Source organism: Idiotropiscis lumnitzeri, unplaced genomic scaffold (assembly GCF_059441095.1).
Source record: "Idiotropiscis lumnitzeri isolate Australia: NSW breed Sydney's pygmy pipehorse unplaced genomic scaffold, RoL_Ilum_1.0 HiC_scaffold_25, whole genome shotgun sequence".
Taxonomy (NCBI): domain Eukaryota; kingdom Metazoa; phylum Chordata; class Actinopteri; order Syngnathiformes; family Syngnathidae; genus Idiotropiscis; species Idiotropiscis lumnitzeri.
In genome coordinates this window covers 420,273-680,000 of record NW_028283563.1, presented here as the reverse complement: position 1 = coordinate 680,000, position 259,728 = coordinate 420,273, and the positions used below count along the sequence as shown (strand labels likewise).

At 44.1% G+C, this 259,728-nt stretch overlaps 1 long non-coding RNA gene across 2 annotated transcripts; it reads right to left on the bottom strand.

Annotated features, from left to right (window-relative positions):
* Nucleotides 1–29,997: 29,997 nt before the first annotated feature.
* On the bottom strand, nucleotides 29,998–186,445 carry LOC148316014 (uncharacterized). Of its 2 annotated transcripts, none has more exons than XR_015840420.1 (4): nucleotides 186,347–186,445; nucleotides 71,995–72,075; nucleotides 45,666–45,766; nucleotides 29,998–30,071 (listed from the first exon to the last, which is right to left on the bottom strand). It is a non-coding gene; the product is annotated as an uncharacterized LOC148316014 (long non-coding RNA). The 2 variants fall into 2 exon arrangements; XR_015840419.1 differs by lacking the exon at nucleotides 29,998–30,071 and adding an exon at nucleotides 45,551–45,590.
* Between the last annotated feature and the right edge of the window lie 73,283 nt (nucleotides 186,446–259,728).

The window sequence follows — 259,728 nt, the reverse complement described above, 5'->3', positions numbered from 1 at the left end:
CACACGAGACCACCCTAACCTTGCAAAACAGCATTGTGATGTGTTTCTATATGCCCTATTTAGTACTGAATTCCATTGCACTGTCTTATTTATTTATCTAATTTATATATTGTCTGTATTATTGTTGTATTGCACTGGAGAGGGGAGCCCTCTAATCTCGTTGCACACTTGAGTACAATGACAATAAAGGGATTTCTATTTCTATTCTATTCTTTTTTTAACTTTTCTCGAGGGCCATGGCGAGCCATTTAAAAAAAGCTGCACAACTAACGTATAAAATATTGATAAATTTGCTCTGCCTGATGTGTGTGTAAAGTTTCACGAGTTGTCGTTCATATTTAGAACCTCATAATCAGCGTTGTTTTATTGCCGAACAGTGCAATGCCACTCCCACAACTTTTCACGAAAAAGGATGAATTTCGTATTGTGACATCCTCATGGCCGAAACAGTCATCCGAGCATATATGAGGGCGACCTTGTTGAGTTGCACGGAGAAAAACATCCAAGAAAATAACTTGTATTAGCTTTTACCAGTTGGTGGCGCTACTACTACGATGAAAAATAAGTTGGTAGATGTCTTCAGGGCTGAAGTATCCTCAAATGTGTACAACTTCGAGAAGATAGGATCATCTGAGTCATGTTGCCGGAGCTTTTGTTGCCACAAAGTACAATCGGATTTTTCAGCACCGTAATAGCCACGCCTTTTGCCAAAACGTCACAAAATTCGGCAGAGAGTAAGATCATTGTCTTGAGTCTTTTCTGACTAATTTTCAGTCGGATTCGTCAAAAGGGCACCGTGCAGTACGTGAAAATTAAAATAAAAACAAATTTTTGATTCCACTTGGCGGCGCTGTGTGTATAACAAAATAATAACATTAAGATGTCTTCAGGTCGGGACGTTTTATTTACAGGTGAAGGTTTGGATTTTTAGGAGCATGTGCAGGGGCGTTATTAAGCATTCATTTATTTGTATTAGGTTCATTTTGTCTTCTTATTATTGATATTTGACTGATTCATTAAAAGCAGACAATTATGTTTTAGGTTAATTTTTTACCTGACATGTTTCGGCGAGTCTTTCGCCTTCTTCAGAGTGTCGCATGATGGTGTCTTGAGACCCGTCTTTATCAGCTGATGTTCCATGAGGGTGTGACTTACCTGTCAAAAAAATGAAAAATCAGAGCAGTAAAAGAACAAGCACAACATGAACATTACAAATCAGCAATCACTGACCACTGCAAAAGGGAAAACCACATCATGGACCGGGAGAAGGGCAGGGTCATCCGCACCGAAGAGAACAAACAACAGCGCTGGATCAGAGAGGCCATTGAGATCTGCAAGCGAGGCATAAAAACCATGAACAGAGACAAGGGAGCCTTCATCCTCTCTACCACCTGGAGCAGCATCTTGGCGGAGTTAACGGACAGCGGGGGGCGTGACTTGCCTTCATTCTTGTGACAGGTAAGTCACGCCCTCATGGAACATCAGCTGATAAAGACGGGCCACAAGACACCATCATGTGACACTCTGAAGAAGGCGAAAGACTTTCGTATTGTGACATCCTCAAGGCCTAAACACTCATCCGAGCAAATATAAGGTAGATTTTGTTAACCTGCCCGGAGAAAAACATCAACGAAAATAATTTGTATTTGTTTTAACCAGTTGGTGGCGCTACCACTGCGATCAAAAATAAGTTGGCAGCCGTCTTCAGGGCCTGAATATCCTCAAATGTGAAAAATTTCGAGAAGATGGATCATCTGAATCATTTTGCAGGAACTTTTGTTGCCACGGAGAATAATCAGACTCTGCGGCACCGTAATAGCCACGCCCTTCGAAGGAAAGTCACAAAAATAGGGATAGAGTAAGATCAATGTCTTGAGTCTTTTCTAGCCAATTTTCAATCGGATTCGTTAAAAGGGCACCGTGCAGTACGTCAAAATGTAAAAAATGATATTGATTGGCGCAAGGTGTATAACTGAATATAAACATATAGATGTCTTCAGGTACCGACTCTTTATGTACATGTGAAGTTTTGGATTTTTAGCAGCATGTGCAAGAGAGTTATTAAGCATTTTGTCCATTGCGGCGAAGGAAATCTTAAGTGAAAACTTCGAAGCCCCGCCCCCGTCATATAGTATTTCGGAAACAAAAAATTTTAGTCCCAGTGTTTGTCCCAGGTCTTAAGATGCTACAGACAGAATTTTAAGGCAATCAGATGAAGCCTTTAGGATCAGGGTGCAAAAGAATGACCCCTGTAAACATGCAAAAAAGGGCAAAAGTCGGACTTTCAAAAATTCATAACTCACTTCCTGTTCATATTAGACGTTAAAATATCAAATTTTTCGCCATGCCCTCTGAGACTGCCAAGTTTGGTGAATTTTTGTGCATGTTTCGGGGGACAAAAATGCAATCGAACAATCGGAAAAATAATAATAATAATAATTTCTACAAAAACAATAGGGACTTCGCAGCGGTCGCTGCTCAGGCCCTAATAATAATAATAATAATAATAATAATAAAAGTAATAATATTTTCTACAAAAACAGTAGGGACCTCGCAGCCGTCGCAGCTTGGGCCCTAATAACAATTTCTAGAAAAACAATAGGGACCTCGCAGCGGTCACTGCTCGGGCCCTAATAATAATAATAATAAAAATAATAATAATTTCCACAAAAACAATGGGGACCTCGTAGCGGTCGCTGCTCGGGCCCTAATAATAATTTCTACATAAACAATAGGGACCTCGCCGCGGTCGCTGCTCGGGCCCCAATAATAATTTCTACACAAAGTCCATTGTGGTGACCCGCCCCTTTTAAGTAAATTCAAAATGGCCGACTTCCTGTAAAACCTAGCTCATTGCTCCAAGAGACTTTTTTGTAGGTCTTGGTCTTATACATACGGTGAACCCTCGCTACTTCGCGGTTCACCTTTCGCGGGTTCAGTGCTTCGCGGGTATAAAAAATATTCGGGGGCATTGTAGTTTCGCCGAGCGGCACGACGGGCGCTGGAGCGGTTAGACGGCCGGCGTGCGCCGAAGAAGAGCGTGGGCGAAGAGGAGAGTGGACGAAGAAGAGCACGTTCCCCCGGACACGATCGGTGGCGACGTTTCGCGCGGTTCGGACCGTACCAGAGCTCCGGCCGGCGTGCGTGGCAGTTAAGCCGTAGAGGAGCACCTTCCCCGGGCACGGGCGGTGCCAAGCGGCCCCTAAGTTTAACCGAATGGAAGCTCCGGAGGAGGAGGGCATGCTCGCGTCACAGTAAGCCAAAGAGGAGCACCTTCCCCGGGCACGGGCGGTTCCAAGCGGCCCCTAAGTTTAACCGAATGGAAGCTCCGGAGGAGGCGGGCATGCTCGCGTCACAGTAAGCCGAAGAGGAGCACCTTCCCCGGGCACGGGCGGTGCCAAGCGGCCCCTAAGTTTAACCGAATGGAAGCTCCGGGGCAGGAGGGCGGGCGTGTGTCACAGTAAAGCCGAATTGGAACACCTCTTCCGCCCGGGCACGAACGGAGCGCGAAGCTGTCAGTTATGAATGAATAAATGAATAAATAAATAAATAAATAAAGAATGCCACCTTTCATTTCACAGGGCACACCGGACGGCGTACCAGCAGGTAAAAGTCGGAGTAATTAAATAAATACAAAAAGAATGGCTGGGGAATAAAAAAATAATACGTTTTAATAATAATTTGGTTTTTTTGTTATAACATGAATTTCACTCTCTCTCTCTGTCTATATATATATATATATATATATATATATATATATATATATATATATATATATATATATATATATTTATTATATATATTGTATTTTTTTTTAAGCATTTTTGAAGGTGCGCCGCTACTTCGCGGATTTTCAGTTTTCGCGGGTGGTCTCTGTCCCCATTAACCGCGATAACCGAGGGTTCACTGTACTCCATAAAATTTACAAAAAGCAAGGTGAAACACTCAACCAGGGCTGCTTTTTTTAACATTTCTCGAGGGCCATGGCGAGCCATTTAAAAAAAGCTGCACAACTAACGTATAAAATATTGATAAATTTGCTCTGCCTGATGTGTGTGTAAAGTTTCACGAGTTGTCGTTCATATTTAGAACCTCATAATCAGCGTTGTTTTATTGCCGAACAGTGCAATGCCACTCCCACAACTTTTCACGAAAAAGGATGAATTTCGTATTGTGACATCCTCATGGCCGAAACAGTCATCCGAGCATATATGAGGGCGACCTTGTTGAGTTGCACGGAGAAAAACATCCAAGAAAATAACTTGTATTAGCTTTTACCAGTTGGTGGCGCTACTACTACGATGAAAAATAAGTTGGTAGATGTCTTCAGGGCTGAAGTATCCTCAAATGTGTACAACTTCGAGAAGATAGGATCATCTGAGTCATGTTGCCGGAGCTTTTGTTGCCACAAAGTACAATCGGATTTTTCAGCACCGTAATAGCCACGCCTTTTGCCAAAACGTCACAAAATTCGGCAGAGAGTAAGATCATTGTCTTGAGTCTTTTCTGACTAATTTTCAGTCGGATTCGTCAAAAGGGCACCGTGCAGTACGTGAAAATTAAAATAAAAACACATTTTTTATTCCACTTGGCGGCGCTGTGTGTATAACAAAATAATAACATTAAGATGTCTTCAGGTCGGGACGTTTTATTTACAGGTGAAGGTTTGGATTTTTAGGAGCATGTGCAGGGGCGTTATTAAGCATTCATTTATATGTATTAGGTTCATTTTGTCTTCTTATTATTGATATTTGACTGATTCATTAAAAGCAGACAATTATGTATTAGGTTAATTTTTTACCTGACATGTTTCGGCGAGTCTTTCGCCTTCTTCAGAGTGTCGCATGATGGTGTCTTGAGACCCGTCTTTATCAGCTGATGTTCCATGAGGGTGTGACTTACCTGTCAAAAAAATGAAAAATCAGAGCAGTAAAAGAACAAGCACAACATGAACATTACAAATCAGCAATCACTGACCACTGCAAAAGGGAAAACCACATCATGGACCGGGAGAAGGGCAGGGTCATCCGCACCGAAGAGAACAAACAACAGCGCTGGATCAGAGAGGCCATTGAGATCTGCAAGCGAGGCATAAAAACCATGAACAGAGACAAGGTAGCCTTCATCCTCTCTACCACCTGGAGCAGCATCTTGGCGGAGTGAACGGACAGCGGGGGGCGTGACTTGCCTTCATTCTTGTGACAGGTAAGTCACGCCCTCATGGAACATCAGCTGATAAAGACACCATCATGTGACACTCTGAAGAAGGCGAAAGACTTTCGTATTGTGACATCCTCAAGGCCTAAACACTCATCCGATCAAAAATAAGTTGGCAGCCGTCTTCAGGGCCTGAATATCCTCAAATGTGAAAAATTTCGAGAAGATGGATCATCTGAATCATTTTGCAGGAACTTTTGTTGCCACGGAGATTAATCAGACTCTGCGGCACCGTAATAGCCACGCCCTTCGAAGGAAAGTCACAAAAATAGGGATAGAGTAAGATCAATGTCTTGAGTCTTTTCTAGCCAATTTTCAATCGGATTCGTTAAAAGGGCACCGTGCAGTACGTCAAAATGTAAAAAATGATATTGATTGGCGCAAGGTGTATAACTGAATATAAACATATAGATGTCTTCAGGTACCGACTCTTTATGTACATGTGAAGTTTTGGATTTTTAGCTGCATGTGCAGGAGAGTTATTAAGCATTTTGTCCATTGCGGCGAAGGAAATCTTAAGTGAAAACTTCGAAGCCCCGCCCCCGTTCATATAGTATTTCGGAAACAAAAAATTTTAGCCCCAGTGTTTGTCCCAGGTCTTAAGATGCTACAGACAGAATTTTAAGGCAATCAGATGAAGCCTTTAGGATCAGGGTGCAAAAGAATGACCCCTGTAAACATGCAAAAAAGGGCAAAAGTCGGACTTTCAAAAATTCATAACTCACTTCCTGTTCATATTAGACGTTAAAATATCAAATTTTTCGCCATGCCCGATGAGACTGCCAAGTTTGGTGAATTTTTGTGCATGTTTCGGGGGTCAAAAATGCGATCGAACAATCGGAAAAATAATGATAATAATAATTTCTACAAAAACAATAGGGACTTCGCAGCGGTCGCTGCTCAGGCCCTAATAATAATAATAATAATAAAAGTAATAATATTTTCTACAAAAACAATAGGGACCTCGCAGCCGTCGCAGCTCGGGCCCTAATAACAATTTCTAGAAAAACAATAGGGACCTCGCAGCGGTCACTGCTCGGGCCCTAATAATAATAATAATAATAATTTCCACAAAAACAATGGGGACCTCGTAGCGGTCGCTGCTCGGGCCCTAATAATAATTTCTACAAAAACAATAGGGACCTCGCCGCGGTCGCTGCTCGGGCCCCAATAATAATTTCTACACAAAGTCCATTGTGGTGACCCGCCCCCTTTTAAGTAAATTCAAAATGGCCGACTTCCTGTAAAACCTAGCTCATTGCTCCAAGAGACTTTTTTGTAGGTCTTGGTCTTATACATACAGTGAACCCTCGCTACTTGGCGGTTCACCTTTCGCGGGTTCAGTGCTTCGCGGGTCTAAAAAATATTCGGGGGCATTGTAGTTTCGCCGAGCGGCACGACGGGGCGCTGGAGCGGTTAGACGGCCGGTGTGCGCCGAAGAAGAGCGTGGGCGAAGAGGAGAGTGGACGAAGAAGAGCACGTTCCCCCGAACACGATCGGTGGCGACGTTTCGCGCGGTTCGGACAGTACCAGAGCTCCGGCCGGCGTGCGTGGCAGTTAAGCCGTAGAGGAGAACCTTCCCCGGGCACGGGCGGTGCCAAGCGGCCCCTAAGTTTAACCGAATGGAAGCTCCGGAGGAGGAGGGCATGCTCGCGTCACAGTAAGCCGAAGAGGAGCACCTTCCCCGGGCACGGGCGGTTCCAAGCGGCCCCTAAGTTTAACCGAATGGAAGCTCCGGAGGAGGAGGGCATGCTCGCGTCACAGTAAGCCGAAGAGGAGCACCTTCCCCGGGCACGGGCGGTGCCAAGCGGCCCCTAAGTTTAACCGAATGGAAGCTCCGGGGGAGGAGGGCGGGTGTGTGTCACAGTTAAGCCGAATTGGAGCACCTCTTCCGCCCGGGCACGAGCGGAGCGCGAAGCTGTCAGTTATGAATGTATAAAAGAATAAATAAATAAATAAATAAATAAAGAATGCCACCTTTCATTTCACAGGGCACACCGGACGGCGTACCAGCAGGTAAAAGTCGGAGTAATTAAATAAATACAAAAAGAATGGCTGGGGAATAAAAAAATAATACGTTTTAATAATAATTTGTTTTTTTTGTTATAACATGAATTTCACTCTCTCTCTCCCCGTATATATATATATATATATATATATATATATTTATTATATATATTGTATATTTTTTTAAGCATTTTTGAAGGTGCGCCGCTACTTCGCGGATTTTCAGTTTTCGCGCGTGGTCTCTGTCCCCATTAACCGCGATAACCGAGGATTCACTGTACTCCATAAAATTTACAAAAAGCGAGGTGAAACACTCAACCAGGGCTGCTTTTTTTAACATTTCTCGAGGGCCATGGCGAGCCATTTCAAAAAAGCTGCACAACTAACGTATAAAATATTGATAAATTTGCTCGGCCTGATGTGTGTGTAAAGTTTCACGAGTTGTCGTTCATATTTAGAACCTCATAATCAGCGTTGTTTTATTGCCGAACAGTGCAATGCCACTCCCACAACTTGACAAGAAAAAGGACGAATTTCGTATTGTGACATCCTCATGGCCGAAACAGTCATCCGAGCATATATGAGGGCGACCTTGTTGAGTTGCACGGAGAAATACATCCAAGAAAATAACTTGTATTAGCTTTTACCAGTTGGTGGCGCTACTACTACGATGAAAAATAAGTTGGTAGATGTCTTCAGGGCTGAAATATCCTCAAATGTGTACAACTTCGAGAAGATAGGATCATCTGAGTCATGTTGCCGGAGCTTTTATTGCCACAGAGTACAATCTGACTTTTCAGCACCGTAATAGCCACGCCTTTTGCCAAAACGTCACAAAATTCGGCAGAGAGTAAGATCATTGTCTTGAGTCTTTTCTGACTAATTTTCAGTCGGATTCGTCAAAAGGGCACCGTGCATAATGTGAAAATTTAAATAAAAACAAATTTTTGATTCCACTTGGCGGCGCTGTGTGTATAACAAAATAATAACATTAAGATGTCTTCAGGTCGGGACGTTTTATTTACAGGTGAAGGTTTGGATTTTTAGGAGCATGTGCAGGGGAGTTATTCAGCATTCATTTATTTGTATTAGGTTCATTTTGTCTTCTTATTATTGATATTTGACTGATTCATTAAAAGCAGACAATTATGTTTTCGGTAAATTTTTTACCTGACATGTTTCGGCGAGTCTTTCGCCTTCTTCAGAGTGTCGCATGATGGTGTCTTGAGACCCGTCTTTATCAGCTGATGTTCCATGAGGGTGTGACTTACCTGTCAAAAAAATGAAAAATCAGAGCAGTAAAAGAACAAGCACAACATGAACATTACAAATCAGCAATCACTGACCACTGCAAAAGGGAAAACCACATCATGGACCGGGAGAAGTGCAGGGTCATCCGCACCGAAGAGAACAAACAACAGCGCAGGATCAGAGAGGCCATTGAGATCTGCAAGCGAGGCATAAAAACCATGAACAGAGACAAGGGAGCCTTCATCCTCTCTACCACCTGGAGCAGCATCTTGGCGGAGTGAACGGACAGCGGGGGGCGTGACTTGCCTTCATTCTTGTGAATGGTAAGTCACGCCCTCATGGAACATCAGCTGATAAAGACGGGTCACAAGACACCATCATGTGACACTCTGAAGAAGGCGAAAGACTTTCGTATTGTGACATCCTCAAGGCTTAAACACTCATCCGAGCAAATATAAGGTAGATTTTGTTAACCTGCCCGGAGAAAAACATCAACGAAAATAATTTGTATTTGTTTTAACCAGTTGGTGGCGCTACCACTGCGATCAAAAATAAGTTGGCAGCCGTCTTCAGGGCCTGAATATCCTCAAATGTGAAAAATTTCGAGAAGATGGATCATCTGAATCATTTTGCAGGAACTTTTGTTGCCACGGAGAATAATCAGACTCTGCGGCACCGTAATAGCCACGCCCTTCGAAGGAAAGTCACAAAAATAGGGATAGAGTAAGATCAATGTCTTGAGTCTTTTCTAGCCAATTTTCAATCGGATTCGTTAAAAGGGCACCGTGCAGTACGTCAAAATGTAAAAAATGATATTGATTGGCGCAAGGTGTATAACTGAATATAAACATATAGATGTTTTCAGGTACCGACTCTTTATGTACATGTGAAGTTTTGGATTTTTAGCAGCATGTGCAAGAGAGTTATTAAGCATTTTGTCCATTGCGGCGAAGGAAATCTTAAGTGAAAACTTCGAAGCCCCGCCCCCGTCATATAGTATTTCGGAAACAAAAAATTTTAGCCCCAGTGTTTGTCCCAGGTCTTAAGATGCTACAGACAGAATTTTAAGGCAATCAGATGAAGCCTTTAGGATCAGGGTGCAAAAGAATGACCCCTGTAAACATGCAAAAAAGGGCAAAAGTCGGACTTTCAAAAATTCATAACTCACTTCCTATTCATATTAGACATTAAAATATCAAATTTTTCGCCATGCCCGATGAGACTGCCAAGTTTGGTGAATTTTTGTGCATGTTTCGGGGGTCAAAAATGCAATCGAACAATCGGAAAAATAATAATAATAATAATTTCTACAAAAACAATAGGGACTTCGCAGCGGTCGCTGCTCAGGCCCTAATAATAATAATAATAATAAGAGAAGATAAGATAAGATGTCCTTTATTAGTCCCACAATGGGGAAATTTGAAAGTAATAATATTTTCTACAAAAACAATAGGGACCTCGCAGCCGTCGCAGCTCGGGCCCTAATAACAATTTCTAGAAAAACAATAGGGACCTCGCAGCGGTCACTGCTCGGGCCCTAATAATAATAATAATAATAATTTCCACAAAAACAATGGGGACCTCGTAGCGGTCGCTGCTCGGGCCCTAATAATAATTTCTACATAAACAATAGGGACCTCGCCGCGGTCGCTGCTCGGGCCCCAATAATAATTTCTACACAAAGTCCATTGTGGTGACCCGCCCCCTTTTAATAAATTCAAAATGGCCGACTTCCTGTAAAACCTAGCTCATTGCTCCAAGAGACTTTTTTGTAGGTCTTGGTCTTATACATACAGTGAACCCTCGCTACTTCGCGGTTCACCTTTCGCGGGTTCAGTGCTTCGCGGGTATAAAAAATATTCGGGGGCATTGTAGTTTCGCCGAGCGGCACGACGGGGCGCTGGAGCGGTTAGACGGCCGGCGTGCGCCGAAGAAGAGCGTGGGCGAAGAGGAGAGTGGACGAAGAAGAGCACGTTCCCCCGGACACGATCGGTGGCGACGTTTCGCGCGGTTCGGACCGTACCAGAGCTCCGGCCGGCGTGCGTGGCAGTTAAGCCGTAGAGGAGCACCTTCCCCGGGCACGGGCGGTGCCAAGCGGCCCCTAAGTTTAACCGAATGGAAGCTCCGGAGGAGGAGGGCATGCTCGCGTCACAGTAAGCCGAAGAGGAGCACCTTCCCCGGGCACGGGCGGTTCCAAGCGGCCCCTAAGTTTAACCGAATGGAAGCTCCGGAGGAGGAGGGCATGCTCGCGACACAGTAAGCCGAAGAGGAGCACCTTCCCCGGGCACGGGCGGTGCCAAGCGGCCCCTAAGTTTAACCGAATGGAAGCTCCGGGGGAGGAGGGTGGGCGTGTGTCACAGTTAAGCTGAATTGGAGCACCTCTTCCGCCCGGGCACGAGCGGAGCGCAAAGCTGTCAGTTATGAATGAATAAATGAATAAATAAATAAATAAATAAAGAATGGCACCTTTCATTTCACAGGGCACACCAGACGGCGTACCAGCAGGTAAAAGTCTGAGTAATTAAATAAATACAAAAAGAATGGCTGGGGAATAAAAAAATAATACGTTTTAATAATAATTTGTTTTTTTTGTTATAACATGAATTTCACTCTCTCTCTCCCCGTATATATATATATATATATATATATATATATATATATATATATATATATTGTATTTTTTTTTAAGCATTTTTGAAGGTGCGCCGCTACTTCGCGGATTTTCAGTTTTCGCGGGTGGTCTCGGTCCCCATTAACCGCAATAACCGAGGGTTCACTGTACTCCATAAAATTTACAAAAAGCGAGGTGAAACATTCAACCAGGGCTGCTCTGCATGTTGTGCTGGGCCACCTGGATCAACAGCGGAGCTATGCAAGGATGCTCTTTGTGGACTACAGCTCGGGATTCAACACGATCATCCCAGACATCCTCGTCGCCAAACTGGACACTCTCGGCCTCCCTGCCCTCACACGCATCTGGATTAAGGACTTTCTGACCAACAGACCCCAGACTGTGTTGCTCGGCCCCTACACGTCCTCCACCCTCATGCTGAGCACCGGTTCCCCCCAAGGATGCGTGCTGAGCCCTCTCCTGTACGCCCTCTACACCTACGACTGCAGCCCGGCCCACGGCAACAACACCATCGTCAAGTTTGCTGACGACACGACAGTGGTCGGTCTGATCTCGGAAGGTGACGAGACAGCCTACAGAGAGGAGGTAGGGAGACTGACAACTTGGTGCAAGGAGAACAGACTGCACCTTAACTCTGCTAAAACAAAGGAGATTGTCGTCGACTTCAGGAGGAACAAGACGCTGCCGCCCCCCCTCTGCATCGAAGGCGTGTGTGTGGAGAGGGTCCACACGTTCAAGTTCCTGGGAGTACAGATCTCCGATGACCTTTCTTGGAGTCACAACACCACAGCAGTGGTAAAGAAGGTCCGCCAACGTCTGCACTTCCTGAGAGTCCTCAGGAAATTCAACCTGGACAGGAAGCTGCTGCTGGCCTTCTACCACTCGTCCATCGAGAGCCTGCTGACGTACTGTGTCTCCACCTGGTACAGCGGCTGCACTGAGGCGGACAGAGTGAGGCTCCAGAGGACAGTCAAAACAGCGCAAAGGATTATTGGCTGCCCTCTCCCCTCACTGTCGGACATCTACACCGCCCGGTGCCTCAGAAGGGCTCTCAACATCGTCAAAGACAATACCCACCCAAACTCACACCTGTTCGACCTGTTGCCCTCTGGCAGGCGCTACAGATGCATCAAATCAAGGACCAATAGACTGAGAAACAGTTTCTTTCCGAGAGCCATCTCCATACTGAACTCTCACACACACACGAGACCACCCTAACCTTGCAAAACAGCATTGTGATGTGTTTCTATATGCCCTATTTAGTACTGAATTCCATTGCACTGTCTTATTTATTTATCTAATTTATATATTGTCTGTATTATTGTTGTATTGCACTGGAGAGGGGAGCCCTCTAATCTCGTTGCACACTTGAGTACAATGACAATAAAGGGATTTCTATTTCTATTCTATTCTTTTTTTAACTTTTCTCGAGGGCCATGGCGAGCCATTTCAAAAAAGCTGCACAACTAACGTATAAAATATTGATAAATTTGCTCTGCCTGATGTGTGTGTCGTTTCACGAGTTGTCGTTCATATTTAGAACCTCATAATCAGCGTTGTTTTATTGCCAAACAGTGCAATGCCACTCCCACAACTTTTCACGAAAAAGGATGAATTTCGTATTGTGACATCCTCATGGCCGAAACAGTCCTCCGAGCATATATGAGGGCGACCCTGTTGAGTTGCACGGAGAAAAACATCCAAGAAAATAACTTGTATTAGCTTTTACCAGTTGGTGGCGCTACTACTACGATGAAAAATAAGTTGGTAGATGTCTTCAGGGCTGAAGTATCCTCAAATGTGTACAACTTCGAGAAGATAGGATCATCTGAGTCATGTTGCCGGAGCTTTTGTTGCCACAAAGTACAATCGGACTTTTCAGCACCGTAATAGCCACGCCTTTTGCCAAAATGTCACAAAACTCGGCAGAGAGTAAGATCATTGTCTTGAGTCTTTTCTGACTAATTTTCAGTCGGATTCGTCAAAAGGGCACGGTGCAGTACGTGAAAATTAAAATAAAAACAAATTTTTGATTCCACTTGGCGGCGCTGTGTGTATAACAAAATAATAACATTAAGATGTCTTCAGGTCGGGACATTTTATTTACAGGTGAAGGTTTGGATTTTTAGGAGCATGTGCAGGGGAGTTATTAAGCATTCATTTATTTGTATTAGGTTCATTTTGTCTTCTTATTATTGATATTTGACAGATTCATTAAAAGCAGACAATTATGTTTTCGGTAAATTTTTTACCTGACATGTTTCGGCGAGTCTTTCGCCTTCTTCAGAGTGTCGCATGATGGTGTCTTGAGACCCGTCTTTATCAGCTGATGTTCCATGAGGGTGTGACTTACCTGTCAAAAAAATGAAAAATCAGAGCAGTAAAAGAACAAGCACAACATGAACATTACAAATCAGCAATCACTGACCACTGCAAAAGGGAAAACCACATCATGGACCGGGAGAAGGGCAGGGTCATCCGCACAGAAGAGAACAAACAACAGCGCTGGATCAGAGAGGCCATTGAGATCTGCAAGCGAGGCATAAAAACCATGAACAGAGACAAGGTTGCCTTCATCCTCTCTACCACCTGGACCAGCATCTTGGCGGAGTTAACGGACAGCGGGGGGCGTGACTTGCCTTCATTCTTGTGACAGGTAAGTCACGCCCTCATGGAACATCAGCTGATAAAGACGGGCCACAAGACACCATCATGTGACACTCTGAAGAAGGCGAAAGACTTTCGTATTGTGACATCCTCAAGTCCTAAACACTCATCCGAGCAAATATAAGGTAGATTTTGTTAACCTGCCCGGAGAAAAACATCAACGAAAATAATTTGTATTTGTTTTAACCAGTTGGTGGCGCTACCACTGCGATCAAAAATAAGTTGGCAGCCGTCTTCAGGGCCTGAATATCCTCAAATGTGAAAAATTTCAAGAAGATGGATCATCTGAATCATTTTGCAGGAACTTTTGTTGCCACGGAGAATAATCAGACTCTGCGGCACCGTAATAGCCACGCCCTTCGAAGGAAAGTCACAAAAATAGGGATAGAGTAAGATCAATGTCTTGAGTCTTTTCTAGCCAATTTTCAATCGGATTCGTTAAAAGGGCACCGTGCAGTACGTCAAAATGTAAAAAATGATATTGATTGGCGCAAGGTGTATAACTGAATATAAACATATAGATGTTTTCAGGTACCGACTCTTTATGTACATGTGAAGTTTTGGATTTTTAGCAGCATGTGCAGAGAGTTATTAAGCATTTTGTCCATTGCGGCGAAGGAAATCTTAAGTGAAAACTTCGAAGCCCCGCCCCCGTCATATAGTATTTCGGAAACAAAAAATTTTAGCCCCAGTGTTGGTCCCAGGTCTTAAGATGCTACAGACAGAATTTTAAGGCAATCAGATGAAGCCTTTAGGATCAGGGTGCAAAAGAATGACCCCTGTAAACATGCAAAAAAGGGCAAAAGTCGGACTTTCAAAAATTCATAACTCACTTCCTATTCATATTAGACATTAAAATATCAAATTTTTCGCCATGCCCGATGAGACTGCCAAGTTTGGTGAATTTTTGTGCATGTTTCGGGGGTCAAAAATGCAATCGAACAATCGGAAAAATAATAATAATAATAATTTCTACAAAAACAATAGGGACTTCGCAGCGGTCGCTGCTCAGGCCCTAATAATAATAATAATAATAAGAGAAGATAAGATAAGATGTCCTTTATTAGTCCCACAATGGGGAAATTTGAAAGTAATAATATTTTCTACAAAAACAATAGGGACCTCGCAGCCGTCGCAGCTCGGGCCCTAATAACAATTTCTAGAAAAACAATAGGGACCTCGCAGCGGTCACTGCTCGGGCCCTAATAATAATAATAATAATAATTTCCACAAAAACAATGGGGACCTCGTAGCGGTCGCTGCTCGGGCCCTAATAATAATTTCTACATAAACAATAGGGACCTCGCCGCGGTCGCTGCTCGGGCCCCAATAATAATTTCTACACAAAGTCCATTGTGGTGACCCGCCCCTTTTAAGTAAATTCAAAATGGCCGACTTCCTTTAAAACCTAGCTCATTGCTCCAAGAGACTTTTTTGTAGGTCTTGGTCTTATACATACAGTGAACCCTCGATACTTCGCGGTTCACCTTTCGCGGGTTCAGTGCTTCGCGGGTATAAAAAATATTCGGGGGCATTGTAGTTTCGCCGAGCGGCACGACGGGCGCTGGAGCGGTTAGACGGCCGGCGTGCGCCGAAGAAGAGCGTGGGCGAAGAAGAGCGTGGGCGAAGAGGAGAGTGGACGAAGAAGAGCACGTTCCCCCGGACACGATCGGTGGCGACGTTTCGCGCGGTTCGGACCGTACCAGAGCTCCGGCCGGCGTGCGTGGCAGTTAAGCCGTAGAGGAGCACCTTCCCCGGGCACGGGCGGTGCCAAGCGGCCCCTAAGTTTAACCGAATGGAAGCTCCGGAGGAGGAGGGCATGCTCGCGTCACAGTAAGCCGAAGAGGAGCACCTTCCCCGGGCACGGGCGGTTCCAAGCGTCCCCTAAGTTTAACCAAATGGAAGCTCCGGAGGAGGAGGGCATGCTCGCGTCACAGTAAGCCGAAGAGGAGCACCTTCGCCGGGCACGGGCGGTTCCAAGCGGCCCCTAAGTTTAACCGAATGGAAGCTCCGGAGGAGGCGGGCATGCTCGCGTCACAGTAAGCCGAAGAGGAGCACCTTCCCCGGGCACGGGCGGTGCCAAGCGGCCCCTAAGTTTAACCGAATGGAAGCTCCGGGGGAGGAGGGCGGGCGTGTGTCACAGTTAAGCCGAATTGGAACACCTCTTCCGCCCGGGCACGAACAGAGCGCGAAGCTGTCAGTTATGAATGAATAAATGAATAAATAAATAAATAAATAAAGAATGCCACCTTTCATTTCACAGGGCACACCGGACGGCGTACCAGCAGGTAAAAGTCGGAGTAATTAAATAAATACAAAAAGAATGGCTGGGGAATAAAAAAATAATACGTTTTAATAATAATTTGGTTTTTTTGTTATAACATGAATTTCACTCTCTCTCTCTCTCTGTATATATATATATATATCTATATATATATATCTATATATATATATATATATATATATATATATTTATTATATATATTGTATTTTTTTTTAAGCATTTTTGAAGGTGCGCCGCTACTTCGCGGATTTTCAGTTTCCGCGGGTGGTCTCGGTCCCCATTAACCGCGACAACCGAGGGTTCACTGTACTCCATAAAATTTACAAAAAGCGAGGTGAAACACTCAACCAGGGCTGCTTTTTTGAACATTTCTCGAGGGCCATGGCGAGCCATTTCAAAAAAGCTGCACAACTAACGTATAAAATATTGATAAATTTGCTCTGCCTGATGTGTGTGTAAAGTTTCACGAGTTGTCGTTCATATTTAGAACCTCATAATCAGCGTTGTTTTATTGCCGAACAGTGCAATGCCACTCCCACAACTTTTCACGAAAAAGGATGAATTTCGTATTGTGACATCCTCATGGCCGAAACAGTCATCCGAGCATATATGAGGGCGACCTTGTTGAGTTGCACGGAGAAAAACATCCAAGAAAATAACTTGTATTAGCTTTTACCAGTTGGTGGCGCTACTACTACGATGAAAAATAAGTTGGTAGATGTCTTCAGGGCTGAAGTATCCTCAAATGTGTACAACTTCGAGAAGATAGGATCATCTGAGTCATGTTGCCGGAGCTTTTGTTGCCACAAAGTACAATCGGACTTTTCAGCACCGTAATAGCCACGCCTTTTGCCAAAACGTCACAAAATTCGGCAGAGAGTAAGATCATTGTCTTGAGTCTTTTCTGACTAATTTTCAGTCGGATTCGTCAAAAGGGCACCGTGCAGTACGTGAAAATTAAAATAAAAACACATTTTTGATTCCACTTGGCGGCGCTGTGTGTATAACAAAATAATAACATTAAGATGTCTTCAGGTCGGAACGTTTTATTTACAGGTGAAGGTTTGGATTTTTAGGAGCATGTGCAGGGGCGTTATTAAGCATTCATTTATTTGTATTAGGTTCATTTTGTCTTCTTATTATTGATATTTGACTGATTCATTAAAAGCAGACAATTATGTTTTAGGTTAATTTTTTACCTGACATGTTTCGGCGAGTCTTTCGCCTTCTTCAGAGTGTCGCATGATGGTGTCTTGAGACCCGTCTTTATCAGCTGATGTTCCATGTGGGTGTGACTTACCTGTCAAAAAAATGAAAAATCAGAGCAGTAAAAGAACAAGCACAACATGAACATTACAAATCAGCAATCACTGACCACTGCAAAAGGGAAAACCACATCATGGACCGGGAGAAGGGCAGGGTCATCCGCACCGAAGAGAACAAACAACAGCGCTGGATCAGAGAGGCCATTGAGATCTGCAAGCGAGGCATAAAAACCATGAACAGAGACAAGGGAGCCTTCATCCTCTCTACCACCTGGAGCAGCATCTTGGCGGAGTGAACGGACAGCGGGGGGCGTGACTTGCCTTCATTCTTGTGACAGGTAAGTCACGCCCTCATGGAACATCAGCTGATAAAGACGGGTCACAAGACACCATCATGTGACACTCTGAAGAAGGCGAAAGACTTTCGTATTGTGACATCCTCAAGGCCTAAACACTCATCCGAGCAAATATAAGGTAGATTTTGTTAACCTGCCCGGAGAAAAAAATCAACGAAAATAATTTGTATTTGTTTTAACCAGTTGGTGGCGCTACCACTGCGATCAAAAATAAGTTGGCAGCCGTCTTCAGGGCCTGAATATCCTCAAATGTGAAAAATTTCGAGAAGATGGATCATCTGAATCATTTTGCAGGAACTTTTGTTGCCACGGAGAATAATCAGACTCTGCGGCACCGTAATAGCCACGCCCTTCGAAGGAAAGTCACAAAAATAGGGATAGAGTAAGATCAATGTCTTGAGTCTTTTCTAGCCAATTTTCAATCGGATTCGTTAAAAGGGCACCGTGCAGTACGTCAAAATGTAAAAAATGATATTGATTGGCGCAAGGTGTATAACTGAATATAAACATATAGATGTTTTCAGGTACCGACTCTTTATGTACATGTGAAGTTTTGGATTTTTAGCAGCATGTGCAGGAGAGTTATTAAGCATTTTGTCCATTGCGGCGAAGGAAATCTTAAGTGAAAACTTTGAAGCCCCGCCCCCGTCATATAGTATTTCGGAAACAAAAGATTTTAGCCCCAGTGTTTGTCCCAGGTCTTAAGATGCTACAGACAGAATTTTAAGGCAATCAGATGAAGCCTTTAGGATCAGGGTGCAAAAGAATGACCCCTGTAAACATGCAAAAAAGGGCAAAAGTCGGACTTTCAAAAATTCATAACTCACTTCCTGTTCATATTAGACGTTAAAATATCAAATTTCTCGCCATGCCCGATGAGACTGCCAAGTTTGGTGAGTTTTTGTGCATGTTTCGGGGTCAAAAATGCGATCGTACAATCGGAAAAATAATAATAATAATAATTTCTACAAAAACAACAGGGACTTCGCAGCGGTCGCTGCTCAGGCCCTAATAATAATAATAATAATAATAATAAAAGTAATAATATTTTCTACAAAAACAATAGGGACCTCGCAGCCGTCGCAGCTCGGGCCCTAATAACAATTTCTAGAAAAACAATAGGGACCTCGCAGCGGTCACTGCTCGGGCCCTAATAATAATAATAATAATAATTTCCACAAAAACAATGGGGACCTCGTAGCGGTCGCTGCTCGGGCCCTAATAATAATTTCTACATAAACAATAGGGACCTCGCCACGGTCGCTGCTCGGGCCCCAATAATAATTTCTACACAAAGTCCATTGTGGTGACCCGCCCCTTTTAAGTAAATTCAAAATGGCCGACTTCCTGTAAAACCTAGCTCATTGCTCCAAGAGACTTTTTTGTAGGTCTTGGTCTTATACATACAGTGAACCCTCGCTACTTTGCGGTTCACCTTTCGCGGGTTCAGTGCTTCGCGGGTATAAAAAATATTCGGGGGCATTGTAGTTTCGCCGAGCGGCACGACGGGCGCTGGAGCGGTTAGACGGCCGGCGTGCGCCGAAGAAGAGCGTGGGCGAAGAGGAGAGTGGACGAAGAAGAGCACGTTCCCCCGGACACGATCGGTGGCGACGTTTCGCGCGGTTCGGACCGTACCAGGGCTCCGGCCGGCGTGCGTGGCAGTTAAGCCGTAGAGGAGCACCGTCCCCGGGCACGGGCGGAGCCAAGCGGCCCCTAAGTTTAACCGAATGGAAGCTCCGGAGGAGGAGGGCATGCTCGCGTCACAGTAAGCCGAAGAGGAGCACCTTCCCCAGGCACGGGCGGTTCCAAGCGGCCCCTAAGTTTAACCAAATGGAAGCTCCGGAGGAGGAGGGCATGCTCGCGTCACAGTAAGCCGAAGAGGAGCACCTTTGCCGGGCACGGGCGGTTCCAAGCGGCCCCTAAGTTTAACCGAATGGAAGCTCCGGAGGAGGCGGGCATGCTCGCGTCACAGTAAGCCGAAGAGGAGCACCTTCCCCGGGCACGGGCGGTGCCAAGCGGCCCCTAAGTTTAACCGAATGGAAGCTCCGGGGGAGGAGGGCGGGCGTGTGTCACAGTTAAGCCGAATTGGAACACCTCTTCCGCCCGGACACGAACGGAGCGCGAAGCTGTCAGTTATGAATGAATAAATGAATAAATAAATAAATAATTAAAGAATGCCACCTTTCATTTCACAGGGAACACCGGACGGCGTACCAGCAGGTAAATGTCGGAGTAATTAAATAAATACAAAAAGAATGGCTGGGGAATAAAAAAATAATACGTTTTAATAATAATTTGGTTTTTTTGTTATAACATGAATTTCACTCTCTCTCTCTCTCTCTCCCCGTATATATATATATATATATATATATATATATATATATATATATATATATATATTTATTATATATATTGTATTTTCTTTTAAGCATTTTTGAAGGTGCGCCGCTACTTCGCGGATTTTCAGTTTCCGCGGGTGGTCTCGGTCCCCATTAACCGCGATAACCGAGGGTTCACTGTACTCCATAAAATTTACAAAAAGCGAGGTGAAACACTCAACCAGGGCTGCTTTTTTGAACATTTCTCGAGGGCCATGGCGAGCCATTTCAAAAAAGCTGCACAACTAACGTATAAAATATTGATAAATTTGCTCTGCCTGATGTGTGTGTCAAGTTTCACGAGTTGTCGTTCATATTTAGAACCTCATAATCAGCGTTGTTTTATTGCCAAACAGTGCAATGCCACTCCCACAACTTTTCACGAAAAAGGATGAATTTCGTATTGTGACATCCTCATGGCCGAAACAGTCCTCCGAGCATATATGAGGGCGACCTTGTTGAGTTGCACGGAGAAAAACATCTAAGAAAATAACTTGTATTAGCTTTTACCAGTTGGTGGCGCTACTACTACGATGAAAAATAAGTTGGTAGATGTCTTCAGGGCTGAAGTATCCTCAAATGTGTACAACTTCGAGAAGATAGGATCATCTGAGTCATGTTGCCGGAGCTTTTGTTGCCACAAAGTACAATCGGACTTTTCAGCACCGTAATAGCCACGCCTTTTGCCAAAACGTCACAAAACTCGGCAGAGAGTAAGATCATTGTCTTGAGTCTTTTCTGACTAATTTTCAGTCGGATTCGTCAAAAGGGCACGGTGCAGTACGTGAAAATTAAAATAAAAACAAATTTTTGATTCCACTTGGCGGCGCTGTGTGTATAACAAAATAATAACATTAAGATGTCTTCAGGTCGGGACATTTTATTTACAGGTGAAGGTTTGGATTTTTAGGAGCATGTGCAGGGGAGTTATTAAGCATTCATTTATTTGTATTAGGTTCATTTTGTCTTCTTATTATTGATATTTGACAGATTCATTAAAAGCAGACAATTATGTTTTCGGTAAATTTTTTACCTGACATGTTTCGGCGAGTCTTTCGCCTTCTTCAGAGTGTCGCATGATGGTGTCTTGAGACCCGTCTTTATCAGCTGATGTTCCATGAGGGTGTGACTTACCTGTCAAAAAAATGAAAAATCAGAGCAGTAAAAGAACAAGCACAACATGAACATTACAAATCAGCAATCACTGACCACTGCAAAAGGGAAAACCACATCATGGACCGGGAGAAGGGCAGGGTCATCCGCACAGAAGAGAACAAACAACAGCGCTGGATCAGAGAGGCCATTGAGATCTGCAAGCAAGGCATAAAAACCATGAACAGAGACAAGGGAGCCTTCATCCTCTCTACCACCTGGACCAGCATCTTGGCGGAGTTAACGGACAGCGGGGGGCGTGACTTGCCTTCATTCTTGTGACAGGTAAGTCACGCCCTCATGGAACATCAGCTGATAAAGACGGGCCACAAGACACCATCATGTGACACTCTGAAGAAGGCGAAAGACTTTCGTATTGTGACATCCTCAAGGCCTAAACACTCATCCGAGCAAATATAAGGTAGATTTTGTTAACCTGCCCGGAGAAAAACATCAACGAAAATAATTTGTATTTGTTTTAACCAGTTGGTGGCGCTACCACTGCGATCAAAAATAAGTTGGCAGCCGTCTTCAGGGCCTGAATATCCTCAAATGTGAAAAATTTCGAGAAGATGGATCATCTGAATCATTTTGCAGGAACTTTTGTTGCCACGGAGAATAATCAGACTCTGCGGCACCGTAATAGCCACGCCCTTCGAAGGAAAGTCACAAAAATAGGGATAGAGTAAGATCAATGTCTTGAGTCTTTTCTAGCCAATTTTCAATCGGATTCGTTAAAAGGGCACCGTGCAGTACGTCAAAATGTAAAAAATGATATTGATTGGCGCAAGGTGTATAACTGAATATAAACATATAGATGTCTTCAGGTACCGACTCTTTATGTACATGTGAAGTTTTGGATTTTTAGCAGCATGTGCAAGAGAGTTATTAAGCATTTTGTCCATTGCGGCGAAGGAAATCTTAAGTGAAAACTTCGAAGCCCCGCCCCCGTCATATAGTATTTCGGAAACAAAAAGTTTTAGCCCCAGTGTTTGTCCCAGGTCTTAAGATGCTACAGACAGAATTTTAAGGCAATCAGATGAAGCCTTTAGGATCAGGGTGCAAAAGAATGACCCCTGTAAACATGCAAAAAGGGGCAAAAGTCGGACTTTCAAAAATTCATAACTCACTTCCTGTTCATATTAGACGTTTAAAATATCAAATTTCTCGCCATGCCCGATGAGACTGCCAAGTTTGGTGAGTTTTTGTGCATGTTTCGGGGGTCAAAAATGCAATCGAACAATCGGAAAAATAATAATAATAATAATTTCTACAAAAACAACAGGGACTTCGCAGCGGTCGCTGCTCAGGCCCTAATAATAATAATAATAATATTATTAATAATAAAAGTAATAATATTTTCTACAAAAACAATAGGGACCTCGCAGCCGTCGCAGCTCGGGCCCTAATAACAATTTCTAGAAAAACAATAGGGACCTCGCAGCGGTCACTGCTCGGGCCCTAATAATAATAATAATAATAATTTCCACAAAAACAATGGGGACCTCGTAGCGGTCGCTGCGCGGGCCCTAATAATAATTTCTACAAAAAAATAGGGACCTCGCCGCGGTCGCTGCTCGGGCCCCAATAATAATTTCTACACAAAGTCCATTGTGGTGACCCGCCCCCTTTTAAGTAAATTCAAAATGGCCGACTTCCTGTAAAACCTAGCTCATTGCTCCAAGAGACTTTTTTGTAGGTCTTGGTCTTATACATACAGTGAACCCTCGCTACTTGGCGGTTCACCTTTCGCGGGTTCAGTGTTTCGCGGGTCTAAAAAATATTCGGGGGCATTGTAGTTTCGCCGAGCGGCACGACGGGGTGCTGGAGCGGTTAGACGGCCGGCGTGCGCCGAAGAAGAGCGTGGGCGAAGAGGAGAGTGGACGAAGAAGAGCACGTTCCCCCGGACACGATCGGTGGCGACGTTTCGCGCGGTTCGGACAGTACCAGAGCTCCGGCCGGCGTGCGTGGCAGTTAAGCCGTAGAGGAGCACCTTCCCCGGGCACGGGCGGTGCCAAGCGGCCCCTAAGTTTAACCGAATGGAAGCTCCGGAGGAGGAGGGCATGCTCGCGTCACAGTAAGCCGAAGAGGAGCACCTTCCCCGGGCACGGGCGGTTCCAAGCGGCCCCTAAGTTTAACCGAATGGAAGCTCCAGAGGAGGAGGGCATGCTCGCGTCACAGTAAGCCGAAGAGGAGCACCTTCCCCGGGCACGGGCGGTGCCAAGCGGCCCCTAAGTTTAACCGAATGGAAGCTCCGGGGGAGGAGGGCGGGTGTGTGTCACAGTTAAGCCGAATTGGAGCACCTCTTCCGCCCGGGCACGAGCGGAGCGCGAAACTGTCAGTTATGAATGTATAAAAGAATAAATAAATAAATAAATAAATAAAGAATGCCACCTTTCATTTCACAGGGCACACCGGACGGCGTACCAGCAGGTAAAAGTCGGAGTAATTAAATAAATACAAAAAGAATGGCTGGGGAATAAAAAAATAATACGTTTTAATAATAATTTGTTTTTTTTGTTATAACATGAATTTCACTCTCTCTCTCCCCGTATATATATATATATATATATATATTTATTATATATATTGTATATTTTTTTAAGCATTTTTGAAGGTGCGCCGCTACTTCGCGGATTTTCAGTTTTCGCGGGTGGTCTCTGTCCCCATTAACCGCGATAACCGAGGATTCACTGTACTCCATAAAATTTACAAAAAGCGAGGTGAAACACTCAACCAGGGCTGCTTTTTTTAACATTTCTCGAGGGCCATGGCGAGCCATTTCAAAAAAGCTGCACAACTAACGTATAAAATATTGATAAATTTGCTCGGCCTGATGTGTGTGTAAAGTTTCACGAGTTGTCGTTCATATTTAGAACCTCATAATCAGCGTTGTTTTATTGCCGAACAGTGCAATGCCACTCCCACAACTTGACAAGAAAAAGGACGAATTTCGTATTGTGACATCCTCATGGCCGAAACAGTCATCCGAGCATATATGAGGGCGACCTTGTTGAGTTGCACGGAGAAAAACATCCAAGAAAATAACTTGTATTAGCTTTTACCAGTTGGTGGCGCTACTACTACGATGAAAAATAAGTTGGTAGATGTCTTCAGGGCTGAAGTATCCTCAAATGTGTACAACTTCGAGAAGATAGGATCATCTGAGTCATGTTGCCGGAGCTTTTATTGCCACAGAGTACAATCTGACTTTTCAGCACCGTAATAGCCACGCCTTTTGCCAAAACGTCACAAAATTCGGCAGAGAGTAAGATCATTGTCTTGAGTCTTTTCTGACTAATTTTCAGTCGGATTCGTCAAAAGGGCACCGTGCATAATGTGAAAATTTAAATAAAAACAAATTTTTGATTCCACTTGGCGGCGCTGTGTGTATAACAAAATAATAACATTAAGATGTCTTCAGGTCGGGACGTTTTATTTACAGGTGAAGGTTTGGATTTTTAGGAGCATGTGCAGGGGAGTTTTTAAGCATTCATTTATTTGTATTAGGTTCATTTTGTCTTCTTATTATTGATATTTGACTGATTCATTAAAAGCAGACAATTATGTTTTCGGTAAATTTTTTACCTGACATGTTTCGGCGAGTCTTTCGCCTTCTTCAGAGTGTCGCATGATGGTGTCTTGAGACCCGTCTTTATCAGCTGATGTTCCATGAGGGTGTGACTTACCTGTCAAAAAAATGAAAAATCAGAGCAGTAAAAGAACAAGCACAACATGAACATTACAAATCAGCAATCACTGACCACTGCAAAAGGGAAAACCACATCATGGACCGGGAGAAGGGCAGGGTCATCCGCACCGAAGAGAACAAACAACAGCGCTGGATCAGAGAGGCCATTGAGATCTGCAAGCGAGGCATAAAAACCATGAACAGAGACAAGGGAGCCTTCATCCTCTCTACCACCTGGAGCAGCATCTTGGCGGAGTGAACGGACAGCGGGGGGCGTGACTTGCCTTCATTCTTGTGAATGGTAAGTCACGCCCTCATGGAACATCAGCTGATAAAGACGGGCCACAAGACACCATCATGTGACACTCTGAAGAAGGCAAAAGACTTTCGTATTGTGACATCCTCAAGGCTTAAACACTCATCCGAGCAAATATAAGGTAGATTTTGTTAACCTGCCGGGGAAAAACATCAACGAAAATAATTTGTATTTGTTTTAACCAGTTGGTGGCGCTACCACTGCGATCAAAAATAAGTTGGCAGCCGTCTTCAGGGCCTGAATATCCTCAAATGTGAAAAATTTCGAGAAGATGGATCATCTGAATCATTTTGCAGGAACTTTTGTTGCCACGGAGAATAATCAGACTCTGCGGCACCGTAATAGCCACGCCCTTCGAAGGAAAGTCACAAAAATAGGGATAGAGTAAGATCAATGTCTTGAGTCTTTTCTAGCCAATTTTCAATCGGATTCGTTAAAAGGGCACCGTGCAGTACGTCAAAATGTAAAAAATGATATTGATTGGCGCAAGGTGTATAACTGAATATAAACATATAGATGTTTTCAGGTACCGACTCTTTATGTACATGTGAAGTTTTGGATTTTTAGCAGCATGTGCAAGAGAGTTATTAAGCATTTTGTCCATTGCGGCGAAGGAAATCTTAAGTGAAAACTTCGAAGCCCCGCCCCCGTCATATAGTATTTCGGAAACAAAAAATTTTAGCCCCAGTGTTTGTCCCAGGTCTTAAGATGCTACAGACAGAATTTTAAGGCAATCAGATGAAGCCTTTAGGATCAGGGTGCAAAAGAATGACCCCTGTAAACATGCAAAAAAGGGCAAAAGTCGGACTTTCAAAAATTCATAACTCACTTCCTATTCATATTAGACATTAAAATATCAAATTTTTCGCCATGCCCGATGAGACTGCCAAGTTTGGTGAATTTTTGTGCATGTTTCGGGGGTCAAAAATGCAATCGAACAATCGGAAAAATAATAATAATAATAATTTCTACAAAAACAATAGGGACTTCGCAGCGGTCGCTGCTCAGGCCCTAATAATAATAATAATAATAAGAGAAGATAAGATAAGATGTCCTTTATTAGTCCCACAATGGGGAAATTTGAAAGTAATAATATTTTCTACAAAAACAATAGGGACCTCGCAGCCGTCGCAGCTCGGGCCCTAATAACAATTTCTAGAAAAACAATAGGGACCTCGCAGCGGTCACTGCTCGGGCCCTAATAATAATAATAATAATAATTTCCACAAAAACAATGGGGACCTCGTAGCGGTCGCTGCTCGGGCCCTAATAATAATTTCTACATAAACAATAGGGACCTCGCCGCGGTCGCTGCTCGGGCCCCAATAATAATTTCTACACAAAGTCCATTGTGGTGACCCGCCCCCTTTTAATAAATTCAAAATGGCCGACTTCCTGTAAAACCTAGCTCATTGCTCCAAGAGACTTTTTTGTAGGTCTTGGTCTTATACATACAGTGAACCCTCGCTACTTCGCGGTTCACCTTTCGCGGGTTCAGTGCTTCGCGGGTATAAAAAATATTCAGGGGCATTGTAGTTTCGCCGAGCGGCACGACGGGGCGCTGGAGCGGTTAGACGGCCGGCGTGCGCCGAAGAAGAGCGTGGGCGAAGAGGAGAGTGGACGAAGAAGAGCACGTTCCCCCGGACACGATCGGTGGCGACGTTTCGCGCGGTTCGGACCGTACCAGAGCTCCGGCCGGCGTGCGTGGCAGTTAAGCCGTAGAGGAGCACCTTCCCCGGGCACGGGCGGTGCCAAGCGGCCCCTAAGTTTAACCGAATGGAAGCTCCGGAGGAGGAGGGCATGCTCGCGTCACAGTAAGCCGAAGAGGAGCACCTTCCCCGGGCACGGGCGGTTCCAAGCGGCCCCTAAGTTTAACCGAATGGAAGCTCCGGAGGAGGAGGGCATGCTCGCGACACAGTAAGCCGAAGAGGAGCACCTTCCCCGGGCACGGGCGGTGCCAAGCGGCCCCTAAGTTTAACCGAATGGAAGCTCCGGGGGAGGAGGGTGGGCGTGTGTCACAGTTAAGCCGAATTGGAGCACCTCTTCCGCCCGGGCACGAGCGGAGCGCGAAGCTGTCAGTTATGAATGAATAAATGAATAAATAAATAAATAAATAAAGAATGGCACCTTTCATTTCACAGGGCACACCAGACGGCGTACCAGCAGGTAAAAGTCTGAGTAATTAAATAAATACAAAAAGAATGGCTGGGGAATAAAATAATAATACGTTTTAATAATAATTTGTTTTTTTTGTTATAACATGAATTTCACTCTCTCTCTCCCCGTATATATATATATATATATATATATATATATATATATATATATATATATATATATATATATATATATATATATATATATATAGTATTTTTTTTTTAAGCATTTTTGAAGGTGCGCCGCTACTTCGCGGATTTTCAGTTTTCGCGGGTGGTCTCGGTCCCCATTAACCGCAATAACCGAGGGTTCACTGTACTCCATAAAATTTACAAAAAGCGAGGTGAAACACTCAACCAGGGCTGCTCTGCATGTTGTGCTGGGCCACCTGGAACAACAGCGGAGCTATGCAAGGATGCTCTTTGTGGACTACAGCTCGGGATTCAACACGATCATCCCAGACATCCTCGTCGCCAAACTGGACACTCTCGGCCTCCCTGCCCTCACACGCATCTGGATTAAGGACTTTCTGACCAACAGACCCCAGACTGTGTTGCTCGGCCCCTACACGTCCTCCACCCTCATGCTGAGCACCGGTTCCCCCCAAGGATGCGTGCTGAGCCCTCTCCTGTACGCCCTCTACACCTACGACTGCAGCCCGGCCCACGGCAACAACACCATCGTCAAGTTTGCTGACGACACGACAGTGGTCGGTCTGATCTCGGAAGGTGACGAGACAGCCTACAGAGAGGAGGTAGGGAGACTGACAACTTGGTGCAAGGAGAACAGACTGCACCTTAACTCTGCTAAAACAAAGGAGATTGTCGTCGACTTCAGGAGGAACAAGACGCTGCCGCCCCCCCTCTGCATCGAAGGCGTGTGTGTGGAGAGGGTCCACACGTTCAAGTTCCTGGGAGTACAGATCTCCGATGACCTTTCTTGGAGTCACAACACCACAGCAGTGGTAAAGAAGGTCCGCCAACATCTGCACTTCCTGAGAGTCCTCAGGAAATTCAACCTGGACAGGAAGCTGCTGCTGGCCTTCTACCACTCGTCCATCGAGAGCCTGCTGACGTACTGTGTCTCCACCTGGTACAGCGGCTGCACTGAGGCGGACAGAGTGAGGCTCCAGAGGACAGTCAAAACAGCGCAAAGGATTATTGGCTGCCCTCTCCCCTCGCTGTCGGACATCTACACCGCCCGGTGCCTCAGAAGGGCTCTCAACATCGTCAAAGACAATACCCACCCAAACTCACACCTGTTCGACCTGTTGCCCTCTGGCAGGCGCTACAGATGCATCAAATCAAGGACCAATAGACTGAGAAACAGTTTCTTTCCGAGAGCCATCTCCATACTGAACTCTCACACACACACGAGACCACCCTAACCTTGCAAAACAGCATTGTGATGTGTTTCTATATGCCCTATTTAGTACTGAATTCCATTGCACTGTCTTATTTATTTATCTAATTTATATATTGTCTGTATTATTGTTGTATTGCACTGGAGAGGGGAGCCCTCTAATCTCGTTGCACACTTGAGTACAATGACAATAAAGGGATTTCTATTTCTATTCTATTCTTTTTTTAACTTTTCTCGAGGGCCATGGCGAGCCATTTCAAAAAAGCTGCACAACTAACGTATAAAATATTGATAAATTTGCTCTGCCTGATGTGTGTGTCGTTTCACGAGTTGTCGTTCATATTTAGAACCTCATAATCAGCGTTGTTTTATTGCCAAACAGTGCAATGCCACTCCCACAACTTTTCACGAAAAAGGATGAATTTCGTATTGTGACATCCTCATGGCCGAAACAGTCCTCCGAGCATATATGAGGGCGACCTTGTTGAGTTGCACGGAGAAAAACATTCAAGAAAATAACTTGTATTAGCTTTTACCAGTTGGTGGCGCTACTACTACGATGAAAAATAAGTTGGTAGATGTCTTCAGGGCTAAAGTATCCTCAAATGTGTACAACTTCGAGAAGATAGGATCATCTGAGTCATGTTGCCGGAGCTTTTGTTGCCACAAAGTACAATCGGACTTTTCAGCACCGTAATAGCCACGCCTTTTGCCAAAACGTCACAAAACTCGGCAGAGAGTAAGATCATTGTCTTGAGTCTTTTCTGACTAATTTTCAGTCGGATTCGTCAAAAGGGCACGTTGCAGTACGTGAAAATTAAAATAAAAACAAATTTTTGATTCCACTTGGCGGCGCTGTGTGTATAACAAAATAATAACATTAAGATGTCTTCAGGTCGGGACATTTTATTTACAGGTGAAGGTTTGGATTTTTAGGAGCATGTGCAGGGGAGTTATTAAGCATTCATTTATTTGTATTAGGTTCATTTTGTCTTCTTATTATTGATATTTGACAGATTCATTAAAAGCAGACAATTATGTTTTCGGTAAATTTTTTACCTGACATGTTTCGGCGAGTCTTTCGCCTTCTTCAGAGTGTCGCATGATGGTGTCTTGAGACCCGTCTTTATCAGCTGATGTTCCATGAGGGTGTGACTTACCTGTCAAAAAAATGAAAAATCAGAGCAGTAAAAGAACAAGCACAACATGAACATTACAAATCAGCAATCACTGACCACTGCAAAAGGGAAAACCACATCATGGACCGGGAGAAGGGCAGGGTCATCCGCACAGAAGAGAACAAACAACAGCGCTGGATCAGAGAGGCCATTGAGATCTGCAAGCGAGGCATAAAAACCATGAACAGAGACAAGGTTGCCTTCATCCTCTCTACCACCTGGACCAGCATCTTGGCGGAGTTAACGGACAGCGGGGGGCGTGACTTGCCTTCATTCTTGTGACAGGTAAGTCACGCCCTCATGGAACATCAGCTGATAAAGACGGGCCACAAGACACCATCATGTGACACTCTGAAGAAGGCGAAAGACTTTCGTATTGTGACATCCTCAAGTCCTAAACACTCATCCGAGCAAATATAAGGTAGATTTTGTTAACCTGCCCGGAGAAAAACATCAACGAAAATAATTTGTATTTGTTTTAACCAGTTGGTGGCGCTACCACTGCGATCAAAAATAAGTTGGCAGCCGTCTTCAGGGCCTGAATATCCTCAAATGTGAAACATTTCAAGAAGATAGATCATCTGAATCATTTTGCAGGAACTTTTGTTGCCACGGAGAATAATCAGACTCTGCGGCACCGTAATAGCCACGCCCTTCGAAGGAAAGTCACAAAAATAGGGATAGAGTAAGATCAATGTCTTGAGTCTTTTCTAGCCAATTTTCAATCGGATTCGTTAAAAGGGCACCGTGCAGTACGTCAAAATGTAAAAAATGATATTGATTTGCGCAAGGTGTATAACTGAATATAAACATATAGATGTTTTCAGGTACCGACTCTTTATGTACATGTGAAGTTTTGGATTTTTAGCAGCATGTGCAGAGAGTTATTAAGCATTTTGTCCATTGCGGCGAAGGAAATCTTAAGTGAAAACTTCGAAGCCCCGCCCCCGTCATATAGTATTTCGGAAACAAAAAATTTTAGCCCCAGTGTTGGTCCCAGGTCTTAAGATGCTACAGACAGAATTTTAAGGCAATCAGATGAAGCCTTTAGGATCAGGGTGCAAAAGAATGACCCCTGTAAACATGCAAAAAAGGGCAAAAGTCGGACTTTCAAAAATTCATAACTCACTTCCTATTCATATTAGACATTAAAATATCAAATTTTTCGCCATGCCCGATGAGACTGCCAAGTTTGGTGAATTTTTGTGCATGTTTCGGGGGTCAAAAATGCAATCGAACAATCGGAAAAATAATAATAATAATAATTTCTACAAAAACAATAGGGACTTCGCAGCGGTCGCTGCTCAGGCCCTAATAATAATAATAATAATAAGAGAAGATAAGATAAGATGTCCTTTATTAGTCCCACAATGGGGAAATTTGAAAGTAATAATATTTTCTACAAAAACAATAGGGACGTCGCAGCCGTCGCAGCTCGGGCCCTAATAACAATTTCTAGAAAAACAATAGGGACCTCGCAGCGGTCACTGCTCGGGCCCTAATAATAATAATAATAATAATTTCCACAAAAACAATGGGGACCTCGTAGCGGTCGCTGCTCGGGCCCTAATAATAATTTCTACATAAACAATAGGGACCTCGCCGCGGTCGCTGCTCGGGCCCCAATAATAATTTCTACACAAAGTCCATTGTGGTGACCCGCCCCTTTTAAGTAAATTCAAAATGGCCGACTTCCTGTAAAACCTAGCTCATTGCTCCAAGAGACTTTTTTGTAGGTCTTGGTCTTATACATACAGTGAACCCTCGATACTTCGCGGTTCACCTTTCGCGGGTTCAGTGCTTCGCGGGTATAAAAAATATTCGGGGGCATTGTAGTTTCGCCGAGCGGCACGACGGGCGCTGGAGCGGTTAGACGGCCGGCGTGCGCCGAAGAAGAGCGTGGGCGAAGAAGAGCGTGGGCGAAGAGGAGAGTGGACGAAGAAGAGCACGTTCCCCCAGACACGATCGGTGGCGACGTTTCGCGCGGTTCGGACCGTACCAGAGCTCCGGCCGGCGTGCGTGGCAGTTAAGCCGTAGAGGAGCACCTTCCCCGGGCACGGGCGGTGCCAAGCGGCCCCTAAGTTTAACCGAATGGAAGCTCCGGAGGAGGAGGGCATGCTCGCGTCACAGTAAGCCGAAGAGGAGCACCTTCCCCGGGCACGGGCGGTTCCAAGCGGCCCCTAAGTTTAACCAAATGGAAGCTCCGGAGGAGGAGGGCATGCTCGCGTCACAGTAAGCCGAAGAGGAGCACCTTCGCCGGGCACGGGCGGTTCCAAGCGGCCCCTAAGTTTAACCGAATGGAAGCTCCGGAGGAGGCGGGCATGCTCGCGTCACAGTAAGCCGAAGAGGAGCACCTTCCCCGGGCACGGGCGGTGCCAAGCGGCCCCTAAGTTTAACCGAATGGAAGCTCCGGGGGAGGAGGGCGGGCGTGTGTCACAGTTAAGCCGAATTGGAACACCTCTTCCGCCCGGGCACGAACGGAGCGCGAAGCTGTCAGTTATGAATGAATAAATGAATAAATAAATAAATAAATAAAGAATGCCACCTTTCATTTCACAGGGCACACCGGACGGCGTACCAGCAGGTAAAAGTCGGAGTAATTAAATAAATACAAAAAGAATGGCTGGGGAATAAAAAAATAATACGTTTTAATAATAATTTGGTTTTTTTGTTATAACATGAATTTCACTCTCTCTCTCTCTCTGTATATATATATATATATCTATATATATATATCTATATATATATATATATATATATATATATATATATTTATTTTATATATTGTATTTTTTTTTAAGCATTTTTGAAGGTGCGCCGCTACTTCGCGGATTTTCAGTTTCCGCGGGTGGTCTCGGTCCCCATTAACCGCGACAACCGAGGGTTCACTGTACTCCATAAAATTTACAAAAAGCGAGGTGAAACACTCAACCAGGGCTGCTTTTTTGAACATTTCTCGAGGGCCATGGCGAGCCATTTCAAAAAAGCTGCACAACTAACGTATAAAATATTGATAAATTTGCTCTGCCTGATGTGTGTGTCAAGTTTCACGAGTTGTCGTTCATATTTAGAACCTCATAATCAGCGTTGTTTTATTGCCGAACAGTGCAATGCCACTCCCACAACTTTTCACGAAAAAGGATGAATTTCGTATTGTGACATCCTCATGGCCGAAACAGTCATCCGAGCATATATGAGGGCGACCTTGTTGAGTTGCACGGAGAAAAACATCCAAGAAAATAACTTGTATTAGCTTTTACCAGTTGGTGGCGCTACTACTACGATGAAAAATAAGTTGGTAGATGTCTTCAGGGCTGAAGTATCCTCAAATGTGTACAACTTCGAGAAGATAGGATCATCTGAGTCATGTTGCCGGAGCTTTTGTTGCCACAAAGTACAATCGGACTTTTCAGCACCGTAATAGCCACGCCTTTTGCCAAAACGTCACAAAATTCGGCAGAGAGTAAGATCATTGTCTTGAGTCTTTTCTGACTAATTTTCAGTCGGATTCGTCAAAAGGGCACCGTGCAGTACGTGAAAATTAAAATAAAAACACATTTTTGATTCCACTTGGCGGCGCTGTGTGTATAACAAAATAATAACATTAAGATGTCTTCAGGTCGGGACGTTTTATTTACAGGTGAAGGTTTGGATTTTTAGGAGCATGTGCAGGGGCGTTATTAAGCATTCATTTATTTGTATTAGGTTCATTTTGTCTTCTTATTATTGATATTTGACTGATTCATTAAAAGCAGACAATTATGTTTTAGGTTAATTTTTTACCTGACATGTTTCGGCGAGTCTTTCGCCTTCTTCAGAGTGTCGCATGATGGTGTCTTGAGACCCGTCTTTATCAGCTGATGTTCCATGTGGGTGTGACTTACCTGTCAAAAAAATGAAAAATCAGAGCAGTAAAAGAACAAGCACTGTCAGGACTCGCCGGTCGGCGAGGAGGAGGTGGACCCAAAAGGCGAGGAGGCAGAGAGGTCAGTAACGTGAAGGGAATTTATTAACTGAAACAACCAGGGCAAACAATGTGGCAGGGTGAAAAATAACAAAAGACAAACTTAACGTGACCAGACTGGGAGGCAGGGCGAGGAACAACACTGAAAGACGGGAACGAAGAGGGGAACCAGAGCATGAACATGAACAAGGAGCAGAACGTGAACAAAGGTGGTCGTGGCTGTCCGTGATTTTCGGCAATGACCCGACACTGGGTTGAGAGCATGGAAGGCTTAAGTAGTCCGGTAATCAGGGGAGCAGATGGGGAGCAGGTGTGTGATCGTTGATGAGGAGCAGGTGCGTGGCTGGTGAGGGCGAGGTGCTGAGGGGAAACGCCCCTGCTCAGCTGATCAAAACAGACAGGAAAAGGCACATGGCAGGAAGGAGGGGAGAAAATAACAACAAAAACAATAACAAAAACCGCATGCATATGAAAACAATAACAAAAGGCTGTCATGCCTGACGCGGATCATGACAGTACCCCCCCCTCAAGGGACGGATTCCAGACGTCCCAAAAAAAAGGAAAAGAAAAGAAAAGGAAAACCATGTCCAAGAACGAGGGTGGGCGGAAGGGGTCGGGAGGTGGGTCAACGACCCGTGATCGAGACCGGTCTGGCGGATTCCCGGGAGGCCAGACCAGCGAGTCTTTTCGTGACCCTTCAGGGGGCCGTGAGGGTGGCCAGGCCAGTACGTCCCATTGGGGCCATTCAGGCGGACGTCCGGAACGACCCGAACGCCACATGAAGTCCGCTGATGGAGCTGGGGCGAGGAGCGGCGGCAGGCCATGGAACGTCGCCGAGTCAGGAACGTGGCGCGGCGGCTGGTCGTTGAACCCTGCCGAGACAGGAACGTGGAGCGGCGGCAGATTGTCGAGCCCCGCCGAGACAGGAACGTGGAGCGGCGGCTGGTCGTCGAGCCCCGCCGAGACAGGAACGCGGAGCGGCGGCTGGTCGTCGAGCCCCGCCGAGACAGGAACGCGGAGCGGCGGCTGGTCGTCGAGCCCCGCCGAGTCAGGAACGCGGAGCGGCGGCTGGTCGTCGAGCCCCGCCGAGTCAGGAACGCGGAGCGGCGGCTGGTCGTCGAGCCCCGCCGAGACAGGAACGCGGAGCGGCGGCTGGTCGTCGAGCCCCGCCGAGTCAGGAACGCGGAGCGGCGGCTGGTCGTCGAACCCCGCCGAGTCAGGAACGTGGAGCGGCGGCTGGTCGTCGAGCGTCGTCGAGACAGGAACGTGGAGCGGCGGCTGGTCGTCGAGCCCCGCCGAGGCGGGAGCGTGGAGCGGCGGCTGGTCGTCGAGCGTCGCCGAGACCGGAACGTGGAGCGACGGCTGGTCGTCGAACCCCGCCGCGTCAGGAACGTGGAGCGGCGGCTGGTCGTCGAACACCGCCGAGACCGGAACGTGGGGCGGCGGCCCATCGTTGAACCCCGCCGACACAGGAACGCGGAGCGACGGCTGGTCGTCGATCCCTGCCGAGACAAGAACATGGAGCGGCGGTGGGTCGTCGTCCACCGCCGAGGCAGGAACCAAGAGCGGCCGCGGGCCGTCGAGCGCCGCCGGGGCCAAGGCGAGCAGTGGCGACGGGTCGTCGGATGCTGCCGCGGCCAGAGCGGGGCGCGGTGGTGGGTCCTCGTGCGTCGCCGAGACTGAGGCGTGACGCGGCGGCGGACCGTCGTCCATCGCGGGCACCGGAACCGGGAGCGGCGGCTGGTCGTCGACCCCTGCCGAGACAAGAATGTGGAGCGGCGGTGGGTCGCCGTCCACCGCCGAGGCAGAAACCAGGAGCGGCCGTGGGTCGTCGAGCGCTGCCGGAGCCAAGGCGAGCAGTGGCGACGGGTCGTCGGATGCTGCCGAGGCCAGAGCGGGGTGCGATGGTGGGTCGTCGTGCGTCGCCGTGGCTGAGGCGTGACTCGGCGGCGGACCGTCGTCCATCGCAGGCACCGGGACCGGGAGCGGCGGCGCTTCATCAGGCGCCGCTGGGACCGATACGGCAGGCGACTGCTCGTCGTCCACCACGGGTGCAGGGACCGGGAGTGACGGCTGCGGGCCGTGTTCTGCCAAAACGTGAGCTTGGAGCGGAGGCAAGGCGTGCCCCACCGGAACATGGGCTTGGGACGGACGCACAACGTGCTCCGCCGGAACGTGAGCTTGGGACGGACGCGCAGCGTGCTCCTCCTGAACGTGAACCTGGGTCGGAAGCAGGGTGTGCTTCCCCTGAACGTGGACTTGGGACGGACGCACAACGTGCTCCGCCTGAACGTGAGCTTGGGACGGACGCACAGCGTGCTCCGCCTGAACGTGAGCTTGGGACGGACGCACAGCGTGCTCCGCCTGAACGTGAACTAGGGACGGACGCCGGACGGGCTCCGCGTGAACGTGAACTTGGGTCGGGGGCAGGATGTGCTCCGCCTGAACGTGAACTTGGTTCGGGCGCACAGCGTGCTCCGCTGGATCGGGAGCTGGGATCGCCATTGGGGCCCCGGGACGGGGCTCGGCCGCTGACGGGGAGCCGGGACACGGCTCAGCAGCTGGCGGGGAGCCGGGACTGGGCTCAGCAGCTGGCGGGGAGCCGGGACTGGGCTCAGCAGCTGGCGGGGAGCCGGGACTGGGCTCAGCAGCTGGCGGGAAGCCGGGACTGGGCTCAGCAGCTGGCGGGGAGCCGGGACTGGGCTCAGCAGCTGGCGGGGAGCCGGGACAGGGCTCAGCAGCTGGCGGGGAGCCGGGACAGGGCTCAGCAGCTGGCGGGGAGCCGGGACAGGGCTCAGCAGCTGGCGGGGAGCCGGGACAGGGCTCAGCAGCTGGCGGGGAGCCGGGACAGGGCTCAGCAGCTGGCGGGGAGCCGGAACGGGGCTCGGCCGCCTTCGAGGAGTCGGCACGGGACTCTGGAGGCTGCGGCTCGCATGGAGGCGGCGGGGTCCGTGCAGCGGGAGCTGCATTGGTCACTGCTGCAGGCGTGGAGGCGACAGCGGGCCGGGTGCAGCAGTCGATCCGGGCACAGCCGAACCGGGGGCCCTGATCCCTGTCAGCCTGCCGCCATAGGGAATCAGGAAAACGGGAGACCTGAGGGACCGTGACTGCGGGGGCTGGTGAACGCGAGCTAGGAGACGCCAGGGGAGCGTGATCCGGTGCTGAAACTGATGGTGAACGATGTGCGCGACGTGACCGTGACTTCCGGGATTTGGGACGTGAAGCGCGCGAGGGGGAGTGGGAGGTGGTCGCGAAAAACTCAAATGGCTCGGGGGGAGGAAGGTGACGGCTCAAAAATAACTCCGCGTTGCGCTGAGCGACTAAGAGAGTGGCAATATATTCAAAATCATAGTCGTGATCTGGATCGGAAAAAATGTGAGGGGCAAGGTGCTCAAAATCAAACTCGTGACCGGACTTACTCGAACCGTGAGGGGGTGAAAGGGCTTGGTGCTCAAAATCGTCCTCGTAATCCGAATCTATGATCAGGTGAGGGGGTATGACAGGCTGGTAATCGGTGCTGTAATCGGGGGGCAAAAGGGGAGAAACAGACGTCGAGCGGAAAATGGAACCTACTTGAAGGACACGGGGTTGGTCGGCAGGCTGAGGGGGGTTGTCCGTCCGGCGGCGTCCATGACGCCGCCGTGAGCCTCTCGCTGGGTCCTTCTTTGGTCGGGTCATTCTGTCAGGACTCGCCGGTCGGCGAGGAGGAGGTGGACCCAAAAGGCGAGGAGGCAGAGAGGTCAGAAACGTGAAGGGAATTTATTAACTGAAACAACCAGGGCAAACAATGTGGCAGGGTGAAAAATAACAAAAGACAAACTTAACGTGACCAGACTGGGAGGCAGGGCGAGGAACAACACTGAAAGACGGGAACGAAGAGGGGAACCAGAGCATGAACATGAACAAGGAGCAGAACGTGAACAAAGGTGGTCGTGGCTGTCCGTGATTTTCGGCAATGACCCGACACTGGGTTGAGAGCATGGAAGGCTTAAGTAGTCCGGTAATCAGGGGAGCAGATGGGGAGCAGGTGTGTGATCGTTGATGAGGAGCAGGTGCGTGGCTGGTGAGGGCGAGGTGCTGAGGGGAAACGCCCCTGCTCAGCTGATCAAAACAGACAGGAAAAGGCACATGGCAGGAAGGAGGGGAGAAAATAACAACAAAAACAATAACAAAAACCGCATGCATATGAAAACAATAACAAAAGGCTGTCATGCCCGACGCGGATCATGACAAGCACAACATGAACATTACAAATCAGCAATCACTGACCACTGCAAAAGGGAAAACCACATCATGGACCGGGAGAAGGGCAGGGTCATCCGCACCGAAGAGAACAAACAACAGCGCTGGATCAGAGAGGCCATTGAGATCTGCAAGCGAGGCATAAAAACCATGAACAGAGACAAGGGAGCCTTCATCCTCTCTACCACCTGGAGCAGCATCTTGGCGGAGTGAACGGACAGCGGGGGGCGTGACTTGCCTTCATTCTTGTGACAGGTAAGTCACGCCCTCATGGAACATCAGCTGATAAAGACGGGTCACAAAGACACCATCATGTGACACTCTGAAGAAGGCGAAAGACTTTCGTATTGTGACATCCTCAAGGCCTAAACACTCATCCGAGCAAATATAAGGTAGATTTTGTTAACCTGCCCGGAGAAAAAAATCAACGAAAATAATTTGTATTTGTTTTAACCAGTTGGTGGCGCTACCACTGCGATCAAAAATAAGTTGGCAGCCGTCTTGAGGGCCTGAATATCCTCAAATGTGAAAAATTTCGAGAAGATGGATCATCTGAATCATTTTGCAGGAACTTTTGTTGCCACGGAGAATAATCAGACTCTGCGGCACCGTAATAGCCGGGCCCTTCGAAGGAAAGTCACAAAAATAGGGATAGAGTAAGATCAATGTCTTGAGTCTTTTCTAGCCAATTTTCAATCGGATTCGTTAAAAGGGCACCGTGCAGGACGTCAAAATGTAAAAAATGATATTGATTGGCGCAAGGTGTATAACAGAATATAAACATATAGATGTCTTCAGGTACCGACTCTTGATGTACATGTGAAGTTTTGGATTTTTAGCAGCATGTGCAAGAGAGTTATTAAGCATTTTGTCCATTGCGGCGAAGGAAATCTTAAGTGAAAACTTTGAAGCCCCGCCCCCGTCATATAGTATTTCGGAAACAAAAGATTTTAGCCCCAATTTTAGCCCCAGTGTTTGTCCCAGGTCTTAAGATGCTACAGACAGAATTTTAAGGCAATCAGATGAAGCCTTTAGGATCAGGGTGCAAAAGAATGACCCCTGTAAACATGCAAAAAAGGGCAAAAGTCGGACTTTCAAAAATTCATAACTCACTTCCTGTTCATATTAGACGTTTAAAATATCAAATTTCTCGCCATGCCCGATGAGACTGCCAAGTTTGGTGAGTTTTTGTGCATGTTTCGGGGTCAAAAATGCAATCGAACAATCGGAAAAATAATAATAATAATAATTTCTACAAAAACAACAGGGACTTTGCAGCGGTCGCTGCTCAGGCCCTAATAATAATAATAATAATAATAATAAAAGTAATAATATTTTCTACAAAAACAATAGGGACCTCGCAGCCGTCGCAGCTCGGGCCCTAATAACAATTTCTAGAAAAACAATAGGGACCTCGCAGCGGTCACTGCTCGGGCCCGAATAATAATAATAATAATAATTTCCACAAAAACAATGGGGACCTCGTAGCGGTCGCTGCTCGGGCCCTAATAATAATTTCTACATAAACAATAGGGACCTCGCCGCGGTCGCTGCTCGGGCCCCAATAATAATTTCTACACAAAGTCCATTGTGGTGACCCGCCCCCTTTTAAGTAAATTCAAAATGGCCGACTTCCTGTAAAACCTAGCTCATTGCTCCAAGAGACTTTTTTGTAGGTCTTGGTCTTATACATAGAGTGAACCCTCGCTACTTGGCGGTTCACCTTTCGCGGGTTCAGTGCTTCGCGGGTCTAAAAAATATTCGGGGGCATTGTAGTTTCGCCGAGCGGCACGACGGGGCGCTGGAGCGGTTAGACGGCCGGTGTGCGCCGAAGAAGAGCGTGGGCGAAGAGGAGAGTGGACGAAGAAGAGCACGTTCCCCCGGACACGATCGGTGGCGACGTTTCGCGCGGTTCGGACAGTACCAGAGCTCCGGCCGGCGTGCGTGGCAGTTAAGCCGTAGAGGAGAACCTTCCCCGGGCACGGGCGGTGCCAAGCGGCCCCTAAGTTTAACCGAATGGAAGCTCCGGAGGAGGAGGGCATGCTCGCGTCACAGTAAGCCGAAGAGGAGCACCTTCCCCGGGCACGGGCGGTTCCAAGCGGCCCCTAAGTTTAACCGAATGGAAGCTCCGGAGGAGGAGGGCATGCTCGCGTCACAGTAAGCCGAAGAGGAGCACCTTCCCCGGGCACGGGCGGTGCCAAGCGGCCCCTAAGTTTAACCGAATGGAAGCTCCGGGGGAGGAGGGCGGGTGTGTGTCACAGTTAAGCCGAATTGGAGCACCTCTTCCGCCCGGGCACGAGCGGAGCGCGAAGCTGTCAGTTATGAATGTATAAAAGAATAAATAAATAAATGAATAAAGAATGCCACCTTTCATTTCACAGGGCACACCGGACGGCGTACCAGCAGGTAAAAGTCGGAGTAATTAAATAAATACAAAAAGAATGGCTGGGGAATAAAAAAATAATAAGTTTTAATAATAATTTGGTTTTTTTGTTATAACATGAATTTCACTCTCTCTCTCCCCGTATATATATATATATATATATATATATATATTTATATATTTATTATATATATTGTATATTTTTTTAAGCATTTTTGAAGGTGCGCCGCTACTTCGCGGATTTTCAGTTTTCGCGGGTGGTCTCTGTCCCCATTAACCGCGATTACCGAGGGTTCACTGTACTCCATAAAATTTACAAAAAGCGAGGTGAAACACTCAACCAGGGCTGCTTTTTTTAACATTTCTCGAGGGCCATGGCGAGCCATTTCAAAAAAGCTGCACAACTAACGTATAAAATATTGATAAATTTGCTTGGCCTGATGTGTGTGTAAAGTTTCACGAGTTGTCGTTCATATTTAGAACCTCATAATCAGCGTTGTTTTATTGCCGAACAGTGCAATGCCACTCCCACAACTTTACACGAAAAAGGACGAATTTCGTATTGTGACATCCTCATGGCCGAAACAGTCATCCGAGCATATATGAGGGCGGCCTTGTTGAGTTGCACGGAGAAAAACATCCAAGAAAATAACTTGTATTAGCTTTTACCAGTTGGTGGCGCTACTACTACGATGAAAAATAAGTTGGTAGATGTCTTCAGGGCTGAAGTATCCTCAAATGTGTACAACTTCGAGAAGATAGGATCATCTGAGTCATGTTGCCGGAGCTTTTGTTGCCACAGAGTACAATCTGACTTTTCAGCACCGTAATAGCCACGCCTTTTGCCAAAACGTCACAAAATTCGGCAGAGAGTAAGATGGTTGTCTTGAGTCTTTTCTGACTAATTTTCAGTCGGATTTGTCAAAAGGGCACCGTGCAGGATGTGAAAATTAAAATAAAAACACATTTTTGATTCCACTTGGCGGCGCTGTGTGTATAACAAAATAATAACATTAAGATGTCTTCAGGTCGGGACGTTTTATTTACAGGTGAAGGTTTGGATTTTTAGGAGCATGTGCAGGGGAGTTATTAAGCATTCATTTATTTGTATTAGGTTCATTTTGTCTTCTTATTATTGATATTTGACTGATTCATTAAAAGCAGACAATTATGTTTTAGGTTAATTTTTTACCTGACATGTTTCGGCCAGTCTTTCGCCTTCTTCAGAGTGTCGCATGATGGTGTCTTGAGACCCGTCTTTATCAGCTGATGTTCCATGAGGGTGTGACTTACCTGTCAAAAAAAATGAAAAATCAGAGCAGTAAAAGAACAAGCACAACATGAACATTACAAATCAGCAATCACTGACCACTGCAAAAGGGAAAACCACATCATGGACCGGGAGAAGGGCAGGGTCATCCGCACCGAAGAGAACAAACAACAGCGCTGGATCAGAGAGGCCATTGAGATCTGCAAGCGAGGCATAAAAACCATGAACAGAGACAAGGGAGCCTTCATCCTCTCTACCACCTAGAGCAGCATCTTGGCGGAGTGAACGGACAGCGGGGGGTGTGACTTGCCTTCATTCTTGTGACAGGTAAGTCACGCCCTCATGGAACATCAGCTGATAAAGACGGGTCACAAGACACCATCATGTGACACTCTGAAGAAGGCGAAAGACTTTCGTATTGTGACATCCTCAAGGCCTAAACACTCATCCGAGCAAATATAAGGTAGATTTTGTGAACCTGCCCGGAGAAAAACATCAACGAAAATAATTTGTATTTGTTTTAACCAGTTGGTGGCGCTACCACTGCGATCAAAAATAAGTTGGCAGCCGTCTTCAGGGCCTGAATATCCTCAAATGTGAAAAATTTCGAGAAGATGGATCATCTGAATCATTTTGCAGGAACTTTTGTTGCCACGGAGAATAATCAGACTCTGCGGCACCGCAATAGCCACGCCCTTCGAAGGAAAGTCACAAAAATAGGGATAGAGTAAGATCAATGTCTTGAGTCTTTTCTAGCCAATTTTCAATCGGATTCGTTAAAAGGGCACCGTGCAGTACGTCAAAATGTAAAAAATGTTATTGATTGGCGCAAGGTGTATAACAGAATATAAACATATAGATGTCTTCAGGTACCGACTCTTTATGTACATGTGAAGTTTTGGATTTTTAGCAGCATGTGCAGGAGAGTTATTAAGCATTTTGTCCATTGCGGCGAAGGAAATCTTAAGTGAAAACTTTGAAGCCCCGCCCCCGTCATATAGTATTTCGGAAACAAAAGATTTTAGCCCCAGTGTTTGTCCCAGGTCTTAAGATGCTACAGACAGAATTTTAAGGCAATCAGATGAAGCCTTTAGGATCAGGGTGCAAAAGAATGACCCCTGTAAACATGCAAAAAAGGGCAAAAGTCGGACTTTCAAAAATTCATAACTCACTTCCTGTTCATATTAGACGTTAAAATATCAAATTTCTCGCCATGCCCGATGAGACTGCCAAGTTTGGTGAGTTTTTGTGCATGTTTCGGGGTCAAAAATGCGATCGTACAATCGGAAAAATAATAATAATAACAATTTCTACAAAAACAACAGGGACTTCGCAGCGGTCGCTGCTCAGGCCCTAATAATAATAATAAAAGTAATAATATTTTCTACAAAAACAATAGGGACCTCGCAGCCGTCGCAGCTCGGGCCCTAATAACAATTTCTAGAAAAACAATAGGGACCTCGCAGCGGTCACTGCTCGGGCCCTAATAATAATAATAATAATAATTTCCACAAAAACAATGGGGACCTCGTAGCGGTCGCTGCTCGGGCCCTAATAATAATTTCTACATAAACAATAGGGACCTCGCCACGGTCGCTGCTCGGGCCCCAATAATAATTTCTACACAAAGTCCATTGTGGTGACCCGCCCCTTTTAAGTAAATTCAAAATGGCCGACTTCCTGTAAAACCTAGCTCATTGCTCCAAGAGACTTTTTTGTAGGTCTTGGTCTTATACATACAGTGAACCCTCGCTACTTCGCGGTTCACCTTTCGCGGGTTCAGTGCTTTGCGGGTATAAAAAATATTCGGGGGCATTGTAGTTTCGCCGAGCGGCACGACGGGCGCTGGAGCGGTTAGACGGCCGGCGTGCGCCGAAGAAGAGCGTGGGCGAAGAGGAGAGTGGACGAAGAAGAGCACGTTCCCCCGGACACGATCGGTGGCGACGTTTCGCGCGGTTCGGACCGTACCAGGGCTCCGGCGGGCGTGCGTGGCAGTTAAGCCGTAGAGGAGCACCGTCCCCGGGCACGGGCGGTGCCAAGCGGCCCCTAAGTTTAACCGAATGGAAGCTCCGGAGGAGGAGGGCATGCTCGCGTCACAGTAAGCCGAAGAGGAGCACCTTCCCCAGGCACGGGCGGTTCCAAGCGGCCCCTAAGTTTAACCAAATGGAAGCTCCGGAGGAGGAGGGCATGCTCGCGTCACAGTAAGCCGAAGAGGAGCACCTTTGCCGGGCACGGGCGGTTCCAAGCGGCCCCTAAGTTTAACCGAATGGAAGCTCCGGAGGAGGCGGGCATGCTCGCGTCACAGTAAGCCGAAGAGGAGCACCTTCCCCAGGCACGGGCGGTGCCAAGCGGCCCCTAAGTTTAACCGAATGGAAGCTCCGGGGGAGGAGGGCGGGCGTGTGTCACAGTTAAGCCGAATTGGAACACCTCTTCCGCCCGGACACGAACGGAGCGCGAAGCTGTCAGTTATGAATGAATAAATGAATAAATAAATAAATAATTAAAGAATGCCACCTTTCATTTCACAGGGAACACCGGACGGCGTACCAGCAGGTAAATGTCGGAGTAATTAAATAAATACAAAAAGAATGGCTGGGGAATAAAAAAATAATACGTTTTAATAATAATTTGTTTTTTTTGTTATAACATGAATTTCACTCTCTCTCTCTCTCTCTCCCCGTATATATATATATATATATATATATATTTATTATATATATTGTATTTTCTTTTAAGCATTTTTGAAGGTGCGCCGCTACTTCGCGGATTTTCAGTTTCCGCGGGTGGTCTCGGTCCCCATTAACCGCGATAACCGAGGGTTCACTGTACTCCATAAAATTTACAAAAAGCGAGGTGAAACACTCAACCAGGGCTGCTTTTTTGAACATTTCTCGAGGGCCATGGCGAGCCATTTCAAAAAAGCTGCACAACTAACGTATAAAATATTGATAAATTTGCTCTGCCTGATGTGTGTGTCAAGTTTCACGAGTTGTCGTTCATATTTAGAACCTCATAATCAGCGTTGTTTTATTGCCAAACAGTGCAATGCCACTCCCACAACTTTTCACGAAAAAGGATGAATTTCGTATTGTGACATCCTCATGGCCGAAACAGTCCTCCGAGCATATATGAGGGCGACCTTGTTGAGTTGCACGGAGAAAAACATCCAAGAAAATAACTTGTATTAGCTTTTACCAGTTGGTGGCGCTACTACTACGATGAAAAATAAGTTGGTAGATGTCTTCAGGGCTGAAGTATCCTCAAATGTGTACAACTTCGAGAAGATAGGATCATCTGAGTCATGTTGCCGGAGCTTTTGTTGCCACAAAGTACAATCGGACTTTTCAGCACCGTAATAGCCACGCCTTTTGCCAAAACGTCACAAAACTCGGCAGAGAGTAAGATCATTGTCTTGAGTCTTTTCTGACTAATTTTCAGTCGGATTCGTCAAAAGGGCACGGTGCAGTACGTGAAAATTAAAATAAAAACAAATTTTTGATTCCACTTGGCGGCGCTGTGTGTATAACAAAATAATAACATTAAGATGTCTTCAGGTCGGGACATTTTATTTACAGGTGAAGGTTTGGATTTTTAGGAGCATGTGCAGGGGAGTTATTAAGCATTCATTTATTTGTATTAGGTTCATTTTGTCTTCTTATTATTGATATTTGACAGATTCATTAAAAGCAGACAATTATGTTTTCGGTAAATTTTTTACCTGACATGTTTCGGCGAGTCTTTCGCCTTCTTCAGAGTGTCGCATGATGGTGTCTTGAGACCGTCTTTATCAGCTGATGTTCCATGAGGGTGTGACCTACCTGTCAAAAAAATGAAAAATCAGAGCAGTAAAAGAACAAGCACAACATGAACATTACAAATCAGCAATCACTGACCACTGCAAAAGGGAAAACCACATCATGGACCGGGAGAAGGGCAGGGTCATCCGCACAGAAGAGAACAAACAACAGCGCTGGATCAGAGAGGCCATTGAGATCTGCAAGCAAGGCATAAAAACCATGAACAGAGACAAGGGAGCCTTCATCCTCTCTACCACCTGGACCAGCATCTTGGCGGAGTTAACGGACAGCGGGGGGCGTGACTTGCCTTCATTCTTGTGACAGGTAAGTCACGCCCTCATGGAACATCAGCTGATAAAGACGGGCCACAAGACACCATCATGTGACACTCTGAAGAAGGCGAAAGACTTTCGTATTGTGACATCCTCAAGGCCTAAACACTCATCCGAGCAAATATAAGGTAGATTTTGTTAACCTGCCCGGAGAAAAACATCAACGAAAATAATTTGTATTTGTTTTAACCAGTTGGTGGCGCTACCACTGCGATCAAAAATAAGTTGGCAGCCGTCTTCAGGGCCTGAATATCCTCAAATGTGAAAAATTTCGAGAAGATGGATCATCTGAATCATTTTGCAGGAACTTTTGTTGCCACGGAGAATAATCAGACTCTGCGGCACCGTAATAGCCACGCCCTTCGAAGGAAAGTCACAAAAATAGGGATAGAGTAAGATCAATGTCTTGAGTCTTTTCTAGCCAATTTTCAATCGGATTCGTTAAAAGGGCACCGTGCAGTACGTCAAAATGTAAAAAATGATATTGATTGGCGCAAGGTGTATAACTGAATATAAACGTATAGATGTCTTCAGGTACCGACTCTTTATGTACATGTGAAGTTTTGGATTTTTAGCAGCATGTGCAAGAGAGTTATTAAGCATTTTGTCCATTGCGGCGAAGGAAATCTTAAGTGAAAACTTCGAAGCCCCGCCCCCGTCATATTGTATTTCGGAAACAAAAAGTTTTAGCCCCAGTGTTTGTCCCAGGTCTTAAGATGCTACAGACAGAATTTTAAGGCAATCAGATGAAGCCTTTAGGATCAGGGTGCAAAAGAATGACCCCTGTAAACATGCAAAAAAGGGCAAAAGTCGGACTTTCAAAAATTCATAACTCACTTCCTGTTCATATTAGACGTTAAAATATCAAATTTCTCGCCATGCCCGATGAGACTGCCAAGTTTGGTGAGTTTTTGTGCATGTTTCGGGGTCAAAAATGCGATCGTACAATCGGAAAAATAATAATAATAATAATTTCTACAAAAACAACAGGGACTTCGCAGCGGTCGCTGCTCAGGCCCTAATAATAATAATAATAATAATAATAAAAGTAATAATATTTTCTACAAAAACAATAGGGACCTCGCAGCCGTCGCAGCTCGGGCCCTAATAACAATTTCTAGAAAAACAATAGGGACCTCGCAGCGGTCACTGCTCGGGCCCTAATAATAATAATAATAATAATTTCCACAAAAACAATGGGGACCTCGTAGCGGTCGCTGCTCGGGCCCTAATAATAATTTCTACATAAACAATAGGGACCTCGCCGCGGTCGCTGCTCGGGCCCCAATAATAATTTCTACACAAAGTCCATTGTGGTGACCCGCCCCTTTTAAGTAAATTCAAAATGGCCGACTTCCTGTAAAACCTAGCTCATTGCTCCAAGAGACTTTTTTGTAGGTCTTGGTCTTATACATACAGTGAACCCTCGCTACTTCGCGGTTCACCTTTCGCGGGTTCAGTGCTTCGCGGGTATAAAAAATATTCGGGGGCATTGTAGTTTCGCCGAGCGGCACGACGGGCGCTGGAGCGGTTAGACGGCCGGCGTGCGCCGAAGAAGAGCGTGGGCGAAGAGGAGAGTGGACGAAGAAGAGCACGTTCCCCCGGACACGATCGGTGGCGACGTTTCGCGCGGTTCGGACCGTACCAGGGCTCCGGCCGGCGTGCGTGGCAGTTAAGCCGTAGAGGAGCACCGTCCCCGGGCACGGGCGGTGCCAAGCGGCCCCTAAGTTTAAACGAATGGAAGCTCCGGAGGAGGAGGGCATGCTCGCGTCACAGTAAGCCGAAGAGGAGCACCTTCCCCAGGCACGGGCGGTTCCAAGCGGCCCCTAAGTTTAACCAAATGGAAGCTCCGGAGGAGGAGGGCATGCTCGCGTCACAGTAAGCCGAAGAGGAGCACCTTTGCCGGGCACGGGCGGTTCCAAGCGGCCCCTAAGTTTAACCGAATGGAAGCTCCGGAGGAGGCGGGCATGCTCGCGTCACAGTAAGCCGAAGAGGAGCACCTTCCCCAGGCACGGGCGGTGCCAAGCGGCCCCTAAGTTTAACCGAATGGAAGCTCCGGGGGAGGAGGGCGGGCGTGTGTCACAGTTAAGCCGAATTGGAACACCTCTTCCACCCGGACACGAACGGAGCGCGAAGCTGTCAGTTATGAATGAATAAATGAATAAATAAATAAATAATTAAAGAATGCCACCTTTCATTTCACAGGGAACACCGGACGGCGTACCAGCAGGTAAATGTCGGAGTAATTAAATAAATACAAAAAGAATGGCTGGGGAATAAAAAAATAATACGTTTTAATAATAATTTGGTTTTTTTGTTATAACATGAATTTCACTCTCTCTCTCTCTCTCTCCCCGTATATATATATATATATATATTTATTATATATATTGTATTTTCTTTTAAGCATTTTTGAAGGTGCGCCGCTACTTCGCGGATTTTCAGTTTCCGCGGGTGGTCTCTGTCCCCATTAACCGCGATAACCGAGGGTTCACTGTACTCCATAAAATTTACAAAAAGCGAGGTGAAACACTCAACCAGGGCTGCTTTTTTTAACATTTCTCGAGGGCCATGGCGAGCCATTTCAAAAAAGCTGCACAACTAACGTATAAAATATTGATAAATTTGCTCTGCCTGATGTGTGTGTCAAGTTTCACGAGTTGTCGTTCATATTTAGAACCTCATAATCAGCGTTGTTTTATTGCCAAACAGTGCAATGCCACTCCCACAACTTTTCACGAAAAAGGATGAATTTCGTATTGTGACATCCTCATGGCCGAAACAGTCATCCGAGCATATATGAGGGCGACCTTGTTGAGTTGCACGGAGAAAAACATCCAAGAAAATAACTTGTATTAGCTTCTACCAGTTGGTGGCGCTACTACTACGATGAAAAATAAGTTGGTAGATGTCTTCAGGTCTGAAGTATCCTCAAATGTGTACAACTTCGAGAAGATAGGATCATCTGAGTCATGTTGCCGGAGCTTTTGTTGCCACAAAGTACAATCGGACTTTTCAGCACCGTAATAGCCACGCCTTTTGCCAAAATGTCACAAAACTCGGCAGAGAGTAAGATCATTGTCTTGAGTCTTTTCTGACTAATTTTCAGTCGGTTTCGTCAAAAGGGCACGGTGCAGTACGTGAAAATTAAAATAAAAACACATTTTTGATTCCACTTGGCGGCGCTGTGTGTATAACAAAATAATAACATTAAGATGTCTTCAGGTCGGGACGTTTTATTTACAGGTGAAGGTTTGGATTTTTAGGAGCATGTGCAGGGGAGTTATTAAGCATTCATTTATTTGTATTAGGTTCTTTTTGTCTTCTTATTATTGATATTTGACTGATTCATTAAAATCAGACAATTATGTTTGAGGTTAATTTTTTACCTGACATGTTTCGGCGAGTCTTTCGCCTTCTTCAGAGTGTCGCATGATGGTGTCTTGAGACCCGTCCGTCTTTATCAGCTGATGTTCCATGAGGGTGTGACTTACCTGTCAAAAAAATGAAAAATCAGAGCAGTAAAAGAACAAGCACAACATGAACATTACAAATCAGCAATCACTGACCACTGCAAAAGGGAAAACCACATCATGGACCGGGAGAAGGGCAGGGTGTCAGGTTTAAAAGGTCCTGACGCCTTCATTAGACTGAATTAAATGCAGAGAACCAGAGGAATAACCAGGGAAGGTTTTGTCTTTTCTCCATCGCGATGGGAGGAGAAGCCAGGAAGTGAAGTAGACGTCTTGCCAGTTCACTCTCCCGCACTCTCACTGACTTCTTCGCCCATCCCTCTGGACTTTATTCAGAGAAAAACGAAACCTATGGAAAGTGAAACTTAAAACAAGCGTGTGGGTGTGCGCATGTGTGCTGAAGCAATGATGTGCGTGTCCGTGAGTGTGTGTGTAATTATCATTGATACAAATAGTGTATAAAAAACATGATTAAAAATACACAAACTATTTACATACTCTCACATTTCCCCCCTGTTTGTCGGATTTAAATCATGTCCATACGGCTTTAAGATGAGTCATCAGGGAATAAAACATATAAAAATACATTTCAATGTGCCTAGTGAAAAATAACAAAACTGTCTCCACGCAGAGCTTGTCTCTGGGGGACTCGATGCAGGCCCCTTGCCTCGCTGTAGGAGGAGACAGCCGTCTTTACCTCCCGGATCTTCGCGTGTGGTGTATGTGTATGCAATGTGTGGGGCTTGGGCGACAAGTCCATATTCATTTTACGTTTCAGTGTCCAGTTCGAGTTCGTCATTGTCCAGTTCGAGTTTGTCATACTCAACATCAATCAGATTGTAATGTTACTTTTGGGCAACAAACATGCAATTAATCATAATTTTTGTCATAAAAATAATGCAACAAAAACAGACTACACATAACAAAAAATGAAAACCATAATTATCCCGATATATATTGTGTCTTTCAAATTCTTCATAGTGGTCATAACATCAATAATTGTTTCATTTTTAAAACTTTAAATGCAATTATGTTCTTCAATCAAGGTTCAAATTTCTTTATGTACGTCATTAATTTCCAAACCATATCTAATCTTTTTATTCTGTGGCTTCAACATTCGTATCTGTGGCTGGTGGTGTGGTTCTGATGTGCGTGTGGTCCGAGATTGTGACTCGGGGAGGGATTCGCGTTGCTAGGCCTTTAGCTGGAAACCGGTGAAGCTTGTACTGCAACTGGTGGATCCAGCTGCCACGCCCCGCGACCTTTGCAGCGTCGGGGTCACCGCCATCATCTGGCGAGGGCCATCTCAGCATTCACTTCCCCCCAACGGAGTCGTTTCAACACCTTGAAGAAGAGTTGGTCTTCCACACGGACGTGAATTCTCTGTGAATCAGAAAAACACTTGACCAGTATTTGCGTCTTTTGCATCTTTTTCGGTCAAACATGTTTTTTGTTGGTGGTTCTGATGAACCTGAGAGTCTATAGGGGATAGTGTCCTTCCTTCGGCTGGCATTGTCCTCATTACTGTGATTGAAACACAGTCTGGCCATTGTCTCCTTTTTTTTTTTTTTTTTTTTCATTAGTGCGTTCCACAAGTCCTGCAGACAGTATGCACAGTGACGCTTTGAGTCCATTTTTAACAACTGTCCCACTTGTTACAACATCATTCACAAAATGCATCATTTTCACTTCAAATCACTTCTTGAAATTCCAAATGTCAGGATAATTTGATTACACAACACTTTTCCCAATCGTTTTTAGCATCAGCATGTGTTGTTGGAAACAGCTTGATCCATTTTGAAAACATATCAATCATAGTCAAACAATATTGCAACCCAAACAAATAACAGTGTCCAAAAAATTTTTTTTGTTTTGGTTGAAAAGTCTGTATGTGGGAACAATTTCATATCATACTTCCCCCTGTTGACTCACGACTATCTGCTCGTGTGTCACTCAATGTTTGCATCATTGTCCACCCAATATGCATGTTCAATTAGTGGTGCCTTTTTTCCTGGCCTGAGATCAACTTGTCAAGTTGATTTACTGTGTGTGTGTGTGTGTGTGTGTGTGGGTGTGGGGGTGTGTGTGTGTGTGCTTTCATGAAACCTCTTGTGCTATGTTGACTCTGAGGTTATGGCTTGGCTCCAGCCTTTATTCAATCGTAATCGTGTCATTTTCTGTTCAGAAATTTTTTTTATTTACAAATACTTACTTAGACGTGCTTTATGCGCAACTTTTCTTTTATCTTTTGTGATTTTTAAAGCACCCGTTCGCCCAAAATCAACAGAACACAAGAACATTTTATCTTGACTGTGAGTTCACATTGTAACCATACAGCTCATACAAGATGGGAAACTCCAAATTTTAATTAGCTCACAACCGCCTACGCTCTTCCTGCTTATCCTAACAATTTCTCTCTTTTACAAGTTATCTGTTGGTATCGCACTACTAATACTCCCATCGCATAAAAGTCAGTGTGATTTCTTCCTACAACCTTGGTTCTCAGACACTTTCTTATCAGTCTGGAAGGTGCACCTGGTCTTCATGTCTTTACACGTCTTAACTCCTCCAGTCGGGAGGAAAAAATGTCAAAAAGTCAAGTCATGGGTTTGGTGAAAATTTGGACGGCTCCACAGTCGTGTGGCGCCTTCTAAATGGTGCGTGGAAAAAGAATGGCGCTGGGCTTAAATGCATCGCACCTTATTAATGTAATGTTACAATTAAATCGCCGTGCAATGTGAATGTCGTGTGATGGAATGTCATTTTTTCATTCCTTAAAGCAGCAGTGAAAGCTATTGATCACACTCTTAAGTGGTTCTCTGCCACGAAATCCAAATTGTTGTGACTAATATGCAAATGGATTCACTTTCCTGTGTTTCTGCAGCAACACAAGTCCATGAAGCCATTTTTTGCAGTCACTGTTTGCCCAAATGGTTTATAATAATAATTTGGTAGTGCATTAAGATGCTTTGTAAATACAATCTTGCAGTGTATCTCCACAAGTTCCAACATACACAACCCATTTTATGGCCATGATACTATTGTTTTAAACTCACCCTAAGCCTGTTGGGCTCTTTCTCTGCCGCATAAATTACAGCCCTGAGAGACTTTGGGCTCCAACTTTATCTATGTTTACACAACAGTGGTCTGGCAAAGATTTATTACTATTTTTCTTCCCGCTAATCACTGACAATGCGTCCTTTTAAAGTTTTGACTCTTGTTTAAATTCGCCCTTGCTTATTGATTCTGATATTAAAGTCCAATTGTCAGTGTATCACGGCCTAATAAGCAAAACGCATGTTGATGTAGAAGTCCTTCTACACACACTTTTTATGTTAGTTTTTTTCTTTCGCCATGTGATCTTCTATTGCTTCTCTCTTCGTCCTGAAAAGTTATTGTTTATCACAAGACTCTCTGCTTCCTTCTTTTTTTTAAATGTTTTCTCTTTTCCTTCCTTCCGCTCAACACGTTCAAGCTTTTTGTGCATAATTTAGAATCTTCTTTTCCATTTTACAAGTTGGCCAATTTAAATTAGGTTGTTTTTTGTTGAAAAGTCTGTATGTGGGAGCAAAATCTAATTTCTATCCTCCTCCTCACAGGAGCCTCTCCACAGTCTGCTCCTAATTTCCAAATTCACTGTAGTTTTTCCACAACCACTCAAACCTACCAATGTCTCGAATCAAAATTTAAAAAATCAAGAAACACCTATGTTTTTGCAAAAATTCCTCATGTTCACTTTCAGAAGCTTCATCCAATTGTTAAAATTTCATAACACCTACTTCTCCCTTTCTGAAGGAGACGCAAGTATACAATTAAGTAAAAACCATCATCAAAATGATATATCTTGTCTATTGAATCATGTAAATATAAATTATCTCATCACTAAACTTTTTCTGTAAATTAATCACATCCCCACAACTTGGGCTCTCATTATTCTGTAAAAATAAAACTAATTTCAATTCATGCAACCAACTCAGTGGCCTTCTGGGTCCCTCAACCACACAGGTTCTAATTCTGTTACTCTGTTCCATTTTTCCCCTTGCAAATCTGACTATGGCCCCTTTCTCACTTGCCCTATCATTTGAAATTGATTTATTATAAGCAATCCTATCTGCACCAATGTCACATAAAAAGGGTAATTGGTGTCCCATTACCAATACGGTTATTTCAGCTCAATCATTTAATCAAAAGCCAATATCTTTTGTAAATTTAGGAAAACCTCTTCATTTAAAAACTCATCTGTTCTTTAATCTTTCTATCTTAGTCATGCTGAAGGCTGCTTCTTCTCAAGGCAATTTCTTGCTATCTGGCCTTCTTTTAGTGTGGTCTTCCTGTGTGGTTGACGGCAGTTTCTGGCAAAGTGTCCTGATCTGCCACAACTGTAAAAAATATCATCTCCGGTGGGAAGGCGTCCTTGTCTCAGCCTCTTCCACCTTGATAAAAGACTTTCTGACCTTTATTCTGATAAAAAGTGTCTATAGACCTCTGTTTCTTTTTATTTTCTATCTTCTCAGCATGGAGGGCGTGATTTACATACTCCTCCAGGGTACCTGTTGGCAGGCAAATGTAATGTTTATTTACCCACTTATGAATTTCCTCTCTTGATCCTGCATGTAAAGCATTCTTCAACTGCTGTTGAAATGCCCCATCCACATCACCATCTTCCTGCAGCCCGCTGTGGTTTTGAAACACAGCTGTCATTCTCACTTTGTATTGCCCAAATGTCTCATCTTTTCTGTTTCTTGTCACCCTCTTCTCTTTTTAAGGCTACCCTCATCCAATATTCTGTTTCTTCAAAGCCATTTTTCTTCATCTTTTTGTGGTCTTTCTTTGTCTTTGCTATGATTGATTTCTGCAATGCGGCTATTTTTCGTGTTTTTAACTGACCATTAAAACCATGTTCAGCTTTCCATGAGTCTAAATACTGAATTTTATCAAGATCCTGTTTTTTTTATGAACTTCCTTATCTTCACTCATCTTTTTAAACCAGCCTAGGCGTCTGGGTTCAATTTCTTTATTTTTCAGAAAACGCACATCAGGCTATTTCTCTCTTTTCTTTTAAGCCTATCCCGTTGTATAAGTTATTTTATTTAATTTCAAATTTAAATGAATTTATCTCCTCAAATCATCTTTATTAATTTCTTTTGTAAATTTGGGAATTATTTTTCTCAATAAGATCTCGTCACTCATAAGTAGCCTTTTGTTGGTTACTAATCCTTGATTCCATTTTATCTCTACTTCATCAATCCTTTTAGCATAATTCCAACCACTTTGATCACTCTCCCTGACATTTAGACACACAGACAGACACTCAGACAGACACACAGACATATACACGGGCCCACAAAAAGACACACACAGTTCCATCTTTATCTTTTGCCCATAATAAATACTTTAATTTATCTAATATCGCTCATAATTATGTATGTGCAGCCCTGTAGGGCGAGTGCAGCCTCTGCCACAAATGCACACTGTCACTTATACACGCAGCACATTGAGGTGAGCGCTTTTTTGGTTTGTCCATCTTTTATTGGGGTTTTTTGTCTTATCGATGCAGTTCTGTCTGATCTAGTTCTCATTCTATGTGGCGTTACCTGATAATGTGGGTGGTGGGGGGGTAATTCAGGATGCAGGGGGCAGTTGCAACCCCGCCCCTTCTTTACCTTCTTCAACAACACTCTCTGTCATCCTCAAATACTATTCCTGTTTATAACCCTTATTGCATTATACGGGATAAAATACCAAATGGTATTTGTAATCCCCAATCACACCATTCACTCACTTTGCATACAGCAAAATGATCATTCCACATCTGGTGTTGTGTGTGCGGGTTTTTTTTTTTTTTTTTTCTTCAGCTTCTCTGCAAATTCTTCTCTCACTACCCTGAAACCTGATCCTTCAGGCTTGGCCCAGCCAGACCTCTTCTTTTGCTGTTGTCTGGTCAGCTACTCCTCCAAACCCACACACACACACACACACACGCACGCACGCACGCACACTCACGCACGTATGCTCTTTCTCACCTTTTTTTTTTCTCTTTGTCCTCATACACCCACACACACAGCTGCGCAGCTACAAAGAATATTCAAATAAAAATAATAAAAACCACCAAAAATAATGCCTTATTATTCCCTAAATTTCAATGTGAAATTGTGAGTAGACCTCTAAGTCGTCGATAATTTCTATTTATCGACACCGAGGAACTTTTAATAGACTCTACCGTGCTGTCGGTTTGAACGAGTTACGACCTAATTTCTTCTTTTTGTAACTCCCTAAACAACACGATCCGGTTTAGACGTACCGCAGGACGTTCTTTTTTTACCACCGCGTTATCTGTAAGGGAGACCCAGTCTCCCGAGAAACCCAGTTTCTCAATGAGTTACGGCCTAATACTATTTGTAACTCCTTGAATAACGCGATCCGGTTTTTTTCTTTTCTTCTTTTTTTTTTTATCAGACGGACCGCAGAACCGTCAATCAACGCAACCGTGCTTTCCGTAAGGGAGACCCAGTCTCCCGAGAAACCCAGTTTCTCAATGAGTTATGGCCTAATTATTTTTCTATAACTCCTTAGACGAGCACGATCCAGTTTCTTTTCTTTTCGACCGAACTACTGCAAAACGGCCGGCGCGCTCTTCCTTACTCACATAAATCACCCCTTACGAATTGTGTTAATATTTTAAATTTTAAAATGGTGGCACAAAATAATTTGAAAAACAATACCTGGCTTCCTCCGGATCCGCCTGGTCCGACAGGGAACCGACATCCGGGCGGACGGCCGCGCCGCAGCTCAGGGACCCGCTTTCAAATGGTGAAGCGCTGACGTCAGATTCGTTGGCCCCCGAAATATCCAGCGACGTTCGCCCGTCCGGGTGTGGCTCCCGGGTTGACCGGCACCAATAAATGTCAGGTTTAAAAGGTCCTGACGCCTTCATTAGACTGAATTAAATGCAGAGAACCAGAGGAATAACCAGGGAAGGTTTTGTCTTTTCTCCATCGCGATGGGAGGAGAAGCCAGGAAGTGAAGTAGACGTCTTGCCAGTTCACTCTCCCGCACTCTCACTGACTTCTTCGCCCATCCCTCTGGACTTTATTCAGAGAAAAACGAAACCTATGGAAAGTGAAACTTAAAACAAGCGTGTGGGTGTGCGCATGTGTGCTGAAGCAATGATGTGCGTGTCCGTGAGTGTGTGTGTAATTATCATTGATACAAATAGTGTATAAAAAACATGATTAAAAATACACAAACTATTTACATACTCTCACACAGGGTCATCCGCACCGAAGAGAACAAACAACAGCGCTGGATCAGAGAGGCCATTGAGATCTGCAAGCGAGGCATAAAAACCATGAACAGAGACAAGGGAGCCTTCATCCTCTCTACCACCTGGAGCAGCATCTTGGCGGAGTGAACGGACAGCGGGGGGTGTGACTTGCCTTCATTCTTGTGACAGGTAAGTCACGCCCTCATGGAACATCAGCTGATAAAGACAGGTCACAAGACACCATCATGTGACACTCTGAAGAAGGCTAAGATGCTACAGACAGAATTTTAAGGCAATCAGCCTTTAGGATCAGGGTGCAAAAGAATGACCCCTGTAAACATGCAAAAAAGGGCAAAAGTCGGACTTTCAAAAATTCATAACTCACTTCCTGTTCATATTAGACGTTAAAATATCAAATTTCTCGCCATGCCCGATGAGACTGCCAAGTTTGGTGAGTTTTTGTGCATGTTTCGGGGGTCAAAAATGCGATCGAACAATCGGAAAAATAATAATAATAATAATTTCTACAAAAACAACAGGGACTTCGCAGCGGTCGCTGCTCAGGCCCTAATAATAATAATAATAATAATAATAAAAGTAATAATATTTTCTACAAAAACAATAGGGACCTCGCAGCCGTCGCAGCTCGGGCCCTAATAACAATTTCTAGAAAAACAATAGGGACCTCGCAGCGGTCACTGCTCGGGCCCTAATAATAATAATAATAATAATTTCCACAAAAACAATGGGGACCTCGTAGCGGTCGCTGCTCGGGCCCTAATAATAATTTCTCCATAAACAATAGGGACCTCGCCGCGGTCGCTGCTCGGGCCCCAATAATAATTTCTACACAAAGTCCATTGTGGTGACCCGCCCCTTTTAAGTAAATTCAAAATGGCCGACTTCCTGTAAAACCTAGCTCATTGCTCCAAGAGACTTTTTTGTAGGTCTTGGTCTTATACATACAGTGAACCCTCGCTACTTCGCAGTTCACCTTTCGCGGGTTCAGTGCTTCGCGGGTATAAAAAATATTCGGAGGCATTGTAGTTTCGCCGAGCGGCACGACGGGGCGCTGGAGCGGTTAGACGGCCGGCGTGCGCCGAAGAAGAGCGTGGGCGAAGAGGAGAGTGGACGAAGAAGAGCACGTTCCCCCGGACACGATCGGTGGCGACGTTTCGCGCGGTTCGGACCGTACCAGAGCTCCGGCCGGCGTGCGTGGCAGTTAAGCCGTAGAGGAGCACCTTCCCCAGGCACGGGCGGTGCCAAGCGGCCCCTAAGTTTAATGGAATGGAAGCTCCGGAGGAGGAGGGCATGCTCGCGTCACAGTAAGCCGAAGAGGAGCACCTTCCCCGGGCACGGGCGGTTCCAAGCGGCCCCTAAGTTTAACCGAATGGAAGCTCCGGAGGAGGAGGGCATGCTCGCGACACAGTAAGCCGAAGAGGAGCACCTTCCCCGGGCACGGGCGGTGCCAAGCGGCCCCTAAGTTTAACCGAATGGAAGCTCCGGGGGAGGAGGGTGGGCGTGTGTCACAGTTAAGCCGAATTGGAGCACCTCTTCCGCCCGGGCACGAGCGGAGTGCGAAGCTGTCAGTTATGAATGAATAAATGAATAAATAAATAAATAAATAAAGAATGGCACCTTTCATTGCAGAGGGCACACCGGACGGCGTACCAGCAGGTAAAAGTCGGAGTAATTAAATAAATACAAAAAGAATGGCTGGGGAATAAAAAAATAATACGTTTTAATAATAATTTGGTTTTTTTGTTATAACATGAATTTCACTCTCTCTCTCCCCGTATATATATATATATATATATATATATATATATATATATATATATATATATTTATATATTTATTATATATATTGTATATTTTTTTAAGCATTTTTGAAGGTGCGCCGCTACTTCGCGGATTTTCAGTTTTCGCGGGTGGTCTCTGTCCCCATTAACCGCGATTACCGAGGGTTCACTGTACTCCATAAAATTTACAAAAAGCGAGGTGAAACACTCAACCAGGGCTGCTTTTTTTAACATTTCTCGAGGGCCATGGCGAGCCATTTCAAAAAAGCTGCACAACTAACGTATAAAATATTGATAAATTTGCTCGGCCTGATGTGTGTGTAAAGTTTCACGAGTTGTCGTTCATATTTAGAACCTCATAATCAGCGTTGTTTTATTGCCGAACAGTGCAATGCCACTCCCACAACTTTACACGAAAAAGGACGAATTTCGTATTGTGACATCCTCATGGCCGAAACAGTCATCCGAGCATATATGAGGGCGGCCTTGTTGAGTTGCACGGAGAAAAACATCCAAGAAAATAACTTGTATTAGCTTTTACCAGTTGGTGGCGCTACTACTACGATGAAAAATAAGTTGGTAGATGTCTTCAGGGCTGAAGTATCCTCAAATGTGTACAACTTCGAGAAGATAGGATCATCTGAGTCATGTTGCCGGAGCTTTTGTTGCCACAGAGTACAATCTGACTTTTCAGCACCGTAATAGCCACGCCTTTTGCCAAAACGTCACAAAATTCGGCAGAGAGAAAGATCATTGTCTTGAGTCTTTTCTGACTAATTTTCAGTCGGATTTGTCAAAAGGGCACCGTGCAGGATGTGAAAATTAAAATAAAAACACATTTTTGATTCCACTTGGCGGCGCTGTGTGTATAACAAAATAATAACATTAAGATGTCTTCAGGTCGGGACGTTTTATTTACAGGTGAAGGTTTGGATTTTCAGGAGCATGTGCAGGGGAGTTATTAAGCATTCATTTATTTGTATTAGGTTCATTTTGTCTTCTTATTATTGATATTTGACTGATTCATTAAAAGCAGACAATTATGTTTTAGGTTAATTTTTTACCTGACATGTTTCGGCGAGTCTTTCGCCTTCTTCAGAGTGTCGCATGATGGTGTCTTGAGACCCGTCTTTATCAGCTGATGTTCCATGAGGGTGTGACTTACCTGTCAAAAAAATGAAAAATCAGAGCAGTAAAAGAACAAGCACAACATGAACATTACAAATCAGCAATCACTGACCACTGCAAAAGGGAAAACCACATCATGGACCGGGAGAAGGGCAGGGTCATCCGCACCGAAGAGAACAAACAACAGCGCTGGATCAGAGAGGCCATTGAGATCTGCAAGCGAGGCATAAAAACCATGAACAGAGACAAGGGAGCCTTCATCCTCTCTACCACCTAGAGCAGCATCTTGGCGGAGTGAACGGACAGCGGGGGGTGTGACTTGCCTTCATTCTTGTGACAGGTAAGTCACGCCCTCATGGAACATCAGCTGATAAAGACGGGTCACAAGACACCATCATGTGACACTCTGAAGAAGGCGAAAGACTTTCGTATTGTGACATCCTCAAGGCCTAAACACTCATCCGAGCAAATATAAGGTAGATTTTGTGAACCTGCCCGGAGAAAAACATCAACGAAAATAATTTGTATTTGTTTTAACCAGTTGGTGGCGCTACCACTGCGATCAAAAATAAGTTGGCAGCCGTCTTCAGGGCCTGAATATCCTCAAATGTGAAAAATTTCGAGAAGATGGATCATCTGAATCATTTTGCAGGAACTTTTGTTGCCACGGAGAATAATCAGACTCTGCGGCACCGCAATAGCCACGCCCTTCGAAGGAAAGTCACGAAAATAGGGATAGAGTAAGATCAATGTCTTGAGTCTTTTCTAGCCAATTTTCAATCGGATTCGTTAAAAGGGCACCGTGCAGTACGTCAAAATGTAAAAAATGTTATTGATTGGCGCAAGGTGTATAACAGAATATAAACATATAGATGTCTTCAGGTACCGACTCTTTATGTACATGTGAAGTTTTGGATTTTTAGCAGCATGTGCAGGAGAGTTATTAAGCATTTTGTCCATTGCGGCGAAGGAAATCTTAAGTGAAAACTTTGAAGCCCCGCCCCCGTCATATAGTATTTCGGAAACAAAAGATTTTAGCCCCAGTGTTTGTCCCAGGTCTTAAGATGCTACAGACAGAATTTTAAGGCAATCAGATGAAGCCTTTAGGATCAGGGTGCAAAAGAATGACCCCTGTAAACATGCAAAAAAGGGCAAAAGTCGGACTTTCAAAAATTCATAACTCACTTCCTGTTCATATTAGACGTTAAAATATCAAATTTCTCGCCATGCCCGATGAGACTGCCAAGTTTGGTGAGTTTTTGTGCATGTTTCGGGGTCAAAAATGCGATCGTACAATCGGAAAAATAATAATAATAATAATTTCTACAAAAACAACAGGGACTTCGCAGCGGTCGCTGCTCAGGCCCTAATAATAATAATAATAATAATAATAAAAGTAATAATATTTTCTACAAAAACAATAGGGACCTCGCAGCCGTCGCAGCTCGGGCCCTAATAACAATTTCTAGAAAAACAATAGGGACCTCGCAGCGGTCACTGCTCGGGCCCTAATAATAATAATAATAATAATTTCCACAAAAACAATGGGGACCTCGTAGCGGTTGCTGCTCGGGCCCTAATAATAATTTCTACATAAACAATAGGGACCTCGCCGCGGTCGCTGCTCGGGCCCCAATAATCATTTCTACACAAAGTCCATTGTGGTGACCCGCCCCTTTTAAGTAAATTCAAAATGGCCGACTTCCTGTAAAACCTAGCTCATTGCTCCAAGAGACTTTTTTGTAGGTCTTGGTCTTATACATACAGTGAACCCTCGCTACTTCGCAGTTCACCTTTCGCGGGTTCAGTGCTTCGCGGGTATAAAAAATATTCGGGGGCATTGTAGTTTCGCCGAGCGGCACGACGGGGCGCTGGAGCGGTTAGACGGCCGGCGTGCGCCGAAGAAGAGCGTGGGCGAAGAGGAGAGTGGACGAAGAAGAGCACGTTCCCCCGGACACGATCGGTGGCGACGTTTCGCGCGGTTCGGACCGTACCAGAGCTCCGGCCGGCGTGCGTGGCAGTTAAGCCGTAGAGGAGCACCTTCCCCAGGCACGGGCGGTGCCAAGCGGCCCCTAAGTTTAATGGAATGGAAGCTCCGGAGGAGGAGGGCATGCTCGCGTCACAGTAAGCCGAAGAGGAGCACCTTCCCCGGGCACGGGCGGTTCCAAGCGGCCCCTAAGTTTAACCGAATGGAAGCTCCGGAGGAGGAGGGCATGCTCGCGACACAGTAAGCCGAAGAGGAGCACCTTCCCCGGGCACGGGCGGTGCCAAGCGGCCCCTAAGTTTAACCGAATGGAAGCTCCGGGGGAGGAGGGTGGGCGTGTGTCACAGTTAAGCCGAATTGGAGCACCTCTTCCGCCCGGGCACGAGCGGAGCGCGAAGCTGTCAGTTATGAATGAATAAATGAATAAATAAATAAATAAATAAAGAATGGTACCTTTCATTGCAGAGGGCACACCGGACGGCGTACCAGCAGGTAAAAGTCGGAGTAATTAAATAAATACAAAAAGAATGGCTGGGGAATAAAAAAATAATACGTTTTAATAATAATTTGTTTTTTTTGTTATAACATGAATTTCACTCTCTCTCTCCCCGTATATATATATATATATATATATATATATATATTGTATTTTTTTTTTAAGCATTTTTGAAGGTGCGCCGCTACTTCGCGGATTTTCAGTTTTCGCGGGTGGTCTCGGTCCCCATTAACCGCGATAACCGAGGGTTCACTGTACTCCATAAAATTTACAAAAAGCGAGGTGAAACACTCAACCAGGGCTGCTCTGCATGTTGTGCTGGGCCACCTGGAACAACAGCGGAGCTATGCAAGGATGCTCTTTGTGGACTACAGCTCGGCATTCAACACGATCATCCCAGACATCCTCGTCGCCAAACTGGACACTCTCGGCCTCCCTGCCCTCACACACATCTGGATTAAGGACTTTCTGACCAACAGACCCCAGACTGTGTTGCTCGGCCCCTACACGTCCTGCACCCTCATGGTGAGCACCGGTTCCCCCCAAGGATGCGTGCTGAGCCCTCTCCTGTACGCCCTCTACACCTACGACTGCAGCCCGGCCCACGGCAACAACACCATCGTCAAGTTTGCTGACGACACGACAGTGGTCGGTCTGATCTCGGAAGGTGACGAGACAGCCTACAGAGAGGAGGTAGGGAGACTGACAACTTGGTGCAAGGACAACAGACTGCACCTTAACTCTGCTAAAACAAAGGAGATTGTCGTCGACTTCAGGAGGAACAAGACGCTGCCGCCCCCCCTCTGCATCGAAGGCGTGTGTGTGGAGAGGGTCCACACGTTCAAGTTCCTGGGAGTACAGATCTCCGATGACCTTTCTTGGAGTCACAACACCACAGCAGTGGTAAAGAAGGTCCGCCAACGTCTGCACTTCCTGAGAGTCCTCAGGAAATTCAACCTGGACAGGAAGCTGCTGCTGGCCTTCTACCACTCGTCCATCGAGAGCCTGCTGACGTACTGTGTCTCCACCTGGTACAGCGGCTGCACTGAGGCGGACAGAGTGAGGCTCCAGAGGACAGTCAAAACAGCGCAAAGGATTATTGGCTGCCCTCTCCCCTCGCTGTCGGACATCTACACCGCCCGGTGCCTCAGAAGGGCTCTCAACATCGTCAAAGACAATACCCACCCAAACTCACACCTGTTCGACCGGTTGCCCTCTGGCAGGCGCTACAGATGCATCAAATCAAGGACCAATCGACTGAGAAACAGTTTCTTTCCGAGAGCCATCTCCATACTGAACTCTCACACACACACGAGACCACCCTAACCTTGCAAAACAGCATTGTGATGTGTTTCTATATGCCCTATTCAGTACTGAATTCCATTGCACTGTCTTATTTATTTATCTAATTTATATATTGTCTGTATTATTGTTGTATTGCACTGGAGAGGGGAGCCCTCTAATCTCGTTGCACACTTGAGTACAATGACAATAAAGGGATTTCTATTTCTATTCTATTCTTTTTTTAACTTTTCTCGAGGGCCATGGCGAGCCATTTCAAAAAAGCTGCACAACTAACGTATAAAATATTGATAAATTTGCTCTGCCTGATGTGTGTGTAAAGTTTCACGAGTTGTCGTTCATATTTAGAACCTCATAATCAGCGTTGTTTTATTGCCGAACAGTGCAATGCCACTCCCACAACTTTTCACGAAAAAGGATGAATTTCGTATTGTGACATCCTCATGGCCGAAACAGTCATCCGAGCATATATGAGGGCGACCTTGTTGAGTTGCACGGAGAAAAACATCCAAGAAAATAACTTGTATTAGCTTTTACCAGTTGGTGGCGCTACTACTACGATGAAAAATAAGTTGGTAGATGTCTTCAGGGCTGAAGTATCCTCAAATGTGTACAACTTCGAGAAGATAGGATCATCTGAGTCATGTTGCCGGAGCTTTTGTTGCCACAAAGTACAATCGGACTTTTCAGCACCGTAATAGCCACGCCTTTTGCCAAAACGTCACAAAATTCGGCAGAGAGTAAGATCATTGTCTTGAGTCTTTTCTGACTAATTTTCAGTCGGATTCGTCAAAAGGGCACCGTGCAGTACGTGAAAATTAAAATAAAAACACATTTTTGATTCCACTTGGCGGCGCTGTGTGTATAACAAAATAATAACATTAAGATGTCTTCAGGTCGGGACGTTTTATTTACAGGTGAAGGTTTGGATTTTTAGGAGCATGTGCAGGGGCGTTATTAAGCATTCATTTATTTGTATTAGGTTCATTTTGTCTTCTTATTATTGATATTTGACTGATTCATTAAAAGCAGACAATTATGTTTTAGGTTAATTTTTTACCTGACATGTTTCGGCGAGTCTTTCGCCTTCTTCAGAGTGTCGAATGATTGTGTCTTGAGACCCGTCTTTATCAGCTGATGTTCCATGAGGGTGTGACTTACCTGTCAAAAAAATGAAAAATCAGAGCAGTAAAAGAACAAGCACAACATGAACATTACAAATCAGCAATCACTGACCACTGCAAAAGGGAAAACCACATCATGGACCGGGAGAAGGGCAGGGTCATCCGCACCGAAGAGAACAAACAACAGCGCTGGATCAGAGAGGCCATTGAGATCTGCAAGCGAGGCATAAAAACCATGAACAGAGACAAGGGAGCCTTCATCCTCTCTACCACCTGGAGCAGCATCTTGGCGGAGTGAACGGACAGCGGGGGGCGTGACTTGCCTTCATTCTTGTGACAGGTAAGTCACGCCCTCATGGAACATCAGCTGATAAAGACGGGTCACAAGACACCATCATGTGACACTCTGAAGAAGGCGAAAGACTTTCGTATTGTGACATCCTCAAGGCCTAAACACTCATCCGAGCAAATATAAGGTAGATTTTGTTAACCTGCCCGGAGAAAAAAATCAACGAAAATAATTTGTATTTGTTTTAACCAGTTGGTGGCGCTACCACTGCGATCAAAAATAAGTTGGCAGCCGTCTTCAGGGCCTGAATATCCTCAAATGTGAAAAATTTCGAGAAGATGGATCATCTGAATCATTTTGCAGGAACTTTTGTTGCCACGGAGAATAATCAGACTCTGCGGCACCGTAATAGCTACGCCCTTCGAAGGAAAGTCACAAAAATAGGGATAGAGTAAGATCAATGTCTTGAGTCTTTTCTAGCCAATTTTCAATCGGATTCGTTAAAAGGGCACCGTGCAGTACGTCAAAATGTAAAAAATTATATTGATTGGCGCAAGGTGTATAACAGAGTATAAACATATAGATGTCTTCAGGTACCGACTCTTTATGTACATGTGAAGTTTTGGATTTTTAGCAGCATGTGCAGGAGAGTTATTAAGCATTTTGTCCATTGCGGCGAAGGAAATCTTAATTGAAAACTTTGAAGCCCCGCCCCCGTCATATAGTATTTCGGAAACAAAAGATTTTAGCCCCAATTTTAGCCCCAGTGTTTGTCCCAGGTCTTAAGATGCTACAGACAGAATTTTAAGGCAATCAGATGAAGCCTTTAGGATCAGGGTGCAAAAGAATGACCACTGTAAACATGCAAAAAAGGGCAAAAGTCAGACTTTCAAAAATTCATAACTCACTTCCTGTTCATATTAGACGTTTAAAATATCAAATTTCTCGCCATGCCCGATGAGACTGCCAAGTTTGGTGAGTTTTTGTGCATGTTTCGGGGTCAAAAATGCAATCGAACAATCGGAAAAATAATAATAATAATAATTTCTACAAAAACAACAGGGACTTCGCAGCGGTCGCTGCTCAGGCCCTAATAATAATAATAATAATAATAATAAAAGTAATAATATTTTCTACAAAAACAATAGGGACCTCGCAGCCGTCGCAGCTCGGGCCCTAATAACAATTTCTAGAAAAACAATAGGGACCTCGCAGCGGTCACTGCTCGGGCCCTAATAATAATAATAATAATAATTTCCACAAAAACAATGGGGACCTCGTAGCGGTCGCTGCTCGGGCCCTAATAATAATTTCTACAAAAACAATAGGGACCTCGCCGCGGTCGCTGCTCGGGCCCCAATTATAATTTCTACACAAAGTCCATTGTGGTGACCCGCCCCCTTTTAAGTAAATTCAAAATGGCCGACTTCCTGTAAAACCTAGCTCATTGCTCCAAGAGACTTTTTTGTAGGTCTTGGTCTTATACATACAGTGAACCCTCGCTACTTGGCGGTTCACCTTTCGCGGGTTCAGTGCTTCGCGGGTCTAAAAAATATTCGGGGGCATTGTAGTTTCGCCGAGCGGCACGACGGGGCGCTGGAGCGGTTAGACGGCCGGTGTGCGCCGAAGAAGAGCGTGGGCGAAGAGGAGAGTGGACGAAGAAGAGCACGTTCCCCCGGACACGATCGGTGGCGACGTTTCGCGCGGTTCGGACAGTACCAGAGCTCCGGCCGGCGTGCGTGGCAGTTAAGCCGTAGTGGAGAACCTTCCCCGGGCACGGGCGGTGCCAAGCGGCCCCTAAGTTTAACCGAATGGAAGCTCCGGAGGAGGAGGGCATGCTCGCGTCACAGTAAGCCGAAGAGGAGCACCTTCCCCGGGCACGGGCGATTCCAAGCGGCCCCTAAGTTTAACCGAATGGAAGCTCCGGAGGAGGAGGGCATGCTCGCGTCACAGTAAGCCGAAGAGGAGCACCTTCCCCGGGCACGGGCGGTGCCAAGCGGCCCCTAAGTTTAACCGAATGGAAGCTCCGGGGGAGGAGGGCGGGTGTGTGTCACAGTTAAGCCGAATTGGAGCACCTCTTCCGCCCGGGCACGAGCGGAGCGCGAAGCTGTCAGTTATTAATGTATAAAAGAATAAATAAATAAATGAATAAAGAATGCCACCTTTCATTTCACAGGGCACACCGGACGGCGTACCAGCAGATAAAAGTCGGAGTAATTAAATAAATACAAAAAGAATGGCTGGGGAATAAAAAAATAATACGTTTTAATAATAATTTGGTTTTTTTGTTATAACATGAATTTCACTCTCTCTCTCCCCGTATATATATATATATATATATATATATATATATATATATATATATATATATATATATATATATATTTATATATTTATTATATATATTGTATATTTTTTTAAGCATTTTTGAAGGTGCGCCGCTACTTCGCGGATTTTCAGTTTTCGCGGGTGGTCTCTGTCCCCATTAACCGCGATTACCGAGGGTTCACTGTACTCCATAAAATTTACAAAAAGCGAGGTGAAACACTCAACCAGGGCTGCTTTTTTTAACATTTCTCGAGGGCCATGGCGAGCCATTTCAAAAAAGCTGCACAACTAACGTATAAAATATTGATAAATTTGCTCGGCCTGATGTGTGTGTAAAGTTTCACGAGTTGTCGTTCATATTTAGAACCTCATAATCAGCGTTGTTTTATTGCCGAACAGTGCAATGCCACTCCCACCACTTTACACGAAAAAGGACGAATTTCGTATTGTGACATCCTCATGGCCGAAACAGTCATCCGAGCATATATGAGGGCGGCCTTGTTGAGTTGCACGGAGAAAAACATCCAAGAAAATAACTTGTATTAGCTTTTACCAGTTGGTGGCGCTACTACTACGATGAAAAATAAGTTGGTAGATGTCTTCAGGGCTGAAGTATCCTCAAATGTGTACAACTTCGAGAAGATAGGATCATCTGAGTCATGTTGCCGGAGCTTTTGTTGCCACAGAGTACAATCTGACTTTTCAGCACCGTAATAGCCACGCCTTTTGCCAAAACGTCACAAAATTCGGCAGAGAGAAAGATCATTGTCTTGAGTCTTTTCTGACTAATTTTCAGTCGGATTTGTCAAAAGGGCACCGTGCAGGATGTGAAAATTAAAATAAAAACACATTTTTGATTCCACTTGGCGGCGCTGTGTGTATAACAAAATAATAACATTAAGATGTCTTCAGGTCGGGACGTTTTATTTACAGGTGAAGGTTTGGATTTTCAGGAGCATGTGCAGGGGAGTTATTAAGCATTCATTTATTTGTATTAGGTTCATTTTGTCTTCTTATTATTGATATTTGACTGATTCATTAAAAGCAGACAATTATGTTTTAGGTTAATTTTTTACCTGACATGTTTCGGCGAGTCTTTCGCCTTCTTCAGAGTGTCGCATGATGGTGTCTTGAGACCCGTCTTTATCAGCTGATGTTCCATGAGGGTGTGACTTACCTGTCAAAAAAATGAAAAATCAGAGCAGTAAAAGAACAAGCACAACATGAACATTACAAATCAGCAATCACTGACCACTGCAAAAGGGAAAACCACATCATGGACCGGGAGAAGGGCAGGGTCATCCGCACCGAAGAGAACAAACAACAGCGCTGGATCAGAGAGGCCATTGAGATCTGCAAGCAAGGCATAAAAACCATGAACAGAGACAAGGGAGCCTTCATCCTCTCTACCACCTAGAGCAGCATCTTGGCGGAGTGAACGGACAGCGGGGGGTGTGACTTGCCTTCATTCTTGTGACAGGTAAGTCACGCCCTCATGGAACATCAGCTGATAAAGACGGGTCACAAGACACCATCATGTGACACTCTGAAGAAGGCGAAAGACTTTCGTATTGTGACATCCTCAAGGCCTAAACACTCATCCGAGCAAATATAAGGTAGATTTTGTGAACCTGCCCGGAGAAAAACATCAACGAAAATAATTTGTATTTGTTTTAACCAGTTGGTGGCGCTACCACTGCGATCAAAAATAAGTTGGCAGCCGTCTTCAGGGCCTGAATATCCTCAAATGTGAAAAATTTCGAGAAGATGGATCATCTGAATCATTTTGCAGGAACTTTTGTTGCCACGGAGAATAATCAGACTCTGCGGCACCGCAATAGCCACGCCCTTCGAAGGAAAGTCACAAAAATAGGGATAGAGTAAGATCAATGTCTTGAGTCTTTTCTAGCCAATTTTCAATCGGATTCGTTAAAAGGGCACCGTGCAGTACGTCAAAACGTAAAAAATGATATTGATTGGCGCAAGGTGTATAACAGAATATAAACATATAGATGTCTTCAGGTACCGACTCTTTATGTACATGTGAAGTTTTGGATTTTTAGCAGCATGTGCAGGAGAGTTATTAAGCATTTTGTCCATTGCGGCGAAGGAAATCTTAAGTGAAAACTTCGAAGCCCCGCCCCCGTTAATATAGTATTTCGGAAACAAAAAATTTTAGCCCCAGTGTTTGTCCCAGGTCTTAAGATGCTACAGACAGAATTTTAAGGCAATCAGATGAAGCCTTTAGGATCAGGGTGCAAAAGAATGACCCCTGTAAACATGCAAAAAAGGGCAAAAGTCGGACTTTCAAAAATTAATAACTCACTTCCTGTTCATATTAGACGTTAAAATATCAAATTTTTCGCCATGCCCGATGAGACTGCCAAGTTTGGTGAATTTTTGTGCATGTTTCGGGGTCAAAAATGCGATCGAACAATCGGAAAAATAATAATAATAATAATTTCTACAAAAACAATAGGGACTTCGCAGCGGTCGCTGCTCAGGCCCTAATAATAATAATAATAATATTATTAATAATAAAAGTAATAATATTTTCTACAAAAACAATAGGGACCTCGCAGCCGTCGCAGCTCGGGCCCTAATAACAATTTCTAGAAAAACAATAGGGACCTCGCAGCGGTCACTGCTCGGGCCCTAATAATAATAATAATAATAATTTCCACAAAAACAATGGGGACCTCGTAGCGGTCGCTGCTCGGGCCCTAATAATAATTTCTACAAAAAAAATAGGGACCTCGCCGCGGTCGCTGCTCGGGCCCCAATAATAATTTCTACACAAAGTCCATTGTGGTGACCCGCCCCCTTTTAAGTAAATTCAAAATGGCCGACTTCCTGTAAAACCTAGCTCATTGCTCCAAGAGACTTTTTTGTAGGTCTTGGTCTTATACATACAGTGAACCCTCGCTACTTGGCGGTTCACCTTTCGCGGGTTCAGTGCTTCGCGGGTCTAAAAAATATTCGGGGGCATTGTAGTTTCGCCGAGCAGCACGACGGGGCGCTGGAGCGGTTAGACGGCCGGCGTGCGCCAAAGAAGAGCGTGGGGGAAGAGGAGAGTGGACGAAGAAGAGCACGTTCCCCCGGACACGATCGGTGGCGACGTTTCGCGCGGTTCGGACAGTACCAGAGCTCCGGCCGGCGTGCGTGGCAGTTAAGCCGTAGAGGAGCACCTTCCCCGGGCACGGGCGGTGCCAAGCGGCCCCTAAGTTTAACCGAATGGAAGCTCCGGAGGAGGAGGGCATGCTCGCGTCACAGTAAGCCGAAGAGGAGCACCTTCCCCGGGCACGGGCGGTTCCAAGCGGCCCCTAAGTTTAACCGAATGGGAGCTCCGGAGGAGGAGGGCATGCTCGCGTCACAGTAAGCCGAAGAGGAGCACCTTCCCCGGCCACGGGCGGTTCCAAGCGGCCCCTAAGTTTAACCGAATGGAAGCTCCGGAGGAGGAGGGCATGCTCGCGTCACAGTAAGCCGAAGAGGAGCACCTTCCCCGGGCACGGGCGGTGCCAAGCGGCCCCTAAGTTTAACCGAATGGAAGCTCCGGGGGAGGAGGGTGGGCGTGTGTCACAGTTAAGCCGAATTGGAGCACCTCTTCCGCCCGGGCACGAGCGGAGCGCGAAGCTGTCAGTTATGAATGAATAAATGAATAAATAAATAAATAAATAAAGAATGGCACCTTTCATTTCACAGGGCACACCAGACGGCGTACCAGCAGGTAAAAGTCTGAGTAATTAAATAAATACAAAAAGAATGGCTGGGGAATAAAAAAATAATACGTTTTAATAATAATTTGGTTTTTTTGTTATAACATGAATTTCACTCTCTCTCTCTCTCCCCGTATATATATATATATATATATATATATATATATATATATTTATATATTTATTATATATATTGTATTTTTTTTTAAGCATTTTTGAAGGTGCGCCGCTACTTCGCGGATTTTCAGTTTTCGCGGGTGGTCTCGGTCCCCATTAACCGCGATAACCGAGGGTTCACTGTACTCCATAAAATTTACAAAAAGCGAGGTGAAACACTCAACCAGGGCTGTTTTTTTTAACATTTCTCGAGGGCCATGGCGAGCCATTTCAAAAAAGCTGCACAACTAACGTATAAAATATTGATAAATTTGCGCTGCCTGATGTGTGTGTAAAGTTTCACGAGTTGTCGTTCATATTTAGAACCTCATAATCAGCGTTGTTTTATTGCCGAACAGTGCAATGCCACTCCCACAACTTTTCACGAAAAAGGATGAATTTCGTATTGTGACATCCTCATGGCCGAAACAGTCATCCGAGCATATATGAGGGCGACCTTGTTGAGTTGCACGGAGAAAAACATCCAAAAAAATAACTTGTATTAGCTTTTACCAGTTGGTGGCGCTACTACTACGATGAAAAAAAAGTTGGTGGATGTCTTCAGGGCTGAAGTATCCTCAAATGTGTACAACTTCGAGAAGATAGTATCATCTGAGTAATGTTGCCGGAGCTTTTGTTGCCACAGAGTACAATCGGACTTTTCAGCACCGTAATAGCCACGCCTTTTGCCAAAACGTCACAAAATTCGGCAGAGAGTAAGTGAGTCTTTTCTGACTAATTTTCAGTCGGATTCGTCAAAAGGGCACCGTGCAGTACGTGAAAATTAAAATAAAAACAAATTTTTGATTCCACTTGGCGGCGCTGTGTGTATAACAAAATAATAACATTAAGATGTCTTCAGGTCGGGACGTTTTATTTACAGGTGAAGGTTTGGATTTTTAGGAGCATGTCCAGGGGAGTTATGAAGCATTCATTTATTTGTATTAGGTTCATTTTGTCTTCTTATTATTGATATTTGACTGATTCATTAAAAGCAGACAATTATGTTTTAGGTTAATTTTTTACCTGACATGTTTCGGCGAGTCTTTCGCCTTCTTCAGAGTGTCGCATGATGGTGTCTTGAGCTGATGTTCCATGAGGGTGTGACTTACCTGTCAAAAAAATTAAAAAATCAGAGCAGTAAAAGAACAAGCACAACATGAACATTACAAATCAGCAATCACTGACCACTGCAAAAGGGAAAACCACATCATGGACTGGGAGAAGGGCAGGGTCATCCGCACCGGAGAGAACAAACTACAGCGCTGGATCAAAGAAGCAATTGAGATCTGCAAGCGAGGCATAAAAACCATGAACAGAGACAAGGGAGCCTTCATCCTCTCTACCACCTGGAGCAGCATCTTGGCGGAGTGAACGGACAGCGGGGGGCGTGACTTGCCTTCATTCTTGTGACAGGTAAGGCACGCCTTCATGGAACATCAGCTGATAAAGACTGGTCACAAGACACCATCACAGGGTTCGAAGTTAACTTTAAAAACTGCTTCCCCATAGGGCAAGTGCCACTAAAATTTGCCTTGCCCGAGTGGCCAAATTACTTGCCCAACTTGGGCAAGTGACAATTTTTTTTCTCTTGCCCTGAGTGACTTTTTGTATGACAAAGTGTCTAATTACAAATTGCATGAATTTTTTGTTCGGACAGTTCCCGCCTAGAAAGAATTAAAAATACGTTACAATCATAAGTGTTGCTTATATAAAAATGTATCATGTATTAACACATTAATTAGGTGTCTGCTGACCCAGGATTATGTTATTGTTATGTTATGTTATATATCAAAGAGAATGTGGAATGACACTGAACGATGGAAGGTGGAAGGATGTGGAAAGATCGTGAATGACATTGAATGATTTGGAATGACACTGAAAGATTTTGAATAATACTGAATGACACTGAATGAAGTAAAACTCTCTGGGAACGGGCCAATTCAAGATAGCTGCCGCACTGTGGGGGAGGCTTTGGTACCAAATTTGGAAAGAGACCCAAACGGTTGGGTCCATTTTATATCAGTGTGGGGGTGAAACGTTGGTCTCGGCGGAGCTGTCTGAATATTGGAGAAGTGAGAAGACAAAGTAAAACAGAACAATTAAAATCACTCTTCAAATACATATTGTTTGGTAAGCAGAGCATGATTTACAGCTCACCATTTTATTGCATGCACCAAGCATGTTATACATTTTTCTGTCCACGGGATGGCGTAGTCAAGAAAAATGAAGCATCTCGAAGCCCATTCGTGTGTGAAGTATTTCCCTGCAGGGCTTGGCTGCTTTATGGGGCTTCATTTTGCCATCACTAGTTTTAGATAGTTTTAATTTTTGAAAGAGCATTTTCATTTTACAGTGAACCCTCGCTACTTCGCGGTTCACCTTTCGCGGGTTCAGTGCTTCGCGGGTCTAAAAAATATTCGGGGGCATTGTAGTTTCGCCGAGCGGCACGACGGGGCGCTGGAGCTGTTAGACGGCCGGCATGCGCCGAAGAAGAGCGTGGGCGAAGAGGAGAGTGGACGAAGAAGAGCACGTTCCCCCGGGCACGATTTGGGGCGACGTTTCGCGCGGTTCGGACCGTACCAGAGCTCCGGCCAGCGTGCGTGGCAGTTAAGCCGAAGAGGAACAACTTCCGCCCGGGCACTAGCGGGGCGACATTTCGCTCTGTTCGGGAGCGTACGAGAGCTCCGGAGGAGGCCGGCCGGCGTGCGTGGCAGTTAAGCCGAAGAGGAGCACCTTCCCCGGGCACGGGCGGTGCCAAGCGGCCCTTAAGTTTAACCGAATGGAAGCTCCGGGGGAGGAGGGCGGGCGTGTGTCACAGTTAAGCCGAATAGGAGCACCTTCCCCGGGCACGGGCGGGGCGAAATGAAACCGAGTTCAATCGAACGGAGACACGCTTCGGGGGAGCAGGTCCGGCGTGCATGACAATTAAGCCGAAGAGGAGCACCTCTTCCGCCCGAGCACGAGCGGAGCGCGAGGCTGTCAGTTATGAATGAATAAATGAATAAAAAAAATAAATGAAGAATGCCACCTTTCATTTCACAGGGCACACCGGACGGCGTACCAGCAGGTAAAGGTCGAAGCAATTAAAAAAATACAAAAAGAAGTAATTGAATAAATACAAAAATAATGGTTTTAATAATATTTTTTTTTTTTTGTTATAGCATGAATTTCACTCTCTCTCTCTCTACCCGTGTATATATATATATATATATATATATATATATATATATATATATATATATATATATTTATTAATTTCTTTTTTTTTTAAACATTTTTGAAGGTGCACCACTACTTCGCACTTTTTTTTTTAAGCATTTTTGAAGGTGCGCCGCTACTTCGCGGATTTTCAGTTTTCGCGGGTGGTCTCGGTCCCCATTAACCGCGATAACCGAGGGTTCACTGTATTTTTTTCATTATCGAATTTTATTTTTTTCTATTCAAGTTTTGAGTTCATTTTCGTTTACTAAAATAACCTTGGGCTGCAACTACTATCACAGCAACGGCTCATTATATTTTGGCTGCTAAATATGCCAATTTGTCAGAGAGAAGACCGTGACAAAGAATGGCCCAATCGCAATAAACACTCTACACCATACGTTCCTCGTTGACGTGTACATGGGGTGTTGCAGAGCACAGGTTCCAAGCGTACCGATATTGCAAAATTGGGACAATGCGTGTGACGACACCAACTTCCGCCTCCTATGTCATCGAGCTTGGCGGCACGTTATCATTATGTATTTATTTGTAACAATTTTGACGTTGAGAGTAATATTAAAACTTAAGTAATGTGGTAGTTGGGAAAAAACCCTGGCTTGAGACCCACCGGAACAAGCTATAGCTTCATTTGTACTATTTGAGGCGCTCTCACAATCTGCGGCGCATGCACACAAGGTCGCTAAGTACGCTAGCTGCACTCGGACAAAACACGTAGGTGACTTTAAAAGAGTGACCGAAATTGCACACATGCAACTGTTTATCATAATGTCATAATTCGATATGTACATTTGAAGAGAATTTTTTTCAGCATGGGCACAAGAATTCCACCGAACATCGCCAGTTCAATGGGATTTTGGTTAAGTCCGCAAATAATTGTGGACAATATACTTTGGCTGCGCGCTCGAATAATTTTACTCGTATATACTTCAATGAGGGTGTAGTGTGGGTATCGGGATCTTTAACACGCCCTAACACGAAGCTGACTCTCCAACCGCCACAGCCTTTTAATGACGAAATTATAAAATAAACAAAAACACTGTTCAACAACATAAAATAAAATAAAAAATCACATCATACTTACATTTATAAACTTTAATCCTCAAGAACATTATTCTCAGGTTGACCGAAAGACGAGGACACGGGAGCGCCTCGGGCATGTTCTTCTTCCTTGTGTAGGCGAATGACATTTTAAGGTGCTTGTCCGCCACCTGCTGTGCTGAACTATGTATTAAATAAGAAAAGCAAATTGTTGAATGTTTTTTCCCCAATGAAGACTGAATTGTAAAATACCCGGAAATGGCTTTTCTGTTTTATTGTGCATTTAAAAAAAATTCAGATTGTCCTTTTTTGTTGAGATAATTGTTGAATATTGAAATTGCACATGTAACTGGTAATTTAGATTTAGATATTATTTGAACCAGTGGAGGGCCATGCATTTCACACCTGGGCCTTCAATGAAGTCCTACTTCGTCCTACTTGAATAAATCCCCCTCATAATACCATAATTTATGACACCACGGGTGGACAAACAATATACAGAAAAGCACTTAGACAGCACTGACCGAGTGTTGGACGATATAGCTTCTCTTGAAAGGTCCGTGTTGAAAATGGCCTCGCAAGTGAATCTTCAATTTCTAAAGATAAAGATGTCTTTTAATTGTCCCATAACGGGGACATTTGCAGTGTTACAGCAGCAAAGATATACATCACACAGTGGCACCGACGTAATGTAGCCGTTAATGTATAACATTGGCAGCAGGCATTCATAAAAAGCATGCAAATATACACAGTATATACGTATATACACAGATCCCCATGTATATACACACTTACAGCCCACAACATATACAAGTGTAAGGAAACACTCCTAATGCCTGTCTATGGTTCAGAGGGGAAATAAATAAAAACGCTGCAATGATAAAAAAAAATACTGAATGATTGAAAATACTGCAATGATAAAAATACTGCAAGAATAAAAGTACTGTACCCAGCCAACATGTCCAACTGGGCCCCAAATGGGGTAAATGCGGGATTCCTGGGTACCAAGTGGGAATGGGCTAGAAGTGGGCAATGGTACAGGGTTCCATGTGGGCGCCATCTGGGATTGGTGGGCATGGGCTTAAACTGGGCAAATGTTGTGGGTGCAATACGGGTTGTGTATGGGCTAAGTGGGCATGGGTTAGAACTGGTAAAGATAAAGATAAAGATGTCCTTTATTAGTCCCACAATGGGGAAATTTGAGGTGTTACAGCAGCAAAGATATAGCTCACACAGAGTCGGCGGCGTAATGTAGCCGTTAATGTATAACATTAGCAGCAGACATTCATAAAAAGCATGCAAATATACACAGTATAAACGTATCTAAGTGTAAGGAAACACTCCTAATGTCTGTCCATTATACAGAGGGGAAAATGCTGTAATGATAAAAACTACTGAATCTACTACTGAAACCATTTATAGGTCCTATTTGGGTTATGTGTGGGCTAAGTGGGCATGGGTTAGAACTGGTCAACCATGTGAGGGTCTCATATGGGCTGTATATGGGCCAAGTGGGCATGGGTTAGAGCTGGTCAACCATGTCTGGGTCCTATTTGGGTTATGTGTGGGCTAAGTGGGCATGGGTTAGAAGTGGTCACCATTTATCGGTCCTGTTTGGGTTATGTGTGGGATAAGTGGGCATAGGTTAGAGCTGGTCAACCATGTCTGGGTCCTGTATGGGTTATAGATGAGCTAAGCGGGCATGGGTTTGAAAATTTGTTCTGGAGCCTTTTTGATATTTAATGCATGCTATGCTAATAGTAACCACCCGAAGACTATTCTCAGTAGAACTATTCAATGGATGCCAAAACGATAGAGACATGGCCATGGAGCCTATGCTGCGAGATTGTGAAAGGACTAAAATAAGTGTAGGATTTTTGAGGACCAGAAGTCAGCTTTTATTAGGTTTGACATTGATTTAACTTATGGAACAATGCAAATTATGGTCGGGTTGTTGTTGGACTTTTTCCGCTTTTGACTAAGGGACGGGTGTTTTTATTTTCTGGGACTCTTTAGAACAAGCGGCACGGTGGCAGACTGGTTAGCAAGTCCGCATCACAGTACAGAAGTGCAAGGTTCTCCCTGTGCCTGCTAGGGTTTTCGCCGGTTTCCTCCCACTTTCCAAAAACATCCATGATAGGTTGATTGGTCACTGGTCCAAGGTCTGAGTGTGAGAGCGGATGGTTGCTTGTCTCTGTGTGCCCTGCGATTGACTGGCAACCAGTTCAGGGTGTACCCTGTCGACTGCCCGAAGACAGCTGGGATAGGCTCCAGCACTCCCGGGGACCCTTGTGAGGACAAGAAGCAGTACAGAGGATTGATTGATTTATTAAAATTAAAATTAAATTCATGTATTTATCTATGCTAAATTTAACAAGGCTGGACGTTATATTTTGTGAATTTACATGTACCCCCAACTGTGACTTAATAACCCTTAAGGGACAAGATAACATTTTATAATATACCAGACAGCTAAGATTGTCATCTATGAACTATTTGACAAGGCAGGTCGAGCATTGTCAGCCACATCCAACAGTCAACACAGTTACTTTTTTTTTAATAAACAAAATCAACATTATTAATTAATGTTATTTTATTAATTCTGTATGCTGTGAAAGATCTTTATTCAAAGTATATTTGAAGTTATTTCTACCTTATTGCTTGATTTTTGTAGATTCAAGTTGGAGTTGTCAAAATTACAGATTCTTTTGAAGGCAGCATATTCAAACTGTGAGAAAAGGAGCGAATGCAAGCTACGCGGTCTTTGAGGTGCGGCAGAAGAGCTGAAAGCACGGTGAGTCCCGAACGATAATTGAATTAATTAATTAATCTTGGGTAAATGTCTGGCTCTCATTTTTAGACTTACTTTACAATGTGTTTTGTAATTTTTCAAGGTTGCCTGTGTTGGAAAACTGCTTGGTGCGTTAGCTAAAACACAGTATGCTAAAATGATAAGTGACGAGAACACAGAGGTATATCAACAACGTACGTACTCGAATTATTTTGGGGAAAACTTAAGTACATTATAATCACCCTTTTAATAATACTGATAAGCGTTGTGTGTTTTATTTATTTTTATGAGGACCTTTACAACGAGCTACATATTGTTAGCATTGGGCCTACGACGCTAAACACAGTGTCCCTCGATCTCTCTCCAAAATTCTCCAAAAGACTTAAGCTTTCACTCAAATTAATACAATCTACTCCACTAGCTCATTTAAGGCTTTTTTGTGATGTGTTTGATTTGGGTAAGTAAAGCAAAACATATTAACTGTTGAATGTTGCCTGTTATTTAAATAATAGAAATTCAAGATGAAAGTTGAACAGATATTGAAATGCTAGATTGGCTCATTCAGAATCATGCCACAATGTGCTTTGTATGTTTTGTGTGTGGGTTTATCAAGCTCTAATTCAATGCAGTGTCCAAAACGAGCGCGCATAATTGTTGGATGAATGTTGGTTAATAGAGTCAGATAATAGTTAAAATTCCAACAGTTGAACAGATGTTGAAATGCTAGATTGGCTCATTCAGAATCATGCCACAATGTGCTTTGTATGTTTTGTGTGTAGGCTTATCAAGCTCTAATTCAATGCAGTGTTGAGCTGCATTTGAGAGGAACTACGTAAGTAACTAATGTGGAAAAATTGTGACTTCTTTGTGTACTTTTATTTTGAATATTCAAATTTTGTGGGTAAAGGTTAGAGAAAATAAGTTAAAAATGAGAGCTGTACAGGTATTTAAGTTTTTGGTTTGTAAAATACCCGAATGTGGGTTTCAGCAGGTGAGGCAATGATTGGACAGAGCAAAAGCTATGCTCCAAAATAGAAGTGATTACACCTTCACTAGACTAACCTGCAGCTAATTACATAATTATAAAATTAACACTTTAACCTGGCTTCCCCATCACAGATGTATTCTTTTAAATGCAAAGCTTTTTGTTCTAGCTTTTGTTGTTAAATGACATTCATGCCCAAGTGTCTATGCATCCATTGCAGGGATGTTTTCTCAAGTGACGAGTCTGAAGCCTGTGATGACGAAGTACCATCTACACCTCCCCATGGATTGTCACAGAGAAAAAGCTTCCTAACCAAGAGAGGCGCTGCAGAAGGTCCTTGAGTACGTCCAACGTGTTGAGTCTGTGAGTCTACTGCAGGATCTAATGCAGGTATGAAAATGATGAAATTTTAATGTATTATCTTCAAAATTATAAATAATTATTTAATTTCTTGAAATATAAAATTAGGTACCCTAAACCCAAGTAGGAACCCCAGTCCCAGTACATTCCTGATTCTGGAGCTACAGAGATCAAACCATCCTACTGTATCACTAAATAGCCCCACCTCTAAAACCCTGATTCGGAAGGCCGAGTTGAAAGACTTCAGAGTTCAAGATGGTCAACTGCAACTATGATAAGCCGAATGTGTTCACCCCAAGTCGGAAACTGAGAAAAAGACTCAATTTTCACATGATTTCAGTCCCTTCTATATTTAAAAGAATGTATTGGGGCTCTAAAAATGTGAAATATTTTTACAAGTATTTCTTTTACTACTCATATGCAGTTTCATAATAATAGTACAATTTGGCATCGTGTATTGTTTTTTGGTTCCATTCAAAATGCACAAGACGTATAGACATATTTTGTTTGTGGATCGCTGCAGCATCACACGAGCGCACAGAGACAAACGTGGCAGCAACTTAAAACAATTAAAATATCGAATCGAAATCGGGAACTGAAAATCAAAAATCGAATCGGGGCTTGAGTGAATCGTTACCTCCCTAATCATAATCATTTTGGTAGAATGTTGGGCTCTTGCCCTTTGAGTGTATATGGCGTTACCGAAGCTGTTCACTTAATCGACAATTCCTTTCCTGTGACGTTTATCATACCCAGTTTAACTGCCAAAATATTTTTAAGTGTGTGATGATTATCTGGATCGAGTGACACCCATGTTATAATGGTTGCAGGTATTGGTGGATTGGACGATAGTGTCAGAACAATGATGGCGTTCATCATGACAAATCCTCTGTCTCTGAAGTACAATCTCTTTGGACATCGTAGCAAGAACAAGCGCCGAGACCTGCCTTTTTCTGATGTTCTATACGGTAATATATATATATTTTTTTTTTTTTTTTTTAGGGGATTGTGGTGTGAAGACATTTCAGCATGTCCCATAAGGTTTCACAATCATTAAATAGCTTTACTAAGTTGGCTTCTTGTCTTTTTTGTTTTAGGAGCACTGAAAAGGAATGGAGCCACAAAGGACATCAACGAGAAGGACACAGGCAACCCTGTCCAATAATAATATTCCCTTTATTAGTCCCACAATGGGGAAATTCGAGATTCGAACCCAGGCCTCCTGGGGAGACTGGGTCCTGAACGCGGCGCCTTAGACCACTCGGCCATCAGTGGTTCATGGGAGCTTGTGATCAAGGTGGGAATAGGGCAGTTCGAGCTCGGAGATCTCAAGGCAACTGTCAGGTTTAAAACGTCCTGACGCCATTTTTAGACTGAAGGTGGCATAAATCCAGACCAAACCAGTTAGAGTTTTGTTTTTGACCATTCGCGAATGGGAGAGGAAGTCAGGAGGTGAAGCAGGCGTCTTGCCAGTTCAATCTCGCGCACTCTCTCTCACTCTCTACCACCCGTTCGGTCTTTTATCAGCAACCTAAGCAGACAATGGAGGTCTGTCTGAAATTCTAGCAGGCAGGCAGGAAGCAATCAACCACAGTAGTCAGTCAGGAATTCGAAACTAAAGTGTGTGCGTGTGTTCCAGTTGTGCGCGTTTGTGCTAAAGCAATAATGTGAGTGTCTGTGTGTGTGTGCGCAATTATAACTGATACAAATAGTGTATAAAAACATGAATAGAAATACACAAACTATTTACATATCCTCATCCCATCTCACATTCCCCCGTTTGTGGGTTTAAATCATGTCCTTACGGCTTTAAGACAGATCATCATAATGAAATCATACAACAGTGTGGTCATCCGTGGAGGGGCGAAAACCCTCAGTAGGGACAAAATTCCCCTCCTCCCTTCCGGCGTGGAACGAGATTCTCATGGTATGTTGGTCACTTGGGAATAAAACATAAAAAAACTTCAATATACCTAGTGAAAAATAACAAAACTGTCTCCACGCAGAGCTTGTCTCCACGCAGAGCTTGTCTCTGCGGCGACTTGATGGAGGCCCTTGCCTCGTTGTAGGAGGGGACAGCCGTCTTTACCTCCCGGATCTTCGTGTGTGGTGTATGTGTGTGCATGTGTGGGGGCAGGGGCAAAAGGGTCCATGTGTTATTTAGGTTTCAGTGTCCAGTTCGAGTTTGTCATTGTCCAGTTCGAATTCGTCATTCTCAACATCAATCAGGTTGTAATGGTACATTTGGGCAACAAACATGCAGTTAATAATCATCTTTGTCATAAGAATAATGCAACATGAACAGACTACACATAACAAAAATGAAAACCATAATTATCCCGATATATTGTCTTTCAAATTCTTCGTAGTGGTCATAACATCAATAATTGTTTCATTTTATTAAAAATGTAAATGCAGTAATGTTCTCCAATCAAGGCTAAAATTCTTTATGTACGTCATTAATTTCCAAACAATATCTAATCTTTTTGTTCTGTGGCTTCAACATTCGTATCTGTGGCTGGTTGTGCGGTTCCGATGTGCGTGTGGTCCGATATTGTGACTCAGGTGGGCTCCTGTTCGAGGGATTCGCGTTGCTCGGCCTTTAGCTGGAAACCGGAGAAGCTTGTACTGCAACTGGTGGATCCAGCTGCCACGCCCCGCGACCTTTGCTGCCGTCGGGGTCACTGCAATCATCTGGCGAGGGCCATCTCAGCATTCACTTGTCCCAACGAAGTCGTTTCAGCACCTTGAAGAAGAGTTGGTCTCCCACACGGACGTGATTTCTCTGTGGATCAGAACACACTGGCCAGTAATTGCGTCTTTTTTTTTTTTTTTTCTTTTTGGTCAAAACATGTTTCCCATGTGGACTGGGACTGATGTGCCAGTCGCTGGTGGTTCTGATGAACCTGAGAGTCGATAGGGGGTAGTGTCCTAACTTCGGCTGGCACTATCCTCATTGCTGTGATTGAAACACAGTCTGGTCATTGTCTCCTTTTTTTCCCTCATATTCTTGAGAAGTCTGCCCTGAACAGTCCCATTAGTGCGTTCCACAAGTCCTGCAGACTGTATGCACAATGACGCTTTGAGTCAATTTTGCAACAACTGTCCCACTTGTTACAACATCATTCACAAAATGCATAATTTTCACTTCAAATCACTTCTTGAAATTCCAAATGTCAGGATAATTTGTGTTAGGTTGAAGATGTATTTTATCCCATATTTTACTCTATTAGTATTGCAAAAGAATTGTTCCACAGCGTGACCCATGTTTGACCATATGGATGAGAAGACTTCACAGAGAAGCGGATGCCTGAAGACTGGATCAACGTCTGCAACATCAAAGGAGGTGTGCTGAGACACACCTCTGAAACAAAAGGACTGAGACTTTAGTACCAGAGCACTAAAAGGGCATATCTGCCTTTTCAATCAGTGGATGACTGCCATTGATGTCTGTCTTTCCTCTTGTGTCTGAGATGTTTACATGTTCCTGCTGGTGCTCCCCCCTTCATCCCTTAGTGCAAATACATTGTATTGTTAGGGACTTCCCTAATAAAATAGAGGGCTCGGCGGAGTGTGCTCCAGAACGAATTTGGAGATGTAACTGAGCACACCTCCGTTCGTTCTCCTCGCGAGTAAAAGATCAACTCTTGTCTTCCTTCCATTCATTTAGCCTATGTTCAGTGAATGCTTAGGTGATTGAACCTGACAATTTGATTACACAACACTTTTTCCAACTGTTTTAGCATCAACATATGTTGTCGGAAACAACTTAATCCATTTTGAAAACATATGAATTACAACCAAACAATATTGCATCTCAAACAAATAACACTGTCTAAAAAAAAGTTTTTTGTTGAAAAGTCTGTATGTGGGAACAATTTCATATCATACTACCCCTCTCTTGACACATGGTTATGCTCGTGTGTCACTCTTATTACTTTTCCAATCAATGAATTAGGCAGCCAGGATTTGCCATCTGCCAATTTGCTGATCCTGTCCTCAGCAATGTTTGCACCTTTGTTCTCCCAATTTGTGCGTTCAATTACTGGTACCTTTTTCCCTGGCGTGGGATCAAATTGTCAAGTTGATTTTCTGCGTGTGTGTGCGTGTGGGGGTGTGTTCATTTTCCCTTTTAGCTGCGCTGTGTCGATATAAAGGCGAGGCAGTTTCCAATTGTAATTGTGTCATTTTCTGTTAAGTGAATTTTGCGTTCACAGATAACTATTTTAGACGTGCTTTATGCACAACTTTTCTTTTCCTGTTGTGGTTTTTAAAGCCCAATGTCGACAGAACGCATGAACATTTATCTTGACTGTCAGTCCACATTGTAACCATACAACTCATACAAGATGGGAAACCCCAAATTTTAATTAGCTCACACCCGCCTACGCTCTTCCTGCTTATCCTAACAATCTCTTATCCGTTGGTATCACAATGTTAGTACTCCCATCGCATAAAAGTCAGTTTGATTTCAGGCTGCGACCTTGGTTCTCAAACACTTTTACTTCTTATCAGTCTGGAATGCGCACCTGGTCTGTGTTACAAGTCTGAGTTCCTCCAGTCGGGAGGAAGGTCAAGTCGCGGTTTGGTGATAATTTGGACGGCTCCACAGTCGTGTGGCGCCTCCTAGATGATGCGGGGAAAAAATGACGCTGGGCTGAAATGCACCGCAACTTATCAGTATAATGTGTCCCTGTGACAATTAGGCCGGCGTGCAATGTGAATGTGGTGGGAAAAGAATGTAATTTTTTGATTCCTTAAAGCAGCAGTGAAAGCTCTTAATCACACTCTAAGTGGTTCTCTGCCACGAAATCCAAATTGTTGTGACTAAATATGCAAATGAATTCATTTTGCCCTGGTTCCTGCAGTAACCCAGGCTAATGAAGTCATTTTTTGCAGTCACTGTTTTGCTCAAATGGCTTATAATAATTTGGTAGTGCGTTAAGATGCTTTGTCGATACAATCTTGTAGTGTATCTTCACAAGTTCCAACATACACAACCCATTCCATGGCCATGACGATACTGTTTTAAAGATTACCAAGGCTTGTTGGACCTTTCTCTGCCACATAAATTACAGCCCTGAGAGGCACTGGGCCTCAACTTTATCTATGAAGGGTCAGGGATTTAATGGGGGTCACCGAGGCGTCCCAAGGAAAGTTTTTACAGAAAAGTGGTCTGGCAATATCTTTTCTCTTTCTTATCACTGACAATGCGCCCCTTTAAAGTTTTGACGTTTGTTTGAATTCGCCCGTGCTTATTAATTCTATTGAAGTCCAATTTTGTCAGTGTATCACGGCCTAATGAGTAAAACGCATGTTGATGTAGAACTCCTTCTACACACACTTTTATGTTTGACTTTTTACGTCACGTGATCCTCCATTGCTACCACAACTCGTCCTGAAAAGTTAATGTTTTGTAACAAGACTTACTGCTTCCTCCTTTCTTTCTTTTCTTTTTCCTTCCTTCTGCCCAACACGTTCATGCTTTCTGTGCATAATTTAGAATTTTCTTTTCCATTTTACAAGTTGGCCAATTTAAATTAGGTTGTTTTATTTGAAAAGCCTGTAATTCTCTTTTTTTTCCCCTTTTCACCTAATCACAAATTTCTTATCACAAAAATGAACATGTTAATTCTATTTTATTTCCTATTTTTCCAATCTTGTGACTCATTTCACTTCAACCAGTTCTACCTTAAAGTGGACAAGTACACATCAATGTTTTTTGTAGTTTCTATTTTCTTCTCTGCTTTAATGAAAATTATAGCCCTTCTAGCCAAATTTTTCCTGTGTCATTTCTATCTCTGCATTTCATTCCATTTCTGGCCTACCTTAATACTAAAACAAAAATGCTCTTTCAAAAATTAAAACTATCTAAAACTAGTGATGGCAAAATGAAGCCCCATAAAGCAGCCAAGCCCTGCAGGGAAATACTTCACACACGAATGGGCTTCGAGATGCTTCATTTTTCTTGACTACGCCATCCCATGGACAGAAAAATGTATAACATGCTTGGTGCATGCAATAAAATGGTGAGCTGTAAATCATGCTCTGCCCACCAAACAATATGTATTTGAAGAGTGATTTTAATTGTTCTGTTTTACTTTGTCTTCTAACTTCTCCAACGTGACCAACGTTTCACCCCCACACTGATATAAAATGGACCCAACCGTTTGGGTCTCTTTCCAAATTTGGTACCAAAGCCTCCCCCACAGTGCGGCAGCTATCTTGAATTGGCCCGTTCCCAGAAAGTTTTACTTCATTCATTGTCATTCAGTATTATTCAAAATCTTTCAGTGTCATTCCAAATCATTCAATGTCATTCACAATCTTTCCACATCCTTCCACCTTCCATCGTTCAGTGTCATTCCACATTCTCTTTCATATATAACATAACATAACAATAACATAATCCTGGGTCAGCAGACACCTAATTAATGTGTTAATACATGATACATTTTTCTATAAGCAACCCTTATGATTGTAACGTATTTTTAATTCTTTCTAGGCGGGAACTGTCCGAACAAAAAATTCATGCAATTTGTAATTAGACACTTTGTCATACAAAAAGTCACTCAGGGCAAGAGAAAAAAAATTGTCACTTGCCCAAGTTGGGCAAGTAATTTGGCCACTCGGGCAAGGCAAATTTTAGTGGCACTTGCCCTATGGGCAAGCAGTTTTTAAAGTTAACTTCGAACCCTGTGATGGTGTCTTGTGACCTGTCTTTATCAGCTGATGTTCCATGAAGGCGTGCCTTACCTGTCACAAGAATGAAGGCAATTCACGCCCCCCGCTGTCCATTCACTCCGCCAAGACGCTGCTCCAGGTGGTAGAGAGGATGAAGGCTCCCTTGTCTCTGTTCATGGTTTTTATGCCTCGCTTGCAGATCTCAATGGCCTCTCTGATGCAGCGCTGTAGTTTGTTCTCTTCTGTGCGGATGACCCTGCCCTTCTCCCGGTCCATGATGTGGTTTTCCCTTTTGCAGTGGTCAGTGATTGCTGATTTGTAATGTTCATGTTGTGCTTGTTCTTTTACTGCTCTGATTTTTTAATTTTTTTGACAGGTAAGTCACACCCTCATGGAACATCAGCTGATAAATACGGGTCTCAAGACACCATCATGCGACACTCTGAAGAAGGCGAAAGACTCGCCGAAACATGTCAGGTAAAAAATTAACCTAAAACATAATTGTCTGCTTTTAATGAATCAGTCAAATATCAATAATAAGAAGACAAAATGAACCTAATACAAATAAATGAATGCTTAATAACTCCCCTGCACATGCTCCTAAAAATCCAAACCTTCACCTGTAAATAAAACGTCCCGACCTGAAGTAGCGGCGCACCTTCAAAAATGCTTAAAAAAAAATACAATATATATATATATATATATATATAATAAATATATAAATATATATATATATATATATATATATATATATACGGGGAGAGAGAGAGTGAAATTCATGTTATAACAAAAAAACCAAATTATTATTAAAACATATTATTTTTTAATTCCCCAGCCATTCTTTTTGTATTTATTTAATTACTCCGACTTTTACCTGCTGGTACGCCGTCCGGTGTGCCCTGTGAAATGAAAGGTGGCATTCTTTATTTATTTATTCATTTATTCATTCATAACTGACAGCCTCGCGCTCCGCTCGTGCCCGGGCAGAAGAGGTGCTCCAATTTGGCTTAACTGTGACACACGCCCGTCCTCCTCCCCCGGAGCTTCCATTCGGTTAAACTTAGGGGCCGCTTGGCACCGCCCGTGCCCGGGGAAGGTGCTCCTCTTCGGCTTACTGTGACGCGAGCATGCCCTCCTCCTCCGGAGCTTCCATTCGGTTAAACTTAGGGGCCGCTTGGAACCGCCCGTGCCCGGGGAAGGTGCTCCTCTTCGGCTTACTGTGACGCGAGCATGCCCTCCTCCTCCGGAGCTTCCATTCGGTTAAACTTAGGGGCCGCTTGGCACCGCCCGTGCCCGGGGAAGGTGCTCCTCTACGGCTTAACTGCCACGCACGCTGGCCGGAGCTCTGGTACGGTCCGAACCGCGCGAAACGTCGCCACCGATCGTGTCCGGGGGAACGTGCTCTTCTTCGTCCACTCTCCTCTTCGCCCACGCTCTTCTTCGGCGCACGCCGGCCGTCTAACCGCTCCAGCGCCCCGTCGTGCCGCTCGGCGAAACTACAATGCCCCCGAATATTTTTTAGACCCGCGAAGCACTGAACCCGCGAAAGGTGAACCGCGAAGTAGCGAGGGTTCACTGTATGTATAAGACCAAGACCTACAAAAAAATCTCTTGGAGCAATGAGCTAGGTTTTACAGGAAGTCGGCCATTTTGAATTTACTTAAAAGGGGGCGGGTCACCACAATGGACTTTGTGTAGAAATTATTATTGGGGCCCGAGCAGCGACCGCGGCGAGGTCCCTATTGTTTTTGTAGAAAATATTATTACTTTTATTATTATTATTATTATTATTATTAGGGCCTGAGCAGCGACCGCTGCGAAGTCCCTATTGTTTTTGTAGAAATTATTATTATTATTATTTTTCCGATTGTTCGATCGCATTTTTGACCCCCGAAACATGCACAAAAACTCACCAAACTTGGCAGTCTCATCGGGCATGGCGAAAAATTTGATATTTTAACGTCTAATATGAACAGGAAGTGAGTTATGAATTTTTGAAAGTCCGACTTTTGCCCTTTTTTGCATGTTTACAGGGGTCATTCTTTTGCACCCTGATCCTAAAGGCTTCATCTGATTGCCTTAAAATTCTGTCTGTAGCATCTGAAGACCTGGGACAAACACTGGGGCTAAAATTTTTTGTTTCCGAAATACTATATGACGGGGGCGGGGCATCAAAGTTTTCACTTAAGATTTCCTTCGCCGCAATGGACAAAATGCTTAATAACTCTCCTGCACATGCTGCTAAAAATCCAAAACTTCACATGTACATAAAGAGTCTGTACCTGAAGACATCTATATGTTTATATTCAGTTATACACCTTGCGCCAATCAATATCATTTTTTACATTTTGACGTACTGCACGGTGCCCTTTTAACGAATCTGATTGAAAATTGGCTAGAAAAGACTCAAGACATTGATCTTACTCTGTCCCTATTTTTGTGACTTTCCTTCGAAGGGCGTGGCTATTACGGTGCCGCAGAGTCTGATTATTCTCCGTGGCAACAAAAGTTCCTGCAAAATGATTCAGATGATCCATCTTCTCGAAATTTTTCACATTTGAGGATATTCAGGCCCTGAAGACGGCTGCCAACTTATTTTTGATCGCAGTGGTAGCGCCACCAACTGGTTAAAACAAATACAAATTATTTTCGTTGATGTTTTTCTCCGGGCATGTTAACAAAATCTACCTTATATTTGCTCGGATGAGTGTTTAGGCCTTGAGCATGTCACAATACGAAAGTCTTTCGCCTTCTTCAGAGTGTCACATGATGGTGTCTTGTGACCCGCCTTTATCAGCTGATGTTCCATGAGGGCGTGACTTACCTGTCACAAGAATGAAGGCAAGTCACGCCCCCCGCTGTCCGTTCACTCCGCCAAGATGCTGGTCCAGGTGGTAGAGAGGATGAAGGCTCCCTTGTCTCGGTTCATGGTTTTTATGCCTCGCTTGCAGATCTCAATGGCCTCTCTGATCCAGCGCTGTTGTTTGTTCTCTTCTGTGCGGATGACCCTGCCCTTCTCCCGGTCCATGATGTGGTTTTCCCTTTTGCAGTGGTCAGTGATTGCTGATTTGTAATGTTCATGTTGTGCTTGTTCTTTTACTGCTCTGATTTTTTTCATTTTTTTGACAGGTAAGTCACACCCTCATGGAACATCAGCTCAAGACACCATCATGCGACACTCTGAAGTAGGCGAAAGACTCGCCGAAACATGTCAGGTAAAAAATTAACCTAAAACATAATTGTCTGCTTTTAATGAATCAGTCAAATATCAATAATAAGAAGACAAAATGAACCTAATACAAATAAATGAATGCTTAATAACTCCCCTGCACATGCTCCTAAAAATCCAAACCTTCACCTGTAAATAAAACGTCCCGACCTGAAGACATCTTAATGTTATTATTTTGTTATACACACAGTGCCGCCAAGTGGAATCAAAAATTAGTTTTTATTTTAATTTTCACGTACTGCACGGTGAAAATTAGTCAGAAAAGACTCAAGACAATGATCTTACTCTCTGCCGAATTTTGTGACGTTTTGGCAAAAGGCGTGGCTATTACGGTGCTGAAAAGTCCGATTGTACTCTGTGGCAACAAAAGCTCCAGCAACATGACTCAGATGATCCTATCTTCTCGAAGTTGCACACATTTGAGGATACTTAAGCCCTGAAGACATCTACCAACTTATTTTTCATCGTAGTAGTAGCGCCACCAACTGGTAAAAGCTAATACAAGTTATTTTCTTGGATGTTTTTCTCCGTGCAACTCAACAAGGTCGCCCTCATATATGCTCGGATGACTGTTTCGGCCATGAGGATGTCACAATACGAAATTCGTCCTTTTTCATGAAAAGTTGTGGGAGTGGCATTGCACTGTTCGGCAATAAAACAAAGCTGATTATGAGGTTCTAAATATGAACGACAACTCGTGAAACTTTACACACACATCAGGCCGAGCAAATTTATCAATATTTTATACGTTAGTTGTGCAGCTTTTTTGAAATGGCTCGCCATGGCCCTCGAGAAATGTTCAAAAAAGCAGCCCTGGTTGAGTGTTTCACCTCGCTTTTTGTAAATTTTATGGAGTACAGTGAACCCTCGGTTATCGCGGTTAATGGGGACCGAGACCACCCGCGAAAACTGAAAATCCGCGAAGTAGCGGCGCACCTTCAAAAATGCTTAAAAAAAATATACAATATATATAATAAATATATAAATATATATATATATATATATATATATATATATATATATATATACGGGGGGAGAGAGAGAGAGAGAGAGTGAAATTCATGTTATAACAAAAAAAACAAATTATTATTAAAACTTATTATTTTTTTATTCCCCAACCATTCTTTTTGTATTTATTTAATTACTCCGACTTTTACCTGCTGGTACGCCGTCCGGTGTGCCCTGTGAAATGAATGGTGGCATTCTTTATTTATTTATTCATTTATTCATTCATAACTGACAGCCTCGCGCTCCGCTCGTGCCCGGCAGAAGAGGTGCTCCAATTCGGCTTAACTGTGACACACGCCCGCCCTCCTCCCCCGGAGCTTCCATTCGGTTAAACTTAGGGGCCGCTTGGCACCGCCCGTGCCCGGGGAAGGTGCTCCTCTTCGGCTTACTGTGACGCGAGCATGCCCTCCTCCTCCGGAGCTTCCATTTGGTTAAACTTAGGGGCCGCTTGGAACCGCCCGTGCCCGGGGAAGGTGCTCCTCTTCGGCTTACTGTGACGCGAGCATGCCCTCCTCCTCCGGAGCTTCCATTCGGTTAAACTCAGGGGCCGCTTGGAACCGCCCGTGCCCGGGGAAGGTGCTCCTCTACGGCTTAACTGCCACGCACGCCGGCCGGAGCTCTGGTACGGTCCGAACCGCGCGAAACGTCGCCACCGATCGTGTCCGGGGGAACGTGCTCTTCTTCGTCCACTCTCCTCTTCGCCCACGCTCTTCTTCGGCGCACGCCGGCCGTCTAACCGCTCCAGCGCCCCGTCGTGCCGCTCGGCGAAACTACAATGCCCCCGAATATTTTTTAGACCCGCGAAGCACTGAACCCGCGAAAGGTGAACCTCGAAGTAGCGAGGGTTCACTGTATGTATAAGACCAAGACCTACAAAAAAGTCTCTTGGAGCAATGAGCTAGGTTTTACAGGAAGTCGGCCATTTTGAATTTCCTTAAAAGGGGGCGGGTCTCCACAATGGACTTTGTGTAGAAATTATTATTGGGGCCCGAGCAGCGACCGCGGCGAGGTCCCTATTGTTTTTGTAGAAAATATTATTACTTTTATTATTATTATTATTATTATTATTATTATTAGGGCCCGAGCAGCGACCGCTGCGAAGTCCCTATTGTTTTTGTAGAAATTATTATTATTATTATTTTTCCGATTGTTCGATCGCATTTTTGACCCCCGAAACATGCACAAAAACTCACCAAACTTGGCAGCCTCATCGGGCATGGCGAAAAATTTGATATTTTTTAACGTCTAATATGAACAGGAAGTGAGTTATGAATTTTTGAAAGTCCGACTTTTGCCCTTTTTTGCATGTTTACAGGGGTCATTCTTTTGCACCCTGATCCTAAAGGCTTCATCTGATTGCCTTAAAGTTCTGTCTGGAGCATCTTAAGACCTGGGACAAACACTGGGGCTAAAATTTTTTGTTTCCGAAATACTATATGACGGGGACGGGGCTTCAAAGTTTTCACTTAAGATTTCCTTCGCCGCAATGGACAAAATGCTTAATAACTCTCCTGCACGTGCTGCTAAAAATCCAAAACTTCACATGTACATAAAGAGTCGGTACCTGAAGACATCTATATGTTTATATTCAGTTATACACCTTGCGCCAATCAATATAAATGTTTACATTTTGACGTACTGCACGGTGCCCTTTTAACGAATCCGACTGAAAATTGGCTAGAAAAGACTCAAGACATTGATCTTACTCTATCCCTATTTTTATGACTTTCCTTCAAAGGGCGTGGCTATTACGGTGCCGCAGAGTCTGATTATTCTCCGTGGCAACAAAAGTTCCTGCAAAATGATTCAGATGATCCATCTTCTGGAAATCTTTCACATTTGAGGATATTCAGGCCCTGAAGACGGCTGCCAACTTATTTTTGATCGCAGTGGTAGCGCCACCAACTGGTTAAAACAAATACAAATTATTTTCGTTGATGTTTTTCTCCGGGCAGGTTAACAAAATCTACCTTATATTTGCTCGGATGAGTGTTTAGGCCTTGAGCATGTCACAATACGAAAGTCTTTCGCCTTCTTCAGAGTGTCACATGATGGTGTCTTGTGACCCGTCTTTATCAGCTGATGTTCCATGAGGGCGTGACTTACCTGTCACAAGAATGAAGGCAAGTCACGCCCCCCGCTGTCCGTTCACTCCGCCAAGATGCTGGTCCAGGTGGTAGAGAGGATGAAGGCTCCCTTGTCTCTGTTCATGGTTTTTATGCCTCGCTTGCAGATCTCAATGGCCTCTCTGATCCAGCGCTGTTGTTTGTTCTCTTCTGTGCGGATGACCCTGCCCTTCTCCCGGTCCATGATGTGGTTTTCCCTTTTGCAGTGGTCAGTGATTGCTGATTTGTAATGTTCATGTTGTGCTTGTTCTTTTACTGCTCTGATTTTTTCATTTTTTTGACAGGTAAGTCACACCCTCATGGAACATCAGCTCAAGACACCATCATGCGACACTCTGAAGAAGGCGAAAGACTCGCCGAAACATGTCAGGTAAAAAATTAACCTAAAACATAATTGTCTGCTTTTAATGAATCAGTCAAATATCAATAATAAGAAGACAAAATGAACCTAATACAAATAAATGAATGCTTAATAACTCCCCTGCACATGCTCCTAAAAATCCAAACCTTCACCTGTAAATAAAACGTCCCGACCTGAAGACATCTTAATGTTATTATTTTGTTATACACACAGTGCCGCCAAGTGGAATCAAAAATGTGTTTTTATTTTAATTTTCACGTACTGCACGGTGCCCTTTTGACGAATCCGACTGAAAATTAGTCAGAAAAGACTCAAGACAATGATCTTACTCTCTGCCGAATTTTGTGACGTTTTGGCAAAAGGCGTGGCTATTAAGGTGCTGAAAAGTCCGATTGTACTCTGTGGCAACAAAAGCTCCGGCAACATGACTCAGATGATCCTATCTTCTCGAAGTTGTACACATTTGAGGATACTTCAGCCCTGAAGACATCTACCAACTTATTTTACATCGTAGTAGTAGCGCCACCAACTGGTAAAAGTTAATACAAGTTATTTTCTTGGATGTTTTTCTCCGTGCAACTCAACAAGGTCGCCCTCATATATGCTCGGATGACTGTTTCGGCCATGAGGATGTCACAATACGAAATTCGTGATTTTTCGTGAAAAGTTGTGGGAGTGGCATTGCACTGTTCGGCAATAAAACAAAGCTGATTATGAGGTTCTAAATATGAACGACAACTCGTAAAACTTTACACACACATCAGGCCGAGCAAATTTATCAATATTTTATACGTTAGTTGTGCAGCTTTTTTGAAATGGCTCGCCATGGCCCTCGAGAAATGTTAAAAAAAAGCAGCTCTGGTTGAGTGTTTCACCTCGCTTTTTGTAAATTTTATGGAGTACAGTGAACCCTCGGTTATCGCGGTTAATGGGGACCGAGACCACCCGCGAAAACTGAAAATCCGCGAAGTAGCGGCGCACCTTCAAAAATGCTTAAAAAAAATATACAATATATATAATAAATATATATATATATATATATATATATATATATATATATATATATATATATATATATATATATATATATATATACGGGGAGAGAGAGAGTGAAATTCATATTATAACAAAAAAACCAAATTAATTATTAAAACGTATTATTTTTTTATTCCCCAGCCATTCTTTTTGTATTTATTTAATTACTCCGACTTTTACCTGCGGGTACGCCGTCCGGTGTGCCCTGTGAAATGAAAGGTGGCATTCTTTATTTATTTATTCATTTATTCATTCATAACTGACAGCCTCGCGCTCCGCTCGTGCCCGGGCAGAAGAGGTGCTCCAATTTGGCTTAACTGTGACACACGCCCGTCCTCCTCCCCCGGAGCTTCCATTTGGTTAAACTTAGGGGCCGCTTGGCACCGCCCGTGCCCGGGGAAGGTGCTCCTCTTCGGCTTACTGTGACGCGAGCATGCCCTCCTCCTCCGGAGCTTCCATTCGGTTAAACTTAGGGGCCGCTTGGAACCGCCCGTGCCCGGGGAAGGTGCTCCTCTTCGGCTTACTGTGACGCGAGCATGCCCTCCTCCTCCGGAGCTTCCATTCGGTTAAACTTAGGGGCCGCTTGGCACCGCCCGTGCCCGGGGAAGGTGCTCCTCTACGGCTTAACTGCCACGCACGCTGGCCGGAGCTCTGGCACGGTCCGAACCGCGCGAAACGTCGCCACCGATCGTGTCCGGGGGAACGTGCTCTTCTTCGTCCACTCTCCTCTTCGCCCACGCTCTTCTTCGGCGCACGCCGGCTGTCTAACCGCTCCAGCGCCCCGTCGTGCCGCTCGGCGAAACTACAATGCCCCCGAATATTTTTTAGACCCGCGAAGCACTGAACCCGCGAAAGGTGAACCGCGAAGTAGCGAGGGTTCACTGTATGTATAAGACCAAGACCTACAAAAAAGTCTCTTGGAGCAATGAGCTAGGTTTTACAGGAAGTCGGCCATTTTGAATTTACTTAAAAGGGGGCGGGTCACCACAATGGACTTTGTGTAGAAATTATTATTGGGGCCCGAGCAGCGACCGCGGCGAGGTCCCTATTGTTTTTGTAGAAGATATTATTACTTTTATTATTATTATTATTATTATTATTAGGGCCTGAGCAGCGACCGCTGCGAAGTCCCTATTGTTTTTGTAGAAATTATTATTATTATTATTTTTCCGATTGTTCGATCGCATTTTTGACCCCCGAAACATGCACAAAAACTCACCAAACTTGGCAGTCTCATCGGGCATGGCGAAAAATTTGATATTTTAACGTCTAATATGAACAGGAAGTGAGTTATGAATTTTTGAAAGTCCGACTTTTGCCCTTTTTTGCATGTTTACAGGGGTCATTCTTTTGCACCCTGATCCTAAAGGCTTCATCTGATTGCCTTAAAATTCTGTCTGTAGCATCTGAAGACCTGGCACAAACACTGCGGCTAAAATTTTTTGTTTCCGAAATACTATATGACGGGGGCGGGGCATCAAAGTTTTCACTTAAGATTTCCTTCGCCGCAATGGACAAAATGCTTAATAACTCTCCTGCACATGCTGCTAAAAATCCAAAACTTCACATGTACATAAAGAGTCTGTACCTGAAGACATCTATATGTTTATATTCAGTTATACACCTTGCGCCAATCAATATCATTTTTTACATTTTGACGTACTGCACGGTGCCCTTTTAACGAATCTGATTGAAAATTGGCTAGAAAAGACTCAAGACATTGATCTTACTCTATCCCTATTTTTGTGACTTTCCTTCGAAGGGCGTGGCTATTACGGTGCCGCAGAGTCTGATTATTCTCCGTGGCAACAAAAGTTCCTGCAAAATGATTCAGATGATCCATCTTCTCGAAATTTTTCACATTTGAGGATATTCAGGCCCTGAAGACGGCTGCCAACTTATTTTTGATCGCAGTGGTAGCGCCACCAACTGGTTAAAACAAATACAAATTATTTTCGTTGATTTTTTTCTCCGGGCAGGTTAACAAAATCTACCTTACATTTGCTCGGATGAGTGTTTAGGCCTTGAGGATGTCACAATACGAAAGTCTTTCGCCTTCTTCAGAGTGTCACATGATGGTGTCTCGTGGCCCGTCTTTATCAGCTGATGTTCCATGAGGGCGTGACTTACTTGTCACAAGAATGAAGGCAAGTCACGCCCCCCGCTGTCCGTTCACTCCGCCAAAATGCTGCTCCAGGTGGTAGAGAGGATGAAGGCTCCCTTGTCTCTGTTCATGGTTTTTATGCCTCGCTTGCAGATCTCAATGGCCTCTCTGATCCAGCGCTGTTGTTTGTTCTCTTCGGTGCGGATGACCCTGCCCTTCTCCCGGTCCATGATGTGGTTTTCCCTTTTGCAGTGGTCAGTGATTGCTGATTTGTAATGTTCATGTTGTGCTTGTTCTTTTACTGCTCTGATTTTTCATTTTTTTGACAGGTAAGTCACACCCTCATGGAACATCAGCTGATAAAGACGGGTCTCAAGACACCATCATGCGACACTCTGAAGAAGGCGAAAGACTCGCCGAAACATGTCAGGTAAAAAATTAACCTAAAACATAATTGTCTGCTTTTAATGAATCAGTCAAATATCAATAATAAGAAGACAAAATGAACCTAATACAAATAAATGAATGCTTAATAACTCCCCTGCACATGCTCCTAAAAATCCAAACCTTCACCTGTAAATAAAACGTCCCGACCTGAAGACATCTTAATGTTATTATTTTGTTATACACACAGTGCCGCCAAGTGGAATCAAAAATTTGTTTTTATTTTAATTTTCACGTACTGCACGGTGCCCTTTTGACGAATCCGACTGAAAATTAGTCAGAAAAGACTCAAGACAATGATCTTACTCTCTGCCGAATTTTGTGACGTTTTGGCAAAAGGCGTGGCTATTAAGGTGCTGAAAAGTCCGATTGTACTCTGTGGCAACAAAAGCTCCGGCAACATGACTCAGATGATCCTATCTTCTCGAAGTTGTACACATTTGAGGATACTTCAGCCCTGAAGACATCTACCAACTTATTTTACATCGTAGTAGTAGCGCCACCAACTGGTAAAAGCTAATACAAGTTATTTTCTTGGATGTTTTTCTCCGTGCAACTCAACAAGGTCGCCCTCATATATGCTCGGATGACTGTTTCGGCCATGAGGATGTCACAATACGAAATTCGTGATTTTTCGTGAAAAGTTGTGGGAGTGGCATTGCACTGTTCGGCAATAAAACAAAGCTGATTATGAGGTTCTAAATATGAACGACAACTCGTAAAACTTTACACACACATCAGGCCGAGCAAATTTATCAATATTTTATACGTTAGTTGTGCAGCTTTTTTGAAATGGCTCGCCATGGCCCTCGAGAAATGTTAAAAAAAGCAGCTTTGGTTGAGTGTTTCACCTCGCTTTTTGTAAATTTTATGGAGTACAGTGAACCCTCGGTTATCGCGGTTAATGGGGACCGAGACCACCCGCGAAAACTGAAAATCCGCGAAGTAGCGGCGCACCTTCAAAAATGCTTAAAAAAAATATACAATATATAGAATAAATATATAATATATATATATATATATATATATATATATATATATATACGGGGAGAGAGAGAGTGAAATTCATGTTATAACAAAAAAACTAAATTATTATTAAAACGTATTATTTTTTTATTCCCCAGCCATTCTTTTTGTATTTATTTAATTACTCCGACTTTTACCTGCTGGTACGCCGTCCGGTGTGCCCTGTGAAATGAAAGGTGGCATTCTTTATTTATTTATTCATTTATTCATTCATAACTGACAGCCTCGCGCTCCGCTCGTGCCCGGGCAGAAGAGGTGCTCCAATTTGGCTTAACTGTGACACACGCCCGTCCTCCTCCCCCGGAGCTTCCATTCGGTTAAACTTAGGGGCCGCTTGGCACCGCCCGTGCCCGGGGAAGGTGCTCCTCTTCGGCTTACTGTGACGCGAGCATGCCCTCCTCCTCCGGAGCTTCCATTCGGTTAAACTTAGGGGCCGCTTGGAACCGCCCGTGCCCGGGGAAGGTGCTCCTCTTCGGCTTACTGTGACGCGAGCATGCCCTCCTCCTCCGGAGCTTCCATTCGGTTAAACTTAGGGGCCGCTTGGCACCGCCCGTGCCCGGGGAAGGTGCTCCTCTACGGCTTAACTGCCACGCACGCTGGCCGGAGCTCTGGTACGGTCCGAACCGCGCGAAACGTCGCCACCGATCGTGTCCGGGGGAACGTGCTCTTCTTCGTCCACTCTCCTCTTCGCCCACGCTCTTCTTCGGCGCACGCCGGCCGTCTAACCGCTCCAGCGCCCCGTCGTGCCGCTCGGCGAAACTACAATGCCCCCGAATATTTTTTAGACCCGCGAAGCACTGAACCCGCGAAAGGTGAACCGCGAAGTAGCGAGGGTTCACTGTATGTATAAGACCAAGACCTACAAAAAAATCTCTTGGAGCAATGAGCTAGGTTTTACAGGAAGTCGGCCATTTTGAATTTACTTAAAAGGGGGCGGGTCACCACAATGGACTTTGTGTAGAAATTATTATTGGGGCCCGAGCAGCGACCGCGGCGAGGTCCCTATTGTTTTTGTAGAAAATATTATTACTTTTATTATTATTATTATTATTATTATTAGGGCCTGAGCAGCGACCGCTGCGAAGTCCCTATTGTTTTTGTAGAAATTATTATTATTATTATTTTTCCGATTGTTCGATCGCATTTTTGACCCCCGAAACATGCACAAAAACTCACCAAACTTGGCAGTCTCATCGGGCATGGCGAAAAATTTGATATTTTAACGTCTAATATGAACAGGAAGTGAGTTATGAATTTTTGAAAGTCCGACTTTTGCCCTTTTTTGCATGTTTACAGGGGTCATTCTTTTGCACCCTGATCCTAAAGGCTTCATCTGATTGCCTTAAAATTCTGTCTGTAGCATCTGAAGACCTGGGACAAACACTGGGGCTAAAATTTTTTGTTTCCGAAATACTATATGACGGGGGCGGGGCATCAAAGTTTTCACTTAAGATTTCCTTCGCCGCAATGGACAAAATGCTTAATAACTCTCCTGCACATGCTGCTAAAAATCCAAAACTTCACATGTACATAAAGAGTCTGTACCTGAAGACATCTATATGTTTATATTCAGTTATACACCTTGCGCCAATCAATATCATTTTTTACATTTTGACGTACTGCACGGTGCCCTTTTAACGAATCTGATTGAAAATTGGCTAGAAAAGACTCAAGACATTGATCTTACTCTGTCCCTATTTTTGTGACTTTCCTTCGAAGGGCGTGGCTATTACGGTGCCGCAGAGTCTGATTATTCTCCGTGGCAACAAAAGTTCCTGCAAAATGATTCAGATGATCCATCTTCTCGAAATTTTTCACATTTGAGGATATTCAGGCCCTGAAGACGGCTGCCAACTTATTTTTGATCGCAGTGGTAGCGCCACCAACTGGTTAAAACAAATACAAATTATTTTCGTTGATGTTTTTCTCCGGGCATGTTAACAAAATCTACCTTATATTTGCTCGGATGAGTGTTTAGGCCTTGAGCATGTCACAATACGAAAGTCTTTCGCCTTCTTCAGAGTGTCACATGATGGTGTCTTGTGACCCGCCTTTATCAGCTGATGTTCCATGAGGGCGTGACTTACCTGTCACAAGAATGAAGGCAAGTCACGCCCCCCGCTGTCCGTTCACTCCGCCAAGATGCTGGTCCAGGTGGTAGAGAGGATGAAGGCTCCCTTGTCTCGGTTCATGGTTTTTATGCCTCGCTTGCAGATCTCAATGGCCTCTCTGATCCAGCGCTGTTGTTTGTTCTCTTCTGTGCGGATGACCCTGCCCTTCTCCCGGTCCATGATGTGGTTTTCCCTTTTGCAGTGGTCAGTGATTGCTGATTTGTAATGTTCATGTTGTGCTTGTTCTTTTACTGCTCTGATTTTTTTCATTTTTTTGACAGGTAAGTCACACCCTCATGGAACATCAGCTCAAGACACCATCATGCGACACTCTGAAGTAGGCGAAAGACTCGCCGAAACATGTCAGGTAAAAAATTAACCTAAAACATAATTGTCTGCTTTTAATGAATCAGTCAAATATCAATAATAAGAAGACAAAATGAACCTAATACAAATAAATGAATGCTTAATAACTCCCCTGCACATGCTCCTAAAAATCCAAACCTTCACCTGTAAATAAAACGTCCCGACCTGAAGACATCTTAATGTTATTATTTTGTTATACACACAGTGCCGCCAAGTGGAATCAAAAATTAGTTTTTATTTTAATTTTCACGTACTGCACGGTGAAAATTAGTCAGAAAAGACTCAAGACAATGATCTTACTCTCTGCCGAATTTTGTGACGTTTTGGCAAAAGGCGTGGCTATTACGGTGCTGAAAAGTCCGATTGTACTCTGTGGCAACAAAAGCTCCAGCAACATGACTCAGATGATCCTATCTTCTCGAAGTTGCACACATTTGAGGATACTTAAGCCCTGAAGACATCTACCAACTTATTTTTCATCGTAGTAGTAGCGCCACCAACTGGTAAAAGCTAATACAAGTTATTTTCTTGGATGTTTTTCTCCGTGCAACTCAACAAGGTCGCCCTCATATATGCTCGGATGACTGTTTCGGCCATGAGGATGTCACAATACGAAATTCGTCCTTTTTCATGAAAAGTTGTGGGAGTGGCATTGCACTGTTCGGCAATAAAACAAAGCTGATTATGAGGTTCTAAATATGAACGACAACTCGTGAAACTTTACACACACATCAGGCCGAGCAAATTTATCAATATTTTATACGTTAGTTGTGCAGCTTTTTTGAAATGGCTCGCCATGGCCCTCGAGAAATGTTCAAAAAAGCAGCCCTGGTTGAGTGTTTCACCTCGCTTTTTGTAAATTTTATGGAGTACAGTGAACCCTCGGTTATCGCGGTTAATGGGGACCGAGACCACCCGCGAAAACTGAAAATCCGCGAAGTAGCGGCGCACCTTCAAAAATGCTTAAAAAAAATATACAATATATATAATAAATATATAAATATATATATATATATATATATATATATATATATATATATATACGGGGGGAGAGAGAGAGAGAAATTCATGTTATAACAAAAAAAACAAATTATTATTAAAACTTATTATTTTTTTATTCCCCAACCATTCTTTTTGTATTTATTTAATTACTCCGACTTTTACCTGCTGGTACGCCGTCCGGTGTGCCCTGTGAAATGAATGGTGGCATTCTTTATTTATTTATTCATTTATTCATTCATAACTGACAGCCTCGCGCTCCGCTCGTGCCCGGCAGAAGAGGTGCTCCAATTCGGCTTAACTGTGACACACGCCCGCCCTCCTCCCCCGGAGCTTCCATTCGGTTAAACTTAGGGGCCGCTTGGCACCGCCCGTGCCCGGGGAAGGTGCTCCTCTTCGGCTTACTGTGACGCGAGCATGCCCTCCTCCTCCGGAGCTTCCATTTGGTTAAACTTAGGGGCCGCTTGGAACCGCCCGTGCCCGGGGAAGGTGCTCCTCTTCGGCTTACTGTGACGCGAGCATGCCCTCCTCCTCCGGAGCTTCCATTCGGTTAAACTCAGGGGCCGCTTGGAACCGCCCGTGCCCGGGGAAGGTGCTCCTCTACGGCTTAACTGCCACGCACGCCGGCCGGAGCTCTGGTACGGTCCGAACCGCGCGAAACGTCGCCACCGATCGTGTCCGGGGGAACGTGCTCTTCTTCGTCCACTCTCCTCTTCGCCCACGCTCTTCTTCGGCGCACGCCGGCCGTCTAACCGCTCCAGCGCCCCGTCGTGCCGCTCGGCGAAACTACAATGCCCCCGAATATTTTTTAGACCCGCGAAGCACTGAACCCGCGAAAGGTGAACCTCGAAGTAGCGAGGGTTCACTGTATGTATAAGACCAAGACCTACAAAAAAGTCTCTTGGAGCAATGAGCTAGGTTTTACAGGAAGTCGGCCATTTTGAATTTCCTTAAAAGGGGGCGGGTCTCCACAATGGACTTTGTGTAGAAATTATTATTGGGGCCCGAGCAGCGACCGCGGCGAGGTCCCTATTGTTTTTGTAGAAAATATTATTACTTTTATTATTATTATTATTATTATTATTATTATTAGGGCCCGAGCAGCGACCGCTGCGAAGTCCCTATTGTTTTTGTAGAAATTATTATTATTATTATTTTTCCGATTGTTCGATCGCATTTTTGACCCCCGAAACATGCACAAAAACTCACCAAACTTGGCAGCCTCATCGGGCATGGCGAAAAATTTGATATTTTTTAACGTCTAATATGAACAGGAAGTGAGTTATGAATTTTTGAAAGTCCGACTTTTGCCCTTTTTTGCATGTTTACAGGGGTCATTCTTTTGCACCCTGATCCTAAAGGCTTCATCTGATTGCCTTAAAGTTCTGTCTGGAGCATCTTAAGACCTGGGACAAACACTGGGGCTAAAATTTTTTGTTTCCGAAATACTATATGACGGGGACGGGGCTTCAAAGTTTTCACTTAAGATTTCCTTCGCCGCAATGGACAAAATGCTTAATAACTCTCCTGCACGTGCTGCTAAAAATCCAAAACTTCACATGTACATAAAGAGTCGGTACCTGAAGACATCTATATGTTTATATTCAGTTATACACCTTGCGCCAATCAATATAAATGTTTACATTTTGACGTACTGCACGGTGCCCTTTTAACGAATCCGACTGAAAATTGGCTAGAAAAGACTCAAGACATTGATCTTACTCTATCCCTATTTTTATGACTTTCCTTCAAAGGGCGTGGCTATTACGGTGCCGCAGAGTCTGATTATTCTCCGTGGCAACAAAAGTTACTGCAAAATGATTCAGATGATCCATCTTCTGGAAATCTTTCACATTTGAGGATATTCAGGCCCTGAAGACGGCTGCCAACTTATTTTTGATCGCAGTGGTAGCGCCACCAACTGGTTAAAACAAATACAAATTATTTTCGTTGATGTTTTTCTCCGGGCAGGTTAACAAAATCTACCTTATATTTGCTCGGATGAGTGTTTAGGCCTTGAGCATGTCACAATACGAAAGTCTTTCGCCTTCTTCAGAGTGTCACATGATGGTGTCTTGTGACCCGTCTTTATCAGCTGATGTTCCATGAGGGCGTGACTTACCTGTCACAAGAATGAAGGCAAGTCACGCCCCCCGCTGTCCGTTCACTCCGCCAAGATGCTGGTCCAGGTGGTAGAGAGGATGAAGGCTCCCTTGTCTCTGTTCATGGTTTTTATGCCTCGCTTGCAGATCTCAATGGCCTCTCTGATCCAGCGCTGTTGTTTGTTCTCTTCTGTGCGGATGACCCTGCCCTTCTCCCGGTCCATGATGTGGTTTTCCCTTTTGCAGTGGTCAGTGATTGCTGATTTGTAATGTTCATGTTGTGCTTGTTCTTTTACTGCTCTGATTTTTTCATTTTTTTGACAGGTAAGTCACACCCTCATGGAACATCAGCTCAAGACACCATCATGCGACACTCTGAAGAAGGCGAAAGACTCGCCGAAACATGTCAGGTAAAAAATTAACCTAAAACATAATTGTCTGCTTTTAATGAATCAGTCAAATATCAATAATAAGAAGACAAAATGAACCTAATACAAATAAATGAATGCTTAATAACTCCCCTGCACATGCTCCTAAAAATCCAAACCTTCACCTGTAAATAAAACGTCCCGACCTGAAGACATCTTAATGTTATTATTTTGTTATACACACAGTGCCGCCAAGTGGAATCAAAAATGTGTTTTTATTTTAATTTTCACGTACTGCACGGTGCCCTTTTGACGAATCCGACTGAAAATTAGTCAGAAAAGACTCAAGACAATGATCTTACTCTCTGCCGAATTTTGTGACGTTTTGGCAAAAGGCGTGGCTATTAAGGTGCTGAAAAGTCCGATTGTACTCTGTGGCAACAAAAGCTCCGGCAACATGACTCAGATGATCCTATCTTCTCGAAGTTGTACACATTTGAGGATACTTCAGCCCTGAAGACATCTACCAACTTATTTTACATCGTAGTAGTAGCGCCACCAACTGGTAAAAGTTAATACAAGTTATTTTCTTGGATGTTTTTCTCCGTGCAACTCAACAAGGTCGCCCTCATATATGCTCGGATGACTGTTTCGGCCATGAGGATGTCACAATACGAAATTCGTGATTTTTCGTGAAAAGTTGTGGGAGTGGCATTGCACTGTTCGGCAATAAAACAAAGCTGATTATGAGGTTCTAAATATGAACGACAACTCGTAAAACTTTACACACACATCAGGCCGAGCAAATTTATCAATATTTTATACGTTAGTTGTGCAGCTTTTTTGAAATGGCTCGCCATGGCCCTCGAGAAATGTTAAAAAAAAGCAGCTCTGGTTGAGTGTTTCACCTCGCTTTTTGTAAATTTTATGGAGTACAGTGAACCCTCGGTTATCGCGGTTAATGGGGACCGAGACCACCCGCGAAAACTGAAAATCCGCGAAGTAGCGGCGCACCTTCAAAAATGCTTAAAAAAAATATACAATATATATAATAAATATATATATATATATATATATATATATATATATATATATATATATATATATATATATATATATATATATATATATATATACGGGGAGAGAGAGAGTGAAATTCATATTATAACAAAAAAACCAAATTAATTATTAAAACGTATTATTTTTTTATTCCCCAGCCATTCTTTTTGTATTTATTTAATTACTCCGACTTTTACCTGCGGGTACGCCGTCCGGTGTGCCCTGTGAAATGAAAGGTGGCATTCTTTATTTATTTATTCATTTATTCATTCATAACTGACAGCCTCGCGCTCCGCTCGTGCCCGGGCAGAAGAGGTGCTCCAATTTGGCTTAACTGTGACACACGCCCGTCCTCCTCCCCCGGAGCTTCCATTTGGTTAAACTTAGGGGCCGCTTGGCACCGCCCGTGCCCGGGGAAGGTGCTCCTCTTCGGCTTACTGTGACGCGAGCATGCCCTCCTCCTCCGGAGCTTCCATTCGGTTAAACTTAGGGGCCGCTTGGAACCGCCCGTGCCCGGGGAAGGTGCTCCTCTTCGGCTTACTGTGACGCGAGCATGCCCTCCTCCTCCGGAGCTTCCATTCGGTTAAACTTAGGGGCCGCTTGGCACCGCCCGTGCCCGGGGAAGGTGCTCCTCTACGGCTTAACTGCCACGCACGCTGGCCGGAGCTCTGGCACGGTCCGAACCGCGCGAAACGTCGCCACCGATCGTGTCCGGGGGAACGTGCTCTTCTTCGTCCACTCTCCTCTTCGCCCACGCTCTTCTTCGGCGCACGCCGGCTGTCTAACCGCTCCAGCGCCCCGTCGTGCCGCTCGGCGAAACTACAATGCCCCCGAATATTTTTTAGACCCGCGAAGCACTGAACCCGCGAAAGGTGAACCGCGAAGTAGCGAGGGTTCACTGTATGTATAAGACCAAGACCTACAAAAAAGTCTCTTGGAGCAATGAGCTAGGTTTTACAGGAAGTCGGCCATTTTGAATTTACTTAAAAGGGGGCGGGTCACCACAATGGACTTTGTGTAGAAATTATTATTGGGGCCCGAGCAGCGACCGCGGCGAGGTCCCTATTGTTTTTGTAGAAGATATTATTACTTTTATTATTATTATTATTATTATTATTAGGGCCTGAGCAGCGACCGCTGCGAAGTCCCTATTGTTTTTGTAGAAATTATTATTATTATTATTTTTCCGATTGTTCGATCGCATTTTTGACCCCCGAAACATGCACAAAAACTCACCAAACTTGGCAGTCTCATCGGGCATGGCGAAAAATTTGATATTTTAACGTCTAATATGAACAGGAAGTGAGTTATGAATTTTTGAAAGTCCGACTTTTGCCCTTTTTTGCATGTTTACAGGGGTCATTCTTTTGCACCCTGATCCTAAAGGCTTCATCTGATTGCCTTAAAATTCTGTCTGTAGCATCTGAAGACCTGGCACAAACACTGCGGCTAAAATTTTTTGTTTCCGAAATACTATATGACGGGGGCGGGGCATCAAAGTTTTCACTTAAGATTTCCTTCGCCGCAATGGACAAAATGCTTAATAACTCTCCTGCACATGCTGCTAAAAATCCAAAACTTCACATGTACATAAAGAGTCTGTACCTGAAGACATCTATATGTTTATATTCAGTTATACACCTTGCGCCAATCAATATCATTTTTTACATTTTGACGTACTGCACGGTGCCCTTTTAACGAATCTGATTGAAAATTGGCTAGAAAAGACTCAAGACATTGATCTTACTCTATCCCTATTTTTGTGACTTTCCTTCGAAGGGCGTGGCTATTACGGTGCCGCAGAGTCTGATTATTCTCCGTGGCAACAAAAGTTCCTGCAAAATGATTCAGATGATCCATCTTCTCGAAATTTTTCACATTTGAGGATATTCAGGCCCTGAAGACGGCTGCCAACTTATTTTTGATCGCAGTGGTAGCGCCACCAACTGGTTAAAACAAATACAAATTATTTTCGTTGATGTTTTTCTCCGGGCATGTTAACAAAATCTACCTTATATTTGCTCGGATGAGTGTTTAGGCCTTGAGCATGTCACAATACGAAAGTCTTTCGCCTTCTTCAGAGTGTCACATGATGGTGTCTTGTGACCCGCCTTTATCAGCTGATGTTCCATGAGGGCGTGACTTACCTGTCACAAGAATGAAGGCAAGTCACGCCCCCCGCTGTCCGTTCACTCCGCCAAGATGCTGGTCCAGGTGGTAGAGAGGATGAAGGCTCCCTTGTCTCTGTTCATGGTTTTTATGCCTCGCTTGCAGATCTCAATGGCCTCTCTGATCCAGCGCTGTTGTTTGTTCTCTTCTGTGCGGATGACCCTGCCCTTCTCCCGGTCCATGATGTGGATTTCCCTTTTGCAGTGGTCAGTGATTGCTGATTTGTAATGTTCATGTTGTGCTTGTTCTTTTACTGCTCTGATTTTTTTCATTTTTTTGACAGGTAAGTCACACCCTCATGGAACATCAGCTCAAGACACCATCATGCGACACTCTGAAGTAGGCGAAAGACTCGCCGAAACATGTCAGGTAAAAAATTAACCTAAAACATAATTGTCTGCTTTTAATGAATCAGTCAAATATCAATAATAAGAAGACAAAATGAACCTAATACAAATAAATGAATGCTTAATAACTCCCCTGCACATGCTCCTAAAAATCCAAACCTTCACCTGTAAATAAAACGTCCCAACCTGAAGACATCTTAATGTTATTATTTTGTTATACACACAGTGCCGCCAAGTGGAATCAAAAATTTGTTTTTATTTTAATTTTCACGTACTGCACGGTGCCCTTTTGACGAATCCGACTGAAAATTAGTCAGAAAAGACTCAAGACAATGATCTTACTCTCTGCCGAATTTTGTGACGTTTTGGCAAAAGGCGTGGCTATTACGGTGCTGAAAAGTCCGATTGTACTCTGTGGCAACAAAAGCTCCAGCAACATGACTCAGATGATCCTATCTTCTCGAAGTTGAACACATTTGAGGATACTTAAGCCCTGAAGACATCTACCAACTTATTTTTCATCGTAGTAGTAGCTCCCCCAACTGGTAAAAGCTAATACAAGTTATTTTCTTGGATGTTTTTCTCCGTGCAACTCAACAAGGTCGCCCTCATATATGCTCGGATGACTGTTTCGGCCATGAGGATGTCACAATACGAAATTAGTCCTTTTTCATGAAAAGTTGTGGGAGTGGCATTGCACTGTTCGGCAATAAAACAAAGCTGATTATGAGGTTCTAAATATGAACGACAACTCGTGAAACTTTACACACACATCAGGCCGAGCAAATTTATCAATATTTTATACGTTAGTTGTGCAGCTTTTTTGAAATGGCTCGCCATGGCCCTCGAGAAATGTTCAAAAAAGCAGCCCTGGTTGAGTGTTTCACCTCGCTTTTTGTAAATTTTATGGAGTACAGTGAACCCTCGGTTATCGCGGTTAATGGGGACCGAGACCACCTGCGAAAACTGAAAATCCGCGAAGTAGCGGCGCACCTTCAAAAATGCTTAAAAAAAATATACAATATATATAATAAATATATAAATATATATATATATATATATATATATATATATATATATATATATATATATATATATATATATATATATATATATATATATATATATATATATATATACGGGGAGAGAGAGAGTGAAATTCATGTTATAACAAAAAAACCAAATTATTATTAAAACGTATTATTTTTTTATTCCCCAGCCATTCTTTTTGTATTTATTTAATTACTCCGACTTTTACCTGCTGGTACGCCGTCCGGTGTGCCCTGTGAAATGAAAGGTGGCATTCTTTATTTATTTATTCATTTATTCATTCATAACTGACAGCCTCGCGCTCCGCTCGTGCCCGGGCAGAAGAGGTGCTCCAATTTGGCTTAACTGTGACACACGCCCGTCCTCCTCCGTCCGGAGCTTCCATTCGGTTAAACTTAGGGGCCGCTTGGCACCGCCCGTGCCCGGGGAAGGTGCTCCTCTTCGGCTTACTGTGACGCGAGCATGCCCTCCTCCTCCGGAGCTTCCATTCGGTTAAACTTAGGGGCCGCTTGGAACCGCCCGTGCCCGGGGAAGGTGCTCCTCTTCGGCTTACTGTGACGCGAGCATGCCCTCCTCCTCCGGAGCTTCCATTCGGTTAAACTTAGGGGCCGCTTGGCACCGCCCGTGCCCGGGGAAGGTGCTCCTCTACGGCTTAACTGCCACGCACGCTGGCCGGAGCTCTGGTACGGTCCGAACCGCGCGAAACGTCGCCACCGATCGTGTCCGGGGGAACGTGCTCTTCTTCGTCCACTCTCCTCTTCGCCCACGCTCTTCTTCGGCGCACGCCGGCCGTCTAACCGCTCCAGCACCCCGTCGTGCCGCTCGGCGAAACTACAATGCCCCCGAATATTTTTTAGACCCGCGAAGCACTGAACCTGCGAAAGGTGAACCGCGAAGTAGCGAGGGTTCACTGTATGTATAAGACCAAGACCTACAAAAAAGTCTCTTGGAGCAATGAGCTAGGTTTTACAGGAAGTCGGCCATTTTGAATTTACTTAAAAGGGGGCGGGTCACCACAATGGACTTTGTGTAGAAATTATTATTGGGGCCCGAGCAGCGACCGCGGCGAGGTCCCTATTGTTTTTGTCGAAAATATTATTACTTTTATTATTATTATTATTATTATTATTAGGGCCTGAGCAGCGACCGCTGCGAAGTCCCTATTGTTTTTGTAGAAATTATTATTATTATTATTTTTCCGATTGTTCGATCGCATTTTTGACCCCCGAAACATGCACAAAAACTCACCAAACTTGGCAGTCTCATCGGGCATGGCGAAAAATTTGATATTTTAACGTCTAATATGAACAGGAAGTGAGTTATGAATTTTTGAAAGTCCGACTTTTGCCCTTTTTTGCATGTTTACAGGGGTCATTCTTTTGCACCCTGATCCTAAAGGCTTCATCTGATACCCTTAAAATTCTGTCTGTAGCATCTGAAGACCTGGGACAAACACTGGGGCTAAAATTTTTTGTTTCCGAAATACTATATGACGGGGGCGGGGCATCAAAGTTTTCACTTAAGATTTCCTTCGCCGCAATGGACAAAATGCTTAAGAACTCTCCTGCACATGCTGCTAAAAATCCAAAACTTCACATGTACATAAAGAGTCTGTACCTGAAGACATCTATATGTTTATATTCAGTTATACACCTTGCGCCAATCAATATCATTTTTTACATTTTGACGTACTGCACGGTGCCCTTTTAACGAATCTGATTGAAAATTGGCTAGAAAAGACTCAAGACATTGATCTTACTCTATCCCTATTTTTGTGACTTTCCTTCGAAGGGCGTGGCTATTACGGTGCCGCAGAGTCTGATTATTCTCCGTGGCAACAAAAGTTCCTGCAAAATGATTCAGATGATCCATCTTCTCGAAATTTTTCACATTTGAGGATATTCAGGCCCTGAAGACGGCTGCCAACTTATTTTTGATCGCAGTGGTAGCGCCACCAACTGGTTAAAACAAATACAAATTATTTTCGTTGATGTTTTTCTCCGGGCATGTTAACAAAATCTACCTTATATTTGCTCGGATGAGTGTTTAGGCCTTGAGCATGTCACAATACGAAAGTCTTTCGCCTTCTTCAGAGTGTCACATGATGGTGTCTTGTGACCCGCCTTTATCAGCTGATGTTCCATGAGGGCGTGACTTACCTGTCACAAGAATGAAGGCAAGTCACGCCCCCCGCTGTCCGTTCACTCCGCCAAGATGCTGGTCCAGGTGGTAGAGAGGATGAAGGCTCCCTTGTCTCTGTTCATGGTTTTTATGCCTCGCTTGCAGATCTCAATGGCCTCTCTGATCCAGCGCTGTTGTTTGTTCTCTTCTGTGCGGATGACCCTGCCCTTCTCCCGGTCCATGATGTGGTTTTCCCTTTTGCAGTGGTCAGTGATTGCTGATTTGTAATGTTCATGTTGTGCTTGTTCTTTTACTGCTCTGATTTTTTTCATTTTTTTGACAGGTAAGTCACACCCTCATGGAACATCAGCTCAAGACACCATCATGCGACACTCTGAAGTAGGCGAAAGACTCGCCGAAACATGTCAGGTAAAAAATTAACCTAAAACATAATTGTCTGCTTTTAATGAATCAGTCAAATATCAATAATAAGAAGACAAAATGAACCTAATACAAATAAATGAATGCTTAATAACTCCCCTGCACATGCTCCTAAAAATCCAAACCTTCACCTGTAAATAAAACGTCCCGACCGGAAGACATCTTAATGTTATTATTTTGTTATACACACAGTGCCGCCAAGTGGAATCAAAAATTTGTTTTTATTTTAATTTTCACGTACTGCACGGTGCCCTTTCGACGAATCCGACTGAAAATTAGTCAGAAAAGACTCAAGACAATGATCTTACTCTCTGCCGAATTTTGTGACGTTTTGGCAAAAGGCGTGGCTATTACGGTGCTGAAAAGTCCGATTGTACTCTGTGGCAACAAAAGCTCCAGCAACATGACTCAGATGATCCTATCTTCTCGAAGTTGCACACATTTGAGGATACTTAAGCCCTGAAGACATCTACCAACTTATTTTTCATCGTAGTAGTAGCGCCCCCAACTGGTAAAAGCTAATACAAGTTATTTTCTTGGATGTTTTTCTCCGTGCAACTCAACAAGGTCGCCCTCATATATGCTCGGATGACTGTTTCGGCCATGAGGATGTCACAATACGAAATTAGTCCTTTTTCATGAAAAGTTGTGGGAGTGGCATTGCACTGTTCGGCAATAAAACAAAGCTGATTATGAGGTTCTAAATATGAACGACAACTCGTGAAACTTTACACACACATCAGGCCGAGCAAATTTATCAATATTTCATACGTTAGTTGTGCAGCTTTTTTGAAATGGCTCGCCATGGCCCTCGAGAAATGTTCAAAAAAGCAGCCCTGGTTGAGTGTTTCACCTCGCTTTTTGTAAATTTTATGGAGTACAGTGAACCCTCGGTTATCGCGGTTTATGGGGACCGAGACCACCCGCGAAAACTGAAAATCCGCGAAGTAGCGGCGCACCTTCAAAAATGCTTAAAAAAAATATAAAATATATATTATAAATATATATATATATATATATATATATATATATATATATATGTACGGGGGGAGAGAGAGAGAGAGAGAGTGAAATTCATGTTATAACAAAAAAAACAAATTATTATTAAAACTTATTATTTTTTTATTCCCCAACCATTCTTTTTGTATTTATTTAATTACTCCGACTTTTACCTGCTGGTACGCCGTCCGGTGTGCCCTGTGAAATGAAAGGTGGCATTCTTTATTTATTTATTCATTTATTCATTCATAACTGACAGCCTCGCGCTCCGCTCGTGCCCGGCAGAAGAGGTGCTCCAATTCGGCTTAACTGTGACACACGCCCGCCCTCCTCCCCCGGAGCTTCCATTCGGTTAAACTTAGGGGCCGCTTGGCACCGCCCGTGCCCGGGGAAGGTGCTCCTCTTCGGCTTACTGTGACGCGAGCATGCCCTCCTCCTCCGGAGCTTCCATTCGGTTAAACTTAGGGGCCGCTTGGAACCGCCCGTGCCCGGGGAAGGTGCTCCTCTTCGGCTTACTGTGACGCGAGCATGCCCTCCTCCTCCGGAGCTTCCATTCGGTTAAACTCAGGGGCCGCTTGGAACCGCCCGTGCCCGGGGAAGGTGCTCCTCTACGGCTTAACTGCCACGCACGCCGGCCGGAGCTCTGGTACGGTCCGAACCGCGCGAAACGTCGCCACCGATCGTGTCCGGGGGAACGTGCTCTTCTTCGTCCACTCTCCTCTTCGCCCACGCTCTTCTTCGGCGCACGCCGGCCGTCTAACCGCTCCAGCGCCCCGTCGTGCCGCTCGGCGAAACTACAATGCCCCCGAATATTTTTTAGACCCGCGAAGCACTGAACCCGCGAAAGGTGAACCTCGAAGTAGCGAGGGTTCACTGTATGTATAAGACCAAGACCTACAAAAAAGTCTCTTGGAGCAATGAGCTAGGTTTTACAGGAAGTCGGCCATTTTGAATTTACTTAAAAGGGGGCGGGTCTCCACAATGGACTTTGTGTAGAAATTATTCTTGGGGCCCGAGCAGCGACCGCGGCGAGGTCCCTATTGTTTTTGTCGAAAATATTATTACTTTTATTATTATTATTATTATTATTATTATTATTATTATTAGGGCCTGAGCAGCGACCGCTGCGAAGTCCCTATTGTTTTTGTAGAAATTATTATTATTATTATTTTTCCGATTGTTCGATCGCATTTTTGACCCCCGAAACATGCACAAAAACTCACCAAACTTGGCAGTCTCATCGGGCATGGCGAAAAATTTGATATTTTAACGTCTAATATGAACAGGAAGTGAGTTATGAATTTTTGAAAGTCCGACTTTTGCCCTTTTTTGCATGTTTACAGGGGTCATTCTTTTGCACCCTGATCCTAAAGGCTTCATCTGATTGCCTTAAAATTCTGTCTGTAGCATCTGAAGACCTGGGACAAACACTGGGGCTAAAATTTTTTGTTTCCGAAATACTATATGACGGGGGCGGGGCTTCAAAGTTTTCACTTAAGATTTCCTTCGCCGCAATGGACAAAATGCTTAATAACTCTTCTGCACATGCTGCTAAAAATCCAAAACTTCACATGTACATAAAGAGTCTGTACCTGAAGACATCTATATGTTTATATTCAGTTATACACCTTGCGCCAATCAATATCATTTTTTACATTTTGACGTACTGCACGGTGCCCTTTTAACGAATCCGATTGAAAATTGGCTAGAAAAGACTCAAGACATTGATCTTACTCTATCCCTATTTTTGTGACTTTCCTTCGAAGGGCGTGGCTATTACGGTGCCGCAGAGTCTGATTATGCTCCGTGGCAACAAAAGTTCCTGCAAAATGATTCAGATGATCCATCTTCTCGAAATTTTTCACATTTGAGGATATTCAGGCCCTGAAGACGGCTGCCAACTTATTTTTGATCGCAGTGGTAGCGCCACCAACTGGTTAAAACAAATACAAATTATTTTCGTTGATGTTTTTCTCCGGGCAGGTTAACAAAATCTACCTTATATTTGCTCGGATGAGTGTTTAGGCCTTGAGCATGTCACAATACGAAAGTCTTTCGCCTTCTTCAGAGTGTCACATGATGCTGTCTTGTGACCCGTCTTTATCAGCTGATGTTCCATGAGGGCGTGACTTACCTGTCACAAGAATGAAGGCAAGTCACGCCCCCCGCTGTCCGTTCACTCCGCCAAGATGCTGCTCCAGGTGGTAGAGAGGATGAAGGCTCCCTTGTCTCTGTTCATGGTTTTTATGCCTCGCTTGCAGATTTCAATGGCCTCTCTGATCCAGCGCTGTTGTTTGTTCTCTTCTGTGCGGATGACCCTGCCCTTCTCCCGGTCCATGATGTGGTTTTCCCTTTTGCAGTGGTCAGTGATTGCTGATTTGTAATGTTCATGTTGTGCTTGTTCTTTTACTGCTCTGATTTTTTCATTTTTTTGACAGGTAAGTCACACCCTCATGGAACATCAGCTCAAGACACCATCATGCGACACTCTGAAGAAGGCGAAAGACTCGCCGAAACATGTCAGTGAAAAAATTAACCTAAAACATAATTGTCTGCTTTTAATGAATCAGTCAAATATCAATAATAAGAAGACAAAATGAACCTAATACAAATAAATGAATGCTTAATAACTCCCCTGCACATGCTCCTAAAAATCCAAACCTTCACCTGTAAATAAAACGTCCCGACCTGAAGACATCTTAATGTTATTATTTTGTTATACACACAGCGCCGCCAAGTGGAATCAAAAATTTGTTTTTATTTTAATTTTCACGTACTGCACGGTGCCCTTTTGACGAATCCGACTGAAAATTAGTCAGAAAAGACTCAAGACAATGATCTTACTCTCTGCCGAATTTTGTGACGTTTTGGCAAAAGGCGTGGCTATTACGGTGCTGAAAAGTCCGATTGTACTCTGTGGCAACAAAAGCTCCGGCAACATGACTCAGATGATCCTATCTTCTCGAAGTTGTACACATTTGAGGATACTTCAGCCCTGAAGACATCTACCGACTTATTTTTCATCGTAGTAGTAGCGCCACCAACTGGTAAAAGCTAATACAAGTTATTTTCTTGGATGTTTTTCTCCGTGCAACTCAACAAGGTCGCCCTCATATATGCTCGGATGACTGTTTCGGCCATGAGGATGTCACAATACGAAATTTGTCCTTTTTCGTGAAAAGTTGTGGGAGTGGCATTGCACTGTTCGGCAATAAAACAACGCTGATTATGAGGTTCTAAATATGAACGACAACTCGTGAAACTTTACACACACATCAGGCCGAGCAAATTTATCAATATTTTATACGTTAGTTGTGCAGCTTTTTTGAAATGGCTCGCCATGGCCCTCGAGAAATGTTCAAAAAAGCAGCCCTGATTGAGTGTTTCACCTCGCTTTTTGTAAATTTTATGGAGTACAGTGAACCCTCGGTTATCGCGGTTAATGGGGACCGAGACCACCCGCGAAAACTGAAAATCCGCGAAGTAGCGGCGCACCTTCAAAAATGCTTAAAAAAAATATACAATATATATAATAAATATATATATATATATATATATATATATATATATATATATATATATATATACGGGGAGAGAGAGAGTGAAATTCATTTTATAACAAAAAAAACAAATTATTATTAAAATGTATTATTTTTTTATTCCCCAGCCATTCTTTTTGTATTTATTTAATTACTCCGACTTTTACCTGCTGTTACGCCGTCCGGTGTGCCCTGTGAAATGAAAGGTGGCATTCTTTATTTATTTATTCATTTATTCATTCATAACTGACAGCCTCGCGCTCCGCTCGTGCCCGGGCAGAAGAGGTGCTCCAATTCGGCTTAACTGTGACACACGCCCGCCCTCCTCCCCCGGAGCTTCCATTCGGTTAAACTTAGGGGCCGCTTGGCACCGCCGTGCCCGGGGAAGGTGCTACTCTTCGGCTTACTGTGACGCGAGCATGCCCTCCTCCTCCGGAGCTTCCATTCGGTTAAACTTAGGGGCCGCTTGGAACCGCCCGTGCCCGGGGAAGGTGCTCCTCTTCGGCTTACTGTGACGCGAGCATGCCCTCCTCCTCCGGAGCTTCCATTCGGTTAAACTCAGGGGCCGCTTGGAACCGCCCGTGCCCGGGGAAGGTGCTCCTCTTCGGCTTACTGTGACGCGAACATGCCCTCCTCCTCCGGAGCTTCCATTCGGTTAAACTTAGGGGCCGCTTGGCACCGCCCGTGCCCGGGGAAGGTGCTCCTCTATGGCTTAACTGCCACGCACGCCGGCCGGAGCTCTGGTACGGTCCGAACCGCGCGAAACGTCGCCACCGATCGTGTCCGGGGGAACGTGCTCTTCTTCGTCCACTCTCCTCTTCGCCCACGCTCTTCTTCGGCGCACGCCGGCCGTCTAACCGCTCCAGCGCCCCGTCGTGCCGCTCGGCGAAACTACAATGCCCCCGAATATTTTTTAGACCCGCGAAGCACTGAACCCGCGAAAGGTGAACCGCGAAGTAGCGAGGGTTCACTGTATGTATAAGACCAAGACCTACAAAAAAGTCTCTTGGAGCAATGAGCTAGGTTTTACAGGAAGTCGGCCATTTTGAATTTACTTAAAAGGGGGCGGGTCACCACAATGGACTTTGTGTAGAAATTATTATTGGGGCCCGAGCAGCGACCGCGGCGAGGTTCCTATTGTTTTTGTAGAAAATATTATTACTTTTATTATTATTATTATTATTATTATTATTAGGGCCTGAGCAGCGACCGCTGCGAAGTCCCTATTGTTTTTGTAGGAATTATTATTATTATTATTTTTCCGATTGTTCGATCGCATTTTTGACCCCCGAAACATGCACAAAAACTCACCAAACTTGGCAGTCTCATCGGGCATGGCGAAAAATTTGATATTTTTTAACGTCTAATATGAACAGGAAGTGAGTTATGAATTTTTGAGAAAGTCCGACTTTTGCCCTTTTTTGCATGTTTACAGGGGTCATTCTTTTGCACCCTGATCCTAAAGGCTTCATCTGATTGCCTTAAAGTTCTGTCTGGAGCATCTTAAGACCTGGGACAAACACTGGGGCTAAAATTTTTTGTTTCCGAAATACTATATGACGGGGGCGGGGCTTCAAAGTTTTCACTTAAGATTTCCTTCGCCGCAATGGACAAAATGCTTAATAACTCTCCTGCACGTGCTGCTAAAAATCCAAAACTTCACATGTACATAAAGAGTCGGTACCTGAAGACATCTATATGTTTATATTCAGTTATACACCTTGCGCCAATCAATATAAATTTTTACATTTTGACGTACTGCACGGTGCCCTTTTAACGAATCCGATTGAAAATTGGCTAGAAAAGACTCAAGACATTGATCTTACTCTATCCCTATTTTTATGACTTTCCTTCAAAGGGCGTGGCTATTACGGTGCCGCAGAGTCTGATTATTCTCCGTGGCAACAAAAGTTCCTGCAAAATGATTCAGATGATCCATCTTCTGGAAATCTTTCACATTTGAGGATATTCAGGCCCTGAAGACGGCTGCCAACTTATTTTTGATCGCAGTGGTAGCGCCACCAACTGGTTAAAACAAATACAAATTATTTTCGTTGATGTTTTTCTCCGGGCAGGTTAACAAAATCTACCTTATATTTGCTCGGATGAGTGTTTAGGCCTTGAGGATGTCACAATACGAAAGTCTTTCGCCTTCTTCAGAGTGTCACATGATGGTGTCTTGTGACCCGTCTTTATCAGCTGATGTTCCATGAGGGCGTGACTTACCTGTCACAAGAATGAAGGCAAGTCACGCCCCCCGCTGTCCGTTCACTCCGCCAAGATGCTGGTCCAGGTGGTAGAGAGGATGAAGGCTCCCTTGTCTCTGTTCATGGTTTTTATGCCTCGCTTGCAGATCTCAATGGCCTCTCTGATCCAGCGCTGTTGTTTGTTCTCTTCTGTGCGGATGAGCCTGCCCTTCTCCCGGTCCATGATGTGGTTTTCCCTTTTGCAGTGGTCAGTGATTGCTGATTTGTAATGTTCATGTTGTGCTTGTTATTTTACTGCTCTGATTTTTTCATTTTTTTGACAGGTAAGTCACACCCTCATGGAACATCAGCTGATAAATACGGGTCTCAAGACACCATCATGCGACACTCTGAAGAAGGCAAAAGACTCGCCGAAACATGTCAGGTAAAAAATTAACCTAAAACATAATTGTCTGCTTTTAATGAATCAGTCAAATATCAATAATAAGAAGACAAAATGAACCTAATACAAATAAATGAATGCTTAATAACTCCCCTGCACATGCTCCTAAAAATCCAAACCTTCACCTGTAAATAAAACGTCCCGACCTGAAGACATCTTAATGTTATTATTTTGTTATACACACAGCGCCGCCAAGTGGAATCAAAAATTTGTTTTTATTTTAATTTTCACGTACTGCACGGTGCCCTTTTGACGAATCCGACTGAAAATTAGTCAGAAAAGACTCAAGACAATGATCTTACTCTCTGCCGAATTTTGTGACGTTTTGGCAAAAGGCGTGGCTATTAAGGTGCTGAAAAGTCCGATTGTACTCTGTGGCAACAAAAGCTCCGGCAACATGACTCAGATGATCCTATCTTCTCGAAGTTGTACACATTTGAGGATAATTCAGCCCTGAAGACATCTACCGACTTATTTTTCATCGTAGTAGTAGCGCCACCAACTGGTAAAAGCTAATACAAGTTATTTTCTTGGATGTTTTTCTCCGTGCAACTCAACAAGGTCGCCCTCATATATGCTCGGATGACTGTTTCGGCCATGAGGATGTCACAATACGAAATTTGTCCTTTTTCGTGAAAAGTTGTGGGAGTGGCATTGCACTGTTCGGCAATAAAACAACGCTGATTATGAGGTTCTAAATATGAACGACAACTCGTGAAACTTTACACACACATCAGGCCGAGCAAATTTATCAATATTTTATACGTTAGTTGTGCAGCTTTTTTTAAATGGCTCGCCATGGCCCTCGAGAAATGTTCAAAAAAGCAGCCCTGATTGAGTGTTTCACCTCGCTTTTTGTAAATTTTATGGAGTACAGTGAACCCTCGGTTATCGCGGTTAATGGGGACCGAGACCACCCGCGAAAACTGAAAATCCGCGAAGTAGCGGCGCACCTTCAAAAATGCTTAAAAAAAATATACAATATATATAATAAATATATATATATATATATATATATATATATATATATACGGGGACAGAGAGAGTGAAATTCATGTTATAACAAAAAAACCAAATTATTATTAAAACGTATTATTTTTTTATTCCCCAGCCATTCTTTTTGTATTTATTTAATTACTCCGACTTTTACCTGCTGGTACGCCGTCCGGTGTGCCCTGTGAAATGAAAGGTGGCATTCTTTATTTATTTATTCATTTATTCATTCATAACTGACAGCCTCGCGCTCCGCTCGTGCCCGGGCAGAAGAGGTGCTCCAATTTGGCTTAACTGTGACACACGCCCGTCCTCCTCCCCCGGAGCTTCCATTCGGTTAAACTTTGGGGCCGCTTGGCACCGCCCGTGCCCGGGGAAGGTGCTCCTCTTCGGCTTACTGTGACGCGAGCATGCCCTCCTCCTCCGGAGCTTCCATTCGGTTAAACTTAGGGGCCGCTTGGAACCGCCCGTGCCCGGGGAAGGTGCTCCTCTTCGGCTTACTGTGACGCGAGCATGCCCTCCTCCTCCGGAGCTTCCATTCGGTTAAACTTAGGGGCCGCTTGGCACCGCCCGTGCCCGGGGAAGGTGCTCCTCTACGGCTTAACTGCCACGCACGCTGGCCGGAGCTCTGGTACGGTCCGAACCGCGCGAAACGTCGCCACCGATCGTGTCCGGGGGAACGTGCTCTTCTTCGTCCACTCTCCTCTTCGCCCACGCTCTTCTTCGGCGCACGCCGGCCGTCTAACCGCTCCAGCGCCCCGTCGTGCCGCTCGGCGAAACTACAATGCCCCCGAATATTTTTTAGACCCGCGAAGCACTGAACCCGCGAAAGGTGAACCGCGAAGTAGCGAGGGTTCACTGTATGTATAAGACCAAGACCTACAAAAAAGTCTCCTGGAGCAATGAGCTAGGTTTTACAGGAAGTCGGCCATTTTGAATTTACTTAAAAGGGGGCGGGTCACCACAATGGACTTTGTGTAGAAATTATTATTGGGGCCCGAGCAGCGACCGCGGCGAGGTCCCTATTGTTTTTGTAGAAAATATTATTACTTTTATTATTATTATTATTATTATTATTATTATTATTAGGGCCTGAGCAGCGACCGCTGCGAAGTCCCTATTGTTTTTGTAGAAATTATTATTATTATTATTTTTCCGATTGTTCGATCGCATTTTTGACCCCCGAAACATGCACAAAAACTCACCAAACTTGGCAGTCTCATCGGGCATGGCGAAAAATTTGATATTTTTTAACGTCTAATATGAACAGGAAGTGAGTTATGAATTTTTGAAAGTCCGACTTTTGCCCTTTTTTGCATGTTTACAGGGGTCATTCTTTTGCACCCTGATCCTAAAGGCTTCATCTGATTGCCTTAAAGTTCTGTCTGGAGCATCTTAAGACCTGGGACAAACACTGGGGCTAAAATTTTTTGTTTCCGAAATACTATATGACGGGGGCGGGGCTTCAAAGTTTTCACTTAAGATTTCCTTCGCCGCAATGGACAAAATGCTTAATAACTCTCCTGCACGTGCTGCTAAAAATCCAAAACTTCACATGTACATAAAGAGTCGGTACCTGAAGACATCTATATGTTTATATTCAGTTATACACCTTGCGCCAATCAATATAAATGTTTACATTTTGACGTACTGCACGGTGCCCTTTTAACGAATCCGACTGAAAATTGGCTAGAAAAGACTCAAGACATTGATCTTACTCTATCCCTATTTTTATGACTTTCCTTCAAAGGGCGTGGCTATTACGGTGCCGCAGAGTCTGATTATTCTCCGTGGCAACAAAAGTTCCTGCAAAATGATTCAGATGATCCATCTTCTGGTAATCTTTCACATTTGAGGATATTCAGGCCCTGAAGACGGCTGCCAACTTATTTTTGATCGCAGTGGTAGCGCCACCAACTGGTTAAAACAAATACAAATTATATTCGTTGATGTTTTTCTCCGGGCAGGTTAACAAAATCTACCTTATATTTGCTCGGATGAGTGTTTAGGCCTTGAGCATGTCACAATACGAAAGTCTTTCGCCTTCTTCAGAGTGTCACATGATGGTGTCTTGTGACCCGTCTTTATCAGCTGATGTTCCATGAGGGCGTGACTTACCTGTCACAGGAATGAAGGCAAGTCACGCCCCCCGCTGTCCGTTCACTCCGCCAAGATGCTGGTCCAGGTGGTAGAGAGGATGAAGGCTCCCTTGTCTCTGTTCATGGTTTTTATGCCTCGCTTGCAGATCTCAATGGCCTCTCTGATCCAGCGCTGTTGTTTGTTCTCTTCTGTGCGGATGACCCTGCCCTTCTCCCGGTCCATGATGTGGTTTTCCCTTTTGCAGTGGTCAGTGATTGCTGATTTGTAATGTTCATGTTGTGCTTGTTCTTTTACTGCTCTGATTTTTTCATTTTTTTGACAGGTAAGTCACACCCTCATGGAACATCAGCTCAAGACACCATCATGCGACACTCTGAAGAAGGCGAAAGACTCGCCGAAACATGTCAGGTAAAAAATTAACCTAAAACATAATTGTCTGCTTTTAATGAATCAGTCAAATATCAATAATAAGAAGACAAAATTAACCTAATACAAATAAATGAATGCTTAATAACTCCCCTGCACATGCTCCTAAAAATCCAAACCTTCACCTGTAAATAAAACGTCCCGACCTGAAGACATCTTAATGTTTTTATTTTGTTATACACACAGTGCCGCCAAGTGGAATCAAAAATTTGTTTTTATTTTAATTTTCACGTACTGCACGGTGCCCTTTTGACGAATCCGACTGAAAATTAGTCAGAAAAGACTCAAGACAATGATCTTACTCTCTGCCGAATTTTGTGACGTTTTGGCAAAAGGCGTGGCTATTAAGGTGCTGAAAAGTCCGATTGTACTCTGTGGCAACAAAAGCTCCGGCAACATGACTCAGATGATCCTATCTTCTCGAAGTTGTACACATTTGAGGATACTTCAGCCCTGAAGACATCTACCGACTTATTTTTCATCGTAGTAGTAGCGCCACCAACTGGTAAAAGCTAATACAAGTTATTTTCTTGGATGTTTTTCTCCGTGCAACTCAACAAGGTCGCCCTCATATATGCTCGGATGACTGTTTCGGCCATGAGGATGTCACAATACGAAATTTGTCCTTTTTCGTGAAAAGTTGTGGGAGTGGCATTGCACTGTTCGGCAATAAAACAACGCTGATTATGAGGTTCTAAATATGAACGACAACTCGTGAAACTTTACACACACATCAGGCCGAGCAAATTTATCAATATTTTATACGTTAGTTGTGCAGCTTTTTTGAAATGGCTCGCCATGGCCCTCGAGAAATGTTCAAAAAAGCAGCCCTGATTGAGTGTTTCACCTCGCTTTTTGTAAATTTTATGGAGTACAGTGAACCCTCGGTTATCGCGGTTAATGGGGACCGAGACCACCCGCGAAAACTGAAAATCCGCGAAGTAGCGGCGCACCTTCAAAAATGCTTAAAAAAAATATACAATATATATAATAAATATATATATATATATATATATATATATATATATATATATATATATATATATATATATATACGGGGAGAGAGAGAGTGAAATTCATTTTATAACAAAAAAACCAAATTATTATTAAAACGTATTATTTTTTTATTCCCCAGCCATTCTTTTTGTATTTATTTAATTACTCCGACTTTTACCTGCTGTTACGCCGTCCGGTGTGCCCTGTGAAATGAAAGGTGGCATTCTTTATTTATTTATTCATTTATTCATTCATAACTGACAGCCTCGCGCTCCGCTCGTGCCCGGGCAGAAGAGGTGCTCCAATTCGGCTTAACTGTGACACACGCCCGCCCTCCTCCCCCGGAGCTTCCATTCGGTTAAACTTAGGGGCCGCTTGGCACCGCCGTGCCCGGGGAAGGTGCTACTCTTCGGCTTACTGTGACGCGAGCATGCCCTCCTCCTCCGGAGCTTCCATTCGGTTAAACTTAGGGGCCGCTTGGAACCGCCCGTGCCCGGGGAAGGTGCTCCTCTTCGGCTTACTGTGACGCGAGCATGCCCTCCTCCTCCGGAGCTTCCATTCGGTTAAACTCAGGGGCCGCTTGGAACCGCCCGTGCCCGGGGAAGGTGCTCCTCTTCGGCTTACTGTGACGCGAACATGCCCTCCTCCTCCGGAGCTTCCATTCGGTTAAACTTAGGGGCCGCTTGGCACCGCCCGTGCCCGGGGAAGGTGCTCCTCTATGGCTTAACTGCCACGCACGCCGGCCGGAGCTCTGGTACGGTCCGAACCGCGCGAAACGTCGCCACCGATCGTGTCCGGGGGAACGTGGTCTTCTTCGTCCACTCTCCTCTTCGCCCACGCTCTTCTTCGGCGCACGCCGGCCGTCTAACCGCTCCAGCGCCCCGTCGTGCCGCTCGGCGAAACTACAATGCCCCCGAATATTTTTTAGACCCGCGAAGCACTGAACCCGCGAAAGGTGAACCGCGAAGTAGCGAGGGTTCACTGTATGTATAAGACCAAGACCTACAAAAAAGTCTCTTGGAGCAATGAGCTAGGTTTTACAGGAAGTCGGCCATTTTGAATTTACTTAAAAGGGGGCGGGTCACCACAATGGACTTTGTGTAGAAATTATTATTGGGGCCCGAGCAGCGACCGCGGTGAGGTTCCTATTGTTTTTGTAGAAAATATTATTACTTTTATTATTATTATTATTATTATTATTATTAGGGCCTGAGCAGCGACCGCTGCGAAGTCCCTATTGTTTTTGTAGGAATTATTATTATTATTATTTTTCCGATTGTTCGATCGCATTTTTGACCCCCGAAACATGCACAAAAACTCACCAAACTTGGCAGTCTCATCGGGCATGGCGAAAAATTTGATATTTTTTAACGTCTAATATGAACAGGAAGTGAGTTATGAATTTTTGAGAAAGTCCGACTTTTGCCCTTTTTTGCATGTTTACAGGGGTCATTCTTTTGCACCCTGATCCTAAAGGCTTCATCTGATTGCCTTAAAGTTCTGTCTGGAGCATCTTAAGACCTGGGACAAACACTGGGGCTAAAATTTTTTGTTTCCGAAATACTATATGACGGGGGCGGGGCTTCAAAGTTTTCACTTAAGATTTCCTTCGCCGCAATGGACAAAATGCTTAATACCTCTCCTGCACGTGCTGCTAAAAATCCAAAACTTCACATGTACATAAAGAGTCGGTACCTGAAGACATCTATATGTTTATATTCAGTTATACACCTTGCGCCAATCAATATAAATTTTTACATTTTGACGTACTGCACGGTGCCCTTTTAACGAATCCGATTGAAAATTGGCTAGAAAAGACTCAAGACATTGATCTTACTCTATCCCTATTTTTATGACTTTCCTTCAAAGGGCGTTGCTATTACGGTGCCGCAGAGTCTGATTATTCTCCGTGGCAACAAAAGTTCCTGCAAAATGATTCAGATGATCCATCTTCTGGAAATCTTTCACATTTGAGGATATTCAGGCCCTGAAGACGGCTGCCAACTTATTTTTGATCGCAGTGGTAGCGCCACCAACTGGTTAAAACAAATACAAATTATTTTCGTTGATGTTTTTCTCCGGGCAGGTTAACAAAATCTACCTTATATTTGCTCGGATGAGTGTTTAGGCCTTGAGGATGTCACAATACGAAAGTCTTTCGCCTTCTTCAGAGTGTCACATGATGGTGTCTTGTGACCCGTCTTTATCAGCTGATGTTCCATGAGGGCGTGACTTACCTGTCACGAGAATGAAGGCAAGTCACGCCCCCCGCTGTCCGTTCACTCCTCCAAGATGCTGGTCCAGGTGGTAGAGAGGATGAAGGCTCCCTTGTCTCTGTTCATGGTTTTTATGCCTCGCTTGCAGATCTCAATGGCCTCTCTGATCCAGCGCTGTTGTTTGTTCTCTTCTGTGCGGATGACCCTGCCCTTCTCCCGGTCCATGATGTGGTTTTCCCTTTTGCAGTGGTCAGTGATTGCTGATTTGTAATGTTCATGTTGTGCTTGTTATTTTACTGCTCTGATTTTTTCATTTTTTTGACAGGTAAGTCACACCCTCATGGAACATCAGCTGATAAATACGGGTCTCAAGACACCATCATGCGACACTCTGAAGAAGGCAAAAGACTCGCCGAAACATGTCAGGTAAAAAATTAACCTAAAACATAATTGTCTGCTTTTAATGAATCAGTCAAATATCAATAATAAGAAGACAAAATGAACCTAATACAAATAAATGAATGCTTAATAACTCCCCTGCACATGCTCCTAAAAATCCAAACCTTCACCTGTAAATAAAACGTCCCGACCTGAAGACATCTTAATGTTATTATTTTGTTATACACACAGCGCCGCCAAGTGGAATCAAAAATTTGTTTTTATTTTAATTTTCACGTACTGCACGGTGCCCTTTTGACGAATCCGACTGAAAATTAGTCAGAAAAGACTCAAGACAATGATCTTACTCTCTGCCGAATTTTGTGACGTTTTGGCAAAAGGCGTGGCTATTAAGGTGCTGAAAAGTCCGATTGTACTCTGTGGCAACAAAAGCTCCGGCAACATGACTCAGATGATCCTATCTTCTCGAAGTTGTACACATTTGAGGATAATTCAGCCCTGAAGACATCTACCGACTTATTTTTCATCGTAGTAGTAGCGCCACCAACTGGTAAAAGCTAATACAAGTTATTTTCTTGGATGTTTTTCTCCGTGCAACTCAACAAGGTCGCCCTCATATATGCTCGGATGACTGTTTCGGCCATGAGGATGTCACAATACGAAATTTGTCCTTTTTCGTGAAAAGTTGTGGGAGTGGCATTGCACTGTTCGGCAATAAAACAACGCTGATTATGAGGTTCTAAATATGAACGACAACTCGTGAAACTTTACACACACATCAGGCCGAGCAAATTTATCAATATTTTATACGTTAGTTGTGCAGCTTTTTTTAAATGGCTCGCCATGGCCCTCGAGAAATGTTCAAAAAAGCAGCCCTGATTGAGTGTTTCACCTCGCTTTTTGTAAATTTTATGGAGTACAGTGAACCCTCGGTTATCGCGGTTAATGGGGACCGAGACCACCCGCGAAAACTGAAAATCCGCGAAGTAGCGGCGCACCTTCAAAAATGCTTAAAAAAAATATACAATATATATAATAAATATATATATATATATATATATATATATATATATACGGGGAGAGAGAGAGTGAAATTCATGTTATAACAAAAAAACCAAATTATTATTAAAACGTATTATTTTTTTATTCCCCAGCCATTCTTTTTGTATTTATTTAATTACTCCGACTTTTACCTGCTGGTACGCCGTCCGGTGTGCCCTGTGAAATGAAAGGTGGCATTCTTTATTTATTTATTCATTTATTCATTCATAACTGACAGCCTCGCGCTCCGCTCGTGCCCGGGCAGAAGAGGTGCTCCAATTTGGCTTAACTGTGACACACGCCCGTCCTCCTCCCCCGGAGCTTCCATTCGGTTAAACTTTGGGGCCGCTTGGCACCGCCCGTGCCCGGGGAAGGTGCTCCTCTTCGGCTTACTGTGACGCGAGCATGCCCTCCTCCTCCGGAGCTTCCATTCGGTTAAACTTAGGGGCCGCTTGGAACCGCCCGTGCCCGGGGAAGGTGCTCCTCTTCGGCTTACTGTGACGCGAGCATGCCCTCCTCCTCCGGAGCTTCCATTCGGTTAAACTTAGGGGCCGCTTGGCACCGCCCGTGCCCGGGGAAGGTGCTCCTCTACGGCTTAACTGCCACGCACGCTGGCCGGAGCTCTGGTACGGTCCGAACCGCGCGAAACGTCGCCACCGATCGTGTCCGGGGGAACGTGCTCTTCTTCGTCCACTCTCCTCTTCGCCCACGCTCTTCTTCGGCGCACGCCGGCCGTCTAACCGCTCCAGCGCCCCGTCGTGCCGCTCGGCGAAACTACAATGCCCCCGAATATTTTTTAGACCCGCGAAGCACTGAACCCGCGAAAGGTGAACCGCGAAGTAGCGAGGGTTCACTGTATGTATAAGACCAAGACCTACAAAAAAGTCTCTTGGAGCAATGAGCTAGGTTTTACAGGAAGTCGGCCATTTTGAATTTACTTAAAAGGGGGCGGGTCACCACAATGGACTTTGTGTAGAAATTATTATTGGGGCCCGAGCAGCGACCGCGGCGAGGTCCCTATTGTTTTTGTAGAAAATATTATTACTTTTATTATTATTATTATTATTATTATTAGGGCCTGAGCAGCGACCGCTGCGAAGTCCCTATTGTTTTTGTAGAAATTATTATTATTATTATTTTTCCGATTGTTCGATCGCATTTTTGACCCCCGAAACATGCACAAAAACTCACCAAACTTGGCAGTCTCATCGGGCATGGCGAAAAATTTGATATTTTAACGTCTAATATGAACAGGAAGTGAGTTATGAATTTTTGAAAGTCCGACTTTTGCCCTTTTTTGCATGTTTACAGGGGTCATTCTTTTGCACCCTGATCCTAAAGGCTTCATCTGATTGCCTTAAAATTCTGTCTGTAGCATCTGAAGACCTGGGACAAACACTGGGGCTAAAATTTTTTGTTTCCGAAATACTATATGACGGGGGCGGGGCATCAAAGTTTTCACTTAAGATTTCCTTCGCCGCAATGGACAAAATGCTTAATAACTCTCCTGCACATGCTGCTAAAAATCCAAAACTTCACATGTACATAAAGAGTCTGTACCTGAAGACATCTATATGTTTATATTCAGTTATACACCTTGCGCCAATCAATATCATTTTTTACATTTTGACGTACTGCACGGTGCCCTTTTAACGAATCTGATTGAAAATTGGCTAGAAAAGACTCAAGACATTGATCTTACTCTATCCCTATTTTTGTGACTTTCCTTCGAAGGGTGTGGCTATTACGGTGCCGCAGAGTCTGATTATTCTCCGTGGCAACAAAAGTTCCTGCAAAATGATTCAGATGATCCATCTTCTCGAAATTTTTCACATTTGAGGATATTCAGGCCCTGAAGACGGCTGCCAACTTATTTTTGATCGCAGTGGTAGCGCCACCAACTGGTTAAAACAAATACAAATTATTTTCGTTGATGTTTTTCTCCGGGCATGTTAACAAAATCTACCTTATATTTGCTCGGATGAGTGTTTAGGCCTTGAGCATGTCACAATACGAAAGTCTTTCGCCTTCTTCAGAGTGTCACATGATGGTGTCTTGTGACCCGTCTTTATCAGCTGATGTTCCATGAGGGCGTGACTTACCTGTCACAAGAATGAAGGCAAGTCACGCCCCCCGCTGTCCGTTCACTCCGCCAAGATGCTGGTCCAGGTGGTAGAGAGGATGAAGGCTCCCTTGTCTCTGTTCATGGTTTTTATGCCTCGCTTGCAGATCTCAATGGCCTCTCTGATCCAGCGCTGTTGTTTGTTCTCTTCTGTGCGGATGACCCTGCCCTTCTCCCGGTCCATGATGTGGTTTTCCCTTTTGCAGTGGTCAGTGATTGCTGATTTGTAATGTTCATGTTGTGCTTGTTCTTTTACTGCTCTGATTTTTTTTCATTTTTTTGACAGGTAAGTCACACCCTCATGGAACATCAGCTCAAGACACCATCATGCGACACTCTGAAGAAGGCGAAAGACTCGCCGAAACATGTCAGGTAAAAAATTAACCTAAAACATAATTGTCTGCTTTTAATGAATCAGTCAAATATCAATAATAAGAAGACAAAATGAACCTAATACAAATAAAAGAATGCTTAATAACTCCCCTGCACATGCTCCTAAAAATCCAAACCTTCACCTGTAAATAAAACGTCCCGACCTGAAGACATCTTAATGTTATTATTTTGTTATACACACAGTGCCGCCAAGTGGAATCAAAAATTTGTTTTTATTTTAATTTTCACGTACTGCACGGTGCCCTTTTGACGAATCCGACTGAAAATGAGTCAGAAAAGATTCAAGACAATGATCTTACTCTCTGCCGAATTTTGTGACGTTTTGGCAAAAGGCGTGGCTATGACGGTGCTGAAAAGTCCGATTGTACTCTGTGGCAACAAAAGCTCCAGCAACATGACTCAGATGATCCTATCTTCTCGAAGTTGCACACATTTGAGGATACTTAAGCCCTGAAGACATCTACCAACTTATTTTTCATCGTAGTAGTAGCGCCACCAACTGGTAAAAGCTAATACAAGTTATTTTCTTGGATGTTTTTCTCCGTGCAACTCAACAAGGTCGCCCTCATATATGCTCGGATGACTGTTTCGGCCATGAGGATGTCATAATACGAAATTTGTCCTTTTTCATGAAAAGTTGTGGGAGTGGCATTGCACTGTTCGGCAATAAAACAACGCTGATTATGAGGTTCTAAATATGAACGACAACTCGTGAAACTTTACACACACATCAGGCCGAGCAAATTTATCAATATTTTATACGTTAGTTGTGCAGCTTTTTTGAAATGGCTCGCCATGGCCCTCGAGAAATGTTCAAAAAAGCAGCCCTGGTTGAGTGTTTCACCTCGCTTTTTGTAAATTTTATGGAGTACAGTGAACCCTCGGTTATTGCGGTTAATGGGGACCGAGACCACCCGCAAAAACTGAAAATCCGCGATGTAGCGGCGCACCTTCAAAAATGCTTAAAAAAAATATACAATATATATAATAAATATATATATATATATATATATATATATATATATATATATATATATATATACGGGGGGAGAGAGAGAGAGAGAGTGAAATTCATGTTATAACAAAAAAACCAAATTATTATTAAAACGTATTATTTTTTTATTCCCCAGCCATTCTTTTTGTATTTATTTAATTACTGCGACTTTTACCTGCTGGTACGCCGTCCGGTGTGCCCTGTGAAATGAAAGGTGGCATTCTTTATTTATTTATTCATTTATTCATTCATAACTGACAGCCTCGCGCTCCGCTCGTGCCCGGGCAGAAGAGGTGCTCCAATTTGGCTTAACTGTGACACACGCCCGTCCTCCTCCCCCGGAGCTTCCATTCGGTTAAACTTAGGGGCCGCTTGGCACCGCCCGTGCCCGGGGAAGGTGCTCCTCTTCGGCTTACTGTGACGCGAGCATGCCCTCCTCCTCCGGAGCTTCCATTCGGTTAAACTTAGGGGCCGCTTGGAACCGCCCGTGCCCGGGGAAGGTGCTCCTCTTCGGCTTACTGTGACGCGAGCATGCCCTCCTCCTCCGGAGCTTCCATTCGGTTAAACTTAGGGGCCGCTTGGAACCGCCCGTGCCCGGGGAAGCTGCTCCTCTTCGGCTTACTGTGACGCGAGCATGCCCTCCTCCTCCGGAGCTTCCATTCGGTTAAACTCAGGGGCCGCTTGGAACCGCCCGTGCCCGGGGAAGGTGCTCCTCTACGGCTTAACTGCCACGCACGCCGGCCGGAGCTCTGGTACGGTCCGAACCGCGCGAAACGTCGCCACCGATCGTGTCCGGGGGAACGTGCTCTTCTTCGTCCACTCTCCTCTTCGCCCACGCTCTTCTTCGGCGCCCGCCGGCCGTCTAACCGCTCCAGCGCCCCGTCGTGCCGCTCGGCGAAACTACAATGACCCCGAATATTTTTTAGACCCGCGAAGCACTGAACCCGCGAAAGGTGAACCTCGAAGTAGCGAGGGTTCACTGTATGTATAAGACCAAGACCTACAAAAAAGTCTCTTGGAGCAATGAGCTAGGTTTTACAGGAAGTCGGCCATTTTGAATTTACTTAAAAGGGGGCGGGTCTCCACAATGGACTTTGTGTAGAAATTATTATTGGGGCCCGAGCAGCGACCGCGGCGAGGTCCCTATTGTTTTTGTAGAAAATATTATTACTTTTATTATTATTATTATTATTATTATTATTAGGGCCTGAGCAGCGACCGCTGCGAAGTCCCTATTGTTTTTGTAGAAATTATTATTATTATTATTTTTCCGATTGTTCGATCGCATTTTTGACCCCCGAAACATGCACAAAAACTCACCAAACTTGGCAGTCTCATCGGGCATGGCGAAAAATTTGATATTTTTTAACGTCTAATATGAACAGGAAGTGAGTTATGAATTTTTGAAAGTCCGACTTTTGCCCTTTTTTGCATGTTTACAGGGGTCATTCTTTTGCACCCTGATCCTAAAGGCTTCATCTGATTGCCTTAAAGTTCTGTCTGGAGCATCTTAAGACCTGGGACAAACACTGGGGCTAAAATTTTTTGTTTCCGAAATACTATATGACGGGGGCGGGGCTTCAAAGTTTTCACTTAAGATTTCCTTCGCCGCAATGGACAAAATGCTTAATAACTCTCCTGCACGTGCTGCTAAAAATCCAAAACTTCACATGTACATAAAGAGTCGGTACCTGAAGACATCTATATGTTTATATTCAGTTATACACCTTGCGCCAATCAATATAAATTTTTACATTTTGACGTACTGCACGGTGCCCTTTTAACTAATCCGATTGAAAATTGGCTAGAAAAGACTCAAGACATTGATCTTACTCTATCCCTATTTTTATGACTTTCCTTCAAAGGGCGTGGCTATTACGGTGCCGCAGAGTCTGATTATTCTCCGTGGCAACAAAAGTTCCTGCAAAATGATTCAGATGATCCATCTTCTGGAAATCTTTCACATTTGAGGATATTCAGGCCCTGAAGACGGCTGCCAACTTATTTTTGATCGCAGTGGTAGCGCCACCAACTGGTTAAAACAAATACAAATTATTTTCGTTGATGTTTTTCTCCGGGCAGGTTAACAAAATCTACCTTATATTTGCTCGGATGAGTGTTTAGGCCTTGAGCATGTCACAATACGAAAGTCTTTCGCCTTCTTCAGAGTGTCACATGATGGTGTCTTGTGGCCCGTCTTTATCAGCTGATGTTCCATGAGGGCGTGACTTACCTGTCACAAGAATGAAGGCAAGTCACGCCCCCCGCTGTCCGTTCACTCCGCCAAAATGCTGCTCCAGGTGGTAGAGAGGATGAAGGCTCCCTTGTCTCTGTTCATGGTTTTTATGCCTCGCTTGCAGATCTCAATGGCCTCTCTGATCCAGCGCTGTTGTTTGTTCTCTTCGGTGCGGATGACCCTGCCCTTCTCCCGGTCCATGATGTGGTTTTCCCTTTTGCAGTGGTCAGTGATTGCTGATTTGTAATGTTCATGTTGTGCTTGTTCTTTGACTGCTCTGATTTTTCATTTTTTTGACAGGTAAGTCACACCCTCATGGAACATCAGCTGATAAAGACGGGTCTCAAGACACCATCATGCGACACTCTGAAGAAGGCGAAAGACTCGCCGAAACATGTCAGGTAAAAAATTAACCTAAAACATAATTGTCTGCTTTTAATGAATCAGTCAAATATCAATAATAAGAAGACAAAATGAACCTAATACAAATAAATGAATGCTTAATAACTCCCCTGCACATGCTCCTAAAAATCCAAACCTTCACCTGTAAATAAAACGTCCCGACCTGAAGACATCTTAATGTTATTATTTTGTTATACACACAGTGCCGCCAAGTGGAATCAAAAATTTGTTTTTATTTTAATTTTCACGTACTGCACGGTGCCCTTTTGACGAATCCGACTGAAAATTAGTCAGAAAAGACTCAAGACAATGATCTTACTCTCTGCCGAATTTTGTGACGTTTTGGCAAAAGGCGTGGCTATTAAGGTGCTGAAAAGTCCGATTGTACTCTGTGGCAACAAAAGCTCCGGCAACATGACTCAGATGATCCTATCTTCTCGAAGTTGTACACATTTGAGGATACTTAAGCCCTGAAGACATCTACCAACTTATTTTACATCGTAGTAGTAGCGCCACCAACTGGTAAAAGCTAATACAAGTTATTTTCTTGGATGTTTTTCTCCGTGCAACTCAACAAGGTCGCCCTCATATATGCTCGGATGACTGTTTCGGCCATGAGGATGTCACAATACGAAATTTGTCCTTTTTCGAGAAAAGTTGTGGGAGTGGCATTGCACTGTTCGGCAATAAAACAACGCTGATTATGAGGTTCTAAATATGAACGACAACTCGTGAAACTTTACACACATATCAGGCCGAGCAAATTTATCAATATTTTATACGTTAGTTGTGCAGCTTTTTTGAAATGGCTCGCCATGGCCCTCGAGAAATGTTCAAAAAAGCAGCCCTGATTGAGTGTTTCACCTCGCTTTTTGTAAATTTTATGGAGTACAGTGAACCCTCGGATATCGCGGTTAATGGGGACCGAGACCACCCGCGAAAACTGAAAATCCGCGAAGTAGCGGCGCACCTTCAAAAATGCTTAAAAAAAATATACAATATATATAATAAATATATATATATATATATATATATATATATATATATATATATATATATATACGGGGAGAGAGAGAGTGAAATTCATGTTATAACAAAAAAACCAAATTATTATTAAAACGTATTATTTTTTTATTCCCCAGCCATTCTTTTTGTATTTATTTAATTACTCCGACTTTTACCTGCTGGTACGCCGTCCGGTGTGCCCTGTGAAATGAAAGGTGGCATTCTTTATTTATTTATTCATTTATTCATTCATAACTGACAGCCTCGCGCTCCGCTCGTGCCCGGGCAGAAGAGGTGCTCCAATTTGGCTTAACTGTGACACACGCCCGTCCTCCTCCCCCGGAGCTTCCATTCGGTTAAACTTTGGGGCCGCTTGGCACCGCCCGTGCCCGGGGAAGGTGCTCCTCTTCGGCTTACTGTGACGCGAGCATGCCCTCCTCCTCCGGAGCTTCCATAGGGGCCGCTTGGAACCGCCCGTGCCCGGGGAAGGTGCTCCTCTTCGGCTTACTGTGACGCGAGCATGCCCTCCTCCTCCGGAGCTTCCATTCGGTTAAACTTAGGGGCCGCTTGGCACCGCCCGTGCCCGGGGAAGGTGCTCCTCTACGGCTTAACTGCCACGCACGCTGGCCGGAGCTCTGGTACGGTCCGAACCGCGCGAAACGTCGCCACCGATCGTGTCCGGGGGAACGTGCTCTTCTTCGTCCACTCTCCTCTTCGCCCACGCTCTTCTTCGGCGCACGCCGGCCGTCTAACCGCTCCAGCGCCCCGTCGTGCCGCTCGGCGAAACTACAATGCCCCCGAATATTTTTTAGACCCGCGAAGCACTGAACCCGCGAAAGGTGAACCGCGAATTAGCGAGGGTTCACTGTATGTATAAGACCAAGACCTACAAAAAAGTCTCTTGGAGCAATGAGCTAGGTTTTACAGGAAGTCGGCCATTTTGAATTTACTTAAAAGGGGGCAGGTCACCACAATGGACTTTGTGTAGAAATTATTATTGGGGCCCGAGCAGCGACCGCGGCGAGGTCCCTATTGTTTTTGTAGAAAATATTATTACTTTTATTATTATTATTATTATTATTATTAGGGCCTGAGCAGCGAACGCTGCAAAGTCCCTATTGTTTTTGTAGAAATTATTATTATTATTATTTTTCCGATTGTTCGATCGCATTTTTGACCCCCGAAACATGCACAAAAACTCACCAAACTTGGCAGTCTCATCGGGCATGGCGAAAAATTTGATATTTTAACGTCTAATATGAACAGGAAGTGAGTTATGAATTTTTGAAAGTCCGACTTTTGCCCTTTTTTGCATGTTTACAGGGGTCATTCTTTTGCACCCTGATCCTAAAGGCTTCATCTGATTGCCTTAAAATTCTGTCTGTAGCATCTGAAGACCTGGGACAAACACTGGGGCTAAAATTTTTTGTTTCCGAAATACTATATGACGGGGGCGGGGCATCAAAGTTTTCACTTAAGATTTCCTTCGCCGCAATGGACAAAATGCTTAATAACTCTCCTGCACATGCTGCTAAAAATCCAAAACTTCACATGTACATAAAGAGTCTGTACCTGAAGACATCTATATGTTTATATTCAGTTATACACCTTGCGCCAATCAATATCATTTTTTACATTTTGACGTACTGCACGGTGCCCTTTTAACGAATCTGATTGAAAATTGGCTAGAAAAGACTCAAGACATTGATCTTACTCTATCCCTATTTTTGTGACTTTCCTTCGAAGGGTGTGGCTATTACGGTGCCGCAGAGTCTGATTATTCTCCGTGGCAACAAAAGTTCCTGCAAAATGATTCAGATGATCCATCTTCTCGAAATTTTTCACATTTGAGGATATTCAGGCCCTGAATACGGCTGCCAACTTATTTTTGATCGCAGTGGTAGCGCCACCAACTGGTTAAAACAAATACAAATTATTTTCGTTGATGTTTTTCTCCGGGCATGTTAACAAAATCTACCTTATATTTGCTCGGATGAGTGTTTAGGCCTTGAGCATGTCACAATACGAAAGTCTTTCGCCTTCTTCAGAGTGTCACATGATGGTGTCTTGTGACCCGTCTTTATCAGCTGATGTTCCATGAGGGCGTGACTTACCTGTCACAAGAATGAAGGCAAGTCACGCCCCCCGCTGTCCGTTCACTCCGCCAAGATGCTGGTCCAGGTGGTAGAGAGGATGAAGGCTCCCTTGTCTCTGTTCATGGTTTTTATGCCTCGCTTGCAGATCTCAATGGCCTCTCTGATCCAGCGCTGTTGTTTGTTCTCTTCTGTGCGGATGACCCTGCCCTTCTCCCGGTCCATGATGTGGTTTTCCCTTTTGCAGTGGTCAGTGATTGCTGATTTGTAATGTTCATGTTGTGCTTGTTCTTTTACTGCTCTGATTTTTTTCATTTTTTTGACAGGTAAGTCACACCCTCATGGAACATCAGCTCAAGACACCATCATGCGACACTCTGAAGAAGGCGAAAGACTCGCCGAAACATGTCAGGTAAAAAATTAACCTAAAACATAATTGTCTGCTTTTAATGAATCAGTCAAATATCAATAATAAGAAGACAAAATGAACCTAATACAAATAAATGAATGCTTAATAACTCCCCTGCACATGCTCCTAAAAATCCAAACCTTCACCTGTAAATAAAACGTCCCGACCTGAAGACATCTTGATGTTATTATTTTGTTATACACACAGTGCCGCCAAGTGGAATCAAAAATTTGTTTTTATTTTAATTTTCACGTACTGCACGGTGCCCTTTTGACGAATCCGACTGAAAATGAGTCAGAAAAGATTCAAGACAATGATCTTACTCTCTGCCGAATTTTGTGACGTTTTGGCAAAAGGCGTGGCTATTACGGTGCTGAAAAGTCCGATTGTACTCTGTGGCAACAAAAGCTCCAGCAACATGACTCAGATGATCCTATCTTCTCGAAGTTGCACACATTTGAGGATACTTAAGCCCTGAAGACATCTACCAACTTATTTTTCATCGTAGTAGTAGCGCCACCAACTGGTAAAAGCTAATACAAGTTATTTTCTTGGATGTTTTTCTCCGTGCAACTCAACAAGGTCGCCCTCATATATGCTCGGATGACTGTTTCGGCCATGAGGATGTCATAATACGAAATTTGTCCTTTTTCATGAAAAGTTGTGGGAGTGGCATTGCACTGTTCGGCAATAAAACAACGCTGATTATGAGGTTCTAAATATGAACGACAACTTGTGAAACTTTACACACACATCAGGCCGAGCAAATTTATCAATATTTTATACGTTAGTTGTGCAGCTTTTTTGAAATGGCTCGCCATGGCCCTCGAGAAATGTTCAAAAAAGCAGCCCTGGTTGAGTGTTTCACCTCGCTTTTTGTAAATTTTATGGAGTACAGTGAACCCTCGGTTGTTGCGGTTAATGGGGACCGAGACCACCCGCAAAAACTGAAAATCCGCGAAGTAGCGGCGCACCTTCAAAAATGCTTAAAAAAAAAATACTAATATATATAATAAATATATATATATATATATATATATATATATATATATATATATATATATATATATATATATATATATATATATATATATATATATATATATATATATATATATATATATATACGGGGGGAGAGAGAGAGAGAGAGTGAAATTCATGTTATAACAAAAAAACCAAATTATTATTAAAACGTATTATTTTTTTATTCCCCAGCCATTCTTTTTGTATTTATTTAATTACTCCGACTTTTACCTGCTGGTACGCCGTCCGGTGTGCCCTGTGAAATGAAAGGTGGCATTCTTTATTTATTTATTCATTTATTCATTCATAACTGACAGCCTCGCGCTCCGCTCGTGCCCGGGCAGAAGAGGTGCTCCAATTTGGCTTAACTGTGACACACGCCCGTCCTCCTCCCCCGGAGCTTCCATTCGGTTAAACTTAGGGGCCGCTTGGCACCGCCCGTGCCCGGGGAAGGTGCTCCTCTTCGGCTTACTGTGACGCGAGCATGCCCTCCTCCTCCGGAGCTTCCATTCGGTTAAACTTAGGGGCCGCTTGGAACCGCCCGTGCCCGGGGAAGGTGCTCCTCTTCGGCTTACTGTGACGCGAGCATGCCCTCCTCCTCCGGAGCTTCCATTCGGTTAAACTTAGGGGCCGCTTGGCACCGCCCGTGCCCGGGGAAGGTGCTCCTCTACGGCTTAACTGCCACGCACGCTGGCCGGAGCTCTGTTACGGTCCGAACCGCGCGAAACGTCGCCACCGATCGTGTCCGGGGGAACGTGCTCTTCTTCGTCCACTCTCCTCTTCGCCCACGCTCTTCTTCGGCGCACGCCGGCCGTCTAACCGCTCCAGCGCCCCGTCGTGCCGCTCGGCGAAACTACATTGCCCCCGAATATTTTTTAGACCCGCGAAGCACTGAACCCGCGAAAGGTGAACCGCGAAGTAGCGAGGGTTCACTGTATGTATAAGACCAAGACCTACAAAAAAGTCTCTTGGAGCAATGAGCTAGGTTTTACAGGAAGTCGGCCATTTTGAATTTACTTAAAAGGGGGCGGGTCACCACAATGGACTTTGTGTAGAAATTATTATTGGGGCCCGAGCAGCGACCGCGGCGAGGTCCCTATTGTTTTTGTAGAAAATATTATTACTTTTATTATTATTATTATTATTATTATTAGGGCCTGAGCAGCGACCGCTGCGAAGTCCCTATTGTTTTTGTAGAAATTATTATTATTATTATTTTTCCGATTGTTCGATCGCATTTTTGACCCCCGAAACATGCACAAAAACTCACCAAACTTGGCAGTCTCATCGGGCATGGCGAAAAATTTGATATTTTAACGTCTAATATGAACAGGAAGTGAGTTATGAATTTTTGAAAGTCCGACTTTTGCCCTTTTTTGCATGTTTACAGGGGTCATTCTTTTGCACCCTGATCCTAAAGGCTTCATCTGATTGCCTTAAAATTCTGTCTGTAGCATCTGAAGACCTGGCACAAACACTGGGGCTAAAATTTTTTGTTTCCGAAATACTATATGACGGGGGCGGGGCATCAAAGTTTTCACTTAAGATTTCCTTCGCCGCAATGGACAAAATGCTTAATAACTCTCCTGCACATGCTGCTAAAAATCCAAAACTTCTTATTCCATTCTTATTTATTCATCTAATTTATATATTTGTCTGTATTATTGTTGTATTGCACTGGAGAGGGGAGCCCTCTAATCTCGTTGCACACTTGTGTACAATGACAATAAAGGGATTTCTATTTCTGTTCTATTCATGTACATAAAGAGTCTGTACCTGAAGACATCTATATGTTTATATTCAGTTATACACCTTGCGCCAATCAATATCATTTTTTACATTTTGACGTACTGCACGGTGCCCTTTTAACGAATCTGATTGAAAATTGGCTAGAAAAGACTCAAGACATTGATCTTACTCTATCCCTATCTTTGTGACTTTCCTTCAAAGGGCGTGGCTATTACGGTGCCGCAGAGTCTGATTATTCTCCGTGGCAACAAAAGTTCCTGCAAAATGATTCAGATGATCCATCTTCTCGAAATTTTTCACATTTGAGGATATTCAGGCCCTGAAGACGGCTGCCAACTTATTTTTGATCGCAGTGGTAGCGCCACCAACTGGTTAAAACAAATACAAATTATTTTCGTTGATTTTTTTCTCCGGGCAGGTTAACAAAATCTACCTTACATTTGCTCGGATGAGTGTTTAGGCCTTGAGGATGTCACAATACGAAAGTCTTTCGCCTTCTTCAGAGTGTCACTGTCTTGTGACCCGTCTTTATCAGCTGATGTTCCATGAGGGCGTGACTTACCTGTCACAAGAATGAAGGCAAGTCACGCCCCCCGCTGTCCGTTCACTCCGCCAAGATGCTGGTCCAGGTGGTAGAGAGGATGAAGGCTCCCTTGTCTCTGTTCATGGTTTTTATGCCTCGCTTGCAGATCTCAATGGCCTCTCTGATCCAGCGCTGTTGTTTGTTCTCTTCTGTGCGGATGACCCTGCCCTTCTCCCGGTCCATGATGTGGTTTTCCCTTTTGCAGTGGTCAGTGATTGCTGATTTGTAATGTTCATGTTGTGCTTGTTCTTTTACTGCTCTGATTTTTTCATTTTTTTGACAGGTAAGTCACACCCTCATGGAACATCAGCTGATAAAGACGGGTCTCAAGACACCATCATGCGACACTCTGAAGAAGGCGAAAGACTCGCCGAAACATGTCAGGTAAAAAATTAACCTAAAACATAATTGTCTGCTTTTAATGAATCAGTCAAATATCAATAATAAGAAGACAAAATGAACCTAATACAAATAAATGAATGCTTAATAACTCCCCTGCACATGCTCCTAAAAATCCAAACCTTCACCTGTAAATAAAACGTCCCGACCTGAAGACATCTTAATGTTATTATTTTGTTATACACACAGCGCCGCCAAGTGGAATCAAAAATTTGTTTTTATTTTAATTTTCACGTACTGCACGGTGCCCTTTTGACGAATCCGACTGAAAATTAGTCAGAAAAGACTCAAGACAATGATCTTACTCTCTGCCGAATTTTGTGACGTTTTGGCAAAAGGCGTGGCTATTACGGTGCTGAAAAGTCCGATTGTACTCTGTGGCAACAAAAGCTCCGGCAACATGACTCAGATGATCCTATCTTCTCGAAGTTGTACACATTTGAGGATACTTCAGCCCTGAAGACATCTACCGACTTATTTTTCATCGTAGTAGTAGCGCCACCAACTGGTAAAAGCTAATACAAGTTATTTTCTTGGATGTTTTTCTCCGTGCAACTCAACAAGGTCGCCCTCATATATGCTCGGATGACTGTTTCGGCCATGAGGATGTCACAATACGAAATTAGTCCTTTTTCGTGAAAAGTTGTGGGAGTGGCATTGCACTGTTCGGCAATAAAACAACGCTGATTATGAGGTTCTAAATATGAACGACAACTCGTAAAACTTTACACACACATCAGGCCGAGCAAATTTATCAATATTTTATACGTTAGTTGTGCAGCTTTTTTGAAATGGCTCGCCATGGCCCTCGAGAAATGTGAAAAAAAGCAGCTCTGGTTGAGTGTTTCACCTCGCTTTTTGTAAATTTTATGGAGTACAGTGAACCCTCGGTTATCGCGGTTAATGGGGACCGAGACCACCCGCGAAAACTGAAAATCCGCGAAGTAGCGGCGCACCTTCAAAAATGCTTAAAAAAAATATACAATATATATAATAAATATATATATATATATATATATATATATATATATATATATATATATATATATATAATATATATACGGGGAGAGAGAGAGTGAAATTCATGTTATAACAAAAAAACCAAATTATTATTAAAACGTATTATTTTTTTATTCCCCAGCCATTCTTTTAGTATTTATTTAATTACTCCGACTTTTACCTGCTGGTACGCCGTCCGGTGTGCCCTGTGAAATGAAAGGTGGCATTCTTTATTTATTTATTCATTTATTCATTCATAACTGACAGCCTCGCGCTCCGCTCGTGCCCGGGCAGAAGAGGTGCTCCAATTTGGCTTAACTGTGACACACGCCCGCCCTCCTCCCCCGGAGCTTCCATTCGCTTGGCACCGCCCGTGCCCGGGGAAGGTGCTCCTCTTCGGCTTACTGTGACGCGAGCATGCCCTCCTCCTCCGGAGCTTCCATTCGGTTAAACTTAGGGGCCGCTTGGAACCGCCCGTGCCCGGGGAAGGTGCTCCTCTACGGCTTAACTGCCACGCACGCCGGCCGGAGCTCTGGTACGGTCCGAACCGCGCGAAACGTCGCCACCGATCGTGTCCGGGGGAACGTGCTCTTCTTCGTCCACTCTCCTCTTCGCCCACGCTCTTCTTCGGCGCACGCCGGCCGTCTAACCGCTCCAGCGCCCCGTCGTGCCGCTCGGCGAAACTACAATGCCGCCGAATATTTTTTAGACCCGCGAAGCACTGAACCCGCGAAAGGTGAACCGCGAAGTAGCGAGGGTTCACTGTATGTATAAGACCAAGACCTACAAAAAAGTCTCTTGGAGCAATGAGCTAGGTTTTACAGGAAGTCGGCCATTTTGAATTTACTTAAAAGGGGGCGGGTCACCACAATGGACTTTGTGTAGAAATTATTATTGGGGCCCGAGCAGCGACCGCGGCGAGGTCCCTATTGTTTTTGTAGAAAACATTATTACTTTTATTATTATTATTATTATTATTATTAGGGCCTGAGCAGCGACCGCTGTGAAGTCCCTATTGTTTTTGTAGAAATTATTATTATTATTATTTTTCCGATTGTTCGATCGCATTTTTGACCCCCGAAACATGCACAAAAACTCACCAAACTTGGCAGTCTCATCGGGCATGGCGAAAAATTTGATATTTTAACGTCTAATATGAACAGGAAGTGAGTTATGAATTTTTGAAAGTCCGACTTTTGCCCTTTTTTGCATGTTTACAGGGGTCATTCTTTTGCACCCTGATCCTAAAGGCTTCATCTGATTGCCTTAAAATTCTGTCTGTAGCATCTGAAGACCTGGGACAAACACTGGGGCTAAAATATTTTGTTTCCGAAATACTATATGACGGGGGCGGGGCTTCAAAGTTTTCACTTAAGATTTCCTTCGCCGCGATGGACAAAATGCTTAATAACTCTCCTGCACATGCTGCTAAAAATCCAAAACTTCACATGTACATAAAGAGTCTGTACCTGAAGACATCTATATGTTTATATTCAGTTATACACCTTGCGCCAATCAATATCATTTTTTACATTTTGACGTACTGCATGGTGCCCTTTTAACGAATCCGATTGAAAATTGGCTAGAAAAGACTCAAGACATTGATCTTACTATATCCCTATTTTTATGACTTTCCTTCAAAGGGCGTGGCTATTACGGTGCCGCAGAGTCTGATTATTCTCCGTGGCAACAAAAGTTCCTGCAAAATGATTCAGATGATCCATCTTCTGGAAATCTTTCACATTTGAGGATATTCAGGCCCTGAAGACGGCTGCCAACTTATTTTTGATCGCAGTGGTAGCGCCATCAACTGGTTAAAACAAATACAAATTATTTTCGTTGATGTTTTTCTCCGGGCAGGTGAACAAAATCTACCTTATATTTGCTCGGATGAGTGTTTAGGCCTTGAGCATGTCACAATACAAAAGTCTTTCGCCTTCTTCAGAGTGTCACATGATGCTGTCTTGTGACCCGTCTTTATCAGCTGATGTTCCATGAGGGCGTGACTTACCTGTCACAAGAATGAAGGCAAGTCACGCCCCCCGCTGTCCGTTCACTCCGCCAAGATGCTGGTCCAGGTGGTAGAGAGGATGAAGGCTCCCTTGTCTCTGTTCATGGTTTTTATGCCTCGCTTGCAGATCTCAATGGCCTCTCTGATCCAGCGCTGTTGTTTGTTCTCTTCTGTGCGGATGACCCTGCCCTTCTCCCGGTCCATGATGTGGTTTTCCCTTTTGCAGTGGTCAGTGATTGCTGATTTGTAATGTTCATGTTGTGCTTGTTCTTTTACTGCTCTGATTTTTTCATTTTTTTGACAGGTAAGTCACACCCTCATGGAACATCAGCTGATAAAGACGGGTCTCAAGACACCATCATGCGACACTCTGAAGAAGGCGAAAGACTCGCCGAAACATGTCAGGTAAAAAATTAACCTAAAACATAATTGTCTGCTTTTAATGAATCAGTCAAATATCAATAATAAGAAGACAAAATGAACCTAATACAAATAAATGAATGCTTAATAACTCCCCTGCACATGCTCCTAAAAATCCAAACCTTCACCTGTAAATAAAACGTCCCGACCTGAAGACATCTTAATGTTATTATTTTGTTATACACACAGTGCCGCCAAGTGGAATCAAAAATTTTTTTTAATTTTAATTTTCACGTACTGCACGGTGCCCTTTTGACGAATCCGACTGAAAATTAGTCAGAAAAGACTCAAGACAATGATCTTACTCTCTGCCGAATTTTGTGACGTTTTGGCAAAAGGCGTGGCTATTAAGGTGCTGAAAAGTCCGATTGTACTCTGTGGCAACAAAAGCTCCGGCAACATGACTCAGATGATCCTATCTTCTCGAAGTTGTACACATTTGAGGATACTTCAGCCCTGAAGACATCTACCAACTTATTTTACATCGTAGTAGTAGCGCCACCAACTGGTAAAAGCTAATACAAGTTATTTTCTTGGATGTTTTTCTCCGTGCAACTCAACAAGGTCGCCCTCATATATGCTCGGATGACTGTTTCGGCCATGAGGATGTCACAATACGAAATTAGTCCTTTTTCGTGAAAAGTTGTGGGAGTGGCATTGCACTGTTCGGCAATAAAACAACGCTGATTATGAGGTTCTAAATATGAACGACAACTCGTGAAACTTTACACACACATCAGGCCGAGCAAATTTATCAATATTTTATACGTTAGTTGTGCAGCTTTTTTGAAATGGCTCGCCATGGCCCTCGAGAAATGTTAAAAAAAAGCAGCTCTGGGTGAGTGTTTCACCTCGCTTTTTGTAAATTTTATGGAGTACAGTGAACCCTCGGTTATCGCGGTTAATGGGGACCGAGACCACCCGCGAAAACTGAAAATCCGCGAAGTAGCGGCGCACCTTCAAAAATGCTTAAAAAAAATATACAATATATATAATAAATATATATATATATATATATATATATATATATATATATATATATATACGGGGAGAGAGAGAGTGAAATTCATGTTATAACAAAAAAAACTAATTATTATTAAAACGTATTATTTTTTTATTCCCCAGCCATTCTTTTTGTATTTATTTAATTACTCCGACTTTTACCTGCTGGTACGCCGTCCGGTGTGCCCTGTGAAATGAAAGGTGGCATTCTTTATTTATTTATTCATTTATTCATTCATAACTGACAGCCTCGCGCTCCGCTCGTGCCCGGGCAGAAGAGGTGCTCCAATTTGGCTTAACTGTGACACACGTCCGCCCTCCTCCCCTGGAGCTTCCATTCGGTTAAACTTAGGGGCCGCTTGGCACCGCCCGTGCCCGGGGAAGGTGCTCCTCTTCGGCTTACTGTGACGCGAGCATGCCCTCCTCCTCCGGAGCTTCCATTCGGTTAAACTTAGGGGCCGCTTGGAACCGCCCGTGCCCGGGGAAGGTGCTCCTCTTCGGCTTACTGTGACGCGAGCATGCCCTCCTCCTCCGGAGCTTCCATTCGGTTAAACTTAGGGGCCGCTTGGCACCGCCCGTGCCCGGGGAAGGTGCTCCTCTACGGCTTAACTGCCACGCACGCTGGCCGGAGCTCTGGTACGGTCCGAACCGCGCGAAACGTCGCCACCGATCGTGTCCGGGGGAACGTGCTCTTCTTCGTCCACTCTCCTCTTCGCCCACGCTCTTCTTCGGCGCACGCCGGCCGTCTAACCGCTCCAGCGCCCCGTCGTGCCGCTCGGCGAAACTACAATGCCCCCGAATATTTTTTAGACCCGCGAAGCACTGAACCCGCGAAAGGTGAACCGCGAAGTAGCGAGGGTTCACTGTATGTATAAGACCAAGACCTACAAAAAAGTCTCTTGGAGCAATGAGCTAGGTTTTACAGGAAGTCGGCCATTTTGAATTTACTTAAAAGGGGGCGGGTCACCACAATGGACTTTGTGTAGAAATTATTATTGGGGCCCGAGCAGCGACCGCGGCGAGGTCCCTATTGTTTTTGTAGAAAATATTATTACTTTTATTATTATTATTATTATTATTATTAGGGCCTGAGCAGCGACCGCTGCGAAGTCCCTATTGTTTTTGTAGAAATTATTATTATTATTATTTTTCCGATTGTTCGATCGCATTTTTGACCCCCGAAACATGCACAAAAACTCATCAAACTTGGAAGTCTCATCGGGCATGGCGAAAAATTTGATATTTTAACATCTAATATGAACAGGAAGTGAGTTATGAATTTTTGAAAGTCCGACTTTTGCCCTTTTTTGCATGTTTACAGGGGTCATTCTTTTGCACCCTGATCCTAAAGGCTTCATCTGATTGCCTTAAAATTCTGTCTGTAGCATCTGAAGACCTGGCACAAACACTGGGGCTAAAATTTTTTATTTCCGAAATACTATATGACGGGGGCGGGGCATCAAAGTTTTCACTTAAGATTTCCTTCGCCGCAATGGACAAAATGCTTAATAACTCTCCTGCACATGCTGCTAAAAATCCAAAACTTCACATGTACATAAAGAGTCTGTACCTGAAGACATCTATATGTTTATATTCAGTTATACACCTTGCGCCAATCAATATCATTTTTTACATTTTGACGTACTGCACGGTGCCCTTTTAACGAATCTGATTGAAAATTGGCTAGAAAAGACTCAAGACATTGATCTTACTCTATCCCTATTTTTGTGACTTTCCTTCGAAGGGCGTGGCTATTACGGTGCCGCAGAGTCTGATTATTCTCCGTGGCAACAAAAGTTCCTGCAAAATGATTCAGATGATCCATCTTCTCGAAATTTTTCACATTTGAGGATATTCAGGCCCTGAAGACGGCTGCCAACTTATTTTTGATCGCAGTGGTAGCGCCACCAACTGGTTAAAACAAATACAAATTATTTTCGTTGATTTTTTTCTCCGGGCAGGTTAACAAAATCTACCTTACATTTGCTCGGATGAGTGTTTAGGCCTTGAGGATGTCACAATACGAAAGTCTTTCGCCTTCTTCAGAGTGTCACATGATGGTGTCTTGTGGCCCGTCTTTATCAGCTGATGTTCCATGAGGGCGTGACTTACCTGTCACAAGAACGAAGGCAAGTCACGCCCCCCGCTGTCCGTTCACTCCGCCAAAATGCTGCTCCAGGTGGTAGAGAGGATGAAGGCTCCCTTGTCTCTGTTCATGGTTTTTATGCCTCGCTTGCAGATCTCAATGGCCTCTCTGATCCAGCGCTGTTGTTTGTTCTCTTCGGTGCGGATGACCCTGCCCTTCTCCCGGTCCATGATGTGGTTTTCCCTTTTGCAGTGGTCAGTGATTGCTGATTTGTAATGTTCATGTTGTGCTTGTTCTTTTACTGCTCTGATTTTTCATTTTTTTGACAGGTAAGTCACACCCTCATGGAACATCAGCTGATAAAGACGGGTCTCAAGACACCATCATGCGACACTCTGAAGAAGGCGAAAGACTCGCCGAAACATGTCAGGTAAAAAATTAACCTAAAACATATTTGTCTGCTTTTAATGAATCAGTCAAATATCAATAATAAGAAGACAAAATGAACCTAATACAAATAAATGAATGCTTAATAACTCCCCTGCACATGCTCCTAAAAATCCAAACCTTCACCTGTAAATAAAACGTCCCGACCTGAAGACATCTTAATGTTATTATTTTGTTATACACACAGTGCCGCCAAGTGGAATCAAAAATTTGTTTTTATTTTAATTTTCACGTACTGCACGGTGCCCTTTTGACGAATCCGACTGAAAATTAGTCAGAAAAGACTCAAGACAATGATCTTACTCTCTGCCGAATTTTGTGACGTTTTGGCAAAAGGCGTGGCTATTAAGGTGCTGAAAAGTCCGATTGTACTTTGTGGCAACAAAAACTCCGGCAACATGACTCAGATGATCCTATCTTCTCGAAGTTGTACACATTTGAGGATACTTCAGCCCTGAAGACATCTACCAACTTATTTTACATCGTAGTAGTAGCGCCACCAACTGGTAAAAGCTAATACAAGTTATTTTCTTGGATGTTTTTCTCCATGCAACTCAACAAGGTCGCCCTCATATATGCTCGGATGACTGTTTCGGCCATGAGGATGTCACAATACGAAATTCGTGATTTTTCGTGAAAAGTTGTGGGAGTGGCATTGCACTGTTCGGCAATAAAACAAAGCTGATTATGAGGTTCTAAATATGAACGACAACTCGTAAAACTTTACACACACATCAGGCCGAGCAAATTTATCAATATTTTATAAGTTAGTTGTGCAGCTTTTTTTAAATGGCTCGCCATGGCCCTCGAGAAATGTTAGAAAAAAGCAGCTCTGGTTGAGTGTTTCACCTCGCTTTTTGTAAATTTTATGGAGTACAGTGAACCCTCGGTTATCGCGGTTAATGGGGACCGAGACCACCCGCGAAAACTGAAAATCCGCGAAGTAGCGGCGCACCTTCAAAAATGCTTAAAAAAAATATACAATATATATAATAAATATATAAATATATATATATATATATATATATATATATATATATATATATATATATATATATATATATACGGGGAGAGAGAGAGTGAAATTCATGTTATAACAAAAAAACCAAATTATTATTAAAACGTATTATTTTTTTATTCCCCAGCCATTCTTTTTGTATTTATTTAATTACTCCGACTTTTACCTGCTGTTACGCCGTCCGGTGTGCCCTGTGAAATGAAAGGTGGCATTCTTTATTTATTTATTCATTTATTCATTCATAACTGACAGCCTCGCGCTCCGCTCGTGCCCGGGCAGAAGAGGTGCTCCAATTCGGCTTAACTGTGACACACGCCCGCCCTCCTCCCCCGGAGCTTCCATTCGGTTAAACTTAGGGGCCGCTTGGCACCGCCGTGCCCGGGGAAGGTGCTACTCTTCGGCTTACTGTGACGCGAGCATGCCCTCCTCCTCCGGAGCTTCCATTCGGTTAAACTTAGGGGCCGCTTGGAACCGCCCGTGCCCGGGGAAGGTGCTCCTCTTCGGCTTACTGTGACGCGAGCATGCCCTCCTCCTCCGGAGCTTCCATTCGGTTAAACTCAGGGGCCGCTTGGAACCGCCCGTGCCCGGGGAAGGTGCTCCTCTTCGGCTTACTGTGACGCGAACATGCCCTCCTCCTCCGGAGCTTCCATTCGGTTAAACTTAGGGGCCGCTTGGCACCGCCCGTGCCCGGGGAAGGTGCTCCTCTATGGCTTAACTGCCACGCACGCCGGCCGGAGCTCTGGTACGGTCCGAACCGCGCGAAACGTCGCCACCGATCGTGTCCGGGGGAACGTGCTCTTCTTCGTCCACTCTCCTCTTCGCCCACGCTCTTCTTCGGCGCACGCCGGCCGTCTAACCGCTCCAGCGCCCCGTCGTGCCGCTCGGCGAAACTACAATGCCCCCGAATATTTTTTAGACCCGCGAAGCACTGAACCCGCGAAAGGTGAACCGCGAAGTAGCGAGGGTTCACTGTATGTATAAGACCAAGACCTACAAAAAAGTCTCTTGGAGCAATGAGCTAGGTTTTACAGGAAGTCGGCCATTTTGAATTTACTTAAAAGGGGGCGGGTCACCACAATGGACTTTGTGTAGAAATTATTATTGGGGCCCGAGCAGCGACCGCGGCGAGGTTCCTATTGTTTTTGTAGAAAATATTATTACTTTTATTATTATTATTATTATTATTATTATTAGGGCCTGAGCAGCGACCGCTGCGAAGTCCCTATTGTTTTTGTAGGAATTATTATTATTATTATTTTTCCGATTGTTCGATCGCATTTTTGACCCCCGAAACATGCACAAAAACTCACCAAACTTGGCAGTCTCATCGGGCATGGCGAAAAATTTGATATTTTTTAACGTCTAATATGAACAGGAAGTGAGTTATGAATTTTTGAGAAAGTCCGACTTTTGCCCTTTTTTGCATGTTTACAGGGGTCATTCTTTTGCACCCTGATCCTAAAGGCTTCATCTGATTGCCTTAAAGTTCTGTCTGGAGCATCTTAAGACCTGGGACAAACACTGGGGCTAAAATTTTTTGTTTCCGAAATACTATATGACGGGGGCGGGGCTTCAAAGTTTTCACTTAAGATTTCCTTCGCCGCAATGGACAAAATGCTTAATAACTCTCCTGCACGTGCTGCTAAAAATCCAAAACTTCACATGTACATAAAGAGTCGGTACCTGAAGACATCTATATGTTTATATTCAGTTATACACCTTGCGCCAATCAATATAAATTTTTACATTTTGACGTACTGCACGGTGCCCTTTTAACGAATCCGATTGAAAATTGGCTAGAAAAGACTCAAGACATTGATCTTACTCTATCCCTATTTTTATGACTTTCCTTCAAAGGGCGTGGCTATTACGGTGCCGCAGAGTCTGATTATTCTCCGTGGCAACAAAAGTTCCTGCAAAATGATTCAGATGATCCATCTTCTGGAAATCTTTCACATTTGAGGATATTCAGGCCCTGAAGACGGCTGCCAACTTATTTTTGATCGCAGTGGTAGCGCCACCAACTGGTTAAAACAAATACAAATTATTTTCGTTGATGTTTTTCTCCGGGCAGGTTAACAAAATCTACCTTATATTTGCTCGGATGAGTGTTTAGGCCTTGAGGATGTCACAATACGAAAGTCTTTCGCCTTCTTCAGAGTGTCACATGATGGTGTCTTGTGACCCGTCTTTATCAGCTGATGTTCCATGAGGGCGTGACTTACCTGTCACAAGAATGAAGGCAAGTCACGCCCCCCGCTGTCCGTTCACTCCGCCAAGATGCTGGTCCAGGTGGTAGAGAGGATGAAGGCTCCCTTGTCTCTGTTCATGGTTTTTATGCCTCGCTTGCAGATCTCAATGGCCTCTCTGATCCAGCGCTGTTGTTTGTTCTCTTCTGTGCGGATGAGCCTGCCCTTCTCCCGGTCCATGATGTGGTTTTCCCTTTTGCAGTGGTCAGTGATTGCTGATTTGTAATGTTCATGTTGTGCTTGTTATTTTACTGCTCTGATTTTTTCATTTTTTTGACAGGTAAGTCACACCCTCATGGAACATCAGCTGATAAATACGGGTCTCAAGACACCATCATGCGACACTCTGAAGAAGGCAAAAGACTCGCCGAAACATGTCAGGTAAAAAATTAACCTAAAACATAATTGTCTGCTTTTAATGAATCAGTCAAATATCAATAATAAGAAGACAAAATGAACCTAATACAAATAAATGAATGCTTAATAACTCCCCTGCACATGCTCCTAAAAATCCAAACCTTCACCTGTAAATAAAACGTCCCGACCTGAAGACATCTTAATGTTATTATTTTGTTATACACACAGCGCCGCCAAGTGGAATCAAAAATTTGTTTTTATTTTAATTTTCACGTACTGCACGGTGCCCTTTTGACGAATCCGACTGAAAATTAGTCAGAAAAGACTCAAGACAATGATCTTACTCTCTGCCGAATTTTGTGACGTTTTGGCAAAAGGCGTGGCTATTAAGGTGCTGAAAAGTCCGATTGTACTCTGTGGCAACAAAAGCTCCGGCAACATGACTCAGATGATCCTATCTTCTCGAAGTTGTACACATTTGAGGATAATTCAGCCCTGAAGACATCTACCGACTTATTTTTCATCGTAGTAGTAGCGCCACCAACTGGTAAAAGCTAATACAAGTTATTTTCTTGGATGTTTTTCTCCGTGCAACTCAACAAGGTCGCCCTCATATATGCTCGGATGACTGTTTCGGCCATGAGGATGTCACAATACGAAATTTGTCCTTTTTCGTGAAAAGTTGTGGGAGTGGCATTGCACTGTTCGGCAATAAAACAACGCTGATTATGAGGTTCTAAATATGAACGACAACTCGTGAAACTTTACACACACATCAGGCCGAGCAAATTTATCAATATTTTATACGTTAGTTGTGCAGCTTTTTTTAAATGGCTCGCCATGGCCCTCGAGAAATGTTCAAAAAAGCAGCCCTGATTGAGTGTTTCACCTCGCTTTTTGTAAATTTTATGGAGTACAGTGAACCCTCGGTTATCGCGGTTAATGGGGACCGAGACCACCCGCGAAAACTGAAAATCCGCGAAGTAGCGGCGCACCTTCAAAAATGCTTAAAAAAAATATACAATATATATAATAAATATATATATATATATATATATATATATATATATATACGGGGACAGAGAGAGTGAAATTCATGTTATAACAAAAAAACCAAATTATTATTAAAACGTATTATTTTTTTATTCCCCAGCCATTCTTTTTGTATTTATTTAATTACTCCGACTTTTACCTGCTGGTACGCCGTCCGGTGTGCCCTGTGAAATGAAAGGTGGCATTCTTTATTTATTTATTCATTTATTCATTCATAACTGACAGCCTCGCGCTCCGCTCGTGCCCGGGCAGAAGAGGTGCTCCAATTTGGCTTAACTGTGACACACGCCCGTCCTCCTCCCCCGGAGCTTCCATTCGGTTAAACTTTGGGGCCGCTTGGCACCGCCCGTGCCCGGGGAAGGTGCTCCTCTTCGGCTTACTGTGACGCGAGCATGCCCTCCTCCTCCGGAGCTTCCATTCGGTTAAACTTAGGGGCCGCTTGGAACCGCCCGTGCCCGGGGAAGGTGCTCCTCTTCGGCTTACTGTGACGCGAGCATGCCCTCCTCCTCCGGAGCTTCCATTCGGTTAAACTTAGGGGCCGCTTGGCACCGCCCGTGCCCGGGGAAGGTGCTCCTCTACGGCTTAACTGCCACGCACGCTGGCCGGAGCTCTGGTACGGTCCGAACCGCGCGAAACGTCGCCACCGATCGTGTCCGGGGGAACGTGCTCTTCTTCGTCCACTCTCCTCTTCGCCCACGCTCTTCTTCGGCGCACGCCGGCCGTCTAACCGCTCCAGCGCCCCGTCGTGCCGCTCGGCGAAACTACAATGCCCCCGAATATTTTTTAGACCCGCGAAGCACTGAACCCGCGAAAGGTGAACCGCGAAGTAGCGAGGGTTCACTGTATGTATAAGACCAAGACCTACAAAAAAGTCTCTTGGAGCAATGAGCTAGGTTTTACAGGAAGTCGGCCATTTTGAATTTACTTAAAAGGGGGCGGGTCACCACAATGGACTTTGTGTAGAAATTATTATTGGGGCCCGAGCAGCGACCGCGGCGAGGTCCCTATTGTTTTTGTAGAAAATATTATTACTTTTATTATTATTATTATTATTATTATTATTATTATTAGGGCCTGAGCAGCGACCGCTGCGAAGTCCCTATTGTTTTTGTAGAAATTATTATTATTATTATTTTTCCGATTGTTCGATCGCATTTTTGACCCCCGAAACATGCACAAAAACTCACCAAACTTGGCAGTCTCATCGGGCATGGCGAAAAATTTGATATTTTTTAACGTCTAATATGAACAGGAAGTGAGTTATGAATTTTTGAAAGTCCGACTTTTGCCCTTTTTTGCATGTTTACAGGGGTCATTCTTTTGCACCCTGATCCTAAAGGCTTCATCTGATTGCCTTAAAGTTCTGTCTGGAGCATCTTAAGACCTGGGACAAACACTGGGGCTAAAATTTTTTGTTTCCGAAATACTATATGACGGGGGCGGGGCTTCAAAGTTTTCACTTAAGATTTCCTTCGCCGCAATGGACAAAATGCTTAATAACTCTCCTGCACGTGCTGCTAAAAATCCAAAACTTCACATGTACATAAAGAGTCGGTACCTGAAGACATCTATATGTTTATATTCAGTTATACACCTTGCGCCAATCAATATAAATGTTTACATTTTGACGTACTGCACGGTGCCCTTTTAACGAATCCGACTGAAAATTGGCTAGAAAAGACTCAAGACATTGATCTTACTCTATCCCTATTTTTATGACTTTCCTTCAAAGGGCGTGGCTATTACGGTGCCGCAGAGTCTGATTATTCTCCGTGGCAACAAAAGTTCCTGCAAAATGATTCAGATGATCCATCTTCTGGTAATCTTTCACATTTGAGGATATTCAGGCCCTGAAGACGGCTGCCAACTTATTTTTGATCGCAGTGGTAGCGCCACCAACTGGTTAAAACAAATACAAATTATATTCGTTGATGTTTTTCTCCGGGCAGGTTAACAAAATCTACCTTATATTTGCTCGGATGAGTGTTTAGGCCTTGAGCATGTCACAATACGAAAGTCTTTCGCCTTCTTCAGAGTGTCACATGATGGTGTCTTGTGACCCGTCTTTATCAGCTGATGTTCCATGAGGGCGTGACTTACCTGTCACAGGAATGAAGGCAAGTCACGCCCCCCGCTGTCCGTTCACTCCGCCAAGATGCTGGTCCAGGTGGTAGAGAGGATGAAGGCTCCCTTGTCTCTGTTCATGGTTTTTATGCCTCGCTTGCAGATCTCAATGGCCTCTCTGATCCAGCGCTGTTGTTTGTTCTCTTCTGTGCGGATGACCCTGCCCTTCTCCCGGTCCATGATGTGGTTTTCCCTTTTGCAGTGGTCAGTGATTGCTGATTTGTAATGTTCATGTTGTGCTTGTTCTTTTACTGCTCTGATTTTTTCATTTTTTTGACAGGTAAGTCACACCCTCATGGAACATCAGCTCAAGACACCATCATGCGACACTCTGAAGAAGGCGAAAGACTCGCCGAAACATGTCAGGTAAAAAATTAACCTAAAACATAATTGTCTGCTTTTAATGAATCAGTCAAATATCAATAATAAGAAGACAAAATTAACCTAATACAAATAAATGAATGCTTAATAACTCCCCTGCACATGCTCCTAAAAATCCAAACCTTCACCTGTAAATAAAACGTCCCGACCTGAAGACATCTTAATGTTTTTATTTTGTTATACACACAGTGCCGCCAAGTGGAATCAAAAATTTGTTTTTATTTTAATTTTCACGTACTGCACGGTGCCCTTTTGACGAATCCGACTGAAAATTAGTCAGAAAAGACTCAAGACAATGATCTTACTCTCTGCCGAATTTTGTGACGTTTTGGCAAAAGGCGTGGCTATTAAGGTGCTGAAAAGTCCGATTGTACTCTGTGGCAACAAAAGCTCCGGCAACATGACTCAGATGATCCTATCTTCTCGAAGTTGTACACATTTGAGGATACTTCAGCCCTGAAGACATCTACCGACTTATTTTTCATCGTAGTAGTAGCGCCACCAACTGGTAAAAGCTAATACAAGTTATTTTCTTGGATGTTTTTCTCCGTGCAACTCAACAAGGTCGCCCTCATATATGCTCGGATGACTGTTTCGGCCATGAGGATGTCACAATACGAAATTTGTCCTTTTTCGTGAAAAGTTGTGGGAGTGGCATTGCACTGTTCGGCAATAAAACAACGCTGATTATGAGGTTCTAAATATGAACGACAACTCGTGAAACTTTACACACACATCAGGCCGAGCAAATTTATCAATATTTTATACGTTAGTTGTGCAGCTTTTTTGAAATGGCTCGCCATGGCCCTCGAGAAATGTTCAAAAAAGCAGCCCTGATTGAGTGTTTCACCTCGCTTTTTGTAAATTTTATGGAGTACAGTGAACCCTCGGTTATCGCGGTTAATGGGGACCGAGACCACCCGCGAAAACTGAAAATCCGCGAAGTAGCGGCGCACCTTCAAAAATGCTTAAAAAAAATATACAATATATATAATAAATATATATATATATATATATATATATATATATATATATATATATATATATATATATATACGGGGAGAGAGAGAGTGAAATTCATTTTATAACAAAAAAACCAAATTATTATTAAAACGTATTATTTTTTTATTCCCCAGCCATTCTTTTTGTATTTATTTAATTACTCCGACTTTTACCTGCTGTTACGCCGTCCGGTGTGCCCTGTGAAATGAAAGGTGGCATTCTTTATTTATTTATTCATTTATTCATTCATAACTGACAGCCTCGCGCTCCGCTCGTGCCCGGGCAGAAGAGGTGCTCCAATTCGGCTTAACTGTGACACACGCCCGCCCTCCTCCCCCGGAGCTTCCATTCGGTTAAACTTAGGGGCCGCTTGGCACCGCCGTGCCCGGGGAAGGTGCTACTCTTCGGCTTACTGTGACGCGAGCATGCCCTCCTCCTCCGGAGCTTCCATTCGGTTAAACTTAGGGGCCGCTTGGAACCGCCCGTGCCCGGGGAAGGTGCTCCTCTTCGGCTTACTGTGACGCGAGCATGCCCTCCTCCTCCGGAGCTTCCATTCGGTTAAACTCAGGGGCCGCTTGGAACCGCCCGTGCCCGGGGAAGGTGCTCCTCTTCGGCTTACTGTGACGCGAACATGCCCTCCTCCTCCGGAGCTTCCATTCGGTTAAACTTAGGGGCCGCTTGGCACCGCCCGTGCCCGGGGAAGGTGCTCCTCTATGGCTTAACTGCCACGCACGCCGGCCGGAGCTCTGGTACGGTCCGAACCGCGCGAAACGTCGCCACCGATCGTGTCCGGGGGAACGTGGTCTTCTTCGTCCACTCTCCTCTTCGCCCACGCTCTTCTTCGGCGCACGCCGGCCGTCTAACCGCTCCAGCGCCCCGTCGTGCCGCTCGGCGAAACTACAATGCCCCCGAATATTTTTTAGACCCGCGAAGCACTGAACCCGCGAAAGGTGAACCGCGAAGTAGCGAGGGTTCACTGTATGTATAAGACCAAGACCTACAAAAAAGTCTCTTGGAGCAATGAGCTAGGTTTTACAGGAAGTCGGCCATTTTGAATTTACTTAAAAGGGGGCGGGTCACCACAATGGACTTTGTGTAGAAATTATTATTGGGGCCCGAGCAGCGACCGCGGTGAGGTTCCTATTGTTTTTGTAGAAAATATTATTACTTTTATTATTATTATTATTATTATTATTATTAGGGCCTGAGCAGCGACCGCTGCGAAGTCCCTATTGTTTTTGTAGGAATTATTATTATTATTATTTTTCCGATTGTTCGATCGCATTTTTGACCCCCGAAACATGCACAAAAACTCACCAAACTTGGCAGTCTCATCGGGCATGGCGAAAAATTTGATATTTTTTAACGTCTAATATGAACAGGAAGTGAGTTATGAATTTTTGAGAAAGTCCGACTTTTGCCCTTTTTTGCATGTTTACAGGGGTCATTCTTTTGCACCCTGATCCTAAAGGCTTCATCTGATTGCCTTAAAGTTCTGTCTGGAGCATCTTAAGACCTGGGACAAACACTGGGGCTAAAATTTTTTGTTTCCGAAATACTATATGACGGGGGCGGGGCTTCAAAGTTTTCACTTAAGATTTCCTTCGCCGCAATGGACAAAATGCTTAATACCTCTCCTGCACGTGCTGCTAAAAATCCAAAACTTCACATGTACATAAAGAGTCGGTACCTGAAGACATCTATATGTTTATATTCAGTTATACACCTTGCGCCAATCAATATAAATTTTTACATTTTGACGTACTGCACGGTGCCCTTTTAACGAATCCGATTGAAAATTGGCTAGAAAAGACTCAAGACATTGATCTTACTCTATCCCTATTTTTATGACTTTCCTTCAAAGGGCGTTGCTATTACGGTGCCGCAGAGTCTGATTATTCTCCGTGGCAACAAAAGTTCCTGCAAAATGATTCAGATGATCCATCTTCTGGAAATCTTTCACATTTGAGGATATTCAGGCCCTGAAGACGGCTGCCAACTTATTTTTGATCGCAGTGGTAGCGCCACCAACTGGTTAAAACAAATACAAATTATTTTCGTTGATGTTTTTCTCCGGGCAGGTTAACAAAATCTACCTTATATTTGCTCGGATGAGTGTTTAGGCCTTGAGGATGTCACAATACGAAAGTCTTTCGCCTTCTTCAGAGTGTCACATGATGGTGTCTTGTGACCCGTCTTTATCAGCTGATGTTCCATGAGGGCGTGACTTACCTGTCACGAGAATGAAGGCAAGTCACGCCCCCCGCTGTCCGTTCACTCCTCCAAGATGCTGGTCCAGGTGGTAGAGAGGATGAAGGCTCCCTTGTCTCTGTTCATGGTTTTTATGCCTCGCTTGCAGATCTCAATGGCCTCTCTGATCCAGCGCTGTTGTTTGTTCTCTTCTGTGCGGATGACCCTGCCCTTCTCCCGGTCCATGATGTGGTTTTCCCTTTTGCAGTGGTCAGTGATTGCTGATTTGTAATGTTCATGTTGTGCTTGTTATTTTACTGCTCTGATTTTTTCATTTTTTTGACAGGTAAGTCACACCCTCATGGAACATCAGCTGATAAATACGGGTCTCAAGACACCATCATGCGACACTCTGAAGAAGGCAAAAGACTCGCCGAAACATGTCAGGTAAAAAATTAACCTAAAACATAATTGTCTGCTTTTAATGAATCAGTCAAATATCAATAATAAGAAGACAAAATGAACCTAATACAAATAAATGAATGCTTAATAACTCCCCTGCACATGCTCCTAAAAATCCAAACCTTCACCTGTAAATAAAACGTCCCGACCTGAAGACATCTTAATGTTATTATTTTGTTATACACACAGCGCCGCCAAGTGGAATCAAAAATTTGTTTTTATTTTAATTTTCACGTACTGCACGGTGCCCTTTTGACGAATCCGACTGAAAATTAGTCAGAAAAGACTCAAGACAATGATCTTACTCTCTGCCGAATTTTGTGACGTTTTGGCAAAAGGCGTGGCTATTAAGGTGCTGAAAAGTCCGATTGTACTCTGTGGCAACAAAAGCTCCGGCAACATGACTCAGATGATCCTATCTTCTCGAAGTTGTACACATTTGAGGATAATTCAGCCCTGAAGACATCTACCGACTTATTTTTCATCGTAGTAGTAGCGCCACCAACTGGTAAAAGCTAATACAAGTTATTTTCTTGGATGTTTTTCTCCGTGCAACTCAACAAGGTCGCCCTCATATATGCTCGGATGACTGTTTCGGCCATGAGGATGTCACAATACGAAATTTGTCCTTTTTCGTGAAAAGTTGTGGGAGTGGCATTGCACTGTTCGGCAATAAAACAACGCTGATTATGAGGTTCTAAATATGAACGACAACTCGTGAAACTTTACACACACATCAGGCCGAGCAAATTTATCAATATTTTATACGTTAGTTGTGCAGCTTTTTTTAAATGGCTCGCCATGGCCCTCGAGAAATGTTCAAAAAAGCAGCCCTGATTGAGTGTTTCACCTCGCTTTTTGTAAATTTTATGGAGTACAGTGAACCCTCGGTTATCGCGGTTAATGGGGACCGAGACCACCCGCGAAAACTGAAAATCCGCGAAGTAGCGGCGCACCTTCAAAAATGCTTAAAAAAAATATACAATATATATAATAAATATATATATATATATATATATATATATATATATACGGGGAGAGAGAGAGTGAAATTCATGTTATAACAAAAAAACCAAATTATTATTAAAACGTATTATTTTTTTATTCCCCAGCCATTCTTTTTGTATTTATTTAATTACTCCGACTTTTACCTGCTGGTACGCCGTCCGGTGTGCCCTGTGAAATGAAAGGTGGCATTCTTTATTTATTTATTCATTTATTCATTCATAACTGACAGCCTCGCGCTCCGCTCGTGCCCGGGCAGAAGAGGTGCTCCAATTTGGCTTAACTGTGACACACGCCCGTCCTCCTCCCCCGGAGCTTCCATTCGGTTAAACTTTGGGGCCGCTTGGCACCGCCCGTGCCCGGGGAAGGTGCTCCTCTTCGGCTTACTGTGACGCGAGCATGCCCTCCTCCTCCGGAGCTTCCATTCGGTTAAACTTAGGGGCCGCTTGGAACCGCCCGTGCCCGGGGAAGGTGCTCCTCTTCGGCTTACTGTGACGCGAGCATGCCCTCCTCCTCCGGAGCTTCCATTCGGTTAAACTTAGGGGCCGCTTGGCACCGCCCGTGCCCGGGGAAGGTGCTCCTCTACGGCTTAACTGCCACGCACGCTGGCCGGAGCTCTGGTACGGTCCGAACCGCGCGAAACGTCGCCACCGATCGTGTCCGGGGGAACGTGCTCTTCTTCGTCCACTCTCCTCTTCGCCCACGCTCTTCTTCGGCGCACGCCGGCCGTCTAACCGCTCCAGCGCCCCGTCGTGCCGCTCGGCGAAACTACAATGCCCCCGAATATTTTTTAGACCCGCGAAGCACTGAACCCGCGAAAGGTGAACCGCGAAGTAGCGAGGGTTCACTGTATGTATAAGACCAAGACCTACAAAAAAGTCTCTTGGAGCAATGAGCTAGGTTTTACAGGAAGTCGGCCATTTTGAATTTACTTAAAAGGGGGCGGGTCACCACAATGGACTTTGTGTAGAAATTATTATTGGGGCCCGAGCAGCGACCGCGGCGAGGTCCCTATTGTTTTTGTAGAAAATATTATTACTTTTATTATTATTATTATTATTATTATTAGGGCCTGAGCAGCGACCGCTGCGAAGTCCCTATTGTTTTTGTAGAAATTATTATTATTATTATTTTTCCGATTGTTCGATCGCATTTTTGACCCCCGAAACATGCACAAAAACTCACCAAACTTGGCAGTCTCATCGGGCATGGCGAAAAATTTGATATTTTAACGTCTAATATGAACAGGAAGTGAGTTATGAATTTTTGAAAGTCCGACTTTTGCCCTTTTTTGCATGTTTACAGGGGTCATTCTTTTGCACCCTGATCCTAAAGGCTTCATCTGATTGCCTTAAAATTCTGTCTGTAGCATCTGAAGACCTGGGACAAACACTGGGGCTAAAATTTTTTGTTTCCGAAATACTATATGACGGGGGCGGGGCATCAAAGTTTTCACTTAAGATTTCCTTCGCCGCAATGGACAAAATGCTTAATAACTCTCCTGCACATGCTGCTAAAAATCCAAAACTTCACATGTACATAAAGAGTCTGTACCTGAAGACATCTATATGTTTATATTCAGTTATACACCTTGCGCCAATCAATATCATTTTTTACATTTTGACGTACTGCACGGTGCCCTTTTAACGAATCTGATTGAAAATTGGCTAGAAAAGACTCAAGACATTGATCTTACTCTATCCCTATTTTTGTGACTTTCCTTCGAAGGGTGTGGCTATTACGGTGCCGCAGAGTCTGATTATTCTCCGTGGCAACAAAAGTTCCTGCAAAATGATTCAGATGATCCATCTTCTCGAAATCTTTCACATTTGAGGATATTCAGGCCCTGAAGACGGCTGCCAACTTATTTTTGATCGCAGTGGTAGCGCCACCAACTGGTTAAAACAAATACAAATTATTTTCGTTGATGTTTTTCTCCGGGCATGTTAACAAAATCTACCTTATATTTGCTCGGATGAGTGTTTAGGCCTTGAGCATGTCACAATACGAAAGTCTTTCGCCTTCTTCAGAGTGTCACATGATGGTGTCTTGTGACCCGTCTTTATCAGCTGATGTTCCATGAGGGCGTGACTTACCTGTCACAAGAATGAAGGCAAGTCACGCCCCCCGCTGTCCGTTCACTCCGCCAAGATGCTGGTCCAGGTGGTAGAGAGGATGAAGGCTCCCTTGTCTCTGTTCATGGTTTTTATGCCTCGCTTGCAGATCTCAATGGCCTCTCTGATCCAGCGCTGTTGTTTGTTCTCTTCTGTGCGGATGACCCTGCCCTTCTCCCGGTCCATGATGTGGTTTTCCCTTTTGCAGTGGTCAGTGATTGCTGATTTGTAATGTTCATGTTGTGCTTGTTCTTTTACTGCTCTGATTTTTTTTCATTTTTTTGACAGGTAAGTCACACCCTCATGGAACATCAGCTCAAGACACCATCATGCGACACTCTGAAGAAGGCGAAAGACTCGCCGAAACATGTCAGGTAAAAAATTAACCTAAAACATAATTGTCTGCTTTTAATGAATCAGTCAAATATCAATAATAAGAAGACAAAATGAACCTAATACAAATAAAAGAATGCTTAATAACTCCCCTGCACATGCTCCTAAAAATCCAAACCTTCACCTGTAAATAAAACGTCCCGACCTGAAGACATCTTAATGTTATTATTTTGTTATACACACAGTGCCGCCAAGTGGAATCAAAAATTTGTTTTTATTTTAATTTTCACGTACTGCACGGTGCCCTTTTGACGAATCCGACTGAAAATGAGTCAGAAAAGATTCAAGACAATGATCTTACTCTCTGCCGAATTTTGTGACGTTTTGGCAAAAGGCGTGGCTATGACGGTGCTGAAAAGTCCGATTGTACTCTGTGGCAACAAAAGCTCCAGCAACATGACTCAGATGATCCTATCTTCTCGAAGTTGCACACATTTGAGGATACTTAAGCCCTGAAGACATCTACCAACTTATTTTTCATCGTAGTAGTAGCGCCACCAACTGGTAAAAGCTAATACAAGTTATTTTCTTGGATGTTTTTCTCCGTGCAACTCAACAAGGTCGCCCTCATATATGCTCGGATGACTGTTTCGGCCATGAGGATGTCATAATACGAAATTTGTCCTTTTTCATGAAAAGTTGTGGGAGTGGCATTGCACTGTTCGGCAATAAAACAACGCTGATTATGAGGTTCTAAATATGAACGACAACTCGTGAAACTTTACACACACATCAGGCCGAGCAAATTTATCAATATTTTATACGTTAGTTGTGCAGCTTTTTTGAAATGGCTCGCCATGGCCCTCGAGAAATGTTCAAAAAAGCAGCCCTGGTTGAGTGTTTCACCTCGCTTTTTGTAAATTTTATGGAGTACAGTGAACCCTCGGTTATTGCGGTTAATGGGGACCGAGACCACCCGCAAAAACTGAAAATCCGCGATGTAGCGGCGCACCTTCAAAAATGCTTAAAAAAAATATACAATATATATAATAAATATATATATATATATATATATATATATATATATATATATATATATATATATACGGGGGGAGAGAGAGAGAGAGAGTGAAATTCATGTTATAACAAAAAAACCAAATTATTATTAAAACGTATTATTTTTTTATTCCCCAGCCATTCTTTTTGTATTTATTTAATTACTGCGACTTTTACCTGCTGGTACGCCGTCCGGTGTGCCCTGTGAAATGAAAGGTGGCATTCTTTATTTATTTATTCATTTATTCATTCATAACTGACAGCCTCGCGCTCCGCTCGTGCCCGGGCAGAAGAGGTGCTCCAATTTGGCTTAACTGTGACACACGCCCGTCCTCCTCCCCCGGAGCTTCCATTCGGTTAAACTTAGGGGCCGCTTGGCACCGCCCGTGCCCGGGGAAGGTGCTCCTCTTCGGCTTACTGTGACGCGAGCATGCCCTCCTCCTCCGGAGCTTCCATTCGGTTAAACTTAGGGGCCGCTTGGAACCGCCCGTGCCCGGGGAAGGTGCTCCTCTTCGGCTTACTGTGACGCGAGCATGCCCTCCTCCTCCGGAGCTTCCATTCGGTTAAACTTAGGGGCCGCTTGGAACCGCCCGTGCCCGGGGAAGCTGCTCCTCTTCGGCTTACTGTGACGCGAGCATGCCCTCCTCCTCCGGAGCTTCCATTCGGTTAAACTCAGGGGCCGCTTGGAACCGCCCGTGCCCGGGGAAGGTGCTCCTCTACGGCTTAACTGCCACGCACGCCGGCCGGAGCTCTGGTACGGTCCGAACCGCGCGAAACGTCGCCACCGATCGTGTCCGGGGGAACGTGCTCTTCTTCGTCCACTCTCCTCTTCGCCCACGCTCTTCTTCGGCGCCCGCCGGCCGTCTAACCGCTCCAGCGCCCCGTCGTGCCGCTCGGCGAAACTACAATGACCCCGAATATTTTTTAGACCCGCGAAGCACTGAACCCGCGAAAGGTGAACCTCGAAGTAGCGAGGGTTCACTGTATGTATAAGACCAAGACCTACAAAAAAGTCTCTTGGAGCAATGAGCTAGGTTTTACAGGAAGTCGGCCATTTTGAATTTACTTAAAAGGGGGCGGGTCTCCACAATGGACTTTGTGTAGAAATTATTATTGGGGCCCGAGCAGCGACCGCGGCGAGGTCCCTATTGTTTTTGTAGAAAATATTATTACTTTTATTATTATTATTATTATTATTATTATTAGGGCCTGAGCAGCGACCGCTGCGAAGTCCCTATTGTTTTTGTAGAAATTATTATTATTATTATTTTTCCGATTGTTCGATCGCATTTTTGACCCCCGAAACATGCACAAAAACTCACCAAACTTGGCAGTCTCATCGGGCATGGCGAAAAATTTGATATTTTTTAACGTCTAATATGAACAGGAAGTGAGTTATGAATTTTTGAAAGTCCGACTTTTGCCCTTTTTTGCATGTTTACAGGGGTCATTCTTTTGCACCCTGATCCTAAAGGCTTCATCTGATTGCCTTAAAGTTCTGTCTGGAGCATCTTAAGACCTGGGACAAACACTGGGGCTAAAATTTTTTGTTTCCGAAATACTATATGACGGGGGCGGGGCTTCAAAGTTTTCACTTAAGATTTCCTTCGCCGCAATGGACAAAATGCTTAATAACTCTCCTGCACGTGCTGCTAAAAATCCAAAACTTCACATGTACATAAAGAGTCGGTACCTGAAGACATCTATATGTTTATATTCAGTTATACACCTTGCGCCAATCAATATAAATTTTTACATTTTGACGTACTGCACGGTGCCCTTTTAACTAATCCGATTGAAAATTGGCTAGAAAAGACTCAAGACATTGATCTTACTCTATCCCTATTTTTATGACTTTCCTTCAAAGGGCGTGGCTATTACGGTGCCGCAGAGTCTGATTATTCTCCGTGGTAACAAAAGTTCCTGCAAAATGATTCAGATGATCCATCTTCTGGAAATCTTTCACATTTGAGGATATTCAGGCCCTGAAGACGGCTGCCAACTTATTTTTGATCGCAGTGGTAGCGCCACCAACTGGTTAAAACAAATACAAATTATTTTCGTTGATGTTTTTCTCCGGGCAGGTTAACAAAATCTACCTTATATTTGCTCGGATGAGTGTTTAGGCCTTGAGCATGTCACAATACGAAAGTCTTTCGCCTTCTTCAGAGTGTCACATGATGGTGTCTTGTGGCCCGTCTTTATCAGCTGATGTTCCATGAGGGCGTGACTTACCTGTCACAAGAATGAAGGCAAGTCACGCCCCCCGCTGTCCGTTCACTCCGCCAAAATGCTGCTCCAGGTGGTAGAGAGGATGAAGGCTCCCTTGTCTCTGTTCATGGTTTTTATGCCTCGCTTGCAGATCTCAATGGCCTCTCTGATCCAGCGCTGTTGTTTGTTCTCTTCGGTGCGGATGACCCTGCCCTTCTCCCGGTCCATGATGTGGTTTTCCCTTTTGCAGTGGTCAGTGATTGCTGATTTGTAATGTTCATGTTGTGCTTGTTCTTTGACTGCTCTGATTTTTCATTTTTTTGACAGGTAAGTCACACCCTCATGGAACATCAGCTGATAAAGACGGGTCTCAAGACACCATCATGCGACACTCTGAAGAAGGCGAAAGACTCGCCGAAACATGTCAGGTAAAAAATTAACCTAAAACATAATTGTCTGCTTTTAATGAATCAGTCAAATATCAATAATAAGAAGACAAAATGAACCTAATACAAATAAATGAATGCTTAATAACTCCCCTGCACATGCTCCTAAAAATCCAAACCTTCACCTGTAAATAAAACGTCCCGACCTGAAGACATCTTAATGTTATTATTTTGTTATACACACAGTGCCGCCAAGTGGAATCAAAAATTTGTTTTTATTTTAATTTTCACGTACTGCACGGTGCCCTTTTGACGAATCCGACTGAAAATTAGTCAGAAAAGACTCAAGACAATGATCTTACTCTCTGCCGAATTTTGTGACGTTTTGGCAAAAGGCGTGGCTATTAAGGTGCTGAAAAGTCCGATTGTACTCTGTGGCAACAAAAGCTCCGGCAACATGACTCAGATGATCCTATCTTCTCGAAGTTGTACACATTTGAGGATACTTAAGCCCTGAAGACATCTACCAACTTATTTTACATCGTAGTAGTAGCGCCACCAACTGGTAAAAGCTAATACAAGTTATTTTCTTGGATGTTTTTCTCCGTGCAACTCAACAAGGTCGCCCTCATATATGCTCGGATGACTGTTTCGGCCATGAGGATGTCACAATACGAAATTTGTCCTTTTTCGAGAAAAGTTGTGGGAGTGGCATTGCACTGTTCGGCAATAAAACAACGCTGATTATGAGGTTCTAAATATGAACGACAACTCGTGAAACTTTACACACATATCAGGCCGAGCAAATTTATCAATATTTTATACGTTAGTTGTGCAGCTTTTTTGAAATGGCTCGCCATGGCCCTCGAGAAATGTTCAAAAAAGCAGCCCTGATTGAGTGTTTCACCTCGCTTTTTGTAAATTTTATGGAGTACAGTGAACCCTCGGATATCGCGGTTAATGGGGACCGAGACCACCCGCGAAAACTGAAAATCCGCGAAGTAGCGGCGCACCTTCAAAAATGCTTAAAAAAAATATACAATATATATAATAAATATATATATATATATATATATATATATATATATATATATATATATATATACGGGGAGAGAGAGAGTGAAATTCATGTTATAACAAAAAAACCAAATTATTATTAAAACGTATTATTTTTTTATTCCCCAGCCATTCTTTTTGTATTTATTTAATTACTCCGACTTTTACCTGCTGGTACGCCGTCCGGTGTGCCCTGTGAAATGAAAGGTGGCATTCTTTATTTATTTATTCATTTATTCATTCATAACTGACAGCCTCGCGCTCCGCTCGTGCCCGGGCAGAAGAGGTGCTCCAATTTGGCTTAACTGTGACACACGCCCGTCCTCCTCCCCCGGAGCTTCCATTCGGTTAAACTTTGGGGCCGCTTGGCACCGCCCGTGCCCGGGGAAGGTGCTCCTCTTCGGCTTACTGTGACGCGAGCATGCCCTCCTCCTCCGGAGCTTCCATTCGGTTAAACTTAGGGGCCGCTTGGAACCGCCCGTGCCCGGGGAAGGTGCTCCTCTTCGGCTTACTGTGACGCGAGCATGCCCTCCTCCTCCGGAGCTTCCATTCGGTTAAACTTAGGGGCCGCTTGGCACCGCCCGTGCCCGGGGAAGGTGCTCCTCTACGGCTTAACTGCCACGCACGCTGGCCGGAGCTCTGGTACGGTCCGAACCGCGCGAAACGTCGCCACCGATCGTGTCCGGGGGAACGTGCTCTTCTTCGTCCACTCTCCTCTTCGCCCACGCTCTTCTTCGGCGCACGCCGGCCGTCTAACCGCTCCAGCGCCCCGTCGTGCCGCTCGGCGAAACTACAATGCCCCCGAATATTTTTTAGACCCGCGAAGCACTGAACCCGCGAAAGGTGAACCGCGAATTAGCGAGGGTTCACTGTATGTATAAGACCAAGACCTACAAAAAAGTCTCTTGGAGCAATGAGCTAGGTTTTACAGGAAGTCGGCCATTTTGAATTTACTTAAAAGGGGGCAGGTCACCACAATGGACTTTGTGTAGAAATTATTATTGGGGCCCGAGCAGCGACCGCGGCGAGGTCCCTATTGTTTTTGTAGAAAATATTATTACTTTTATTATTATTATTATTATTATTATTAGGGCCTGAGCAGCGACCGCTGCAAAGTCCCTATTGTTTTTGTAGAAATTATTATTATTATTATTTTTCCGATTGTTCGATCGCATTTTTGACCCCCGAAACATGCACAAAAACTCACCAAACTTGGCAGTCTCATCGGGCATGGCGAAAAATTTGATATTTTAACGTCTAATATGAACAGGAAGTGAGTTATGAATTTTTGAAAGTCCGACTTTTGCCCTTTTTTGCATGTTTACAGGGGTCATTCTTTTGCACCCTGATCCTAAAGGCTTCATCTGATTGCCTTAAAATTCTGTCTGTAGCATCTGAAGACCTGGGACAAACACTGGGGCTAAAATTTTTTGTTTCCGAAATACTATATGACGGGGGCGGGGCATCAAAGTTTTCACTTAAGATTTCCTTCGCCGCAATGGACAAAATGCTTAATAACTCTCCTGCACATGCTGCTAAAAATCCAAAACTTCACATGTACATAAAGAGTCTGTACCTGAAGACATCTATATGTTTATATTCAGTTATACACCTTGCGCCAATCAATATCATTTTTTACATTTTGACGTACTGCACGGTGCCCTTTTAACGAATCTGATTGAAAATTGGCTAGAAAAGACTCAAGACATTGATCTTACTCTATCCCTATTTTTGTGACTTTCCTTCGAAGGGTGTGGCTATTACGGTGCCGCAGAGTCTGATTATTCTCCGTGGCAACAAAAGTTCCTGCAAAATGATTCAGATGATCCATCTTCTCGAAATTTTTCACATTTGAGGATATTCAGGCCCTGAATACGGCTGCCAACTTATTTTTGATCGCAGTGGTAGCGCCACCAACTGGTTAAAACAAATACAAATTATTTTCGTTGATGTTTTTCTCCGGGCATGTTAACAAAATCTACCTTATATTTGCTCGGATGAGTGTTTAGGCCTTGAGCATGTCACAATACGAAAGTCTTTCGCCTTCTTCAGAGTGTCACATGATGGTGTCTTGTGACCCGTCTTTATCAGCTGATGTTCCATGAGGGCGTGACTTACCTGTCACAAGAATGAAGGCAAGTCACGCCCCCCGCTGTCCGTTCACTCCGCCAAGATGCTGGTCCAGGTGGTAGAGAGGATGAAGGCTCCCTTGTCTCTGTTCATGGTTTTTATGCCTCGCTTGCAGATCTCAATGGCCTCTCTGATCCAGCGCTGTTGTTTGTTCTCTTCTGTGCGGATGACCCTGCCCTTCTCCCGGTCCATGATGTGGTTTTCCCTTTTGCAGTGGTCAGTGATTGCTGATTTGTAATGTTCATGTTGTGCTTGTTCTTTTACTGCTCTGATTTTTTTCATTTTTTTGACAGGTAAGTCACACCCTCATGGAACATCAGCTCAAGACACCATCATGCGACACTCTGAAGAAGGCGAAAGACTCGCCGAAACATGTCAGGTAAAAAATTAACCTAAAACATAATTGTCTGCTTTTAATGAATCAGTCAAATATCAATAATAAGAAGACAAAATGAACCTAATACAAATAAATGAATGCTTAATAACTCCCCTGCACATGCTCCTAAAAATCCAAACCTTCACCTGTAAATAAAACGTCCCGACCTGAAGACATCTTGATGTTATTATTTTGTTATACACACAGTGCCGCCAAGTGGAATCAAAAATTTGTTTTTATTTTAATTTTCACGTACTGCACGGTGCCCTTTTGACGAATCCGACTGAAAATGAGTCAGAAAAGATTCAAGACAATGATCTTACTCTCTGCCGAATTTTGTGACGTTTTGGCAAAAGGCGTGGCTATTACGGTGCTGAAAAGTCCGATTGTACTCTGTGGCAACAAAAGCTCCAGCAACATGACTCAGATGATCCTATCTTCTCGAAGTTGCACACATTTGAGGATACTTAAGCCCTGAAGACATCTACCAACTTATTTTTCATCGTAGTAGTAGCGCCACCAACTGGTAAAAGCTAATACAAGTTATTTTCTTGGATGTTTTTCTCCGTGCAACTCAACAAGGTCGCCCTCATATATGCTCGGATGACTGTTTCGGCCATGAGGATGTCATAATACGAAATTTGTCCTTTTTCATGAAAAGTTGTGGGAGTGGCATTGCACTGTTCGGCAATAAAACAACGCTGATTATGAGGTTCTAAATATGAACGACAACTTGTGAAACTTTACACACACATCAGGCCGAGCAAATTTATCAATATTTTATACGTTAGTTGTGCAGCTTTTTTGAAATGGCTCGCCATGGCCCTCGAGAAATGTTCAAAAAAGCAGCCCTGGTTGAGTGTTTCACCTCGCTTTTTGTAAATTTTATGGAGTACAGTGAACCCTCGGTTGTTGCGGTTAATGGGGACCGAGACCACCCGCAAAAACTGAAAATCCGCGAAGTAGCGGCGCACCTTCAAAAATGCTTAAAAAAAAAATACAATATATATAATAAATATATAAATATATATATATATATATATATATATATATATATATATATATATATATATATATATATATATATATATATATATATATATATATATATATATATATATATATATATATATACGGGGGGAGAGAGAGAGAGAGAGTGAAATTCATGTTATAACAAAAAAACCAAATTATTATTAAAACGTATTATTTTTTTATTCCCCAGCCATTCTTTTTGTATTTATTTAATTACTCCGACTTTTACCTGCTGGTACGCCGTCCGGTGTGCCCTGTGAAATGAAAGGTGGCATTCTTTATTTATTTATTCATTTATTCATTCATAACTGACAGCCTCGCGCTCCGCTCGTGCCCGGGCAGAAGAGGTGCTCCAATTTGGCTTAACTGTGACACACGCCCGTCCTCCTCCCCCGGAGCTTCCATTCGGTTAAACTTAGGGGCCGCTTGGCACCGCCCGTGCCCGGGGAAGGTGCTCCTCTTCGGCTTACTGTGACGCGAGCATGCCCTCCTCCTCCGGAGCTTCCATTCGGTTAAACTTAGGGGCCGCTTGGAACCGCCCGTGCCCGGGGAAGGTGCTCCTCTTCGGCTTACTGTGACGCGAGCATGCCCTCCTCCTCCGGAGCTTCCATTCGGTTAAACTTAGGGGCCGCTTGGCACCGCCCGTGCCCGGGGAAGGTGCTCCTCTACGGCTTAACTGCCACGCACGCTGGCCGGAGCTCTGTTACGGTCCGAACCGCGCGAAACGTCGCCACCGATCGTGTCCGGGGGAACGTGCTCTTCTTCGTCCACTCTCCTCTTCGCCCACGCTCTTCTTCGGCGCACGCCGGCCGTCTAACCGCTCCAGCGCCCCGTCGTGCCGCTCGGCGAAACTACATTGCCCCCGAATATTTTTTAGACCCGCGAAGCACTGAACCCGCGAAAGGTGAACCGCGAAGTAGCGAGGGTTCACTGTATGTATAAGACCAAGACCTACAAAAAAGTCTCTTGGAGCAATGAGCTAGGTTTTACAGGAAGTCGGCCATTTTGAATTTACTTAAAAGGGGGCGGGTCACCACAATGGACTTTGTGTAGAAATTATTATTGGGGCCCGAGCAGCGACCGCGGCGAGGTCCCTATTGTTTTTGTAGAAAATATTATTACTTTTATTATTATTATTATTATTATTATTAGGGCCTGAGCAGCGACCGCTGCGAAGTCCCTATTGTTTTTGTAGAAATTATTATTATTATTATTTTTCCGATTGTTCGATCGCATTTTTGACCCCCGAAACATGCACAAAAACTCACCAAACTTGGCAGTCTCATCGGGCATGGCGAAAAATTTGATATTTTAACGTCTAATATGAACAGGAAGTGAGTTATGAATTTTTGAAAGTCCGACTTTTGCCCTTTTTTGCATGTTTACAGGGGTCATTCTTTTGCACCCTGATCCTAAAGGCTTCATCTGATTGCCTTAAAATTCTGTCTGTAGCATCTGAAGACCTGGCACAAACACTGGGGCTAAAATTTTTTGTTTCCGAAATACTATATGACGGGGGCGGGGCATCAAAGTTTTCACTTAAGATTTCCTTCGCCGCAATGGACAAAATGCTTAATAACTCTCCTGCACATGCTGCTAAAAATCCAAAACTTCTTATTCCATTCTTATTTATTCATCTAATTTATATATTTGTCTGTATTATTGTTGTATTGCACTGGAGAGGGGAGCCCTCTAATCTCGTTGCACACTTGTGTACAATGACAATAAAGGGATTTCTATTTCTGTTCTATTCATGTACATAAAGAGTCTGTACCTGAAGACATCTATATGTTTATATTCAGTTATACACCTTGCGCCAATCAATATCATTTTTTACATTTTGACGTACTGCACGGTGCCCTTTTAACGAATCTGATTGAAAATTGGCTAGAAAAGACTCAAGACATTGATCTTACTCTATCCCTATCTTTGTGACTTTCCTTCAAAGGGCGTGGCTATTACGGTGCCGCAGAGTCTGATTATTCTCCGTGGCAACAAAAGTTCCTGCAAAATGATTCAGATGATCCATCTTCTCGAAATTTTTCACATTTGAGGATATTCAGGCCCTGAAGACGGCTGCCAACTTATTTTTGATCGCAGTGGTAGCGCCACCAACTGGTTAAAACAAATACAAATTATTTTCGTTGATTTTTTTCTCCGGGCAGGTTAACAAAATCTACCTTACATTTGCTCGGATGAGTGTTTAGGCCTTGAGGATGTCACAATACGAAAGTCTTTCGCCTTCTTCAGAGTGTCACTGTCTTGTGACCCGTCTTTATCAGCTGATGTTCCATGAGGGCGTGACTTACCTGTCACAAGAATGAAGGCAAGTCACGCCCCCCGCTGTCCGTTCACTCCGCCAAGATGCTGGTCCAGGTGGTAGAGAGGATGAAGGCTCCCTTGTCTCTGTTCATGGTTTTTATGCCTCGCTTGCAGATCTCAATGGCCTCTCTGATCCAGCGCTGTTGTTTGTTCTCTTCTGTGCGGATGACCCTGCCCTTCTCCCGGTCCATGATGTGGTTTTCCCTTTTGCAGTGGTCAGTGATTGCTGATTTGTAATGTTCATGTTGTGCTTGTTCTTTTACTGCTCTGATTTTTTCATTTTTTTGACAGGTAAGTCACACCCTCATGGAACATCAGCTGATAAAGACGGGTCTCAAGACACCATCATGCGACACTCTGAAGAAGGCGAAAGACTCGCCGAAACATGTCAGGTAAAAAATTAACCTAAAACATAATTGTCTGCTTTTAATGAATCAGTCAAATATCAATAATAAGAAGACAAAATGAACCTAATACAAATAAATGAATGCTTAATAACTCCCCTGCACATGCTCCTAAAAATCCAAACCTTCACCTGTAAATAAAACGTCCCGACCTGAAGACATCTTAATGTTATTATTTTGTTATACACACAGCGCCGCCAAGTGGAATCAAAAATTTGTTTTTATTTTAATTTTCACGTACTGCACGGTGCCCTTTTGACGAATCCGACTGAAAATTAGTCAGAAAAGACTCAAGACAATGATCTTACTCTCTGCCGAATTTTGTGACGTTTTGGCAAAAGGCGTGGCTATTACGGTGCTGAAAAGTCCGATTGTACTCTGTGGCAACAAAAGCTCCGGCAACATGACTCAGATGATCCTATCTTCTCGAAGTTGTACACATTTGAGGATACTTCAGCCCTGAAGACATCTACCGACTTATTTTTCATCGTAGTAGTAGCGCCACCAACTGGTAAAAGCTAATACAAGTTATTTTCTTGGATGTTTTTCTCCGTGCAACTCAACAAGGTCGCCCTCATATATGCTCGGATGACTGTTTCGGCCATGAGGATGTCACAATACGAAATTAGTCCTTTTTCGTGAAAAGTTGTGGGAGTGGCATTGCACTGTTCGGCAATAAAACAACGCTGATTATGAGGTTCTAAATATGAACGACAACTCGTAAAACTTTACACACACATCAGGCCGAGCAAATTTATCAATATTTTATACGTTAGTTGTGCAGCTTTTTTGAAATGGCTCGCCATGGCCCTCGAGAAATGTGAAAAAAAGCAGCTCTGGTTGAGTGTTTCACCTCGCTTTTTGTAAATTTTATGGAGTACAGTGAACCCTCGGTTATCGCGGTTAATGGGGACCGAGACCACCCGCGAAAACTGAAAATCCGCGAAGTAGCGGCGCACCTTCAAAAATGCTTAAAAAAAATATACAATATATATAATAAATATATATATATATATATATATATATATATATATATATATATATATATATATATAAATATATATACGGGGAGAGAGAGAGTGAAATTCATGTTATAACAAAAAAACCAAATTATTATTAAAACGTATTATTTTTTTATTCCCCAGCCATTCTTTTAGTATTTATTTAATTACTCCGACTTTTACCTGCTGGTACGCCGTCCGGTGTGCCCTGTGAAATGAAAGGTGGCATTCTTTATTTATTTATTCATTTATTCATTCATAACTGACAGCCTCGCGCTCCGCTCGTGCCCGGGCAGAAGAGGTGCTCCAATTTGGCTTAACTGTGACACACGCCCGCCCTCCTCCCCCGGAGCTTCCATTCGCTTGGCACCGCCCGTGCCCGGGGAAGGTGCTCCTCTTCGGCTTACTGTGACGCGAGCATGCCCTCCTCCTCCGGAGCTTCCATTCGGTTAAACTTAGGGGCCGCTTGGAACCGCCCGTGCCCGGGGAAGGTGCTCCTCTACGGCTTAACTGCCACGCACGCCGGCCGGAGCTCTGGTACGGTCCGAACCGCGCGAAACGTCGCCACCGATCGTGTCCGGGGGAACGTGCTCTTCTTCGTCCACTCTCCTCTTCGCCCACGCTCTTCTTCGGCGCACGCCGGCCGTCTAACCGCTCCAGCGCCCCGTCGTGCCGCTCGGCGAAACTACAATGCCGCCGAATATTTTTTAGACCCGCGAAGCACTGAACCCGCGAAAGGTGAACCGCGAAGTAGCGAGGGTTCACTGTATGTATAAGACCAAGACCTACAAAAAAGTCTCTTGGAGCAATGAGCTAGGTTTTACAGGAAGTCGGCCATTTTGAATTTACTTAAAAGGGGGCGGGTCACCACAATGGACTTTGTGTAGAAATTATTATTGGGGCCCGAGCAGCGACCGCGGCGAGGTCCCTATTGTTTTTGTAGAAAACATTATTACTTTTATTATTATTATTATTATTATTATTAGGGCCTGAGCAGCGACCGCTGTGAAGTCCCTATTGTTTTTGTAGAAATTATTATTATTATTATTTTTCCGATTGTTCGATCGCATTTTTGACCCCCGAAACATGCACAAAAACTCACCAAACTTGGCAGTCTCATCGGGCATGGCGAAAAATTTGATATTTTAACGTCTAATATGAACAGGAAGTGAGTTATGAATTTTTGAAAGTCCGACTTTTGCCCTTTTTTGCATGTTTACAGGGGTCATTCTTTTGCACCCTGATCCTAAAGGCTTCATCTGATTGCCTTAAAATTCTGTCTGTAGCATCTGAAGACCTGGGACAAACACTGGGGCTAAAATATTTTGTTTCCGAAATACTATATGACGGGGGCGGGGCTTCAAAGTTTTCACTTAAGATTTCCTTCGCCGCGATGGACAAAATGCTTAATAACTCTCCTGCACATGCTGCTAAAAATCCAAAACTTCACATGTACATAAAGAGTCTGTACCTGAAGACATCTATATGTTTATATTCAGTTATACACCTTGCGCCAATCAATATCATTTTTTACATTTTGACGTACTGCATGGTGCCCTTTTAACGAATCCGATTGAAAATTGGCTAGAAAAGACTCAAGACATTGATCTTACTATATCCCTATTTTTATGACTTTCCTTCAAAGGGCGTGGCTATTACGGTGCCGCAGAGTCTGATTATTCTCCGTGGCAACAAAAGTTCCTGCAAAATGATTCAGATGATCCATCTTCTGGAAATCTTTCACATTTGAGGATATTCAGGCCCTGAAGACGGCTGCCAACTTATTTTTGATCGCAGTGGTAGCGCCATCAACTGGTTAAAACAAATACAAATTATTTTCGTTGATGTTTTTCTCCGGGCAGGTGAACAAAATCTACCTTATATTTGCTCGGATGAGTGTTTAGGCCTTGAGCATGTCACAATACAAAAGTCTTTCGCCTTCTTCAGAGTGTCACATGATGCTGTCTTGTGACCCGTCTTTATCAGCTGATGTTCCATGAGGGCGTGACTTACCTGTCACAAGAATGAAGGCAAGTCACGCCCCCCGCTGTCCGTTCACTCCGCCAAGATGCTGGTCCAGGTGGTAGAGAGGATGAAGGCTCCCTTGTCTCTGTTCATGGTTTTTATGCCTCGCTTGCAGATCTCAATGGCCTCTCTGATCCAGCGCTGTTGTTTGTTCTCTTCTGTGCGGATGACCCTGCCCTTCTCCCGGTCCATGATGTGGTTTTCCCTTTTGCAGTGGTCAGTGATTGCTGATTTGTAATGTTCATGTTGTGCTTGTTCTTTTACTGCTCTGATTTTTTCATTTTTTTGACAGGTAAGTCACACCCTCATGGAACATCAGCTGATAAAGACGGGTCTCAAGACACCATCATGCGACACTCTGAAGAAGGCGAAAGACTCGCCGAAACATGTCAGGTAAAAAATTAACCTAAAACATAATTGTCTGCTTTTAATGAATCAGTCAAATATCAATAATAAGAAGACAAAATGAACCTAATACAAATAAATGAATGCTTAATAACTCCCCTGCACATGCTCCTAAAAATCCAAACCTTCACCTGTAAATAAAACGTCCCGACCTGAAGACATCTTAATGTTATTATTTTGTTATACACACAGTGCCGCCAAGTGGAATCAAAAATTTTTTTTAATTTTAATTTTCACGTACTGCACGGTGCCCTTTTGACGAATCCGACTGAAAATTAGTCAGAAAAGACTCAAGACAATGATCTTACTCTCTGCCGAATTTTGTGACGTTTTGGCAAAAGGCGTGGCTATTAAGGTGCTGAAAAGTCCGATTGTACTCTGTGGCAACAAAAGCTCCGGCAACATGACTCAGATGATCCTATCTTCTCGAAGTTGTACACATTTGAGGATACTTCAGCCCTGAAGACATCTACCAACTTATTTTACATCGTAGTAGTAGCGCCACCAACTGGTAAAAGCTAATACAAGTTATTTTCTTGGATGTTTTTCTCCGTGCAACTCAACAAGGTCGCCCTCATATATGCTCGGATGACTGTTTCGGCCATGAGGATGTCACAATACGAAATTAGTCCTTTTTCGTGAAAAGTTGTGGGAGTGGCATTGCACTGTTCGGCAATAAAACAACGCTGATTATGAGGTTCTAAATATGAACGACAACTCGTGAAACTTTACACACACATCAGGCCGAGCAAATTTATCAATATTTTATACGTTAGTTGTGCAGCTTTTTTGAAATGGCTCGCCATGGCCCTCGAGAAATGTTAAAAAAAAGCAGCTCTGGGTGAGTGTTTCACCTCGCTTTTTGTAAATTTTATGGAGTACAGTGAACCCTCGGTTATCGCGGTTAATGGGGACCGAGACCACCCGCGAAAACTGAAAATCCGCGAAGTAGCGGCGCACCTTCAAAAATGCTTAAAAAAAATATACAATATATATAATAAATATATATATATATATATATATATATATATATATATATATATATATACGGGGAGAGAGAGAGTGAAATTCATGTTATAACAAAAAAAACTAATTATTATTAAAACGTATTATTTTTTTATTCCCCAGCCATTCTTTTTGTATTTATTTAATTACTCCGACTTTTACCTGCTGGTACGCCGTCCGGTGTGCCCTGTGAAATGAAAGGTGGCATTCTTTATTTATTTATTCATTTATTCATTCATAACTGACAGCCTCGCGCTCCGCTCGTGCCCGGGCAGAAGAGGTGCTCCAATTTGGCTTAACTGTGACACACGTCCGCCCTCCTCCCCTGGAGCTTCCATTCGGTTAAACTTAGGGGCCGCTTGGCACCGCCCGTGCCCGGGGAAGGTGCTCCTCTTCGGCTTACTGTGACGCGAGCATGCCCTCCTCCTCCGGAGCTTCCATTCGGTTAAACTTAGGGGCCGCTTGGAACCGCCCGTGCCCGGGGAAGGTGCTCCTCTTCGGCTTACTGTGACGCGAGCATGCCCTCCTCCTCCGGAGCTTCCATTCGGTTAAACTTAGGGGCCGCTTGGCACCGCCCGTGCCCGGGGAAGGTGCTCCTCTACGGCTTAACTGCCACGCACGCTGGCCGGAGCTCTGGTACGGTCCGAACCGCGCGAAACGTCGCCACCGATCGTGTCCGGGGGAACGTGCTCTTCTTCGTCCACTCTCCTCTTCGCCCACGCTCTTCTTCGGCGCACGCCGGCCGTCTAACCGCTCCAGCGCCCCGTCGTGCCGCTCGGCGAAACTACAATGCCCCCGAATATTTTTTAGACCCGCGAAGCACTGAACCCGCGAAAGGTGAACCGCGAAGTAGCGAGGGTTCACTGTATGTATAAGACCAAGACCTACAAAAAAGTCTCTTGGAGCAATGAGCTAGGTTTTACAGGAAGTCGGCCATTTTGAATTTACTTAAAAGGGGGCGGGTCACCACAATGGACTTTGTGTAGAAATTATTATTGGGGCCCGAGCAGCGACCGCGGCGAGGTCCCTATTGTTTTTGTAGAAAATATTATTACTTTTATTATTATTATTATTATTATTATTAGGGCCTGAGCAGCGACCGCTGCGAAGTCCCTATTGTTTTTGTAGAAATTATTATTATTATTATTTTTCCGATTGTTCGATCGCATTTTTGACCCCCGAAACATGCACAAAAACTCATCAAACTTGGAAGTCTCATCGGGCATGGCGAAAAATTTGATATTTTAACATCTAATATGAACAGGAAGTGAGTTATGAATTTTTGAAAGTCCGACTTTTGCCCTTTTTTGCATGTTTACAGGGGTCATTCTTTTGCACCCTGATCCTAAAGGCTTCATCTGATTGCCTTAAAATTCTGTCTGTAGCATCTGAAGACCTGGCACAAACACTGGGGCTAAAATTTTTTATTTCCGAAATACTATATGACGGGGGCGGGGCATCAAAGTTTTCACTTAAGATTTCCTTCGCCGCAATGGACAAAATGCTTAATAACTCTCCTGCACATGCTGCTAAAAATCCAAAACTTCACATGTACATAAAGAGTCTGTACCTGAAGACATCTATATGTTTATATTCAGTTATACACCTTGCGCCAATCAATATCATTTTTTACATTTTGACGTACTGCACGGTGCCCTTTTAACGAATCTGATTGAAAATTGGCTAGAAAAGACTCAAGACATTGATCTTACTCTATCCCTATTTTTGTGACTTTCCTTCGAAGGGCGTGGCTATTACGGTGCCGCAGAGTCTGATTATTCTCCGTGGCAACAAAAGTTCCTGCAAAATGATTCAGATGATCCATCTTCTCGAAATTTTTCACATTTGAGGATATTCAGGCCCTGAAGACGGCTGCCAACTTATTTTTGATCGCAGTGGTAGCGCCACCAACTGGTTAAAACAAATACAAATTATTTTCGTTGATTTTTTTCTCCGGGCAGGTTAACAAAATCTACCTTACATTTGCTCGGATGAGTGTTTAGGCCTTGAGGATGTCACAATACGAAAGTCTTTCGCCTTCTTCAGAGTGTCACATGATGGTGTCTTGTGGCCCGTCTTTATCAGCTGATGTTCCATGAGGGCGTGACTTACCTGTCACAAGAACGAAGGCAAGTCACGCCCCCCGCTGTCCGTTCACTCCGCCAAAATGCTGCTCCAGGTGGTAGAGAGGATGAAGGCTCCCTTGTCTCTGTTCATGGTTTTTATGCCTCGCTTGCAGATCTCAATGGCCTCTCTGATCCAGCGCTGTTGTTTGTTCTCTTCGGTGCGGATGACCCTGCCCTTCTCCCGGTCCATGATGTGGTTTTCCCTTTTGCAGTGGTCAGTGATTGCTGATTTGTAATGTTCATGTTGTGCTTGTTCTTTTACTGCTCTGATTTTTCATTTTTTTGACAGGTAAGTCACACCCTCATGGAACATCAGCTGATAAAGACGGGTCTCAAGACACCATCATGCGACACTCTGAAGAAGGCGAAAGACTCGCCGAAACATGTCAGGTAAAAAATTAACCTAAAACATATTTGTCTGCTTTTAATGAATCAGTCAAATATCAATAATAAGAAGACAAAATGAACCTAATACAAATAAATGAATGCTTAATAACTCCCCTGCACATGCTCCTAAAAATCCAAACCTTCACCTGTAAATAAAACGTCCCGACCTGAAGACATCTTAATGTTATTATTTTGTTATACACACAGTGCCGCCAAGTGGAATCAAAAATTTGTTTTTATTTTAATTTTCACGTACTGCACGGTGCCCTTTTGACGAATCCGACTGAAAATTAGTCAGAAAAGACTCAAGACAATGATCTTACTCTCTGCCGAATTTTGTGACGTTTTGGCAAAAGGCGTGGCTATTAAGGTGCTGAAAAGTCCGATTGTACTTTGTGGCAACAAAAACTCCGGCAACATGACTCAGATGATCCTATCTTCTCGAAGTTGTACACATTTGAGGATACTTCAGCCCTGAAGACATCTACCAACTTATTTTACATCGTAGTAGTAGCGCCACCAACTGGTAAAAGCTAATACAAGTTATTTTCTTGGATGTTTTTCTCCATGCAACTCAACAAGGTCGCCCTCATATATGCTCGGATGACTGTTTCGGCCATGAGGATGTCACAATACGAAATTCGTGATTTTTCGTGAAAAGTTGTGGGAGTGGCATTGCACTGTTCGGCAATAAAACAAAGCTGATTATGAGGTTCTAAATATGAACGACAACTCGTAAAACTTTACACACACATCAGGCCGAGCAAATTTATCAATATTTTATAAGTTAGTTGTGCAGCTTTTTTTAAATGGCTCGCCATGGCCCTCGAGAAATGTTAGAAAAAAGCAGCTCTGGTTGAGTGTTTCACCTCGCTTTTTGTAAATTTTATGGAGTACAGTGAACCCTCGGTTATCGCGGTTAATGGGGACCGAGACCACCCGCGAAAACTGAAAATCCGCGAAGTAGCGGCGCACCTTCAAAAATGCTTAAAAAAAATATACAATATATATAATAAATATATAAATATATATATATATATATATATATATATATATATATATATATATATATATATATATATATATACGGGGAGAGAGAGAGTGAAATTCATGTTATAACAAAAAAACCAAATTATTATTAAAACGTATTATTTTTTTATTCCCCAGCCATTCTTTTTGTATTTATTTAATTACTCCGACTTTTACCTGCTGGTACGCCGTCCGGTGTGCCCTGTGAAATGAAAGGTGGCATTCTTTATTTATTTATTCATTTATTCATTCATAACTGACAGCCTCGCGCTCCGCTCGTGCCCGGGCAGAAGAGGTGCTCCAATTTGGCTTAACTGTGACACACGCCCGTCCTCCTCCCCCGGAGCTTCCATTCGGTTAAACTTAGGGGCCGCTTGGCACCGCCCGTGCCCGGGGAAGGTGCTCCTCTTCGGCTTACTGTGACGCGAGCATGCCCTCCTCCTCCGGAGCTTCCATTCGGTTAAACTTAGGGGCCGCTTGGAACCGCCCGTGCCCGGGGAAGGTGCTCCTCTTCGGCTTACTGTGACGCGAGCATGCCCTCCTCCTCCGGAGCTTCCATTCGGTTAAACTTAGGGGCCGCTTGGCACCGCCCGTGCCCGGGGAAGGTGCTCCTCTACGGCTTAACTGCCACGCACGCTGGCCGGAGCTCTGGTACGGTCCGAACCGCGCGAAACGTCGCCACCGATCGTGTCCGGGGGAACGTGCTCTTCTTCGTCCACTCTCCTCTTCGCCCACGCTCTTCTTCGGCGCACGCCGGCCGTCTAACCGCTCCAGCGCCCCGTCGTGCCGCTCGGCGAAACTACAATGCCCCCGAATATTTTTTAGACCCGCGAAGCACTGAACCCGCGAAAGGTGAACCGCGAAGTAGCGAGGGTTCACTGTATGTATAAGACCAAGACCTACAAAAAAGTCTCTTGGAGCAATGAGCTAGGTTTTACAGGAAGTCGGCCATTTTGAATTTACTTAAAAGGGGGCGGGTCACCACAATGGACTTTGTGTAGAAATTATTATTGGGGCCCGAGCAGCGACCGCGGCGAGGTCCCTATTGTTTTTGTAGAAAATATTATTACTTTTATTATTATTTTTATTATTATTATTAGGGCCTGAGCAGCGACCGCTGCGAAGTCCCTATTGTTTTTGTAGAAATTATTATTATTATTATTTTTCCGATTGTTCGATCGCATTTTTGACCCCCGAAACATGCACAAAAACTCACCAAACTTGGCAGTCTCATCGGGCATGGCGAAAAATTTGATATTTTAACGTCTAATATGAACAAGAAGTGAGTTGTGAATTTTTGAAAGTCCGACTTTTGCCCTTTTTTGCATGTTTACAGGGGTCATTCTTTTGCACCCTGATCCTAAAGGCTTCATCTGATTGCCTTAAAATTCTGTCTGTAGCATCTGAAGACCTGGGACAAACACTGGGGCTAAAATTTTTTGTTTCCGAAATACTATATGACGGGGGCGGGGCATCAAAGTTTTCACTTAAGATTTCCTTCGCCGCAATGGACAAAATGCTTAATAACTCTCCTGCACATGCTGCTAAAAATCCAAAACTTCACAGGTACATAAAGAGTCTGTACCTGAAGACATCTATATGTTTATATTCAGTTATACACCTTGCGCCAATCAATATCATTTTTTACATTTTGACGTACTGCACGGTGCCCTTTTAACGAATCTGATTGAAAATTGGCTAAAAAAGACTCAAGACATTGATCTTACTCTATCCCTATTTTTACGACTTTCCTTCAAAGGGCGTGGCTATTACGGTGCCGCAGAGTCTGATTATTCTCCGTGGCAACAAAAGTTCCTGCAAAATGATTCAGATGATCCATCTTCTGGAAATCTTTCACATTTGAGGATATTCAGGCCCTGAAGACGGCTGCCAACTTATTTTTGATCGCAGTGGTAGTGCCACCAACTGGTTAAAACAAATACAAATTATTTTCGTTGATGTTTTTCTCCGGGCAGGTGAACAAAATCTACCTTATATTTGCTCGGATGAGTGTTTAGGCCTTGAGCATGTCACAATACAAAAGTCTTTCGCCTTCTTCAGAGTGTCACATGATGCTGTCTTGTGACCCGTCTTTATCAGCTGATGTTCCATGAGGGCGTGACTTACCTGTCACAAGAATGAAGGCAAGTCACGCCCCCCGCTGTCCGTTCACTCCGCCAAGATGCTGCTCCAGGTGGTAGAGAGGATGAAGGCTCCCTTGTCTCTGTTCATGGTTTTTATGCCTCGCTTGCAGATCTCAATGGCCTCTCTGATCCAGCGCTGTTCTTTGTTCTCTTCTGTGCGGATGACCCTGCCCTTCTCCCGATCCATGATGTGGTTTTCCCTTTTGCAGTGGTCAGTGATTGCTGATTTGTAATGTTCATGTTGTGCTTGTTCTTTTACTGCTCTGATTTTTTCATTTTTTTGACAGGTAAGTCACACCCTCATGGAACATCAGCTCAAGACACCATCATGCGACACTCTGAAGAAGGCAAAAGACTCGCCGAAACATGTCAGGTAAAAAATTAACCTAAAACATAATTGTCTGCTTTTAATGAATCAGTCAAATATCAATAATAAGAAGACAAAATGAACCTAATACAAATAAATGAATGCTTAATAACTCCCCTGCACATGCTCCTAAAAATCCAAACCTTCACCTGTAAATAAAACGTCCCGACCTGAAGACATCTTAATGTTATTATTTTGTTATACACACAGTGCCGCCAAGTGGAATCAAAAATTTGTTTTTATTTTAATTTTCACGTACTGCACGGTGCCCTTTTGACGAATCCGACTGAAAATGAGTCAGAAAAGATTCAAGACAATGATCTTACTCTCTGCCGAATTTTGTGACGTTTTGGCAAAAGGCGTGGCTATTAAGGTGCTGAAAAGTCCGATTGTACTCTGTGGCAACAAAAGCTCCGGCAACATGACTCAGATGATCCTATCTTCTCGAAGTTGTACACATTTGAGGATACTTCAGCCCTGAAGACATCTACCAACTTATTTTACATCGTAGTAGTAGCGCCACCAACTGGTAAAAGCTAATACAAGTTATTTTCTTGGATGTTTTTCTCCGTGCAACTCAACAAGGTCGCCCTCATATATGCTCGGATGACTGTTTCGGCCATGAGGATGTCACAATACGAAATTCGTCCTTTTTCATAAAAAGTTGTGGGAGTGGCATTGCACTGTTCGGCAATAAAACAAAGCTGATTATGAGGTTCTAAATATGAACGACAACTCGTAAAACTTTACACACACATCAGGCCGAGCAAATTTATCAATATTTTATACGTTAGTTGTGCAGCTTTTTTGAAATGGCTCGCCATGGCCCTCGAGAAATGTTAAAAAAAGCAGCTCTGGTTGAGTGTTTCACCTCGCTTTTTGTAAATTTTATGGAGTACAGTGAACCCTCGGTTATCGCGGTTAACGGGGACCGAGACCACCCGCGAAAACTGAAAATCCGCGAAGTAGCGGCGCACCTTCAAAAATGCTTAAAAAAAATAAACAATATATATAATAAATATATATATATATATATATGTATATATATATATATATATATATATATATATATATATTTATACGGGGAGAGAGAGAGTGAAATTCATGTTATAACAAAAAAAACAAATTATTATTAAAACTTATTATTTTTTTATTCCCCAGCCATTCTTTTTGTATTTATTTAATTACTCCGACTTTTACCTGCTGGTACGCCGTCCGGTGTGCCCTGTGAAATGAAAGGTGGCATTATTTATTTATTTATTCATTTATTCATTCATAACTGACAGCCTCGCGCTCCGCTCGTGCCCGGGCAGAAGAGGTGCTCCAATTTGGCTTAACTGTGACACACGCCCGCCCTCCTCCCCCGGAGCTTCCATTCGGTTAAACTTAGGGGCCGCTTGGCACCGCCCGTGCCCGGGGAAGGTGCTCCTCTTCGGCTTACTGAAAAGCAGACAATTATGTTTTAGGTTAATTTTTTACCTGACATGTTTCGGCGAGTCTTTCGCCTTCTTCAGAGTGTCGCATGATGGTGTCTTGAGACCCGTCTTTATCAGCTGATGTTCCATGAGGGTGTGACTTACCTGTCAAAAAAATGAAAAATCAGAGCAGTAAAAGAACAAGCACAACATGAATATTACAAATCAGCAATCACTGACCACTGCAAAAGGGAAAACCACATCATGGACCGGGAGAAGGGCAGGGTCATCCGCACCGAAGAGAACAAACAACAGCGCTGGATCAGAGAGGCCATTGAGATCTGCAAGCGAGGCATAAAAACCATGAACAGAGACAAGGGAGCCTTCATCCTCTCTACCACCTGGAGCAGCATCTTGGCGGAGTGAACGGACAGCGGGGACTTGCCTTCATTCTTGTGACAGGTAAGTCACGCCCTCATGGAACATCAGCTGATAAAGACGGGTCACAAGACACCATCATGTGACACTCTGAAGAAGGCGAAAGACTTTCGTATTGTGACATCCTCAAGGCCTAAACACTCATCCGAGCAAATATAAGGTAGATTTTGTTAACCTGCCCGGAGAAAAACATCAACGAAAATAATTTGTATTTGTTTTAACCAGTTGGTGGCGCTACCACTGCTCGGGCCCTAATAATAATTTCTACAAAAACAATAGGGACCTCGCCGCGGTCGCTGCTCGGGCCCCAATAATAATTTCTACACAAAGTCCATTGTGGTGACCCGCCCCCTTTTAAGTAAATTAAAAATGGCCGACTTCCTGTAAAACCTAGCTCATTGCTCCAAGAGTCTTTTTTGTAGGTCTTGGTCTTATACATACAGTGAACCCTCGCTAATTGGTTGTTCACCTTTCGCGGGTTCAGTGCTTCGCGGGTCTAAAAAATATTCGGGGGCATTGTAGTTTCGCCGAGCGGCACGACGGGGCGCTGGAGCGGTTAGACGGCCGGCGTGCGCCAAAGTAGAGCGTGGGCGAAGAGGAGAGTGGACGAAGAAGAGCACGTTCCCCCGGACACGATCGGTGGCGACGTTTCGCGCGGTTCGGACAGTACCAGAGCTCCGGCCGGCGTGCGTGGCAGTTAAGCCGTAGAGGAGCACCTTCCCCGGGCACGGGCGGTTCCAAGCGGCCCCTAAGTTTAACCGAATGGAAGCTCCGGAGGAGGAGGGCATGCTCGCGTCACAGTAAGCCGAAGAGGAGCACCTTCCCCGGCCACGGGCGGTTCCAAGCGGCCCCTAAGTTTAACCGAATGGAAGCTCCGGAGGAGGAGGGCATGCTCGCGTCACAGTAAGCCGAAGAGGAGCACCTTCCCCGGGCACGGGCGGTGCCAAGCGGCCCCTAAGTTTAACCGAATGGAAGCTCCGGGGGAGGAGGGTGGGCGTGTGTCACAGTTAAGCCGAATTAGAGCACCTCTTCCACCCGGGCACGAGCGGAGCGCGAAGCTGTCAGTTATGAATGAATAAATGAATAAATAAATAAATAAATAAAGAATGGCACCTTTCATTTCACAGGGCACACCAGACGGCGTACCAGCAGGTAAAAGTCTGAGTAATTAAATAAATACAAAAAGAATGGCTGGGGAATAAAAAAATAATACGTTTTAATAATAATTAGTTTTTTTTGTTATAACATGAATTTCACTCTCTCTCTCTCTCCCCATATATATATATATATATATATATATATATATATATATATATATTTATATATTTATTATATATATTGTATTTTTTTTTAAGCATTTTTGAAGGTGCGCCGCTACTTCGCGGATTTTCAGTTTTCGCGGGTGGTCTCGGTCCCCATTAACCGCGATAACCGAGGGTTCACTGTACTCCATAAAATTTACAAAAAGCGAGGTGAAACACTCAACCAGGGCTGCTTTTTTTAACATTTCTCGAGGGCCATGGCGAGCCATTTCAAAATAGCTGCACAACTAACGTATAAAATATTGATAAATTTGCTCTGCCTGATGTGTGTGTAAAGTTTCACGAGTTGTCGTTCATATTTAGAACCTCATAATCAGCGTTGTTTTATTGCCGAACAGTGCAATGCCACTCCCACAACTTTTCACGAAAAAGGATGAATTTCGTATTGTGACATCCTCATGGCCGAAACAGTCATCCGAGCATATATGAGGGCGACCTTGTTGAGTTGCACGGAGAAAAACATCCAAAAAATAACTTGTATTAGCTTTTACCAGTTGGTGGCGCTACTACTACGATGAAAAATAAGTTGGTGGATGTCTTCAGGGCTGAAGTATCCTCAAATGTGTACAACTTCGAGAAGATAGTATCATCTGAGTAATGTTGCCGGAGCTTTTGTTGCCACAGAGTACAATCGGACTTTTCAGCACCGTAATAGCCACGCCTTTTGCCAAAACGTCACAAAATTCGGCAGAGAGTAAGTGAGTCTTTTCTGACTAATTTTCAGTCGGATTCGTCAAAAGGGCACCGTGCAGTACGTGAAAATTAAAATAAAAACAAATTTTTGATTCCACTTGGCGGCGCTGTGTGTATAACAAAATAATAACATTAAGATGTCTTCAGGTCGGGACGTTTTATTTACAGGTGAAGGTTTGGATTTTTAGGAGCATGTCCAGGGGAGTTATTAAGCATTCATTTATTTGTATTAGGTTCATTTTGTCTTCTTATTATTGATATTTGACTGATTCATTAAAAGCAGACAATTATGTTTTAGGTTAATTTTTTACCTGACATGTTTCGGCGAGTCTTTCGCCTTCTTCAGAGTGTCGCATGATGGTGTCTTGAGACCCGTCTTTATCAGCTGATGTTCCATGAGGGTGTGACTTACCTGTCAAAAAAATGAAAAAATCAGAGCAGTAAAAGAACAAGCACAACATGAACATTACAAATCAGCAATCACTGACCACTGCAAAAGGGAAAACCACATCATGGACTGGGAGAAGGGCAGGGTCATCCGCACAGAAGAGAACAAACAACAGCGCTGGATCAGAGAGGCCATTGAGATCTGCAAGCGAGGCATAAAAACCATGAACAGAGACAAGGGAGCCTTCATCCTCTCTACCACCTGGACCAGCATCTTGGCGGAGTGAACGGACAGCGGGGGGCGTGACTTGCCTTCATTCTTGTGACAGGTAAGGCACGCCTTCATGGAACATCAGCTGATAAAGACTGGTCACAAGACACCATCACAGGGTTCGAAGTTAACTTTAAAAACTGCTTCCCCATAGGGCAAGTGCCACTAAAATTTGCCTTGCCCGAGTGGCCAAATTACTTGCCCAACTTGGGCAAGTGACAATTTTTTTTCTCTTGCCCTGAGTGACTTTTTGTATGACAAAGTGTCTAATTACAAATTGCATGAATTTTTTGTTCGGACAGTTCCCGCCTAGAAAGAATTAAAAATACGTTACAATCATAAGTGTTGCTTATATAAAAAAATATCATGTATTAACACATTAATTAGGTGTCTGCTGACCCAGGATTATGTTATTGTTATGTTATGTTATATATCAAAGAGAATGTGGAATGACACTGAACGATGGAAGGTGGAAGGATGTGGAAAGATCGTGAATGACATTGAATGATTTGGAATGACACTGAAAGATTTTGAATAATACTGAATGACACTGAATGAAGTAAAACTCTCTGGGAACGGGCCAATTCAAGATAGCTGCCGCACTGTGGGGGAGGCTTTGGTACCAAATTTGGAAAGAGTCCCAAACGGTTGGGTCCATTTTATATCAGTGTGGGGGTGAAACGTTGGTCTCGGCGGAGCTGTCTGAATATTGGAGAAGTGAGAAGACAAAGTAAAACAGAACAATTAAAATCACTCTTCAAATACATATTGTTTGGTGGGCAGAGCATGATTTACAGCTCACCATTTTATTGCATGCACCAAGCATGTTATACATTTTTCTGTCCACGGGATGGCGTAGTCAAGAAAAATGAAGCATCTCGAAGCCCATTCGTGTGTGAAGTATTTCCCTGCAGGGCTTGGCTGCTTTATGGGGCTTCATTTTGCCATCACTAGTCTTAGATAGTTTTAATTTTTGAAAGAGCATTTTCATTTTACAGTGAACCCTCGCTACTTCGCGGTTCACCTTTCGCGGGTTCAGTGCTTCGCGGGTCTAAAAAATATTCGGGGGCATTGTAGTTTCGCCGAGCGGCACGACGGGGCGCTGGAGCTGTTAGACGGCCGGCATGCGCCGAAGAAGAGCGTGGGCGAAGAGGAGAGTGGACGAAGAAGAGCACGTTCCCCCGGGCACGATTTGGGGCGACGTTTCGCGCGGTTCGGACCGTACCAGAGCTCCGGCCAGCGTGCGTGGCAGTTAAGCCGAAGAGGAACAACTTCCGCCCGGGCACTAGCGGGGCGACATTTCGCTCTGTTCGGGAGCGTACGAGAGCTCCGGAGGAGGCCGGCCGGCGTGCGTGGCAGTTAAGCCGAAGAGGAGCACCTTCCCCGGGCACGGGCGGTGTCAAGCGGCCCCTAAGTTTAACCGAATGGAAGCTCCGGAGGAGGAGGGCATGCTCGCGTCACAGTTAAGCCGAAGAGAAGCACCTTCCCCGGGCACGGGCGGGGCGAAATGAAACCGAGTTCAACCGAACGGAGACACGCTTCGGGGGAGCAGGTCCGGCGTGCATGACAATTAAGCCGAAGAGGAGCACCTCTTCCGCCCGAGCACGAGCGGAGCGCGAGGCTGTCAGTTATGAATGAATAAATGAATAAAAAAAATAAATGAAGAATGCCACCTTTCATTTCACAGGGCACACCGGACGGCGTACCAGCAGGTAAAGGTCGAAGTAATTAAAAAAATACAAAAAGAAGTAATTGAATAAATACAAAAATAATGGCTGGGGAATAAAAAAATAATAAGTTTTAATAATATTTTTTTTTTTTTGTTATAGCATGAATTTCACTCTCTCTCTCTCTACCCGTGAATATATATATATATATATATATATATTTATTAATTTTTTTTTTTTAAGCATTTTTGAAGGTGCACCACTACTTCGCACTTTTTTTTTTTAAGCATTTTTGAAGGTGCGCCGCTACTTCGCGGATTTTCAGTTTTCGCGGGTGGTCTCGGTCCCCATTAACCGCGATAACCGAGGGTTCACTGTATTTTTTTCATTATCGAATTTTATTTTTTTCTATTCAAGTTTTGAGTTCATTTTCGTTTACTAAAATAACCTTGGGCTGCAACTACTATCACAGCAACGGCTCATTATATTTTGGCTGCTAAATATGCCAATTTGTCAGAGAGAAGACCGTGACAAAGAATGGCCCAATCGCAATAAACACTCTACACCATACGTTCCTCGTTGACGTGTACATGGGGTGTTGCAGAGCACAGGTTCCAAGCGTACCGATATTGCAAAATTGGGACAATGCGTGTGACGACACCAACTTCCGCCTCCTATGTCATCGAGCTTGGCGGCACGTTATCATTATTTATTTATTTGTAACAATTTTGACGTTGAGAGTGATATTAAAACTTAAGTAATGTGGTAGTTAAGAAAAAACCCTGGCTTGGGACCCACCGGAACAAGCTATAGCTTCATTTGTACTATTTGAGGCGCTCTCACAATCTGCGGCGCATGCACACAAGGTCGCTAAGTACGCTAGCTGCACTCGGACAAAACACGTAGGTGACTTTAAAAGAGTGACCGAAATTGCACACATGCAACTGTTTATCATAATGTCATAATTCGATATGTACATTTGAAGAGAATTTTTTTCAGCATGGGCACAAGAATTCCACCGAACATCGCCAGTTCAATGGGATTTTGGTTAAGTCCGCAAATAATTGTGGACAATATACTTTGGCTGCGCGCTCGAATAATTTTACTCGTATATACTTCAATGAGGGTGTAGTGTGGGTATCGGGATCTTTAACACGCCCTAACACGAAGCTGACTCTCCAACCGCCACAGCCTTTTAATGACGAAATTATAAAATAAACAAAAACACTGTTCAACAACATAAAATAAAATAAAAAATCACATCATACTTACATTTATAAACTTTAATCCTCAAGAACATTATTCTCAGGTTGACCGAAAGACGAGGACACGGGAGCGCCTCGGGCATGTTCTTCTTCCTTGTGTAGGCGAATGACGTTTTAAGGTGCTTGTCCGCCACCTGCTGTGCTGAACTATGTATTAAATAAGAAAAGCAAATTGTTGAATGTTTTTTCCCCAATGAAGACTGAATTGTAAAATACCCGGAAATGGCTTTTCTGTTTTATTGTGCATTTAAAAAAAATTCAGATTGTCCTTTTTTGTTGAGATAATTGTTGAATATTGAAATTGCACATGTAACTGGTAATTTAGTTTTAGATATTATTTGAACCAGTGGAGGGCCATGCATTTCACACCTGGGCCTTCAATGAAGTCCTACTTCGTCCTACTTGAATAAATCCCCCTCATAATACCATAATTTATGACACCACGGGTGGACAAACAATATACAGAAAAGCACTTAGACAGCACTGACCGAGTGTTGGACGATATAGCTTCTCTTGAAAGGTCCGTGTTGAAAATGGCCTCACAAGTGAATCTTCAATTTCTAAAGATAAAGATGTCTTTTAATTGTCCCATAACGGGGACATTTGCAGTGTTACAGCAGCAAAGATATACATCACACAGTGGCACCGACGTAATGTAGCCGTTAATGTATAACATTGGCAGTAGGCATTCATAAAAAGCATGCAAATATACACAGTATATACGTATATACACAGATCCCCATGTATATACACACTTACAGCCCACAACATATACAAGTGTAAGGAAACACTCCTAATGCCTGTCTATGGTTCAGAGGGGAAATAAATAAAAACGCTGCAATGATAAAAAAAAATACTGAATGATTGAAAATACTGCAATGATAAAAATACTGCAAGAATAAAAGTACTGTACCCAGCCAACATGTCCAACTGGGCCCCAAATGGGGTAAATGCGGGATTCCTGGGTACCAAGTGGGAATGGGCTAGAAGTGGGCAATGGTACAGGGTTCCATGTGGGCGCCATCTGGGATTGGTGGGCATGGGCTTAAACTGGGCAAATGTTGTGGGTGCAATACGGGTTGTGTATGGGCTAAGTGGGCATGGGTTAGAACTGGTAAAGATAAAGATAAAGATGTCCTTTATTAGTCCCACAATGGGGAAATTTGAGGTGTTACAGCAGCAAAGATATAGCTCACACAGAGTCGGCGGCGTAATGTAGCCGTTAATGTATAACATTAGCAGCAGACATTCATAAAAAGCATGCAAATATACACAGTATAAACGTATCTAAGTGTAAGGAAACACTCCTAATGTCTGTCCATTATACAGAGGGGAAAATGCTGTAATGATAAAAACTACTGAATCTACTACTGAAACCATTTATAGGTCCTATTTGGGTTATGTGTGGGCTAAGTGGGCATGGGTTAGAACTGGTCAACCATGTGAGGGTCTCATATGGGCTGTATATGGGCCAAGTGGGCATGGGTTAGAGCTGGTCAACCATGTCTGGGTCCTATTTGGGTTATGTGTGGGCTAAGTGGGCATGGGTTAGAAGTGGTCACCATTTATCGGTCCTGTTTGGGTTATGTGTGGGATAAGTGGGCATAGGTTAGAGCTGGTCAACCATGTCTGGGTCCTGTATGGGTTATAGATGAGCTAAGCGGGCATGGGTTTGAAAATTTGTTCTGGAGCCTTTTTGATATTTAATGCATGCTATGCTAATAGTAACCACCCGAAGACTATTCTCAGTAGAACTATTCAATGGATGCCAAAACGATAGAGACATGGCCATGGAGCCTATGCTGCGAGATTGTGAAAGGACTAAAATAAGTGTAGGATTTTTGAGGACCAGAAGTCAGCTTTTATTAGGTTTGACATTGATTTAACTTATGGAACAATGCAAATTATGGTCGGGTTGTTGTTGGACTTTTTCCGCTTTTGACTAAGGGACGGGTGTTTTTATTTTCTGGGACTCTTTAGAACAAGCGGCACGGTGGCGGACTGGTTAGCAAGTCCGCATCACAGTACAGAAGTGCAAGGTTCTCCCTGTGCCTGCTAGGGTTTTCGCCGGTTTCCTCCCACTTTCCAAAAACATCCATGATAGGTTGATTGGTCACTGGTCCAAGGTCTGAGTGTGAGAGCGGATGGTTGCTTGTCTCTGTGTGCCCTGCGATTGACTGGCAACCAGTTCAGGGTGTACCCTGTCGACTGCCCGAAGACAGCTGGGATAGGCTCCAGCACTCCCGGGGACCCTTGTGAGGACAAGAAGCAGTACAGAGGATTGATTGATTTATTAAAATTAAAATTAAATTCATGTATTTATCTATGCTAAATTTAACAAGGCTGGACGTTATATTTTGTGAATTTACATGTACCCCCAACTGTGACTTAATAACCCTTAAGGGACAAGATAACATTTTATAATATACCAGACAGCTAAGATTGTCATCTATGAACTATTTGACAAGGCAGGTCGAGCATTGTCAGCCACATCCAACAGTCAACACAGTTACTTTTTTTTTAATAAACAAAATCAACATTATTAATTAATGTTATTTTATTAATTCTGTATGCTGTGAAAGATCTTTATTCAAAGTATATTTGAAGTTATTTCTACCTTATTGCTTGATTTTTGTAGATTCAAGTTGGAGTTGTCAAAATTACAGATTCTTTTGAAGGCAGCATATTCAAACTGTGAGAAAAGGAGCGAATGCAAGCTACGCGGTCTTTGAGGTGCGGCAGAAGAGCTGAAAGCACGGTGAGTCCCGAACGATAATTGAATTAATTAATTAATCTTGGGTAAATGTCTGGCTCTCATTTTTTAGACTTACTTTACAATGTGTTTTGTAATTTTTCAAGGTTGCCTGTGTTGGAAAACTGCTTGGTGCGTTAGCTAAAACACAGTATGCTAAAATGATAAGTGACGAGAACACAGAGGGTATATCAACAACGTACGTACTCGAATTATTTTGGGGAAAACTTAAGTACATTATAATCACCCTTTTAATAATACTGATAAGCGTTGTGTGTTTTATTTATTTTTATGAGGACCTTTACAACGAGCTACATATTGTTAGCATTGGGCCTACGACGCTAAACACAGTGTCCCTCGATCTCTCTCCAAAATTCTCCAAAAGACTTAAGCTTTCACTCAAATTAATACAATCTACTCCACTAGCTCATTTAAGGCTTTTTTGTGATGTGTTTGATTTGGGTAAGTAAAGCAAAACATATTAACTGTTGAATGTTGCCTGTTATTTAAATAATAGAAATTCAAGATGAAAGTTGAACAGATATTGAAATGCTAGATTGGCTCATTCAGAATCATGCCACAATGTGCTTTGTATGTTTTGTGTGTGGGTTTATCAAGCTCTAATTCAATGCAGTGTCCAAAACGAGCGCGCATAATTGTTGGATGAATGTTGGTTAATAGAGTCAGATAATAGTTAAAATTCCAACAGTTGAACAGATGTTGAAATGCTAGATTGGCTCATTCAGAATCATGCCACAATGTGCTTTGTATGTTTTGTGTGTAGGCTTATCAAGCTCTAATTCAATGCAGTGTTGAGCTGCATTTGAGAGGAACTACGTAAGTAACTAATGTGGAAAAATTGTGACTTCTTTGTGTACTTTTATTTTGAATATTCAAATTTTGTGGGTAAAGGTTAGAGAAAATAAGTTAAAAATGAGAGCTGTACAGGTATTTAAGTTTTTGGTTTGTAAAATATCCGAATGTGGGTTTCAGCAGGTGAGGCAATGATTGGACAGAGCAAAAGCTATGCTCCAAAATAGAAGTGATTACACCTTCACTAGACTAACCTGCAGCTAATTACATAATTATAAAATTAACACTTTAACCTGGCTTCCCCATCACAGATGTATTCTTTTAAATGCAAAGCTTTTTGTTCTAGCTTTTGTTGTTAAATGACATTCATGCCCAAGTGTCTATGCATCCATTGCAGGGATGTTTTCTCAAGTGACGAGTCTGAAGCCTGTGATGACGAAGTACCATCTACACCTCCCCATGGATTGTCACAGAGAAAAAGCTTCCTAACCAAGAGAGGCGCTGCAGAAGGTCCTTGAGTACGTCCAACGTGTTGAGTCTGTGAGTCTACTGCAGGATCTAATGCAGGTATGAAAATGATGAAATTTTAATGTATTATCTTCAAAATTATAAATAATTATTTAATTTCTTGAAATATAAAATTAGGTACCCTAAACCCAAGTAGGAACCCCAGTCCCAGTACATTCCTGATTCTGGAGCTACAGAGATCAAACCATCCTACTGTATCACTAAATAGCCCCACCTCTAAAACCCTGATTCGGAAGGCCGAGTTGAAAGACTTCAGAGTTCAAGATGGTCAACTGCAACTATGATAAGCCGAATGTGTTCACCCCAAGTCGGAAACTGAGAAAAAGACTCAATTTTCACATGATTTCAGTCCCTTCTATATTTAAAAGAATGTATTGGGGCTCTAAAAATGTGAAATATTTTTACAAGTATTTCTTTTACTACTCATAGGCAGTTTCATAATAATAGTACAATTTGGCATCGTGTATTGTTTTTTGGTTCCATTCAAAATGCACAAGACGTATAGACATATTTTGTTTGTGGATCGCTGCAGCATCACTCGAGCGCACAGAGACAAACATGGCAGCAACTTAAAACAATTAAAATATCGAATCGAAATCGGGAACTGAAAATCAAAAATCGAATCGGGGCTTGAGTGAATCGTTACCTCCCTAATCATAATCATTTTGGTAGAATGTTGGGCTCTTGCCCTTTGAGTGTATATGGCGTTACCGAAGCTGTTCACTTAATCGACAATTCCTTTCCTGTGACGTTTATCATACCCAGTTTAACTGCCAAAATATTTTTAAGTGTGTGATGATTATCTGGATCGAGTGACACCCATGTTATAATGGTTGCAGGTATTGGTGGATTGGACGATAGTGTCAGAACAATGATGGCGTTCATCATGACAAATACTCTGTCTCTGAAGTACAATCTCTTTGAACATCGTAGCAAGAACAAGCGCCGAGACCTGCCTTTTTCTGATGTTCTATACGGTAATATATATATATATATTTTTTTTTTTAAGGGATTGTGGTGTGAAGACATTTCAGCATGTCCCATAAGGTTTCACAATCATTAAATAGCTTTACTAAGTTGGCTTCTTGTCTTTTTTGTTTTAGGAGCACTGAAAAGGAATGGAGCCACAAAGGACATCAACGAGAAGGACACAGGCAACCCTGTCCAAGTGGTTCATGGGAGCTTGTGATCAAGGTGGGAATAGGGCAGTTCGAGCTCGGAGATCTCAAGGCAACTGTCAGGTTTAAAACGTCCTGACGCCATTTTTAGACTGAAGGTGGCATAAATCCAGACCAAACCAGTTAGAGTTTTGTTTTTGACCATTCGCGAATGGGAGAGGAAGTCAGGAGGTGAAGCAGGCGTCTTGCCAGTTCAATCTCGCGCACTCTCTCTCACTCTCTACCACCCGTTCGGTCTTTTATCAGCAACCTAAGCAGACAATGGAGGTCTGTCTGAAATTCTAGCAGGCAGGCAGGAAGCAATCAACCACAGTAGTCAGTCAGGAATTCGAAACTAAAGTGTGTGCGTGTGTTCCAGTTGTGCGCGTGTGTGCTAAAGCAATAATGTGAGTGTCTGTGTGTGTGTGCGCAATTATAACTGATACAAATAGTGTATAAAAACATGATTAGAAATACACAAACTATTTACATATCCTCATCCCATCTCACATTCCCCCGTTTGTGGGTTTAAATCATGTCCTTACGGCTTTAAGACAGATCATCATAATGAAATCATACAACAGTGTGGTCATCCGTGGAGGGGCGAAAACCCTCAGTAGGGACAAAATTCCCCTCCTCCCTTCCGGCGTGGAACGAGATTCTCATGGTATGTTGGTCACTTGGGAATAAAACATAAAAAAACTTCAATATACCTAGTGAAAAATAACAAAACTGTCTCCACGCAGAGCTTGTCTCTGCGGCGACTTGATGGAGGCCCTTGCCTCGTTGTAGGAGGGGACAGCCGTCTTTACCTCCCGGATCTTCGTGTGTGGTGTATGTGTGTGCATGTGTGGGGGCAGGGGCAAAAGGGTCCATGTGTTATTTAGGTTTCAGTGTCCAGTTCGAGTTTGTCATTGTCCAGTTCGAATTCGTCATTCTCAACATCAATCAGGTTGTAATGGTACATTTGGGCAACAAACATGCAGTTAATAATCATCTTTGTCATAAGAATAATGCAACATGAACAGACTACACATAACAAAAATGAAAACCATAATTATCCCGATATATTGTCTTTCAAATTCTTCGTAGTGGTCATAACATCAATAATTGTTTCATTTTATTAAAAATGTAAATGCAGTAATGTTCTCCAATCAAGGCTAAAATTCTTTATGTACGTCATTAATTTCCAAACAATATCTAATCTTTTTGTTCTGTGGCTTCAACATTCGTATCTGTGGCTGGTTGTGCGGTTCCGATGTGCGTGTGGTCCGATATTGTGACTCAGGTGGGCTCCTGTTCGAGGGATTCGCGTTGCTCGGCCTTTAGCTGGAAACCGGAGAAGCTTGTACTGCAACTGGTGGATCCAGCTGCCACGCCCCGCGACCTTTGCTGCCGTCGGGGTCACTGCAATCATCTGGCGAGGGCCATCTCAGCATTCACTTGTCCCAACGAAGTCGTTTCAGCACCTTGAAGAAGAGTTGGTCTCCCACACGGACGTGATTTCTCTGTGGATCAGAACACACGCTTTGAGTCAATTTTGCAACAACTGTCCCACTTGTTACAACATCATTCACAAAATGCATAATTTTCACTTCAAATCACTTCTTGAAATTCCAAATGTCAGGATAATTTGTGTTAGGTTGAAGATGTATTTTATCCCATATTTTACTCTATTAGTATTGCAAAAGAATTGTTCCACAGCGTGACCCATGTTTGACCATATGGATGAGAAGACTTCACAGAGAAGCGGATGCCTGAAGACTGGATCAACGTCTGCAACATCAAAGGAGGTGTGCTGAGACACACCTCTGAAACAAAAGGACTGAGACTTTAGTACCAGAGCACTAAAAGGGCATATCTGCCTTTTCAATCAGTGGATGACTGCCATTGATGTCTGTCTTTCCTCTTGTGTCTGAGATGTTTACATGTTCCTGCTGGTGCTCCCCCCTTCATCCCTTAGTGCAAATACATTGTATTGTTAGGGACTTCCCTAATAAAATAGAGGGCTCGGCGGAGTGTGCTCCAGAACGAATTTGGAGATGTAACTGAGCACACCTACGTTCGTTCTCCTCGCGAGTAAAAGATCAACTCTTGTCTTCCTTCCATTCATTTAGCCTATGTTCAGTGAATGCTTAGGTGATTGAACCTGACAATTTGATTACACAACACTTTTTCCAACTGTTTTAGCATCAACATATGTTGTCGGAAACAACTTAATCCATTTTGAAAACATATGAATTACAACCAAACAATATTGCATCTCAAACAAATAACACTGTCTAAAAAAAAGTTTTTTGTTGAAAAGTCTGTATGTGGGAACAATTTCATATCATACTACCCCTCTCTTGACACATGGTTATGCTCGTGTGTCACTCTTATTACTTTTCCAATCAATGAATTAGGCAGCCAGGATTTGCCATCTGCCAATTTGCTGATCCTGTCCTCAGCAATGTTTGCACCTTTGTTCTCCCAATGTGTGCGTTCAATTACTGGTACCTTTTTCCCTGGCGTGGGATCAAATTGTCAAGTTGATTTTCTGCGTGTGGGGGTGTGTTCATTTTCCCTTTTAGCTGCGCTGTGTCGATATAAAGGCGAGGCAGTTTCCAATTGTAATTGTGTCATTTTCTGTTAAGTGAATTTTGCGTTCACAGATAACTATTTTAGACATGCTTTATGCACAACTTTTCTTTTCCTGTTGTGGTTTTTAAAGCCCAATGTCGACAGAACGCATGAACATTTATCTTGACTGTCAGTCCACATTGTAACCATACAACTCATACAAGATGGGAAACCCCAAATTTTAATTAGCTCACACCCGCCTACGCTCTTCCTGCTTATCCTAACAATCTCTTATCCGTTGGTATCACAATGTTAGTACTCCCATCGCATAAAAGTCAGTTTGATTTCAGGCTGCGACCTTGGTTCTCAAACACTTTTACTTCTTATCAGTCTGGAATGCGCACCTGGTCTGTGTTACAAGTCTGAGTTCCTCCAGTCGGGAGGAAGGTCAAGTCGCGGTTTGGTGATAATTTGGACGGCTCCACAGTCGTGTGGCGCCTCCTAGATGATGCGGGGAAAAAATGACGCTGGGCTGAAATGCACCGCAACTTATCAGTATAATGTGTCCCTGTGACAATTAGGCCGGCGTGCAATGTGAATGTGGTGGGAAAAGAATGTAATTTTTTGATTCCTTAAAGCAGCAGTGAAAGCTCTTAATCACACTCTAAGTGGTTCTCTGCCACGAAATCCAAATTGTTGTGACTAAATATGCAAATGAATTCATTTTGCCCTGGTTCCTGCAGTAACCCAGGCTAATGAAGTCATTTTTTGCAGTCACTGTTTTGCTCAAATGGCTTATAATAATTTGGTAGTGCGTTAAGATGCTTTGTCGATACAATCTTGTAGTGTATCTTCACAAGTTCCAACATACACAACCCATTCCATGGCCATGACGATACTGTTTTAAAGATTACCAAGGCTTGTTGGACCTTTCTCTGCCACATAAATTACAGCCCTGAGAGGCATTGGGCCTCAACTTTATCTATGAAGGGTCAGGGATTTAATGGGGGTCACCGAGGCGTCCCAAGGAAAGTTTTTACAGAAAAGTGGTCTGACAATATCTTTTCTCTTTCTTATCACTGACAATGCGCCCCTTTAAAGTTTTGACGTTTGTTTGAATTCGCCCGTGCTTATTAATTCTATTGAAGTCCAATTTTGCCAGTGTATCATGGCCTAATGAGTAAAACGCATGTTGATGTAGAACTCCTTCTACACACACTTTTATGTTTGACTTTTTACGTCACGTGATCCTCCATTGCTACCACAACTCGTCCTGAAAAGTTAATGTTTTGTAACAAGACTTACTGCTTCCTCCTTTCTTTCTTTTCTTTTTCCTTCCTTCTGCCCAACACGTTCATGCTTTCTGTGCATAATTTAGAATTTTCTTTTCCATTTTACAAGTTGGCCAATTTAAATTAGGTTGTTTTATTTGAAAAGCCTGTAATTCTCTTTTTTTCCCCTTTTCACCTAATCACAAATTTCTTATCACAAAAATGAACATGTTAATTCTATTTTATTTCCTATTTTTCCAATCTTGTGACTCATTTCACTTCAACCAGTTCTACCTTAAAGTGGACAAGTACACATCAATGTTTTTTGTAGTTTCTATTTTCTTCTCTGCTTTAATGAAAATTATAGCCCTTCTAGCCAAATTTTTCCTGTGTCATTTCTATCTCTGCATTTCATTCCATTTCTGGCCTACCTTAATACTAAAACAAAAATGCTCTTTCAAAAATTAAAACTATCTAAAACTAGTGATGGCAAAATGAAGCCCCATAAAGCAGCCAAGCCCTGCAGGGAAATACTTCACACACGAATGGGCTTCGAGATGCTTCATTTTTCTTGACTACGCCATCCCATGGACAGAAAAATGTATAACATGCTTGGTGCATGCAATAAAATGGTGAGCTGTAAATCATGCTCTGCCCACCAAACAATATGTATTTGAAGAGTGATTTTAATTGTTCTGTTTTACTTTGTCTTCTAACTTCTCCAATATTCAGACAGCTCCGCCGAGACCAACGTTTCACCCCCACACTGATATAAAATGGACCCAACCGTTTGGGTCTCTTTCCAAATTTGGTACCAAAGCCTCCCCCACAGTGCGGCAGCTATCTTGAATTGGCCCGTTCCCAGAAAGTTTTACTTCATTCAGTGTCATTCAGTATTATTCAAAATCTTTCAGTGTCATTCCAAATCATTCAATGTCATTCACAATCTTTCCACATCCTTCCACCTTCCATCGTTCAGTGTCATTCCACATTCTCTTTCATATATAACATAACATAACAATAACATAATCCTGGGTCAGCAGACACCTAATTAATGTGTTAATACATGATACATTTTTCTATAAGCAACCCTTATGATTGTAACGTATTTTTAATTCTTTCTAGGCGGGAACTGTCCGAACAAAAAATTCATGCAATTTGTAATTAGACACTTTGTCATACAAAAAGTCACTCAGGGCAAGAGAAAAAAAATTGTCACTTGCCCAAGTTGGGCAAGTAATTTGGCCACTCGGGCAAGGCAAATTTTAGTGGCACTTGCCCTATGGGCAAGCAGTTTTTAAAGTTAACTTCGAACCCTGTGATGGTGTCTTGTGACCTGTCTTTATCAGCTGATGTTCCATGAAGGCGTGCCTTACCTGTCACAAGAATGAAGGCAAGTCACGCCCCCCGCTGTCCATTCACTCCGCCAAGACGCTGCTCCAGGTGGTAGAGAGGATGAAGGCTCCCTTGTCTCTGTTCATGGTTTTTATGCCTCGCTTGCAGATCTCAATGGCCTCTCTGATCCAGCGCTGTTGTTTGTTCTCTTCGGTGCGGATGACCCTGCCCTTCTCCCAGTCCATGATGTGGTTTTCCCTTTTGCAGTGGTCAGTGATTGCTGATTTGTAATGTTCATGTTGTGCTTGTTCTTTTACTGCTCTGATTTTTTCATTTTTTTGACAGGTAAGTCACACCCTCATGGAACATCAGCTGATAAAGACGGGTCTCAAGACACCATCATGCGACACTCTGAAGAAGGCAAAAGACTCGCCGAAACATGTCAGGTAAAAAATTAACCTAAAACATAATTGTCTGCTTTTAATGAATCAGTCAAATATCAATAATAAGAAGACAAAATGAACCTAATACAAATAAATGAATGCTTAATAACTCCCCTGCACATGCTCCTAAAAATCCAAACCTTCACCTGTAAATAAAACGTCCCGACCTGAAGACATCTTAATGTTATTATTTTGTTATACACACAGCGCCGCCAAGTGGAATCAAAAATGTGTTTTTATTTTAATTTTCACGTACTGCACGGTGCCCTTTTGACGAATCCGACTGAAAATTAGTCAGAAAAGACTCAAGACAATGATCTTACTCTCTGCCGAATTTTGTGACGTTTTGGCAAAAGGCGTGGCTATTACGGTGCTGAAAAGTCCGATTGTACTCTGTGGCAACAAAAGCTCCGGCAACATGACTCAGATGATCCTATCTTCTCGAAGTTGTACACATTTGAGGATACTTCAGCCCTGAAGACATCTACCGACTTATTTTTCATCGTAGTAGTAGCGCCACCAACTGGTAAAAGCTAATACAAGTTATTTTCTTGGATGTTTTTCTCCGTGCAACTCAACAAGGTCGCCCTCATATATGCTCGGATGACTGTTTCGGCCATGAGGATGTCACAATACGAAATTAGTCCTTTTTTCGTGAAAAGTTGTGGGAGTGGCATGCACTGTTCGGCAATAAAACAACGCTGATTATGAGGTTCTAAATATGAACGACAACTCGTGAAACTTTACACACACATCAGGCCGAGCAAATTTATCAATATTTTATACGTTAGTTGTGCAGCTTTTTTGAAATGGCTCGCCATGGCCCTCAAGAAATGTTCAAAAAAGCAGCCCTGATTGAGTGTTTCACCTCGCTTTTTGTAAATTTTATGGAGTACAGTGAACCCTCGGTTATCGCGGTTAATGGGGACCGAGACCACCCGCGAAAACTGAAAATCCGCGAAGTAGCGGCGCACCTTCAAAAATGCTTAAAAAAAATATACAATATATATAATAAATATATAAATATATATATATATATATATATATATATATATATATATACGGGGAGAGAGAGAGTGAAATTCATGTTATAACAAAAAAACCAAATTATTATTAAAACGTATTATTTTTTTATTCCCCAGCCATTCTTTTTGTATTTATTTAATTACTCCGACTTTTACCTGCTGGTACGCCGTCCGGTGTGCCCTGTGAAATGAAAGGTGGCATTCTTTATTTATTTATTCATTCATAACTGACAGCCTCGCGCTCCGCTCGTGCCCGGGCAGAAGAGGTGCTCCAATTTGGCTTAACTGTGACACACGCCCGTCCTCCTCCCCCGGAGATTCCATTCGGTTAAACTTAGGGGCCGCTTGGCACCGCCCGTGCCCGGGGAAGGTGCTCCTCTTCGGCTTACTGTGACGCGAGCATGCCCTCCTCCTCCGGAGCTTCCATTCGGTTAAACTTAGGGGCCGCTTGGAACCGCCCGTGCCCGGGGAAGGTGCTCCTCTTCGGCTTACTGTGACGCGAGCATGCCCTTCTCCTCCGGAGCTTCCATTCGGTTAAACTTAGGGGCCGCTTGGCACCGCCCGTGCCCGGGGAAGGTGCTCCTCTACGGCTTAACTGCCACGCACGCTGGCCGGAGCTCTGGTACGGTCCGAACCGCGCGAAACGTCGCCACCGATCGTGTCCGGGGGAACGTGCTCTTCTTCGTCCACTCTCCTCTTCGCCCACGCTCTTCTTCGGCGCACGCCGGCCGTCTAACCGCTCCAGCGCCCCGTCGTGCCGCTCGGCGAAACTACAATGCCCCCGAATATTTTTTAGACCCGCGAAGCACTGAACCCGCGAAAGGTGAACCGCGAAGTAGCGAGGGTTCACTGTATGTATAAGACCAAGACCTACAAAAAAGTCTCTTTGAGCAATGAGCTAGGTTTTACAGGAAGTCGGCCATTTTGAATTTACTTAAAAGGGGGCGGGTCACCACAATGGACTTTGTGTAGAAATTATTATTGGGGCCCGAGCAGCGACCGCGGCGAGGTCCCTATTGTTTTTGTAGAAAATATTATTACTTTTATTATTATTATTATTATTATTATTAGGGCCTGAGCAGCGACCGCTGCGAAGTCCCTATTGTTTTTGTAGAAATTATTATTATTATTATTTTTCCGATTGTTCGATCGCATTTTTGACCCCCGAAACATGCACAAAAACTCACCAAACTTGGCAGTCTCATCGGGCATGGCGAAAAATTTGATATTTTAACGTCTAATATGAACAGGAAGTGAGTTATGAATTTTTGAAAGTCCGACTTTTGCCCTTTTTTGCATGTTTACAGGGGTCATTCTTTTGCACCCTGATCCTAAAGGCTTCATCTGATTGCCTTAAAATTCTGTCTGTAGCATCTGAAGACCTGGGACAAACACTGGGGCTAAAATTTTTTGTTTCCGAAATACTATATGACGGGGGCGGGGCATCAAAGTTTTCACTTAAGATTTCCTTCGCCGCAATGGACAAAATGCTTAATAACTCTCCTGCACATGCTGCTAAAAATCCAAAACTTCACATGTACATAAAGAGTCTGTACCTGAAGACATCTATATGTTTATATTCAGTTATACACCTTGCGCCAATCAATATCATTTTTTACATTTTGACGTACTGCACGGTGCCCTTTTAACGAATCTGATTGAAAATTGGCTAGAAAAGACTCAAGACATTGATCTTACTCTATCCCTATTTTTACGACTTTCCTTCAAAGGGCGTGGCTATTACGGTGCCGCAGAGTCTGATTATTCTCCGTGGCAACAAAAGTTCCTGCAAAATGATTCAGATGATCCATCTTCTGGAAATCTTTCACATTTGAGGATATTCAGGCCCTGAAGACGGCTGCCAACTTATTTTTGATCGCAGTGGTAGTGCCACCAACTGGTTAAAACAAATACAAATTATTTTCGTTGATGTTTTTCTCCGGGCAGGTGAACAAAATCTACCTTATATTTGCTCGGATGAGTGTTTAGGCCTTGAGCATGTCACAATACGAAAGTCTTTCGCCTTCTTAAGAGTGTCACATGATGCTGTCTTGTGACCCGTCTTTATCAGCTGATGTTCCATGAGGGCGTGACTTACCTGTCACAAGAATGAAGGCAAGTCACGCCCCCCGCTGTCCGTTCACTCCGCCAAGATGCTGCTCCAGGTGGTAGAGAGGATGAAGGCTCCCTTGTCTCTGTTCATGGTTTTTATGCCTCGCTTGCAGATCTCAATGGCCTCTCTGATCCAGCGCTGTTGTTTGTTCTCTTCTGTGCGGATGACCCTGCCCTTCTCCCGGTCCATGATGTGGTTTTCCCTTTTGCAGTGGTCAGTGATTGCTGATTTGTAATGTTCATGTTGTGCTTGTTCTTTTACTGCTCTGATTTTTTCATTTTTTTGACAGGTAAGTCACACCCTCATGGAACATCAGCTGATAAAGACGGGTCTCAAGACACCATCATGCGACACTCTGAAGAAGGCGAAAGACTCGCCGAAACATGTCAGGTAAAAAATTAACCTAAAACATAATTGTCTGCTTTTAATGAATCAGTCAAATATCAATAATAAGAAGACAAAATGAACCTAATACAAATAAATGAATGCTTAATAACTCCCCTGCACATGCTCCTAAAAATCCAAACCTTCACCTGTAAATAAAACGTCCCGACCTGAAGACATCTTAATGTTATTATTTTGTTATACACACAGTGCCGCCAAGTGGAATCAAAAATTTGTTTTTATTTTAATTTTCACGTACTGCACGGTGCCCTTTTGACGAATCCGACTGAAAATTAGTCAGAAAAGACTCAAGACAATGATCTTACTCTCTGCCGAATTTTGTGACGTTTTGGCAAAAGGCGTGGCTATTAAGGTGCTGAAAAGTCCGATTGTACTCTGTGGCAACAAAAGCTCCGGCAACATGACTCAGATGATCCTATCTTCTTGAAGTTGTACACATTTGAGGATACTTCATTCCTGAAGACATCTACCAACTTATTTTACATCGTAGTAGTAGCGCCACCAACTGGTAAAAGCTAATACAAGTTATTTTCTTGGATGTTTTTCTCCGTGCAACTCAACAAGGTCGCCCTCATATATGCTCGGATGACTGTTTCGGCCATGAGGATGTCACAATACGAAATTAGTCCTTTTTCGTGAAAAGTTGTGGGAGTGGCATTGCACTGTTCGGCAATAAAACAACGCTGATTATGAGGTTCTAAATATGAACGACAACTCGTGAAACTTTACACACACATCAGGCCGAGCAAATTTATCAATATTTTATACGTTAGTTGTGCAGCTTTTTTGAAATGGCTCGCCATGGCCCTCGAGAAATGTTAAAAAAAAGCAGCTCTGGTTGAGTGTTTCACCTCGCTTTTTGTAAATTTTATGGAGTACAGTGAACCCTCGGTTATCGCGGTTAATGGGGACCGAGACCACCCGCGAAAACTGAAAATCCGCGAAGTAGCGGCGCACCTTCAAAAATGCTTAAAAAAAATATACAATATATATAATAAATATATATATATATATATATATACGGGGAGAGACAGAGTGAAATTCATGTTATAACAAAAAAAACTAATTATTATTAAAACGTATTATTTTTTTATTCCCCAGCCATTCTTTTTGTATTTATTTAATTACTCCGACTTTTACCTGCTGGTACGCCGTCCGGTGTGCCCTGTGAAATGAAAGGTGGCATTCTTTATTTATTTATTCATTTATTCATTCATAACTGACAGCCTCGCGCTCCGCTCGTGCCCGGGCAGAAGAGGTGCTCCAATTTGGCTTAACTGTGACACACGCCCGCCCTCCTCCCCCGGAGCTTCCATTCGGTTAAACTTAGGGGCCGCTTGGCACCGCCCGTGCCCGGGGAAGGTGCTCCTCTTCGGCTTACTGTGACGCGAGCATGCCCTCCTCCTCCGGAGCTTCCATTCGGTTAAACTTAGGGGCCGCTTGGAACCGCCCGTGCCCGGGGAAGGTGCTCCTCTTCGGCTTACTGTGACGCGAGCATGCCCTCCTCCTCCGGAGCTTCCATTCGGTTAAACTTAGGGGCCGCTTGGCACCGCCCGTGCCCGGGGAAGGTGCTCCTCTACGGCTTAACTGCCACGCACGCTGGCCGGAGCTCTGGTACGGTCCGAACCGCGCGAAACGTCGCCACCGATCGTGTCCGGGGGAACGTGCTCTTCTTCGTCCACTCTCCTCTTCGCCCACGCTCTTCTTCGGCGCACGCCGGCCGTCTAACCGCTCCAGCGCCCCGTCGTGCCGCTCGGCGAAACTACAATGCCCCCGAATATTTTTTAGACCCGCGAAGCACTGAACCCGCGAAAGGTGAACCGCGAAGTAGCGAGGGTTCACTGTATGTATAAGACCAAGACCTACAAAAAAGTCTCTTTGAGCAATGAGCTAGGTTTTACAGGAAGTCGGCCATTTTGAATTTACTTAAAAGGGGGCGGGTCACCACAATGGACTTTGTGTAGAAATTATTATTGGGGCCCGAGCAGCGACCGCGGCGAGGTCCCTATTGTTTTTGTAGAAAATATTATTACTTTTATTATTATTATTATTATTATTATTAGGGCCTGAGCAGCGACCGCTGCGAAGTCCCTATTGTTTTTGTAGAAATTATTATTATTATTATTTTTCCGATTGTTCGATCGCATTTTTGACCCCCGAAACATGCACAAAAACTCACCAAACTTGGCAGTCTCATCGGGCATGGCGAAAAATTTGATATTTTAACGTCTAATATGAACAGGAAGTGAGTTATGAATTTTTGAAAGTCCGACTTTTGCCCTTTTTTGCATGTTTACAGGGGTCATTCTTTTGCACCCTGATCCTAAAGGCTTCATCTGATTGCCTTAAAATTCTGTCTGTAGCATCTGAAGACCTGGGACAAACACTGGGGCTAAAATATTTTGTTTCCGAAATACTATATGACGGGGGCGGGGCATCAAAGTTTTCACTTAAGATTTCCTTCGCCGCAATGGACAAAATGCTTAATAACTCTCCTGCACATGCTGCTAAAAATCCAAAACTTCACATGTACATAAAGAGTCTGTACCTGAAGACATCTATATGTTTATATTCAGTTATACACCTTGCGCCAATCAATATCATTTTTTACATTTTGACGTACTGCACGGTGCCCTTTTAACGAATCTGATTGAAAATTGGCTAGAAAAGACTCAAGACATTGATCTTACTCTATCCCTATTTTTACGACTTTCCTTCAAAGGGCGTGGCTATTACGGTGCCGCAGAGTCTGATTATTCTCCGTGGCAACAAAAGTTCCTGCAAAATGATTCAGATGATCCATCTTCTGGAAATCTTTCACATTTGAGGATATTCAGGCCCTGAAGACGGCTGCCAACTTATTTTTGATCGCAGTGGTAGTGCCACCAACTGGTTAAAACAAATACAAATTATTTTCGTTGATGTTTTTCTCCGGGCAGGTGAACAAAATCTACCTTATATTTGCTCGGATGAGTGTTTAGGCCTTGAGCATGTCACAATACGAAAGTCTTTCGCCTTCTTCAGAGTGTCACATGATGCTGTCTTGTGACCCGTCTTTATCAGCTGATGTTCCATGAGGGCGTGACTTACCTGTCACAAGAATGAAGGCAAGTCACGCCCCCCGCTGTCCGTTCACTCCGCCAAGATGCTGCTCCAGGTGGTAGAGAGGATGAAGGCTCCCTTGTCTCTGTTCATGGTTTTTATGCCTCGCTTGCAGATTTCAATGGCCTCTCTGATCCAGCGCTGTTGTTTGTTCTCTTCTGTGCGGATGACCCTGCCCTTCTCCCGGTCCATGATGTGGTTTTCCCTTTAGCAGTGGTCAGTGATTGCTGATTTGTAATGTTCATGTTGTGCTTGTTCTTTTACTGCTCTGATTTTTTCATTTTTTTGACAGGTAAGTCACACCCTCATGGAACATCAGCTGATAAATACGGGTCTCAAGACACCATCATGCGACACTCTGAAGAAGGCGAAAGACTCGCCGAAACATGTCAGGTAAAAAATTAACCTAAAACATAATTGTCTGCTTTTAATGAATCAGTCAAATATCAATAATAAGAAGACAAAATGAACCTAATACAAATAAATGAATGCTTAATAACTCCCCTGCACATGCTCCTAAAAATCCAAACCTTCACCTGTAAATAAAACGTCCCGACCTGAAGACATCTTAATGTTATTATTTTGTTATACACACAGTGCCGCCAAGTGGAATCAAAAATTTGTTTTTATTTTAATTTTCACGTACTGCACGGTGCCCTTTTGACGAATCCGACTGAAAATTAGTCAGAAAAGACTCAAGACAATGATCTTACTCTCTGCCGAATTTTGTGACGTTTTGGCAAAAGGCGTGGCTATTAAGGTGCTGAAAAGTCCGATTGTACTCTGTGGCAACAAAAGCTCCGGCAACATGACTCAGATGATCCTATCTTCTCGAAGTTGTACACATTTGAGTATACTTCAGCCCTGAAGACATCTACCAACTTATTTTACATCATAGTAGTAGCGCCACCAACTGGTAAAAGCTAATACAAGTTATTTTCTTGGATGTTTTTCTCCGTGCAACTCAACAAGGTCGCCCTCATATATGCTCGGATTACTGTTTCGGCCATGAGGATGTCACAATACGAAATTCGTGATTTTTCGTGAAAAGTTGTGGGAGTGGCATTGCACTGTTCAGCAATAAAACAAAGCTGATTATGAGGTTCTAAATATGAACGACAACTCGTAAAACTTTACACACACATCAGGCCGAGCAAATTTATCAATATTTTATACGTTAGTTGTGCAGCTTTTTTGAAATGGCTCGCCATGGCCCTCGAGAAATGTTAAAAAAAAGCAGCTCTGGTTGAGTGTTTCACCTCGCTTTTTGTAAATTTTATGGAGTACAGTGAACCCTCGGTTATCGCGGTTAATGGGGACCGAGACCACCCGCGAAAACTGAAAATCCGCGAAGTAGCGGCGCACCTTCAAAAATGCTTAAAAAAAATATACAATATATATAATAAATATATAAATATATATATATATATATATATATATATATATATATATACGGGGAGAGAGAGAGTGAAATTCATGTTATAACAAAAAAACCAAATTATTATTAAAACGTATTATTTTTTTATTCCCCAGCCATTCTTTTTGTATTTATTTAATTACTCCGACTTTTACCTGCTGGTACGCCGTCCGGTGTGCCCTGTGAAATGAAAGGTGGCATTCTTTATTTATTTATTCATTCATAACTGACAGCCTCGCGCTCCGCTCGTGCCCGGGCAGAAGAGGTGCTCCAATTTGGCTTAACTGTGACACACGCCCGTCCTCCTCCCCCGGAGATTCCATTCGGTTAAACTTAGGGGCCGCTTGGCACCGCCCGTGCCCGGGGAAGGTGCTCCTCTTCGGCTTACTGTGACGCGAGCATGCCCTCCTCCTCCGGAGCTTCCATTCGGTTAAACTTAGGGGCCGCTTGGAACCGCCCGTGCCCGGGGAAGGTGCTCCTCTTCGGCTTACTGTGACGCGAGCATGCCCTTCTCCTCCGGAGCTTCCATTCGGTTAAACTTAGGGGCCGCTTGGCACCGCCCGTGCCCGGGGAAGGTGCTCCTCTACGGCTTAACTGCCACGCACGCTGGCCGGAGCTCTGGTACGGTCCGAACCGCGCGAAACGTCGCCACCGATCGTGTCCGGGGGAACGTGCTCTTCTTCGTCCACTCTCCTCTTCGCCCACGCTCTTCTTCGGCGCACGCCGGCCGTCTAACCGCTCCAGCGCCCCGTCGTGCCGCTCGGCGAAACTACAATGCCCCCGAATATTTTTTAGACCCGCGAAGCACTGAACCCGCGAAAGGTGAACCGCGAAGTAGCGAGGGTTCACTGTATGTATAAGACCAAGACCTACAAAAAAGTCTCTTTGAGCAATGAGCTAGGTTTTACAGGAAGTCGGCCATTTTGAATTTACTTAAAAGGGGGCGGGTCACCACAATGGACTTTGTGTAGAAATTATTATTGGGGCCCGAGCAGCGACCGCGGCGAGGTCCCTATTGTTTTTGTAGAAAATATTATTACTTTTATTATTATTATTATTATTATTATTAGGGCCTGAGCAGCGACCGCTGCGAAGTCCCTATTGTTTTTGTAGAAATTATTATTATTATTATTTTTCCGATTGTTCGATCGCATTTTTGACCCCCGAAACATGCACAAAAACTCACCAAACTTGGCAGTCTCATCGGGCATGGCGAAAAATTTGATATTTTAACGTCTAATATGAACAGGAAGTGAGTTATGAATTTTTGAAAGTCCGACTTTTGCCCTTTTTTGCATGTTTACAGGGGTCATTCTTTTGCACCCTGATCCTAAAGGCTTCATCTGATTGCCTTAAAATTCTGTCTGTAGCATCTGAAGACCTGGGACAAACACTGGGGCTAAAATTTTTTGTTTCCGAAATACTATATGACGGGGGCGGGGCATCAAAGTTTTCACTTAAGATTTCCTTCGCCGCAATGGACAAAATGCTTAATAACTCTCCTGCACATGCTGCTAAAAATCCAAAACTTCACATGTACATAAAGAGTCTGTACCTGAAGACATCTATATGTTTATATTCAGTTATACACCTTGCGCCAATCAATATCATTTTTTACATTTTGACGTACTGCACGGTGCCCTTTTAACGAATCTGATTGAAAATTGGCTAGAAAAGACTCAAGACATTGATCTTACTCTATCCCTATTTTTACGACTTTCCTTCAAAGGGCGTGGCTATTACGGTGCCGCAGAGTCTGATTATTCTCCGTGGCAACAAAAGTTCCTGCAAAATGATTCAGATGATCCATCTTCTGGAAATCTTTCACATTTGAGGATATTCAGGCCCTGAAGACGGCTGCCAACTTATTTTTGATCGCAGTGGTAGTGCCACCAACTGGTTAAAACAAATACAAATTATTTTCGTTGATGTTTTTCTCCGGGCAGGTGAACAAAATCTACCTTATATTTGCTCGGATGAGTGTTTAGGCCTTGAGCATGTCACAATACGAAAGTCTTTCGCCTTCTTAAGAGTGTCACATGATGCTGTCTTGTGACCCGTCTTTATCAGCTGATGTTCCATGAGGGCGTGACTTACCTGTCACAAGAATGAAGGCAAGTCACGCCCCCCGCTGTCCGTTCACTCCGCCAAGATGCTGCTCCAGGTGGTAGAGAGGATGAAGGCTCCCTTGTCTCTGTTCATGGTTTTTATGCCTCGCTTGCAGATCTCAATGGCCTCTCTGATCCAGCGCTGTTGTTTGTTCTCTTCTGTGCGGATGACCCTGCCCTTCTCCCGGTCCATGATGTGGTTTTCCCTTTTGCAGTGGTCAGTGATTGCTGATTTGTAATGTTCATGTTGTGCTTGTTCTTTTACTGCTCTGATTTTTTCATTTTTTTGACAGGTAAGTCACACCCTCATGGAACATCAGCTGATAAAGACGGGTCTCAAGACACCATCATGCGACACTCTGAAGAAGGCGAAAGACTCGCTGAAACATGTCAGGTAAAAAATTAACCTAAAACATAATTGTCTGCTTTTAATGAATCAGTCAAATATCAATAATAAGAAGACAAAATGAACCTAATACAAATAAATGAATGCTTAATAACTCCCCTGCACATGCTCCTAAAAATCCAAACCTTCACCTGTAAATAAAACGTCCCGACCTGAAGACATCTTAATGTTATTATTTTGTTATACACACAGTGCCGCCAAGTGGAATCAAAAATTTGTTTTTATTTTAATTTTCACGTACTGCACGGTGCCCTTTTGACGAATCCGACTGAAAATTAGTCAGAAAAGACTCAAGACAATGATCTTACTCTCTGCCGAATTTTGTGACGTTTTGGCAAAAGGCGTGGCTATTAAGGTGCTGAAAAGTCCGATTGTACTCTGTGGCAACAAAAGCTCCGGCAACATGACTCAGATGATCCTATCTTCTTGAAGTTGTACACATTTGAGGATACTTCATTCCTGAAGACATCTACCAACTTATTTTACATCGTAGTAGTAGCGCCACCAACTGGTAAAAGCTAATACAAGTTATTTTCTTGGATGTTTTTCTCCGTGCAACTCAACAAGGTCGCCCTCATATATGCTCGGATGACTGTTTCGGCCATGAGGATGTCACAATACGAAATTAGTCCTTTTTCGTGAAAAGTTGTGGGAGTGGCATTGCACTGTTCGGCAATAAAACAACGCTGATTATGAGGTTCTAAATATGAACGACAACTCGTGAAACTTTACACACACATCAGGCCGAGCAAATTTATCAATATTTTATACGTTAGTTGTGCAGCTTTTTTGAAATGGCTCGCCATGGCCCTCGAGAAATGTTAAAAAAAAGCAGCTCTGGTTGAGTGTTTCACCTCGCTTTTTGTAAATTTTATGGAGTACAGTGAACCCTCGGTTATCGCGGTTAATGGGGACCGAGACCACCCGCGAAAACTGAAAATCCGCGAAGTAGCGGCGCACCTTCAAAAATGCTTAAAAAAAATATACAATATATATAATAAATATATATATATATATATATATACGGGGAGAGACAGAGTGAAATTCATGTTATAACAAAAAAAACTAATTATTATTAAAACGTATTATTTTTTTATTCCCCAGCCATTCTTTTTGTATTTATTTAATTACTCCGACTTTTACCTGCTGGTACGCCGTCCGGTGTGCCCTGTGAAATGAAAGGTGGCATTCTTTATTTATTTATTCATTTATTCATTCATAACTGACAGCCTCGCGCTCCGCTCGTGCCCGGGCAGAAGAGGTGCTCCAATTTGGCTTAACTGTGACACACGCCCGCCCTCCTCCCCCGGAGCTTCCATTCGGTTAAACTTAGGGGCCGCTTGGCACCGCCCGTGCCCGGGGAAGGTGCTCCTCTTCGGCTTACTGTGACGCGAGCATGCCCTCCTCCTCCGGAGCTTCCATTCGGTTAAACTTAGGGGCCGCTTGGAACCGCCCGTGCCCGGGGAAGGTGCTCCTCTTCGGCTTACTGTGACGCGAGCATGCCCTCCTCCTCCGGAGCTTCCATTCGGTTAAACTTAGGGGCCGCTTGGCACCGCCCGTGCCCGGGGAAGGTGCTCCTCTACGGCTTAACTGCCACGCACGCTGGCCGGAGCTCTGGTACGGTCCGAACCGCGCGAAACGTCGCCACCGATCGTGTCCGGGGGAACGTGCTCTTCTTCGTCCACTCTCCTCTTCGCCCACGCTCTTCTTCGGCGCACGCCGGCCGTCTAACCGCTCCAGCGCCCCGTCGTGCCGCTCGGCGAAACTACAATGCCCCCGAATATTTTTTAGACCCGCGAAGCACTGAACCCGCGAAAGGTGAACCGCGAAGTAGCGAGGGTTCACTGTATGTATAAGACCAAGACCTACAAAAAAGTCTCTTTGAGCAATGAGCTAGGTTTTACAGGAAGTCGGCCATTTTGAATTTACTTAAAAGGGGGCGGGTCACCACAATGGACTTTGTGTAGAAATTATTATTGGGGCCCGAGCAGCGACCGCGGCGAGGTCCCTATTGTTTTTGTAGAAAATATTATTACTTTTATTATTATTATTATTATTATTATTAGGGCCTGAGCAGCGACCGCTGCGAAGTCCCTATTGTTTTTGTAGAAATTATTATTATTATTATTTTTCCGATTGTTCGATCGCATTTTTGACCCCCGAAACATGCACAAAAACTCACCAAACTTGGCAGTCTCATCGGGCATGGCGAAAAATTTGATATTTTAACGTCTAATATGAACAGGAAGTGAGTTATGAATTTTTGAAAGTCCGACTTTTGCCCTTTTTTGCATGTTTACAGGGGTCATTCTTTTGCACCCTGATCCTAAAGGCTTCATCTGATTGCCTTAAAATTCTGTCTGTAGCATCTGAAGACCTGGGACAAACACTGGGGCTAAAATATTTTGTTTCCGAAATACTATATGACGGGGGCGGGGCATCAAAGTTTTCACTTAAGATTTCCTTCGCCGCAATGGACAAAATGCTTAATAACTCTCCTGCACATGCTGCTAAAAATCCAAAACTTCACATGTACATAAAGAGTCTGTACCTGAAGACATCTATATGTTTATATTCAGTTATACACCTTGCGCCAATCAATATCATTTTTTACATTTTGACGTACTGCACGGTGCCCTTTTAACGAATCTGATTGAAAATTGGCTAGAAAAGACTCAAGACATTGATCTTACTCTATCCCTATTTTTACGACTTTCCTTCAAAGGGCGTGGCTATTACGGTGCCGCAGAGTCTGATTATTCTCCGTGGCAACAAAAGTTCCTGCAAAATGATTCAGATGATCCATCTTCTGGAAATCTTTCACATTTGAGGATATTCAGGCCCTGAAGACGGCTGCCAACTTATTTTTGATCGCAGTGGTAGTGCCACCAACTGGTTAAAACAAATACAAATTATTTTCGTTGATGTTTTTCTCCGGGCAGGTGAACAAAATCTACCTTATATTTGCTCGGATGAGTGTTTAGGCCTTGAGCATGTCACAATACGAAAGTCTTTCGCCTTCTTCAGAGTGTCACATGATGCTGTCTTGTGACCCGTCTTTATCAGCTGATGTTCCATGAGGGCGTGACTTACCTGTCACAAGAATGAAGGCAAGTCACGCCCCCCGCTGTCCGTTCACTCCGCCAAGATGCTGCTCCAGGTGGTAGAGAGGATGAAGGCTCCCTTGTCTCTGTTCATGGTTTTTATGCCTCGCTTGCAGATTTCAATGGCCTCTCTGATCCAGCGCTGTTGTTTGTTCTCTTCTGTGCGGATGACCCTGCCCTTCTCCCGGTCCATGATGTGGTTTTCCCTTTTGCAGTGGTCAGTGATTGCTGATTTGTAATGTTCATGTTGTGCTTGTTCTTTTACTGCTCTGATTTTTTCATTTTTTTGACAGGTAAGTCACACCCTCATGGAACATCAGCTGATAAAGACGGGTCTCAAGACACCATCATGCGACACTCTGAAGAAGGCGAAAGACTCGCCGAAACATGTCAGGTAAAAAATTAACCTAAAACATAATTGTCTGCTTTTAATGAATCAGTCAAATATCAATAATAAGAAGACAAAATGAACCTAATACAAATAAATGAATGCTTAATAACTCCCCTGCACATGCTCCTAAAAATCCAAACCTTCACCTGTAAATAAAACGTCCCGACCTGAAGACATCTTAATGTTATTATTTTGTTATACACACAGTGCCGCCAAGTGGAATCAAAAATTTGTTTTTATTTTAATTTTCACGTACTGCACGGTGCCCTTTTGACGAATCCGACTGAAAATTAGTCAGAAAAGACTCAAGACAATGATCTTACTCTCTGCCGAATTTTGTGACGTTTTGGCAAAAGGCGTGGCTATTAAGGTGCTGAAAAGTCCGATTGTACTCTGTGGCAACAAAAGCTCCGGCAACATGACTCAGATGATCCTATCTTCTCGAAGTTGTACACATTTGAGTATACTTCAGCCCTGAAGACATCTACCAACTTATTTTACATCATAGTAGTAGCGCCACCAACTGGTAAAAGCTAATACAAGTTATTTTCTTGGATGTTTTTCTCCGTGCAACTCAACAAGGTCGCCCTCATATATGCTCGGATGACTGTTTCGGCCATGAGGATGTCACAATACGAAATTCGTGATTTTTCGTGAAAAGTTGTGGGAGTGGCATTGCACTGTTCAGCAATAAAACAAAGCTGATTATGAGGTTCTAAATATGAACGACAACTCGTAAAACTTTACACACACATCAGGCCGAGCAAATTTATCAATATTTTATACGTTAGTTGTGCAGCTTTTTTGAAATGGCTCGCCATGGCCCTCGAGAAATGTTAAAAAAAAGCAGCTCTGGTTGAGTGTTTCACCTCGCTTTTTGTAAATTTTATGGAGTACAGTGAACCCTCGGTTATCGCGGTTAATGGGGACCGAGACCACCCGCGAAAACTGAAAATCCGCGAAGTAGCGGCGCACCTTCAAAAATGCTTAAAAAAAATATACAATATATATAATAAATATATAAATATATATATATATATATATATATATATATATATATATATATATATACGGGGAGAGAGAGAGTGAAATTCATGTTATAACAAAAAAACCAAATTATTATTAAAACGTATTATTTTTTTATTCCCCAGCCATTCTTTTTGTATTTATTTAATTACTCCGACTTTTACCTGCTGGTACGCCGTCCGGTGTGCCCTGTGAAATGAAAGGTGGCATTCTTTATTTATTTATTCATTCATAACTGACAGCCTCGCGCTCCGCTCGTGCCCGGGCAGAAGAGGTGCTCCAATTTGGCTTAACTGTGACACACGCCCGTCCTCCTCCCCCGGAGATTCCATTCGGTTAAACTTAGGGGCCGCTTGGCACCGCCCGTGCCCGGGGAAGGTGCTCCTCTTCGGCTTACTGTGACGCGAGCATGCCCTCCTCCTCCGGAGCTTCCATTCGGTTAAACTTAGGGGCCGCTTGGAACCGCCCGTGCCCGGGGAAGGTGCTCCTCTTCGGCTTACTGTGACGCGAGCATGCCCTTCTCCTCCGGAGCTTCCATTCGGTTAAACTTAGGGGCCGCTTGGCACCGCCCGTGCCCGGGGAAGGTGCTCCTCTACGGCTTAACTGCCACGCACGCTGGCCGGAGCTCTGGTACGGTCCGAACCGCGCGAAACGTCGCCACCGATCGTGTCCGGGGGAACGTGCTCTTCTTCGTCCACTCTCCTCTTCGCCCACGCTCTTCTTCGGCGCACGCCGGCCGTCTAACCGCTCCAGCGCCCCGTCGTGCCGCTCGGCGAAACTACAATGCCCCCGAATATTTTTTAGACCCGCGAAGCACTGAACCCGCGAAAGGTGAACCGCGAAGTAGCGAGGGTTCACTGTATGTATAAGACCAAGACCTACAAAAAAGTCTCTTTGAGCAATGAGCTAGGTTTTACAGGAAGTCGGCCATTTTGAATTTACTTAAAAGGGGGCGGGTCACCACAATGGACTTTGTGTAGAAATTATTATTGGGGCCCGAGCAGCGACCGCGGCGAGGTCCCTATTGTTTTTGTAGAAAATATTATTACTTTTATTATTATTATTATTATTATTATTAGGGCCTGAGCAGCGACCGCTGCGAAGTCCCTATTGTTTTTGTAGAAATTATTATTATTATTATTTTTCCGATTGTTCGATCGCATTTTTGACCCCCGAAACATGCACAAAAACTCACCAAACTTGGCAGTCTCATCGGGCATGGCGAAAAATTTGATATGTTAACGTCTAATATGAACAGGAAGTGAGTTATGAATTTTTGAAAGTCCGACTTTTGCCCTTTTTTGCATGTTTACAGGGGTCATTCTTTTGCACCCTGATCCTAAAGGCTTCATCTGATTGCCTTAAAATTCTGTCTGTAGCATCTGAAGACCTGGGACAAACACTGGGGCTAAAATTTTTTGTTTCCGAAATACTATATGACGGGGGCGGGGCATCAAAGTTTTCACTTAAGATTTCCTTCGCCGCAATGGACAAAATGCTTAATAACTCTCCTGCACATGCTGCTAAAAATCCAAAACTTCACATGTACATAAAGAGTCTGTACCTGAAGACATCTATATGTTTATATTCAGTTATACACCTTGCGCCAATCAATATCATTTTTTACATTTTGACGTACTGCACGGTGCCCTTTTAACGAATCTGATTGAAAATTGGCTAGAAAAGACTCAAGACATTGATCTTACTCTATCCCTATTTTTACGACTTTCCTTCAAAGGGCGTGGCTATTACGGTGCCGCAGAGTCTGATTATTCTCCGTGGCAACAAAAGTTCCTGCAAAATGATTCAGATGATCCATCTTCTGGAAATCTTTCACATTTGAGGATATTCAGGCCCTGAAGACGGCTGCCAACTTATTTTTGATCGCAGTGGTAGTGCCACCAACTGGTTAAAACAAATACAAATTATTTTCGTTGATGTTTTTCTCCGGGCAGGTGAACAAAATCTACCTTATATTTGCTCGGATGAGTGTTTAGGCCTTGAGCATGTCACAATACGAAAGTCTTTCGCCTTCTTAAGAGTGTCACATGATGCTGTCTTGTGACCCGTCTTTATCAGCTGATGTTCCATGAGGGCGTGACTTACCTGTCACAAGAATGAAGGCAAGTCACGCCCCCCGCTGTCCGTTCACTCCGCCAAGATGCTGCTCCAGGTGGTAGAGAGGATGAAGGCTCCCTTGTCTCTGTTCATGGTTTTTATGCCTCGCTTGCAGATCTCAATGGCCTCTCTGATCCAGCGCTGTTGTTTGTTCTCTTCTGTGCGGATGACCCTGCCCTTCTCCCGGTCCATGATGTGTTTTTCCCTTTTGCAGTGGTCAGTGATTGCTGATTTGTAATGTTCATGTTGTGCTTGTTCTTTTACTGCTCTGATTTTTTCATTTTTTTGACAGGTAAGTCACACCCTCATGGAACATCAGCTGATAAAGACGGGTCTCAAGACACCATCATGCGACACTCTGAAGAAGGCGAAAGACTCGCCGAAACATGTCAGGTAAAAAATTAACCTAAAACATAATTGTCTGCTTTTAATGAATCAGTCAAATATCAATAATAAGAAGACAAAATGAACCTAATACAAATAAATGAATGCTTAATAACTCCCCTGCACATGCTCCTAAAAATCCAAACCTTCACCTGTAAATAAAACGTCCCGACCTGAAGACATCTTAATGTTATTATTTTGTTATACACACAGTGCCGCCAAGTGGAATCAAAAATTTGTTTTTATTTTAATTTTCACGTACTGCACGGTGCCCTTTTGACGAATCCGACTGAAAATTAGTCAGAAAAGACTCAAGACAATGATCTTACTCTCTGCCGAATTTTGTGACGTTTTGGCAAAAGGCGTGGCTATTAAGGTGCTGAAAAGTCCGATTGTACTCTGTGGCAACAAAAGCTCCGGCAACATGACTCAGATGATCCTATCTTCTTGAAGTTGTACACATTTGAGGATACTTCATTCCTGAAGACATCTACCAACTTATTTTACATCGTAGTAGTAGCGCCACCAACTGGTAAAAGCTAATACAAGTTATTTTCTTGGATGTTTTTCTCCGTGCAACTCAACAAGGTCGCCCTCATATATGCTCGGATGACTGTTTCGGCCATGAGGATGTCACAATACGAAATTAGTCCTTTTTCGTGAAAAGTTGTGGGAGTGGCATTGCACTGTTCGGCAATAAAACAACGCTGATTATGAGGTTCTAAATATGAACGACAACTCGTGAAACTTTACACACACATCAGGCCGAGCAAATTTATCAATATTTTATACGTTAGTTGTGCAGCTTTTTTGAAATGGCTCGCCATGGCCCTCGAGAAATGTTAAAAAAAAGCAGCTCTGGTTGAGTGTTTCACCTCGCTTTTTGTAAATTTTATGGAGTACAGTGAACCCTCGGTTATCGCGGTTAATGGGGACCGAGACCACCCGCGAAAACTGAAAATCCGCGAAGTAGCGGCGCACCTTCAAAAATGCTTAAAAAAAATATACAATATATATAATAAATATATATATATATATATATATATATATATATATATATATATATATACGGGGAGAGAGAGAGTGAAATTCATGTTATAACAAAAAAAACTAATTATTATTAAAACGTATTATTTTTTTATTCCCCAGCCATTCTTTTTGTATTTATTTAATTACTCCGACTTTTACCTGCTGGTACGCCGTCCGGTGTGCCCTGTGAAATGAAAGGTGGCATTCTTTATTTATTTATTCATTTATTCATTCATAACTGACAGCCTCGCGCTCCGCTCGTGCCCGGGCAGAAGAGGTGCTCCAATTTGGCTTAACTGTGACACACGCCCGCCCTCCTCCCCCGGAGCTTCCATTCGGTTAAACTTAGGGGCCGCTTGGCACCGCCCGTGCCCGGGGAAGGTGCTCCTCTTCGGCTTACTGTGACGCGAGCATGCCCTCCTCCTCCGGAGCTTCCATTCGGTTAAACTTAGGGGCCGCTTGGAACCGCCCGTGCCCGGGGAAGGTGCTCCTCTTCGGCTTACTGTGACGCGAGCATGCCCTCCTCCTCCGGAGCTTCCATTCGGTTAAACTTAGGGGCCGCTTGGCACCGCCCGTGCCCGGGGAAGGTGCTCCTCTACGGCTTAACTGCCACGCACGCTGGCCGGAGCTCTGGTACGGTCCGAACCGCACGAAACGTCGCCACCGATCGTGTCCGGGGGAACGTGCTCTTCTTCGTCCACTCTCCTCTTCGCCCACGCTCTTCTTCGGCGCACGCCGGCCGTCTAACCGCTCCAGCGCCCCGTCGTGCCGCTCGGCGAAACTACAATGCCCCCGAATATTTTTTAGACCCGCGAAGCACTGAACCCGCGAAAGGTGAACCGCGAAGTAGCGAGGGTTCACTGTATGTATAAGACCAAGACCTACAAAAAAGTCTCTTGGAGCAATGAGCTAGGTTTTACAGGAAGTCGGCCATTTTGAATTTACTTAAAAGGGGGCGGGTCACCACAATGGACTTTGTGTAGAAATTATTATTGGGGCCCGAGCAGCGACCGCGGCGAGGTCCCTATTGTTGTTGTAGAAAATATTATTACTTTTATTATTATTATTATTATTATTATTAGGGCCTGAGCAGCGACCGCTGCGAAGTCCCTATTGTTTTTGTAGAAATTATTATTATTATTATTTTTCCGATTGTTCGATCGCATTTTTGACCCCCGAAACATGCACAAAAACTCACCAAACTTGGCAGTCTCATCGGGCATGGCGAAAAATGTGATATTTTAACGTCTAATATGAACAGGAAGTGAGTTATGAATTTTTGAAAGTCCGACTTTTGCCCTTTTTTGCATGTTTACAGGGGTCATTCTTTTGCACCCTGATCCTAAAGGCTTCATCTGATTGCCTTAAAATTCTGTCTGTAGCATCTGAAGACCTGGGACAAACACTGGGGCTAAAATTTTTTGTTTCCGAAATACTATATGACGGGGGCGGGGCATCAAAGTTTTCACTTAAGATTTCCTTCGCCGCAATGGACAAAATGCTGAATAACTCTCCTGCACATGCTGCTAAAAATCCAAAACTTCACATGTACATAAAGAGTCTGTACCCGAAGACATCTATATGTTTATATTCAGTTATACACCTTGCGCCAATCAATATCATTTTTTACATTTTGACGTACTGCACGGTGCCCTTTTAACGAATCTGATTGAAAATTGGCTAGAAAAGACTCAAGACATTGATCTTACTCTATCCCTATTTTTACGACTTTCCTTCAAAGGGCGTGGCTATTACGGTGCCGCAGAGTCTGATTATTCTCCGTGGCAACAGAAGTTCCTGCAAAATGATTCAGATGATCCATCTTCTGGAAATCTTTCACATTTGAGGATATTCAGGCCCTGAAGACGGCTGCCAACTTATTTTTGATCGCAGTGGTAGTGCCACCAACTGGTTAAAACAAATACAAATTATTTTCGTTGATGTTTTTCTCCGGGCAGGTGAACAAAATCTACCTTATATTTGCTCGGATGAGTGTTTAGGCCTTGAGCATGTCACAATACGAAAGTCTTTCGCCTTCTTCAGAGTGTCACATGATGCTGTCTTGTGACCCGTCTTTATCAGCTGATGTTCCATGAGGGCGTGACTTACCTGTCACAAGAATGAAGGCAAGTCACGCCCCCCGCTGTCCGTTCACTCCGCCAAGATGCTGCTCCAGGTGGTAGAGAGGATGAAGGCTCCCTTGTCTCTGTTCATGGTTTTTATGCCTCGCTTGCAGATCTCAATGGCCTCTCTGATCCAGCGCTGTTGTTTGTTCTCTTCTGTGCGGATGACCCTGCCCTTCTCCCGGTCCATGATGTGGTTTTCCCTTTTGCAGTGGTCAGTGATTGCTGATTTGTAATGTTCATGTTGTGCTTGTTCTTTTACTGCTCGGATTTTTTCATTTTTTTGACAGGTAAGTCACACCCTCATGGAACATCAGCTGATAAAGACGGGTCTCAAGACACCATCATGCGACACTCTGAAGAAGGCGAAAGACTCGCCGAAACATGTCAGGTAAAAAATTAACCTAAAACATAATTGTCTGCTTTTAATGAATCAGTCAAATATCAATAATAAGAAGACAAAATGAACCTAATACAAATAAATGAATGCTTAATAACTCCCCTGCACATGCTCCTAAAAATCCAAACCTTCACCTGTAAATAAAACGTCCCGACCTGAAGACATCTTAATGTTATTATTTTGTTATACACACAGTGCCGCCAAGTGGAATCAAAAATTTGTTTTTATTTTAATTTTCACGTACTGCACGGTGCCCTTTTGACGAATCCGACTGAAAATTAGTCAGAAAAGACTCAAGACAATGATCTTACTCTCTGCCGAATTTTGTGACGTTTTGGCAAAAGGCGTGGCTATTAAGGTGCTGAAAAGTCCGATTGTACTCTGTGGCAACAAAAGCTCCGGCAACATGACTCAGATGATCCTATCTTCTCGAAGTTGTACACATTTGAGGATACTTCAGCCCTGAAGACATCTACCAACTTATTTTACATCGTAGTAGTAGCGCCACCAACTGGTAAAAGCTAATACAAGTTATTTTCTTGGATGTTTTTCTCCGTGCAACTCAACAAGGTCGCCCTCATATATGCTCGGATGACTGTTTCAGCCATGAGGATGTCACAATACGAAATTAGTCCTTTTTCGTGAAAAGTTGTGGGAGTGGCATTGCACTGTTCGGCAATAAAACAACGCTGATTATGAGGTTCTAAATATGAACGACAACTCGTGAAACTTTACACACACATCAGGCCGAGCAAATTTATCAATATTTTATACGTTAGTTGTGCAGCTTTTTTGAAATGGCTCGCCATGGCCCTCGAGAAATGTTAAAAAAAAGCAGCTCTGGTTGAGTGTTTCACCTCGCTTTTTGTAAATTTTATGGAGTACAGTGAACCCTCGGTTATCGCGGTTAATGGGGACCGAGACCACCCGCGAAAACTGAAAATCCGCGAAGTAGCGGCGCACCTTCAAAAATGCTTAAAAAAAATATACAATATATATAATAAATATATATATATATATATATATATATATATATATATATACGGGGAGAGACAGAGTGAAATTCATGTTATAACAAAAAAAACTAATTATTATTAAAACGTATTATTTTTTTATTCCCCAGCCATTCTTTTTGTATTTATTTAATTACTCCGACTTTTACCTGCTGGTACGCCGTCCGGTGTGCCCTGTGAAATGAAAGGTGGCATTCTTTATTTATTTATTCATTTATTCATTCATAACTGACAGCCTCGCGCTCCGCTCGTGCCCGGGCAGAAGAGGTGCTCCAATTTGGCTTAACTGTGACACACGCCCGCCCTCCTCCCCCGGAGCTTCCATTCGGTTAAACTTAGGGGCCGCTTGGCACCGCCCGTGCCCGGGGAAGGTGCTCCTCTTCGGCTTACTGTGACGCGAGCATGCCCTCCTCCTCCGGAGCTTCCATTCGGTTAAACTTAGGGGCCGCTTGGAACCGCCCGTGCCCGGGGAAGGTGCTCCTCTTCGGCTTACTGTGACGCGAGCATGCCCTCCTCCTCCGGAGCTTCCATTCGGTTAAACTTAGGGGCCGCTTGGCACCGCCCGTGCCCGGGGAAGGTGCTCCTCTACGGCTTAACTGCCACGCACGCTGGCCGGAGCTCTGGTACGGTCCGAACCGCGCAAAACGTCGCCACCGATCGTGTCCGGGGGAACGTGCTCTTCTTCGTCCACTCTCCTCTTCGCCCACGCTCTTCTTCGGCGCACGCCGGCCGTCTAACCGCTCCAGCGCCCCGTCGTGCCGCTCGGCGAAACTACAATGCCCCCGAATATTTTTTAGACCCGCGAAGCACTGAACCCGCGAAAGGTGAACCGCGAAGTAGCGAGGGTTCACTGTATGTATAAGACCAAGACCTACAAAAAAGTCTCTTGGAGCAATGAGCTAGGTTTTACAGGAAGTCGGCCATTTTGAATTTACTTAAAAGGGGGCGGGTCACCACAATGGACTTTGTGTAGAAATTATTATTGGGGCCCGAGCAGCGACCGCGGCGAGGTCCCTATTGTTGTTGTAGAAAATATTATTACTTTTATTATTATTATTATTATTATTATTAGGGCCTGAGCAGCGACCGCTGCGAAGTCCCTATTGTTTTTGTAGAAATTATTATTATTATTATTTTTCCGATTGTTCGATCGCATTTTTGACCCCCGAAACATGCACAAAAACTCACCAAACTTGGCAGTCTCATCGGGCATGGCGAAAAATGTGATATTTTAACGTCTAATATGAACAGGAAGTGAGTTATGAATTTTTGAAAGTCCGACTTTTGCCCTTTTTTGCATGTTTACAGGGGTCATTCTTTTGCACCCTGATCCTAAAGGCTTCATCTGATTGCCTTAAAATTCTGTCTGTAGCATCTGAAGACCTGGGACAAACACTGGGGCTAAAATTTTTTGTTTCCGAAATACTATATGACGGGGGCGGGGCATCAAAGTTTTCACTTAAGATTTCCTTCGCCGCAATGGACAAAATGCTGAATAACTCTCCTGCACATGCTGCTAAAAATCCAAAACTTCACATGTACATAAAGAGTCTGTACCCGAAGACATCTATATGTTTATATTCAGTTATACACCTTGCGCCAATCAATATCATTTTTTACATTTTGACGTACTGCACGTGCCCTTTTAACGAATCTGATTGAAAATTGGCTAGAAAAGACTCAAGACATTGATCTTACTCTATCCCTATTTTTACGACTTTCCTTCAAAGGGCGTGGCTATTACGGTGCCGCAGAGTCTGATTATTCTCCGTGGCAACAAAAGTTCCTGCAAAATGATTCAGATGATCCATCTTCTGGAAATCTTTCACATTTGAGGATATTCAGGCCCTGAAGACGGCTGCCAACTTATTTTTGATCGCAGTGGTAGTGCCACCAACTGGTTAAAACAAATACAAATTATTTTCGTTGATGTTTTTCTCCGGGCAGGTGAACAAAATCTACCTTATATTTGCTCGGATGAGTGTTTAGGCCTTGAGCATGTCACAATACGAAAGTCTTTCGCCTTCTTCAGAGTGTCACATGATGCTGTCTTGTGACCCGTCTTTATCAGCTGATGTTCCATGAGGGCGTGACTTACCTGTCACAAGAATGAAGGCAAGTCACGCCCCCCGCTGTCCGTTCACTCCGCCAAGATGCTGCTCCAGGTGGTAGAGAGGATGAAGGCTCCCTTGTCTCTGTTCATGGTTTTTATGCCTCGCTTGCAGATCTCAATGGCCTCTCTGATCCAGCGCTGTTGTTTGTTCTCTTCTGTGCGGATGACCCTGCCCTTCTCCCGGTCCATGATGTGGTTTTCCCTTTTGCAGTGGTCAGTGATTGCTGATTTGTAATGTTCATGTTGTGCTTGTTCTTTTACTGCTCTGATTTTTTCATTTTTTTGACAGGTAAGTCACACCCTCATGGAACATCAGCTGATAAAGACGGGTCTCAAGACACCATCATGCGACACTCTGAAGAAGGCGAAAGACTCGCCGAAACATGTCAGGTAAAAAATTAACCTAAAACATAATTGTCTGCTTTTAATGAATCAGTCAAATATCAATAATAAGAAGACAAAATGAACCTAATACAAATAAATGAATGCTTAATAACTCCCCTGCACATGCTCCTAAAAATCCAAACCTTCACCTGTAAATAAAACGTCCCGACCTGAAGACATCTTAATGTTATTATTTTGTTATACACACAGTGCCGCCAAGTGGAATCAAAAATTTGTTTTTATTTTAATTTTCACGTACTGCACGGTGCCCTTTTGACGAATCCGACTGAAAATTAGTCAGAAAAGACTCAAGACAATGATCTTACTCTCTGCCGAATTTTGAGACGTTTTGGCAAAAGGCGTGGCTATTAAGGTGCTGAAAAGTCCGATTGTACTCTGTGGCAACAAAAGCTCCGGCAACATGACTCAGATGATCCTATCTTCTCGAAGTTGTACACATTTGAGGATACTTCAGCCCTGAAGACATCTACCAACTTATTTTACATCGTAGTAGTAGCGCCACCTACTGGTAAAAGCTAATACAAGTTATTTTCTTGGATGTTTTTCTCCGTGCAACTCAACAAGGTCGCCCTCATATATGCTCGGATGACTGTTTCGGCCATGAGGATGTCACAATACGAAATTAGTCCTTTTTCGTGAAAAGTTGTGGGAGTGGCATTGCACTGTTCGGCAATAAAACAACGCTGATTATGAGGTTCTAAATATGAACGAGAACTCGTGAAACTTTACACACACATCAGGCCGAGCAAATTTATCAATATTTTATACGTTAGTTGTGCAGCTTTTTTGAAATGGCTCGCCATGGCCCTCGAGAAATGTTAAAAAAAAGCAGCTCTGGTTGAGTGTTTCACCTCGCTTTTTGTAAATTTTATGGAGTACAGTGAACCCTCGGTTATCGCGGTTAATGGGGACCGAGACCACCCGCGAAAACTGAAAATCCGCGAAGTAGCGGCGCACCTTCAAAAATGCTTAAAAAAAATATACAATATATATAATAAATATATATATATATATATATATATATATATATATATATATATACGGGGAGAGAGAGAGTGAAATTCATGTTATAACAAAAAAAACTAATTATTATTAAAACGTATTATTTTTTTATTCCCCAGCCATTCTTTTTGTATTTATTTAATTACTCCGACTTTTACCTGCTGGTACGCCGTCCGGTGTGCCCTGTGAAATGAAAGGTGGCATTCTTTATTTATTTATTCATTTATTCATTCATAACTGACAGCCTCGCGCTCCGCTCGTGCCCGGGCAGAAGAGGTGCTCCAATTTGGCTTAACTGTGACACACGCCCGCCCTCCTCCCCCGGAGCTTCCATTCGGTTAAACTTAGGGGCCGCTTGGCACCGCCCGTGCCCGGGGAAGGTGCTCCTCTTCGGCTTACTGTGACGCGAGCATGCCCTCCTCCTCCGGAGCTTCCATTCGGTTAAACTTAGGGGCCGCTTGGAACCGCCCGTGCCCGGGGAAGGTGCTCCTCTTCGGCTTACTGTGACGCGAGCATGCCCTCCTCCTCCGGAGCTTCCATTCGGTTAAACTTAGGGGCCGCTTGGCACCGCCCGTGCCCGGGGAAGGTGCTCCTCTACGGCTTAACTGCCACGCACGCTGGCCGGAGCTCTGGTACGGTCCGAACCGCGCGAAACGTCGCCACCGATCGTGTCCGGGGGAACGTGCTCTTCTTCGTCCACTCTCCTCTTCGCCCACGCTCTTCTTCGGCGCACGCCGGCCGTCTAACCGCTCCAGCGCCCCGTCGTGCCGCTCGGCGAAACTACAATGCCCCCGAATATTTTTTAGACCCGCGAAGCACTGAACCCGCGAAAGGTGAACCGCGAAGTAGCGAGGGTTCACTGTATGTATAAGACCAAGACCTACAAAAAAGTCTCTTGGAGCAATGAGCTAGGTTTTACAGGAAGTCGGCCATTTTGAATTTACTTAAAAGGGGGCGGGTCACCACAATGCACTTTGTGTAGAAATTATTATTGGGGCCCGAGCAGCGACCGCGGCGAGGTCCCTATTGTTTTTGTAGAAAATATTATTACTTTTATTATTATTATTATTATTATTATTAGGGCCTGAGCAGCGACCGCTGCGAAGTCCCTATTGTTTTTGTAGAAATTATTATTATTATTATTTTTCCGATTGTTCGATCGCATTTTTGACCCCCGAAACATGCACAAAAACTCACCAAACTTGGCAGTCTCATCGGGCATGGCGAAAAATTTGATATTTTAACGTCTAATATGAACAAGAAGTGAGTTATGAATTTTTGAAAGTCAGACTTTTGCCCTTTTTTGCATGTTTACAGGGGTCATTCTTTTGCACCCTGATCCTAAAGGCTTCATCTGATTGCCTTAAAATTCTGTCTGTAGCATCTGAAGACCTGGGACAAACACTGGGGCTAAAATTTTTTGTTTCCGAAATACTATATGACGGGGGCGGGGCATCAAAGTTTTCACTTAAGATTTCCTTCGCCGCAATGGACAAAATGCTTAATAACTCTCCTGCACATGCTGCTAAAAATCCAAAACTTCACATGTACATAAAGAGTCTGTACCTGAAGACATCTATATGTTTATATTCAGTTATACACCTTGCGCCAATCAATATCATTTTTTACATTTTGACGTACTGCACGGTGCCCTTTTAACGAATCTGATTGAAAATTGGCTAGAAAAGACTCAAGACATTGATCTTACTCTATCCCTATTTTTGTGACTTTCCTTCGAAGGGCGTGGCTATTACGGTGCCGCAGAGTCTGATTATTCTCCGTGGCAACAAAAGTTCCTGCAAAATGATTCAGATGATCCATCTTCTCGAAATTTTTCACATTTGAGGATATTCAGGCCCTGAAGACGGCTGCCAACTTATTTTTGATCGCAGTGGTAGCGCCACCAACTGGTTAAAACAAATACAAATTATTTTCGTTGATTTTTTTCTCCGGGCAGGTTAACAAAATCTACCTTACATTTGCTCGGATGAGTGTTTAGGCCTTGAGGATGTCACAATACGAAAGTCTTTCGCCTTCTTCAGAGTGTCACATGATGGTGTCTTGTGGCCCGTCTTTATCAGCTGATGTTCCATGAGGGCGTGACTTACCTGTCACAAGAATGAAGGCAAGTCACGCCCCCCGCTGTCCGTTCACTCCGCCAAAATGCTGCTCCAGGTGGTAGAGAGGATGAAGGCTCCCTTGTCTCTGTTCATGGTTTTTATGCCTCGCTTGCAGATCTCAATGGCCTCTCTGATCCAGCGCTGTTGTTTGTTCTCTTCGGTGCGGATGACCCTGCCCTTCTCCCGGTCCATGATGTGGTTTTCCCTTTTGCAGTGGTCAGTGATTGCTGATTTGTAATGTTCATGTTGTGCTTGTTCTTTTACTGCTCTGATTTTTTCATTTTTTTGACAGGTAAGTCACACCCTCATGGAACATCAGCTGATAAAGACGGGTCTCAAGACACCATCATGCGACACTCTGAAGAAGGCGAAAGACTCGCCGAAACATGTCAGGTAAAAAATTAACCTAAAACATAATTGTCTGCTTTTAATGAATCAGTCAAATATCAATAATAAGAAGACAAAATGAACCTAATACAAATAAATGAATGCTCAATAACTCCCCTGCACATGCTCCTAAAAATCCAAACCTTCACCTGTAAATAAAACGTCCCGACCTGAAGACATCTTAATGTTATTATTTTGTTATACACACAGTGCCGCCAAGTGGAATCAAAAATTTGTTTTTATTTTAATTTTCACGTACTGCACGGTGCCCTTTTGACGAATCCGACTGAAAATTAGTCAGAAAAGACTCAAGACAATGATCTTACTCTCTGCCGAATTTTGTGACGTTTTGGCAAAAGGCGTGGCTATTAAGGTGCTGAAAAGTCCGATTGTACTCTGTGGCAACAAAAGCTCCGGCAACATGACTCAGATGATCCTATCTTCTCGAAGTTGTACACATTTGAGGATACTTCAGCCCTGAAGACATCTACCAACTTATTTTACATCGTAGTAGTAGCGCCACCAACTGGTAAAAGCTAATACAAGTTATTTTCTTGGATGTTTTTCTCCGTGCAACTCAACAAGGTCGCCCTCATATATGCTCGGATGACTGTTTCGGCCATGAGGATGTCACAATACGAAATTCGTGATTTTTCGTGAAAAGTTGTGGGAGTGGCATTGCAATGTTCGGCAATAAAACAAAGCTGATTATGAGGTTCTAAATATGAACGACAACTCGTAAAACTTTACACACACATCAGGCCGAGCAAATTTATCAATATTTTATACGTTAGTTGTGCAGCTTTTTTGAAATGGCTCGCCATGGCCCTCGAGAAATGTTCAAAAAAGCAGCTCTGGTTGAGTGTTTCACCTCGCTTTTTGTAAATTTTATGGAGTACAGTGAACCCTCGGTTATCGCGGTTAATGGGGACCGAGACCACCCGCGAAAACTGAAAATCCGCGAAGTAGCGGCGCACCTTCAAAAATGCTTAAAAAAAATATACAATATATATAATAAATATATATATATATATATATATATATATATATATATATATATATATATATATACGGGGAGAGAGAGAGTGAAATTAATTTTATAACAAAAAAACCAAATTATTATTAAAATGTATTATTTTTTTATTCCCCAGCCATTCTTTTTGTATTTATTTAATTACTCCGACTTTTACCTGCTGGTACGCCGTCCGGTGTGCCCTGTGAAATGAAAGGTGGCATTCTTTATTTATTTATTCATTTATTCATTCATAACTGACAGCCTCGCGCTCCGCTCGTGCCCGGGCGGAAGAGGTGCTCCAATTCGGCTTAACTGTGACACACGCCCGCCCTCCTCCCCCGGAACTTCCATTCGGTTAAACTTAGGGGCCGCTTGGCACCGCCCGTGCCCGGGGAAGGTGCTCCTCTTCGGCTTACTGTGACGCGAGCATGCCCTCCTCCTCCGGAGCTTCCATTCAGTTAAACTTAGGGGCCGCTTGGAACCGCCCGTGCCCGGGGAAGGTGCTCCTCTTCGGCTTACTGTGACGCGAGCATGCCCTCCTCCTCCGGAGCTTCCATTCGGTTAAACTTAGGGGCCGCTTGGAACCGCCCGTGCCCGGGGAAGGTGCTCCTCTTCGGCTTACTGTGACGCGAGCATGCCCTCCTCCTCCGGAGCTTCCATTCGGTTAAACTTAGGGGCCGCTTGGCACCGCCCGTGCCCGGGGAAGGTGCTCCTCTACGGCTTAACTGCCACGCACGCCGGCCGGAGCTCTGGTACGGTCCGAACCGCGCGAAACGTCGCCACCGATCGTGTCCGGGAGAACGTGCTCTTCTTCGTCCACTCTCCTCTTCGCCCACGCTCTTCTTCGGCGCACGCCGGCCGTCTAACCGCTCCAGCGCCCCGTCGTGCCGCTCGGCGAAACTACAATGCCCCCGAATATTTTTTAGACCCGCGAAGCACTGAACCCGCGAAAGGTGAACCGCGAAGTAGCGAGGGTTCACTGTATGTATAAGACCAAGACCTACAAAAAAGTCTCTTGGAGCAATGAGCTAGGTTTTACAGGAAGTCGGCCATTTTGAATTTACTTAAAAGGGGGCGGGTCACCACAATGGACTTTGTGTAGAAATTATTATTGGGGCCCGAGCAGCGACCGCGGCGAGGTCCCTATTGTTTTTGTAGAAATTATTATTAGGGCCTGAGCAGCGACCGCTACGAGGTCCCCATTGTTTTTGTGGAAATTATTATTATTTTTATTATTATTATTATTAGGGCCCGAGCAGTGACCGCTGCGAGGTCCCTATTGTTTTTCTAGAAATTGTTATTAGGGCCCGAGCTGCGACGGCTGCGAGGTCCCTATTGTTTTTGTAGAAAATATTATTACTTTTATTATTATTAATATTATTATTATTATTATTAGGGCCTGAGCAGCGACCGCTGCGAAGTCCCTATTGTTTTTGTAGAAATTATTATTATTATTATTTTTCCGATTGTTCGATCGCATTTTTGACCCCCGAAACTGTCAGGGTTCGCCTTACGGCGAGGAGGAGGTGGACCCAAAAGGCGAGGAGGCAGAGAGGTGAGTAACGTGAAGGGAATTTATTAACTGAAACAAACAAGGACAAACAACGTGGCATGGGGCTAGGGAACAAGGGCAACCAAAACGGGACTAATAGAAAAGGAGGACGAGGAACAACACAGAGCGAGATAAACGGGAACGAGGAGGGGAACAAGAGCATGAGCATGAACACGAACGTGAATAAAGCGTGGTCGTGGCAGTCCGTAGTTGCGGAAATGACCCGACACAGAGTGGTGGGTCTGGGAGGCTAAAATAGTCCGAGTAATTAGGGGAGCAGATGGGAATCAGGTGCGTGATGAGGGTAACGGGGAACAGGTGCGTGGCTGGTGAGGACGAGTGCTGAGGGGAGGCGCTATCAAAGCTGACCAAAACAATAACACAAAACACATGGCGGGAAGGAGGGGACGAAAACAATAACAAAAGCCTGTCATGCCCGACGCGGATCATGACAGTACCCCCCCCTCAAGGGACGGATTCCAGACGTCCCACAAAAAGAACAAAAAGAAAAACCATGTCCAAAAACGAGGGTGGGCGGAAGGGGTCGGGCGGTGGGTCAACGACCCGTGATCGAAACCGGTCTGGCGGATGTCCGGGAGGCCAGACCAGCGAGTCCTTTCTTGGCCATTCAGGCGGGCGTCCGGAAAGCCAAACCGGGGAGTCCGACTGTGGCCATTCAGGCGGGCGTCCGGGAGGCCCAGATCGCCACATCGAGTGCGCCGCAGAGGCTGAGACGAGAAGCGGCGGCGGACCGGGCGCCGCCGAGACAGGAACTTGGAGCGACGGCTGGTCGTCCAGCCCCGCCGAGTCAGGAACGTGGAGCGGCGGCTGGTCGTCGAGCGTCGATGAGACCGGGACGTGGATCGGCGGCAGGTCGTCGAGCGTCGCCGAGACAGGAACGTGGAGCGGCGGCTGGTCGTCGAGCCCCGCCGAGTCAGGAACGTGGAGCGGCGGCTGGTCGTCGAGCGTCGATGAGACCGGGACGTGGATCGGCGGCTGGTCGTCGAGCGTCGACGAGACCGGAACATGGAGCGGCGGCTGGTTGTCGAGCGTCGACGAGACCGGAACGTGGATCGGCGGCTGGTCGTCGAGCGTCGACGAGACAGGAACGTGGATCGGTGGCAGGTCGTCGAGCGTCGCCGAGACAGGAACGTGGAGCGGCGGCTGGTCGTCGAGCGTCGCCGAGACCGGCACGTGGAGCGGCGGCTGGTCGTCGAGCCCCGCCGAGTCAGGAACGTGGGGCGGCGGCTGGTCGTCGAACACCGCCGAGGCCGGAACGTGTGACGGCGGCCCGTCGTCGAACCCCGCCGACACAGGAACGTGGAGCGGCGGCTGGTCGTCAAACCCTGCCGAGACAAGAACATGGAGCGGCGGTGGGTCGTCGTCCACCGCCGAGGCAGGAACCAGGAGCGGCCGTGGGTCGTCGAGCGCTGCCGGGACCAAGGCGAGCAGTGGCGACGGGTCGTCGGAGGCTGCCGAGGCCAGAGCGGGGCGCGATGGTGGGTCGTCGTGCGTCGCCGAGGCTGAGGCGTGACGCGGCGGCGGACCGTCGTCCATCGCGGGCACCGGAACCGGGAGCGGCGGCCCTTCGTCAGGCGCCGCTGAGGCAGATACGGCAGGCGGCTGCTCGTCGTCCACCACGGATGCAGGGACCGGGGGTGACGGCTGCGGGCCGTGTTCGGCCGAAACGTGAGCTTGGGGCGGAGGCAAGGCGTGCCCCACCGGAACATGGACTTGGGACGGACGCACAACGTGCTCCGCCTGAACGTGAGCTTGGGACGGGCGCACAGCGTGCTCCGCCTGAACGTGAACTTGGGTCGGAAGCAGGGTGTGCTCCTCCTGAACGTGGACTTGGGACGGACGCACAACGTGCTCCGCCTGAACGTGAGCTTGGGACGGACGCACAGCGTGCTCCGCCTGAACGTGAGCTTGGGACGGACGCACAGCGTGCTCCGCCTGAACGTGAACTAGGGACGGACGCCGGACGGGCTCCGCGTGAACGTGAACTTGGGTCGGAAGCAGGATGTGCTCCGCCTGAACGTGAACTTGGTTCGGGCGCACCCCTTGCTCCGCTGGCTCGAGAACTTGGGGCGGACGCACAGCGTGCTCCGCTGGATCGGGAGCTGGGATCGCCATTGGGGCCCCGGGACGGGGCTCGGCCGCCGACGGGGAGCCGGTACAGGGCTCAGCGGCTGGCGGGGAGTCGGGACACGGCTCATCAGCTGGCGGGGAACCGGGACAGGGGTCAGCAGCTGGCGGGGAGCCCGTACAGGACTCAGCAGCTGGCCGGGAGCCGGGACAGGGCTCAGCAGCTGGCGTGGAGCCGGGACAGGGCTCAGCAGCTGGCGGGGAGCCGGGACAGGGCTCAGCAACTGGCGGGGAGCCCGTACAGGGCTCAGCAGCTGGCGTGGAGCCGGGACTGGGCTCAGCAGCTGGCGGGGAGCCGGAACGGGGCTCGGCCGCTTTCGGGGAGCCGGAACGGGGCTCGGCCGCTTTCGGCGAGCCGGAACGGGGCTCGGCCGCTTTCGGCGAGCCGGAACGGGGCTCGGCCGCTTTCGGGGAGTCGGAACGGGGCTCGGCCGCTTTCGGCGAGCCGGAACGGGGCTCGGCCGCTTTCGGCGAGCCGGAACGGGGCTCGGCCGCTTTCGGGGAGTCGGAACGGGGCTCGGCCGCTTTCGGCGAGCCGGAACGGGGCTCGGCCGCTTTCGGGGAGTCGGAACGGGGCTCGGCCGCTTTCGGGGAGCCGGAACGGGACTCTGGAGGCTGCGGCTGACGTGGAGGCAGCATGGTCTGCGCAGTGGGGGCTGCGTTGGTCACTGCTGCTGGCGTGGGGGCGACAGCGGGCCGGGCGCAGCAGTCGATCCGGGCACAGCCGAACCTGGGGCCCTGATCCCTATCAGCCTGCCGCCATAGGGAATCAGGGGAACGGGGAACACGAGGGACCGTGACTACTGGTGCTGGTGATCGTGAGCCGTGAGACGCAAGGGGGACGTGACAAGGCGTGGGGACCGACGGTGGACGAGGTGCGCAGCGTGAATGTGGCTTACGTGACTTGGGGCGTGAGGCGCGCGAGGTAGAGTGAGAGGTGGTCTCGAAGAACTCGAACGAAAAGGGTGTCAGGAATTGCTCGGAGGAAGGAAGGGAACTGGTCCTAACTGAGCCCGGGTTGCGCTGGGCGTCTAACAGGGCGTAGATGTACTCGGCATCGTCCTCGTGATCCGAGTCAACCAAAATGTGCGGGGCATAGTGCTCGGAATCATCGATGGGGTCGGCAATTAGCAGGAAGTCAGTGGGTGAGGGGGCATGGTGCTCAAAATATTCTGTTAACTCATAATCAAAAAATGCGTGAGGAGGTGCATCGGCCTTGCGGTCAAAATTGTCGCCATAATCGGGATCTATGATAAGGTGGGGAGGAATGACGGGTAAGAAGTCGAGGGTGTTACCGTAAAACGAAGGTGAGGTAAGGGGCTGGTCGGCAGGCTGATGAGGGCGGTTGTCTGTGCGGCGGTGTCCGTGACGCCGCCGCGAGCTCCTCGCTGGGTCCTTCTTCTTTGGTCGGGTCATTCTGTCAGGGTTCGCCTTACGGCGAGGAGGAGGTGGACCCAAAAGGCGAGGAGGCAGAGAGGTGAGTAACGTGAAGGGAATTTATTAACTGAAACAAACAAGGACAAACAACGTGGCATGGGGCTAGGGAACAAGGGCAACCAAAACGGGACTAATAGAAAAGGAGGACGAGGAACAACACAGAGCGAGATAAACGGGAACGAGGAGGGGAACAAGAGCATGAGCATGAACACGAACGTGAATAAAGCGTGGTCGTGGCAGTCCGTAGTTGCGGAAATGACCCGACACAGAGTGGTGGGTCTGGGAGGCTAAAATAGTCCGAGTAATTAGGGGAGCAGATGGGAATCAGGTGCGTGATGAGGGTAACGGGGAACAGGTGCGTGGCTGGTGAGGACGAGTGCTGAGGGGAGGCGCTATCAAAGCTGACCAAAACAATAACACAAAACACATGGCGGGAAGGAGGGGACGAAAACAATAACAAAAGCCTGTCATGCCCGACGCGGATCATGACAGAAAAATGCACAAAAACTCACCAAACTTGGCAGTCTCATCGGGCATGGCGAAAAATTTGATATTTTAACGTCTAATATGAACAGGAAGTGAGTTATGAATTTTTGAAAGTCCGACTTTTGCCCTTTTTTGCATGTTTACAGGGGTCATTCTTTTGCACCCTGATCCTAAAGGCTTCATCTGATTGCCTTAAAATTCTGTCTGTAGCATCTGAAGACCTGGGACAAACACTGGGGCTAAAATTTTTTGTTTCCGAAATACTATATGACGGGGGCGGGGCTTCAAAGTTTTCACTTAAGATTTCCTTCGCCGCAATGGACAAAATGCTTAATAACTCTCCTGCACATGCTGCTAAAAATCCAAAACTTCACATGTACATAAAAAGTCTGTACCTGAAGACATCTATATGTTTATATTCAGTTATACACCTTGCGCCAATCAATATCATTTTTTACATTTTGACGTACTGCACGGTGCCCTTTTAACGAATCTGATTGAAAATTGGCTAGAAAAGACTCAAGACATTGATCTTACTCTATCCCTATTTTTGTGACTTTCCTTCGAAGGGCGTGGCTATTACGGTGCCGCAGAGTCTGATTATTCTCCGTGGCAACAAAAGTTCCTGCAAAATGATTCAGATGATCCATCTTCTCGAAATTTTTCACATTTGAGGATATTCAGGCCCTGAAGACGGCTGCCAACTTATTTTTGATCGCAGTGGTAGCGCCACCAACTGGTTAAAACAAATACAAATTATTTTCGTTGATGTTTTTCTCCGGGCAGGTGAACAAAATCTACCTTATATTTGCTCGGATGAGTGTTTAGGCCTTGAGCATGTCACAATACGAAAGTCTTTCGCCTTCTTCAGAGTGTCACATGATGCTGTCTTGTGACCCGTCTTTATCAGCTGATGTTCCATGAGGGCGTGACTTACTTGTCACAAGAATGAAGGCAAGTCACGCCCCCCGCTGTCCGTTCACTCCGCCAAGATGCTGGTCCAGGTGGTAGAGAGGATGAAGGCTCCCTTGTCTCTGTTCATGGTTTTTATGCCTCGCTTGCAGATCTCAATGGCCTCTCTGATCCAGCACTGTTGTTTGTTCTCTTCTGTGCGGATGACCCTGCCCTTCTCCCGGTCCATGATGTGGTTTTCCCTTTTGCAGTGGTCAGTGATTGCTGATTTGTAATGTTCATGTTGTGCTTGTTCTTTTACTGCTCTGATTTTTTTCATTTTTTTGACAGGTAAGTCACACCCTCATGGAACATCAGCTCAAGACACCATCATGCGACATTCTGAAGAAGGCGAAAGACTCGCCGAAACATGTCAGGTAAAAAATTAACCTAAAACATAATTGTCTGCTTTTAATGAATCAGTCAAATATCAATAATAAGAAGACAAAATGAACCTAATACAAATAAATGAATGCTTAATAACTCCCCTGCACATGCTCCTAAAAATCCAAACCTTCACCTGTAAATAAAACGTCCCGACCTGAAGACATCGTAATGTTATTATTTTGTTATACACACAGTGCCGCCAAGTGGAATCAAAAATTTGTTTTTATTTTAATTTTCACGTACTGCACGGTGCCCTTTTGACGAATCCGACTGAAAATTAGTCAGAAAAGACTCAAGACAATGATCTTACTCTCTGCCGAATTTTGTGACGTTTTGGCAAAAGGCGTGGCTATTAAGGTGCTGAAAAGTCCGATTGTACTCTGTGGCAACAAAAGCTCCGGCAACATGACTCAGATGATCCTATCTTCTCGAAGTTGTACACATTTGAGGATACTTCAGCCCTGAAGACATCTACCAACTTATTTTACATCGTAGTAGTAGCGCCACCAACTGGTAAAAGCTAATACAAGTTATTTTCTTGGATGTTTTTCTCCGTGCAACTCAACAAGGTCGCCCTCATATATGCTCGGATGACTGTTTCGGCCATGAGGATGTCACAATACGAAATTCGTCCTTTTTCGTGAAAAGTTGTGGGAGTGGCATTGCACTGTTCGGCAATAAAACAAAGCTGATTATGAGGTTCTAAATATGAACGACAACTCGTAAAACTTTACACACACATCAGGCCGAGCAAATTTATCAATATTTTATACGTTAGTTGTGCAGCTTTTTTGAAATGGCTCGCCATGGCCCTCGAGAAATGTTAAAAAAAGCAGCTCTGGTTGAGTGTTTCACCTCGCTTTTTGTAAATTTTATGGAGTACAGTGAACCCTCGGTTATCGCGGTTAATGGGGACCAAGACCACCCGCGAAAACTGAAAATCCGCGAAGTAGCGGCGCACCTTCAAAAATGCTTAAAAAAAATATACAATATATATAATAAATATATATATATATATATATATATATATATATATATATATATATATATATATATATATATATATATATATATATATATACGGGGAGAGAGAAAGTGAAATTCATGTTATAACAAAAAAACCAAATTATTATTAAAACGTATTATTTTTTTATTCCCCAGCCATTCTTTTAGTATTTATTTAATTACTCCAACTTTTACCTGCTGGTACGCCGTCCGGTGTGCCCTGTGAAATGAAAGGTGGCATTCTTTATTTATTTATTCATTTATTCATTCATAACTGACAGCCTCGCGCTCCGCTCGTGCCCGGGCAGAAGAGGTGCTCCAATTTGGCTTAACTGTGACACACGCCCGCCCTCCTCCCCCGGAGCTTCCATTCGGTTAAACTTAGGGGCCGCTTGGCACCGCCCGTGCCCGGGGAAGGTGCTCCTCTTCGGCTTACTGTGACGCGAGCATGCCCTCCTCCTCCGGAGCTTCCATTCGGTTAAACTTAGGGGCCGCTTGGAACCGCCCGTGCCCGGGGAAGGTGCTCCTCTACGGCTTAACTGCCACGCACGCCGGCCGGAGCTCTGGTACGGTCCGAACCGCGCGAAACGTCGCCACCGATCGTGTCCGGGGGAACGTGCTCTTCTTCGTCCACTCTCCTCTTCGCCCACGCTCTTCTTCGGCGCACGCCGGCCGTCTAACCGCTCCAGCGCCCCGTCGTGCCGCTCGGCGAAACTACAATGCCCCCGAATATTTTTTAGACCCGCGAAGCACTGAACCCGCGAAAGGTGAACCGCGAAGTAGCGAGGGTTCACTGTATGTATAAGACCAAGACCTACAAAAAAGTCTCTTGGAGCAATGAGCTAGGTTTTACAAGAAGTCGGCCATTTTGAATTTACTTAAAAGGGGGCGGGTCACAACAATGGACTTTGTGTAGAAATTATTATTGGGGCCCGAGCAGCGACCGCGGCGAGGTCCCTATTGTTTTTGTAGAAATTATTATTATTATTATTTTTCCGATTGTTCGATCGCAATTTTGACCCCCGAAACATGCACAAAAACTCACCAAACTTGGCAGTCTCATCGGGCATGGCGAAAAATTTGATATTTTAACGTCTAATATGAACAGGAAGTGAGTTATGAATTTTTGAAAGTCCGACTTTTGCCCTTTTTTGCATGTTTACAGGGGTCATTCTTTTGCACCCTGATCCTAAAGGCTTCATCTGATTGCCTTAAAATTCTGTCTGTAGCATCTGAAGACCTGGGACAAACACTGGGGCTAAAATTTTTTGTTTCCGAAATACTATATGACGGGGGCGGGGCTTCAAAGTTTTCACTTAAGATTTCCTTCGCCGCAATGGACAAAATGCTTAATAACTCTCCTGCACATGCTGCTAAAAATCCAAAACTTCACATGTACATAAAGAGTCTGTACCTGAAGACATCTATATGTTTATATTCAGTTCTACACCTTGCGCCAATCAATATAATTTTTTACATTTTGACGTACTGCATGGTGCCCTTTTAACGAATCCGATTGAAAATTGGCTAGAAAAGACTCAAGACATTGATCTTACTCTCTCCCTATTTTTATGACTTTCCTTCAAAGGGCGTGGCTATTACGGTGCCGCAGAGTCTGATTATTCTCCGTGGCAACAAAAGTTCCTGCAAAATGATTCAGATGATCCATCTTCTGGAAATCTTTCACATTTGAGGATATTCAGGCCCTGAAGACGGCTGCCAACTTATTTTTGATCGCAGTGGTAGCGCCACCAACTGGTTAAAACAAATACAAATTATTTTCGTTGATGTTTTTCTCCGGGCAGGTGAACAAAATCTACCTTATATTTGCTCGGATGAGTGTTTAGGCCTTGAGCATGTCACAATACAAAAGTCTTTCGCCTTCTTCAGAGTGTCACATGATGCTGTCTTGTGACCCGTCTTTATCAGCTGATGTTCCATGAGGGCGTGACTTACCTGTCACAAGAATGAAGGCAAGTCACGCCCCCCGCTGTCCGTTCACTCCGCCAAGATGCTGGTCCAGGTGGTAGAGAGGATGAAGGCTCCCTTGTCTCTGTTCATGGTTTTTATGCCTCGCTTGCAGATCTCAATGGCCTCTCTGATCCAGCGCTGTTGTTTGTTCTCTTCTGTGCGAATGACCCTGCCCTTCTCCCGGTCCATGATGTGGTTTTCCCTTTTGCAGTGGTCAGTGATTGCTGATTTGTAATGTTCATGTTGTGCTTGTTCTTTTACTGCTCTGATTTTTTCATTTTTTTGACAGGTAAGTCACACCCTCATGGAACATCAGCTGATAAAGACGGGTCTCAAGACACCATCATGCGACACTCTGAAGAAGGCGAAAGACTCGCCGAAACATGTCAGGTAAAAAATTAACCTAAAACATAATTGTCTGCTTTTAATGAATCAGTCAAATATCAATAATAAGAAGACAAAATGAACCTAATACAAATAAATGAATGCTTAATAACTCCCCTGCACATGCTCCTAAAAATCCAAACCTTCACCTGTAAATAAAACGTCCCGACCTGAAGACATCTTAATGTTATTATTTTGTTATACACACAGTGCCGCCAAGTGGAATCAAAAAATTTTTTTTATTTTAATTTTCACGTACTGCACGGTGCCCTTTTGACGAATCCGACTGAAAATTAGTCAGAAAAGACTCAAGACAATGATCTTACTCTCTGCCGAATTTTGTGACGTTTTGGCAAAAGGCGTGGCTATTAAGGTGCTGAAAAGTCCGATTGTACTCTGTGGCAACAAAAGCTCCAGCAACATGACTCAGATGATCCTATCTTCTCGAAGTTGTACACATTTGAGGATACTTCAGCCCTGAAGACATCTACCAACTTATTTTACATCGTAGTAGTAGCGCCACCAACTGGTAAAAGCTAATACAAGTTATTTTCTTGGATGTTTTTCTCTGTGCAACTCAACAAGGTCGCCCTCATATATGCTCGGATGACTGTTTCGGCCATGAGGATGTCACAATACGAAATTAGTCCTTTTTCGTGAAAAGTTGTGGGAGTGGCATTGCACTGTTCGGCAATAAAACAACGCTGATTATGAGGTTCTAAATATGAACGACAACTCGTGAAACTTTACACACACATCAGGCCGAGCAAATTTATCAATATTTTATACGTTAGTTGTGCAGCTTTTTTGAAATGGCTCGCCATGGCCCTCGAGAAATGTTAAAAAAAAGCAGCTCTGGTTGAGTGTTTCACCTCGCTTTTTGTAAATTTTATGGAGTACAGTGAACCCTCGGTTATCGCGGTTAATGGGGACCGAGACCACCCGCGAAAACTGAAAATCCGCGAAGTAGCGGCGCACCTTCAAAAATGCTTAAAAAAAATATACAATATATATAATAAATATATATATATATATATATATATATATATGAGTGAAATTCATGTTATAACAAAAAAAACTAATTATTATTAAAACGTATTATTTTTTTATTCCCCAGCCATTCTTTTTGTATTTATTTAATTACTCCGACTTTTACCTGCTGGTACGCCGTCCGGTGTGCCCTGTGAAATGAGAGGTGGCATTCTTTATTTATTTATTCATTTATTCATTCATAACTGACAGCCTCGCGCTCCGCTCGTGCCCGGGCAGAAGAGGTGCTCCAATTTGGCTTAACTGTGACACACGCCCGCCCTCCTCCCCCGGAGCTTCCATTCGGTTAAACTTAGGGGCCGCTTGGCACCGCCCGTGCCCGGGGAAGGTGCTCCTCTTCGGCTTACTGTGACGCGAGCATGCCCTCCTCCTCCGGAGCTTCCATTCGGTTAAACTTAGGGGCCGCTTGGAACCGCCCGTGCCCGGGGAAGGTGCTCCTCTTCGGCTTACTGTGACGCGAGCATGCCCTCCTCCTCCGGAGCTTCCATTCGGTTAAACTTAGGGGCCGCTTGGCACCGCCCGTGCCCGGGGAAGGTGCTCCTCTACGGCTTAACTGCCACGCACGCCGGCCGGAGCTCTGGTACGGTCCGAACCGCGCGAAACGTCGCCACCGATCGTGTCCGGGGGAACGTGCTCTTCTTCGTCCACTCTCCTCTTCGCCCACGCTCTTCTTCGGCGCACGCCGGCCGTCTAACCGCTCCAGCGCCCCGTCGTGCCGCTCGGCGAAACTACAATGCCCCCGAATATTTTTTAGACCCGCGAAGCACTGAACCCGCGAAAGGTGAACCGCGAAGTAGCGAGGGTTCACTGTATGTATAAGACCAAGACCTACAAAAAAGTCTCTTGGAGCAATGAGCTAGGTTTTACAGGAAGTCGGCCATTTTGAATTTACTTAAAAGGGGGCGGGTCACCACAATGGACTTTGTGTAGAAATTATTATTGGGGCCCGAGCAGCGACCGCGGCGAGGTCCCTATTGTTTTTGTAGAAAATATTATTACTTTTATTATTATTATTATTATTATTATTAGGGCCTGAGCAGCGACCGCTGCGAAGTCCCTATTGTTTTTGTAGAAATTATTATTATTATTATTTTTCCGATTGTTCGATCGCATTTTTGACCCCCGAAACATGCACAAAAACTCACCAAACTTGGCAGTCTCATCGGGCATGGCGAAAAATGTGATATTTTAACGTCTAATATGAACAGGAAGTGAGTTATGAATTTTTGAAAGTCCGACTTTTGCCCTTTTTTGCATGTTTACAGGGGTCATTCTTTTGCACTCTGATCCTAAAGGCTTCATCTGATTGCCTTAAAATTCTGTCTGTAGCATCTGAAGACCTGGCACAAACACTGGGGATAAAATTTTTTGTTTCCGAAATACTATATGACGGGGGCGGGGCATCAAAGTTTTCACTTAAGATTTCCTTCGCCGCAATGGACAAAATGCTTAATAACTCTCCTGCACATGCTGCTAAAAATCCAAAACTTCACATGTACATAAAGAGTCTGTACCTGAAGACATCTATATGTTTATATTCAGTTATACACCTTGCGCCAATCAATATCATTTTTTACATTTTGACGTACTGCACGGTGCCCTTTTAACGAATCTGATTGAAAATTGGCTAGAAAAGACTCAAGACATTGATCTTACTCTATCCCTATTTTTGTGACTTTCCTTTGAAGGGCGTGGCTATTACGGTGCCGCAGAGTCTGATTATTCTCCGTGGCAACAAAAGTTCCTGCAAAATGATTCAGATGATCCATCTTCTCGAAATCTTTCACATTTGAGGATATTCAGGCCCTGAAGACGGCTGCCAACTTATTTTTGATCGCAGTGGTAGCGCCACCAACTGGTTAAAACAAATACAAATTATTTTCGTTGATTTTTTTCTCCGGGCAGGTTAACAAAATCTACCTTATATTTGCTCGGATGAGTGTTTAGGCCTTGAGCATGTCACAATACAAAAGTCTTTCGCCTTCTTCAGAGTGTCACATGATGCTGTCTTGTGACCCGTCTTTATCAGCTGATGTTCCATGAGGGCGTGACTTACCTGTCACAAGAATGAAGGCAAGTCACGCCCCCCGCTGTCCGTTCACTCCGCCAAAATGCTGCTCCAGGTGGTAGAGAGGATGAAGGCTCCCTTGTCTCTGTTCATGGTTTTTATGCCTCGCTTGCAGATCTCAAAGGCCTCTCTGATCCAGCGCTGTTGTTTGTTCTCTTCTGTGCGGATGACCCTGCCCTTCTCCCGGTCCATGATGTGGTTTTCCCTTTTGCAGTGGTCAGTGATTGCTGATTTGTAATGTTCATGTTGTGCTTGTTCTTTTACTGCTCTGATTTTTCATTTTTTTGACAGGTAAGTCACACCCTCATGGAACATCAGCTGATAAAGACGGGTCTCAAGACACCATCATGCGACACTCTGAAGAAGGCGAAAGACTCGCCGAAACATGTCAGGTAAAAAATTAACCTAAAACATAATTGTCTGCTTTTAATGAATCAGTCAAATATCAATAATAAGAAGACAAAATGAACCTAATACAAATAAATGAATGCTTAATAACTCCCCTGCACATGCTCCTAAAAATCCAAACCTTCACCTGTAAATAAAACGTCCCGACCTGAAGACATCTTAATGTTATTATTTTGTTATACACACAGTGCCGCCAAGTGGAATCAAAAATGTGTTTTTATTTTAATTTTCACGTACTGCACGGTGCCCTTTTGACGAATCCGACTGAAAATTAGTCAGAAAAGACTCAAGACAATGATCTTACTCTCTGCCGAATTTTGTGACGTTTTGGCAAAAGGCGTGGCTATTAAGGTGCTGAAAAGTCCGATTGTACTCTGTGGCAACAAAAGCTCCGGCAACATGACTCAGATGATCCTATCTTCTCGAAGTTGTACACATTTGAGGATACTTCAGCCCTGAAGACATCTACCAACTTATTTTACATCGTAGTAGTAGCGCCACCAACTGGTAAAAGCTAATACAAGTTATTTTCTTGGATGTTTTTCTCCGTGCAACTCAACAAGGTCGCCCTCATATATGCTCGGATGACTGTTTCGGCCATGAGGATGTCACAATACGAAATTCGTGATTTTTCGTGAAAAGTTGTGGGAGTGGCATTGCACTGTTCGGCAATAAAACAAAGCTGATTATGAGGTTCTAAATATGAACGACAACTCGTAAAACTTTACACACACATCAGGCCGAGCAAATTTATCAATATTTTATACGTTAGTTGTGCAGCTTTTTTGAAATGGCTCGCCATGGCCCTCGAGAAATGTTAAAAAAAAGCAGCTCTGGTTGAGTGTTTCACCTCGCTTTTTGTAAATTTTATGGAGTACAGTGAACCCTCGGTTATCGCGGTTAATGGGGACCGAGACCACCCGCGAAAACTGAAAATCCGCGAAGTAGCGGCGCACCTTCAAAAATGCTTAAAAAAAATATACAATATATATAATAAATATATAAATATATATATATATATATATATATATATACGGGGAGAGAGAGAGTGAAATTCATGTTATAACAAAAAAAACAAATTATTATTAAAACGTATTATTTTTTTATTCCCCAGCCATTCTTTTTGTATTTATTTAATTACTCCGACTTTTACCTGCTGGTACGCCGTCCGGTGTGCCCTGTGAAATGAAAGGTGGCATTCTTTATTTATTTATTCATTTATTCATTCATAACTGACAGCCTCGCGCTCCGCTCGTGCCCGGGCAGAAGAGGTGCTCCAATTTGGCTTAACTGTGACACACGCCCGTCCTCCTCCCCCGGAGCTTCCATTCGGTTAAACTTAGGGGCCGCTTGGCACCGCCCGTGCCCGGGGAAGGTGCTCCTCTTCGGCTTACTGTGACGCGAGCATGCCCTCCTCCTCCGGAGCTTCCATTCGGTTAAACTTAGGGGCCGCTTGGAACCGCCCGTGCCCGGGGAAGGTGCTCCTCTTCGGCTTACTGTGACGCGAGCATGCCCTCCTCCTCCGGAGCTTCCATTCGGTTAAACTTAGGGGCCGCTTGGCACCGCCCGTGCCCGGGGAAGGTGCTCCTCTACGGCTTAACTGCCACGCACGCTGGCCGGAGCTCTGGTACGGTCCGAACCGCGCGAAACGTCGCCACCGATCGTGTCCGGGGGAACGTGCTCTTCTTCGTCCACTCTCCTCTTCGCCCACGCTCTTCTTCGGCGCACGCCGGCCGTCTAACCGCTCCAGCGCCCCGTCGTGCCGCTCGGCGAAACTACAATGCCCCCGAATATTTTTTAGACCCGCGAAGCACTGAACCCGCGAAAGGTGAACCGCGAAGTAGCGAGGGTTCACTGTATGTATAAGACCAAGACCTACAAAAAAGTCTCTTGGAGCAATGAGCTAGGTTTTACAGGAAGTCGGCCATTTTGAATTTACTTAAAAGGGGGCGGGTCACCACAATGGACTTTGTGTAGAAATTATTATTGGGGCCCGAGCAGCGACCGCGGCGAGGTCCCTATTGTTTTTGTAGAAATTATTATTAGGGCCTGAGCAGCGACCGCTACGAGGTCCCCATTGTTTTTGTGGAAATTATTATTATTTTTATTATTATTATTATTAGGGCCCGAGCAGTGACCGCTGCGAGGTCCCTATTGTTTTTCTAGAAATTGTTATTAGGGCTCGAGCTGCGACGGCTGCGAGGTCCCTATTGTTTTTGTAGAAAATATTATTACTTTTATTATTATTAATATTATTATTATTATTATTAGGGCCTGAGCAGCGACCGCTGCGAAGTCCCTATTGTTTTTGTAGAAATTATTATTATTATTATTTTTCCGATTGTTCGATCGCATTTTTGACCCCCGAAACATGCACAAAAACTCACCAAACTTGGCAGTCTCATCGGGCATGGCGAAAAATTTGATATTTTAACGTCTAATATGAACAGGAAGTGAGTTATGAATTTTTGAAAGTCTGACTTTTGCCCTTTTTTGCATGTTTACAGGGGTCATTCTTTTGCACCCTGATCCTAAAGGCTTCATCTGATTGCCTTAAAATTCTGTCTGTAGCATCTGAAGACCTGGGACAAACACTGGGGCTAAAATTTTTTGTTTCCGAAATACTATATGATGGGGGCGGGGCTTCAAAGTTTTCACTTAAGATTTCCTTCGCCGCAATGGACAAAATGCTTAATAACTCTCCTGCACATGCTGCTAAAAATCCAAAACTTCACATGTACATAAAAAGTCTGTACCTGAAGACATCTATATGTTTATATTCAGTTATACACCTTGCGCCAATCAATATCATTTTTTACATTTTGACGTACTGCACGGTGCCCTTTTAACGAATCTGATTGAAAATTGGCTAGAAAAGACTCAAGACATTGATCTTACTCTATCCCTATTTTTGTGACTTTCCTTCGAAGGGCGTGGCTATTACGGTGCCGCAGAGTCTGATTATTCTCCGTGGCAACAAAAGTTCCTGCAAAATGATTCAGATGATCCATCTTCTCGAAATTTTTCACATTTGAGGATATTCAGGCCCTGAAGACGGCTGCCAACTTATTTTTGATCGCAGTGGTAGCGCCACCAACTGGTTAAAACAAATACAAATTATTTTCGTTGATGTTTTTCTCCGGGCAGGTGAACAAAATCTACCTTATATTTGCTCGGATGAGTGTTTAGGCCTTGAGCATGTCACAATACGAAAGTCTTTCGCCTTCTTCAGAGTGTCACATGATGCTGTCTTGTGACCCGTCTTTATCAGCTGATGTTCCATGAGGGCGTGACTTACCTGTCACAAGAATGAAGGCAAGTCACGCCCCCCGCTGTCCGTTCACTCCGCCAAGATGCTGGTCCAGGTGGTAGAGAGGATGAAGGCTCCCTTGTCTCTGTTCATGGTTTTTATGCCTCGCTTGCAGATCTCAATGGCCTCTCTGATCCAGCGCTGTTGTTTGTTCTCTTCTGTGCGGATGACCCTGCCCTTCTCCCGGTCCATGATGTGGTTTTCCCTTTTGCAGTGGTCAGTGATTGCTGATTTGTAATGTTCATGTTGTGCTTGTTCTTTTACTGCTCTGATTTTTTTCATTTTTTTGACAGGTAAGTCACACCCTCATGGAACATCAGCTCAAGACACCATCATGCGACACTCTGAAGAAGGCGAAAGACTCGCCGAAACATGTCAGGTAAAAAATTAACCTAAAACATAATTGTCTGCTTTTAATGAATCAGTCAAATATCAATAATAAGAAGACAAAATGAACCTAATACAAATAAATGAATGCTTAATAACTCCCCTGCACATGCTCCTAAAAATCCAAACCTTCACCTGTAAATAAAACGTCCCGACCTGAAGACATCGTAATGTTATTATTTTGTTATACACACAGTGCCGCCAAGTGGAATCAAAAATTTGTTTTTATTTTAATTTTCACGTACTGCACGGTGCCCTTTTGACGAATCCGACTGAAAATTAGTCAGAAAAGACTCAAGACAATGATCTTACTCTCTGCCGAATTTTGTGACGTTTTGGCAAAAGGCGTGGCTATTAAGGTGCTGAAAAGTCCGATTGTACTCTGTGGCAACAAAAGCTCCGGCAACATGACTCAGATGATCCTATCTTCTCGAAGTTGTACACATTTGAGGATACTTCAGCCCTGAAGACATCTACCAACTTATTTTACATCGTAGTAGTAGCGCCACCAACTGGTAAAAGCTAATACAAGTTATTTTCTTGGATGTTTTTCTCCGTGCAACTCAACAAGGTTGCCCTCATATATGCTCGGATGACTGTTTCGGCCATGAGGATGTCACAATACGAAATTCGTCCTTTTTCGTGAAAAGTTGTGGGAGTGGCATTGCACTGTTCGGCAATAAAACAAAGCTGATTATGAGGTTCTAAATATGAACGACAACTCGTAAAACTTTACACACACATCAGGCCGAGCAAATTTATCAATATTTTATACGTTAGTTGTGCAGCTTTTTTTAAATGGCTCGCCATGGCCCTCGAGAAATGTTAAAAAAAGCAGCTCTGGTTGAGTGTTTCACCTCGCTTTTTGTAAATTTTATGGAGTACAGTGAACCCTCGGTTATCGCGGTTAATGGGGACCGAGACCACCCGCGAAAACTGAAAATCCGCGAAGTAGCGGCGCACCTTCAAAAATGCTTAAAAAAAATATACTATATATATATATATATATATATATATATATATATATATATATATATATATATATATATATATATATATATATATATATATATATATATATATATATATATATATATATATACGGGGAGAGAGAGAGTGAAATTCATGTTATAACAAAAAAAACAAATTATTATTAAAACGTATTATTTTTTTATTCCCCAGCCATTCTTTTTGTATTTATTTAATTACTCCGACTTTTACCTGCTGGTACGCCGTCCGGTGTGCCCTGTGAAATGAAAGGTGGCATTCTTTATTTATTTATTCATTTATTCATTCATAACTGACAGCCTCGCGCTCCGCTCGTGCCCCGGCAGAAGAGGTGCTCCAATTTGGCTTAACTGTGACACACGCCCGCCCTCCTCCCCCGGAGCTTCCATTCGGTTAAACTTAGGGGCCGCTTGGCACCGCCCGTGCCCGGGGAAGGTGCTCCTCTTCGGCTTACTGTGACGCGAGCATGCCCTCCTCCTCCGGAGCTTCCATTCGGTTAAACTTAGGGGCCGCTTGGCACCGCCCGTGCCCGGGGAAGGTGCTCCTCTTCGGCTTACTGTGACGCGAGCATGCCCTCCTCCTCCGGAGCTTCCATTCGGTTAAACTTAGGGGCCGCTTGGAACCGCCCGTGCCCGGGGAAGGTGCTCCTCTACGGCTTAACTGCCACGCACGCCGGCCGGAGCTCTGGTTCGGTCCGAACCGCGCGAAACGTCGCCACCGATCGTGTCCGGGGGAACGTGCTCTTCTTCGTCCACTCTCCTCTTCGCCCACGCTCTTCTTCGGCGCACGCCGGCCGTCTAACCGCTCCAGCGCCCCGTCGTGCCGCTCGGCGAAACTACAATGCCCCCGAATATTTTTTAGACCCGCGAAGCACTGAACCCGCGAAAGGTGAACCGCGAAGTAGCGAGGGTTCACTGTATGTATAAGACCAAGACCTACAAAAAAGTCTCTTGGAGCAATGAGCTCGGTTTTACAGGAAGTCGGCCATTTTGAATTTACTTAAAAGGGGGCGGGTCACCACAATGGACTTTGTGTAGAAATTATTATTGGGGCCCGAGCAGCGACCGCGGCGAGGTCCCTATTGTTTTTGTAGAAAACATTATTACTTTTATTATTATTATTATTATTATTATTAGGGCCTGAGCAGCGACCGCTGCGAAGTCCCTATTGTTTTTGTAGAAATTATTATTATTATTATTTTTCCGATTGTTCGATCGCATTTTTGACCCTCGAAACATGCACAAAAACTCACCAAACTTGGCAGTCTCATCGGGCATGGCGAAAAATTTGATATTTTAACGTCTAATATGAACAGGAAGTGAGTTATGAATTTTTGAAAGTCCGACTTTTGCCCTTTTTTGCATGTTTACAGGGGTCATTCTTTTGCACCCTGATCCTAAAGGCTTCATCTGATTGCCTTAAAATTCTGTCTGTAGCATCTGAAGACCTGGGACAAACACTGGGGCTAAAATTTTTTGTTTCCGAAATACTATATGACGGGGGCGGGGCTTCAAAGTTTTCACTTAAGATTTCCTTCGCCGCAATGGACAAAATGCTTAATAACTCTCCTGCACATGCTGCTAAAAATCCAAAACTTCACATGTACATAAAGAGTCTGTACCTGAAGACATCTATATGTTAATATTCAGTTATACACCTTGCGCCAATCAATATCATTTTTTACATTTTGACGTACTGCATGGTGCCCTTTTAACGAATCCGATTGAAAATTGGCTAGAAAAGACTCAAGACATTGATCTTACTCTATCCCTATTTTTATGACTTTCCTTCAAAGGGCGTGGCTATTACGGTGCCGCAGAGTCTGATTATTCTCCGTGGCAACAAAAGTTCCTGCAAAATGATTCAGATGATCCATCCTCTGGAAATCTTTCACATTTGAGGATATTCAGGCCCTGAAGACGGCTGCCAACTTATTTTTGATCGCAGTGGTAGCGCCACCAACTGGTTAAAACAAATACAAATTATTTTCGTTGATGTTTTTCTCCGGGCAGGTGAACAAAATCTACCTTATATTTGCTCGGATGAGTGTTTAGGCCTTGAGCATGTCACAATACAAAAGTCTTTCGCCTTCTTCAGAGTGTCACATGATGCTGTCTTGTGACCCGTCTTTATCAGCTGATGTTCCATGAGGGCGTGACTTACCTGTCACAAGAATGAAGGCAAGTCACGCCCCCCGCTGTCCGTTCACTCCGCCAAGATGCTGGTCCAGGTGGTAGAGAGGATGAAGGCTCCCTTGTCTCTGTTCATGGTTTTTATGCCTCGCTTGCAGATCTCAATGGCCTCTCTGATCCAGCGCTGTTGTTTGTTCTCTTCTGTGCGGATGACCCTGCCCTTCTCCCGGTCCATGATGTGATTTTCCCTTTTGCAGTGGTCAGTGATTGCTGATTTGTAATGTTCATGTTGTGCTTGTTCTTTTACTGCTCTGATTTTTTCATTTTTTTGACATGTAAGTCACACCCTCATGGAACATCAGCTGATAAAGACGGGTCTCAAGACACCATCATGCGACACTCTGAAGAAGGCGAAAGACTCGCCGAAACATGTCAGGTAAAAAATTAACCTAAAACATAATTGTCTGCTTTTAATGAATCAGTCAAATATCAATAATAAGAAGACAAAATGAACCTAATACAAATAAATGAATGCTTAATAACTCCCCTGCACATGCTCCTAAAAATCCAAACCTTCACCTGTAAATAAAACGTCCCGACCTGAAGACATCTTAATGTTATTATTTTGTTATACACACAGTGCCGCCAAGTGGAATCAAATTTTTTTTTTAATTTTAATTTTCACGTACTGCACGGTGCCCTTTTGACGAATCCGACTGAAAATGAGTCAGAAAAGACTCAAGACAATGATCTTACTCTCTGCCGAATTTTGTGACGTTTTGGCAAAAGGCGTGGCTATTAAGGTGCTGAAAAGTCCGATTGTACTCTGTGGCAACAAAAGCTCCGGCAACATGACTCAGATGATCCTATCTTCTCGAAGTTGTACACATTTGAGGATACTTCAGCCCTGAAGACATCTACCAACTTATTTTACATCGTAGTAGTAGCGCCACCAACTGGTAAAAGCTAATACAAGTTATTTTCTTGGATGTTTTTCTCCGTGCAACTCAACAAGGTCGCCCTCATATATGCTCGGATGACTGTTTCGGCCATGAGGATGTCACAATACGAAATTCGTCCTTTTTCGTGAAAAGTTGTGGGAGTGGCATTGCACTGTTCGGCAATAAAACAAAGCTGATTATGAGGTTCTAAATATGAACGACAACTCGTAAAACTTTACACACACATCAGGCCGAGCAAATTTATCAATATTTTATACGTTAGTTGTGCAGCTTTTTTGAAATGGCTCGCCATGGCCCTCGAGAAATGTTAAAAAAAAGCAGCTCTGGTTGAGTGTTTCACCTCGCTTTTTGTAAATTTTATGGAGTACAGTGAACCCTCGGTTATCGCGGTTAATGGGGACCGAGACCACCCGCGAAAACTGAAAACCCGCGAAGTAGCGGCGCACCTTCAAAAATGCTTAAAAAAAATATACAATATATATAATAAATATATATACATATATATATATATATATATATATATATATATATATATATACGGGAAGAGAGAGAGTGAAATTCATGTTATAACAAAAAAAACAAATTATTATTAAAACGTATTATTTTTTTATTCCCCAGCCATTCTTTTTGTATTTATTTAATTACTCCGACTTTTACCTGCTGGTACGCCGTCCGGTGTGCCCTGTGAAATGAAAGGTGGCATTCTTTATTTATTTATTCATTTATTCATTCATAACTGACAGCCTCGCGCTCCGCTCGTGCCCGGGCAGAAGAGGTGCTCCAATTTGGCTTAACTGTGACACACGCCCGCCCTCCTCCCCCGGAGCTTCCATTCGGTTAAACTTAGGGGCCGCTTGGCACCGCCCGTGCCCGGGGAAGGTGCTCCTCTTCGGCTTACTGTGACGCGAGCATGCCCTCCTCCTCCGGAGCTTCCATTCGGTTAAATTTAGGGGCCGCTTGGAACCGCCCGTGCCCGGGGAAGGTGCTCCTCTTCGGCTTACTGTGACGGGAGCATGCCCTCCTCCTCCGGAGCTTCCATTCGGTTAAACTTAGGGGCCGCTTGGCACCGCCCGTGCCCGGGGAAGGTGCTCCTCTACGGCTTAACTGCCACGCACGCTGGCCGGAGCTCTGGTACGGTCCGAACCGCGCGAAACGTCGCCACCGATCGTGTCCGGGGAAACGTGCTCTTCTTCGTCCACTCTCCTCTTCGCCCACGCTCTTCTTCGACGCACGCCGGCCGTCTAACCGCTCCAGCGCCCCGTCGTGCCGCTCGGCGAAACTACAATGCCCCCGAATATTTTTTAGACCCGCGAAGCACTGAACCCGCGAAAGGTGAACCGCGAAGTAGCGAGGGTTCACTGTATGTATAAGACCAAGACCTACAAAAAACTCTCTTGGAGCAATGAGCTAGGTTTTACAGGAAGTCGGCCATTTTGAATTTACTTAAAAGGGGGCGGGTCACCACAATGGACTTTGTGTAGAAATTATTATTGGGGCCCGAGCAGCGACCGCGGCGAGGTCCCTATTGTTTTTGTAGAAAATATTATTACTTTTATTATTATTATTATTATTATTATTAGGGCCTGAGCAGCGACCGCTGCGAAGTCCCTATTGTTTTTGTAGAAATTATTATTATTATTATTTTTCCGATTGTTCGATCGCATTTTTGACCCTCGAAACATGCACAAAAACTCACCAAACTTGGCAGTCTCATCGGGCATGGCGAAAAATTTGATATTTTAACGTCTAATATGAACAGGAAGTGAGTTATGAATTTTTGAAAGTCCGACTTTTGCCCTTTTTTGCATGTTTACAGGGGTCATTCTTTTGCACCCTGATCCTAAAGGCTTCATCTGATTGCCTTAAAATTCTGTCTGTAGCATCTGAAGACCTGGGACAAACACTGGGGCTAAAATTTTTTGTTTCCGAAATACTATATGACGGGGGCGGGGCATCAAAGTTTTCACTTAAGATTTCCTTCGCCGCAATGGACAAAATGCTTAATAACTCTCCTGCACATGCTGCTAAAAATCCAAAACTTCACATGTACATAAAGAGTCTGTACCTGAAGACATCTATATGTTTATATTCAGTTATACACCTTGCGCCAATCAATATCATTTTTTACATTTTGACGTACTGCACGGTGCCCTTTTAACGAATCTGATTGAAAATTGGCTAGAAAAGACTCAAGACATTGATCTTACTCTATCCCTATTTTTGTGACTTTCCTTCGAAGGGCGTGGCTATTACGGTGCCGCAGAGTCTGATTATTCTCCGTGGCAACAAAAGTTCCTGCAAAATGATTCAGATGATCCATCTTCTCGAAATTTTTCACATTTGAGGATATTCAGGCCCTGAAGACGGCTGCCAACTTATTTTTGATCGCAGTGGTAGCGCCACCAACTGGTTAAAACAAATACAAATTATTTTCGTTGATGTTTTTCTCCGGGCATGTTAACAAAATCTACCTTATATTTGCTCGGATGAGTGTTTAGGCCTTGAGCATGTCACAATACAAAAGTCTTTCGCCTTCTTCAGAGTGTCACATGATGGTGTCTTGTGACCCGTCTTTATCAGCTGATGTTCCATGAGGGCGTGACTTACCTGTCACAAGAATGAAGGCAAGTCACGCCCCCCGCTGTCCGTTCACTCCGCCAAGATGCTGGTCCAGGTGGTAGAGAGGATGAAGGCTCCCTTGTCTCTGTTCATGGTTTTTATGCCTCGCTTGCAGATCTCAATGGCCTCTCTGATCCAGCGCTGTTGTTTGTTCTCTTCTGTGCGGATGACCCTGCCCTTCTCCCGGTCCATGATGTGGTTTTCCCTTTTGCAGTGGTCAGTGATTGCTGATTTGTAATGTTCATGTTGTGCTTGTTCTTTTACTGCTCTGATTTTTTTCATTTTTTTGACAGGTAAGTCACACCCTCATGGAACATCAGCTCAAGACACCATCATGCGACACTCTGAAGAAGGCGAAAGACTCGCCGAAACATGTCAGGTAAAAAATTAACCTAAAACATAATTGTCTGCTTTTAATGAATCAGTCAAATATCAATAATAAGAAGACAAAATGAACCTAATACAAATAAATGAATGCTTAATAACTCCCCTGCACATGCTCCTAAAAATCCAAACCTTCACCTGTAAATAAAACGTCCCGACCTGAAGACATCTTAATGTTATTATTTTGTTATACACACAGTGCCGCCAAGTGGAATCAAAAATTTGTTTTTATTTTAATTTTCACGTACTGCACGGTGCCCTTTCGACGAATCCGACTGAAAATTAGTCATGAAAGACTCAAGACAATGATCTTACTCTCTGCTGAATTTTGTGACGTTTTGGCAAAAGGCGTGGCTATTACGGTGCTGAAAAGTCCGATTGTACTCTGTGGCAACAAAAGCTCCAGCAACATGACTCAGATGATCCTATCTTCTCGAAGTTGCACACATTTGAGGATACTTAAGCCCTGAAGACATCTACCAACTTATTTTTCATCGTAGTAGTAGCGCCACCAACTGGTAAAAGCTAATACAAGTTATTTTCTTGGATGTTTTTCTCCGTGCAACTCAACAAGGTCGCCCTCATATATGCTCGGATGACTGTTTCGGCCATGAGGATGTCATAATACGAAATTTGTCCTTTTTCATGAAAAGTTGTGGGAGTTGCATTGCACTGTTCGGCAATAAAACAACGCTGATTATGAGGTTCTAAATATGAACGACAACTCGTGAAACTTTACACACACATCAGGCCGAGCAAATTTATCAATATTTTATACGTTAGTTGTGCAGCTTTTTTTAAATGGCTCGCCATGGCCCTCGAGAAATGTTCAAAAAAGCAGCCCTGGTTGAGTGTTTCACCTCGCTTTTTGTAAATTTTATGGAGTACAGTGAACCCTCGGTTATCGCGGTTAATGGGGACCGAGACCACCCGCAAAAACTGAAAATCCGCGAAGTAGCGGCGCACCTTCAAAAATGCTTAAAAAAAATATACAATATATATAATAAATATATAAATATATATATATATAGATATATATATATATATATATATATATATATATATATAGATATATATATACGGGGGGAGAGAGAGAGAGAGAGTGAAATTCAAGTTATAACAAAAAAACCAAATTATTATTAAAACGTATTATTTTTTTATTCTCCAGCCATTCTTTTTGTATTTATTTAATTACTCCGACTTTTACCTGCTGGTACGCCGTCCGGTGTGCCCTGTGAAATGAAAGGTAGCATTCTTTATTTATTTATTCATTTATTCATTCATAACTGACAGCCTCGCGCTCCGCTCGTGCCCGGGCAGAAGAGGTGCTCCAATTCGGCTTAACTGTGACACACGCCCGCCCTCCTCCCCCGGAGCTTCCATTCGGTTAAACTTAGGGGTCGCTTGGCACCGCCGTGCCCGGGGAAGGTGCTCCTCTTCGGCTTACTGTGACGCGAGCATGCCCTCCTCCTCCGGAGCTTCCATTCGGTTAAACTTAGGGGCCGCTTGGAACCGCCTGTGCCCGGGGAAGGTGCTCCTCTTCGGCTTACTGTGACGCGAGCATGCCCTCCTCCTCCGGAGCTTCCATTCGGTTAAACTTAGGGGCCGCTTGGAACCGCCCGTGCCCGAGGAAGGTGCTCCTCTTCGGCTTACTGTGACGCGAACATGCCCTCCTCCTCCGGAGCTTCCATTCGGTTAAACTTAGGGGCCGCTTGGCACCGCCCGTGCCCGGGGAAGGTGCTCCTCTACGGCTTAACTGCCACGCACGCCGGCCGGAGCTCTGGTACGGTCCGAACCGCACGAAACGTCGCCACCGATCGTGTCCGGGGGAACGTGCTCTTCTTCGCCCACTCTCCTCTTCGCCCACGCTCTTCTTCGGCGCACGCCGGCCGTCTAACCGCTCCAGCGCCCCGTCGTGCCGCTTGGCGAAACTACAATGCCCCCGAATATTTTTTAGACCCGCGAAGCACTGAACCCGCGAAAGGTGAACCGCGAAGTAGCGAGGGTTCACTGTATGTATAAGACCAAGACCTACAAAAAAGTCTCTTGGAGCAATGAGCTAGGTTTTACAGGAAGTCGGCCATTTTGAATTTACTTAAAAGGGGGCGGGTCACCACAATGGACTTTGTGTAGAAATTATTATTGGGGCCCGAGCAGCGACCGCGGCGAGGTCCCTATTGTTTTTGTAGAAAATATTATTACTTTTATTATTATTATTATTATTATTATTAGGGCCTGAGCAGCGACCGCTGCGAAGTCCCTATTGTTTTTGTAGAAATTAGTATTATTATTATTTTTCCGATTGTTCGATCGCATTTTTGACCCCCGAAACATGCACAAAAACTCACCAAACTTGGCAGTCTCATCGGGCATGGCGAAAAATTTTATATTTTTTAACGTCTAATATGAACAGGAAGTGAGTTATGAATTTTTGAAAGTCCGACTTTTGCCCTTTTTTGCATGTTTACAGGGGTCATTCTTTTGCACCCTGATCCTAAAGGCTTCATCTGATTGCCTTAAAGTTCTGTCTGGAGCATCTTAAGACCTGGGACAAACACTGGGGCTAAAATATTTTGTTTCCGAAATACTATATGACGGGGGCGGGGCTTCAAAGTTTTCACTTAAGATTTCCTTCGCCGCAATGGACAAAATGCTTAATAACTCTCCTGCACATGCTGCTAAAAATCCAAAACTTCACATGTACATAAAGAGTCGGTACCTGAAGACATCTATATGTTTATATTCAGTTATACACCTTGCGCCAATCAATATCAATTTTTACATTTTGACGTACTGCACGGTGCCCTTTTAACGAATCCGATTGAAAATTGGCTAGAAAAGACTCAAGACATTGATCTTACTCTATCCCTATTTTTATGACTTTCCTTCAAAGGGCGTGGCTATTACGGTGCCGCAGAGTCTGATTATTCTCCGTGGCAACAAAAGTTCCTGCAAAATGATTCAGATGATCCATCTTCTGGAAATCTTTCACATTTGAGGATATTCAGGCCCTGAAGACGGCTGCCAACTTATTTTTGATCGCAGTGGTAGTGCCACCAACTGGTTAAAACAAATACAAATTATTTTCGTTGATGTTTTTCTCCGGGCAGGTGAACAAAATCTACCTTATATTTGCTCGGATGAGTGTTTAGGCCTTGAGCATGTCACAATACAAAAGTCTTTCGCCTTCTTCAGAGTGTCACATGATGCTGTCTTGTGACCCGTCTTTATCAGCTGATGTTCCATGAGGGCGTGACTTACCTGTCACAAGAATGAAGGCAAGTCACGCCCCCCGCTGTCCGTTCACTCCGCCAAGATGCTGGTCCAGGTGGTAGAGAGGATGAAGGCTCCCTTGTCTCTGTTCATGGTTTTTATGCCTCGCTTGCAGATCTCAATGGCCTCTCTGATCCAGCGCTGTTGTTTGTTCTCTTCTGTGCGGATGACCCTGCCCTTCTCCCGGTCCATGATGTGATTTTCCCTTTTGCAGTGGTCAGTGATTGCTGATTTGTAATGTTCATGTTGTGCTTGTTCTTTTACTGCTCTGATTTTTTCATTTTTTTGACATGTAAGTCACACCCTCATGGAACATCAGCTGATAAAGACGGGTCTCAAGACACCATCATGCGACACTCTGAAGAAGGCGAAAGACTCGCCGAAACATGTCAGGTAAAAAATTAACCTAAAACATAATTGTCTGCTTTTAATGAATCAGTCAAATATCAATAATAAGAAGACAAAATGAACCTAATACAAATAAATGAATGCTTAATAACTCCCCTGCACATGCTCCTAAAAATCCAAACCTTCACCTGTAAATAAAACGTCCCGACCTGAAGACATCTTAATGTTATTATTTTGTTATACACACAGTGCCGCCAAGTGGAATCAAATTTTTTTTTTAATTTTAATTTTCACGTACTGCACGGTGCCCTTTTGACGAATCCGACTGAAAATGAGTCAGAAAAGACTCAAGACAATGATCTTACTCTCTGCCGAATTTTGTGACGTTTTGGCAAAAGGCGTGGCTATTAAGGTGCTGAAAAGTCCGATTGTACTCTGTGGCAACAAAAGCTCCGGCAACATGACTCAGATGATCCTATCTTCTCGAAGTTGTACACATTTGAGGATACTTCAGCCCTGAAGACATCTACCAACTTATTTTACATCGTAGTAGTAGCGCCACCAACTGGTAAAAGCTAATACAAGTTATTTTCTTGGATGTTTTTCTCCGTGCAACTCAACAAGGTCGCCCTCATATATGCTCGGATGACTGTTTCGGCCATGAGGATGTCACAATACGAAATTCGTCCTTTTTCGTGAAAAGTTGTGGGAGTGGCATTGCACTGTTCGGCAATAAAACAAAGCTGATTATGAGGTTCTAAATATGAACGACAACTCGTAAAACTTTACACACACATCAGGCCGAGCAAATTTATCAATATTTTATACGTTAGTTGTGCAGCTTTTTTGAAATGGCTCGCCATGGCCCTCGAGAAATGTTAAAAAAAAGCAGCTCTGGTTGAGTGTTTCACCTCGCTTTTTGTAAATTTTATGGAGTACAGTGAACCCTCGGTTATCGCGGTTAATGGGGACCGAGACCACCCGCGAAAACTGAAAACCCGCGAAGTAGCGGCGCACCTTCAAAAATGCTTAAAAAAAATATACAATATATATAATAAATATATATACATATATATATATATATATATATATATATATATATATATATACGGGAAGAGAGAGAGTGAAATTCATGTTATAACAAAAAAAACAAATTATTATTAAAACGTATTATTTTTTTATTCCCCAGCCATTCTTTTTGTATTTATTTAATTACTCCGACTTTTACCTGCTGGTACGCCGTCCGGTGTGCCCTGTGAAATGAAAGGTGGCATTCTTTATTTATTTATTCATTTATTCATTCATAACTGACAGCCTCGCGCTCCGCTCGTGCCCGGGCAGAAGAGGTGCTCCAATTTGGCTTAACTGTGACACACGCCCGCCCTCCTCCCCCGGAGCTTCCATTCGGTTAAACTTAGGGGCCGCTTGGCACCGCCCGTGCCCGGGGAAGGTGCTCCTCTTCGGCTTACTGTGACGCGAGCATGCCCTCCTCCTCCGGAGCTTCCATTCGGTTAAATTTAGGGGCCGCTTGGAACCGCCCGTGCCCGGGGAAGGTGCTCCTCTTCGGCTTACTGTGACGCGAGCATGCCCTCCTCCTCCGGAGCTTCCATTCGGTTAAACTTAGGGGCCGCTTGGCACCGCCCGTGCCCGGGGAAGGTGCTCCTCTACGGCTTAACTGCCACGCACGCTGGCCGGAGCTCTGGTACGGTCCGAACCGCGCGAAACGTCGCCACCGATCGTGTCCGGGGAAACGTGCTCTTCTTCGTCCACTCTCCTCTTCGCCCACGCTCTTCTTCGACGCACGCCGGCCGTCTAACCGCTCCAGCGCCCCGTCGTGCCGCTCGGCGAAACTACAATGCCCCCGAATATTTTTTAGACCCGCGAAGCACTGAACCCGCGAAAGGTGAACCGCGAAGTAGCGAGGGTTCACTGTATGTATAAGA